The sequence below is a fragment of the Mesocricetus auratus genome, unplaced genomic scaffold, assembly GCF_017639785.1.
Source record: "Mesocricetus auratus isolate SY011 unplaced genomic scaffold, BCM_Maur_2.0 Super-Scaffold_100014, whole genome shotgun sequence".
Taxonomy (NCBI): Eukaryota; Metazoa; Chordata; class Mammalia; order Rodentia; family Cricetidae; genus Mesocricetus; species Mesocricetus auratus.
The window spans coordinates 20,607,643-20,820,333 of NW_024429197.1; the positions used below are offsets into that span (position 1 = coordinate 20,607,643).

The following is a 212,691-nucleotide window of genomic DNA, read 5'->3' on the forward strand; positions in this document are numbered from 1 at the left end:
AGGTTACCCTTTGCCATTGGGAAACGGCTTAGGGGACCTCTCACAAGTCCCAATGTCACATTTGGGTCAATCATTCCCTCCCAACATTGGGGAAACACCTCCATGGAGAAATTAAAAGATTCAATGCTTCAATGCCTGTTATTAAAGTCATACCCCTCTGAATTACATAACAGCTTCATTAAGTAAAACAAAATTTTCAGGAGAAACCATAAAACAAGTATTTTAGAATACTTCTATAAATGATCAAGACCAAAGCTAAAAATACAAATAAATGGTAATGTGATTGAAGGTTTACTAGACATAGGCATGGTTGCAACAATAATCTCACCAACATCTTGGAATACAGATTGGCCTCTTCAGGAGGTAAATATTCAGCTTCTAGGAATTGAAACTTTATCTCAGATAAAAACAAAGTACAAGGTGGATTGAATGAATAGGGCCAGAAGGACAGGTAGAGAAATTAAAAGCCATATGTGGCTAACATAAAAATAAATTTAAGGGTTCAAGATTTGTTACAGCAAAGGAAAACCCAAATTAACAGTCCTCCAATCTCAGAAGCAAACCATAAATTTATCTCTGATTTTGAGAAAAATATTAAAAGTTATTATCAAAAACAGTCATTGACCATCCAGGTTATACATAAACAGGGCACAACAGCTTCTGATCTTTCAAAGGTACCATTCAACCCTACCTTTAAAATAGTTAGCTAACAACCCTATCTAAGTGGAACAATGCCCTTTGACATAAGAAAAATTACAGGCATTAGAACAGCTGGTACAGGAGCAGCTAAATAATCAACATACTGAAGAATCAACCAGTCTTTGGAATTCTCCCATATTTATCATTAAAAATAAATCTATCCAGGTGGTATTGGCGCACACCTTTAATCCCAGCACTTGGGAGGCAGAAGAAGGCAGATCTCTGTGAGTTCAAGGCAAGCATGGTCTACAGAGTGAATTCCAGGACAGGTTCCAAAGCTACACAGAGAAACTCTGTCTAATAGCACACACACACACACACACACACACACACACCCCAAGAAAAGAAATCTGGAAATGTGGGGAACATTAATAGATATAAGAGCCATAAATAAAGTAATTCAGACAATGGGCTTTTTACAGACTGGAATTCCTTTTGGTCTATTGTAGTGATTGACATTAAAAGACTGCTTTCTTACTATACCTTTACAAGATCAGGATAGAAAAACATTTGCCTTCACAGTGCCTACTGATAATTCCCAGCCTGTTAAAAGAGATCAATGGAAGCCAGGCATTGGTGGTGCATGTCTTTAATCCCAGCACTGGGGAGGCAGAGGCAGGTGGATCTCTGTGAGTTTGAGGCCAGCCTGGTCTACAGAGCCAGTTCCAGGATGACCTCCAAAGCAAAAAGAGAAACCCTGTCTCAAAAAAAAACAACAACAACAGCAACAAGAGATCAATGGAAAGTCCTCCCACAAGTGAGGTTAAACAGCCTCACCTTGTGTCAATATTTTGTACAACAGCCATTGGAAATAATTCATAAAGTTTCCTCAATCTATAATTTATCATTGTATGGATGATATCTTACTAGCTGATTCAGACAAAGATACCTTAGGAAAAAAATGTTTGAAGAAGTAAAGAAAAATTTTCCTTGTTGGGAATTACGAATTGATCCTGAAAAATACAAAGAAGAGATTCTATTAATTACCTAGAATGTAAGATAGGTTTACAAAGAATAGGTTTACAAAGAATTAAGCCTCAGAAAGTGCAAATCAGGAGATATCAATTATGAACTCTTAATAATTTTCAAAAATTACTGGGAGGTATTAACTGGCTATGGCCCACAACTGGATTGACAACTCAAGAACTACGTAATTTATTTCAAACTTTACAAGGTGATAAGGACTTAAATGGCCCAAGAAAATTATCAGTTAGGAGAATTACCAGCTGAGAGAATTGACTTCGGTAGCAAAGAAACTACAGGATGCACATATGGATCACTTGGATCCAGAGCTTGATTGTATCCTAGTCATACTACCTTCTACACATTCTTCTACAGGAATTCTTATGCTGAGAGAAGATAATGCTTTAGGATGGATATTTTTGTCATACAGACATAGTAAAAATTAAAGACCTATGTAGATGAATTGATTTGGAAAGGAAAAATTGAGACTGCATCAATTAACACGAATATATTCAACAGAAATTGTGACACAGCAATTTTATTAATACTGAAATTATCTTATTATGGCAGAAAATTAACATTGTCAAAGAGCTTGCAGTATTTTTTGGGAGAGATTAGCAACAAATATCCCAAAAGCAAGAGACTTCAGTTTATAGAAATAACTAATTGTATCCTTCCTCACATGGTATGAAGAACACCAATTTTTGGAGCCCCTGTACTCTATACTAATGAAATTAATCAGGAAAGGCATTTTATAAGTCAGGAAATTTAAGTAAAGTAGCTCAAAGTCCTTACGATTCTGTTCAAAAGTCAGAATTATATGCTATTTTAATGGTATAATTAGATTTTCCAGAACCTCTTAATATAGTTACTGACTCTCAATATGCAGAAAAAGTTGACTTACATATTGAAACTACTGAACCCTTTTGAGATTATTCAGAATTAACTTTGCTATTTATTCAGTTATAATAAATAATCAGAAATAGAAATAATCCTTTGTATATAACACATCAGATCCCATACAGGTCTACCAGGCCCTCTAGTGCAAGGTGATGATGAAATTGATCAACTATTAGTGGGAAATGTGCTAGAAGCCTCAGGGTTTCATAAGAAATAGCAAGGGATTAAAAAGATTTTTCTATCACTTGGCAACAAGCCAAGAATATTATAAGGCATCAGTCTATTACTTTTTTTTTTTTTTGGTTTTTTTTCGAGACAGGGTTTCTCTGTGGCTTTGGAGGCTGTCCCGGAACTCACTTGGTAGTCCAGGCTGGTCTCGAACTCACAGAGATCCGCCTGCCTCTGCCTCCCGAGTGCAGTCTATTACTTTTTATATAACCAAACTCCAACACCTGCAGGAAGTAACCCAAAGGGTACTCAAGAAACAAAATCTGGTAACTAGGTGTGCTTCATTTTGCAGACTTTGGAAAATTAAAGTATGTGAACTATACCATAAATACATATTCAGGATTTCAATGAGCAACTGCTTTGAGTTCTGAAAAGACTGATTTTTTTTTTTTGGTTTCTTGAGACAGGGTTTCTCTGTATTGTTTTGGAGGCTGTCATGGAACTCACTCAGTAGACCAGGCTGGCCTCGAACTCACAGAGATCCGCCTGCCTCTGCCTCCCGAGTACTGGGATTAAAGGCATGTGCCACCACCACCTGGCTAAAAAGGCTGATTCTTTAATCACACATTTATTAGAAGTTATGGGAACTATGGGAATAGCTGTACAAATTAAAACTGACAATGTTCCAGCATATGAAACAGTTTTTTGCATATTACAACATAAAATATATAACAGGTATACCATACAATCCTACAGGACAAGCAGTTATAAAAAGATCTAACCATACTTTAAAAGAAATGCTTAATAAACAGAAATAGCTAATAAAGTCCCCCAGAGATAGATACACACTACTTTATTAACCTTAAAAATTTTAAATGCTAATGGTAAAGGAAAGATGACTGCAGAAAGACTTTAGATAATAGGGAAAAAAACTGCTGAAGTAAATCAGTCTATATATAGAGAGAGAGGCAGGCGGATCTCTGTGAGTTCGAGGACAGCCTGGTCTACAGAGTGAGTTCCAGGACAGCCTCCAAAACAATACAGAGAAACCCTGTCTCGAAAAACCAAAAAAAAAATGATAAAGATTAGATTTGAACAGGAGAGACCTCTTGAGTAGGAGAGGCAACAGTTCATCAAACAATGTGTCCATTCAACCTGCCAAGAAAGGAAACTCCCAAAGTTAAGGTTGGGGCAGGGTTTTGTTTCTGCTTTTCCAGAAGAGTAACAGTACCTAAGGAATCTGAAGACCCCTAGACAAATGAGACATCTAAAGAAAAAGGACAAATCATTCAAAAAAAATGTCCCAAGAAAAAGAATAAATTTACCTAATGGTATGTCACACTTTCAATAGGATAAAATCTCATATATCTTCCCAAATGTTGGTTTCTGATGTTCTCTATAGACATACAAGGCAAATGTGCTGTTGGAGGACCAATTGGTGAGTATCTTAGCTCAAATGTGAGCTCTTTAGACATGCTTTCCTGGAGACCATAGTCTATATGGCATCAGTCTTTCTTAAGAGCAATGCCTACTCTTCCTCCCCTCCCCCCCCGCCCATTTTTTTAATAGAGGGTCTCTCATATATCAGTCTGAACTTAAGCTCTCATTATAGTTGAGGATGATCTTGAACTTCTGATTTACTATCTCTACCTCCCAAGTGCTGGGATTACAGGAGTGTTCAGGTAGTATATGCGGCATACTAGGCAAGTACTCTATCAAATGACCTACACTCCCAACCCTTTGTCCATTTCTAAAAATTTGATTGTCAGACTGCTCTCTCTAAAGTGACACTGACTAGACTCTTTTACAGCAATGGAAATGATTTGGCATCTCTCTACCAACAGAGTAGCCATTAGTTTCACGTGACTCTTAAACATTTGATATGTGGTCAGTGAACTGAATAGATAAGAGCTGGCCCTGGTGACATAACACCTGTAATCCCGAGTACTAGGAAGGAAGCAGGAGAACCACAGGAAGGAAGGAAGGAAGGAAGGAAGGAAGGAAGGAAGGAAGGAAGGAAGGAAATAAGTCTATTTAGGTGTTTTTGATGTTTTTGTTTGTTTTTGAGAAGGGTCTCTCTGCACATCCCTGACTGTCTTAGAACTCAGTACATAGACACAGCTGGCCTCTAACTCACAGAAATCTACCTGCCTCTGCCTTCCAAGTGCTGGGATTAAAGACACCATGACTGGATTTTTATGTTTGTCTGTCTGTGTGTTAGTTTGTTGATGTTTGGGTGTTTTGTTTGTATGAATTGGTTTGAGACAGGATCTCTTACAGCCAAGGCTAGCCTCAAAGTCCTGATTTTTCTGTCTCCATTTCCCACTTGCTACAGTTACAGTCACATGCTACCATACCCAGCTTAATTTTATTTAATTTTAATTTATTTACATTCAAAGAGCCACATTGAACCTCCTTAGCTGGCAACTTATCAGCGGTAGAGTCACTGATAAGTTGGCCTGCTCCAGTGAATAACCCCCCCCAAAGAGAAGAAACTCTAATAAAACACAGGGGGCTGCACCCAAAAAGAAGGCATGAAGGGTGAGAGGGTAACTTGTAGAGAAGGCTCCACAGGAGGAAGAAGAGAGAAAGAATGATAGGGTGGTAGGAAGGACTAGAATTCATTATACAAATATTTCAACTTGTCAAACATTAAAAGTTTTAAAATATGGCTGTGTGGGGCTGACACTGTTGTATTGGGTAGCACAGTTTTAATATGTAATTCTGAGAAAGCAAGTACTGTGTTTTTATTAGAATTTAGAACAATTAAGGATCCAAGTAATTTCTGAAGGATGAGTTATTTCTGAAGAATGAGACCAGCATTAAGCTATCCACTAACTTGATTTTCATCTTCACTTAGTGACACTGAGTTGAAAGTTAAGGAGAAATCTGTTTAGTTGTTACTTTTGATTCTGAGAGGGTCTTATTATGTAGCCCTTGCTGACCTTGAACTCACAGTTATCTTCCAGCTTCAATCTCCTGAATGCTGAGTTTACTGACATGAGCCACAACTTGAGACCTCTTTTCTTGAAAACATTTTATTCAAAAGTCTGAAGCTAACGCATGGTAGTACACATCTATAATTTCCCCAGCTTGGGACCCTGAGGCAGAAGAATCACAAGTTAAGGCCAGCCTGACTAACTTACTGAGACCTTGTCTCAAAATTTAAAATATTCCAAAGGGAGCTATGAGGCTAGGTGTAGTGATACATGTCTTTCTTTAGTTCTATCACTTAGAAGGTAGATGCAGATGGATCTCTGTGAGTTTAAAGCCAGCCTAGACAACATAGTGAGTTCCAGGCTAGCCAGGGCTACAAAGAAAGACCTTGTCTCAGCCAAGGTGGCACAAGCCTTTAATCCCAGCAGATGATTCTCTGAGTTCAAGGCCAGTCTGATCTAAAGGAAAGAAACAAAAAAGAAGGAAGGAAGGAAGGAAGGAAGGAAGGAAGGAAGGAAGGAAGGAAGGAAGGAAGGAAGGAAGGAAAGAAGGAAAGAAGGAAAGGAGAGAGGGAGAGAGGAGGGGGGAGGGAGGGAAAGAAGGAGGAAGGGAGGGAGAGAAAGAGAACAATGAAAAAAAAAGACCTTGCCTCAAAGCGGTGGAGGGCTATGGGTGTAGCACAGTGGCAGTGTTTGATTAGCATATGCAAGGCCTAGAGTTCATTCTCTAGTAAAAAGACAAAAGTGCCCTAGCATCACAGAAAAAGAAAGTCTTTAAATTTCCTTCTGGCAAACAAAGCAACTACCTTTTATACACTGCATTCCAGATTTTATCCACATAGAAGTGTCTTTTTGCTATTTTGCAAATACAAGGACACAATCAAAACTTTCAAGATCAACCCTCAAGGTTCAGGTCTCAGCCTAGATGGAGCCTGACTCTTAGAGTCATTTGTGTGTGGTTTCTCAGGTGAAGAAATGTCACTACCCATAGCCATCTGTAGAGTCCAGACATGGAGAGACTAGTCTCAATCCTGTCTACAGTTATCTGCAGAGTTCAGACACAGAAAGACTGGGCTCAGTCCTGTCTACAGTCATCTGCAGAGCTCAGACACAGAAAGACTGGGCTCAGTCCTGTCTACAGTCATCTGCAGACTTCAGACACAGAAAGACTAGTCTCAATCCTGTCTACAGACATCTGCAGAGTTCAGACACAGAAAGACTGGCCTCAGTCCTGGCTCTAAGCACCTGATAATCATTGTGGGAGGATTGACTGTCGAATGCAAAGGTCCTACTGCTTTATCCATTCACCCAACAGCCATTGACCTCTTCTGTTGCATCTCACAAATGTTCTCCTTGTCTTCAGGGGTTCTACTGTGGTCCTTATTATGTCTAGTTAGCAGGTATAGCATAATTTATTAAACCTTTCCGAGATTGCATAAGTGAGCACTAAAGTCTGTTGTACTTGGCTGTCCTCTGAACTGCTCTGCTGCCATCTTCAGGAGTTTGGAAGGATCTGCTCCCCATAGATCATCACAGCTGCTCCCAATCAGTTTTATGCGATTCTGTTTGCACTACTCACATGGTCTTGGGGTATCAGGGAGGGGCTGTAGTATTTAGGCAGGGAAGGACTAGGGAAGGGGGCTCCATCTACACAGCCCTTGAGGGAGTCATCATCTATTCTAGCTGCAGACAATTCAGTGTGACTGCTTTAATGTCACTTAGGCTCTGCAAGTAAGCCTTTTATTCCTTTTTTTTTTTACTTTTTGGGGGGGGTTTTGTTGTTGTTGCTGCTGCTACTGCTGCTGCTGTTGTGGTTTTGGTTTGGTTTGGTTTTTCGAGACAGGGTTTCTCTGTATTTCTTTGGAGCCTGTCCTGGAACTCACACTGCTACACTATCTATACTGGGCCACCCTGTTATTGCTCTGTGTTGTGGAGATCCTGCAGTTTGGGGTCTGCAGCCCCTTAACATGCTTCCACATATCATAGATGGGGTGGATGTTTGGGGTGCGCCAACTCATAACACTGGTTCTGGGACTGGGTAGTTGCAGGGTTGGTCAGCAACTAACCATCTTTGACACCAGGGTGCGCTCTCCAGAATTGCCCTGGCTAGGTCACCCCTTGCAGTGATGAGCAAGAGGGAGGGTCCGTTCTCCTGCTTTCATGCCCTTAGGGTCAGCTCTCCCACACCTGGACCATCAGGGTCAGCTCTACTGTGTTGCCCTGCAGAGGTGCAATGGCCACTCTCCCTACTGCTTCAGCTGGCAGGGACAGCTCTCCAGCTTCTTATGACCTAACAGCCACAGGTGTCGAAGGGTAACCCACACCACCACATGGCAGATGAGGGACAAGGCCAGAACTCCCATGCGCACATTCTTGGGGTGGCTCACCAGTACTCCTGCCTATAGGGTCAGCTCTACTGTGCTGCCCAGGTGAGGTGCAGGACCCCCTTTCCTGAGTGTTGCAGCTGGTAAAGGGGAGGGTCAGCTCCCTCATCAGTCAAAAGCGGGAGGGGGAGGGGAGAGCATCTTTCCCTCTCTCTTACCACCGCTCTGCAGACTAGGGAGGAAGTACCTACCAGCTATGCCCCCTCATGCCCTCAAGGCTGGCTCACCTGCATCCCTCTCTACAGAGAGAGAGAGAGAGAGAGAGAGAGAGAGAGAGAGAGAGAGGACAGAAGCTCTCAGTCTGGCCTTCAATTCTCTGTATAGTTGCCAAGGATAATCCTGAATTTCAGATCTTTATGCCTCCACTTTCAGAGAACTAGGATTACAGATGTGTGCTACCAGGTCCAGATAAGCAAGCCCTTGGGATCCATCTATCTCTACCCTACCCCCACCCCATTCTGGGTTTACCAGACCTTTCTAACATCCTAAATTTGTCCTTAGCCGACTATACGTAGGTCAGGATAGAAGGGCTATGCTGGGAACGGCAGCTCTGTTACTGGGAAGACTCGGAACTAATGAAGAGAAAGGTGAGACAGGGCTATGAAGACCCCTTTCCAGAGCACGCAGTCGGCCTCATTAGGACCAAGTCAACACTGCAACGTCAAGGAATCATTTATTCAACACGAGTTTCAACTATTGTAGCTAAGCACACACAGGTTTGAAACAGAAATCAACAGTAAAGGGTGCATGATCCACTGAACTTCCTTGTTAGCCTTAAGGGGTAAAGGCAGCCAAAAGCATACTTGTCAACAGGACAGGAGGGTTTTTATTGCAGAGGGTAGTAGTAGTGCCCTTATAACTGAAAACAAGTGACGAATGTTTGAATTCTTTTTTTTTATTTATTTATTATGTATACAATCTTCTGCCTGCATGACAGCAGAAGGCACCAGATCTCATTCAAGATGGTTTTGAGCCACCATGTGGTTGCCAGGAATTGAACTCAGGACCTCTGGAGGAACAGTCAGTGCTCTTAACCGCTGAGCCACCTCTCCAGCTCCAAATGTTTGAATTCTTGAAACTGTCTGAGAAGGATTAGAAAGTGTGGCCTTGTTGGAGAAAGTGTATCATTAGGGGTGGGGTTTGAGATTTCAAAATCCCACACGAATGACTGTCTGTCTGTCTGTCTGTCTGTCTCTCTCCTCCTCCTCCTCTATCTGCCTACTGCTTGCAGATCAGTGTTGTGGAATATTATCTTAAGGTGTGTTACGTTTGTTTATGCTGTGGAACATTTTTTTTAATGACGCAAAGATATGCTGCATTATTTATGTTGCACTTAACTCTGTGAAGCTGTGTCACTTTGCCTGCCTAAAACACCTGATTGGTCTAATAAAGAGGTGCATGGCCAATAGCGAGGCAGGAGAAAGGATAGGTGGGGCTGGCAGGCAGAAAGAATAAGCAAGCTCTCAATTAAATGTTTTCTTCTTTGTTTGTGACAGTGTCTCTTCACAGCAGTATGACACTAGAACATGAAATTGGGAGGGAAATTGAAAATATGTTAGGGAACACAAGAAGCTGGAGGAAGGCCGGGCGGTAGCAGCGCACACCTTTAATCCCAGCACTCGGGAGACAGAGGCAGGTGGATCTCTGTGAGTTTGAGGCCAGCCTGGTCTACAGAGTGAGTTCCAGTATAGGCTCCAAAACAATACAGAGAAACCCTGTCACAAAAAACCAAAAAAAGAAAAAAGAAAAAGAAGCGGGAGGAAGGGAATAAGGGTTGGATATGGCTAAGATATATTACATATATCTATGAAATATTCCCCCAAAATTAAATAATTAAAAATGATATCTATATTGAAAAGTGGGATCTTACTATATGAAATGAGAAAGTGAATATGGAGCATATTAATTTCTGTTTTATAAGCAATTACCAAAACTAAAAGGGACAGACAGGGGAGAGATCCAATAAGATTATTTCACTACAAGAGCAATTACCAAAACTTACAATATGAGGGCTGGAAAAATGACTCTGTAGTTAAGAATACTTGCTGCTCTTCCAGGGGCCTTGAATTCAGTTCCCAGCACCCACATGGCTACTGAGAACCATTAACTCCACTAATTTCTTGCACAACCCAGAATCATAGGAGGGCTGGCACCATGCACAATGGACTGGGTCCTTCTACATCAATCATTAATCAAGAAAATGTCTCACAGGCTTTGCCTATAGACCAATCTGATGGAGGCATTTTCTCAATTGTGTTCTTCCCAGATGACTTTAGCTTGAGTAAAGTTGGCAAAACAAACTCTAACCAGGACATGAGGTTACAGGTGTGCATGGCCACACCTGGTTTGTCCTGACACACCTCTATTAAAAGAATCTCTCTCTCTCTCTCTCTCTCTCTCTCTCTCTCTCTCTCTCTCTCTCTCTCTCTCTCTCTCTCTCTCTCTCTCTCTCTCTCTCTCTCTCTCTCCCCTCCCTCCCAGACAGAGTTTCTCTGCCTCCTGAGTGCTAGGATTAAAGGCACCACCGCGCACCATGACCCCCTCATTCTTTCTTTATTCCTTTCTTTCTTCCTGTATTTGTGTGTTTGTTGCTTTGTTTATCTACAAATTACCATATTTATTTTTCAGCTCAAAAAACATCCTTACTTTGCTGATGGAGCAAACACATTTTAACTCTGCTTGCTGTACAAAAAAACAGAAGAGAGAGTATCTGCCTTGCAATCTTCATCATAGTTCACTTGTATGCAGGCAAGATGCTATGTTTGGAAAAATGGCTAACTGAATAACTGGTGTTAAATACTGAAAAGAATCAACAGCTTGCTATCATCTATTTTACTTAACAGTCTAGGAAGTTCAAAGTCATCAGGGCCTGTGCCATGTCAGGTCAGTGAAGCAGTTGGGGTGGCTGACCTTGTAAGTAAAAATACACACATACTTTCTCTACTCCATGCCAAGGGATCTCTCTCAAACTGACCTCATTCTTACCACACTGGCCTATCCCCATAGCACAGCTCTTACTGCTCTCTATGTTAGTGTATGTCCTCTCTCTCTCACTCACTCACTCACTCACTCACTCACTCACTCACTCACTCACTCTGTCTGTCTGTCTATCTTCCTTTCTCATTTTTTGAGACAGGGCTTCTTTGTGTATCCCTAGCTGTCCTGGAACTCACTTTGTAGGCCAGGCTGGCCTAGAACTCACAGAGATCTGCCTGCCTCTGCCTCTGCCTCTGCCTCCCAAGTGCTGGGGTTAAAGGTATGCATCACCACTGCCCAACAGTATGTTCTCTTTTTACATTCATGACTATCAAAAGATATTTTTGTTTTGTCTTGTTTTTGATTCAGGGTCTTACTATGTGTAAGCCAGAGCACAGTGAAATCACTGAACTGGACCACTCCATGGATAGAAAGAAAAGTTTATTGGGGATCAAACTGCCAAGGCTCTCTCTCTCTCTGGGGCACGGTGGGGGGTGCAAAATGATGGGAAAGCAAACAGATTTTATTTGGCAATCAACAGGGTGGGGTCTTTGAGCAGACATAGGCTGTTTGGAACCCTAGTTAAGGTAGCTGATGAGATTAAGGGAGTTTCCTGGTAAATAGAAACCACCTTTAGGCCTCCGTAAATAGCAATCCTTCTATTTACCTGACCAAGTCCTGTTTAGGATGTTGTCACCAGCACTGCCCTTTTGTTTTGTTTGGAGGGGAACACTTTGGACTTAACACTGTGTAGCTCTGTGTGTCCTGGCACTCACAATGTAGAACAGGCTGGCTCTAACTACCACCTATCTCTGCCTCAGAGTACTGGGATTAAAGAGTGCACCACCAAACCCAACCAGAAGATATTAGTTTGACTTGTATGGCATCAGGACCTTCAAGGCCACCATAGGTTTTCTCCTCTTGATCTATTATATTCTTATAAAATTCTACTTTGACCCTGTAGTATTCTAGCACTTTCTTGGTGAGGTAAAGATGGGCTGTCATCCATGTCCCTCTGGGGGAAATGCTGTTTATTATTGTGCGTGCATGCGGGCGTGAGTGTACCATGTTATCATTATGGTATGTAAGTGCAGGTTAGACAAGACAGCTTTGCAAGTGCATAAAAGCATTGTGCAGTACATCAAAGTGTGTACACAACATCTCATAAAACCAGCTGGCTTGTAAACCATTAATGGAGCTAGACATGGTACCACAAGCCTATAATCCTAACACTTGGGAGAAAGGGGCAGGAGGATCCAGAGCTCAAGTCCATCCTTAGCTATATAGCCAGTTACAGGCTAGCCTGGGCTACACAAGATTCTCTCCCAAAAATAGCTAAATAAACAAGCAAAGCATTTAACACTTTGCGGGGGAGCAGGGGGGGGGGGTCGCGGGGCTTTGCTTTGTTCTATTGAGACAGGGTCTCACTGTGTAACCCTGGCTGACCTGACATTCCCTATGTAGACCAGTCTGCTTTCAAACTCACAGAACTTCCCTGCCTCTTTCTCCTGAATGCTAGGATTAAAGGCATTTACCACCATGCCTGATCAAATGCTTCCATTTTTGATACTTTAAAAAAATGTGCCTTTTGAGCCGGGCGTTGGTGGCGCACGCCTTTAATCCCAGCACTCGGGAGGCAGAGGCAGGCAGATCTCTGTGAGTTTGAGACCAGCCTGGTCTACAGAGTGAGTTCCAGGACAGCCTCCAAAACAATACAGAGATACCCTGTCTCGAAAAAACCAAAATAAATAAAATAAAAATTAAAATATGCCTTTCTTGGTCAATCTATAGAACCTATCTTTATGGAAGGTTGTACTTATATATGTACTTTACACAGAGTTTCAATGTAGTCATTTCTGATCTGTATGTAGCTTACTTTGTTCCTCAAAGAGATTTAGGTACATTTGCTGTGTGCTCAGAATTGAGTTACTAATCCCAAGAATAGTTTCTACCATATTGTCCATGCTTAAATGTGCCTAAAACAAAACTGCCTGGGGTCAGACTCCTGAAGTTTGAACAAACATTTAGCTACTGATTCGTGCTGTGTTAACTGCTTTCTTGCCTCTCTGGGCTCATTCTCTCTGCTGCCTATGAAGGTCGAAGATTCCCCAAAGTTAGGGACATAACTCAATGGTAGGACACTTGCCTGTTATATATATAGTCCTGGACTTGATGCTCAGCACCACTGGAAAAACAAAACAAACCAAAGCTCTCTATTTCTCAAGGCAGTCAGGATGGTTCTTATATAATAGCAGCAAGAGTATAATCCTCTGGGGCATGGTAGCACATGACACTAATTCCAGCACTTGAGGAGCAGAGGCAAGAGGATCTCTGAATTCAAGACAAACCCAGTCTACATAGCACGTTCCAAGCCAACCAAAGTTACAAGTAAGACCCTATCAAAGAAGGAGTAGAAGTAGAAATAAAAGAATATAACTCTGCAATTATAAGAGAGTAATACTCAAAAAAAGAAAGGAAGGAGGGAGGGGGAGGGAGGAAGGAAATAAGGAAAAAGGAAGGAAGGAAGGAAGGAAGGAAGGAAGGAAGGAAGGAAGGAAGAAAGAAAGAAAGAACATTCTTAGCCAGCATGGTGGTGCAAGCTTTTAATCCCAGCACTCAGTAGAGGCAGGTGGATCTCTGAGTTCGAGGCCAACCTGGTCTACAGAGTAAGTTCCAGGACAGCTAGGGCTACACAAAGAAACTCTATCCTGAAAAACAACAACAACAACAGCAACGAGAAAGAGTAATACTCATGCTAGGTATGATGTCACAGTCCTATGATCCCAGAACTCATGGTAGAGGAAGGGGAATCAAGGGCTCAAGGCTATCCTCAATTATATATAGAGTTTGAGGCAAACCTGGGCTACCTGCAACCATACCCCAAAGAAAGAACAGAGGAAGGAAGGGGCCAGTGATGTAGCTCAGTTTGTAGAGTGCTTGCCTAGCATGCGCAAAATCCTGAGTTCGATCCTCAGCACAGTTTTTGAAAATCCGACCACTCAGAAGGTAGAGACAGGAGCCTCAGAAGTGCAAGATCGTCCTTGACTACACAGAGTTTGAGACCAATCCAAGCAACCCAAGCCACATGAGATGTCGTTAAAAGGAAGGAAGATTAAAAAGAGCTAAATTGTAATCTATGATTATTTTCATGTTTATACATCTTAAAGTTTATTTAACGTATTATTGTATGTGGCAGAGGGTTGGGACTCACTTATGCTATGAGGCACATATAAAAATAGAAGGACAACTTAGTGGTTTTCTGTACCTATGTGTGTGTCCATGTCTGCGTGTGGGTGTATGTGCATGCCTGTGTGTGTCCAGAAGCCAGTGCAGGGCATCCTCTACTACTTTCTGTCTAACCCTTTGAGGTAGAGTCTTTCCCTGAACTTGTGGTTTGTGTTTTCTTGGCTAGGCTAGAAGCCAGCAAGCCTCAGTCATCCTCCTGGCTCCCAGCTTTTCAGAGTTGGATTTGTAAGTGCGCATGGAGTGTCTGCTTTCTTATGTGGATGCTGTGATATCAACTCCAGTCCTCCTGGTTATATGAGTGCTCTTAACCACTGAGCCAACTCTCCCTGTTCTCCTGTTTTAAATTTGTATCTAAAATTTTTACATTATACCTATCCAGGTTCCTAACTGTGTCCCAAAGTCAGCAGGAAGTAGCATGGGAAAGAATACATTGCCCCTTTTCCCTGGTTAAGATGCTAAGTCAAAAGAAAACTCCCTTACATAGAAGGCAATATGATAACAGATGCAAGTGTTACTCCCTCAAAAAAAAATCTGTCAGCTAATGACAGGGCCTGTTAACACCCCCTTGAGCCCCTAACAGGCAGGACTCAGGATTGAGTCCTGTCATGGGTACTTCGAGAAGTGGGGAATGAAGTGACCAGCCCCCCATTTTTAGCAGCCATGACAGGCTAACATGTGCTTGCATGACCTTGCTGCTCCTGACCTGGTCACTAGAAGGTCAGATGCCCTCCTTGTGACAAGGAACCAATCAGAAGTTAGCTGTGCTTTATGGCTCTGGATGTGCTTTATGGACAGTGCATAACAGTGGATGCAGAGCATAGCAACCACTCTGGGAGGACCTATGGGCCATAACAACCAGTTGACCAATCAACACAGGGCAGGTCACCCAAGCCTGGAAGTGCACCACTCCTGAGAATTTTTCATACCCCTAGATACTCCCCTTATGTTGCCCTTTAAGATCTCTGCCTTAGCCGGGCGTTGGTGGTGCACGCCCTTAATTCAAGCACTTGGGAGGCAGACGCAGGTGAATCTCTGTGAGTTTGAGACCAGCCTGGTCTACAAGAGCTAGTTCCAGGACAGCCTCCAAAGCCACAGAGAAACTCTGCCTCAGAAAAAAACAAATCTCTGCCTCGAGGGTTCTCTGATCTTTCTCCAGCCATCCGCCATGGTGGATAGATGAAAGGCCAGAGCCAATGGGTTAGCTTGTTAAACAACTACAATAAAAGACTCTTTGCTTTTGCATCGAAAACAAATAAATAAATAAATTATACCCATCCATCCATTGGTCTATTGGTGTGTGTGTGTGTGTGTGTGTGTGTATCTATGTGCACATGTGTGCCACAGCATTAGTGTGAAAGCCAGAACAACTTGTAGGAGTCTATTCTCTCCTACCACCATGTGAGTCCCAGGGATTGAACTCCACACATCAGTCTTTGTGGCAACCACCTTTATATGCTTGAACATCTCCTTGGCCCATCTGCTTGATTTAAAAATAGAGTCTAATTTTCTGTGCAGTTCTGTTACAAGTTTTCCAGGTTTAAACACACACACACACACACACACTCAGTTATGGGAAACTTTATAACTTAGTTGTATTTCATGTACTTTTTTTAAGTTCCTCAGTAAGTAGCCAACAAACCTTAAAAACTAAAATTATTAATTAAGTATGGCAATGCACGTCTCTAATCCCAGCACTCAGAAGGCAGAGGCAGGCAAATTTCTTTGAGTTTAAGGCCAGCCTGGTCTACTGGGCAAGTTTCAGGACAGCTACGGCTATACATAGAAAGCCTGTCTCCTGAAAAAAAAAAAGCTTAAATTCTTAAGCCAGTCCACTTGCAAAAAAAATTAAATTAGTTAAATTAATGGGGCAAACAGAGTCTGCAGAACTTTCAAAGCATGGGAAAGTTGCAGGAAACACGGTTTGCTGCAGGAGTGGCCTGCTGCGTTCTTTAAAATGGATTTCATCAAGAGAGTTTAAAAAACACTCTAAAACTACCAAGTGATATTTTTCTGTTTTGATAGAATAAAATATGTGAGTGAAAATGAATGTTAGGTTTAAAACAGCAATAGGAACTCTGGGGATGAGAAACCAAAGGGATTGCTGGCAATGAAACAGCGAAGCCCACTGATAAGAGGAGGTCCAGAGCTTGGGAAAAAGTAAAGCTGGTCTTAGCAGGTTCTGACTGGCACCTGCAACCTTGCCTGTTCTAGGAAGTGAACCCCCCTCTCATAGGCAAGGAGCTAGATCTGAGGTAACCGAGGCTGCATCTTGGTAGCTGTATCTACTGTTGGTCAGACTGCTCCTTTGTGGTTGAACATCCTTGAAGCTTCAGTGAGGCTGTTCCCACCAGAACAGAAACCAACACACAAAGGCGTCCTTCCACATGTGTGCAATCACGAGGAGTCTTCTCCCTCAAAGGGCCTGGCACATTGTAGTATCTTTGCACCCCTCCTCTTGTGTGGAGATCATAGGAGGAAGTACCTAAGCGATCTGGTCCACTATATTTTGGACAAGAGAGGGGGTCACATTACTCTATGAATATGTCACTTACTTCATAAATATTCACACCAACTTCCTTGGCATCCACAATACAGGGCCCTCTGCCACTGTCGGGCAGTCCCTTCCAGTCTGGTTTCGGAGTTCCTGCTCACCTTAGCTTTACAGCCGCAACTTTGCTCCATAAACTTCTGTTCAGTCTCTGACTGAATCCATTCCCCCACAAAAGATAAGAACTTTGGGGTGGCAAGAAGGCTAGGCAAGCCTAACAACCTAGCTCTGCCATGGACACAGTAGCATGTGTCTCTAATTTCAGCACGCTGTGGTGAGATGGGAGATGGGGACAAGAAAAAGCACCTGGAGTCTCAACTAGATTAGACTATGCCACCATGGCAGAAGCAAGAGAAATCATGCCTCAAAGACAAGGTAGAAGCCGGGCGTTGGTGGCACACGCCTTTAATCCCAGCACTCGGGAGGCAGAGGCAGGCAGATCTCTGTGAGTTTGAGGCCAGGCTGGACCAACAGCCTCCAAAACAATACAGAGAAACCCTGTCTCGTAAAAACCAAAAAAAAAAAAAAAAAAAAAAAAAAAGACAAGGTAGAAGGAAAGAGCTGATTCTCAAAGGTTGTTCTCTGCCCCCACCACTGACACACACACACACACACACACACACACACACACACACACACACACACACGATGATGATGATGATGATGATATGGTAAGAATTTTAAAGTTGGTTTTGATTGTTTTAGATAGAGTTTCTCTATGTAGATCAGAATGACCTCAAACTCACAAAGATCCTCCCTCTTGCCCCTTCTCATTCAGTGCAGGGATTAAAAGCATATACCATCATATCCAGCTTTTAAAAAGTTTTTGGTTATTTATTTATTTATTTAAGAAAGAAGCCAAGAACCTAGAGAACCATGCAAAATCTGCCACATTTCTTTCATGTTAACTTAACACTTGGATGAACTAGTTAGTGAACTCGTTGTTGATAACTAGGTCATCAGGCAAATCAAGATGGCAAATAGCCATATTAAAAAAACTGTTATTGTCTAACCCATTCATTTATTTTTTAAGATATATTTATTTTGTATACAATTTTTGCCTGCATGTATGCCTGCATGTCAGAAGAGGGCACCAGATCTCATTACAGATGGTTGTGAGCCACCATGTGGTTTCTGGGAACTGAACTCAGGACCTCTGGAAGAACAGAGCTCTTAACTGCTGAGTCATCTCTCCATCCCCATATTATTTATTTTTGATACACATATAACCTCAATATGAGATGGTCTATGTAACAGAAGCATCTCAAACAAGACCAAGACAGACTCTCCTGAGGCTTATGTTTCTCCCAGAACTCCTGGTACACAGAAATGCCCACACAGTAGTGCACGTGAATTGTGGGAGTGAACTTTTTTATTTCCTTTGTTCTTCAGTTTGTGTGGTCCACTAGTAACACCTGCAGGAACAAAGAGAGTCTCTTCAGCTTCTCAGATAAGTTTAGAGCTCTGTTCTTCAGACTCTTTGGAATTCTGAAGGCAGCTGTCACGCCTGATCTCACTGGCCTCTCCTACCTCTAGTCCCAAGACATACATGTTCTCATATTCCTTCTCCCTCCTCCATTTTCCTTGCTTCCCTCCTCCCCTCCCTCCCCACATACTCTCTCTTTTGTTTTGTTTTATTAATATTTTTGACAGAGTCTCATGTAAACACAGCTGGCCTCAGACTTACAGCAATCCTCCTGTCTCCACCTCCTCAGTGCTGGGATCACAGGTGAGGCATACCTGTAATTCCAGATTCAAAAAGACTATTCTGTTGTGGAATATTATTTTTAAGATTTGTTTATTATGTATAGTATTCTGTCTACATGTGTGCCTGCAGACCAGAAGAAGGTGCCAGATCATATTATAGATGGTTATGAGCCACCATGGTGATTTTTGGGAATTGAACTCAGGACCTCTGGTAGAGCAGCCAGTGCTCTTAACCTTGGAGCCATCTCTCCAGCTCCTGTGAAATATTATTTTAAAATGTGTTGCATTCACTTATACTGTGGAACATTTGTTTTATGATGCAAATGTATTGTGTTTGTTTAATTCTATACTACTGTGTTACTCTGCCTGTCTAAAACACCTGGTTGATCTATATAAAGAGACAAATAGCCAATAGCAAGGCAGGAATAGGCCGGGCAGCCTGGTCTACAAGAGCTAGTTCCAGTACAGCCTCCAAAGCCACAGAGAAACCCTGTCTCAAAAAAAATCTCAACAAAATACAGACAAATCAAATCCAAGAACACGTCAGAAAAATCACCCATCATGTTCAAGTAGGCTTCATCCTCAGGGATGCAAAGATGATTCAACATACAAAAATCCATCAATGTAATTCACCATATGAACAACCTGAAAAAGAAAAACCACATGATTACCTCACTAGATGCTGAGAAAGTCTTTGACAAAATCCAACACCACTTCATGATAAAGGTTTTGGAGAGATCAGGAGTAACAGGAGCATACCTAAACATAGTAACAGCAAACCAATAGCCAACATCAAACTAAGTGGAGAGAAACTTAACTCAATTTCTCTAAAATCAGAAACAAGACAAGACTGTCCACTCTTTCCATATCTCTTCAATATTGTACTTGAAGTTCTAGCTAGAGCAATAATACAACAAAAGGAGATCAAGGGGAAACAAATTGGGAAGGAAGAAGTCAAACTTTCACTATTTGCAGATGATATGATAGTCTATGTAAGTGACCCAAAAAATTCTACCAGGCAACTCCTACAGCTGATAAACACCTTCAGCAAGGTGGCAGGATACAAAATTAGCTCAAAAAACCAGTAGCTCTACTATATATAGACAATAAAGGGGCCGAGAAAGAAATCAGAGAAACATCACCCTTTACAATAGCCACAAACAATATAAAATATCTTGGGGAAACTATAACCAAACAGGTGAAAGACATGCAGGACAAGAACTTTGAGTCTTTAAAGAAAGAAACTAAAGATGATACCAGAAAATGGAAAGATCTCCCATGCTCTTGGATAGGTAGGATCAACCTAGTAAAAATGGCAGTCTTACCAAAAGCAATCTACAGATTCACAATTTACACAATGGAATATTTCTCCGCGGGGCGGGGGGGGGATCTTGAAATTCACAGGCAAATGGATGGAACTGGAAGAAAACATCCTGAGTGAGGTAACCCCATCACAGAAAGACAAGCAGGGTATGTACTCACTCATATATGGATATTAGACATAGAGCAAAGGACTACCAGCCTACAATCCACACCACCAGAGAAACTACGAAACAAGGAGGATTCCAAGAGAAGAACACACGGTCCCCCAAAGAAGGGGAGGGGAACAAGAACCCCTGAGCAAATTGGGAGCATGGTGGGAGAGAGGAGGAAGGTGGGAAGGGGAGGGAAGGAGAAGGGGAGGGTTGAGGAGAACCGGAGGGATCAGGAGGATTGAGACAGGGAAGGCATAGAGGAGGGCAAGAAAGGAGATGCCTTGATAGAGGGAGATGGTACAGGTTTGCAGAGAGGTCTGGCACTGGAGAAATGTTCAGGGATCCACAGGGATGACTCCAACTAAGAATCCAGGCAGTGGTAGAGAGGCTGCCTTTGATGCCCTTCTCCTATAATGAGATTGATGACTACCTTAGTTGATCGAAGCAGAAACAGGCACCCACAGCTAAACACTGAGCCATACTCCTGGAATCCAGTTGTGCAGAGAAAGGAGTAATGAGCAAAGGAGCCAAGACCATGCTGGAGAAACCAGCAGAAACAGTTGACATGACCTAGTGAGAGCACGGATACCCTAGTCCTAAAGGTAGGAAACAAGCATTGGACCGAACCAAGCCCTCTGAATGTGGGTGCCTGCGGGGAGGCCTAGGCAGTCTATGGGACTCTAACAGTGGAACCAGTGTTTATCCCTAGTACACAAATGGACTTTGGGAGCCCATTTCCTATGGAGGGATACTATTACAGCCCAGATACACGAAAGAGGGCCTGGACCCTCCCTCAAATGATGTGACAGACTTTGGTGGCCCCCATGGAGGGCCTCACTATCCTTGGGTAGTGGGTGGGAAGTGGGTTAGGGGGGTTCGGTGGGGAACATGGGAGGATGGGAGGGGGAGGGAATGAGAGGATTGATATGTAAAATAAGATTGTTTCTAAAATAAAATTATAAAGTGGAAAAAATAATTGTTCTTGTTGTATATAGCTTTACTATGTAAAAATCTTTCCTTTTATTTAGACAAAAAGGGGGAAATGGTGTAGAGTATTACTTTAGGCAAAGATGTGGGGGGTTTTGTTTTTTGTCTTTTTTAGTTTTTCAAGACAAGGTTTCTCTGTATTGTTTTGGAAGCTGTTCTGGAACTGGCTCTGTAGACCAGGCTGGCCTCCAACTCACAGAAATCCACTTGCCTCTGCCTCCCGAGTGTTGCATTTTTTTTTATGCTGGGGAATATTACATTAGCTATTCAAAAGTGTGTTACATTTGTTTATGCTGCGTTTGCTTAATTATGAAAAGATGTGTTTCTGTTTCACCCTTCCTGCCTAAGGCACCTGATTTGTTTAATAAAAAGCTGAACGGCCAGTTCAGTTAGGCAGTAGAGGGATAGGTGGGGCTGGTAGGCAGAGAGAATAAATAGGAGGAGAAGAGAAAGAAAAGAATGAAGGAGAAAGAGAGGGACATGCCCTGGGCAAGAAGCCAGGCAGCCACCAGCCAGCCACAGAATAGAACAAACAGAAAGAAAGAAAAGTAAAAAGCCCCAAGACAAAACATAGATGAAGAGAGAAACAGGTTACATTGTAATAGTTAGCAAGAATCAAGCCTAAGCTAAGACCAAGCATTCATGAGTGATAATAAGTCTCTATGTCATGATTTGGGAGCTGGACTACATAGTGAGACCCTGTTAGGAGGAAGAAAAGGAGGAACTCAGTACAAAAATGACATGAATTTACGATAACTGATAAACATTGGACATATTGCTTTGTGTTTTAGGGGCTGGGAGAGAGGGCCTAATTACCTTAGTAAGGCTTTTGGTTCGAGCTCCAGCACTAAGGGGTTAAAAAGTTTTCAGATTGTTAGTGGGGCTGCCTCTAGTTTCTCTGAAAGAGAAGAGGGGTGAAGATGTCCCTCTACCTGGACTGGAATGCTCTCCATGATTGGAACTGAAAACATCCCGGTAGCTCCCAGGCAGTGATCGCTAAAGGCTCCTTAGGGTGCACCCTCGTGAAGAAACCTCCTGCTTACAGACCTGGTGCCTGTGGCACTTAGAAATGAGACACCCTCAGGTCACTTGTGTTTGGCAAACTCCCTTCTGGCACCCGGTGAGAGAAATTGCTCAGGACTTCAAAATAGATCTGTGCTCCCAGAGTGCAGCTGTTAGCACTTCGCTGGAGGCAAGTGAGGCCCATCTGGTTGGCCTTTTTGAAGATACCAGTCTGTGTGCCATCCATGCTGAACATGTAACAATTGTGCCAAAAGATAGCCATCCAGCTAGCAGGCCACCATGGAGGACATGCTTAAGAATCCTTAATTCATTCTCAAAAAACCTTTCTTTTTCTTCCTGTTACTATCATTTGTGAATGTTAGATTCTTCCTACCTCCCCATGGGACCTAACAATGGTACATAAGTATATAATTGGGAGTAGAAAAACACAAGACAGAAATCAGGTATTAGCAGCTTTTCCCATTTTTGTATGTGTGTGAAATGTTTAGTATTAATGCGGGGATATAAAGTATTAACATAAGTGTAAAAGTTTACCCGAGCCAGTTTCAGGCCTTCACCTAGAAAACAATCAACAAACTCATTCAATTTGGTTTTTTTGTTTTGTTTTATTATTTTGAAACAAGGTCTCTCTGTAGCCCTGGTAGTCCTGGAACTCTATATGTAGATCAGGCTGGCCTTGGACTCATAGAAATCCACCTGCCTCTGCCTCCCAAGTGCCAGAAATAAAGTCATACACCATTAAGTCTGATTCTTGTTCAATCTCTTTTTTTCTTTCCCTCCCTCCCTTTTCTCCTCCTCTTCTTCCTCAGCAGTATTGGACAGCACACATAGAGCCTCACCCTTGTTTAGATAAGCTCTGGCACCAACCTACAGACTCAACTCTAAATTGTTAAACTTTTCTTCAAAACAACCAAAAACGACCAGTGAGATTTGAAAAAGATGGCTTAGCAAGTAAGAGGGCTTGCTGCTCTTGCAGAAGATCTGGGTTCATTTCAAAGCATCTGTCTTAGTTAGAGTTTCTATTGCTATGAAGAGAATACCTGGACCACAGTAACTTTTTTTTTTAATATTTTACTTATTTATTGTGTATGCAGTCTTCTGCCTGCATGCCAGCGGAGGGCGCCAGATCTCATTCAAGGTGGTTTTAAGCCACCATGTGATTGCCGGGAATTGGACTCAGGACCTCTAGAACAGTCAGTGCTCTTAACCGCTGAGCCATCTCTCCAGCCCCCGACCACAGTAACTGTTATAAAAGGAAAGCATTTAATTGGGGCTGGCTTACAATTCAGAGATTTAGACCATCATCACATGATGGAAAGCATGTTGGCACACAGGCAGATATGGTACTGGAGAGGTACCGAGAGTTCCACATCTGAATTGTCAGACAACAGGAAGAGAGTGCCACACTGGGCCAGGCTTAAGCACTTGAGACCTCAAAGCCAACCTAGACCCCCCATTCCCTGCCCACCAACCCCACCCTATGACACACTTCCTCCAACAAAGCCATACACACCCACTCCAACAAAGCCACCTATGGGCCTATTCAAACCACCACAGCACCCATGAGAGATGGCTCTGTAGCTCCAATTCCAGGTTATCTAATGGTCTCTTCTGTCTTCCACGTGTGTGGGCCCAGTCCCCACAAAATAAAACAAAACTAGTGAGCTGGTTTGATATAACAGAGATTCTTAGTCTAGATTTATTTTCAGTTTTTTAAGTCAAAGACTCATTATGTAGTTTTGCTTGTCCTGGAACTTGCTATGTAGACCTGGTTGGCCTTAAACTCATAGAGATTTGCCTTCCTCTGCCTCCTGAGGGCTAAGATTAAAGGTATGTACAACCATACCCAGTCTATGACAGCAGTTTTTGGTTTTTTTATTTTTAAATTTAAATTTAAATTAGAAACAAGGTTGCTTCACATGTCAATCCCAGTTCCCTCTCCTTTTCCCTCCCCTCCTCCCACATCCTCCCATCAACCCCAGCCAACACCCCCTCATTTCCCCAGGGAGGGTGAGGCCCTTCATGGGGGTGTCCATAGTCTGTCATTTCATCCAGGGCAGGGCCTAGACCCTCCCCCAAGAGTCCAGGGTGAGAGTGCATTTCTCATTGTTGGATGGGCACACAAAGTCCATTTGTATGCCAAAGATAAATACTGATCTACTACCCAAGGCCCCATAGATTGCCTAGGCCTCCTCACTGACACCCACATTCAGGAGGTCTTGATCAGTCCCATGCTGGATTCCCAGGCATCAGTCTGAGATTCAAGAGCTAACCCTTGTCAGGTCAGCTGTTTCTGGGGGTTAAACCAGCGCAGTCTTAACCCCTTTGCTCATCAGTTCTCCCTCTCTGTCACTGGGTTCCTTGAGTTCAGCTCAGTGTTTAGCTGTGGGAGTCTGCCTCTGCTTCCACCAGCCATTGGATGAAGGTTCTGTTCCCCAGACCCTCTGGCTGTGGGATTGTAGGCTGGCACTCCCCAGATCTATGTCTAAAATCCATATATGAGAGAGTACATGCCATGTTTGTCTTTCTGTGACTGGGTTACCTCACTCACCATGGTTTCTTCTAGTGCCATCCATTTGTCTGTGAATTTCAGGATTCCATTGTTTTATTCTGCTGATAGTACTCCATTGTGTAAATGTACCACATTTTCTCTATACACTCTTCAGTTGAGGGGCATCTAGGTTGCTACCAGGTTCTAGCTATTACACATAATGCTGCTATGAACATAGTGGAACAGATAGATGTCCTTGGTCTATGAATGTGCATCTTTTGAATATATGCCTAAGAGTGGAATTGTTGGGTCTTATGGTGGGCTTATTCACATTTTTCTGAGGAATCTCCATATTGATTTCTAAAGTGGCTGTACGAGTTGGCACTCCCACCAGCAGTGGAGGAGTGTTCCCCTTTCTCCACAACCTCTCCAGCATAAACTGTCATTGGTGTTTTTGGTTTTAGTCATTCTGACAGGAGTAAGATGGTATCTCAAAATTGTTTTGATATGCATTTCCCTGATGGCTAAGAATGTTGAGCACTTTCTCAAATGCCTCTCAGCCATTTTAGACTCCTCTATTGAGAATTCTCTATGTAGTTCTGTAGCCTACTTTTTAATTGGATCCTTTGGTGATTTGGAAACTAGCTTCTTGAGTTCTTTGTAAATTTTGGAGATCAGCCCTCTGTCAGATGTGGGGTTAGTGAATATCTTTTCCCATTCTGTGGGCTGCCTTTTTTGACTGTGTCTTTTGCCTTACAGAAGCTTCTCAGTTTCAGGAGGTCCCATTTATTAATTGTTGACCTCACTGTCTGTGCTACTGGTGTTATGTTCAGGAAGCCAGTCTCCTGTACCAATTCATTCAAGGGTACAAAATTCCCACTTTCTCTTCTAAGTGTTTCAGTGTGGCTGGATTTATATTGAGATCTTTGATCCATTTGGACTTAAGTTTTGTGCATGGCAATAGACATGGATCCGCAGTCTTTTACATGCCAGCATCCAGTTATGCCAGCACCATTTGTTGAAGATGCTTCATTTTTTCCATTGTATAGTTTTAGCTTCTTTGTCAAAGATCAGGTATTTAAAGGTGTGTGGGTTAATATCAGGGTCTTTAATTCCATTCTATTGGTCTACCTGTCTATTTTTGTGCCAATACCAAGCTGGTTTCAGGACTATAGCTCTATAGTAGAGCTTGAAGTCAGGGATGGTGATGCCTCCAGATGTTGCTTTGTTGTTTTGGCTATCCTGGGTCTTTTGTTTTTAGATACAAAATTGATTATTGTTCTTTCAAGGTTTGTGAAGAATTGTGCTGGTATTTTAATGGGGATTGCATTGAATCTGTAGATTGCTTTTGGTAGGGCTGCCATTTTTACTACATTGATCCTACTTATCCAAGAGCATGGGAGATCTTTCCATTTTCTGATGTCTTCTTTAATTCCTTTCTTTAAAGACTCAAAGTTCTTGCAATACAGGTCTTTCACTTGTTTAGTTAGCGGTACCCCAAGGTATTTTATGTTGTTTGTGGCAATTGTAAGTTGATGTTTCTCTGATTTCTTTCTCAGTCCTTGTACATATTAGGGCTACTGATTTTCTTGAGTTGATCTTGTATCCTGCCACTTTGCTGAAAGTATTTATCAGCTGTAGGAGTTCCTTGGTAGAGTTTTTTGGATCACTTATGTAAACTATCATATCATCTGCAAATAGTGAAAGTTTGACCTCTTCCTTTCCAATTTGTATCCCCTTGATCTCCTTTTGTTGTCTTATTGCTCTAGCTAGAACTTCAAGTACAATACTGAAAAGGTATGGAGAAAGTGGACAGCCTTGTCTTGTTATGACAGCAGTTTTAATATAATGTCTTCATACTCCACACAGTATCACTTGTGAAGTGGAAGTATTTGTTTGCAAAATGGTCCTCTGTCATTCACATGTGTAAAAATGTACCCCACCAATAGTCTACCCCTAAGAGAAGTTTAACTCAAGTGGGGTGTGGTGGCACTGAAGGGGCAGAGGCAGGTGGATCTCTGTGAACTCCAGGCTATCCTGGCCTACAGAGAAAATTCCAGGATAGCTAGGCTACACAGAGAGACCTTGTCTCAAGAAAAGAAAAAAAAGTGAAGCCTGACTGTTTTCTTTAAAACCAAGTCTTCATCTGGCAAGATGGAGTGAGTTTATAATCTCAGTATGTGGAGGCTGAAGAAGGATTAGGAGTTTAATGATAGCCTCATCTACAAAGCGAGTTTGTAGCCAGCCTGATTTACATAAGTACTTGTCTCAAAAAGAAAACCAGACAAGTCTGAGGATGTGGCACAGTTGCTAGAGCGGCTGCCTAGCAGACACATGGCCCTGGGTTCAGTCTTCAGCATCTCATAAAGTGACTATGGTGGTACACACCTGCAACCCTACCACTGGGGAGGTAGCCATAGAAGGATAAGAAGCTCCAAGGTCATCCTGGCTATATAGTAAGCTAGACAGCAGCCTGGACCATATGAGACTCTGTTTCCAAAATTCAAAGCAAAACAAAAAACAATAACAGAAACACCCTTCTCTCAGCCAGAAAAGCTGAGTCTTTTTTGTTTGTTTGTTTGTTTTGTTTTGTTTTTCGAGACAGGGTTTCTCTGCATTGTTTTGGAGCCTGTCCTGAAACTCGCTTGGTAGATTAGGCTGGCCTGGAACTCACAGAGATCTGCCTGCCTCTGCCTCCCACGTGCTGGGATTAAAGGCGTGCACCACCAACGCCCAGCTAGGCTGAGTCTTGATACACAGTCAAGGCATACCTCCAAGTCTTTTCAAAAAACTTTTATTTTATTTATTGTTTGTTTGTAATGGTGCTTGTGTGGAGGTCAGAGAACAACTTTTGAAAGCTGGATCTCTCCTTTCTGTAACAGTCCCCAGATCTTAGTAGGCCCTCAGACCTTAACACAACTGACTCGATGATGATAGTACTATTCAGGACATATAACTCAGCACATAGATAGAACCACCAACCAAAATGAAAACATAGACCTAACCCATCAAAGTTCACAGTTGTCCTGGGAAAGTCTCTAAATATACTAACCTTGCTTTTTGTCTTCTGTAGTTTCGTTTCTGACTAACTGTTCTTGTTAACTGAAGTATGTCAACCCAAGACATGGTTTTTGTGCTTCAAAGCTCACCCTCAGAAAAGCTTGGTGTGACACTGGGGTCCCAAACACCCAGTGTAGTTGCTGGATGGCAAATACTTTTTATTGGCTTAAACCCATGTCCTCTACCTGCCACTAAACCCCTTCTTCTGAACAAGTCACTGACCAAACTCTGTCTAAGGACTGGAACCCTAAAAAAATTTATAGGGACTGAATAGATGGCTCAGTAGTTAAGAGCACTGGGTGCTATTCCAGAAGATCCAGGTTTAATTCCCAACACCCACAACAGCTCACACCTGTGTGTAACTCTGGTTCCAGGGCTTCTGACACCCTCACACAGACATACATGCAGGCACGACACCAATGAACATAAAATAAAATAAATTATATATATTTTTAAATGTGCAGGGTTGTAGAGATGGTTCAGTGGTTAGGAACACTTATTGCTCCTACAAAGGACTCAGGGTGTAGGTTCAGTCCTTAGCACCAACAGGTAGTTTACAGCCATTCATAACTCTAGATCAAGGGGATCCAATGCCTTCTTGTAACCTCTGTGGACACTGGGCACTCAAGTGCAAGCAATACACTTATATATACATAAAGCGAAATAAATAAATAAACCTACAACATATTAACATACAAAAGGATTTATTTATTTGTATTGCATGTGTATAATTGTTATCTGCATGTATGTATGTGATGTATGTACACTTCATGTATGGCCACAGATGTGAGAGAAGGCATCAGAACCCTTGGAACTGAAGTTACAGACAGATGTCAGCTGCCATATGGGTGCAGGGAGTCAAGTAGGTTTTATTACATAGCCCTTGATGGCCTGGAACTCACTTTGATTTTTTTGTTTTTGCTTTTCGAGACAGGGTCTCTCTGTATTGTTTTGGAGGCTGTCCTGGAACTCGCTCTGTAGACCAGGCTGACCTCGAACTCAAAGATCCACCTGCCTCCTGAGTGCTGGAATTAAAGGGGTGCACCACCAATGCCAGGCCTGGAACTCACTTTGTAAACCAGACTGGACTCAGATTTGTGGTTTAGAGCTTTTTTTTTTTTTTTTTTTTTGGTTTTGGTTTTGGTTTTGGTAGAGTTTCTCTGAGTAGCTTTGGAGCCTGTCTGGAACTCGATCTGTAGACTAGGCTGGTCTCAAACTCACAGAGATCCACCTGCCTCTGCCTCCCGAGTGCTAGGTTTAAAGGCATGTACCACCACAGTCCAGCCAAGTTTTAGAGCATTTATTGCCTCCTTTGACATCAGACATAGAGATGTTTGGAGTTTGGAGTTTGCCCTGCTGGTTTTTGGTCTTGCTGTGGTCCAGTATTTCCTCCTACCATCCCTTTCTTCCCTTTGGAATGGTAATGTATATTCTGTGCCATTGTGTGATCAGTTTTGATTTGACTTTTACAGAGTGTTACAGTTAAGAGACTACCATGAGTCTCAGAATAGACTTTGGATTTTTAAACATTCTTGAGACTCTGATAGACCATGGGAACTTTTGAAGTTGGACTGAATGCATTTATGCATTATGATGTGACCACAAGACTATGGGGGCCAGGAAGTGGAATATAGTGATTCAAATAAGAATGGCCTCCATAGGCTCATATGTTTGAATGTTTAGTCACCAGGAAATGGGTCAGTTTGAGAGGATCATGAGTTGTAGCCTTGTTGAACGAGGTATGTCACTGGCTTTTTAAAATCTCTCTTTGCCTTTGGATTAGGATATAGCTCTCAACTGCTTCTCCAGCACTCTGCCTGCAATGCCTGCCGCCATGCTCTCGGCTATGATGATAATGGACTGAGCTCTGAAACTGTAAGCATGCCTCCAGTAAAATGCTTTCCTTTGTAAGAGTTGCCATGGTCATGATTTCTCTTCACAGCAATAAACACTGACTAAGATGAGGTTTAGATGGGAGGGTTGCTGCTTGCTCAAGGCCTGTCTCAGCTACATGGTGAGACTGTTCTCAAAAAGGGGAAAGGAGAACAAAGATATCTTTTTAAACTGTAAATTTGATGTGACTTCTAATATCTTGTTTTCACTTCTGCATTTCAAAATGTTAATATGTTTTCATTTAGATAGGAGCACATCAAACATTAGGACAAAACTTCCCACGGTTGGATATATTTTTTTTTGAGACAGGATCATGTTATGAAGTTTAGACTGGTCTGAAACTCGCTATGTGATCCAGACTGGCCTTGAATACTTGTTGACTCTCTTACAGTGGCATCCTAAGTGCTGGGATTGTAGATGTGAGCCATCCAAACTGGCTAGATCATACTGTTGTTTTGTCTTTGGAGTTTACCTGACATTTATGAGTTTCATTTTATTTTATTTTTATTTAACACTCAAATACCATGACTGAGTTGTGTATGCCAAGCTAGTATCTGCCTGTGCTACTAATTAGGAGTAAATACCAAGAGCAGTTCTAGATGTCAGGGGCTTCTCTATCTTTCTGTGTAACATTAAGGATATACATGGTGGCCCCGCATTGGTGGTGCACACCTTTAATCCCAGCACTCCAGAGGCAGAGGCAGGCGGATCTTTGTGAGTTCGAAGTCAGCCTGGTCTACAGAGTGAGTTCCAGGACAACCTCCAAAGCAATATGGAGAAAACTTGTCTCGAAAAAACAAAAAATAAATAAATAAATAATAAGAAAAAGGATGGTGGAGCTGGAGGGATGACTCAGAGGTTAAGAGCATTTATAGCTCATATAGAGGGGCTGGGTTCTATCCCCAGGACCCACATAGTGGTTCACAGTCATTAATAATTCCAGTTCTAGGGTGTCTGATGCCTTCTGACCTCCACAGGCACTAAACACTAAAGTGGTGCACATTCATATATAAGGTAAAATAGATAAATCTAATAACAATTTTATAAAAAAGAATTGGACCACACAGTGGGTCCGTTAACATTCTATCATGCAGCAAAGGGGCTCATGAGGCTCCGCTGGTCTCTGTGAATATATAAGCAGTTAATGGTTGCTGGGGAAGGAAAGTACATTTTTTTCAGTGATGTAGCCACTTGTAAGCTGCCCATGCTCATGTGACCCATCCATTACATATGTTCTATAAGTAACCCTAACTAACTGGGGTATTCTCCCTCTCTCTCTCTCTTTCTCTCTCTCTCTGTATGTGTTTGTCTCTATCTGTGTGTGTCTCTGTCTCTCTCTGTGTGTGTGTGTATGAATGTTCAGTGCATTAAAAATAGAAAAAAGTCAGTGAGATGAATCAGCTGATAAGAGTATTTGCCAGCCGGGCGTTGGTGGCGCACGCCTTTAATCCCAGCACTCGAGAGGCAGAGGCAGGCGGATCTCTGTGAGTTCGAGGCCGGCCTGGTCTACAAAGTGAGTTCCAGGACAGCCTCCAAAGCCACAGAGAAACCCTGTCTCGAAAAACCAAAAAAAAAAAAAGAGTATTTGCCACCAAGCCTGATGACCCAAAGATTCCCAGAACCCACATAGTGGAAAAGGAAAAGCAACTTCCTCAAGTTGTCTTCTGACCCTCCACATATCTTCCACAGCATGTATGTATGTGTGCAAGTACACTCCTGCATGCACACACACACACACACACACACACACACACAATAAGTGGAAGAAAAAGGACTAGGTATGGTGGGAAATGCTTGTAATCTTAATACTCTAAATAGAGGTGCAGCAAGGAGGACCTGGAACTCAAGATGATCTTTTGCCAAATTGCACATTCAAGACTGTATGAGGTTATATGACATCTTGTTTCAAAAAGAAAAAAAGAGCCGGGCGTTGGTGGCACACGCCTTTAATCCCAGCACTCGGGAGGCAGAGGCAGGCGGATCTCTGTGAGTTCGAGGCCAGCCTGGTCTACAAAGTGAGTTCCTGGACAGCCTCCAAAGCTACAGAGAAACCCTGTCTCGAAAAAACAAAAAAAAAAAAAAAAAAAAAAAACCTGTGCTAGTCTGGGTGTTGGTGGCGCACGCCTTTAATCCCAGCACTTGGGAGGCAAGGGCAGGCAGATCTCTGTGAGTTCAAGGCCAGCCTGGTCTACAGAGCAAGTTCCAGGACAACCTCCAAAGCAATAGAGAAACCCTGTCTCGAAAAACCAAAAAGAAAAAAGAAAAAAAGAAAAAGAAAAGAGAAAGAAAATGTGTTGGGAATGGTAGTTTACTTGCATATCATGAATGAAGCCCTAGATTTAATCCCCAGCACTGTATAAACTGGGGATATGGGCACAGGCCTGTAACCGCAGCCCTTGGAAGGTAGAGGCAGGGAGATGGGAGTTCAAAGTCATTCTAAGCTACATAGGGAATTTGAGGCCAATCAGGACTGCATGAAACCCTGTCTCTAATAACCAGATAGCAGGAAGGAGGGAGGGGAAAGGAAAGAAAGGGAATTAATACATTGTGGCAGTTCATACCTATATCCTAGCCTTCAGAAGTGGAATATTTGAGGTTAGTAGGATACATACTGAGTTACTTCTTTCCTATTTTTTTATGAGATAGGGGCTCCTGTAGCCCACGCTGGCCTGGAATTAATATAGCTGAGGAATGACCTTTGAACTCCTGGTCTTCCTGCATCAACTTCCCAAGTGTTGTGATTACAGATATGAATCAAATGGCTACTTTAAATTTTTAATTAATATTTTAGTTAGCATATAAAATAATGGGTTTCCTTATGACACTTTCATGCATGAATAGTACCCTTTCCCATTTTAGAAATCGGAGACAAGGCTGGGGATGTGACTCAGTTGGCAGAGTGCTTACCTAGCACACTCAGAGCCTTCAGTTAAATCCCAGCATCACAGATACTGGGTGTGGTGGCACCGGAGGTGGAAGGAGGAGGAGCAGGAGCTCAAAGGCCACTCCTGGACTACATAGCAAATTGAAGTCAGCCAAGCTACACGAGACTCCTGTCTCAAAATAAACAAGGGCTGGATCTGGTAGCAGAGGGTCCGTAATCCCAACAGTCTGAAGCAGTTTTACTAAAAGTTCAAGGCTTAAGTGGGCTAATGATGAGTTCAAGGACAATAGCCCCTGGTTTGGTTTTGTTTTTTTTTTTTTGGTTTTAGTTTTTTGATTTTTGGGTTTTTTGAGACAGAATTTCTCTGTGTAGCTTTGGTTGTCTTAGTACTTGCTCTATAGACTAGGCTGGCCTCAAATTCAGAGATCCACCTGCCTCAGCCCCCCAAATGCTGGGATTAAAGGCATGTGCTGCCACTGCAAGACTTGACACTGTTTCAATATAAAAGAAATGTTTTTAAAGGGCTGGGAATGAAGGTGTAGTTCACTGGTAGAAAGAGTGTCTAGCAAATGCAAGACCCTAAATTCAGTCCTCAATGGGTGGAGGAAGGAAGGAAGACAGTGAATGGATCACATTTGAAATACAAATAGGCAGGAGTCAGAAGTAGGAGGGCTGCCCCAAATTCAAGGCCAGACTGGTTTATGTAGCAAGTTCCAGGACAGCCAGGCTGCTTATCAAGACTCTGTCTCAAAAGTCAAATGATGGCTGGGAGTTGGTTGGGCACGCTTTTAGTTCCAGCACTTGGGAGGCACAGGCAGGAGGATCTCTGTGAGTTCGAGACCAGCCTGGTCTACAAGAGCTAGTTCTAGGACAGCCTCTAAAACAATACAAGGAAACCCTGTCTCAAAAAAAAAAAGTCAAATGATGATCACAATGGTGACAGTGGAAGGGAGAAGAGTCAGGTGAAATGGCTTCATTTCAAATATGATATCTGAGCACATGATTCAAAGGTCACTTTATACTGTGGAGTGATACTTGGCTATAAAAGATGTGACCATAGTATTTGTTAAGTTTTGTTTTAAAACAGTCCCACCCACCATGAATGAAAAGATACGATACGTGAATCAAGTGAAAGATGAGCTCTCCCACTTGGATATGATGGCCTTTAGGGAGATGGAGAGGAGGCCCTTTGAGTTGGCTTCAATGGACAAAAATTGGGAAAATTTCACAAAATGTTGAACAAAGCACAAGGGCTGTCTAGGAAAAAGGGTAGAGTTCAAACATATTCTGGAACTAACTCATTTTTTATGACTTCATTATTGGAAAATAAATTTGTCACTGGACATAAAAAAGGAAAACAAAGGGCATTGCATCGTCAGCAATAACTGTTGTAGCTTCTTGAGCAAGTGTGGTTATCAGACATCATATTAGCATTTCATATGAATCTATTATCTGATATTATTTATTGACATTATTATTATTGTTATTATTATTTAGGGTTTTTTGTTTTGTTTTTTTGAGACAGGGTTCCTCTGTATTGTTTTGGAGACTGTCCTGGAACTCGCTCTGTAGACCAGGCTGGCCTTGAACTCACAGAGATCCACCTGCCTCTGCCTCCCCAGTGCTGGGATCATGCACCACCACCCGAAAATCTGATATTATCCTTACAATCCTGTGTTGAGAAGTACCCATACTTCACCTATAGCTAACACAAGCATAGTATGCATTTAGCAATGCTTGAAAGCACAACACATTCCAGGATGGAATCATAGCTTAGTAGCAGAACGTTTACTTTATATATGTGAAACTCTGGGTTTGATCCCCAGCACTATATAATTTGGACTTGGTGACTTATGCCTATAATCCTAGCATTTGGGAAGATGATGCAGGAGGATGAAGAGTTTAAGCCCACCCTTGGCTACATAATAAATTTGGGCCTATCCTGGGCTACAAGAAACTCTGACTCAAAAACAAAACAAAACAAACACTCAACCCTACCAAGCTCCAAATAATCCCCTTCATGTTTCAATCAGGTCCCCTCCCTTATTCCCTGAAATAAAGGGAACTCCCACAAACACTCTGCTGATTGGGAATCAACTTTGTTTGGTATCTAGCTTTCTCCTGGATCGATGAGCATTTTGTCTGCATGGGGACAAATTCAGGGATGATTTGGAGCCTTGTCTGTCTCTAGTGTATTTGAGTAGGTTACAAAGATTCTTAAGTATACCTGGGCCCAGAGTCTGTTGTCTCAGAAACAAATTCCTCTAGGGGGCAGTGTGGATAAACTCCTTGGCCAATCTAACCAGGTACTTCTTGGACATTAATTATCAAAACAGATGGGCACTTAGTCTCCAGAGATCAAACAAACAACAAAAAAACACCTTGACCAAATAGATATAAAGGCACATGCCTGTAGTCGTATCACAAGGCTTTGTTTATTGGTTTGTTTTGGTTTTGGTTTTTCTTTTCTTTTTTTTTTTTTTTTATTTTTGGAGACTGTCCTGGAACTAGCTCTGTAGACCAGGCTGGCCTGGAACTCACAGAAATCCACCTGCCTCTGCTGCCCAAGTGCTGGGATTAAAGGCGTGAGCCACCAACGCCCGGCCTGGTTTTGGGTTTTTTTGTTTGTTTGTTTGTTTTTTTGTTTTGGTTTTTTTTTTTTTTGGTTTTTTCGAGACAGGGTTTCTCTGTAGCTTTGGAGGCTGTCCTGGAACTCACTTTGTAGACCAGGCTGGCCTCGAACTCACAGAGATCCTCCTGCCACTGCCTCCCGAGTGCTGGGATTAAAGGTGTGTGCCACCAACGCCCGGCTCAGACTAGCACAAGTTTTTAACCATTCTGGGTTAACATCAAGGTCAGCATACTTGCATACTGGGGAAGCACAGACAGGAGTATCTGGAATTCAAGGCCACTTGGCTACACAAAGAGTTCCAGGCCAGCCAAGGCTACATAATGAGACTGCCTAAAAATAAATAAGAAAGCAGGGGTTGGGGAGGAGGTCAGGCAAGGAGGAGAAGAAAGGGCCACAGAGATGACCCAGAGGTTAAGAGCACTTCCTGTTCTTCCAGAGGACCTGAGCTCAGATCTAGTACTCAAGTCCAGTGACTCACAACTGCTTGTAACTCCAGCTCCAGGGGATCTGTCATCCTCTCCAGGCATCCATGACCACCCTCACATACATGGCATACACACATACATAAAAATAAAATAATAAATCTTTGGGGTTGGAGAGCTAGGTCAGTGGTTAAGAGCACTAGCCGTTCTTATAGAAGACTCTGATTCAGTTGCCAGCACCTATGTGGTGGCTAGTAATTGTCTGCAACTCCAATTTTAGGGACTCAACTTCTAGCACCATGAACACATGTGTTTCACAGACATATATGCAGACAAAACACTCATTCACATATAATATCAATAAATAAATGTTTAAAAAACGAAGAAGAGCTGGGCGTTGGTGGCGCACGCCTTTAATCCCAGCACTCGGGAGGCAGAGGCAGGCAGATCTCTGTGAGTTCCAGGCTGGGCTGGACCGATAGCCTCCAAAACACTACAGAGAAAACCTATCTCGAAAAACCAAAAAAAAAAAAAAAAAAAAAAAAGAAGAAGAAGAAGAAGAAGAGGAGAAAAAGAAGAAGTGGAGGAGAGGGGTGATTGTAACTCAAATTGGATGGGGAGGGATTGCAGAGATTTGGTTGTTCCCTCTACACTTACCCTATGTTCCCTAAGGAAACTTCTGTTACTAATTCTGTTCCCAAGATGACTTTACTATCAGGATGACAACAGCTTTCTTAGGATCAACTAGTAAACTGGACTCTTGTGACTTGATCAGCAGGTAGATGAAATTGTAGACTCTAGTTCTTGAACTTGCAAAATTCAAAACAGAAGCCTGCCCAATATGGATATTTCCCTCTGTCATTTTGTTCAGGCACTGGACAAAGTCATGAAAACATACAATTTCCATGGTGTTTGTTATGTGCGGCCAGCCCACAATAAGGGGGACCTAAAGTCACCCTCTGAAAGAAACCCTCTGAGAAGGTTATTGATAGTATTTACTGATTGCTTGCTGTGCACCTGATTCTGTTCTGGGCACTTCCAATATGGATTTTTCTCATTAGGTGTCACAGCATCCCTCTGCTCTTCGTGCAGTCTTGTCTACCTTAGGATGAAAAAGAAACCCAGCCTCAGTACTGCAGCTTAGAGATACAATGCTTTTTTTCCCCTCTGATGCAGAAAACTAACAATGAGTCCATACCCTTGTTCTTGCCAACACATGTTTCAAAACACAACTCCATACTGATGGGCATGACCACTTACAGTATGAATCCTAAGTATCCTCCATGAGCTCATGGCTTGATCTCCAGGTTCAAAAATTTTAGATGTATTTATTAGAAAGGTATTGGGAGGTGTTTAGGTAATTGAGAATGCATCCTAAAGGGGGATTTGGGGGCCTAGACCATCTTCTCCCTTTTTGGTTCTAGATTACAAAGTGAGAGGTTTTTTTTTTATCAAACTATAAGTTTCCTATCTCGATATGCTAGCAGTGAGACCAATTTATTATGGATTGATATTTCTCTCTCACTCTCTCTCTTTTTTTTTTTGGTTTTTTGAGACAGTGTTTCTCTGTATTGTTTGGAGGCTGTCCTGGAACTCGCTCTATAGACCTGGCTGGCCTCGTACTCATGGAGATCCGCCTGCCTCTGCCTCCCGAGTGCTGGGATTAAAGGCGTGAGCCACCAACGCCCGGCTGGATTGATATTTCTTAAATAGAAGTCAAATGAGCCTTTCTCTTCATAAGTTAACGTAAGCATTTGTAATAGTGTCATAAAATTGACTCAGACATGGGTAGGTTGAATGGTCAGTTTAGAACTGGTGTTGGTCCCATCTGCCAGGTCATTCAAAGGAAAGGTGAATCTAATGACCATTTTTCAAATTAATGTAGAACAATGGCACCATCTCACTGAAACCCCCTCCATATACACACACCTCTTTTAAAAAGACAGGGTCTCACTATGGAGTCTTGGCTGGCCTGGAACTTGACATATAGACCAGTCTGACCTCGAACTTACAGAGATCCACTTGCCTCTGCCCTCGCAGTGTTTTGATTAAAGGTGATCACATCTGGGCTATGCTCTTGTCTTCTAAGTGTTAATATAAGTGTACTGAGAAATACCCAGCTTCAGTAAAGGGGAACATGGGATATGTGTAAGATGTTTCTCCTCTCTTGTCTTTTGCCTCAAGGAAAGAATTCAATCAAGACACAATTTAAGAGAAGTTTATTTAGCAAAACAAAGCAAAATACACTCCAGGCAAATGTGGAACAGGCTGATCAGAAGGGAATGAGCAGCAGCCCCCTGGTTTCTACATTGTGGATTTTTCTTTCTGTTTTTTTGAGACAGGGTTTCTATGTATTGCTTTGGAGGCTCCCCTGGAACTCGCTTTGTAGACCAGGATGGCCTTGAACTCACAGAGATCCGCTTGCCTCTGCCTACTGAGTGCTGGGATTAAAGGCATGCACCACCAACGCCCGGTTACATTGTGGATTTTTAAGAAGTTCCTTATAGTCCCCTACTCTTGTGATATCATTGTTCAGTTCCTTTCTTTGAGTACCATCTTCATGTCACCCTTCACTACACTTGGAGTATGCTCCAAAGGTCAAGGTGTCCTTGGGTTCCTTTTAAATTTTCCCATCAAGATGTTCTTCGGTGGTCATGTATGGCCATTAGGAAAGTGTCATGATGCCTTTATTTCTGATAGGATGGGAAGAACCTATTTGCAGCATCAAACATGTCAAGCTACAAAGTGTTATTTCAGCCCACAGAAAACCCAACTACCAAGAATTACAGTAGTTTCCTAGGTTGTCGAAGGTCTAAGTCTCTGCCTACCGAATCAATTGGTCTCTAACTGCAAAAGAGTTGGACACCTTCCACGCTTCTGCTCATATTCTAAAAGAACTATGATGTTCGAAGAATTCCTTCCCTAGGACATTAGACAACATCTACCCCCTCATAAGATCCTAATGGCAAGCCAAAGTACAATTCTACCAAAGTTCACTCTCGAAAACCAATGATTTTATGGGGCTTACTTACAAAGCATGAGTGAGAGGCTACTTGTAAGAGCATGGATGACCCTGGATAGTCTTGTCTTTTCTTTTTGTTTTTGTTGTTGTTTTCGAGACAGGGTTTCTCTGTGGCTTTGGAGGCTGTCCTGGAACTAGCTCTTGTAGATCAGGCTGGTCTCATACTCACAGAGATCCGACTGCCTCTGCCTCCCAAGTGCTGGAACTAAAGGCATGTGCCACCACCACCCAGCTGGATATAGTCTTTTCACCCAGCATAGATGATAGCTTTCACATAGCTGCATAGAGCTTCTCTTCTGTGAACCTCCCCCCCAGCCTATACCCTCTAACACCCCTGGGATCAAATGCAACTAGGGCAAAATTGCATACAAATGGCTGGAAGGAGCAGCTAGACTCACAGGTGTAGGTTTAATGACCCCCCTTACTTTCCCTTTCTATGAAAAGGTGTCAGGAGTCAACAAGATGTATTCTTATGGACTCTTGAAAGCAGGCCCAGCTTATCTGATGTAGATGGTGGCTGTTTTGCTCGGAGGACTGCCTTTCATAGCAGAGGCTATTGTTGGGAGCAGAGGATGCTCTGAGTGAGTGCAAGTCCAGCAGATGTACCCTTAGATATGGACAAAATTGTTAGCCATATTGGTCAGGTTTCAAGGGAAATGTCTAAGTTTTTGTTGGGAGTCTAGGTGTTTAAGAACAATTGATCAGCCTATGTAAAGACTAGCAACTGCAATTTCCTCCTCTCGGATGTTTACACCCTGAGACTAGGGTCTACAGAGAGACTTCCCACAGAGATTAGCTTAATCCTCCCCGAGTTGTGTCTAATAAACTTGTTCCGATTCCAGGTTGCTGTGATGGTGGTAATTTAGAGACCACCACCTACCTGATCCTAGATTCAGTATAGAAGTCTGTGTAGTTGTCATTTTCTTCATTTCCTGGCTGACCCTAGCCAGGGTTCCAGGACCTGAGTCTCTGGCATGTGGCAGGGTATAACTACATAAAGTGTTTATGAATTAACTGTATTGTAACTTCTCAGGAACAAAAGGGATACAAAACTCAGGATTTGTTTTATAGAGCAGAACTAGAAACAATTTACATGGTCAATGAGTGTTTGTAGCCCTGCAGTCTTCCGGTACCTATTAGTATGTATTGTCTCCTATCTCACTCTCAAAACAATTTGAACAAGGTTTTGTTTTTTTCTCAGAAGCTCAGTTTGGACTTTATGACTGTCCTACTTTTATTGCTGTGATCAAAACCATAAGCCAAAGCAAGTTGGAGAAGAAAAGGTTTATCTGATTTACAGGTTGCAGTCACAGCTGATCATTGAGGAATGTTACGGCAGTAACTCAAACAGGAGCAGAGGGCAGAACTATGGAGGAAAGTTTCTGATTTGCTTCCATGTTCCATATTCAACTACCTTGCTTATACTTCCTTATATCATCTGCCCATGAGTGGCATCACCCACAATAGGCTAAGCCATCCCACATCAGTCAACACACTTAAAATGTCACACAGACATGCCTATAGGTCAGTGTGATGGAGGCATTTCCTCTTATGAGGTTCCCTCCTCCCAGGTGATTCTGTTTTGTATTACGTTCACAAAAGATTAATTGGCAAAATGACTTATATTTCATGGAGGGGGGCCACAACCCTTAAATCTCCCATACCAAATTATACATTTACCTTCATCTGGACCCATTGTTTATAAATTCCCTCCAGTTGAAACAAGTGTATCTCTCAATGGGCAGTGGTGGTGCATGCCTTTGATCCCAGCACTTGGGAGGCAGAGGCAGGAAGATCTGAGTTCAGAAACAGATCTGGTTTACAGTGCAGAGCTAGATCAAGGACAGCCAGAGCTGTTGCACAAAAAAACCCTGTCTCGAAAAACCAAAATGAAAAAAAAAGTGTATATCTCATTTGTGTACTAGACTAAATCTCTTGTGTTCTGGGTGCTGTCTTCTCAAGGACTTTTCTCCTGCAAGCCCCTCTGCATCATTTCCATGCTTACACACACACACACACACACACACACACACACACACACACACACACACACACACACACTTTCTCATTTTTACCCCTCCATTCCACACACTAGGCTCCAGCAACACCAGCTTTGTCATTCTCCCGTATTCTCTCTTCCTTGCATTTCCTTCTTGTGCCCCTCCCCCCAAGACCTGGAACCCATGGTCCCCATGTCTCAGTCTCTCAAGTGCTGAGATTACAGGAGCCTTGCCATTCTTAAACAAGAAAAACAAACCTCATGACTTTTGTACTTAGTATTTCCTTGCCCGGAGAACTCTTTTTTGTGTTCGTTTTCCTTTAAGTTTCTTTTTAAAAAATTCAAATTAGGGGCTAATGATATGGCTCAGCAAGTAAAGACACCTGCCACCAAGGCCGATGACCTGAGTGGGCTCCTCAGAATCCAGGTGGTGAAAGAAGAGCTCTTCTGAAGAGTTGTCTTCTAATCACTCCACTGAGCGCAGTGTGGCACTCAGGCACTCACACGCCACAGTTCCCCTTAAATAAAGAAATAAATGTTTTCTTTTTGTTCTTTTTGGTTTTTGTTTGTTTTTTGAGACAGGGTTTCTCTGTATTGCTTTGGAGGTTGTCCTGGAACTCGCTCTGTAGACCAAGCTGGCCTCAAACTCACAGAGATCCGCCTGCCTCTGCCTCCCGAATGCTGGGATTAAAGGCGTGTGCCACCAACGCCCGGCAAATGTATTTTTTTAAACTTACTTTTGTTTGTTTGTTTGGGATTAAAGGTATTCACCACCAAGTCCGGCTTAAGTTTTTTGAGACAGGGTTTCTCTGTGTTCCTGGCACTCGTTCTGTAGACCAGGCTGGCTTCAAACTCAAAGATTACCTGCCTCTGCCTTCTGTAAAGGTGTGCCCACTACCGCCCGGCCTGGCTTGGGTTTGTTTGTTTGTTTTCCTTTTGATGAAGACCTTGCTGTGAAGCAAATGTCTAGGGGCTTTAGAACTGCTTTTCAGTTACACGTCTTTTTCTTTTTTGGGGGGGAGGCAGAGTTTTTTTGCTATGAAGCCAGGGTGTCCTGAATTCAGCGTCTTCTAGCCTCATTCTCATGGATACTAATATTGGGATGTGATACTGTGTTCTGCGTATTTTTTTTTCCGAGACAGGGTTTCTGTGTGTAGCCCTGGCTGTCCTAGAAGTAGCTCTGTGGACCAGGCTGGTCTCAAACTCATGGATATCTGCCTGCCTTTGCCTCCCGTGCTGGGATTAAAGGCCTGGACCACCACTGCCTGGCCGTTTTTTAAGTCTTTATCCATAAACTTTGTCTATTGATAGAAACATATTTTTTTCCAGGGCGTTGGTGGTGCACACCCTTTAATCTTAGCATTCGGGAGGCAGAGGCAGGTGATCTTTGAGTTTGAGACCAGCCCGGTCCATAAAGTGAGTTCCTGGACAGCCAGGGAGAAACCCTGTCTCAAACCACACCTGCCCCCCCCCAATTATTTTCTTCCTTTTAGTAGAATCGTCTCAGCGCCATAAATTATTGGATGATCCTTTCTCCATCGACTAATAATAACATTCCCATTATAAAGTAAGTTCCCTTTTTTTTTTTTTTTTTTTTTTTTTTGGTTTTTTCAAGACAGGGTTTCTCTGTATTGTTTTGGAGGCTGTCCTGGAACTCGCTTGGTAGACCAGGCTGGCCTCGAACTCACAGAGATCCGCCTGCCTCTGCCTCCCGAGTGCTGGGATTAAAGGCGTGCGCCACCAACGCCCCGCTTGGATAATCCTTTCTCCAACGACTAATAATAACATTCCCATTATAAAGTAAGTTCCCTTGAGCTTGTTTTCAGTTCCGGCCTAATAATCTTCATTTTCCTCCAACCGGGGATGTTTTTTCTCTAAGCTTCATTCTGGGATACCTTTCCCTCGCTCTCCAGTTCGCAGCTCGAATATCATTATTTCGATTGTCTCTAAGTCGTTGGTGCTCCTCCCCTGTAGAACCTAAGGCCCGCTAGAACCTCGTCGTTGCTAGGGCGGCTGCGGTGGAGACTTCTGAGAGGACCAACATTCGGCGTCCTAGTGACGGAATAAAGTTGGCGCCAGCGTCGCCAGGGAGTGCGTCACTATTCACGGCGTTCGGGGGCGGGGCCAGGCGGAGTCACGTGGTTTGGTTGCCTACGCGCTGCTGGGCCGTGGGAAGATGGCGGACGGAAAGGGAGACGCCACCGCCGCCGCCGGGGCTGGGGCCGTGGCTGAGGCTCCGGCGGTCCCGGGAGCCGGAGCTGGAACCGAGACTGAGTCCATGGCTCGGGGTCATCGCCCTGCATCTCCCGCGCCGGGAGCTCCGGGCCTGCGACCGTGTCTCTGGCAGCTGGAGACCGAGCTAAGGGAGCAGGAGGTGTCCGAGGTCTCATCTTTGAACTACTGCCGGAGCTTCTGCCAGGTAGGGGCCGACTAGCTGGCCGAGGATGGAGGGCCGGGGAGGCCTGGGGAAGAGGGTCCGGGTGCGCCTGAGCAACCGGGGGCTAGAGGAGAAAACGCCACCCCCGTGTCTCGCCGCGCCCCCGGGCCGGGCAGGCCCAGCTCTGCCACAACCCTGACTTCAGTCACTGCCGGGGCGGGTTGCGCTGGGCGGTACTGAGAGCCCAGAGAGCTCCCTTGGAAGGGCTGTGCCCGGTCGCTGCTTGCCTGGGTCCTGCCCGGGTGCTTGGAGCGCCACTGCCCCCCTGAGGGATCGATTGCCAGTTCCTGCAGGGAGATGATTTTTTTTTTTGAGTAGTGTGCTGATCTCCAAACTGGAAAGCCCTGGTTTTTCTGAATAATCAGGAGAGGTGGGCTGGTGCCAGAGACTTATCTTTAGAGTCAGCATCTTTTGACTTCCCAAAGATACAATTGGTTTTGGATGGCTTCTACAGCTTCCCGATTAGGGATTACTGAGTCGTTTGGTTGGTTGTGGGTTTTTTTTTGGGGGGGGGAGGGCTGTTTTGCCATTTTGGGCAGGTATGAAGAGATGTTTGTGCCATTCTTTGACCTGTTTTGTGTTCATTTGCGGTTTGTACTACTGGGAGCTGGTGAACCCTGTAGTGGAGATTAGACTGGGTGGAAGAGGTCGGGCGAGAGATGTTATAGAGTGGCCTGTACATTTGGAATTCGTGTGATTGATCGTGTCTGTGCGGGTCCCAATCTATGGGGGCTACATGCTTACGGATGTGTTTTTAAGTTTGGTCTCCATGATCGTTGCAGTGTTTTCCATGTTTTCAAGCGCCTGACAAGTGAAAATGCTTGCCGTTCTTAGTTCTGCTCCTGGTACTCACCCTATCAGTTTTCAGTCATCCCTTTGCTCCTCATTTTGCATACCTTAGAGAATACAAAATAATGGAAGTGTGTTTGTACTTGGACTCTTAATGAGCAGTTGAGTGCTGAAAAATTGTGGAGTTAACAAAGTTGACTTTGGGGTAGGGAACAATTTGTTGTTAGTCCTGGACAGATTTAAAGTTATCTGTTGAGTGCTGTTTGTGTCCACTCTGACCCAGAACCTCACCTATTTGGGTTTTTGTCTCTGCTAATCTTTTCTGTGTATTAGATCTTTCCAGTGGTTGTGTGTATAATCAGCATTTCCATTGTTGGGTATTTTACTAGTAATACTTCTTTTTAGGACAGTCATTTATTCCACAAACTTTGAGGACCTTTAGAATGGTGCCAGACATTTAACCAAGTGTTTGAGGAACCATGAATAAGTCTTACCCTTGATGAGATGTCAGTATTTGCAAAGTGTGGAGCTGAATACCTGTACTCCCAGCACCAAGACAGGAAGTAGGCAAGTGGAAGGACATCCTAGGCTTCAGAATAGGCTTCCAGGCTAGGCGACAGTGTAATACCTCCTCTCTCAAAAACACACTTCACATCACTCCTCAAAAAGAAATGACAGTAGTGATTAGGAAAAGTGTCATACAGAGAGTATCCTGGTGAGAATGAGGGGGGGAGGGGGACACATGAATGTAATAGGAGAAGCCACTTTGACTAGGATAGACCCTCTGACTTAAAGGATATAAGTGAATCATAGGAAGACCTGGAGCAAGGATGACAGCTCTCCAGTGCCAGTGGTAGAGCTGAGAAGGAACAGAGAAAGCTTATGGGAGGAGAGGGAATTAACTGCAGAGAGTGGGAGTAGGAAAACAACTGGGTTTTGAATAGAGCTTTTGGGCTTGAGTTACATCTACCAGCATGTAGGTAGTCAGATTGGATCTACTCAGAATATACCTTACCTAAGTACTCTGGAAAAGTGTGACCATGAATAAGGTTGGTTGAATAGCTTTCTTGGTTCCACTCCCCCCCTTTCTTACCTCTGTAGACCAGGCAGGTCTTGAACTCCACCTGCCTCTGCCTCTAGAGCACTGAGATTAAAGACACCACTACTGCCCGGCTTTGGTTCTACATTTGAAAGGCAGAAAAGGAAACACTTTATTGTGTGAGTGCTAAAGGTGAGAAGCTGGGAGCACATAATAAAGACTGGTGATTAGTACATCATCATAAAGGGCTGACCTGTGCTCCTTCAGGGATTACTATTACAAATTGTTTTCATCAGGTTATTTAGAACTGTCATCCTAGCTTTTACTCCCAGGACTCCATAGCCAGAGGAAGGGGCAAGCAGGCCTCTGGATTTAAGGCTGGCTTGGTCTACACAGGGAGTTCCATGCCATCCAGGTCTATACAGTGAGACCCTGCCTCAAAAAGGAAGAAATGTTCAGCCAAGTGATGGAAGCACACACATTTAATCCCAGCACTAGGGCGGTAGACAGTCACATCATTCTAGGTCCACTTTTCAGGTGGGTTTTTGTTTTTTTTCCTGAGACAGTGTGTGTAGCCCTGAGTGTCCTGGTACTATGTAGACCAGACTGGCCTGGAACTCAGAGATCCACCTGCCTCTGCCTTCCGGGACAGGCAGAGAAAACCTGGGGCGGAATTTTTTTGGGGGGGGGGGTTTCGAGACAGGGTTTCTCTGTGGCTTTGGAGGCTGTTCTGGAACTCACTTGGTAGTCCAGGCTAGTCTCGAACTCACAGAGATCCGCCTGCCTCTGCCTCCCGAGTGCTGGGATTAAAGGCGTGTGCCACCAATGCCTGGGGGTAGGGGTATATTTTAAAGACTTAAACTGTCAAAAGGTGTAACATGGTGTTAACATAAAAAAAATGTCTATCTCAAGAAGCACCGTGTGTAGCACACGCCTTTAATCCCAGCACTTGGGAGTCTGAGGCAGGTGGAGGAAGAGCAGCTAGTGCTCTCCACAGTGCACTGAGCCGTCTCTCCAGCCCTGGACTCTGGGGTCAGGGAGGCTCATCAGAGACCCTGGCACAGCAAGGAAGATACCCCAGCCTTCAACCTCCATTTGGAGAAAGACAACATTCCCAAAAGTTGTCCTTTGATCTCCATGGTACCACACATCTGTACATAAATGTTTTTTAAGAAGTAACTTTTTTAAAAAAAGATTAATGCCATACTTTTTGTTACTGTTGAAAAGTTGGGTTTTTTTTTAAGTTTTTTTTTTTTTTTGGAAACCAAAATTCTCACAGTTTGGGTTAGCAAGGTGATTCAGTGGATAAAAGCGCTTGCAGCCAAGCCTGATGACCTGAGATTTGACCCTGGCGACCCACATGGTAGTAGGAGAGGTCCTAATTTCTCAGATTTTCCTCTGACCTCCCGCATGTACTCTCTAGCATATTCCTCAATGAAGGAAGGAAGAAATTAGTAAAAATTTTAAGACATTTTGAAAGTCTCAGAACTGGTGACTCTATTTGTAACACAAGCTTTTTAATTAAGCTGCTTTTAGCATACATCAAATTAGTAGGCAGGTGATTATACTGTTAGAATACCAAAGTCATTTTATGAGTAAACATGTTTCACACTTTTAGATTCTAACTTTGTAGTAACATTGCAGATATTTTTGTTTACTTGTTATTTTGAGACAGGGTCTGACTGTTCAGCCTTGGCTACTAGACCAGGCTGCAACTCAAAGAGATAAGCCTGCCTCTGCCTCACAAGTGCTAGAAATAAAGGCTGTATCACCACACCCAGCTCAACTTCATAGAGTTTTAATGGTTAAAATAAGTACTGTATCTTTCTGGATTAGTTACCAAGTAGAAGGGTTCTGAGTCAAATAGGCCGTACAATAGTTAGCTCTCAGTGGGCAGAGTATGTATTCCAAAACTGTCAGTGTCTGAAACTACAGGTACTATGAAGCTCTTGGCTAACATACTGTTGTTCCCCCTCCTGCCCATGGGGCAGGTGAGATGGTTCAGTGAGTAAAATCCATTGTTGCGAAGCCTGATAAACCTGAGTTCAGTCCCTAGGACCCCCAGTAAGAGAGAACTCTCCAAAGCAGTTCTCTGACTTCCAAGAAATTCACCTTTGCATGTGCTCCCACTGACATAAATAAATAGGCTTACTTTATAAATCAGAGATAGTAACACCTTATCATAGAACAATTAGATAGTAACACCTTATCATAGAACAATTACAGCAGTATGCTGTAGTGAAGGTAGTATGAATGGTATTTCTTTCTCAAGGTATCTTAGCATGTGTCCTTTCTGTGATGTGAGATGACACAGTTCCTAAGAGAGGGAATGAGATTAAAGATGTTTTTTTGTTTGTTTTTGGTTTTGTTTTTCTTCAAGACAGGTTTTCTCTGTAACAGCCCTGGCTGTCCTGGAACTCCCTTTGTAAATTAGGCTGGCCTCAAACTCATGGAGATCTGCCCACTTCTGTCTCCCAAGTGAAAGATGGACTTCTTATGACTAACTCATTAACTTTAAGTTACTATATAAGGATCACTTGAACACTAGCTCTGTAATAACTGAGCTGGCTACTCAGTAATTAACATTGTGTCATGAATATCTTGGACAAAGGGATGTTTATGTCCCCATGTCCCTAGTGGGATAGAGATGGGTGGCCCAAAATTTCATCACACTACTTAAATCAGTGTGCCATGCCATTTAATAGTTAACACATTATCATTTGAGGATTTTTCCATTTGATATTTTTAACTAGCCCAAAAAGTGGAGGGGGCTGCCATTCTGTCTTCATTTAAATTAGCTCTATGGACTTGAGTATTGTATTTTCTTTACTCAGGAATATTTATAATTTGAACAGTAATAGTATATTATATTTTGAGTAAATAAGTTGTGACTACTAAGACAGTCTTTTAAAATATATGCCTTGGGAGGCAGAGGCAGGCGGATCTCTTGAGTTTGAGGCCAGGCTGGACTGACAGCCTCCAAAACAATACAGAGAAACCCTGTCTCGTAAAACCAAAAAAAATATATATATATATATTATATATGTATATATATACATATATATATATATATATGCCTTGGGTTGTGTGAGTTACCCAGATTTCTGACCTTTGGAAACATCTTTACAACTTCAGCCCCAACTTAGGTTTAAGCTCACATCTAAGCAGTCACATTATACTAGGTCCACTTTTCAGGTGGGTTTTTGTTGTTGTTTTTCCTGAGACAGAGTGTGTAGCCCTGAGTGTCCTGGTACTCTGTAGACCAGACTGGCCTGGAACTTAGAGATCCACCTGCCTCTGCCTCCCGAGTGCTGGGATTATAAAGGTGTGTGCCACCACTGCCCGGCTCAGGTGGGCTTCTGAAATAGTCTGTTGGTTTTGGTGGTTTACACCTTAATCCCAGCACTTGAGAGATAGAATCCAGAGTTTGAAGTCAGTCTGGACTGTATTAGATCTCAAAAAACAAAACAGACAAACACTGAGAATAGTCTGGGAATGTAAATCAGTTGGTACAGTGCTTGCCTGCTATGCAAGAAGCCCTGGGTAGGGTATGCACACCTGCACTAATTAAATTAATACTCAGGAAGTAGAGTCCGGAGGCTAGGAATTTTAGGGTTGGACTCACGATGTGGTCTTTGGTAGACTGCTTCTAGCATGTCTGAAGCTTTGAGTTCAGTACCTAGAACTCACTAAACTAGGTGTGGTGTACTTAGGATGAGAAGTTCAGGGTCAATCTCAGCTATAAAGCCAGTCTGAAGCCAGCCTTGGCTGCAGGAGAACTTGTCTCAGAAAACAAAACAAAGCAAACCTACGTCCCATGTTAGGCATTAGAATATTGGGATTATAGGAATGTGTTGTGAATCACCCTGCCTGACTGGCATTTTGTCTGTGTTCCTATATACACATGTATATATCAAGTATACCAAACTGGCCTTTAACTTGTGATCCTTCTGTCCCTGCTTTACAACGGCTAGCTAGGGTTCAGTGTGGGCTAATACGGGAAGTTATTTTTGCCTGGTAGCCTCAATGCTTGACAAGTGTTACCTTCCTTTCCTGTTTGTTTGACACTTAGTTTCAACTGTTATTTTTCTTGCCATCAATATTTTAGTTGGCTTCCTCCTATTTGTAGCTTATTTTCACATATTTCTTGCTTTCTGAATGGCCTCATCTATAGCTTGCATTTTTTAAAATACCTGTAAAGTGTCTTACTCTGTTACCCCCCCCCCCACGCACACATATGCACCTTTCAAGACAGGATCTAACTATCCTTAGCTGGCCAGGAGGAGCACTATGTAGACCAGGCTAGCCACACTTGTCTTTGCTTCCAAAGTTCTGTGGTTACTGTCACGAGCCACTGCTTTGTATTTAATAGTACAATGCTGACATATAAATGATATTTTTAAAAGGCGTGTCCTACTATGTGTGTATTTTGTGTTCTTGAATGCATGTGAGTGCCCAAGGAGGCTAGAAGAGGGTGTCAGATTTGCCTCGGAAGCTAGAAAAGCTGGTGTTACAAGTATGACAGATAGCTGCTGGGTATACTGGTATTCTGAAAGAGCATTACGATGTCTTAACTGCTGAGTTGTCTTCTGTCCCCACTGCCCACCTCAAATAATTAGTTGAAGGAGCTATAGTGTAAGAACTACATGTTACTTGCAAGAGACAAAAACTTTAAAGGAACACCTGTCTGGGGTAAAGAACCAGGTAGGAGACTGACCACTTACTAGAGAACATTGTCAGCTCTAGCTTGTATTTATATAATGCATTCATTCCACTGTGCACATTATGGGTTTAGGGAAAATAAACAGATAATATGAGAAGCATTTTGGTAGAGCCATTTCACAAGCCCTCATCTTGTAGTTTGTCTTTGAGACAGGGTCTCATTGTAAGCTACATTGGCATGGAGATCTTAAAGTAGCTGGTGCTGGCCTTGAAATTTCTGCTCCTCCTGTTTCTGCCTCCTGAGTGCTGGGCCTATACCCATTGTATTTGGTAGCGCCATAATTCACCATATGTGTTGCATTTTGGTTGTTATCACAGATGTTCCAGAGAACCTCTTTAAATGTTGTTTCATTGCTTATATGTGCAGCATAAATTCCTAGATTAAAAAGAATGTTGATGGGGGCTGGAGAGAGATGCCTCAGTAATTAAGATCACTGCCTGCTGCTCTTCAGAGGATCTGAGTTTAATTTCCAGCACCTAAATGGCTGCTCACACTACCTCACGCGGATCCAACACCGGCTTCTGCTCTTTATGGGCACTGTACATACATTGTGCACAGATATATTTGCATGCCAAACACCTATGTACAAAAACACAAGTTTTTAAAGTATTGTTGGGTACTAGTCTACTAATATAAATTGAATGTATATGTCCATCATTTTTTGAGTCCCTAGTCCCTATAGATCCTTGCTAATTTGTTATTATTAAACTTTATTCATACTTTTAATGTTAAAAGCATGTTCTCATTCTCATCTTCTAAATTTGCATTGAAGTAATGACTGTTTTCCATGTAAATTATTTTAAATTTTCTTTTAAATTTTTATTTGTTCATTGAGAATTTTGGTGCAATATGTTTTGGTTATATTTGTTACCCCAAATTCTTCCAAATCTATCCCCACCTTCCCACCCACCCAGCTTTGTCCCTCTACATCCCCCATACAATCCAATTTGTGCTGCCCAGATACTCTTAGGAATGGGACCATTCCCTGGGACATAATCAGTCTACCAAGGGTTACACCCTACTTCAGGGGTTAATCTTACAGAAAGCTCTCTTTGAATAGCTATCAGTTGCTGATAAACCTTCATTTAGGGGTAGTATTTGGTGCCTACTAACCTCTATGCTGGGATTTTGTCTGATATAAGCTTCTCTGGGTCTTGTTTATGCTTTCTTGTGTTAAATTTTTATTAATTACTTCAAGAAGCTTCTATGACCAGGTGGTGGTGATGTACATCTTTAATCCTAGCACTTGAGAGACACAGGCATGTGTATCTCTTGAATTCTAGGACAGCCAAGGCTACACAGAGAAACTCTGTCTCAAAAAACTTTAAAGAAAGAAAGAAAGAAAGAAAGAAAGAAAGAAAGAAAGAAAGAAAGAAAGAAAGAAACTTCTCCAGTGAGGATTGGGAGATGAGTATATTGATGAGTTATTAGTCAGTTTACTGCTATGTCCATTTGTCAGTATAATAGGGCCATGGGTTCTTGACCCCAGTAACAGTTCCAAGTTTTGGTTTCACCTTGTGAATTGATCCTTAAATCCAATTTAAGTGTTTGGTTACACCTATAAAATTTGTGTCACTATTATACCAGTAAGTGTGTTGTAAGCAGGCCAGTCAGTACTGTAGCTCTTGAGGCATGGCTGGGTAAGATTAATGGTTATTTAATTTCTCCCTTGGTAGTGTGCATCTAGCACATTCCAGCACTATGAAAGCAGGACTATCAAGATGAAGTATTCAATTGAGTACCAGCTTGATTTCTCAGAGTAGGGTCTTTTTTATTATTCATTTTATATACCAACCACAGTTGCCTTTCCCACCTCTCACTCTGTCGTCTTTCCCCCCTTCCCCTACGGTAGGGTCTTGCTGTCAAATTCTGGAGCATAACCAAGAGCAAAGGCAATAACCTGTAATATTTTGAAGTTCTATAGGACCCCACTAATCAACAACCCCAAAAGAAGTAACCAACTATCCCTGGTATTTTGCTTTTTTTTGTAGCCTGTGGTATCGAGTAGGGTTATTGTTGCCCTGTTTTAGGGTAGCCGCATTTAAATATGTGTATGTACATATTTCAGTAAGTTTCTACAGTAGGTTTCCATATGATTTTTTTCAAAAGGTCTTTAGTTAATGGATCTCCACATTCCCTCCTTGACCCTGACCTCCTACTTCACTCAACCTTTCTTTTCCCATTATTTCCTTTAGCTCCTTTATGACAGTAGTTTTCTGACCTGAGTATTCCAAATGAAACACATCCAAAGATTCAAAGCTAGCACTCCCATATGAAAGAAAACATGCAATATTGTCTTTCTGAGTCTCATTTACCTCAGGATGATTGTTTTCTCAACAGCTGGATAATATTCATTGTGAAAATTTATCACATTTCATTATCTGCCCATCATCAGGTGATGCTGGCTAAGCTGTTTTCATTTTCTGGCTGTTATGAGTGGAGCAGTAGTGAACATGGGTGAAGAAGTGTCTGTAGTAAGGCAGTGTTTTGGGTGTATACCCAAGATCAGTATAGCAAGGTCTCAATATGTGGCCCTGGCTGGCTTGGAATTCTCTTCATAGACCAGCTAGCCTCAAACACAAGAGATCTGCCTGCCTGGCTGCCTCTGCCACTCTGCCTCTGCCTCTGCCTCTGCCTCTGCCTCTGCCTCTGCCTCTGCCTCCCAAGAGCTAGAATTAAAGGTGTGGGCCACCATGCCTGACTTGAAGTTTCTTTGTGTATGTTTCATCTTGTACATCTCATTCTTTTGAACATTGATAATGAAAATAGGTAAATAGAAAACACAGGTAAGTATAAGACCATGAAGATTGCCAAAGCTTCTTAGGTGCTTTGTTTTTATTAGGATCTGAATGCCTGCCACCTTCCAGAGGCCTTCCTTGGTTTGGGGGTAGGTGGGGCACAGATCATGCCCATGCATTTAGAGGCTGAAAGCCGTAATATACCTTACTTAGACTTTTGTTTTTATTTTATGTATCTTGTTAAAATGTCATTTAAATCATTAAAACTAGATTTTATCTAATTATTAAATTTATCCTGCAATCTTGTGATTTTCTTGAGAAAATGGTCTTATTTTATAGCTTAGATTTCTAATTTCTTAATATTGAGATTATATGTGAGTATCATTACACCAGGCTCTCGTCTTAAAATCCTATATTTTCTTATATTTACAAAAACCAGACATAGCAGTGTATGGTGGCTTACTACTTTACTGTAAAGTGGAAGCAGGAGAATCAGGAGTTTAAGGCCAGCATTAGCTAGATAGGGAAAGAGTCTAGCCCAGGTCACATGTGACCCTGTCTCTGAAACAAAACAAAGCAAGCAAATAACAACAAAGGCAAAGAGTATATCCCAAAGAGTTAAGGCACAGAATCTGCTAAAGCGATTAGGAAGTGATGATACAATGTGGTGATGGATTGTGTCAGTGAGAGATTTGTCTTTTGTTTTTCTTAGAAATGCTTGGTCTCTTAGTTACTGTTCTCCTATTGCTGTGAGGAGACACCATGACCAAGAAATCTTGTAGAACAAAGTATTTATTTGGGGACTTGCTTACAATTTTGGAAGGTGAGTCCATGATCACCATGGTAGAGTGGTGGCAGGCAAGCCTGTCACTGGAGCAGTAGCCAAGAGCTTACTTCTGAACCACAAGCAGCAGGCAGAAAGTGAGGTGGAGAGTCTACTGGTGTGCACTTGGAAACCTCAAAGCCAACAAGGCCAACCTCCTAATCCTTCTCAAATAGTTCCTCCTATGGGGGCCACTCTCATTTAAACCAAATAGTCTCTGCCTTTTGGGTGCTGGGATTAAAGGTGAGTGTCATCTCACCCTGGTTTGAAGAGATTTCTCTTTTACACATCAGTACTACTAGACTTTGGGAACACTAAACCATAACTTTCTTACATTTTTATGTGTGTCAGATTTGTAAACAGGGACATAGGGTGCCACTGAAGGGATGTATACATGAATTTGAATTTCAGTCAGCTCTAGGTGTCGTCTGTTTTATTCTTATCAAAGTAATTGAATATATCTTTTGTGTGTGAGTGTGGTACTAGGGATTGAACCTGGGCCTTCCTACATGCTAAGCAAACAGTTTGCTACTAACTGAACTATTTATCTATCCCCTTACACCTTTTATTTTGAAACTAGATCTCACTACGTTGTCCAGACTGGTCTTGAATTTACTCAATTAACTGTTCTATCCTTAAAACTTTGCATTCTTCCAACCTAGGATTACAGGCTCATGTCACTGGGCTCAGATGTAAAATTTTTTTTTTAAGTTTTTCAAGACAAGGTTTCTCTGTGGCTTTGGAGGCTGTCCTGGAACACACTCTGTAGACCAGGCTGGCCTCGAACTCACAGAGATCCTCCTGCCTCTGCCTCCCGAGTGCTGGGATTAAAGGTGTGCACTACCAATGCCTGGCTCAGATATAAATCTTATACTGTATTAATAAATTGTATAATTATACTGCCAAACCAGAAATGTATAAAAGGAATGATGACCCCTCTTACTCTAGTCCAGGTTTACCTGGAACTCACTTTGTAGCCCAGGCTGGCCTCAAACTGAGTTCGCTTGCCTGACTCTAGATTGCTAGCGTAGTAGTCAACTGCCATCCCTGGTTTGTGTGGTGCTGGGATCAAACCCAGAGCCTTTTGCAGGCTAAACAAGCCCTCTGCCAATCCCCAGCCCCCAGGGATGAGTTTTACTTTTCTTTTTTTTAAAGACTGTATTTAAGATTATATTTGTGCCCCTGATGAACTATCATTCAACCCTCTAGAGTAAATTCCTATCCCAATGGAAGCCTCACTACTAATTTAAGATTGCTTGTTTACATGAGCTGTTTTAATTTTACTCTTTTAATTTGGCTTTTGTTCTTTGTAGTCAAGTCTTGATTTCTAATTTAAAGGACTTGTAAGTGCAAATGTTAATTTAGAGCATATTTCCCCATAACAATCTAGCAGTAAGTGTAGAGAAGATATCATGCATGCTTGAATTGGCCTGGTGTTTCATTGTTATGAACTATAGAGCATGTGTATTATGTACCTTTGATAGGAGTTTGCACTTAAAATCTTCTATTCTAACCAGGCATTGGTAGTGCATGCCTTTAATCCCAGCACTCAGGAGGCAAAGGCAGTTAGAAGGCAGCCAAATGCATTTTTTTCCCACTGAACCTTTCCTCCGACCCTATTTTATTTTATTTTATTTTTGTTTTTCAAGGTAGGGTTTCTCTGGCTGGCCTTGAGCCCACAGAGATCCACTTGCCCCTGACTCCCTGGGATTAAAGACATGTGCCTTCACATCAGGCTACCATAGATTATTTTATGTGAAGCTTTTTTTTAAAGCCTTGGTTATCTGCTTATTTTATATTTAAATTATGTGTATCTTTTTCCTTTTTTTTTTTTTTGAGACAGGGTCTGTCTTAGTTCAGACTGACTCCTTATCCTCCTGACTTCCCAAGTGCTGGGGTTGCAGGCTTGCATTACAGTATACATATAAAATTATTGGAATTTATAACCTCGAAAATTTATGTCCCTGGGAAAAATAAAGCCATGTTTCTACAATTGTAGAATTTTGTGTTTGAAATAAGAACTTTGGAAGTCATTTAGCATATCTACCTATTTAAAAATTTTTCATTTTATTTTTATTGAGAGAGGTTGGGGGGAGAGAGAGGAGAGATAGAAGGAGAATATAAGCAACAGTGCCCATGTGGAAGTAAGAACACAACTATCATAAGTTTGTTTAGGTCCACACTGTAGGTCAGGGATCAGCCTTAGTGACAAGCACTTTTACCCACTGAGCCATCTTGCTGGCCCTAACACCTGTGTTGTGTTTTGTTTGCTTTGCTTTGCATTGCTTTGAAGCTAGGATGGTTTTGTGTGGTTTGGGCTGACCTTGAAGTGACTATAGACTTTTATTTTAGGGTGTCAGCATATATCCTGACTGGGTGGAACTAGAGAATAGCCTGCTTCTGTTCTTAGTACTGGGATTAAATGCATGTACCACTCCACCATGCCTACTACATTTCTTGTAGTAGATGGTATTTTCCAACTGACCAAACATACATGCCTGAAAAACTGCCTTATTATACTTTCAAAATAATTTAGCACATCCTTTTAACAAAAATGCAGTACACGGGCCTTTGTTAAGTCTAATTCTACTAAACAAATGTTCATGTTACATTTGCAGTACAGCAATAGTGTTTGATGGCCAAGTGTTTTTATTTATCTACTTTCCAACCAGCTTGTCCTTAGGGAACATGAGCATAAGTAAAGTAACTCCCATTGGGGCTGTGGATATAGCTCAACCATAAAACACTTGCCAGAGCTTGCTAGACTTCCAGAATTCTGTCACACAAACCAGGCATTCTAGCTTTGTGCTTTTTACAATGACTTTTTAATATTACTCTTCTTTCTTGGCTTGGAATTGCTATGTAGACCAGTCTTGACTATGAATTTGCAGTAATCCTGCCCATGCCTTCAAATTCCTGGGATTACCAGAATGGACTATGTATATATTTTTTGCCTATATATGTTTATGTAGTGCCCAAAGAGGCTAGATGAGGGTGTCAGATCCCCTGGAAGTGGAGTTTGTAAACTACCATGTAGGTGCTAGAAATTGAATCTGGGTCCTGGAAGAGCATCTGTTTAGCCTCTTGCAGTGTAATTATTTTGAAATACATGTTGTATAAATATTCATGTTGTATAGATAGTTGGTTTCTTGGTATGGATATGCTATAATTTTAATATCCAGCTGTTGATAAATATTGGGTGTTTTCTAGTTTGTGGATGCTATTGTTTGTGTGGACAGAGGCTTTTTTCCTTTTTTCAGGTGTAACAGCTGGATCCCTTGGCAGGTTGTACCATTTTACACTCCCATCAACAAAGTATGAAGTCTGTTTTTTACTTCCTGATAGACACTTGGCACCTACATTTTAAACTGTCACTACTCTAAAATTAGTGGTAGCTTGATGAAGCTCCAATTTGCATTTCCCTTATGAGTTATGTTTAGTATTTTTTTCTTGTGCTTATTTTTACAGTCTATATCTGGTCCAGTGTCTGTTCTGGTCTTTGGCATTTTAAAAGATTGGTTTTTTTTTCATACTATTGAGATTTGAGAAAAGTGTCTATGTTTCTAGATAAAAGCTCTTTGTTAGATTAAGATTTTCTTCTCCTTTTGCTTCTTTTACAGTTATTTCAAAGAACATAGGTTCTTAGTTTTAAGTTCAATTTTCCACTTTTCCTTTGGGTTGTATTTTTCATCTTCTGTCTAAAGAAAGCCCCCCCCCAGAATATTAAGATAACCTTCTGTGATTCCTCTCTAGAGGTTTTATAGTTTTTAGGATTTAAAAGTCAGACATGGTTCTTTTGAATTAATTCTTATATTTAGTGTAAGACATGGGTGGATATTACTTTTGTAAAAATATGAATTTCTAATTAAACACTTTGTTGAAACATATCCTTTCTCTATTGAGCTAATTTTGTGCCTTGTGAGAGTCAGTAGGCATATGTATAGGACTCATTTCTGGATTCTGTATCATTCTGTTTGTCTGCTTTACTGTCAATAACACACATTCTGCTCTTTTCAAACAATATATTATGAAAGTGATATTGCACATAAAAAGACAGGAAGAGTGGTACTTGCTAAGGCTTGGAGAGTGTAGAGAATGTGGAGGTTGATTTGGTTTGCTTTGGTTTTTCAAGACAAGGGTTCTCTGTGTAAACCAGGCTGGCCTAGAAGTCACAGAGATAGGTCTGCCTCTGCCTCTTTTTTGGTTTTTACGAGACAGGGTTTCTCTGTATTGTTTTGGAGGCTGTCGGTCCAGCCTGGCCTCGAACTCACAGAGATCCGCCTGCCCCTGCCTCCCTAGTGCTGGGATTAAAGGCGTGCGCCGCCACCACCGCCCGGCTGCCTCTGCCTCTTACATGTAGGAATTAAAGGCATGCATCACTATGCCCAGTTTGGAATTCTTTTCTATTTCTAAAAATAAATTTTCAATATTCCAAGTTCTGTGGATAAGTGCTAGTGACAATAGCAAAACAGTATGGATATACTGTAGGTGTAATTTTGTGCAGATGATAGTTATGATATATATCCCACCTCAACTCTTAATTGCTCAGTGGAATACTGTCAACATGAATGAGGCCCAGGGTTCCATCTGTAGCACTGCCAGACTAAACACAAAAGAATCCTGGAGGGGTTGTCTTAAAAATGGGGCTTGGGATGGCTCCATGTTTAAGATGGGTCAGAGATCAGCTTTCAAACAACTAAAAAACATGTCTTTCCCCCCTTACATGTTTAGAATTATAATGCCTATATGGGAAATCTGGAATTTAAAAATAACCCACTTTGGAGGTTAGGATTATAACTCAATTGGTGAGTATTTGCTGAGTGTGCAGGAATTCTTGGGTTCTACTCCCTGAACTACACCTTGCCTCAAAAAATAAGAAGAACCAGCAGAAATATAATAAAAGCATTGTAAGCCAAATAAGTAAGATACTGTGTTTTTCCATTAAGCCGAACTTTTGTCTATGCAAAAAACACACCTCTTACCTCAAAGGGATAGTTTGTTCTAGAGCCAAATATGAGTGACAGTGGTCTGGGAACATGGATTTATGTTAGCCAATGCTGTGTTCCATTGTAGAGGTGGTTACACATTAGACTTGGTGGTTATAGATCAAAGAAAGGCATTTAACAGATATGTTGCTGAGGACCACAGATTCCAACAATGTAGAGTAGGGAGACTGGATTGTTATGGTGTAAATGCTGTCTGACATTCTTAGCTCTTGGAGTGGTAGGTGCTAGTGGTTTACCAAGAGTACATTTTAAAGGCTTTGATAGTCACAGGGATGGATGTTAGATCAGACAGACGTGGTAGGCAGTCTTACATGGTAGTCCTTCAGCATGTCACTATCTTATACTAATAATAGGAATGTAAATTTTAGTGAATTTTCTGGAGCATAATCCAATATTGTGTAAAGCCTTAGAAGTTATGGAACCAGAAATTCTATTTATAGTCCATTCTAAGAAAATAGTCATGGGACCACCAAGTTCCAGTAGATAATTTCAGTCCTGTGGTCACTAAACAAAACAAAGAGATAAGGATGTGAAAAAGGTCACAGCAATAGTGGGAGATACGAGAGCGTAGATGGAATGCCTTAAATATAATTTATTAAATTGTCAAAGAACAACTTAAAGCAATAAAATAAGATAGTCATGAAGTAAAACCTTAGACATAGGGGAACTTATCTTAATGTTATATACAATGTTGCAGTTAAAACACCAGGGCAGGATATGATAGTAGACACCTGTAAGCCCAGCATTTAAACTGAAGGAGGGGGGATTGTGAGTTCGAGTCCAACCTGGGGTGCATACTGAGCTTCAGGGCCAGCCTTGGTTACATGGTGAGACCCTGTCTCAAAAAAATCAAAAGTTAGAAACAATGATGTCCATAAATGAAACTAGTTTCTGTACAAGGTTGTACAACATTAAGAACAGTGAAAATCTACAGTGTGGCTAGAGATATAATTAGCATGCCAAATTGAGCATTGTGGTCACTCAGCAGAAATAAAAATGAAGTCAATGGAAGCCCTACAATAAATGTAGAGATAAGAGTATCAGCATAAAATGCTTCGATGTATACATTGAAGAAATTCCAAAACTTGACTGTTAACGGTGATCTGTTTCTGGGTGGTATTTCAGCATTATGGAAAAATTTGTGTTTTTAAAGACATACTACTGTTATGGCAAAAGAAAGGCATTTTAAAAGTGAAAACTAGATGAAGCTAGAAAGCATATTTTTGACTCATGACAGGATCACTATCTAAAATAGTCTGGGGAGATGAGGATGGTGGATGGAATCCAGTGGAATGTTTATCAGAGTGTGGATGAAGAAAGAAGTATAGACAACCGGGCGTTGGTGGTGCACACTTATCCCAGCACTCGGGAGGCAGAGGCAGGCAGAACAGATCTCTGTGAGTTCAAGGCCAGCCTGGTCTACAGAGCGAGTTCCAGGACAGCCTCCAAAACGATACAGAGAAACCCTGTCTCGGAAAAAAAAAAAGTATAGACAGGTAGATAACAAGTAAGCCAGATTTCTGAACTCAAAAAGCAGCTATAACTAACGTCCTGAGTAGGAGTTGGATCATGATAGCAGAACAGAGAGAAGACTGAACTTTATTTACTTAGTTACTTCCTGAGTTGGAGCAGCCATATCTTCTCTTCCCGGTCAGGTTCAGAGACTGTTCAGACCTCATTGCTAATTGATATTTAAGTCTCAGTCCTATCGTTTTTTGAAGTCCTCTCATACCCTTACCTTTCACTGGAAAACTTTGCCCTCTGCTTCAGGGATGAGATTGAATTGCTGACTCCCCCTAGAACTTACCCTTTTCAGCATCATTCAGATTTAGAATTTCATTTTTTCTTTCAAGAAAAGTTTTCTCTGTGTAGCTGAGGTTGACCTTGGATTCAAAGATTTGTCTGCCTCTGCCTCCAGAGTGCTGGCATTAAATGTATACATTACCACCGCCCAGGTAGATTTAGAATTTCATGTGTTAAGAAATTTAAATCAAAACAAGATATTTTGTGCAAATATCAGTAGCTATCTTTTCAGTTTTGTGATGAACCACCAGCATGTGGGGATGAGTAGTTGGGTGGGCCGATGGGTAGGGTCTCTTACAGCTGGCTAAGAATGAACTTGGACTCCTAATTTTCCTGTCACCACCTCTCAAGTGTTGGGACATTGGGCCAGTAAACCTTGTCCATCTCATATAGTGCTGCTAGGATATCAAAATACAGAGCTGTGTGCTTGCTAGGCACACATTCTACCTAAACTGAGCTACTTCACCGACAACCACAGCATTGCAGAGTATTGGATGTCACTGAGCACTATTGCTGGAATTATGGCACACTCTCAGGAAGAGAGCCATATGATGGCCATGCCACAGTGGCTGCAAATACTAAATAAAAGTAGTGCATCAGGAGGAAAGTCAGAATTTGGAAATAAGCATTTATTATAAAAATAGTGGAGATGTATTCTCAGAAGACATAAAGAATAGTGATAAAGGACGTGCTTTGGAGCCAGCTGACTATTCAGATTATCTGTTCAACATTTACACACTGGATGATTTAAGGCATAAATCTACATTCTTTTTTGGTTTTTCGAGACAGGGTTTCTCTGTATTGTTTTGGAGGCTGTCCTGGAACTCACTTTGTAGACCAGGCTGGCCTCGAACTCACAGAGATCCGCCTGCCTCTGCCTCCCGAGTGCTGGGATTAAAGGCATTCGCCACCAATGCCCAGCTTAATCTGCATTCTTAATCTTAAAAAATGAGCTGAAGGTCAGGGATGTAGCTCAGTGGTAGAAGTGACAAGTAAGTCTCCCCCCTACAATGTGCTTGCCTACTGTGCATGAAGCCCTGAATTTGGCCCCCACCCAGTAGCACATAAAATAAGCCTATAATCCCATAATCTCAGCATTTAGCAATTTGAACCAAGTGGATCAGAAATTCAACGTCATCCTTGCCTAAATGGGAAGTTTGAGGCTGGCTAGAGACCCTATCAGTACTTTTTTTTTTTTTTAAAGATGTAGCTAATGTGGAAAGTGTGAGTTGGATGCAAGTAGCAGCACAAGGTGCAAGAGTTAGGGTTTTAATTAGACACTTCCTCATTGTAAGCAGGCAGCTGCTAGCCAGGGCCTACCATGCTGTTGTGCTCAGCAGCACAACACCCCCCCACCACCCCCCCTTCTCTGTTTCTCTCTCTGTGTGTCTCTGTCTCCCTCCCACCTAAGGCCAAGAGACATTCTGAGAAATGTGTGGTTAGGCAATTTTATCATTGTATGTACACCATAGAATATTAGTTGCCATAAAGAACCCAGTGTGCATCAAAGCTATATGGTGTATCTAGTTTATTGCTTCTAGGCTCAGAACTTGTACGTTGTTACTATACTAGATACTGTTGACAAGTTGGGACATATCGTTATGGCATCTGTATATCTATACATCCAAACATGGAAAGTTATAGTAAAACTAGCAAACCACAGAAAATTTTCTGCTCCATTTTTTAACTATAAGCCAGTTTTATTCAAATCAGTATTGCCCAACAAAAATACTTTGTTAATCATTTATGGTCTGAATTCTGGAGTATATGAATAAATTATGCTATACATCAAAAGCCACAAATGCTTTTTATTGTTTGTAATAAATAAGGCAGTGGACTAATACCCTTGAGTAGCTTTTTCAAGATAAACTATAGGGGGGCCTGGAGAGAATCTCATTGGTTAAGAATGCTTGCTGTTCTTGGTTAGTTTCCCAGGACCTACAACCACTTGTAACTCCAGTTTCGGGGGATCTGAAGCTGTTTTCTGACTGCCAAGGTTGCTGAGCATGTGCATATCTTCCCCCCCACACACACACAATTTTTGAGGCAGGGTTTCTTTAGTGGCATAGTTATCCTAGAATGAGCTATATAATATAGATCAGGCTGGCCTTGATCAGAGATCCACCTTCCTCTCGTGTGCTTCATTCTGGGATTTTGGGATTCTCCACATAATGTGTATTCTCTACCCTGATGATGCCATCCAGTGACCTAAGTGCCCAGACAGACTGTAGAGATTTGGTCCAGTCTTAGGCTTGTCTCCCTTTCCTACTGTGTGGCATTGGCATACTTCTGGACAAAATTCTTTTCTGTTTTAAAATTGATATTTATGTTATGGGTTTTTGGTTTGCATACAAGTCTGGCTGGTACATTAAAAGGTCAGAAGAGGATATGAGATCCCTTGGGACTGGAGTCATGTCGGTACTGAGAATTGAACCTGGGTCCTCCAGAAAAGCATTCAGTGCTCCCCCCCCCCCCCCAAGGCAGGGTTTCTCTGTGTTGTTTTGGAGGCTGTCCTGGAACTCACTTGGTAGACCTGGCTGGTCTCGAACTCACAGAGATCCGCCTGCCTCTGCCTCCCGAGTGCTGGGATCAAAGGCATGCCCACCAATGCCCAGCCTCTCCTATAATCTTAAAAGATGGTCATCACAGATCCCTTGTTGACTCAAACTTTGTCATATGACTCCTGACTGTAAAAGGGTGAAAGTCCTTAGAAAAGTGCCTGTTCTATACTAAATGCCTAATATTTAGTTAAGACTTTTGTGGGGGAAATGAGTATTGAAATTAGAATGTATGCCTTGCATAAAATGTGACCATCTGGAAATTATTCCCTCTTGATAGTTTTAACAGAATAAAATATAAAGATGAGCCACAGAGAAACCCTGTCTCGAAAAGCCCCCCCACCCAAAAGATGGTAGAAACCTAGTCCACAATCCTATAACCATTGCATGCTAGCATTTTCAGTCCTGTGTTTGTGGTCATCTCACCCTATGCATTGATTCTTTTATGTACAAAAATGTTGCATTTATAGTACACTTGGAGAGGACCTGAGTTGGTTCTGGCTGGCTCACAAGGGGTGCAGGTCCAGAGGTTGCCTCCTCTGCCACCTGCACTCAAGTGTATACCCAAGTGCACACACTTAAAAATAAAATAAAATGCCAGGCATAAGTGTACAGGCCTTTAACCCCAATGCTCACAGGTAGAGGCAAGTGGATTCTTGTGAATATAAGACCAACCAAAGCTGTGTATTGAAACCTTGTGTCAAAATAAAGTAAAACAAAATCTTTAAAAATAAATAAAGAGCCAGACGGTGCTTTAATCCCAGCACTGGGGAGGGAGAGGCAGGCAGATCTCTGGGTTCCAGACCAGCCTGTTCTACAAGAGCTAGTTCCAGGACAGCCTCCAAAGCCACAGAGAAACCCTGTCTAAAAATTAAAATAAAGAAATAGACACGGAAGGAAGTCTACACAACAAAAACAAATCCCAAGTCTTGGACATTTGAAGGTGAGAAACTTGGACTGTGGTGGTAGCTTGGTAGGTGGAGTGCCAGTCTGATTTGCTTGATTTCCAGCCCAGCAGCAGTTGAGCATGGTGGACACACCTGCAATTCCAGGCCTCAAGGTGGATAAGGTCAGTTTAGGCCACATGAGACCCTGTCTTTGTGGGGGAGATGATTTGATTAGTTGATACATTACTTTTCTGAAAATACTGAAGACCATTTAGTTGTAGCTCGGTGGCCATTCATTTTTACTACATGCACTGATGGTTTATTGTATATCTTTTGAGGGCTTCTTTTTTTTAATCAAAAGTGATTAAAAAGATCAGAAGAGATCTTTTCTTGATTTTATTGTTGTTTTGAGGTAGGCTGACATGTAACCCAGTCTGTCCTCAGACTGTGAAGTTAAAGATCACCTTTAACCTCTTGACCCTCATGCAAAAACTCTTGGTATTACAGCCCTGACATTACAGGTGTGTGTGCATCCCACCCAGCTCAGAAAGGGATCTTAACATGAACACTATAAGGTGTAGAAAGTTTGGAATCCTGTATTGTTAGTGTATTTCTTTGTAGTTTTAAAAACAATTGTGTGTACCAGTGTGTGCACCTGCCTGCCTGCCATATAGGTCTTTAGACAGAAAATTCTAAGATAATAAGTTAACAGATTATTCTGAGGGTAAAAACTTCAGGTAATATAAATTTCACTCATAATCAAGCTGCCTTCTGAAAATAAGATTTAGCTATAGGAATAGCCCTAACTAAAAGCCTAATTTTATTAGGAGCTCTGCAGACCAGTTAGACTGTGTGAGGCTATGAACATAAAGTCACATCAGGGTTTTTTTTGGTTTTACTTTTTTGAGATAGGGTTTCTCTGTTAACAGTTCTGGCTTTGTAGACCAGCTGGCCTAGAACTCACAAAGATACCCCTGCCTCTGCCTCCCTGAGTGCTGGTATTAAAGGCATACACCACCACCACCCAGCTTGTTTTTGGTTTTGAAGCAGGTTCTATCTATGTAGTTCTGACTATACTGGAACTCAATATGTAGGTCAAACTCTCAAACTGAGCAAGATCTTCCTGCCCCTGCCCCAAAGCTGGAATTAAAGGTGTGCACCGAGATGCCCAGTTTCAGGTTTTTTTGGTGTCTTTCTTTCAAGGAATTAAAATAAAGTGTAGATTGCAAGAGTAAGCAAGAACACTTCATTCAAAAGCAAGATAGCATAGCTCAGGATTTGGGTAAGTGACAATGGGCCATGGGAGTTAGAGACACTCTAGTGACCTGGGTTATTTCCTGGGGATTTGCTTATAGGGTGGGAGGGGAAGGAGGGACTGATTATTATGGGTCATAATTTGGGTTGCCCCTTCTGATGATGTTTATGATTTTAATTAAGATTTCAGTCAGATCACCTCCTCCCTCTATGGTGGGTATATCTGAATAATAATGTCTACAAAGGGGGATGAGAGTGCCCATGTAGCACCCCTCCTTTTCCCTCCAATTTAATGTTATGTTAACCAAACTTTATTCTACCCAGCTCAGGATTATAACTTTACTCCTTAGATTTTGACCATTCTGTATTCTGATAACTCCACAGGGATGATTTATTTGGTGACTATAGAATCCGCTTTAAAAAAAAAAAAAGAGGGACCTAAAAGTTTTTGACGGTGTGTAAGTACATGTTAAGAAAGAAGGGACAAATGGTGATTTTGAGTGCACATTCAATTTGTTTTGTTTTTATTTTATTTGTAAAATGATTAATTTTTATTTTTAGACCTTGACGGTGTGTAAGTACATGTTAAGAAAGAAGGGACAAATGGTGGTTTTGAGTGCACATTCAATTTGTTTTGTTTCTATTTTATTTGTAAAATGATTAATTTTTATTTTTAGACCTTATTGCAATATGCAAGCAACAAGAATGCATCAGAACACATTGTTTATCTTCTGGAGGTATACCGCCTTGCTATCCAAAGCTTTGCCAGCGCACGTCCATTTTTAACTACTGAATGTGAAGATGTCCTCCTAGTGCTTGGCAGATTAGTCCTGTAAGTTTAAGCACTTAAATTAGTTGTGAATTGAGTACTGTTGTTTGTGATGTTTGCCTCACTTCTCTTTACAGTAGCCCTATTTATTCTGCAAAAGTACCAGTTCCGTTTGCTCTGCGCTTCACCCCTAAATTCACAGGAGATAAGGTCCAAGTGAAGCTCCAGCTAAACAGAATCTATAGTTGTCTTTAGGGTCTCTTTTCTTTCTCAGGCTTGTACTATAAATCCGATCCATTTCCCCCTCTTTCTCTTAGCCGTAGATTATGTGTTAAACAGTTTACTGTGACTGTGACCAAATGCCAGACAAAACCAACTTAAGAGAGGATTGTTTTGACTCAATTTCGGGGGTTTTAGTCTTTCATGAAGAGGCCTGAACAAGCAAAGCTGTTCTCATCCTGAAGAAAGAAGCAGAGAAAGTGTCCACATGCTGAACTGACTCCATTGTTGTCCTTTAATCCACCTGGTGGACCTCAGTTTGTAGACAGTATTGGTTACCTCCTGTCAGTCTCCCCTTAGCTAATCTGTGGAAATGTTCTCACAGATACACTCACAGGTGTGCTCTGCCCATCTTCGAGGAATCTCAGTCTAATCAAGTTGGCAATCAGAATTAATTATCACAGGATCTGGAAAATGGTTATCTAAAATCCATAGTCATTTAGCTGTTGCCTAATAACAGACAAAATTGCACCATTAACATCAGCAGCTGTTCAGGTGTAGGCTGGTGTTGTCTCATTTAAATTTTGCATTATTGAATGAGATGTGTGCTAGTCAGAGTAATCTGTTATTTCTGTCTAGCCCTACCAGTTTGTATTCTGTTGACTTCAGCTGAGTCTCTGGTATCATACTTTTGTGGAAGATTAACATTCCCCTTTTAATCCCATTGTTCTCACTACCAGGTTCCACTTCCTGCCACTTGATACCAATTTCTACAGGCAAAGTGATTATTCTGTAAGATTTAGGAGAGTTGTGCTAGATTGATATTTTCAGTTGCTCTTTATTGACGCTTTTCTGAGTCTTTTTAAAGTCCCTGTTCCTCCTCTTCCTCCTCTGTGTCTGGGTAGTGGTTAGAGTAGAAAGAAGAAACTCTTCTTACTTCCGTTTTAGAAGTGAAGAAATCACTTGCTGATCATTCTGCTTCTGCAAGTGATGGAAACTGATGTGGGTGACAGGCTACTTTTCTTTATCACTGTCAACTAAATTCACAATATCCCCAGATCCCAATTTTTTTGATCTGTTGGTATGGGCAACCTTCCCATGCAAAATAACACTGTTTGGGATATGACTTTTTTGGAAGGCTCATGTTTCTAAGATTTATTAAAACAATAATGTAAACAAACTATTATAGTTTTTCTCGTTTTTTTTCATACTTGAAAAGCCAGTAGAACAATTTCAAGGAGAAGTTTATAGAGTTAAGTATTTAAAGTAGTTTGAACAATTATAAAAGTCTTACATATTGCTTTCATGCTGTACTAAATTATTACTGTAACTTCCTTATATGCTTATGTACTTGTTTGTGTTATAGGAGTTGTTTTGAATTACTGCTTTCAGTGCCTGAAAGTGAACTGCCTTGTGAAGTCTGGGTACCATTCCTTCAGTCTCTGCAGGTGAGTTGCCCAAGATATACATTTACTTATTCTCAGCAAAGTAAACTTTGAAACATAGAACAAAAACAATCTAATTACATATTCATATATTTATGATTATTAAATAAAATATTCAGATTGTTCATAACACACTCGTGTGCTGTCAATTAATATATATCTCTAAATCATCACACTAATAGTCATAGCTTCTGTTCATGCGTTAGAAAATGTTACGTGTCCTGACCAGCAACAGGTGTCATGATCATTAGGGTAGCAACGCAGAAGGTATTTTAACAATACCATTTAGAAACTAGGGAGATGCTTTAACCAAGAATGTTCCTGCCTTACAAGCATGAGGATGTGAGTTTGGATCTCCAGAACCCATTAAAAAGCCAAGTGTGGTACCACAGGCTGATGTCGAGATGGTTAAACAGAAAAAGGACAGTCCCTAGAGCTGGTGTCTACCTAGCCTACTTGACAAAATGCCAGACCTCTTGAACAAAGGAAGTTGTTAAAATGCCCGAGGAACAACATCAAGGTGTTGACAGTCACACCTGTATGCATAAGCATATGCATGCATGCATGCATGCATATATATATGTATGTATATATATGGACATTAAATAATATCAGTCATTTAATTACATATCACTAATCTAGGATCACTGCTTTGCATTTTACTTTAATATTTTATGTCCCTTAATCAAGTAAACCTTATAATGTAAAGATTATTTGAGTCCCTATTTACAAGGAGGCCCACACAGGAAACTTAGCTTGGTGAGGAACCTTCAGATTTAGAATCCTTTATTAAATGATTCATCTAGGACACACATTTTAAAGTAGCTTGAACCTGCTTCATATGGGCACAGATAAAGACTGGCATATTACAAACATATTTTAGAGCATAAGAATTTATTCCCTCTGGGGTACACACTACAAAATGAATTATAATATTTTTCTCCTTGGGGAGAAGAGAGTTCTTTGTCATATTCTTGGCCTATTTTAAATCCTGTAATGTGGTCCTGACTTGTCAAATATATAAACAGCCTTTAAAGTCATTCTCATGTATGACATGTTGGTTGGTTTCTGCTTTTGTTCGGGGTGTTTGTGAGATGATCACACAATGGCCCTGCTTTAGCTGTAATCCAAGAAGAGACTGTCTTTGAACTCAGTCTCTAGCCTAAACAGGACTCAACCTTGTGACAATCCTGCACTGGCTTCCTGAGTATTGGAATTACAGGCATGCAGAATTGTGCCTAGCTGAGCACATGAATTTTTGTCTTGATACTTTGAGGCCTTAGTAGTAGTTTGGTCCTGACATATTGCATTCTAGATGGAAGGGCAAACAAACTTGATTCTTTTAATGCTGTTAGTGTTTTATTGTATCCTCCCTAGACAGAACGCTTTCATAAGCTTCTTAGACTGTTTGCCCCTTTCACCACTGTGAAGTTTTAGTAGTTGTCAGTTGCACAGGATAGATTTTTGAATCTATGTTCTGTAAAATTAATGAAATAATATTGCAGATAAATAAAAGGCTTGGTCTGAAAGATTACGAAAAAATTATAATGCTGCTTTTTTTTTGCATTTTATGTGACCAGTGGACAAGGTAGTACTTGCCATTCTGAATACTTTTGGCAAAAATAAATCTTTTGAACTTAAAAAAAATAATTTATTTTTAAAAATTATTTATTTTTTTATGCACTGGTGTTTTTCCTGCATATATGTCTGTGTGAGGATCTCCTGGAACTGGAATTACAGACAGTTGTGAGCTGCCATGTGGTTGCTGGGAATTAAACCCACTCCTCTTGGAAGATCAGCCAATGCTCTTAGCTGCTGAGCCATCTCTCCACAACCCCAGCTTTGAGCTTTTGATCTTCCTTTCTCACTTCCTAATTGCTCTAATTTGCAACCCCCTATGTCATACATCAATTATTGCCATTGCAGTAATTATTTTTGTTTGCAAGAGTATGCTACCTGTATGAATACTAAACAGGCCTTTAAATAAAAGCTGCATCAATGCCCTTAAAAAAAATAAGTCTGGCCGGGCGGTGGTGGCGGTGGCGCACGCCTTTAATCCCAGCACTTGGGAGGCAGAGGCAGGCGGATCTCTGTGAGTTTGAGGCCAAGCTGGACCAATATAGAGAAACCCTGACTCGTAAAACAAAACAAAACAAAAAGTCTGCTACAGCAAGTAATTCTGGTCATCTTAATTACTGAAATTTCAGATACTAAATTCAGGCATAAATTGACTGATAATTTACATGAGGGAAGTTCATGAAAACATTTTAAATATATTTTAACATGGTTAAATATATCCCAGTACAAAAGCACAAACTTCTTTTTATTATTATTTTTTTTAATTTATTTTTAAGTTTAAATTTAGATTAGAAACAAGGTTGCTTCACAAGTCAGTTCCAGGTCCCTTTCCCTTTCCTTCCCCTCCTCCCGTGCTCTCCCCCCAAGCCCCCCCCATTATCCCATCATTTCCCCAGGGAGGGTGAGGCCCTCCATGGGGGTGTCTATAGTCTGTCATTTCATCCAGGGCAGGGCCTAGACCCTCCCCCAAGAGTTCCAAAGTCCATGTGTATACGCGGGATGAATACTGATCTACTGCCCAAGGCTCAATAGATTACCTAGGCCTCCTCACTGGCACCCCCATTCAGGGGGTCTTGATCAGTCCCATGCTGGATTCCCGGGCATCAGCCTGGGATTAAAGAGTTAACCCTTGTCAGGTCAGCTGTTTCTGGGGTTAAACCAGCCCAGTCTTAATCCCTTTGGTCATCAGTCCTCCCTCTCTGTTACTGGCTTTCTTGAGTTTAGCTCAGTGAAAAGTCCAAACTTCTATAATCCCCTCCTGGAGTCCTTTACAGTTTGATACTTACCTAGATTGAGAAGGCAACACGTTGTTAATTAGCTTCTCTTTTAAATATGTTGCTTTTGTTTTAGGAGTCACATGATGCATTGTTGGAATTTGGGAATAATAATCTACAAATACTGGTTCAGGTTACAAAAGAAGGAGTGTGGAAAAACCCTGTTCTTCTTAAAATTCTCTCTCAACAACCAGTAGAAACAGAGGAAGGTAAGTCTTAAACCTTCATTGACCATATGTAGTTAAAAGAGAATTGAAATTGGTTATTGATTTAAATTTTGTACCCGAGGTTTTATTGTTCTTGGTTGGTTGGTTTTGGGGAGTTTTTGTTTGTTTTTGTTTTTTTGAGTAGTAAAAAATAGTTACTAAGTGTGTAGTGGTGCACACTTCAATCCCAGCACTCTGGTGATGGAGACACAGGATCAGTTCAATGTGGCGACCAGACCCTGTTAAGTGAGAACCTGCGTCAAACAAAATAATGATTGTGTTGGATACTTTACTTTTTCCCTTAGAATTCTATGCCTTTGCACTAGTTTTCTTATTTCAGAAATTATAGCGTAGTAAATACATAAACTAGCAATATGATTTAATCATTACCAAGTGTCATGTACCTCCTAATTTTATTTAGCATATTTTTTATGAAACTCTCAGTGTGATAGGTCTGTTTATATCAGCATCACCACAGAGTAATGTATTTCATCACAGTATTCCCATGCTACATTGCCACTAAATGGCAAGAGATTGTTCTCTCTCTCTCTCTCTCTCTCTCTCTCTCTCTCTCTCTCTCTCTCTCTCTCTCTCTCTCTCTCTCTCTCTCTCTCGCTCTCTCGCTCTCTCTTTCGCTCTCTCTCTCGCTCTCTCTTTCGCTCTTTCTTGCGTTCTTTCTTTTTCTTTTTGGTTGTTCCAAACAGGGTTTCTCTGTGATTTTGGAGCCTGTCTTAGAACTAGCTCTTGTAGACCAGGCTGGTCTAGAACTCACAGAGATCCACCTGCCTCTGCTTCCTGAGTACTGGGACTAAAGGTGTGCACCACCACCGCCCAGTAAATTTTTTTTTCTTAAGACTTATTTTTATTTTATGTTTATGAGCATTTTGCCTTCCTGCATGTGTGAATACCACATTCATGCCTGTTGCCCATGGAGGCCTCAAGGAGTGTGGGGTTCCACCTGGAACTGGAGCTACTACTGATGGTTGTAAGCCACCTCTCCCTCAGGAAGAACAGTCATTCCTCCAGCCTAGCCATAGGAATTTTAGACTCTACTATAGTATCTCTCTTTTTGTTCCCCCTTGAATTTTGTTTTGTTTTCGTTTTTTGAAACAGGATTTCTTTGTGTAGCCCTGGCTGTCCTGGAACCAGAGATCTGCCTTTCTCTACCTTGAGTGCTGGGATTAAGGGTGTGTGGCATCACTGCCTGCCTGAATTTTTTTTTAATGAACATGATGTTTTGCCTGCATGTATAAATGGCCCACACGTGTGCCTGGTACCTGCCTAAATCAGAGAGCTTTGGATCCCTCTGGAACTAGAGTTACGAGTGGTTGTGAACCATCATGTGGGTTCTGGGAATCTAACCCAAGTACTCTGCAAGAGCAAGCAGTGCTTTTTACACACTTGAGTCATATCTTCTGCTCTCTTAGACACTTACAAAACTCATAGGATCTCATTTGTAGTCCTGTCTGTCTTAGAACTCCTAGTATAAATCAATCTGGCCTTGTACTCACAGAATTCTAGAATTAAGTAAGCTGTGTTTTGAATTCAAAATGTCTCTAAGTACTTTTGCTTGCTGCCCAGGTATAATGACCATATTTCAAATCCTGGAACCCATATAAAGGTGAAAAGAAAAAACCAACTTCACGAAATTATCCTCTTACTTTCACATAGACTCCTGCACATCCACATCATACACGCATAGCACTCACATGCTAGTAAATCAGAAAGATGTGTGTAGTAAGTGCTGGTCACTCTTCTGACTGTGTATAGAATAGTTTATAACTGAAGTCTGCAAGTGCTGGTTGACTCCTCTGTCAGTCTCCCAAGTGTTCCAATTAAAAGCCTGTAGGACATTGTCTGCCTAAGAAGAGGTCCTTTAAAAAATTTTTTTAAAGATTTGGGGTGGGTGGATGGTGGGGGGGGTTTAAGGACAGTGTTCAAGGAAACCAGAGTCATTGGGTTCACCTGGAGGGAGAGTTACAGCTATGGACCATCTGAAATGAATTCTGGGAATTGGCCCTTGATCCTCTGGAAGAGTAATATGTGCTCTTAACCACTGAGCCACCGCCCAAGCCTTAAGAATTCCTTTTACATTAAATTTTAAATGCAGGTGGTAAATTTAGATAGGTAAAGTATCATTCTGTCAGTAACTTTACTATGCTTTCAGCACCTGTGGCTAGGGAGCAAACCCAGTGCCTTGCCCATAATTGACAAGTGCTCTACCACTAAGTTACACTCCCAGCCATACCTTTTGTTTTTCTAAATTTTTTTACTTATTAACTTATTTGTGTGTATCTGTGCCACTGTATGTGTATCGTTGAGAGGACAACTTTTTTTTTTTTTTTTCCCGAGACAGGGTTTCTCTGTGGCTTTGGAGGCTGTCCTGGAACTCACTTTGTAGACCAGGCTGGCCTCGAACTCACAGAGATCCACCTGCCTCTGCCTCCCCAGTGCTGGGATTAAAGGCGTGCGCCACCAACGCCCGGCCTAGGACAACTTATATTAAGTATTACACAATCCTCATTTTATTTTGTCATTGGGCTAGGCATGAACCAAGTATCTTGGACACAGGATAAATGCTTTGCTGTTGAGTTGCCTTCAGTCCCTGGATTTCCCCACAAATACAAGTATTGACAAATAATTGTACTAAGAAGTATAGATACTTTTTAAGAAAGGGAAAGAAGCTAGGCATGGTGGGGCACACTAATCCCAGCATTAAAAGGCTGAGGCAGGTGGACTAACCTTTGCCTTGAGACAGGCAGGTTCTTGTATTGAGCTGGAAGGACAGCAGGGCTGACTGGCTGGCCAGCAGAGCTCCAGAGATCTGCCCATTTCCAAACCTCAGTGGTAAGGTGACTAGCGCATACCCACCTTTTTATGTGAATTCTGATATCAAACTCAAGTCCTCATTCTTTCAGGGCAAGTGACTTTTATCCAGTGAGCATCTCTTCAGCTCTTGAAATTACAGTTTTGTTTTAATTTTTTTCCTGTGTATTTTGCCTGAATGTCTGTATGAGGGCATGAGATCCCCTGGAATTATAGACATTTGACTTTTCATATGGATGCTGGGAATTGAACCTGGGACCTTTGGAAGTACATCTAGTGCACTTAACTGTGGAGCCATCTCTCCAGCCCCCTGAAATGCTTTTTAAGTGCAAGACTGAGCTGTGTTAGAACTGATAAAGAGGGAGGATTTGCAGATACAGCACAGTGATAGAATTGCTTACCTAGCAAACTTGAAGCCCTGGATTCATCCCCCTTCCCCCAAGAAAAAGTTATAGTAATTGTTTAATCATTGTAATGTGTTGAGTAGATTGCTTTTTTTTCGCCTAGAGAAATAGCAGTATACTTAGAGGGCTTGCTCTATGTTGAGTATTGTATTAGTGTGTTCATATTTCATCTATAAGCGGATGAGAGCTCACACATGGCCAAGATGTAGGTTCAAGCATCTGTGACTTTAAAAGCATCTGACTGAGGGTTGATAATGCTTACATTGCTATTTCTGTGGTGCTTAGTTCTAGAAAGAATACAGAAGTTAACTGAGCTTTGTATTTGGTCACAGATTGATATCAGAGATAATAGCCAGAGTAGTGAGCATTTGTTCCATGCTTGCTTTTATGCTGTTTTATTTGTACCACTCCCATCTCATGTATGATTCTGTCATTCCCTCAAGGTGGATAAATTTTTACTAACATTTTATAGATGAAAAGTTCAGGCTTCAGAGTGAGTCCATGTTAGATTTAGGCTGAGTCCCCAGATGTCAATTTTGGAATCTACAGTCTGACCCCCTTAGTCTACATTTACAGGGAAATTTTATTGTGGTAAGTGGTGAAAAGTACTGTGCAAACTTAGCAGTGCTGTGGGCTTAAAGGTAGCATTCTGTTTTCAGGTGTATTGTTTTCTGTGGGATTCATGAGCTGCTCAAAGCCTTGGAATGCAGATGGAACAGGGTCTGATGTTAAGCAAATCAGGATTAGAGGGCAATCATGAGAAGAGTGTTAAAAAACCACAAGGTCAAAGTATCTCTGGTTCCCTAAGAGAAGGAGTAGCAGGGGAGACTGTTTCATAGTTGTGTTTTTTGAATAATTGCCATAACATTACTGAAAACCATAAAGAGCTATTGATAGGGGAGCTATGATTATGAATTACTTTGTGGATTTAATGAGTATGACTTACATAGGAAAAGGCTATAGTAAATGTGATGATTTTCCTCCCATGACTTTTGACTTTGACTCTGTTTTGTAGAATTTAAAACATATACTAAAATCAAAGTTCTGTGTGCTAAATCTAAAGTCTCCAGATTTAGAACTCTGAAGTAGTTTAATGTAGGTATAACTTTTGGAGAATAGTCTGGCAGTATGGGCCAGAACAGTTGAACAAAACCTTTAGCCTAAGTAATTCCACTTATGTGAACTTTGCTTTTTGTTTGTTTTGATATGCTCATGGGTGAAATGACCCATGCACATCCTTGTTAATTGCATTATTACTGGTGATTGGTAAAGATTAGAAACCACTTGTAAATGGATCAATAGGGAGTCTTTGAGGTGAATTATAGTACATCCATGAGTGAGGATCATTTGGTTGATAACAATAATAAGGCAACTCTAAGGGATTGGTGGTAGAATGAGCTAGATCATGTACTTAGTTGGTCAAGAAAGAGATCATTTCTGGAAGGGTACAGAAAAAGTTGAAAGTCTCTGTGACAGAAACTAGAGCACAATGTCAAAATAAAAGTTTTTTGTTTGTTAAAAATTAATCTTGCTCTCTAAAGAGATGCAGAGCACTTGTTGCTCTCAAAGAGGACTTAGGTTTGCTTCCCAGCACATAGAATAACTCTCCGTAACCTCCAGATACTCACATGGTACACATTTAAATACATAAATCTGGCCGGGCATTGGTGGAGCACGCCTTTAATCCCAGCACTCGGGAGGCAGAGGCAGTCGGATCTCTGTGAGTTCGAGGCCAGCTTGGTCTACAAAGCAAGTTCCGGGACAGCCTCCAAAATGATACAGAGAAGCCCTGTCTCAAAAAACAAAAACAAACAAACAACAAAAAAAAACAACAACAAAACATACATCTGAAGAAATGTAAAACACTCTCGCACACCTTTAATCCCAGCAACCATGAGACAGAGGCAGGTGCATCTCTATGAGTACAAGGCCAGCTAGCTCTACATACATAGCAAGCTCTTGAGTCACCCAGAGCTGACCTGTAGCACATGCAGGTTGTCTGGAAGTGTTAGTTGATTCAGCTACCATGCTAGGATTACAGGTATGTACCATTGTGCCTGGCCTTGACAATTTTAGTGGTGTGTATATACACATTCTGCAATCATTTATAGATAGTGAGTTACCTTATGTTTTTAAAAGGTAACTTAAAAACCAGGGGGACTACATGGGGGAGATTTAAATTAAAAAATTAAAGGTATTCACTTTTAGTCTCAACAAAGTAGATCTCTGAGTTCAAGGCCAAGATTGGTCTACATAGAGCGTTCCAGGCTAGCCAGAGATATACAGTGAGATCTAAAATTTTCTCCAGACCTATTGAATCAAAATCTACTTTTAAATAAGCTCCCTGGGTGTCTTTAGAAAGCATTTTCACATCTGAGAAACTGTCTTAGATTAACCACCTAAAGCAGTCTTAGCTTGCTTGAATGCTGCAGTTCAACTTCTGTTCCTCAGGGTACTGTCACAGACTTGTTGAGGTCTTGGCTAAGCACTGTAAGTTAGTTCTCTGAGCAGCATTTTCCAAAGTGTGTACTAAACCAGCAATATGTATTTTACAAGGGTTTATATTCATAAAAGGGTTCTCTGGTCAAATCACCTTGGGAAACACTGAAGTAAATACAGTGAACAGTGTTATTCATTGCAGGACTGTTCAGAGATTTGACCAAGGAATCCTTTTTTTTTCTAGGACTATCTCTCAGGTCTCTTGTCGGTGGAACACACTTTGAGAAATGCCTGGTTTAGAGGAAACAGCACCACTGGCTTTGGAATCCTTGGCAAGTTACCTAACTTCTCTGAATGTTAATTTTTCTAACCTTAATCTGTGGGTATTACTTGCCTTGGTGGTGGTGTGAAGAATAATTGAGAGGTATATAAGAACATTTAGCTTAAAACTTGGCACCTCACACTCATCCCTTTGGTGATTATTAGTATTATGTAGGTTACCTGTTGCATTTTCTTGAATTTATTTCACTGTTCTTTATTGGACTTATCAGAAAGTGAGGGGGGAGATGATTAAATAAGTTTACAATATTGACAGTTTCATTACAAAGTTTTTTTAGAATAAAACTAATATGGAAATTATTCGCTTTATTTTCTTGCCTCTGTTAGAGGAGTCTAGAGACTAGAATGAATACTCGTTTATAGCAACTCTCAGGGTTTAGTCACAAGGCAACTGGAGGTGGAGGCAGGCAGGAGAATCAGGAATCAAAGGCCATCCTTAGCTGAATAGTGAGCTTGAGGGCAGTCTGAGCTCCATCAGACTGTCTCAGAAGAAAAAGGCAAAAGCACCAAAAGAAAGACAAAAGTGTCATCACCACTTGGGCATGTGGGATATGATAACACTATGTCATTTTTTCCTTTTTTCTAGTTAACAAATTGATTGCACAAGAAGGACCTTCCTTTCTACAAATGAGAATCAAACATTTGTTGAAATCTAACTGCATCCCCCAAGCCACTGCTTTATCAAAATTGTGTGCAGAATCTAAAGAACTTTCACAGGTGTCATGTTTTCAGCAAGCCTATGTCACATGCTTATGTTCCATGCTTCCCAGTGAAGAGGCTATTCAGGAGGTGAGTACATTAGGTAATCAGTCTTGTGATGTGTTGGTACAGACATTGCATCATCTGTTTCCTCTCATCAGAATGAAAGCCAGGGTCATCTTTGAGGCCATGTAAAAAATCATGCTTTAGCTGTATGTTTAACTGTTCATATTAAATGTGAAGTTAGTTATGGGTATAGGTGGTTTCTAAGTAGGTGATAAAGAATGTACAAAGTTAATTTTTCATAATAATAAATCCAGAAGCCTTCATTCTATTTGATGGCCAATGTCTTTTTCTGATTCTCTCACAACTTAACACTCACTGCTCTTTAACTACCTTTGTCTCTGCAGTTTAAGAGCCAGTCAAGTATCCGCTTGCCATAGAGCTTTGTACTTGCAAGTCATCCTGCATGGTTTACCTTAGTTTCTCACATTACCCTATCAAGGAGACCTTCATCATGGTCCCATGTAAAGTAATGCCCTAGAGACTGTTAGATGCCTGCCTGGTGTGCAGAGACACTTGCCTTTCCACTCCTAAAAGTTGTCTTCTAACCTCCACCTGTGTTCCGGGCTGCACGCATGTGTACGTGCGCGCGCGCGCACGCGCACACGCACACGCACACGCACACACACACACACACCAAAATTTTAAATAAAGCAGTGTCCGTATATTCCCTCTTCTAATCTATTTTCAGTAAATATCTGCTATAATGCAGTGCTGTAAAACCAGTTTCTCTTTGTTTGAATCCTGGACCAATGTCTGGATCAGTAGTTATTTGAAATGGCTAAGCCATCCTGTGGCTCGGGTCTTATCCCCTGTTGTGAGAGGCTTGTCAGCTACATTGTTGAAATTTAAGGTACTTCCTATTCCTACTTGATTGACTACTGTAGCCTGTCCTTCCATCCTACTGACTTCCTGGGGTTTTTTTGTTTGTTTGTTTTTCTTTTTTGATTTTAGGAGACAGGGTTTCTCTGTATTGTTTTGGAGGCTGTCAGTCCAGCCTGGCCTCGAACTCACAGAGATCCGCCTGCCTCTGCCTCCCGAGTGCTGGGGTTAAAGGCGTTCGCCACCACCGCCCGGCTTATTTTTCTTTTTTTAAGAAGCATTTACATGCTCTTTATCCTCGGTTTTTTCTTAGCAGTATCCCAATGGCACAGTGTAACCTGTAATATTAAATTTCACAGTCACTTGTATTTGGGAAGATTGTCTGGTGAGTAGTATGTGAATAGTATGTAGTATGTGAATAGTGATAGTGTTGATCATCCTCATTTTGAAATATGGTCCTAGACAGTGTCCCAGATATCATGCAAAGATGAAACAGGTATTTGGTGCTGTGGACAACTGAATGTAACTTTCCAAAGTAGAGATCGATACAATGACATGATTGTTTTAATTTATTGGGCATTGTGATCATGAAGAAATCAAAGGCCTAACTACTTCACACCATCTGCCTTTTCATATTTTCCACTGCAACTTTAAAAATAATTACAGGAAGCATTTACTGAGCCTTTGTTCATCCTAAGTGCTATGTTGTATGCCACCCCCATCTTTAAAATGTTTCTGAAACGTGTGTGGGGGGGAGGCGGGGGTGGAAGAAGAGAATGGAGAATGTGTGTACATTTAAGCATGGTCAGGCAGTCCAGCCTAATTGGAGCATTACCGACCATGAGAGACCCAGACTCAAAAGAAGTGGGTGGTGCTCATGAGGACGACACCCAAAGTTGTTCTCTGGCCTGGACATGCACACATACCATAGACACTATAAATACAGATTCTATAATAAGGCTTCTTTGAATCTAATGTGCAATACCGTTGAGAAGAGAAGATACTGTGCCTTCCTGTAATTGGGCAGAAGATTGTAAGTTCAAGGTCAGCCTGGACTATATAACAAGAAACTGTCTTGAGATAGAGGAAAGGGGACCATTGTGTATACATACAGATAATTGTCTACATTTTTAAAAACTCACTTGCTCACTTACAGGTACTGACCCGATATCATTGGCAATATTTTGTGTTCAGGAAACATAAATTAAGAAACAGCCATTAATCTTAGTATTTGAGACTTGCCAGAAGAATTCAGAAGCAGCAGCATTCCTCCTCATCCTATAACAACTTTTCTTTAACCTTGAACATAATTGTTTTGGTTTTTCGAGACAGGATTTTTATGTAGTTTTGGAGTCTAGGCTGGCCTCAAACTAACAGAGATCTGCCTGCCCCTGCCTCCCAAGTGCTGGGATTAAAGGCATGCCCCACCACTGCCTGGCCCCTTGATCATAGTTTAAACCTACTTTGATTCTAGCATTGTTGGCCGGGAAGCAGAGGCAGGCAAATCTCTGTGAGCCCGAGGCTAGCCTGGTCTACAGAGGGAGTGCCAGGACAGCTACACCGAGAAATCCTGTCTGTAGGGGGAAGGGGAAAGGAGGAAGATTCTAACATTCTATTGGGCATTGGCAAATATAGAAGTTTATATAGCATGTTTGCCAGAAATGGTTATAAAGAAAAATGCTAAGTAATATTATGCTACTGCTGTGTTCATTACAAAAGTAGATTTGGAAACTATCCGTGTGAATGCCATTTTAAAAACCCTTATAAGAAAACTGATGCCGGGTGTTGGTGGCACACACCCTTAATCCCAGCACTCAGGAGGAAGAAGCAGGCGATCTCTGTGAGTTCAAGGCCAGCCTGGTCTCCAAGAGCTAGTAGGACAGCCTCCAAAGCCACAGAGAAACCCTGTCTCGAAAAAACAAACAAACAAACAAACAAAACAAAACGTCAGAATAATTGTATGTGGTAGTGCACACTTTAATTCTAGCACTATGAAGCTTGAGACCAGTGTGGTCTTCATAAAGAGACACCCTCCTTAGGTTAGGGGTAAGACTGGGGGAGATAGTTCATTTGGTAAAGTGCTGAGAATATGAGTTCAACCCCCAGAACATAGGTTTTTGTTTTGTTTTTAAATGCTGGATTTTCTTGTGGTTTCTATTGCTGTGAAGAAACACAATGACCACAGAGCTCTTAATAAGGAAAATTTTTAATTGGACTGACTTACAATTTCAGAGCTTTAGTCCATTATTATGGTGGCAGGAAGGCAGACATGGTACTGGAGAAGGAACCAAGAAGTCTACATCTGTATCCACAGGCAACAAGATGGGAATGAGATATCTGAAGCCTTCTCCATCAAGGCCACATCTACCCCAAAAAGGCTATACCTTCTAATAGTTCCAGCCCCTAAGGATCCTTGGGAGCCATTTTTCACTCAAACCACCACATGGATATTGGCGCACATTTATAATCCTTGCACTGGGAAAGTGGAGACAGGTGGATTCCTGGGGTTTGCTGGCCAGCCAGGCAGGTCTGCTAGGCAAGTTCCAGGCCAGGATAGAACAAGTCTCAGAAAAAAAGGTAGTGCTTGAGGAATGACACTGAGGGAGTGTTCTCTGGCATTCCAAATGCCTGAATATACCCAAAAGACGTACATAAAGCTTCGAGACTTGAGGGTGGTGGCCCTGTACTGCTGCCCACTAAGATGCCAGAGATATGGAGGAACCAGGAAGTTCCGAGAAGACAGTCAGGTCTGTGGTAGTTGTTTTAATGGTGTTTGTTGCAGTTGAACTTTGAACTGTGCACATGTTCAAGATTATATCCTTAGCTGTCAGCTTTGTGTTATCTATGATCTTTCCTGGTTTACTAATAACAAAATAAGGAGCTAGGTTATAACTCTAAGAAGAGCCTTTGCCTAGCACTGCTGTGCTAAGTCAATCAAATAACCAAGTAAGTGAATGGTGTTTTTCCTGGAGTTACTTATTTGGTTCCTTTTGCTAGTTGCTGAGAATGCAGGTAACTACTGTGGGAAATGGGTTTGCTGCTGCTCTACAATGTATCTGGATTGGCAGACTGCTTAATGAAGGGATGTGTCTGAAAAAATGTGTCATTAGGCAGTTTCCTCTTTGTGCCAGCATTGTAGTGTAGTTACATAATCTGGATAACATTAACCTACTACCCACATAGGCTATTTAACAGATGCTGTTATATGCAATTTGTGTTTGTTTACCTCAGATAGCATTGGAACATTCTGTGTAATCTAGGCTGGCTTCAAACTCTCCTGCTTCTCAGCTTCCCAAGTAGTGGGGCTACTATAGGCGTGTGCCAACACTCCCACCTCTGTCTGGCCCACTCTTAGTTCTTTCTTGCCTCTGGCTGCTTTTGTGCTACAATGGTGGGACATTTACAGCAGAAAGGATTTGGTAAAGGCCCACTCCTCTGCCAAAAATGTTTACCGACTCTTAAAATAATATATTTCAATTTGTTGCCACCATCAGATGACAGTCTCCATGACTACAATTAGTCCTCTATACTCTACCAGTGATGAAATTGAAGCCAATATGGTAATGTCCCCAAAGCCCTACAAGTATTATGCTAATGATAGTCTGAAGTCAGCTAAAAGGCAGTTCAGCTGGCTCCTTGGCACTGTGTGATTCATGTTCATTAGGAAGAAAGTGATAAGCGGTGTCTCCCTGCCCCTCCTCAGTGTTGAGAATTGAACCCACGTGTTTCCTACATACTAGAAAAATAAGCAGATAATTAGTTTTAAGTATTTCTTGTAATGTGGATTAATTTGTTAAATTTATTAGGACAAAGGCACTTAGCACACACTTATTTGAAGAAGCACAGATTTCTATCTAGTGATGAATTCTTTTGCAGTCAACAATAAAATTGTAAAGACACATTAGTTTGGAAACTAGTGATGACTTACTATGTGTTCATTAATTAGTGCTTTTAACCAGCATATGTTCTAATATAGCATAGTTTTTACTCTATTTCAGTTTTCAGGGGAAGAGTTAAATTAACCTGAGCAGCAACTGGGAATATAAGTTCTTTGTATGTTTGCACCTGTGGGTATACTAGTAATGGTTGTGTGTAATGAAAAACCTCTGCTGGGGACCATTTTGGCAAACACATACAATTAAGACTAATTGACTAGGTCATGTGAAAGCCAGAGTTCATTGCCTTTGCATAGGTAGACAAATTAGGAGCTGGGAGATCTAACAAACAGAATACCTTGCAATCTGGAATTCAAGGTTGATACCATTTGTATAGAGTTGTTGTTGGTACTAAATTTTTTTTAGATTTTTCTTAAATGTATATGAGTGCTGTACCTACATTGCCTGTTGCGTGCGCCACGTGAATGCTAGTGTCTGTGGAGGTTAGAAGAGCGTGTCACATACTCTGCAACTGGAGTTACTGATGATTGTGAGCCACCATGTGGGATGCTTGGGCTTGTGCTCTCAGCTGCTGGTATCTCTCTCCAGTCCTTAAAGTTTATTAGATAGTTTATTAGATTACATGTACTTATTTCTCTCTCTCTCTCTCCCTCCCCCCCACGTGTGTGTGTGTGTGTGTGTGTGTGTGTGTGTGTGTGTGTCTGTGTGTACACACATGCTCGCGCTCTCATATGCCTGGCATGTTGTTTCAAGGTACACAATGTGGAGATCAAAAGGCAATTTAGGTAGCTCATTTTTCTCATTCCACCATTTGTGTATATATGAATGGATTTTTAATGAAAGTAACAAAGGTTAAGTCTGTTTCCATACTGTTTTCATCATTAAAAGGTAAATCTTTGCAAGGACAATGTCTTAAACTTGAAATGCTTATATTTTAAAGAAATAAGAAACCCTAACTGGGCGTGGTAGCTCACGCCTTTAATCCCAGCACTCAGGAGGCAGAGGCAGGCAGATCTCTGTGAGTTCAAGCCCAGCCTGGTCTACGAGAGCTAGTTCCAGGACAGCCTCCAAAGCCACAGAGAACACAGAGAAACCCTGTCTCAAAAAACAAACAAATAAGTAAATAAGAAACCCTGTCAACAGAGGTCCTGGGCAAAGTAGTAGTCCAGTTCAGTGTCAGTGTATGGATGAACTGCATATTTCCTGACTGTTGGTAGGTAGGCTCAGTAGCAGATACTTATTTCTTCTTTTGATGGAGACAAGAAAATACAAACAGGATCTAATTTACTAACCAGTCTTAACTAACACTATTGGGAATTGACAGAGTCACTAAGTTTAAATGATAAACAGCAAGTACTTTAAACGGGACCCAGTGGGAATTCAGTTTGGGAGTAGACAAGTAAACAGGAACATAGAAATTCTGGGTGCACCTTTATTAAATATGAATTAGTAAAGTAAAACAGAACAAGGGATTGTTTGAAAATGTTTAAAATGTGCGTGTGTGTCTATAAAACTTTTAATTTTTTTGAGACAGGGTCTTAGCTATGTAACCGCGGCTGGCTTTAAAGGCTGTGTAGATCAGACTGGCCTTGAAATCACAGAGAGCCACCTGATCAAATTAAAGGCATGAACTGCCATCACTCCTGGCTTTAAAATTATAATCTTAACACATATGATCATATGGAGAAATGAGAAGTATGCTCAAGAAATACACTAAGAGAGAAAGACTGAAGAATTGAAGACTTAACTATTTAAATATTTTATTAGTTGAGCTCTTCTATATAGGTTTTTACCCAGGACATGTCCTCATGGCTGCTAGGGTATTGAGCTACCACAGGACTGTACATGCAGTCCTAAATAGTTCTAAAGCGGCATTTTCCTAGGTCTTGATATGAATGAACTTCACTTCTAGGCTCACTTGTATGAGTTAAGTGTTGATATTTTGTATTGAAAAACTTGTTGGATTAGAGGGTTCACTGCTGAGTCAAACATAATTTTTATGAATCCATCCTGGTGGTTTGCAGATAATTCCAGCATTTGGGAAGCTAAAGGGCTAGGACTGCTGTGAATTTAAGTTAGCCTACATAGTGACTTTCAGGCCAGCCTGGGCTACAGAGCAGACCCTGTATCAAAAATAAATAAGCTTTAAAAAGAGGGTTGTAGAAACAACTGAAGCAATAAAATGCTTGTCATATAATAATGAAGACCATGATACCTAGAGCCCATTAAAAAATAAGCAAGCATAGTGGCACACTCTTAGAATCCCAGCTTGCTGGCCATGTGAGATTTAGGGGTAAGAGTCTGAGCTGGAAGAGTTCTTGGAGCAAAGCTGGGTGTGGTAATACATACCTTAATTAAACCCAGTACTTTGTGAGGTAGGTGGTTCTCTATGAATTCAAGGCCAGCTTGGTCTGGTCTACATAGTTACAAGCCAGCCAAAGCTACATAATAAGACCCCAGCTAAAAACACAAACTTGAAAGTTGGGGAGAAGGGAGGAAGACATTGAAGGTAGGAATGAATAAGATTAGCTTTTTCAGAGGGCCAGCAAGATAACTTAGCCAGTTGAGATATGTGTACAGGCCGACAACCTGAGTTTGATCCTAGATCCTATAAGGTGGTGAAAGGAACCTGTTCCCAAGAGCTGTCCCCAAACTAGATTGATGATTTGTGCTTGTGGAAGTTCGCAAGTGCACACACAATAAATAGGTAAAATTTAAAAGGGGGAAATATTATCTGGTTTCAGAACTCTAGGAAGTAAAGGTTGCAATATTTGGGGAGATTTGCTCACATACAGAAAGGGAAGGGGAGTGAACAGGTCACCCCTTGAGTGTCGTACCTATAGTGTAGCCTAAATAAAGTTAGGATAAAGTGTTCTTGAAGAGAGGGGACAGGATACAGTGTTGCCTCCTCCTTTCTCCTCTTATCAATTTGACAAATGAAGCATTTGTGCTATACTACTCAGACATTAGTCAGTAAAATAGTTACCATGCCTCTAATTCTTATCTTGCCAGTTATCAAAAAAAATTAGCAAAGATAGAGAATATTCCAAAAAAAGTTTCCCTTATACCTAACACATTGTACAGAAAAAGTCACCATTTTCTTTTTAACTTAGTTATCTCATTTTTGATAGATTGCAAAGGTGGACTGCAAGGAAGTACTAGACATCATATGTAATCTGGAATCTGAGGGTCAGGATAACACAGCATTTGTTCTTTGTACGACTTACCTTACCCAGCAGCTCCAAACGGCCAGTGTATATTGTTCTTGGTAAGTACACTTAGTTTGTATATACTTTGTCAGTACATAGCATAACATTTAGGGTTTGTGTCACATTTAAGTCTTAGCATGTAAATAAAACCTGGATTACTAATGAAGTCATTTAAATACAAGTGCTATTATTTGGTTTAATTGTAGCCAAGGAAAGGTAAGATGTTCCTCTTGCTTGTCATGTAGATGGTTGCCTCGTGACTCCCATAGATGTCTTCTTCCTTGAATTATGTCAATATGGAACAGATAGGTGTTAGATTGTTTTCCCTTAACATTATTCATATCTACTGGTGGTAATTCATTCTTACTTGGAAACCCATTAATGAAAAGATCAGAATACCTAGGAGTCTAAAATTGACATTAGAAAAGGAAATCCTTTGTGTGCCAATCTGATTTGCAACCTTGGTACCATATTGCTGATATTGTGTTACTTTTATTTAATTTGTTTATATCTTGTTTGCCTCTGAATGCTTAGTTATTAAAAAATAGAAGCAAATATACCTATAAACCCTTACTTCTAATTGTATTAGATCATTTAGATGAGAGAGATAAACTTGATAGGCAGGAAGCTGCTAAATTGTGTGAATCTTCTCTGATTAGTGATAAGAATATGGTGTAACCCTACAGCTTTTCTGTGGAGAATGCTAGTTTATAAAATAAGGTAATGCAGTCACACAGTGAAAATTCTAGGTAAATTTTAGCTTCAAGTACATAAATAAGGGAATAGAAATGTTCATGCTTTTGAGCTTTAATTATCCACATAATTTTTTTAGTTCTCCACATACACACCAGATGATTAATTGATTGATAGACAGAAAGGAAGAAGAAATGCTGCACCAGAGCAGCTAAGAATTTGCCCGGAAGGAAGTAGTGTGAATGAATTGAATGGGTACAACATTGATTAGGGAAGTTCTGAGGATTTTTGAGCCTAAAGATGGTTTAACTTGTTTTGTTTCTTAAGAAAACCAAGGAAGAGGCTTTGAGTGCTTGGGCCTTGATTGATCTCCCTCTGGAGCAGCTTTATCTGTTTGTATAGTTTTCTTGGTGGGAGGGAGGACATTGTGACCAGTGTATGCTTGGGTACAGCCACTGACCATGTCATGACTGTAAATATTAGAAAATAATCTCGGGTGTGGGTTTTCATTTTCTACTTTATTCTTTTGTTTGCCATTTATATAGAAGTATTTGCATACTATAAATTACCTCACCCCATCATTATAATACAAGACACTAGAATGAGTGATTAAGAATTGTTAGGATTGCTTTGTCTCCAGATTAAGGTTATAAAGCACTGGCCCAACAGTTTTACTTCCTGATCTAGTGCTCTTCTTCTGGGGAAAGTTTTTTTGTTGTTGTTGTTTTGAAAGAGGGTCTCAAAGGGGAAGCTGGCCTTGAACTGTTGGTTCTTCTGCTTTCACTTCTAAGTGTTAAATCTAGGGTTTCACACATGGGAGGCAGGTACACCACTAGCTGAGCTGTATCCCCAGCCATTGAACACAGTCTAGATGCAAATTGTAGTCTTCTGTGATTAAGTCCGTAATAATAGTAGGTCTTAATAATTATTGTAGGCCACTTGCCAGGGAAAAAATAATAGACTATATAAATAAAACAAATTGCTAAATAGCAGTGAGATGTTTTACCATTAAATCAAGTAAAATTGATTTATTTTCCCACCAGGAATCTGGAGCAAATAAATACATTAATTAGGCTTAAGAGCAAACCTGTATTTCTTGGTATCATTAAATTTATTTCATTTTCTCAATGGCTGTTGGTGGTGGTGCACATCTTTAATCCCTATACAGCACTCGGGGAACAGAGGCATGTGGATCTCTGTGAGTTCGAGGCCAGCCTGGACTACGCAGAGGAACCCTGTCTCAACACACACACAATTTTTATTTCATTTTCTATAGTATAAGACATCTTCTAGTTGCATCTGGACTTTGTTTTGCTTTATTTGAGACCATCTCTTCATACCCCTGGCTGTTCTTGTACTCACTGTATACACCAGGTTGGTTTCAGATTCAGATCCTCCTGCCTCTGTCTCCCAAGCTTCCACGTGCTGGAATTAAAGGCATTTGCCATGTTTGCTATGTCTAGACTTTGACTTCAGAAGTAAATAAAATCATATATAGAATATTATGGATTCTGTGGGAGAGGGGAGAGAGAGAGGAGAAGGATGTTTTTGTATGTGTAGCCACTGGCTATGTATCAGGCCTGTGGAGATTAGAAGACAATCTTAGGAGTAGGTTTTCACCTTCCACTTTGTCTGAGATGGAGTCTCTTTGTTGTTTGCTGCTGTGTGTGGAAACTGATAGGAATTCTTCTGTTTTCCTGGCATCTTGGAACAGAAGCACTGGGACTACAGACTCATACTCTTATTAGGCCTGTCTTACATGGGTTTGCAGAATTCCAATTCACATTTGTTCGTGGGATCTGCTTGGGTCCCGCTGCCACTTTAGACCCCAAATAACACCAAGACAATTATAAAGCTATTGGCTGTTTGCTATGGCTTCTAATTGGCTAGCTCTGATTTAATTATTAACCCATAATTACTAATATATATTTTTATAAGGACTTATCTTTCCAAGGACTCAGCCTCATGAGCCCTCTTCTGTGATCACATGGTGAGGACTCACCCTTGACTACATTTCCCAGAATACACCTAGACTCCTAGTCCCACCTATCTTGCTTCCCCGCTGGCCAACAGTGTTTTATTTATACCAATCAGACATATACACAGAAGGACTTCCCCATCATACATTTATTCTTTTTCTTTTCTTTTTTTCCTTTTTGGTTTTTCTGAGACAGGGTTTCTCTGTATTGTTTTGGAGGCTGTCCTGGAACTAGCTCTGTAGACCAGGCTGGCCTCAAACTAGGATTACAGATTTGGGGCATTATACCCACACCCAGATTCAGACATTGTTTTCCTTTTGTGTATGTGTTCGTGTTTGTGTATGCATGTGCTAGGGGGCTTCCTCAGTAAAACCTCTTTCTGATTGGGCTGGCCAGAAAGTCTCAGGGCCCCTGCTATCTCCAGCTTCCGGATACTGGGGTGATACATGTTCACCACCACACCCAGCCTTTTCATGGTGCTAGGGATCCAGATTGAGGTCTTCACTCTTGTACAGCAAACGGTTCACATGCTGAGCCATCCCCAGCCTCCTCCCACAACTTGTTGACTAAACTTTTATTTTACAGTGCCCCTCCCCCACCCCGTCCACCCCTTCTTCACTCAGCTACTAGGATTAATGTTGTTCCCTGGAAGCAGGAAGGGATTAGTGAGGATTTCCTTCTTGCCTATGTAAAAAAAGAAAGAAAATCTTAGTTATTTAACACTTCATTAAGAAGCTTCTTTTAAGCAGTTCAAAGAGAAATAAAACAAAACCCTTTCCTCCTTTTTGGGGTGTGGCTAGATACTGGAGTAAGAAATATGCACATAGAACAGTAAATCTAAGTGAGAAAACCTTCCCTCAGAGCTTCTGTTCAAGGGAGATTTTTTGTGTGTTTAAGATGGAGGCACCTATGGTTTTTGTTTAGAAAAGAATTATTTTAAAGCTAGAGTCATGGCTCACATCTGTCATACTGGAATTTAGGGGTCTGGGGGTATGCCATGAGCCTGCTTACCCATTTCAAAAGACAAAGTCTAAGTGGTGTTTTTGATAAGAGAGATGCCAAGATTAAAAAATACAGAATTGAAATAACTGAAATAAAAAGCCACATAGCAGCTGGGCCTTGGTGGCACACACCTTTTAATCCTAGCATTCAGAAGGCAGAGATGGATCTCTGAGTTCAAGGCCAGCCAGGGCTACATAGAGAAACCTTGTCTCAAAGTCACATAACTTTTCAGCACATATTCTAAATGTATTTCTAAAAAATGTCATTCTTGAATTTGTTATCAAAATAGTATTTGAAATGTGAACTACAAAGCTGTATCACCCAGAATAATTTTTATATTCTGGGGAAATTTTCTTCAGAGACATTTAAAAATCATCATCATTAAGAACAAAAACAAAATGCAGCATTCACCATGCCTTCATTATTAGAAGCTGCATCACTTAGTTTACCCATTAACCCCAGCTGTACAATGGGGGGGGTTGAGAACAGGAGCATTTACACTGTGGGTGCTAGTAGAGATGCCCGGGAACAGAAAGGGGCCATTTTGAACACTGTACAATGACGTGTGGTTACTCTCCTGCTTTAGAGATGAAGGCAAACAGTTGAACTTGACATTTACCACGTTTTCTGTGAATACTTGGTAGGCTAGCCTTTGCCTGCTCCAGCATTTCTGAAATTAAACTTTGTATGGTGAACATTTTACTTCTGGTGGAGTATATACATGGCTGTTGTACCCCTGCTGGACTGTGGCATACTTAGGTCATATATGTTGCTTATTACACAGTTGTATCCCAGCACATGGAGAAAGACCATGATATTTTTATTGTTAGCTTAATTTAGCAGGAAAATAAAAAACAAATTGTGTTTCCTACTGTACATAAACTTAAAATTTCCCCCTTTGGGGCGGGGGGCTTCCTTAGCTTTGGAGGCTGTCCCGGAACTAGCTCTTGGAGATGGCTGGTCTCGAACTCACAGAGATCTGCCTGCCTCTACCCTCTTAGTGCTGGGGTGCCACCACCAGCCAGCTAAAGTTTATTTTTATTTTATGTGCATTGGAGTTTTGTCTGCATGTATGTCTGTGGGAGTGTTGGATCTCCTGGAACTGGAATTACACACAGCTTTGAGTACCATGTGGGTGCTGGGAATTGAACCAGCTCCTCTAAAAGAGCAGCCAGTGCTCTTAACCACTGAACCATCCCTCCAACCTATAAATTTCCCAATTTTTAAAATAAAATTTTGTATGATTTATTAGATAATATGGATATTACTCATCACTTCACCACACAGGACTTACACTGCAGCCTAGGCTAACTTTAAATTCACTTTGTTACCCAGGCTATCCTCGAGAATTCAAATGACCCTTCTTCAGCCTGAGTGCTCAGATTACAGTTGTCTGATATTTCATCGTTTTCAGAACTAGGAATAGAACTGAGGGTCCTCACATACAGTAGGCAAGTGTGTTGTCAACTAAGCTGTATCACCAGCTGGATTCACTTTAAGTGTATGTGTCTTTACCTTTATGTGTATGGGTGTTTTACCTGCAAGTAAGTATGTACACTAGTGAATTGAATGCCCTTAGAGGCCTAAAGAAGGTGTCAGATCCTCTAAAATGAGTTACAGGCAGTTGTCAGCCACTATATGAGTTCTAGGAATTACATCCAACTGCTCTGCAGGAATGGCCAGTGCTCTAAACACTGAGCCATTTCTCCTGCTCCCTATCTGTGGCTTGTTTTGGGGTGTGGGCATGTATGCATGTGTGCATGCAGAGACCAGTAGAGAGCATAAGGTCCCCTGAAGTTAAAGTTACAAGCAAAAGAAGGTTGTTCTTAATTAATTGAACCATCTCTCCTGCACTAAATTTCAGCTTTTTTTTAGGTTTTTGTGTTTTGTCTTTGTTTTTGAGACTGGCTCTTGCTGTGAACCCCAGCTGACCTCAGAGCCACGGTGTAGCCCAGGCTCTTGTACTGATAACAACAGTACTCCTAACAGCAACAGCTTCTGGAGTGGCAAGACTACACACATGCTACCATTGCCTGGCTTGAGATAGTAAATTTTAGATAGTTTACATTATATATCCTTTAATCTGCATAATATGTAACTTGCTTTTGTTTAGTAGATTTCACACAGAGAGACTTTGAGGTGGAATTAAGGGTTTTGCCCATACCAAGCAAGTGTTATACCACTGAACTATCTTCCCAGCCTTCACTCCCTTTTGAAAATCAATTAATTGTTTATTGAGACAGTATTTGTCTGCATACTCCTAGCTGTCCTGGAATTCATTGGGTAGACCATGCTGACTTCGAACTCACAGAGATCCATCTGCCTCTGCCTCCTGAGTACTAGGCTTGAAGACATACACCACCCTTCTGCCTTCAGACATTCCTTTTCACTTAAGATTTATTTTTATTTCATATGCATGAGTGTATCACCAGCATGCAAGTATGTGGACCACATGCATGCCTTGTGCCCTCAGATGCCAGGAGAGAGTGCAGGATTCCCTGGAGTTAGAGTTATGTATGGTTTTAAGTCTCCAAATGCATTCCTTGCTGCTCTTGCATATTCAGCACGAGGGAAGTAGATGCAGTTTGACCTCTGTATTCAAGACCAGCCCTGGTCTACATAATGAAATGTGTTCTCACACTAAATCCTTCTAGCTTTTTATTGCCTCCATAATGAATATTTGTAGAATTCCTGTGTTTTAACTATTTCCCAGAGTGCCATTTTATTTAAGCATTCAATAACATAGGCCTAGCAGCACCATCATGTTTGGAGCCAGAAATCAAGTGTCTGTTACGATGTTGACAGACTGCACAGATTTCCTTAGTACTTGCCCAGTTAATTAGAACCAGGCTTAATTCACTCAGTATATCTAACGACTAATATAAAATGTAAACCTTTAGAATAAGAAGGAATCTAAGTAAAGGGGGGAAGTTTGTGTCATAAAGAAAATAGTTATTTTTTTGTCTTTGGACAGGCAAGAAACTTTCAGGACAGATTTTTCACGGTGTTTCCTGTTTAGGGGGAAGTAGTGGAGGATGTAGACAGCTTTTCATTTAATTTCTATTGTCTGTATTGTCAGCTTCATTTCATTGACTCAAAAAAAGGTGGTCAAGAGTGGGGCAGCAAACACCAGTTTATATTTAATACAACTGTTTTCTTTCACAGGGAACTGACTCTCTTTTGGAGTAAACTGCAAAGAAGAATAGACCCATCTTTGGAGACATTTTTGGAGCGCTGTCGGCAGTTTGGTGTTATAGCTAAAACACAGCAGCATTTGTTTTGCCTGATTAGAGTCATACAGACTGAAGTGAGTAGTTTCTGCTTTCCCTGCTATTTGTGACAGTTTCTTGGGGAAATCTTGTTGGATAAAGAGAATCTAAAGTTAGAGAGTTGAACCTGCCTCACTCATTTGCACACTGACCTCAAGGAGCCACAGGTTTGGTGTGATATATATATATATAAATTTTTTTTGGTTGTTTTTGACAGGCTGATGAATTTGCAGTGCAGCTGTAGCACCAGAACTCTCTTGGATGTGGGTGTGGGCTATCCTTTCCTAATCTTCATATGGTGTTCACCTAAATGACAGAAGAGATGTGGAGGGGGAAGCAAGTGTAGGCTCTCTTTATTGAGATTCTTAAGTCCATTGACAGGAGCTACACGGAAATGTTACCTAGGTAGACAGGCCACGTTGCTTTATAGACTCTATAGAAAGCACACAGCATATCTTCTATACCAATTCCAAGTCTTAGGCTATATGACCTAACCCTGACATGATATTTCCATTTTATAGAGCAGAAAAGAAGAGGTAGGCACAAGGCTGACTACATCATGACACACCTTCCTAACCAAGGCATCAGCACATGCATGTGGCCATATCCAGCTGCAAGAGAGGCTAGGATATATTTCATTGTTATGGGTGACTTTGTAACTACTTACAAATCAAGTGGCACATACCTGTCTATAATTCCAGTACTTTCAAGGCCAAATACAACCCCAAGGTCAAGTCCAAAGTGAGCTACTATAGCAAAATCTGCTCAGCTAACCAAGGCCTGGGATTTGGATAGTGCTTGTATTAATGACATGGCTCACAGTTGTCCTCTGTCTTCCACATGATTACCATGGCAAGAATGTTCACTTCCCCGGTCCAAAACAAAACAAAAAAATGAGAACAGATTGTAAAGGTATGAAACTCTTCAGACCCTAGACTCTGGAGATAGAACACTTGAAGTTGATAAAAACCCTTCTCTGCTCACTAGCCAGTGACATAGAACAACTTAATCTTCCTTCTTTTTATTCTGAAATGAGAACTATATAAACAGGAGTAAATAACTAGGCTATGTTATGACTCTGCAAATTCATACAATTATATCCATAGTGGGTTTTTATGTATATGACTGTTTTGCCTTCATGTCTGTCTGTGTACTACCTTCTTGCCTGGTGCCCCTGGAACAGGAGTTGTCAAATCCCCTAGAACTGGAGTTACAGATGGTTATGAGATACCGCATGGGTGCTGGGAACCAAATTCAGGTCCTCTGGAAGAACAGCCAGTGCTGTGAAGCTCTGAGTCATTTCTGCAGCCCATGTTCCCAGTATTAGAATGATGCCCAACGTAGAATAGTTACCCAGCAAATTGTTTCCCAAACTCTTGAATGTTCATCATACATTGTGGCAGTCAATTTATGTTCTCTTGTTTCATTCATATAATAGCCATGAGGAAAATGGAATACTGCCCAGTACTGTTGTCATTTTACCAATCAAGAAACTGAGGCCTGGAGGAGTTGAGTACTTGTATCAAAGTCTTTGTTGTCAGCCCCTGCATATTTAACCCCTCTGCCAAAGGACCCTCCTTGCTCATGCTGTGTCACATTCCAGCCTGTCTTGATAAAGACAAGTAATCTTTGGTTTTTGTGACCATATCTTTTTTGTGAGTTTTAACTACCTTCTGAGGGGTTATTTCTCTCTTACTCTAGGAACACTGAGATTTGATTGTACCTTTGACTGGAATGTACAAAACAATTCTTGAAGGAGACATTGGATAAGGATTTAGTGTTGGGACCCTGAAAAACCAAGTTCCTTCAATTGAGCTTTAAATCGCTTGTATACCATGTTTCCTCCAGGTCTATTTACTTACACCCTTTTCAGTCTTCTCAGTGCTAGGATTACAGGTGTCTATTAAATACCTGGGTTTAAAGTACCCCCTTCCCCTGAATACCACCATTCTTTTTTTTTTTTAATCTTTCATTGAACTCATTTACTCCATAATCCTGTGGACTCGTGCATTTATTGTCTATGCATTTGCTCATTGAAGGGCAAGAACTCCTTCAGTACACAGTACAGTCAGCAGTGCCTGGTGCCACACCACATACCAAGACCCTGGCCCCAAACAACTGAACAATATACCATACTGTGTAACTAACTATAAATATGCTTTGTTGCATAATTACAGCATCTAATTTAATCCCTTTCATGTTGAGACACAATGACCTAAATGTGACTTGTAGCGGGGCATGGTATAGTACATGCCTGGGACACAGCATTTGGGAAAGGGTACTTCAAGGCCTATGTGAGATCAGTCTATTTGCATGAAGGGGAGAAAATAGATGTAAGATGAAGTTTAAGAACCCAAAACGAATAGGGCAGTAGTGGTGCATACCTTTACTGAATACTAGTACTCAGGAGGCAGAATTCAGGTAGATCTCTGAGTTTAAGCACGGCCTGGTCTACAGAAAGAGTTCCAGAACAGCGTTGTATATACAGAGAAACTGTCTCAAAAAATTAAAGGGGGGGGAGGGGAAGCTTAAAATCTTCTGTTGGTGGTACTATTTTAGTTGCTTAAATGGTTTTATAAAAAGGTTTTTTTGTGTGGGTTTTTTTGTTTTTGTTTGTTTTGTTTTGCTTGGTGGCATTTTAACATGTCCCAAAAAAGTTCCCTTTTCCTGAATTATATATATATGTATGCATATATTCCATTTTCCATGTGTATCTTAGAATGAAGAAATTCTGGCCTCTGCATTTCTGTTTGCACTAAACAAAAAAACATACTGAAGAATGTAATATGGTTGTAATAATATACTATTGTCTATATAGATTGCCGCCCCCCTCCCCTTGGTGAGCAATGCCTTTATCTACTGGGCTATCTATCTCACCTTAGTCCTAATGGATCACTATTAATCCTCCTGTCTCAACTTCCCAAATGCTGAAGGTTTTGAGAAGTTAAGTCTTAGTGACAAAAGTTAATACAATTCTTTGTGTATGACAAGATTAATGTTTACTTCCTCTTTTGCTTGTAGGCACAAGACGCTGGTATTGGGGTGTCAATTTTACTATGTGTCAGAGCCCTTCAACTCAGATCAAGTGAAGATGAGGAAATGAAAGCTTCAGTCTGTAAAACAATTTCCTGTCTTTTACCAGAAGATTTGGAAGTTAGGCGAGCCTGTCAGCTTACTGAATTCTTAATTGAACCCAGTTTGGATGGATTCAATATGCTGGAAGAACTGTATTTGCAGCCAGATCAAAAATTTGATGAAGAAAATGCACCAGTTCCAAATTCCCTCCGATGTGAGCTCTTACTAGCTTTAAAAGCCCACTGGCCCTTTGATCCTGAGTTTTGGGACTGGAAAACTTTGAAACGACATTGCCATCAACTCTTGGGACAAGAAGCCTCAGATTCTGATGATGACTTAAGTGGCTATGAAATGTCTATTAATGATACAGATGTCCTAGAGTCATTTCTCAGTGACTATGATGAAAGTAAAGAAGAAAAACAATATAGAAGAAATCTGGCAGATCAGAATAAGGAAAAAAGAGATAAAAAGCCCATTGGTTCCTCTGAGCGGTATCAGAGGTGGCTGCAGTACAAGTTCTTCTGTTTGCTGTGTAAGCGGGAATGCATAGAGGCCAGGATTCTTCATCATTCCAAGATGCACATGGAAGATGGAATATACACCTGTCCAGTTTGTATTAAAAAATTTAAGAGAAAAGAACTATTTGTTCCTCATGTAATGGAACATGTTAAAATGCCACCAAGCAGAAGAGATCGTTCTAGAAAGAAATTACTGTTGAAAGGCTCTCAAAGGGGTATTTATCCCAAGAGTCCCACTGGAAGTCTGGAACAGAATCAGTCATTGAGCGAACAAGCCAAAGGAGAATCTCATGAATATGTCACATTTAGTAAGTTAGAAGACTGCCGCCTGCAAGACAGAGACTTGTATCCATGTCCTGGTACAGACTGTTCCCGTGTGTTCAAACAGTTCAAATACTTAAGTGTGCATCTTAAAGCTGAACACCAAAACAATGATGAAAATGCCAAGCACTACTTGGATATGAAAAATAGAAGAGAAAAGTGTACTTATTGCCGGAGGCATTTCATGTCTGCTTTTCACCTGCGAGAGCATGAGCAGGTGCATTGTGGTCCTCAACCTTATATGTGTGTTTCTATAGATTGCTATGCAAGGTTTGGATCAGTGAATGAACTCCTTAATCACAAACAAAAGCATGATGACCTTCGTTATAAATGTGAATTAAATGGCTGTAATATTGTTTTCAGTGACTTGGGCCAACTTTACCACCATGAAGCACAACACTTTAGAGATGCATCCTACACATGCAATGTCCTTGGCTGTAAAAAGTTTTATTATTCCAAAATTGAATACCAGAACCACCTCTCAATGCATAATGTTGAGAGTTCAGATGGAGAATTAAAGAAGTCAGTGAAACTCGAGGATCCTGCAGCAGGTGGGAAGCAAGATTGTGTGGACCAGCCTCATCTACTTGACCAAACTGACAAGTCCCATTCTCCTAAAGATCTTCTGTTCTGTGCAGGATCAGCTAGTGCTCACATAGACACCACAGAAAACCTGAAGGACAACAGTGACAGCAATTCTAGTGATCAGTTAAGTCATAGCTCTTCCACTTCAATAAATGAGGAATTAATTGACACACTAGATCACTCTGAAACCATGCAGGACCTATTACTATCTCATGAGAAAGTCTTCGTATCCTCCAGTTTAAAAGAAAAGTGCTCCAATGTGGCCATTTGTTTTGATGGAACTAAATTCACCTGTGGTTTTGACGGCTGTGGATCCACCTACAAAAACGCAAGAGGGATGCAGAAACATCTGCGGAAGGTGCATCCATACCATTGCAAGTCGAGAAAGGTAAAGACAAAAGATCTCTTTACCTGCTTGGGTGACAAACATGATCAAGCTGACAAGTTTGATGTGGAACCTAAACCCAGTTCTGATACAAACAGCGACTCACCAGATGAAGGTCTAGATCACAGTATCCATGCTAAATGCAAGAGAGACCATGGAAGTTATTCCCCTGAACCTTCCATTTGTGCTTCTAAAAGGCCATGTACAGAGGATACGATGTTGGAACTTCTGTTACGTTTGAAACATTTAAGCTTGAAGAACTCTTTCTCAGGGTCACTGCAGGGGTGCCCATCTAGTGGTGCTAAGTCTCTTCAGTCAGTCCCATCTTCCATGTCAGACCTTAACCTTCAGAATCAGGAGGAAAATATGCCAAGTCAGTACCTTGCACAGTTGGCAGCTAAGCCTTTCTTCTGTGAGCTTCAAGGATGCAAATACGAATTTGTGACCAGAGAAGCTTTACTAATGCATTATCTTAAAAAGCATAATTATTCTAAAGAGAAGGTCCTGCAGTTAACCATGTTTCAACACCGGTATTCCCCATTCCGGTGTCACATCTGCCAAAGGTCATTTACAAGAAAAACACACCTTAGGATTCATTATAAAAACAAACATCAAATTGGCAGTGACAGGGCAACTCACAGACTGTTAGACAGTGAGAAATGTGATCATGAAGGGCCATGCTCGGTAGACAGATTGCAAGGTGACTGCTCGGCAGAACTTGGTCCCAACAGTAACTCAGAGACAACGCAGTGTCATTCTAAAAAAGATGAATGCAGCTCAGAAACAGACTTGGAGTCCTCTTGTGAGGAAACGGAAAGTAAGGTATCTGACATTTCATCACCAATAGGCAGCCACAGAGAAGAGGGAGAGGGGAGAGAGGGGAGAGGAAGCAGGCGGACTGTTGCTAAAGGAAATCTGTGCTATATTTTGAATAAGTACCACAAACCATTCCATTGTATCCACAAAACTTGCAACTCTTCATTTACCAATCTAAAAGGCCTGATTCGCCACTACAGAACTGTGCATCAGTACAACAAAGAGCAGTTATGCTTAGAGAAGGACAAAGCAAGAACCAAAAGGGAACTTGTAAAATGTAAAAAGTTATTTGCTTGCAAATACAAGGATTGTAACAAGCGCTTCCTGTGCTCCAAGGCTCTCGCTAAGCACTGCAGTGACTCTCATAACCTAGACCACATTGAAGAGTCTAAAGTGCTTTCTGAGACTGAGTCTGCGGCAAGGTTTTCTTGTAACCAACCTCAGTGCCCTGCTGTTTTTTATTCATTCAGTAAGTTGAAACACCATCTATTAGAACAGCATAATATTGAAGGAGAAATCCATTCGGATTATGAAATCCATTGTACTCTCAATGGTTGTGGCCAGATTTTCAGCCATCGAAGTAATTACTTCCAGCATGTCTACTACCGACATAAGGACAGTTATGACAACCTGTTCAGCAGCCAAAAAGTAGCAAATGAGCGACTCTTAAGGGGTGAAAAGGTATGTCAGACAGCTGATGCACAGGAGCAGACACAGACAGAGGGTCAGACGCAGGGACAGGAGCAGCAGGCTGCCAAAAGGCCATTTAATACTAAAACTAAAAAATGTGGCTTAATCAAAGATAAGAAAGCTCCAATTAGCTTTAAAACAAGAGCGGAAGCTATCCATATGTGCGTTGAGCATTCTGAGCACACGCAATACCCATGCATGGTTCAGGGATGCATGTCTGTGGTGAAGCTGGAGAGCAGCATCGTGAGGCATTACAAACGTACCCATCAGATGAATAGTGCCTATTTAGAGCAGCAGCTGGAGAACCTTGTGGTTTGTGTTAAATATGGTACCAAAATTAAGGAGGAGCCTCCTTCTGAAGTTGAGCCCTGTGTAAAGAAAGAGGAAAATACCAGCGGTGAGTCGGTACACACAGAGCATTCCCCAGGGGACAGCAGTGTGCCCCTCCAGAACACTAATTCCACTTGCCCAGCTGAACAGGATGGTGATCAGAAAGGGTGTGTGGAAAGAAACCCAGTTCTTGATGCAGACAATCTGCTCTACAGGGGAACTTTGAAATGCAACCATACTTCAGATACCACTTCTTTGGAACAGTGTGATATAGTTCAGTCTCCTCCCTGTAAAATAGAAAGCCCCATACCTAATCCCAGTGGAACAGAAAGTGGTACTTACTTCACAGACTTCCAGCTGCCTTTATCAATGATCAAAGAGGAACCTGGGCAGCATAGTTCAGGGCAAGAAAACACTGTCAAAAACGCAACCCAGGTCCCAAAAGAGAATATGAGGAAGCATTCTCAGCCCAGGTCATTTGATCTGAAGACTTACAAACCTATGGGATTTGAATCTTCCTTTCTGAAATTTATTCAGGAAAGTGAAGAGAAAGATGATGATTTTGATGACTGGGATGCTTCAGAGCACTTAACGCTGAATAACTCCTCTCAGCCCGCTAATGACTTGACAGGGAATGTTGTGGCAAATACCACAGTGAATGACAGCGACCCTCAAGTTGACATACCTCATTCTTCCAGTGACCCTCCAGTTGCAGACAACCTGACTGCAGTCCCACCATTAGTAGTCGCTGAAGCAGCGGCAGTCCCTTCCTTGGAAAACCTGAGGGTCGTACTGGACAAAGCATTAACAGACTGTGGAGAGCTTGCCTTAAAGCAGCTTCATTATCTCCGGCCCGTTGTTGTCCTTGAAAGATCTAAGTTCTCCACACCAATTTTAGACTTGTTTCCAACTAAGAAGACAGATGAGCTTTGTGTAGGAAGTTCCTAAATCACTGTTTTGTTTTTGAAGCAACTTGCTCCAGCACTGCAATGTGGGGACACTTGCCAACGTGAACAAAGGCTGAGCACCAGCCACACTTGCTTAGGGTAGAATAGGCTGTGTATTTACATGAATGTACAATATCTATGTCAGCAGTATTGGCAGCGTCCAGTAGCTCTCCAGTTGGTTTTTTGATTGGGATTTTTGTTTTGTTTGTTTATTAAAAAAAAATGGAACTGTACTCTTGTTTGGTGCTAATTAATACATCAAAATATACTGGGGCTTCCTTTTTCCAATTAAGTGTGCATGATTGTATATGGAATATATATTAAGGTCCCAGGGTGGGAGGGTTAGGGAAACGGTAGGAAGTTCTTACTTGACTTGAATGTGCACCCAAGGGTGCTTTGTGTAATATATTGTACACTACAGCATCTTATATTTTTTGAGTTGAGTTTCAATAAATTACAATTTTTCACCCACTTCTTGTTTACTCATAATGAGTTCTCATGCCACGTGCAAACTGCAGTTGCACTTGTATTTTCTGGAGTGTGTCTCATATTTTACTCCAGTGATTTTCTGCTAACTAAACCATTCAGATCATTATCCTTTTTTGGATGACCCTTAAAATTTTTGTAGAAAGAAAATTCTGAGATTTGGGTTATTTCCCTTAATGTTTAAGATAGCTCCCAGACAAAAGAGTACGGAAGTTGGCTGTGTAGAAAGGAGTAGGTATGGCAGACTCAACATGTACATAACTGCAAGCCTGGGAAGGTTAGTGAGCAAAGCAGCTTACTCAGGTATATGTATTATGGAGCGGGATCTGAGTATCTGAGATAAATAATGGGGGCATAGCCATTTAGGGTACTTGCTGGTCCTGCAGAGGACCTGGGCTCAATTTCCAGGTTCTAGCACTCTTTTGTGACTTATGTTGTCACCAGACATACATGTGATGTGCATACATATACACTGGCAGAAACATGTAAAAATAAGTCTTTAAATGGTTGAGGCAAACTTGGTGATGGTCTGTGTTGACAATTGTACTCTAGAGAATAGATGAAGTCAAGATACAGGGAGATGCCTCAGTGGGTAAAGGGACTTGTCAGGCCTGACAAACTGAATTTGATCCCTATGACATACCTGGTAGGACAAAACCAACTCCTTCAAGTTGTCATCACAATGCATTCACCATGGCATGTACACATAGATTTTTTTTCCTTATTAAGGTATGAAATGAAACAGGATTGTTGGGACTCAGCAAGAAAAGCATTCGAGAAAAACAAGAAAACTAAGGTGGAAGTAGAAAATGGAGTGGGTATTTGGGAAGAAACCAGGTTCAAGATAAGTCTGATTTTGTATGTGTTTGCAGTAACTGGGTCATCTAGGTCTGGCAATGAGGTGATACGGGGTTTGGTTTGGTTTGTGGAGTGTTTTGCTTTAGTATCTGTTCTGCAACTTAAAACTAGATCTTCGTCTTGACCTCCTGAGTGCTAGAATTCCATTCACCACACCAGCTTTTGGGTTTTTGAAACAGTATCTCCCAGCATGGCCTCCAAGTCAGTTCACTGTCTAGAATAGTAGCCTTGAGCTGTGATCCCCCTCCTCCACCTCCTGAGTGCTGATTACAGGTTCTACATCGAGTTTATACAGTCCTGTTCCTTGCATCCTTGGCAATCACTACCAACAGAACTACATTCCCACCTGTTAGGGTTTTTAGTTTTGAGTCAGGGTCTGTGTAAGCCCAAGCTGGCCTCAAATCCTCCTGCCTCAGCCTTCTTAAGACTAATAACAACTACTTCCCATTATGTTTAGCTCAGTGTTAAATTCTTAAAAATATAGTGGTGTCACATAGGTCTATCCTCTTATTTGGGGTTACTTCTCAACATCTTCCCATTCTGAAACTTTTGGACAACTCATTCTGCTGCTACTCGCTGTGACCATCTAAGCACTCTCCACAAGCCCAAGTCCTTTGTTGACACAGATTTCAATGGATGACCTTCTCAAATGGAACTGCTGACACAGGTTTTTAGACTGGATCTGTGTAGCCCACGGTAGCTTCAACCTTGAATCCTGCCTCAGCCTTCCCAAAGCTGTAATTATAAGCATACCCCATTATATCCTGCTTTGTATTATGTTCTCTGCAAATACAGTAGTCACTTACTGGTCCTTAGGTTGAAAGAAAAAGTGGAACAAGTTATAGACTGAGAATCCTGCTGCTGGTATCTTGGGGTCTTCAACTGTGCGTTTCAGCTTCCTTGGGTGATCAGTTTGGGAGGCCTGTGACCTGAGTAATCTCAGCTTTTGTTTGTGTGTATTGTACAAAGTACTTTAATGTCTTGTTATAAAACAAGACCTTGCTATGAAACCCAGTGGCCTAGGATTTGATTGGCATCCAACCTTAGCCTCCCAAACACCAGGGTTACAGTCATGTGCTGCCATGCCCAGCTCATGTTTAGGTTTTTTGTCTTTGTTTTTGTTTTATCTTGTTTTGAAATGGTTTCATTTCCCCAGACTGGCCTCCAACTCGGTAACTCCCTAAGAATGACTGAATTCTTGTCCTCTTCCACATCCAAAGTGTACTAGGATTACATATGCCTAGTGTACAAGTGCTTTTTTTTTCTTCCTTTTTGACAAGGTCCCACTGTAACATTAAAGGCATGTGCTACCACACTCAGCCAAGCTAAAGCCTTTTAGAACATCGATTGTATATATGCAAATAATATTTGGCAATCTTAATCTGGCATATTTCACTTTGCATGATAACTCAATCTGCCTTTTCTAAAAGTGGGTGACTTGAACCTACACAATTGTGTATATATGCCACTGTTCATAACCTGTTGTCCATAGGTGGATCTTTAGTTGATTCCATAGTTTGGCGTAGTGAATAGTGTTGCAGTAAACAAGGGTGAGCAGAGATCCCTCGTATGTCTTGTTTTTGATCCACAAACATGAGTGCTAACCTGAAGCCTTTGGTAATTCTGTTTGTGTGTGTGTGTGTGTGTGTGTGTAATTTTTAATTTATTCTTTAAGAATTTAGTGCAGGTATACTATATTTTGTAACCACCTCCTACTTCCCCCAAGCCCCCCAACATATTTTCCAGTTAGTGCTACGCTTATGCAGGTGAATATGGGGCCATCCTCTGGAGCATAGGCACCCTATCCCCATATCCCCAAAGGATAAAGAACCTCCCCCTGCAGCCACCAAATCTGGAATTACATAGTATTCCGCCATGTCTGACTGAGTTTGGTTTTTTTGTTTGTTTTTGGTTTTTCAAGGCAGGGTTTCTCTGTGGTTTTGAATGCTGTCCTGGAACTAACTTTTGTAGACCAGGCTGGTCTCGAACTCACAGTGAGATCCACCTGCCTCTGCCTCCCAAGTACTGGGTTTGAAGGCGTGCACCACCACCACCCGGCTAGTTGTTTCTTTTCAGACTAGTTCTATCTGGTCTGAAATTCCTAGACCAGGCTGGCCTGAAACTCAGATCCTGTGGCTCTCCCTGCTGATTGCTGGGATTAAAGATAAGAGCTATCAAAAGTATGTGCCACTCTTTGCAGCTACTATTAGTTTTGTTTGTTTGATTTTGAGAACTCAGACACTGATTTCCATAGTGGCTGAACTAACTTACATTCCCACCAGCAGTATATGAGGGTTCATCTTCACCAGTTTTTATTTTTGATAATTGCCTTTCTGACTGAAGTGAGATCAAATCTCTAGGGTTTTTTGGTTTTGGTTTTTTTTGGGGGGGGGTTGGTTTTTCAAGACAGGGTTTCTCTGTATTGTTTTGGAGGCTGTGCTGGAACTCACTCTGTAGACCAGGCTGGCCTCTAACTCACAGAGATCCTCCTGCCTCTGCCTCCCGAGTGCTAGGTTTAAAGCATCAGGAATGAGCTTGATAAAAAACGAAGAATTTAGAGACGACTGTCAACCTGCTAGACCAAAATTGACATGTTAGTGAGATCAGTCCGTTTCTGACCTAACTAGACAGCAGAGTGCATTGAACGGTAGGAAGGATGGGTGGAAATTACAGGTGATATGAGGTGCATGACATACCACTTCTCCGTCAGTCAGAGGAGAACAGGTTTGTGAAAGTGAATAGTGGGAAGAAGCTGAGTGTGGGAGTGGCCAGGTCCTACAGCTCCAGTGTTTGCTGCTGTGAGAAAGCTGTTGTGTGTTGTTTCTGAGTAACAACACATGAAACAGCCAGGCTCGCACAACAGTTGCTCCTCTTCGGTTCTCACCTCTGCATGGATTACGGTGCTTCCTGGCATGCTACTGCTCTATACCCTGTATGTACAGTTGTTGTAGAAAGTCTAGCTTGCCTCATTTAACCCTCAGGAATGATAGATCGCATTTGGAGGTCTGAAACCCATTCAAATTAGCTAAGCAGGGTAAGTAGAGTTTAAAATTTGTAAATAGTGCTGAGGGTGTATAGCTCAGTGGTAGAATCCTTCCAATCCTCAGCACTGAAAAACAGTCATATATATCTCAGACTTAGTCTGAGCCAGTCATGGTGGCACTCTGCATCAATTCCAGTGCTTGGGAGGCAGGAGCCAGCTGGCTTCATTGCCAGTTCTAGCCGGAGCTGTGTAATGACCAAGACAGATTTAGTCTAAAAACAAAAATTATCGTAGCTCTGAGAAAGTTACCTATAATTTAGAACCCAAGTTTTTACTGTGGGTATATGCTCTGTCAACCTCTGGGTAGGATGGTGTTGGATGAGATGTTTTTAGTTTCTGGCATCCTGCTAGGGGAGCCTGGTAGGGATACTGACATGAGACAGAACCACACAGATGGAAGGGGAGGTTGCACAAAAATAATATATGGGAACCAAAAAGAGTTACAATGTGAAAACAATATTGAGACACACCTGAGTTAGGTGTGATACAGCAGCTTTATCTGTGATGTGGACAAGAATTTGGAAAAATACATGGGGAGAAAGGAAAGTTGGGTAAGTAATAGGGGCAAGTACTATGGCTCTGGCTGTGCTCCATGTCTGGGTGAGGGTTTTCTTTGAAGGAACGACTGAAGGCTGGAAAAGCATTGTTAACATCAGTCCTATAGTGGGATGGTGGGACATGAGGGATAACTGAGCAGTCTGTTTGGTGGCTGGGAGACTGGCACTGCGGAGCTAGGCTGAAATGCCTCATAGCAATAACCACATCTCACTATTGAAAGGACCAGTGCCCTAGGATCCAAAGACTCAAAGTACCGAATGCTTCTGGATTTATAAGACCATGTATTCCCATAAATGTCATTATTAATAATTCCTCTCACCTACATGTGTGGGATGAGTTCCTTGCTTTTTATTTAACCAGTTTTCTTTAAGAATTTCTGGCATTGACAACTGTTATGCAAAGCATCCCAGCACATATCCAGGACACAGCCTGTGGCAAACAGCGTTCCTGTGGGTAGCTAACAGATGAGAGCTCTCACCAATTTTGAGACACCTGAGCATGCTGGTAAACTCTGCTTCCAATTCTTGTCAAAGCATCCCACAAGCCCCACCCAGGTTCTCAGCTTCAGTTCACATTCCCACACTTTCAGACCAGTCATACAACAGTATACAGCATCCACAGGTTTTGAATAGGGAGGGGGCATGTACAATTTCACTTAACCATCTGATGTGGCTGTCCTTTGATTTTAAGTTCCTATCATTGCTCTCTGCACTCTCACCAAAGCTATAGGATCAAGTGACACCAAGTTTCTCCTTTTCTCACTCATAAGCCTTTTGTGCCTTGGCACCTCTCAGTCCCACATAGGGTTTCAATAAACTGTCCTCCGGTTCTGTATGACAGCCTTGCAGTCATAGTGTAGACACAACTCCATGAAATACGGAATAGTGAGTGAAGATGAAGCACCCATAGTGATGAGTTCTGGCTGAGAAAACAGGATTGTTCCCATGGCGCAGTATTACAGCCCTGCTGTCTGTGAAGAATGGCATTTGAAATGAGATGAACTGCAGAGATTAAACGATGGCTTCAGATTTACTTTTATGCATGAACTAAAACAAGTGTTAAGAACAAAGCTACAAGAACCAAACACACAGCAGCTCACTTTCAGCCACACAGTATTTTAACCCTTTATGTAACAACACAAGAGTCCTGGAGCTCTTCTTCTTTTTTAAAGAAAACTTGTCAAAAGCACTGCTGAGTATACTCTACACTAAGCAAACAATTTTAAAAGAAATTACATGTTTTTACAAGGAGCTTTCTGCAAATTTAGAAAATTTTGTGTTTCCACCATTCTATATGAACCAATCAACTAACTATAAGTTGTTGTCTACATTCCCCATCCAGAGGATGTAGACTCTACACTTGAGCCAAAGCCTCCTCCGAGTCAAATTCACTGCCTACCCTGTATTTGACGCCAGCCCCCAACCAAGACAGACACCAGAATTAGCACCACCATAGGGACTATTTCCAGAACCAAAGGTTTGGTGCCCTCTGCATGCTTCCCTGGTTTTAGCTAATACCTGATGGGCCTGACTGCTTCTCAACTGGTCAACATAGCCATCCTACGCCCAACATAATCCATAGCTGCTGTATTGATGTTGACAGCTCCAAAGTTCATCACTCCACCCCCTATCACCACCCCAGTTATTTCCCGAGCCGACTCCACCCCCTCAACTTCTAGCAAACCCACCCTGATTCCAAAAGCTACCTGGGTTACCAGCAGATCCTCTACTCCCTTCTGTTTACTGCCATTGTGTTTAGGTTCAGGTCGCATATTTGCTCACTGATTGCTTTTATCGACTCTTCCCCTCAGGGACTGCATGACCTTACCACCAGTGAGAGAGGCCCTGGATGATTTGGGAATGAAGGCATGTACCACTTTTCTCTGCTGGCAGTACTGAGCTCTTCCACAGTGGTGTCCTCTATATAACACCCAACAAATACATGTGTGTCTTACAAAGGCTCATCTGGAAGTTCACAGTCGTACCATTGCACATCCATCACATTACTCTAACATTACTTCCACTTGGGCTTCATAGCCCATAAGATGAATAATGTCTGTAAACAGTTTTCCGTCCTGACCACCTGATCCCTGTCCCAGTAGCTGTTTCCAAATTACCCCACATAGACTTAATATTATTTGTAAATGTTCAATCGATAGCTCAGGCTTATTACTCTTACATTTAAATTAACCCATTTTTATTTATGTATTGCTACATGGCTCCTGGCTTTACCTGTCCTCTAGCATGTCTTGCTTCCGGGGTGGTGGCTGACATCTCTCGGCCCCCTTCCTTCTTCCCATCATTCTCAGGTTTTCCAGCCTAACTTCCTGCCAAGCTACCAGCCTGTCAGCTTTTTATTAAACCAATCATAGTGACATATATTCTCACAGTGTACAGAAGGGTTATTCCACATCACATGCCAAAACCCTTTGATTGATTGGTTTTGAGATCTTTCTTGAACTGCATCATAACTCCAAAAATGCCAAAAACAATCTTTATGACCCTGTTCAGTTGTTATCGATGGCATCTCAACACCCTTAAAGCAGATGTTTCTGGGCTACTCTGTCCACTTTAACTTAGAGGAAACAGGTGTTTCCCATTTTCCTTGGTGTCTTTGAGGTAGATAATAACATAGTCCAGAGTTTTAGTCAGCATCAGGGGCATGCAGAACTGCCAGATGGACACCCTCATACACTGAGGCACTAGATTCCTGTAGTGCAGGCCACATTTCCTTGGAAACTGGCTGTAACTATAGAAATACTGTCCTGTCATAGATGTGGTGGCATATGCCTTTAATCCCATCACTCAGGAGGCAGAGGTCCAAGGATCTCTAAGGACAGTCTGGTTTGCATAGCAAGTTCCAGGTCAGCAAGAGCTACATAGTGAGACCTTGTTTAAAAACCAATCAAAAACCCAAACCTGTTCCATCATCTTAGGGTGTTTAATGGGCTCATCATTCCCATCTTTCTGCTACCTGAATATATCCAGACATCTTTGCTTTGTTCTTCACTAGTCTTTTGCTAGGGAGCATAATGAAAAACTGAGGTGCAAGGGATCTTGGAATCCTTTGGGATAGCCTTGATATAAAGCCAGTGCTCTCCCATCTAACCCTCCCAAGTGCTGAGATTACAGGTGTAAACTGGCATGGTTCTTTTACAAAAAATATTGATGATGTTGATGATGATGATGAACCTGGGGATACACATGAGCTACAGATCATTTGTGGAGGCCAGAAGACAACTCTGTGGGTCAGATTCTCTCCTGCCATTTTTTCTTTTCCTTTTTTCAAGAAAGGGTTTCTCTGTGTAGCACTGACTGTCCTAGAAGTCGCTCTGTAGACCAGGCTGTCCTCAAACTCAGAAATTCATTTGCCTCTGCCTCCTGAGTGTTGGGATTAAAGGCCTGAGCCACCATGCCTGGCTTCTCCTTCTACCCTTATGTGGTTCTGGAAATCGAACTCAGGTCACCAAACCTGCACAGCAAATGTCCTTCCTTACCTTCTGCGCTGTCTCTCCAGCCCCTGAGCTGCCATCCTTCCCTGCTTTCAGGCCTGGGCTTGTCCTATTGTAGTCGCATCTTAGGTCTTGTCTGGGTTACTCCTTGTTGGAGTGGACTCTGGCTGTGCTCAGTGAAAGGGGTAAACTAAACTCAAAGGCTTCACTTGTAATCATTTAGAAATAAAGGGACCAGACCCTCACTCAGCCCCTGCTTTAGCAGCCATGACAGGCTACAGAAAAGACACACAGGCCTGTGACACAAGGAAACTCCAGATCCTCTGGCCTTCCAGAGTCTAGGACCAAAACTGAACATAAAGAAACTCCTGGGAACTGTTTTGTCACAAAAGAAACTCCAGGGGGGGCCAAAACCTCCCCTGTAGTCTCCAGGATATAGTTCTGAAAACTATTGATACCTATATACAACAAGTCACCTGCAAGTAACAAGACAAAGCCATAGAAACCACAGAATGTTCCCTCTCAGCACTGACCAATGAAAATAATTGGTACACAGGTATTTATTTCATGCCAAAATATGACTTTGAGAAATTCTCCTAATTGTTCCCAAATGTCAACCAATCAGAAACCAACCCATACCTACTGATGTAATTCTGTAACTTTTGTCTTTAAAACCTAGTAGTAGACAGGGAACTTCACTCCCTCTGGAGGCTGCTGTGTCAGCTTGCTAGACGGGGTCCCTGTCATGGTTGATGAACAATCAATACAATTAAAACCTTGCTTTTACAGTGTAACATGTAGTCTTCCCACCAGCTGCTTGGGCACTGCCGAGCTGTCTGAACGCCCATATAACACACTGGACGCTATATTAATTATAAACTGTTGGCTGTTTGCTTTGTTTCTTACTGGCTGGCTCTGACTTAAGTATTTAACCCATAATTGCAAATCTGAATATTTCCATGTGGTCTTCGCTTATCAGAGGAAGGGTCCATATGTTGCTTCTCCTGGGTCCTAAATTGTGACTGTCTGTGCCTCTCTTTCCCAGAATCCTCCTCGATTCCTAGTCCCACCTATCTTGCTTCCCTATTGGCCAACAGTGCTTTATTCATCAACCAATAAGATAAGCACATACACAGAAGGACTTCCCCCATCATTATAGTTTAGTGGGTCTGTCATCCTGGTGGTCCCTGGGGACTTTGCAACTTGGGCACAACAGTCAGTCACTTGTAGACTGTGAGTGAGCACATCATTCTCTTCTAATTCCTGTGAGAAAACTGTTCTCACATGTGTTTAAGCCAATAGAAAGTCTTTACTACACTGGGTGTTTAGGATCCCAGTGTAGCCCCATGCCTTTCTCAGGATGAGCTTTTATTTTTAAGATTTACTTACTTTTATGTGCATTGGTGTTTTGCTTGCATGAATGTCTATGTGAGGGTATCAAGTCCCCTAGAACTGCAGTGACAGACAGTTGTGAGCTGCAATGTGGGTGCTGAGAATTGAACCCAGGTCCTCTGAAAGAATAGCCAGTGCTCTTAACCCCGAGTCATTTCTCCAGCCTCCTCAGGGTGAGCTTTTAACCACAAAAGCCATGTTCTAGGTTGACATACTTAAGTTAGCAAGAACAGAAATACAGGAGCTAAAAAAAAAAACAAAACAAAAACCAAGGTTAGCATATTTAGAAACTTTTCCAAAACTAGGGACTTTGTTTTCATTTTGGGAGATGGTGCTGTCTACCTCCTGAATTTTATGGCCTGAATGGTATTTCCATCATTGAGTCAGTTGTGCTAAGGTCTGAGGACCTGTTAACAAATCCTTCAGTCATTTTACTTTGAAATAGATTCCATCTGCAGCCGAATCATAAACCCGATTTTCTCATGTGGCCCTGGCAACTCAAGAAATTACCATCCCCTGTCACCCTGCTGCAGAGACAAGGATTTCCTTTATTCCCCAGTCACCAGGCCTCTTCCTTCCTACTCTCTGTCTCTGTTAACTAGAATAGATAAATCAGAGTCTACTGTGTCTGTGTCTCTACTTGTGTGTCAGACAATATTTCTTAGCAATAATGTTCGCCATAATCCTTTTTTAATATGTTAACTTTATTTGAGTTAAATAGTAAATATTTAGCCGGGCGTTGATAGCCCACACCTTTAATCCCAGCACTCGGGAGGCAGAGGCAGGCAGATCTCTGTGAGTTTGAGACCAGCCTAGTCTACAGGGCAAGTTCCAGGACAGCATCCAAAGACACAGAGAAACACTGTCTCGTAAAACCACACACACACACACAAAAGAAAATAGTAAATATTTAAATTTTTTATTTTCATTGTATATATACAGGTGTTTTGTCTTCCAGTGTGTCTGTGCACTGTATGTGTGCAGTGCCCATGGGGGCCAGAACCGGGAATCAGATCCTTTGGAATGGGAGTTGCAGATGGTTGCAAGCCAGCATGTACACACTTGGAATGGAAACCAGGTCCTCTGGAGGAGGCATCTTATGCTCTGAGCCATCTCTTCAGTCCCCAATGGACCTCCCTTTTTAGTTGTTTTTTTGTTTTGTTTTGTTTTGTTTGTTGTTTTTTTTGTTTTTGTTTTTGTTTTTTACGAGACAGGGTTTCTCTGTATTGTTTTGGAGGCTGTTGGTCCAGCCCAGCCTCGAACTCACAGAGATCTGCCTGCTTCTGCCTCCCAAGTGCTGGGATTATTTTGTTGGTTTTTTAAAGACAGAGTTTCTCTGTATAGCCCTGGCTGTCCTAGAAATTTGCTCTATGGAACAGGCTACTCTCAAACTCAGAGATCCGCCTGCCTTTACCTCCAAGGCACTGGGATTAAAGGTGTGCGCCGTCGTCGCCGCCGCCGCCGCTGCGCCACCACCACCACCACCTGGATAAACTGACCTCTCCTGTTGCACACTGTTGGATTCTTGCATTCTTGCTTGTCTTGTTTTTCAAAATATGGAACACTTCACAGATTTGCATGTTGTCGTCCTTGAACTGGGCAATGTACAGTCTTCATTGCTTTAGTGTGTGTGCTGCTGAAGTAACTATGTACTGTCTTCATCGCTTTAGTGTGTGTGCTGCTGAAGTAACTATGTACTGTCTGCATCGCTTTAGTGTGTGTGCTGCACTCTTTCTGCCTTTCTCATCTGACCTCACTGTTTATTGTATTTGTATGTGAACCACCTTAGTTCATGAAGCCTTTTTGGGGAACTTACTGATTAGATAGGTACTAGATTGGAAATAACCGATCTAATAGTGTTGTGTGGGTCACAGTACAGCATGCTACTCTCACAAAAAACTATAGAAAACTTTTCTTTGTTCATTTCTGAAAACGTGCAAGTAAATGAGGCACAAATATGTGATGAGACTTTGAAAAAAATGATAGGAAGTGAAGCCCATTATTATGAATAATTAATATATGCTGATAAAAACTTTTTAAAGGTAACCCAAAAAAGAAAGGAATTCTCCAAAATGACTTAGAAATAACGATTTTCTATACTTATCAAGAAAGCCTGAAGAGGGTTCCTGAAGGCGTCAGACAGGGAAGCGAACCCGGAGAAAAGACAAGAATGAAAAGCCTCTGCAGATTGACTTCGTCTCCATACTAAAATGTGGGTGAGGTCTGCCTCCACAGATAGCAAAAAGGTCACCAGGTCCTTAACAAAATCTACTCCCAGTCTTCTGGGCAGGAAAATAGGTATTTATCTTCTCCATTGAGAAGAGATCCCTATGTGTTTAGCATTCCTGGTTTTTCTTAATGTTTCTCTATGATTAATGTTTCTCGATTAATTTCTGCTAATATTTTTGCTGTGAGCAAAATGGGTGTAACATGGCCTATTCCACATACTGCTTTATAAACAATGCTTAGCATGGCAAAACAGTGTTATACTGCCTGCTGTCACAGGTGTGTCTTTTATCAGCCCTGACAAAAGGCATTTGGATTCTGCATTGACAAGAACATGCAAGACAGTGTTAGCTAACATTATCATTGTGTTGTTTTCCCAAAGTCTCAGCTTGATGAAGTAAAGTTCTGATGTCTCCCCAGGTTATCAGCTTACTCTCTCTCTTGGGATGTCACCTCTTGATGGATTTGTCATCTGCCTTGAGATGTTTCATTGGTCTGGTGCTCTGTTGGAAGCAACAAATCAGGAGCCATCTGGAACTTTATTTTCTGAAAAGACACAAGCATAATCTCACCTTGGCTCTTTCTTTTTGTTTAGCATATACTTTAGGTTGTGACTTCTGTAGGAAAAATATTTTGGGGTAGCATACAAGGCATTATCCTTTAAATGAAAGAAAAATCATTTAAATTTAACAAAGCTAAATAAAATAGTATGTGAAGATTTATGTGGGTGTAAATACCCCCTTTATTTATTTATTTTTTAGTTTGCCAGTTAAGTATCTGGTGGTGTCATTGCACAATAGCTTGACCCTGTGGATAGTAAGTTTTAGTAACATGATTAATATTAAAAATTCTCAAATCATTTGTTAGCATAAGTAGGAACTTAGTTTAGGGTTTCTGTTGCTATGAAGAAACATCATGACCACAGCAACTCTTATAAAGGAAAACATTTAACCGAGGTGACTCACTTACTGTTTGGAGGTTCAGTCCAATATGATCGTGGGGGGACATGAAGGTAGGCAGGCAGGCATGGTGCTGGAGAAGTATCTGAGAGTTCTACACCTTGCAGGCAACAGAAAGTGGTCTGAGCCACGTGGTGGTATCTTGAGCATATATAACACTCAAAGCCCATCTCCACAGTGACACACTTCCTCCAACAAGACCACACTCCTGATAGTGCCAATCCCTATGAGTTATGGGGGCCAATTACATTCAAGCAACCACAGGACCATTACCATTTTTCAGTTGTAATGGGTCCTAGAAAGGAAATGTATAAATAGATATTTGACAAAGTGACGTTTCTGATATGATACAATGGTATTTCACTGGCATTTCCAGCACCCCATGCCATACCTGGGACTGTGTTGTGTATTGTGTACCTGACTAGTTAGGGAAAGATATGGTACATGTCTGTACTGCACTTTAAGCATGGTTCTTATATACCTGACAGCAGAGAATGTCCAAGACACAAAACAGCCATATTTCCAGATCTCAAGCTGATGCCCATTCACTACCAATTATGCACTAGAAGTTTAGAATACTGTATAAAATGTGTCTTTATGCTGTATAAAACAATGTCTTTAACTAAGGATACACTCTTGTGAGCCTCCTTTACCTTTCTTGCCAGAGTCTGATCTTTTATCAGACCAACGGAAAGCATAAAACTAAGAAACAAAATTCATTCAACTAACATCGACCATTAACTTTTAAAGATTTGAAGTTAAGGCTTTTAATTTAAGATTTGGTATCTTTAAATTTTGGGACAATTTTAGTTATGAGCTGAGGAAGACCTTTTCAGTAGTAACAGGATATTTAGAAGTAACTAAGAAATAATCATAGAAAGTTCTGAAATACAAAACAATTTTATTTTTCCATGCAAGCATAGAAGTACCTATTTAAATGACACTGTAAATGAAAAAATATGAACAATATCAAAGTGTCACAGTTCCACGGAGGAAGAACTACTTTTTTGTGTGTTTGTTTTTGTTTTTCCGGACACGGCTTCTCTGCATAGACTTGGCTGTCCTGGACCTCACTCTGTAGACCAGGCTGGTCTCGAACTCACATAGATTCCCCTGCCTCTGCCTTCGAGTGCTGGGATTAAAAGTGGGAGCCACCACTGCTCATCAAGGAAGAACTTCTTAGAAGGCTTTAGTTTTTACTACATTTTGCAGGTAGTTTGTTGTCACAGATTCTCAAGCTGTACCACAAATAATTTTAGGTGAAAACTTCAAAATAAATCGAATTCTTATTTATTGTATTTTTTACTAATTCCTTTTGGCCTCTAAGGAAATTTTAAAAATATACAATTATGTTTGCATTTTTTGCCATCATATTATCCAGAAGAAATACCTTTAAAAAACTTTCTTGATTCCAATTTACTTCTGTTTTTCTTTTTAAATCTATCCAAAGCCTGTTTAAGTTGTTATTGTTTAAACTTTTTATTATATTATACAAAGTATACATTCAAGAACGAAGTTTTAGTAATAAAAGATAAAATTTCTTATTTTGCTAATGTTGCTAATGCATTATTGGATGTATGCATAATTTGGCCAGGCAACCATCTAGTAAATATACCTGATTTTAGGTGGGTGGTGGTGTTACACATCTTTAATTCCAGCATGTGGGAGACAGAGGCAGGCAGATCTCTGTGAATTTGAGTCCAACCTGGTCTACTGAGGGAGTTCCAGGATAGACTCCAAAGCTACACAGAGAAACCCTGTTTCGAAAAACCAAACCAAACCAAACAAAAACCCTGATTTTAAACAAATGTTATTTTTAGTTTCTTGTTTTAGGCTTTTCCACCTTGAAAAAGTAAAGATAGGAGGCCAAATCTTTTCTTGGGGGGTGTGAGGGTTGAGACAGGGTTTCTCTGTGTTGCTGTCCTGGAACTCTTTTTGTAGACCAGGCTGGCCTTGAGCTCACTGAGAGCTACCAGCCTCTGCCTTCCAAGTGCTGTGATTAAAGGCATGCCCCACTATGTCCAGTTCAAATCTTATCTTTTAAAATTAATCATATTTGTACTTAGTATGACTGACTACAAAATTAGTTCTGAGTACATCAAAGAATTAAAGCATTTATAAGGTAATTGAATATTAACTTGCATATTTTAATTATCTTTAACAATTTACAAGTTAGTAGCTTTTATAAGATTAGGATTTTATAGTTTTAGACATAACCCCCCTCTGGTTTTTCCAGACAAGGTTTCTCTATGTAGCTTTGGAGCCTGTCCTGAAACTCGCTCTGTAGACCAGGCTGGCCTTGAACTCACCGAGATCCACCTGACTCTGCCTCCCAAGTGCACCACCACCTCCCGGCTTAGATATACATCTCTAAGTTAATTTTGGTTAACCTGAGTTAACATTAGGAACTTACCATTATACAAAAATCTATTCTAATCCAAACTATCTTGGAGACTTGACGTTGCCTCCTAAAAAGAAGACATAATAATAATCAGAGAGTTGATTAGGACTAAGAGGTTTTACAGGTGCTGCCTTTTACCAATAACAGCCATAGGTATTCCTGGCTTTCCTCCTAGGCAGGGTTTCCTGGTGGTGTTTTCTAGAGACAGAGCTGTCAGCTGTTCACTATGACTGTTCAGTAAGGTTGGATTTATCTATTTATTTATTGTTACTTTCTAAAAAAGTATTTATTTTTATTTTATGTGCATTGGTGTTTTGCCATGAGTGTTGGATCCCCTGGAACTAGAGTTACAGATAGTTGTGAAGTGCCATGTGGGAATTAAACCCAGCTCCTCCCTGGAAGAGCAGTCAGTGCTCTTAACCACTGAGCCATCTCTCCAGCCCCTATTGTTATTAATTTTAAAGCAAGGAACCTAGGATGAAGGAATACACTAAGCCCCTTTTCCATTTTTATTTCCTTTTCATGTCTATCTCCAAACTACTAATGCCCCATCCATTCCAAGTTTCTGTTAACTAGACTCCATTCTCAAGTTCCTCATTCCAAAGGTTTCCTTCCACTATATCCTTCCTACATTTATAATCCTTTTGCAACATTCTTTTTTTTTTTCTCGTTGGGTCATTTTCCATTGTTGGTGCATCTCTACCCTTCATGTGCTAATTTATACGCAAGGTCAGTTGATTTCAAGCCTCAGTCTTCCTTAAGGATACCCATTTTGGATGACGATGTACAAACTGAGGTTTCAAAGCTATCCATTATGACTATAAGACTCTGATTCATCCAGTAAACTGTCATCTAAAATTAAATGAACAGCAGAGTCAGCTAAAATAGTCCATGGCTGAGAAACGTCTAATAAAAGCTGATTGACTACAGAGAGTTTAGACTTTTGAGCTGTATAACCCAGACTGGGTACAATCTTTTAGGTGGAGCATGTGGAATTTGTGTATAAACATGCTCTTAGTCCTTTCCAAGAGCAATCTATGCAAGCATTAAAAGAAATCTCTAAAGGAGTTTAAGATGAAATTTTAGGCAATATCCCTGGGGTATATTTGTAAAATCTTAAAATGGGGATTTTTTTTCATAGATCAGAGTAACATGTTAATGTGACCTGCCGATTATTAACACTATGGAGCAAATAATTGACCTGCATTTTATTTAGTGAAAAAATAATTTTTGCAGTAAGGGATTCTTTTTTTCTTTTCTTTATTTTATCTATCTATCTATCTATCTATCTATCTATCTATCTATCTCTATCTATCTGTGTTTTTCCGAGACAGGGTTTCTCTGTGTAACAGCTCCCTTGTGTGGAAGTGCTAAAAATGTGTCAGAAAATGTTCTTTATGAATACTATCTAAGAAGTAATCATATGGCTATTTAAATTGAAATAAAACTGAAATATAAAATGAATCCTTTTGAAGCACTATCTATATTTTGTTGTTTTGAGGCAGGGTCTCATGTAGCCCTGCCTGGCCTTGTAATCTCTATGAACCCTAGAATGACTTTGAATTTTGGTTCTTCCTACCCCCACCTCCTTTAGTGCCGGGAATATAGGCACGTGCCATTGTGTTGGCTAGTTTAGTTTTGGATTTTGTTTTTGTTTTTCAATTTGAAACAAGCAAGGGTAGAGGGTAACCGCAATTGAGAAGATGCTTCCATCAGGTTGACTTGTAGGAAAGTCTGAGGATATATTGCTTGGTGATGGATGTGGGAGGGTCCAGCTCATAGTGGGAAGCGCTGCCCCTCAGCAAGTGGCCCAGAATTGCAAAGAAAGCCGTTTGAGGGATGGAGAGATAGATAGCTCGACCATTAAGAACACTGGTGGCTCACATGTCTGTAACTCCAGTCCCAGGGGATCCAGTGCCCTCTTTTGGCATATGCAGGCAGATGGTGCATATACATACATGCAAGCAAAATACCCATACACATAAAAAAGAAACTAACAGGCTAAGAAACTAACAGGCTGAACAAGCCATGGGGAGCAGGCTAGTAAACAGTGTTCCTTCATGGCCACTGCTTCGGTTCCTTAAATCCCTGCCCTGGCTTCCCTCGATACCACAATCTATTTTTTTTTATTTTATTTATTTATTATGTATACAATCTTCAGCATGCCAGTAGAGGGCACCAGATCTCATTCAAGGTGGTTGTGAGCCACCATGTGGTTGCTGGGAATTGAACTCAGGACCTCTGGAAGAACAGTCAGTGCTCTTAACCACTGAGCCATCTCTCCAGACCAATACCACAATCTATTAGGTGAAATAACCCCTTCCACCTCAAGTTGCTTTTGGTCATGTTTATCACAGTGATAGAAATCAAACAAGGACAGCTACGGTGGCCTGTTTCTGTAGTGCTTGGGGTCAAACCTGGGGCTTTGTGTGTAGCAGGCAAGAACATTACCAGCTGAGCTACACTCCTTGCCCCAACTGTCCCCATTTTGAGTGATACTGGCTGCTATATGAGACAAGGCAGACACAGAGCCTTTCAATCATCATAGAAGGTGCTATTAGGAGACCACCATGCCAGAACCAAGACTGACTAAAGAGCGGAGAAAAACGGTAGGAACGAACTGAATACAGGCCAGGGCCTGCTTTCTTTTGAGTGAGAAGGGCCATTGGAAGAAGCTGAGCCTGGGGTGGGAAGGGGAAGTGACATCACAAAGCACAGCTCACAATGGCTCCAGAACACCTGCACCCGCTGAGCACTTTCCCAATTCATGTCTAGATTCCTGAAGCCTCTACACATGTAGTTCCTGGGGCTGCTGTTTTAAAAATGCCAACATCTCCAACGGCAACTTCTTCCTGGGACAACCTCTTAAATGCTCTTGCTCGCAGCTCGATATGGAATTGGTTACAAGCAACTTTTGTGGGAGAGACTAGTGTGCCTCAGCCAACTAATTTGGGGATACTAGATAATCTCGCACCAGCTGTGCAAGTCATCCTAGGGATTTCCTTTTTGGTTTTGTTGGCAATTGGATTATTTTCCTTATGGAAACGAAGCGTTCGATCAATCCAGGTTGTATTCGTATAGAAAAATTTAAGTCTTTTGTGTGTGTGGGGGTGCTTGTTGGTTTTTGTTGTTCCAAGATGGGGAGGTAGTTTAAGCTGGTCTTAAACTCACTGTAGAGTGAGTCTGGCTTCAAATTTGTGGTCCTTCTAGTTCACAAAGTCCTCACCCCAAGTTCTCACCCCAAGGGCTGACACACACCACCATTTCTGACTAAAAAGTCAATTTTGGTTACTGCTCTTTCACGTTGCTACTACTGAGTTCTGCAAGTCCATGTAAAGGGTCAGGAAAGGGAGAGGTTAGGCATTGTCTCTGCTTCTTGAGTTGGTGGAAACTACCCTATCCTTGAAAAGCTCCACCGATTGTGAGCATAAAAATACTTTCTCACAAAGGTGTTTGGCTTTTCTCTATTATAAAATAGACTTGGACAAGTTCATCATTTGAGAAAGTCATCTGAGCCCAAACTTAATTGATCACTTGTCTTTGAGAGCCTACCATGTTTGTGTGGGACAACCAGGCCTGTGTGTGTGTGTGTGTGTGTGTGTGTGTGTGTGTGTGTGTGTCTGTGTTTTATTCGCACTGCCATTGATTTCTTTCCTGCCATTTCTCTTTAACTAATAGGGAATTGTGTGAGTTAAATCGTCCCATTGCTTTCATCATTGTCTTTTAACAAGCCAAGCCCCAGAAACATACAGGCGCTCTATAGTTGAATAGAAATTTAACAGGCTGGGATTATTAAGGAACACTGGGAATTTGTTTGATTTTTGTCTAACCTTCAATAATAGCTCACCAGGCAAGTGGTAGCACATGCTTTTAATCCTGAGCAGGTGAATCTCTGAGTCAGTCTCATCTACAGAGTGAGTTCTAGGACAGCCAGGCTACACAGAGAAACTCTGTCTCAAAATAATAATAATAATAATAAATCATAGCAAGGCGAGTCCCATTCCAGAAATGGAACAAATACAGGTTGCCTCATTAATATAATATTCTCTTACCATTTACCATATTACCTCAACACTTAGCAATTTAAAACATACACATTTGGGGCTGGAGAGGTGGCTCAGAGGTTAAGAGCACTGCCTGCTCTTCCAGAGGTCCTGAGTTCAAGTCCCAGCAACCACATGGTGGCTCACAACCATTTGTAATGAGATCTGGTGCCCTCTTCTGATATTTAGGGATACATGGAGGCAGAATGCTGTACACATAATTAATAAATAAATCTTTAAAAAACATGCACATTTGATAGTTATCTGATATCAGAGTGTGAACACATACTTTCTAGTTTAGTGCAATCAGAGAGATGAGCTTTCATTCTCTTGGGCACCAGCCAAAAACATAAAACAGATGGGCTAGAGAGATGGCTCAGAAGAGCACTGGCTGCTCTTCCAGAGGTCCTGAGTTCAATTCCCAGCAACCACATGGCAGCTTGCAACCATCTATAATGAAATCAGGTGCCCTCTTTTGGCATGTAAGCATGCAAGCAGACAGAACACTATATACATAATAAATCTTTAACAAAAAAAAACCCAAATTATATGTGGTGATGCATGGCTGTAATTCCATCATTTGCAAAGTGGGGATAGGGTGATTGGAAATGTAATAGCAAGTGGGAGGGTCAGTCAGGATACACGAGACCCTAAATCTAAAAGAATAAATGGGGAAAGGTGCAGACAAAAAGGAGCAATACAACAGAGTAAGTAACCACGTAGCTTGGTATACATTTCTGTGAACTGTCTGCTCTGTGAACTGAGATCACTCATTGGACCTCTACTCCAGGTCTCTTATCTGTAAAATAGGCTTAGAGGAAGTGCCTTAAAGGGCTGTGGTGAGGTTGAAAGGAGATAGACTGTGTATCAAGCTTAGCCCACGTGTGTTCAATAAACAATGTTAATACTATAAGGAGAAAAGGTATGGTTTTCTTTTTATTCTATCAGGAATCCATTCTAACATTAGAGGAATTTTTCCATGACCAGTGTCTTAGTTTGGGGGACTCTTGGCTGTGATGAAATACCATGAAGAAAAGCAACCGGGGAGGAAAGGGTTTGTTTGGCTTACACTTCCCATAGCACTGTTCATTATGGAAGGAAGTCAGGACAGGAATTCATACAGGACAGGAACTTGGCACCAGGAGCTGATGCAGAGGCCATGGATGGGTGCTGCTTACTGGCTTGCTTTTCCTGGCTTGCTCAGCCTACTTTCTTTTTGTTTTTTGTTTTTGTTTTTGTTTTTTATTTAAGTTAGAAACAAGGTTGTTTCACATGTCAATCCCACTTCCTCTCCCTCCCCTCCTCTCCTACCCTCCCTACCTCAGCCTGCTTTCTTATAGAATTTAGGACCAAGCCGGGTGGTAGTGGCGCATGCCTTTAATCCCAGCACTCGGGAGGCAGAGGCAGGTGTATCTCTGTGAGTTCGAGTCCAGCCTGGTCTACAAGAGCTAATTCCAGGACAGCCTCCAAAGCCACAAAGAAACCTTGTCTCGAAAAACAAACAAAAAACCCAGGACCACCAGCCCAGGGATGGCACCAACTGCAATGGGCTGGGCCCTCCCCTTTAGAACACCAATTAAGAAAATGACCTACAGGCTTGGCTACTGCCCCATTTTTATGGAGGCATTTTCTCCATCGATGTTCCCTCTTCTCAGATGACGTTAGCTTGTATGAAGTTAACATAAAACTAGCCAGCACTACCAGGAAATCTACTTTCAAGACCTCTATTCTTGGGAGAATTCCTGGATCTCAGTCCTGGCTTTATCAGTTCCAATCTGTGACGTTGAACATTGACAGGGTTCACCTTGGAAAGTATCTGTCCAGGTGTGTCTGGTCCTGGGTTTTCCTACATGAAGAGCTGGTGAGCTAACTTCTAAAACAGAGCTGCCACATCATAACAGACTTGAGCAAATGGCATTTCATATTATGCTTTTTATTTATGAAGTAGAAATCAAATCCCTACCACTCCGGTTTGTAAGTGACGGTGATCAAAAGATTAAAAGTAGAGGGGCTGGAGAGATGGCTCAGCAAGGTTAAGAGCACTGGCTGCTCTCCCAGAGGACCCAGGTTTGATTCCTAGCACCCACACAGCAGCTCACAACCATCTGTAACTCCAGTTCCAGGAACCTCACACCCTCTTTTGGCTTCCATGGGCACCAGCCAGGCATGTAAGTGGTATATCTACAAACACACAGGCAAAGCACTCATACACATAAAGTATGACTTTAAAATGTCTTTTAAAAGGTTAAAAGTAGGTGTGAAATGCTTTGTTAAAGGGAAAGCTTGGCTTAGGAACGAGGAATTATTGTTCCCAGATTTTCGTTCTGTTTTGAGTGTGTAGCTGTCTGTGACTTTTCACCTGTATGACCAAGTAACACTTATCTTGTTTCATTTTAGAAAATAGTGGTGTTTGTGATCACTCTCTACCAACTTTACAAGAAAGGCTCGGATTTTTTTCAGGCTTTGCTAGCCAACCCAGAAGGAAGCAGTCGCCAGATTCAAGACAATAGTAATATCTTCCTGTCATTGGGTCTGCAAGAGAAAATTTTGAAAAAGCTTCAGATGGTGGAAAACAAAGTGAGAGACCTGGAGGGCATGATTGTTGCCCAGAAACCTGCTGTGAAGCGGGATTGCTCCTCTGAACCCTACTGCAGCTGCTCTGACTGCCAGAGTCCCCTGCCCACGTCAGGGTTCACGTCCACATCTGAAATGTGATGGTTTCCAGTCTTTTCCAGAAAAGCACTGCTTCCCTTGTGTGTGCAGTGGTGTATCAATAAAATAGAGAACTATATTGAAATTACCCTGCAAAGATCTGGTTCCCTCTTCAGCAGGGTCCAGTGTCTGCTTCGAGTTCAGTGGGTAGCGTGGGGTAGTGAGAGTTAACGTCTCGGACCGTGGGGACTGTGGCTTGCTAGTAAAATCATTTGCCTGGCATAGACAGGTATGGTGCTGACTCAGCAGGTTGGGGACTCTTTAGTAATGCAAGACAGACAGACTAGAGGGGAAGCAGATCTAGAAGGAAAGGAGGTATTCAGGACTGTGACTCTGAAGTCCATGCTGAAGACATTGGAGAAGATATAAGCCAATCACAGTTTGAGGGTCATGTTGTGTAAATAGGCTGTTTCATGCTAGTCCTTGTCATAAGAAAAGTATGCAGTCTGGGGACCCCTGAATTATTCAAAGGTGAGCAAAGATGAGAGTATGCATAAAGGAGAACATTTTGGGCTTTGTTGTTTTTTTTTATGCTTGTGCACAAGGAGGCCAGAAGTTATGGGATACCCTAGGACTAGAGTTACAGGTAGTTGAGAGTCCATATGTGGACACCAGAAATCAAACTTGGATGGTCTGCAAGAGCAACAAGTACTCTTAACTTCTGAGTCACCCTCTATCCCCAAATGTGTTCTTAATTTTATACACTATGATTTGTCCCAACCCATCCATCTCATTAGCAGATTGATGATAGAATTTTACCATTTATGTTTATATATTACAACTTATAACTTTTATTTTGATCAGCTATTTATAAAAATTATAATGACAATCAGAAGAATTCTAATTCTTGCTTTATTTCAGGACAGGGTTTCTCTGTGTAACAGCCTTGGCTGTCCTAGAACTCACTCTGTAGATCAGGCTGACCTTGAATTCAGAGATCAGTCTGCCTTTACTTCCACATCCACACACATACAGGCAGCAATAATTGGACTCAGAGGGTTTCAAAAGGAAGAGGAATCAGACCTAGTGACATGGGCCTTTAATTCTAGCACTCTGGAGACAGAGGCCCATGTATCTCTTTGAGTTTAAGGCCAGCTAGGGCTACCTGTGTCTCTCTATGTAGCTCTGGCTGTCCTGGAACTCATTATGTAGACCAGGCTGACCTCGAACTCACAAAAATCTGCCTGCTTCTGCCTCCCAAGTGCTGGAATTAAAGGCATGTGACACCACTATACCTGGTTATGGAATGTTAGTTTAAAATGTGTTATAGCCTGGAGTTGATGGCAGATCTCTGTGAGTTTAAGGTCAGACTGGTTTACAGAGTAAGTCTGAGGACAGTCAGGGCTGTTACACAGAGAAATCCTGTCCCAAACTCCTGTCCACCCCCCACCCTACCCCTACTCCTTACCCTACCCCACCCCCACCTCCCTACCTCCCTACATTGTAACAAAAAAATTTAGAGATGGGAGCTGAGAACAGACATCGAGATGGGAACAAATTTTTTCCTATTTTCTAATGGACTAGGGTGGCTATTATTTGTTATGGCATAGATAGGGAATATTTACCATAGGTTCATGTGTCTCATCCTCATATACTGTTTTGGGAGATTGTGGGATCTTTACAATGTGAGCCTTTGCTGGAGGAAACAGGTTGCTAGGGCCTTATTTTATATCAGCTCCTATTCTGGCCTGAGTCCTTTATTTGCTTGTCCACTGACATGTGAGCAAGCAGCCTCATGCTCCTGCCACCACAGAAGCAGCTACTTCAGATGCCATGCCTTCACCATCACAATGGACTGCCCCTCCTCACAGACATGAGCCAGAATAGATCCCCAGTTGCTGCTTTCTGGTTTTTTGTCCAAGTAACTAATACAGAAAATCAGTACCGGGAAGTGTAATCTTTCTCGTGACAAACATGGCTTTTGGGTCATAAGCCTTTCTAACTGGTTCATGGGAGGAATGTGGATGAGTTTGAAACTGTTCGCTAGAGAAGCTCTGGAGTGCTACAGCAGGACTTACTGGTTATTCTGGCGGAAGTTTGGAAGACCAGACCAACAGTGCAAATACAATCAGTGGAGGCCCAAGCTCCTGAGGTTTCAGAGGGAAACAAGAACTCTATTGGGAATTAGACAACCATACTTGTGTTTCATTATAATGGAGGGACTCTATATTACATGCTGCTAATGGCTCATTATAAGTTAGCTGTCAATCTAGGGAGTTCAAGAGCAACACAAGATTCAGTGGCATTGGTGCATATGAACTTTACCCTGCTATACAGAGAGTAGAGATGATAAGGGGGAAGGTTCCAACCTGATGAAACTCAGAGACAAAGCAGACCACCTAACCAGAGGGGCACAACTGACTGAAATGACCGCCTGTTTTCCTCCCATATATAATCTGCTGGCGGGAAATGAGGTGTTAGGGGAAAAAAAAGATGTTGGAGTTTTAGGATGCTGAGTCACTCAGACTGCTGACTTTATCATAAAATAGATTTGGTTCCTGGTTTTTGCTTGTGTCAGGTAGCAGGCACTTACAAATGGGGCTTTCCCGTCAATTCATGTTCCTGCATGTGTATTTCATACTGCTAAACCAACAGGGTCAGTTTACTTTCAGTTCCTGTATTGTTAGAAGTGCTAAGAATTATTTCATTATTTTATGTGCACTGGTGTTTTGTCAGTATGTAGATCTGTGAGGGTGTCAGATTCTCTGGAGCTGGAGTTATAGACTGTTGTGAGCTGCCATGTGGGTGCTAGGAATTGATCTTGGATCCTCTGGAAGAGCAGTGTTCCTAACAGCTATCTCTCCAGTCCCAAGAACTACTTTAATAAGTAGATAATAGGGTACTGGAGCAACAGCTCAGTGATTAAGAGCACTATTTGCTCTTCCAGATCACCAGGGTTCATTCAATTCCTAGCATCCATATGGCAGCTCACAACAATCTTGTAGTTCCAGTCCAGTCCCAGAGGCTACAGTGCCTTCTTTGGCCTCCAAGGGCACTGCATACATGTGGTGCCCAGACATAATGAAGGTAAAACATGTATACACACAAAATAATTTTTAGTTTACAATTTAAAAGAATGGTAGTAGTTTTGGTAATGTCAATCGTTTTTTCTCTTAAGTTAAATTCCAAAACTCAAAGTTCTGCTGACAGTTCAATCAGGCACATCACTAATTTTGCTAAGAGAAAAAATTCCCCAAAGAACATTTGGGTTGCAAAATAATTTGTGACCCTATTATAATGAAGTAATTCTCACACCGTGAAGTGACTTATGCTGATTACTCTCAGGTGGATGAATTTAGGCACAGTTGAGAAATTTGAAACCTCGTTAATCTCAGCACATTTTTAGCATTACAATTTCACCATAATTAAATATTATTTTAGTTGGAGCTACAGATTTAGCTGGATTCACTATAAATAATGATTATGCAAATTAGCAACATCAGTTTTTAGAAACTATTAACCAAGTTGTATTTTGGTCAAAAAAATTCTGACTTGACTTTTCATGTGAATTCAGTGTATTAACATGGGTCACAATGACCCCATTTCATTGATGAATTCGAAGGCAAAAATGGTACTGAGCTGTGATGTGTGTGTGTATGTGTTTGTGTTTAAAACAAGGTCTTGCTGGAATTTCTGGCAATGGCCCCCAGACTCATCTTGCCAGTTTGAGGTTAGAAATGCTATTCATAGTTGCCCGGTCTCAGGACACAGACACACAATATGCCTCCTCTGACAGAACTTTGGGGGGATAAGATAAAATGTGTAAATAAAAAAATCCTCATCAGTAGGGTAATTTTCAGTACTTCCCAAGACAAGCCATATGACCCCAGCTGTAATGCCTTGTTTGGGTAGTTATCGCACGGATGCACCTCTAACCTTTCTAACAGCACTGAACAGAGAAAGGGAAGTTTTAGAGCCTCTCCCATCCTTCCTAGGTGGGAGTGGGGCCCACCCTTTGAGTTCCCGCTAAACCTGGTTACCAGGCGGCCAGCCGAATACCAGTAAGCACAGCACTCCACAGCCTTCTCTGGGGGAACCCGCCAAAGCAAGAGAATCCGCGACCACGCGAACCCTCCCAGGAAGAAGTCCGGAACCTTTGGGTTGAAGTCCCGGGCGCAGAGTCGGGAGGGATATTTCAGGTGCACCTCCGCTCCGTCTTCGGGCCGGAAGTGAGGAAGGTGGGGCATGTCTTAATTCTAGCAGAAATAAGTAGGTTCTGAGGGAGTAAGGAAGGGGAAGAATGTCTTTGTGACACTGCCAGCAGCGTTGAGAGGATGGGAGTCTGAAGATGCTCTCGAAGGGACCCATATCACTGCGACACCGCTGGCACTCTGAGGGACGCGTGTCGGTGTGGGACCGGAGCACGCTGAAGGAGCGGGTGGAATTGGGTGACCATGGGGATGTGGGCATCGGTGGACGCTATGTGGGACTTCCCTGCGGAGAAGCGAATCTTCGGAGCGGTGTTGCTCTTTTCCTGGACCGTTTATCTTTGGGAGACCTTCCTAGCACAGCGGCAGGTGAGCATAGACGGCCCGCCCTGACCGCAGCCCCGGGACAGCCTTAGGTTAGCCTGTGCCTCGACTAAGTGTGTATTCCTTAACTTCCAGCTAGCTTCCTAATTTTTCCCAGTGCTGACTGTAGCTTTGAGGGGTTCTCGGGACGGCAGCAAGTTGTCTGCATCGTCGTAATGGGACCCAAGCATGTTAGCGTCTAATGAAAGGAAAGAGCTGCCCTCTGGCAAACTTGAACCTATCCATGTCTGCACTACAGCACCTTGGGATCCTGGGCCCAAACTTGACCCCTTTATCATTGGTATAACCTTTCTAAATGGAGATGCTAAAATTTTAGGAAACAGCTTCCCGTGACATTGATATTGCCATGCTGAACCACAGGATTAGGAAACATTTTTTTCTGGAAACGTTTTGTAAGTCCTAAAGGCCCTCGCAGTTTTTCAAAATCCTCATTAGTGCATATGTGGTTTGGAGCCACAAATATCTGTGTGTATTTCTGTGTGTGTGTCCTTTTTTTTTTCATTAAAATATCCCCCTTGTTTTTGTTTAAAATTTTAAGTAGTGCAGTGAAAGAACTGACAGTTCCTGGATATAGCCATCGCTAACAGTTTGATTAGAAATTTGAATGTTGAAGTGAGGTACTTTGTAACTGATGGTTTTTCAGTAGCTTGCTGCTGGTTGGCTGGACTTAACCTCCTCCTGTGCTGTCCTTGAGACCCTTCTCCTTTAACTGCTGGACCTGTTTCTTGAGCATTGCAGCCTTTTTCTTCTGCAGTTTTCTTTTAATTTACTTCGTATATGAGTTTATTTGCCAGGCAAGAGCTCTTCCACTGAGCTACATCCCCAGCCCTTCATGACTCTCTTAACTGCAAGTTTATTTAAAAAACAAAACAAAAACAAAAAAAACCTGTCAGCACCAGGTTTATGCCTCAGTCTCCTCCTTTAGTATGTTCCAAGCACTGAAATTACTATAGCTTGGTACTTAAAGCTTCATCGGCTTAGAATTACATAAGTACCCTTGTCTGCAGCAAGCACACAGCATGTGGTGTCAAAACAGCAGGCTGAGATATTGAGCAATTACCTGATACAGTTTACTAATAAGCCTGGTTACATTTTTGTAGGGTTGTTCCTTAATGCCTTCAGATGGTTTTGTTTGTTTGGTGTTTTTATGTTGTTGCTGCTGCTGCTGCTATTGACATACGGTTGAAAAATTGTTTGTTTAAAAAACATGGTTTATTATATACCTTTTGGTATCTGCTCCCTGTGTTATATCCAATGAGCTGAAAATTACCTTTTGGAATTTGACATAATGAGAAAAAATGTTGTAAGGATTTGATATGTTTCTGTCACTCCTATTCCTTAATTTGACGTCTAGGACCAAATTTAATGATGGTCCATTATTTTATTAAGGATGTCTGTTAATGTGTGTAGTGGTGTAGTGAGCGTTCTTGCTTCTCTTTTTTCATGCATTATTTTCTATGTTGTAATACATATGTCATACTCAGAATGAGTGGTCCCCTTATGATGTTACTACTTTGGTCCATACAGGCAAATAAAGTGTGATGACAACCCAGATGGCCATTCCACATAGTCACCTGGCCTTGGAATCTTTTTGTCTGCTCTTACTCTCCTGTGTCACCTGTTTCAGTGGTCAGGGTCCCTGACTGAATGCAGTTTGCACCTTTATATAACAGATTCTACAAGCTTACTTGGCAGACTAATGCTGCAGACAAATATTCACTAAAGTGTTTTCCTTGAAATATTTCAGAGAAGGATATACAAAACAACAACTCGGGTACCAGTAGAATTAGAACAGATCATGGATTCAGACACATTTGAGAAATCTCGGCTGTATCAACTGGATAAAAGTACATTCAGCTTCTGGTCAGGACTCTATTCAGTGGTGGAGAGCACGGTGAGTAATTTATTTCTTGGAGACGCAATTCTCAGGTTGTTTAATACTTTGTAATACTTGCTCTTGGTTTTGCATTTTGTGATACAAAGGTAACAATGCCTTCAAATCCTAAAATGCCTTCTTACATCTTTTATATTTAGGGCTGGAGAGATGGCTTAGCAGTTAAGAGCACACTGCCTGCTCTTCCAAAGGTCCTGAGTTCAATTCCCAGCAACCACATGGTGGCTCACAACCATCTGTAATGAGATCTGGTCCCTCTTTTGGACTGCAGGCATACATGCAGGCAGAACACTGTATATATAATAAACAAATCTTTAAAAAATGGAAAAAATTTATATTTATTTACTTTGATATTGCCTTAGTGTATTATTATTGTGAAGAGACACCATGACCACAGCAACTCTTATTCATTTTTTGAGATAGATGGGATTTCTCTGTGTTGCCCTGGCTGTCCTGGAACTGGCTCTGTAGACCAGGCTGACCTGGAGCTCACAGATATCCACCTGCTTCTGCCTGCCAAATGCTGGCGTTAAAGGCCTACACCACCACACCACAACCACAGTAACTCATAAGAGTAACTCATAAGAGGAAGCTTTTAAGTGGGGCTTGCTTATGATTTCAGAGGTTAGTTCATTGTCATCATGGCTGGAAGCACGGTGGCATGTAGCATGGTGCTGGAGAAGGAGCTGAGAGTTCTACATCCAGATCTACAGGAAGCAGGAAGAGAGAGTAACACCGGGTCTGGCTTAGGCTTTTGAAACCTCAAAGCCTACCCTCAATAACAAACTTTTTCCAACAACGCCACACCCCCTAATTCTTCTCAAGTAACCCCACTCCTTATGACTAAGCATTCAAGTAAATGGATCTATTAGGACCATTCTTATTCAAACCACCACAAACATGAGAATTTTTGCCTTGATGTGTGTATGTGCACCGTATGTATGCCTGATGTTCACTGAGGTGAGAAGAAGGCATTAGATCCTGGATCTGGAGTTACAAATGGTTGTGAACCCCTATGTGGGTGCTGGGATTGAGCCCAGGTCCTCTGCAAGAGCAGCAAGTACTCAGCTGCTGAGCTATCTCTCATCCTATAGAATGCTTTCTTGACCTTGTTTAGTTTTTACAGTGTTGGGAGTCAAACCGAGGGCCTCAAGCATGCGTGCTACTCTACCTCTGAGCCATATTCCCTACCATAGTCCATAGTCTTAGTGATAGTAATGGGTGTGGAGTAAGGGAGGCAGAAACATAATGTTTAGTCAGTTGAAAATAGAATGTGATAACTCACCTGAAGGCCAGACGTGAAAAGAGCCTTATATTGTATGCTGTCCTTTAACAGTCCACACAGGTCTACTGCTGCCATTGCCACGGCCTCTTCCTCTTCTTTTCTAGTTTGTTTACTTGTTTGTTTGAGACAGGGTTTCTCTGTGTAACAGGCTGTCCTGGAGCTCATTCTTAGACCAGGCTGGCCTCAAACTTTGAGATCTGCCTGCCTCTGCCTCCTGAGTGCTGGGATTAAAGACGGGCGCCACCATTACCTGGCTCTTCCTCCTCTTTCTCTTCGTCCTTTTCCTGCTTTTGCTGGAGATTGAACTAAAAACCTTTTATAAGCTAAGCTTCTTTGAAGTTCTTGGGCTTTATTCCCACAGGACCATGATAAAATGACAGGAAAAGCATTTTCAGTTTTTCTGTGATTGTCACTAGTAAGTAGTTGCCAGAGAGATGGGCAGTCGTGGGTGGTAATGATGATCATGGGAATGGCTGTGTGTTGTATGTGGTGACAGGGTAGAATAATAGGTAATAGGGTAGGGGTATGAATTTTATAGTGTTTTGAGGCTCACCTCTTAGCAGTACTGATGGGTTAACGATGGGAACAGTTCTAGTTATGATTTCCATTTCATCAAGTTTCTATGTTTGTTATTTGATGTTTATGACAGCAAAGTAGAGAGGTAGGCATTTTCCCTCTTTCTGGGAGGAAGTGAAGGCTCAGAGAAATTAAACAGCCATTTAATGGCCAAGTGGGAGAACTGGGTTTGCCAGTCTGTTCTTCTGAGTCTTTAAAATCACACTGAAGAAAGTGTTCTTCAGACTGTGGGCCACAGTGTGAACATAGTGGAATTCAGTTCTGGAAAATTAGTGCTGCATTTGCCACTGGACAGAAAGCATTCCTATTTTGTATTGACTAAAATTGAAAGATTTGTATGTTGTGATCACAAAGAGAACATTAAGTTTACCCCCCCACACACACACATACACTTTTTGCCTTTGTTCTTTGTACCTGAGAAAAAACTAAGCAGGCCTTGTGTAACCAATTGTGGAGGGCTACTTTCCGCATACATGCTAGGGGGGAAATGCCCAGACTCTCTGAGATGGACTTTAGCTGCTATCTCACAGAGATCCTTATAGAGCCCTTGCAAGAAATGGAATGGCTAACACAGGCACTGTGCTCTGTAATTCTAGCTACCTAAGAGTTAAGTTTAAGAGATGGAGACTGCCCTGGGCAATATAGCAAGGCTGTAACAAACACCACCAAGAACTGTTATGACTGTGAATGAGAAGAGTGGAGTAGAAAAGCTCAAGTTGTGTGTATGAAGTCTACAGTGCATGAGCATGTGTAGAGATGAGGTCTACAGAGCATGAGCATGTGTAGAGAGAGGCCCAGAGGGTGACACTGAGTGTCTTCCTCAGTTTCTTCTCCATCTAATTGCTTGAGACAGGTTCCTCACTGAACCTACAGATAGCCAAGGAGCTCCAAGGCTCCTCCTGCTCACTTCACCAGCAGTGCAATTGTAGGCTTGAGTCCCTGTGTCTGGATTTTTATGTGGGTGCTGAGATTCTAAAATCAGGTTCTCGTGTTTGTATAGCAAACAGACACTTTGCTCACTAAGCCATCTTCTCAGTGCTTTGGGTTTCCTCCATCCCCTCCTAGTCTCTGGTGACTAATTTCATTTTCACCTATAAGATTGGCCTAAAACTCACAGAGATCCTCCTGCTTCTGCCTCCTGAGGGCTGGGATTACAGGTGTGCTCTACCGCCTGGCCAGAAAACCACTTTGGAAATCAATTCTCTTTCGTTTTCTACACTGATTCCAGTGAAGGTCATCAGGGTTATGTGGCAAGTACCTTTACCCACTCAGCCAGCCATCTTGTTGGCCCTAGATTAAATTTTTTTTTTTAACTTCCAAAAGTGAGTAAGACTCCTGGGCTTGTCTTTTAAACATTTTTGAAATGTAATTCACATACCATACAGTTTACCCTTATTCAGTGTATAGGCAAAAAATATCTTGGTAGTCTAAACTTTGTGTCTCAGTAGTTTGTGTTCTTCTAAATGCATATTTTATTCTAAATGAGTTAACTCCCCCTTTTCCCCATAACTTACTTATTTTCCCTTATAACATACATAAGATAGTTGTGAGGACTGTTTAAATGTGACCATAATCTGCTTGTTTTCCAGCTTATTCTTCTCTTTGGAGGACTCCCTTACCTCTGGAGGCTTTCTGAACGGGTCTGTGGTTCTGCTGGCTTTGGGCCAGAATATGAGGTATGTGATCCTTTGCCCAGATTGGTCAGCCTTTATTTTGAGTGGTGAGCTTTACACTGAAGTTGTCTTTTTTGGCTCCCACCATCAGTAGATTTGCCTCTCAGTTCTTGTCTGAGCATGTATTAGCATGATGCCAATGTTTCATGACAAAACATTACGACCAAAGCAGCTTGTAAAAGAAAGCATTTAATTTGGGACTCACCATTTCAGAGGGTGAATCCAAGCCATCGTGGAACGTGTCAGTAGGCAGGCATGATGATGAGTCGGTAACTGAGAGCACGCATCTGATGCACAAACAGGAGGCAGTGACACACCTCCTCCAACAAGGCCACACCTCCTAATCTTTACCAAACAGTTCTACCAACTGGGGACCAACATTCAAATCTATGAACCTATGGGGGCATAACATTCAGCTATCACAGCTACTTACTATAACTCCAGAATTCTAGTGGCTTTTCAGTTTATTTCCCAATCACATAATAGCTAGTATGAGTATTTTTAGTTAGCAGGTGACTTTGTTCCATTTGGTGAGGCAGGGAGTCAGTTTGTTTTTATTTTGTGTTTGTCATTCAGTGCCCAGTGACAGTGGGAAGAACATCCCCTCTTTTTAACTGTAATGCTAAGGTTATGATATGGTACATTCACATTACATGATGAAGTAGTCATTTGATCTTATCCAGATGGAAGGGAGCTGGGAAATGTAGTTTTGATTAGGCTGCTGCTTCTTAGGAACAACCTTGTGCAATGGCAGGGGTACATACCATTCAGTCTGTGGAACTTATACTTGGCAAATACATAGTAAGCAGACACTTCAAATGAAGACAGAAAGTTTATCTCCTTAAGTGAATTCTCCATCTGTAATGGATGCTGCAGCCCTGATTCCTGGCTTTCTCTGGAATCTGCCAAGTCAGTTACTTCCTTCCTGACTATTGAACATCATGGACCTGCTGTGTGGATATGTATTCTTGGCTTTAACTTTGTATAGACTGAGTTTCTCTGTATCTCAGCAGCTCCTTCCCAAATAACCCACTCAGAGACTTACTCAGCCAATAGCCCTGGCTTATTACTAACTAGCTCTTACAACTTAAATTAACCCATTTCTATTAATCTATATGCTGCCACGTGACTTGTGGCTGTTATCTCTCCCCTTGCATGTCTTGCTTGTTTTTTGTCTCTTGGCTCCTCCTCTGACTCTGACCTTCTTCCCAGCATTGTCTCTGCCCTGAAAATTCTGCCTAGCCATCAGCCAACCAGCTTTTTTTTTTTCCCCTCGAGACAGGGTTTCTCTGTATGCTTTGGAGCCTGTCCTGGAACTAGCTCTTGTAGACCAGGCTGGTCTTGAACTCACAGAGATCCACTTGCCTCTGTCTCCTGAGTGCTAGGATTAAAGGTGTGTGCCACCAACGCCTGGCTGCCAGTCAGCTCTTTATTAACAATGAGAGCAATACATATTTACAGTGTTCAAAGATTGTTCCACAGCAGCTCTTCTCATCCTGTGCCCTTTTCAATATACCATTTTATAAATCACCAGGCGCGTGTGTGCGCGCACCTGTGTGTGTGTGTGTGTGTGTGTGTGTGTGTGTGTGTGTGTGTGTGTGTTAGAAGACAGCTTGTAGCAGTCAGTTCTCCCTTCTATCATATGGACTCTAGGGCTTGAACTTAGCCTATCAGGCTTTGAGGCAAGCATCTTTACCTACTGAGTCATCTTGCAGGCTCAGAATAGCCTGTAAGTAGGAATACTTTGATGAATGAGTAAGCACAACTTCTATATGTGTCAGTAAGAAATACTCATCTCTCACTATGTAAGGCAGTGCAGCCCATATGCATATGTATGTGGGGACATCTACTGGGGCATGGACTACTAATGGCTGCTCTCCCCTCCAGTCATGACAAAGAAAAGTGACTTTCTCTCAGCAGACATCAACTGCTATTAGCTCCTTAGCTAGAGGTGAATCTTTATCTTTTTTTAAAAATGTTTATTTATTATGCATACAGGTTTTTTTTTTAATCTGTGTACATGCATGTACCCCAGGAGAAGGCATCAGACCTCATTATAGATGGTTGTGAGCCACCATGTGGTTGCTGGGAATTGAACTCAGGACCTCTGGAAGAACATGCAGTGCTCTTAACCTCTGAGCCATCTCTCCAGCCCCGAGTCTTTATCTTAATGGGATGAATTTTGTATTTACTGACTTAGGTTCTTTTCGTATTGGTTTATATAGCTAGACCTTTGTTCTTTTCTAGCTGCATGATAGTCCTCACTTTGTGTAGTTCTGATATATACAAATGTAAGTTACCATAGTTTAATTGTGATACCAATCTGTCAACACTGTGGCTCAAATTTCAGTTACCATGGTGTATTATGTGAATAGTTACATAAGCTGCAGACTTCCCTGTCAGCTGTTCAGTATACAGATTATGATGTAAGAGGTAATCAGGATTAGTCAGATCAATATTTTCATCACTCTAAATGATCAGTTGCACCACAACTGTCACTCAGTTATTCTGAGTGTGATGCCTCATTCTCTTTCAGCTAAAAATGCAAACACATTTATAAAATGGATAGTTGATGTGGGTGCGTGCCTGTGATCTCAGTTACGTGGAGGCTGAAGCTGGAGAATCACTTGAGTCCAGGCATTCAAGACACAACTGGACAGCATATAGGGTGTGTGTGTGTGTGTGTGTGTGTGTGTGTGTGTGTGTGTGTGTGTGGTGTGTGTTGTGTGTGAGAGAGAGACAGATAGAGATTGAAAGATGGAGTTGGCTGACAAAGGTGAAAGTGCAACAAAGAAATGAAAAATTATAACCCTGAAAGTGAGGTTCAGGTCTGACTTAGTGAACTGTGTTTTAGAGAGTGTGCTGCTGACTGTGGGAGTACTAGTGCTGTCACTGTCAGACTGGGTAGACGAACATCAAGAGACCTGTATGGCAGCAGCTTGGTTGACACAAATGTAGGCCATGGTTGTGATAAATGGGTGGAGATATCCCGTAACTAGTGATGCTATAAAGCCCCTCACATAAGAAGGACCTTTAGGGATATTTCACATTGAAGTTCAAAGGATAAAACATTAAGAAGTTGATCTTACCTTAGCTGTATGACATCTATCTGTGCTATAAGATGCACAAGGAGACACTGAGCATTGTTTAAATTTCCTTCAAATCATTGAAAAAGAAACTAAAAGAGAAGCTGGTCCTTGATGTTTCCCAGTATATTTTTAATGTGCATTGGGCCTTGCTTGCAAGAATGTCTGTGAGAGCATCAGATTCCCTGGAGCTGGCGTTATAGGCAGCTGTGAGCTGCCACATGGGTGCTGGGAATTGATCTTGTAACCTCTGCAAGAGCGGCCAGTGTTCTTAACCGGTAAGTAATCTCTCTAGCCCCTCTCCAGTATGTTAAAATAAGGAGATATTAAAACAAAACAAATTAGTTTTGTTATTTTCTTCTACTTCCCTACATATTAAGAGCTGACAGTAATAGAGTTTTCAGTTGTTGACCAATGTATTTCAAGATCACAGACAACCGTATATTTTTTTAGTTTGTTCATTAAAATTACTTTACAATGCCAGATGTTCTTCCAGAGGACCCATGTTTGATTTTTAGCACCCACATGGCAGCTCACAATGGTTACTCCAGTTCCAGAGGATTCCATGCCCTTCCTTTTCAGGCACCAGAAGTGCACATAGTACAAAAACATATATTTGGCAAAACTCCCATATACATAAAAGAATTTTTAAAATTATTTCATATATCTTGTTCAGTGGAAAAGTTGAGTTATAAAGCAATAGTAACTAAGTCATGAGTGTCATCCTTAGTCATAACTAAAGATGAATATTATTGTCCTGGAGATGAGTCTTTTTTTTTTCTTTCTTTTTTTTTGTTTTTTGTTTTTTGTTTTTTCAGGACAGGGTTTTTCTGTGGATGTACTGGAACTTGTTTTCAGTCTCTAGACCAGGCTGACCTCAAACTCAAGAGATCCATCTGCCCTGTCTCCTGAGTTATGGGATTAAAGGGTGCACCACTACTGCCCAGGTTTTTGTTTGTAATGATTATTTTTATTAATTAATTTTCCTCTCCTTTATTTTTTAACTTTTCATAGATTCTTTGTGCATTTTACATCATGCATCCTGATTCCACTCATTTCCCCGCCCCATCACTCTGCTCTCTGCTCTTGTGACCTCCCCCCAATTTAAAAAAAAAAACCAAAAAACAAAATTAAAAAGTCTAGCCTACAAACAAACAAACAAACAAAAAAAACCACAGCATCTTGGCGTGGAAGCTGTAGTGTGTGGCCCAGTGAGTCACACATATACCTGAGTCCATCCATCTTTACTTGTAAGTGTTCTTTACCATGGATTGTTGGTCTGGCTTGAAGCCTCTGGCTTCTGCTACTCTGTTGATACTGGGCCCTCACTGGGACTCCTTAAGTCCTGAATTAGGGGATCTATCCTACAGCTTTGGATCTGCAGTCTGGCAGTTCACAGATGAAGTGATGTTGAGATGGGCTGACTCATAGTCCTGGTTCTGGGCCTTTTAAATGTCATTTCTTTCTTCCCCTCAGTAGATTCAAATTTGTACCAGCTCTTTAAATGTTTCTTCATTTCCCCTAGGCGTGGTAGCTCACACCTTTATTCCCAATCCTGGGGAGACAGAAGCAGTTGGATCTTTGTGAGTTTGAAGCTATCCTGGTCTTCATCGTCAGATAGTGAGTCCCAGGTCAGCCAGAGCTACATAGTGAAACCCTGCCTCAAAACAAACATACAACCATACCAAGAATAATTTTTCCTTGAATCCAACTAGCATGTGTTGCTTTCTGTCTTTTCTGAATACTACCAATGATTTTGTCCCTATGATTTAGGGCAGCTTTCAAGTCATGCCTCTTCTTCCAAGTAAACATTTTCCCACAGCAGGATGCTGTTACAGGCTTGTTCTCCACAGGATCAAGTGCATTGCTTGGGATACAATAAGCTCTCAGTACATACTTGCTGGTTTATTTTTTATTTTAATTTTTTTTCTTGTGCTTAGATCATTCAATCTTTGGTGTTCCTTCTGTTGGCCACATTCTACAGTGCACTGACTGGCTTGCCATGGAGTATGTATAATACTTTTGTGATAGAAGAAAAACACGGCTTCAATCACCAGGTATAATAGAAATTATCAGGGTGTTTTGTTGTTGTTTTGTTTTAAGATTTATTTGTTTGTTTATTATGTATACAGTGTTCTGCCTGCAGGCTAGAAGAGGGCATCAGATCTCATTATAGGTGGCTTTGAGCCACCATGTGGTTGCTGGGAATTGAATCCAGGTCCTCTGGAAGAGCAGCCAGTGCTCTTAACCTCTGGGCCATCTCTCCATCCCAGTTATCAAGGTTTTTAATATGAAGATTGTCTGTGCTTTAGTCCTAGGCTGGCAGTAATTGAAGTATAATTGGCTATTTAGAGCATGAATCAACTGAGAAAAAAGAAACCACAGATATGGTAAAGACTTTAGTTTAAGGTCTTGATAGCTTTTCAGCTAATATTAATTATATTATTTTAAACTATGAAATGCAAGACTTTTGCTTATTGTCCTAGGCTGCCCATTGTCCTCTAACGCAGCCTCACTGCATGCTGATCTTAAATTTGCTTTACTGAGGTGCTTTGTGTTTACTTATAGCTGTTTAAAAAGCAAACCAGTTGCTCGGTTAATAGTGGTAATGTTTTCTTTTTTTTCAGACTTTGGAGTTTTTTATGAAAGACACAATCAAAAAATTTGTTGTGACTCAATGTATTTTATTACCTGTGTCTTCCCTTCTACTTTACATTATTAAAATTGGAGGTGACTACTTTTTTATTTATGCCTGGCTGTTCACATTAGTTGTTTCTCTGGTAAGTAAACTCTATATTGTATTCATTTATTGGAGACTTTCTATATGTGTTGTCTTAGAGTTTCTATTGATGTGAAGAGACACCCTGACCACAGCAGTTCTTACCAAGGAAAACATTTAGTTGGGTAGCTTACAGTTTCAGAGGTTCAGGCCATTATGATCATGGTGTGACATACGGCAGCATGCAGCCAGACATGGTGCTAGAGAAGGAGCTGAGAGTTCTACATTTTGATTGATAGGCAACAGGAAGTCATCTGAGACACTAGGAGTGACTTGAACATATATGAGATCCCAAAACTCACCCCCAAAGTGGCACATTTCCTCCAAACCAGACCAATACCTACTCCAACAAAGCCACACTTCCTAATGGTGCCACTCCCTAGGGGCCATTTACATTCAGACTACCACAGAGTACTATATTTACATTGTTGTCTTCCTCCTCCTCCTCCTCCTCCTCCTCCTCCTCCTCCCCCTCCTCCTCCTCCTCCTCCCCCCCTCCTCCTCCTCCAGTTCTTTCCATGTCCCTCCTACTGCTTCTCAAATTCATGGGCTCTTATCCCTTAATTATTTCATTTTCTTTACAAAAATTCCTTAAGACTGCCAGGATTGCATTTTCATTGCCATGTAAGTAGTTCGGAAGAAAAGGTTACAGTGTAATCAACTGCCCATATACATTTTCTTCTTGCTTTCGGATATAAGAACAAGAGAACTGATCTGCCATATACTCTCTTCTCCTGGTGCTGACCCTTACATTTGCCAGAAGCTTTTAATGATCTGACTGCTAGGACTGGGACTGAACATTTGTAAGTTTGACCAGAATGGATGGCTTTTGACTTACAGTCCTTCTTCCACCCCCAGTGCCTAACAAGCCTTAATGTTTTGAAAAGAAAATAGATTTATGGCAGACAAGAGATCAGAGCTGAGGATGTAGCTCAGTTGGTAGGGTACTTGTCTAGCATACACAAGGCCCTGGGGTCAGTCTCCAGTACTTCATAAAGCAGGTCTGGTAGTGCTCATGGGAGGTGAAGACGGGAGGATCAGAAGTTCAAGACCACCCTCAACTGTATATATTGTCCAGCCTGGAGTAGCGACTCTGTCTCCAAACAAAGCTTATGCTTTACTTTCCTGACTTTCTTCTGTCCTGCCTCCCTGCTTTCCCTTCTGGTGTATCCCTTTCCTCCTCTCTTTGATTTATTTAGTTAATTGCTTTGTTGTTGTTTTAAAGAAGCATCTTGCTATTTAGTTCAGTTCCTGTACGGTCTAGATGGGCACCAAATCCCTGCCAGTCCTCCTCCCTCAGCCTGCTGAGCGCTCATAGGCATGCGCCACTGTGCCGCTCATAGGCATGCGCCACTGTGCCGCTCATAGGCATGCGCCACTGTGCCGCGTCTCTTCTTTGCCCCTTCTCCCTTCTCTCCCCCTTCTCCCTTCAGCCACGCTCCATCCTTTGATTCCTTCTTTTCGTTCCCCCTTCCCTTCCCAGCTACCACCTCCTATCCTGGCCTCCCTCCTTCCTCTCACCCACTTTTCCTCTCGTACACCCCCTTTCTCTTCTGTTTCTCGTATTCTAAACTGCTTCATTGCACAGACACTGACTCATACAATCAAATGGTCTAGGCTCACAGACCTAGAAAATTGCATCTGTCAGTTCTTCATCTCCATTGGTGCTGAGGGTTATTTCCATCTGCTCATGGATTTACAAAGACCAATAGTAGTGTGGCAAACTGAAGTAAGAGCAGAGAGTTGAGGAAATCCTCCAGAAGTGCCATTTCAAGCAGAGTAAACAGAGTGTGTATTATAACTGCCTTACAGTGCCAGGAATCCCCAAGAAAGGGCTATTGATTGGCCCCAGAGCTCTTACTCAGGGTTACTAGCTTTGTTTTCTAAAATTAAGTTGACTTGCTTACTGTGCTATCACACTGCTACTTTGATGTAATTTACTAAATAGACACTGCCCCAGGGGTTGGTTGGATGAACATAATTGTATCACATAATTGGATTTTTTAATAATGAGAAGTTTTCTGTTACTTACTTTTCAGGTTCTGGTCACAATTTATGCTGATTACATTGCCCCTTTGTTTGACAAATTCACACCTCTCCCCGAGGGAAAGCTTAAACAAGAAATTGAAGTGATGGCAAAGAGTATTGACTTTCCTCTGACTAAGGTGTATGTTGTTGAAGGTAAGGCTACCTGGATGTAAAAAGGGTTTATTAGGTTGTTCATTTTGAGCACTTTATTCTTAAATCAGCCTTTATTGTTTGTTTTAAATTTGTCACCTAAAAATAGGATACGATTTTACATTTGGCTTTTTAAGATCTGTAGGAACTGAACCAGAGAGACACTCAGCAGTTAAGACCCTGGATGCTCTTCCAGAGGAGTCAGGTTTGGTTTCCAGTGCTTATACAGTGGCTTACAATTGCCTGTGACACATTTTAAAAAATGAAATAAAAATAAAGAAAAAAAGGTTTATAGGAACTTATGACATTTTCCAGGATAGACACTGGTAGCCTGATGCCAAATCCTGCTCCTGCCTACAACTCCATTTGGTAAGCTATACAGCACTGTTCTTTTTTGTTTTGTTTTGTTTTGGTTTTGGTTTTTTCGAGACAGGGTTTCCCTGTATCGTTTTGGAGCCTGTCCTGGAACTCGCTCGGTAGACCCAGGCTTGGTCTCAAACTCACAGAGATCCACCTGCCTCTGTGTCCCAAGTGCTGGGATTAAAGGCGTGCGCCACCACCGCCCGGCTACAACACTGTTCTTAATCTTTGCTGCATAGTAGTAGACCAATCATTTACCTCATTGTCTGCCTGGCTCGTTGGGTAACTGAGTTGGACTTTTGAACAATCAGCTATATAGCACTAGTTTAGGGACTCTAAACAAAACCAGTGTTCTTGATTTTTGTTTCCCCTAGCAGAACACCAGTGCTCCAGAGAGCTCTGCCCTGTGGTGCCATCAGGCACTTCACCTTAGTTAGACAGCTCCTCTGATTGCCTTGGAGAGTTAAGCCGCCTGTTAGCTTTCATAAGACTGCTGAAATTTTGCCGGGTGGTGGTGGTGGCAGCTATGGCAGTAAATGCCTTTAATCCCAGCACATGGGAGGCAGTAGCAGGTGAATCTCTGGTGCCTACTGTAAACTAAAACATCACCAGTGACAAGCAGTGAAAGTGGAGGGAACAAAGGTGGTTGTAACCAGAAGCAGCCAGGAGCAAGCGCACAGAGCCTGACAGGCCTCTGCCAGCAGGGGGAAGAGTTTGGTGTTTGTTGACGATTGAGACAGCCCAAGTAGCCCCAGCTAACCTCAGAATTACTGTACAATTGAGACTGACCGTGAGCTCCTGATCCTACTGCGTCTGCTTCTCTAGTGCTGGGATTACAGGTATGAGCTACCACACACAGCCAGGAGAAGATCTCGGCCTTCTGTGTGGTGAATGCCATATAGGGCGAGGCAGAGAGAGCAGGTAGGAGGTTGGTAGTCCAGGTTAGAAAGGATGGGTGTTTTTGTTGTTTGTTTCTTTTGTTTTATTTTATTTTAGACTCAAGCAATAGTTGATGAAGAGAAACTGTTGCATGTGTTCCAATTGGTCTTAATAAAAACCTGGAGCCAGATATGGGGTAAATGCTGAAAGCTGAGAGAGACAAAGGAGCAAGCCACAGCCACCTCTTACCTCGCCAACTCCTCAGCTGAAAAGGGACATAGCTCCTATCTCTGCCCTGCCTTATCACTTCCTGTCCTTACAGACCTCCAGACCTCTATGGTTGACTAGTGGCTAACTCCACTCTCTCATCTCCAGGCAAGCTTTATTTGTTGGAGCACAAACAAAATATCACCACAAGAAACAGGGAATGTTGATGCCATTTGCTAATAGATTACATATAGGGAAATAAGGAAGTAATATTAAGGATAACAAATATTCTGGAGTTGATACGGACAGTCGTATAAATGGGAATAGAATTGGAAGAAGAACAGGTTTTTAAGGAATTAGAGTTCTCATGTCTGTGTTAGTATTGAAATACCTTTACAAATCATCTTACTCATAGCTCTGTAACCAATTGACTAAGCAGAAGAATTTCTTATTGAGAGCTACAAAATCTTCAAAAAGCTATTTACCAACCTTGCAAAATGGACTCTTAAATGTGTGACTATGAATTAGGACTTACGGGTAGAGCCAGTATGGGGAGATTACTGTTGTTGCCACTGCAGAATCCTGTATTCGAGGCTTATATAACTTAACCTCATTGATAAAAGGCTTGCTTTGCAAGCATGAGGACTTGAGTTTGATCTCCAGATCAAATATAAAAATGCATTGTATAGCTGGACAGTGATGGTGCACACCTTTAATCCTAGCACTTGGGAGGCAGAGACAGGTGGATTTCTTTGAGTTCAAGGCCAACGTGGTCTACAGAGAGAGTTCCAGGACAGCCAGGGCTACACAAAGAAACCCTGCCTTGAAAACCAAAAAAATGTATTGTGTAGTGGGACTCGGTATTCCCAGCACTGGGGAAGTGGAAACCAGAGGATCCCTGGGGCTCACTATCCCTGGGGCTCTTGTCTCAAAGGAAGTGGATGGCATTTGTTAGGATAACACCTGAGATTGTTCTGTGGCCTCCACATGCACACATATACATGTGAACACATATGTGCACTTACACACACACAAACACACATATACTTTTTTCTTTTCTTTTCTTTTCTTTTTTTTTTTTTTTGAGTAGAAGGGATTGAAAGGTGGCTTAGTGGTTAAGAGCATTTGTTGCTCTCCCAGAGGATTAGAATTCAATTCCCAGCACCTACATGGTGACTCACAACTATCTATAACTCCAGTTCCAAGGAATCTGACACCCTCTTCTGGACTCTTAGGCCCCAGGCACACATGGTGCACACCCATACATATAAAATAAAAATAAATAAATGTAAAAATTAAGTTTGTTTTGTTTTAAAGTAGAGCCCTAACAACTTTGTCACTGGCAGCTGCAGAATGAAGTCGACTGCTTTGCTTTTTTGTGTGATTCTCTTGGCTATTCAGAATTCCCAGGGCTGCATCTTACCCACTAAGCTGGTGCATGGGGCTAGTTGCAGGAATTGCTGAGGAAACAAACGCCTAGCTTTTAGGTTTCCCAAATGAGAAGCAGTCTCACATAAGACCTTCACTGTGCAGTCCCCTCTGAAAGGGGATTCCAGTAACAAGTGGGAAAAGGCACAGATTAAAAATACAGACATCTAGGGCCTGGAGAGGTGGCTCAGCAGTTAAGAGCACTTGCTACTCTTCCAGAGGTCCAGAGTTTGAATCCCAAACTCACAACCATTTGTAACTCTAGACCCAGGGGATCTTTGCCCTCTTCTGGCTTCTGTAGGCACTCACATGTGTGCACATGCACATACTTATTTTTTTAAATCTTAAAGAACAACAAATAAGAGAGATGGCCCAGTGAATGAAGGACTTGCTACCAAGTCAGAGGACTGAACTGATTCCCTAGAACTTGCATGGTAGGAAGAAAGAACGAAGTCCTGCAAATTGTCCTCTGACCTCCACACATGAGCCATGGCGTGTGCATAAATACACACAAAAAATAAATAAACTAACAGGGAGCTGGAGAGTTGGCTCAGCATTGAAAAGTGTTTGCTTTGAAATCATGAGGAGTTTGGATCCAAGCACCCCCTCTAGTAAGTCGGAAGTTCTACAAACCCACAACTATCTATAACTCCAGTTGCAAGGGATCTGACACCTTCATCATACACACATATATTAATTAATTTTAAAATTCCTTAAAGAATACAAGTAGGTTGAGATCTGTTGTGGAGCTTCTCCTGTAGCTGCACATTGTTGGAAACCACTCGTATGGTAATTGTTTTTGTATTGTACACAGGACTAGTTCCCAGGTCTGGGGACTGCAGGACAGCTAACCAAACTGTGAAAGCCCTGATCATCCTGGGTAACAACTTATAAATGAGTGTGAGCTGGACTTGTTAATGTTTGTGTCCAGAGGGACTGACTGCCTGAGAAGCAGGCAGACCCATCCAGCCTACAAGTGATCCAAAAGGGAATTCTTAAAGTGAAATTCCAAAGATCTTAGATGGGAATTTTGGAGTTTTGTCCATATGTCCATGATTCGGGTAGAGGGAGAAGAGGTCCAAGTAGGCTGAAATGATTCCTCTTGAAGAGGAATCTTTAAGTTTAGGAGAAACTAAGGTGACCTTGTTGGGCAAAAGAAATCACAATTTGTGAGTTTCTTTTTTTAAAAAATTTTATGGGTGCTGTTGGCTTTTTAAAATTTATGTATTTTTATTTTATGTGTATGAATGTTTTATTGAAATGGATGTCTGTGTACCACATGTATGCCTGGTGCCCATGGAAGTCAGAAGAGCGCATTGGATTCCTGAATCCATTGGAACTGGAGTTAGAGCTGGTTGTGAGTCACCCTTGGGGGTGCTGGGAATTGAACCTGGGTCCTCTGCAACAGCTTGTGCTCCTAAACACTGAGCCATCTCTCCAGTCCCATGGGTTTCCTTAATAAAAATGTGTTATTATACTTAAACTCTAAGTTGAAAAAGTCAGCATATATTTTTGGCTTAGAATTTAGTGTTTCCATAGAGAGAATAAAGATTAAATTTAGCAATTAAGGAAGTAGAATTAACAAATATGTAGATTTCCAGTATAGACATGTCATACAGGTGGCTGCATATGTAAGCCTGGGGCTTCAGGGAGAAGCTTGTCCTCAGAACATAGGTTTAGAAGTCTCTGGCACATGACTGGTGTTTAAGGCCAAAGATGAGGGCATCACCTGGCTCAGAGTTGGCAGAGAGGAATGAACAGCAAAAGGACTAAGTGTACCAGGAGGGTGTGTTCGTCTGTGTCAGGTGCTGTTCAAACTCCTGTCGAGAGCAAAGTGTTTTTATTCTCAGAGTTCTCAATGCATTACCTCACTATTTTACTGGTATTATTAACCCAGTTAGTAAACAAGTATTATCAAATACAAACTGCTTACCAGACATAGTAGTTTAAAAGGTTTACAGTGTAGTACAGAAACTCCTAAACTTTAATTATATGTGGATTCCCTGGAACACTTGTTAAAGACAGGTTCCTGGCTCCCACTCTAGAGACTCTGGCTTGGTAGGTGTTCCCAGTGTCTATGATTTTGATGTGGCTATTCCTTGGACCATACTCGTAGAAGCCTGGACCAATGGGAACTATTGAGACAACAGTTTTATTTGTCTGCATATGACCTGACCACCCCCACCAATAGTCTCAGATGGCATCTAGAAGATTTGTGTTACAGGTTTGAGATGAGGGCTGGGGATATGACTTAGTAGAATGTTTGCCTAGCAAGGATGAGGCCCGAGGCTCTTCCTCATTTTAGAAAAAAAGGTATGAGGGGATAGAGAGAGGACTAGACAGTTAAATGTGCCGGTTGTTCTTGAAGTGGAATTGAGTTTGGTTCCCAGAACCCATGATGGGTGATCTAGAACTGTAACTTCAACTCCAAGGTATCCAAAGCCACCTTCTGGCTTTGTGGGCACCCATACACGTGTGTACACACACACACACACACACACACACACACACACACACACACACACACACACACTTCAAAAGAAAACAGTATGAGAATGATAGCAAAGTTTGCCACAGTACTGACAAAATAGGACCTTATGTTTGTTTCTTAACTTCCAGGTAAATACACCCAAAAATGATATTATAATATAATAAATAATAATAACTACTATTTTACTGTATTTTAAACTTACTGCCAAGTGTGTCATTTTAGAAATATGAGTAGATGCATGGCTAGGAGGATGACTCAGTTGGTAGAATGCTTGCCTAGCATGAACAAGGTCCAGGATTGTATTCCTAGCACCACATAAACCTTCTGTTGTGTCCATACCTATAAACCCAGCACTTGGAAGGTAGAAGCAGGAGGATCAAAAGTTCTACATCATAGCACTGGTGAACAGTCTGGGATACATAAGCCCCCAGGGAAAAATTAAACTTATGTGTATATGTGTATGTCTGATTTTAGGAGTTGGAGTTAGCATGTAGCTCTGATTCACCTGATGTGGTGATAGAAACTAAATTTAGGTCATCTGCAAGAGCAGTAAGTGCTCTGAAATGACGTGTCACCTCCCCAGCCCCCTCCACCCCATGGCTTCCCTTGACCTCTGTTAGCCCCTATACACGGGTATCATACACTTACATAAATAAACACATATGCATAAATAAAAATAAATATTTTGTTAAAATAGAAAGGAAAGGTGGCTCAGCGGTTAAGAACACTAACTGCTCTTGTAGAGGCCCTGGGATCAATTCCCGACACCCATATGGCAGCTCACAACTGTCTGTAACTTCAGTTGCAGGGAATTTGATACCCTCACACAGACATACATGCAGGCAAAACATCAATGCATACAAAATGAAAATAAGTAAATAATGAAAAAAATAGAAGTGATAGATGTATAATTCACATTTTCTTTGGGAAACTTGAAGTTTTTAAGAGAAATAAATATTTTGTCATTTCTTTATTTAAACACACACATATAAAAAGAGTAGTATTAGTGTGGGTCAAGGTATGTTGTTATAATATCTTATGAGGTACATATTAGCCTTGCTTCATAAACATGAAACTAGAGCTTTAAAATGGTTTCTAGATTTTCACAACTGATACATGCCAAAGCCAGGATTTGGGCTCAGAGTATACTCTTAGCCACTTTATTCAACTCATTGTACAATGAAGAACATTTGGAAATTGAAGAAATACATAAAGAAGAAAGTGGTATCAACCACAGTTCGGTACACTCAGCCTCTGTTGAAAGTTTCCTTCCAGTCTCACAGAGCCCTTCCTGATAATAGACATCTGCTTTTTAAAAAGCCCTGGAACAGAGACAAATGATGTCCATACTTGTGGATCCCCGTGGACTACACTTCCTTACTGTGGTGTTTCTTCTCATAGCCTCGGGTTTATGCCTTTCTATCTATATGCACTTTTTTTGATAATATGGTAATCGTGTATATATATATGTATATATATATATGACATTTTGCATTCTTCACAATACTTTGGTGAGCTTTTCTCTTGTTAAATTCCATGTAGGCATATACATTTTTTTTCTTGCCGCTTTAAGTTCCATTTCATAGCTTTATCAGAATTTAATCATTTCAATTGGGTATTTAGGCTTAGTGTACTATTACTACAAACCAGGGAGAGTAAATGGAGCAGGATGACAGTCACTCCACTGCTGCTAATGATTTCTATTAATACAGTTTTTTTCCAGGTGTTAAACAGCTTGGAAATGTTAATGTCCTTTCCATTAGTTCTGAAGGAGCCCAGATGTTTTAATTCTGTTCCGTGCTTTGGACTGTCTTTTCCTTAGGATCTAAGCGCTCTTCCCACAGCAATGCTTACTTTTATGGCTTCTTCAAGAACAAGAGAATAGTTTTGTTTGACACTCTACTAGAAGAATACTCTGTACTAAACAAAGACAACCAGGAGGAGCCTGGCCTGGAACCCCGCAATGATGGCGAAGGGGACAGTGAAGAAATAAGAACTAAAGTGAAAGTGAGTTCTGTTTTCCCTCAGAGACTCTGACTTAGTTTTTATACATAACTTATTTGACAGAGCATAAAATACCAGTTTCTGTGCTACAAGTGAAGTCCACAGAGACCACCAGATAGAAATACTGTGGACCCTTTAAAGTTCTGCTGTTTGGGAGAAATGATTACCTTTATCACATGCTAAAGTACCTTGCAAGCTTTCACATATAAAAATGTGAAATTGTACATATTAAAATTGAAAGATCTTATTTTTTAAAAATCATGTAATAGCTTTATGCACGCACGCGCGCGCGCACGTTTGTGTGTGTGTGTGTGTGTGTGTGTGTGTGTGTGTGTGTGTGTGTGTGTGTGTGTGTGTGTATGTGTACATGCTGTGGCAAAATCAGAACCAGTTGTAGGAGTTGATTGTCTCCGGCCAATCTAAGTCCTGGGGATTAAGCTCATCTAGGCAGCATAGGTGGCAATTGTTGTTGGTGTATCTACCAAAGAAGACTACTTGGACACATAAATTTAAGCCAATAAATGTCTTTGTTAGCTGGCTGGTGACTTATCTGGGTGTAATCAGTGTGGCTCCATTGTAGTCCCAAGCCTTTCTTAGGGTGAACTTTTTTAAAAGATTTATTTATGTAGTGTTCTGTCTGCTTGTATGCCTGCAGTCCAGAGGAGGGCACCAGATCTCATTATAGATGGTTGTGAGCCACCATATGGTTGGTTGCTGGGAATTGAACTCAGGACCTCTAGAAGAGTAGGCTCTTTAATCCCTGAGTCATCTCTCCAGCCCCATTAGGATGAACTTTTAAGCCCAAAACCCATACCCAGAGTTGGCCTGATTCAGTTAACAAGAACAGTTAGAACAGAACTACAGAAGCTGAAAAACAAGGTTAGTATATTTAGAGACTTTCCTGGATTTCCTAAGGATTTTGATGAATTAGGTCTTTGTTTTCATTTTGGCTGGTGGTACTGCCTGTATGCTGAGTTTTATGACTTGAAAGGTACTTTCATCATGGAGTCAGTTGTGCTAAGGTCTGAGAGCCTATTACAGCAATCACCTTTATCTGATGAGACATCTCATTGGCCCTTATTCTGATCAAACAATTTCTGCAGACAAAAAGAGAAGGTAGATATTTACTTTTTGGTGTAATTGAGACATAGCAGTTAATAGGCCTTACTTGGGCAGTGGACAGAGTCAAGACCTAGTCCTGTCATTTAGTCATTGAGATTCCTTGGGTGCATTATATAACTGAATTAATTTGTTTTTAGCACATATTTATGAAATATATGCTCTGTACTGAACTGCTTTGCTTGGCATTAAGTACAAAAGTACTCTGGGGTGATTGTTCACACCTTTAATCACAGCACCCAGGAGGCAGAGGTAAGTGGTTTGAAGCTTAGATTGGTCTTCAGAGCAAGTGACAGGGCTGTCAAAAGAGCTGGGTGGTGGCGGCACATGTCTTTAATTCCAGTACTTGGGAGGCAGAGGCAGGCGGGTCTCTGTGAGTTCAAGGCCAGCCAGGGCTACACAGAGAAACCTTGTCTCAATAAAACAAAAAAAGCAAAACAAAAAATCCAAAAGTAGGGACTGGAAATATGGCTCAATGGTAAAGTGCTGTCTCAAATGCATAAAACCTAAGTTCAATGCAAAGCACCAAATAAACCAGTCATTTTTATTATAAGTTCAAGGTCAGCCTGGCATGTATGAGGTGCTGTCTCAAAATTGAAAAAATAAAAGTTTTTTTGTTTTGTTTTGAAGAGAAACCTAATCTTTATAAGCTTACAGTGTGAAAGGGGGATAGTCAGACAAACATCCTTTGCTCTGATACTGGGAACCGAGAGATACAAGATATAGAAGAGTAGAAGAGAAGGCATTTCTTTTCCTTTTTATTTATTTTTATTTTGTGTATGTGCATACTTGTGTGAGTGTCACATATCATGTGTCTAGTGACCAGAGAACAATTTGTAGAATCAATTCTCTACTTCCACCTTTTCATGAGTTTCAGGGATCAAACTCAGCTCTCCAGACTTGTTGGCAAAAATCTTTACCCATCAAGTCATCTCACCAGCTCAAGAAAACTTTCCCTATTTTGTTGTTTTTGCTTGTTTGTTTTTGAGACAGGGTCTTCATATATAGCCCTGGCTGTCCTGGAACTCATTATGTAGAGCAGTTTGACCTCAAACTCAGAGATCCACCTGTCTTTGCCTCCCAAGTGCTGGAATTAAAGGAGTCTTGAGACATCCCCCCACCCCACCCCACCCCAAAAAAAAGGTGTGTGCTGTACTCTCAACCCCAAGAAAACTTTTCTGAAAGTCTAAAAGCATTACTGGGTGAGGTCAGCTAATGCTGACTAGTAAAATTTAAAGCACTAAGAATAAGGGAGAATAGCAAGAAATAGTAAGAATCTTCAGCAACAGTCTGTGGTATTTGTATGTGGGATGGCATGTGCCCTTGGTTTGGTGTCGTGTTAGATGATTTTAGATCCTTATTCAATTACCAGCTGCACAACTCTGAGCAAATAAATTAAGGTTTCTGAACATCTGATTCCTTGAGGCAGAAGAGAGGCTGATAGGATCTTTCAACCTTGGCACTACTGGACTGGATAGTCTCTTGTCATGTTTGGAGCATCATTGTCCTGTCCCCTCTAGAGACCAGTACACACATATTACAACCAAAACATCCCCAGATACTATTAGATATTCTTGAGTGGGAGTGGAGTAGAGTCAGAATGGAGTAGAGTCTCTCATGATTGGGAAATGTTGGAGTAAAGTGCTCACCTTTTAGAGTTGTGAGATGAAATGAAAAAACACCCATGAAATCTCTTGTGCTTTCCTTTTAAGTTATGGAAAATAATGGTTGTTGTTTGAGCATTTGTTTTGAGTTTTAAAGGAATGCTCTAATAGGTACCTGTTCCTGTTTTGAATATGTAATGAGACAATTTCTGTGAGGTTAAACAGTATGGTGGAAGGACTGATGCCTTTGGATTTCTAGAGGATTTATTTTCAATTACATGTTTGAGTGTGTGGGTGGGTAAGTGCATGTGAGTGCAGGTGTCAGTGGAGGCCAGAAAAGGTGTGTCTGGATTTCCGAAGGGGAGTTAGAGGCCATTGTGAACCAAACCCAGATTCTCTGGAAGAGCAGGAAGTACTCTTAACTCCTAAGCCTTCTGTGGTTTTTGTTTATTAGATTTATTTGTATGTGTGTGTGTGTTTGTACTTATGCTTGTGCCTGCAAGTATGAATGTGCCCCATGTGCATGCATGGTGCCTGTGGATTACAGAAGAGGGTATCAGATATCCTGGAACTGGGGTTTGGATGATTTTGAGGCACCAGGTTGGTATTGGGAATTAAACCTGAGCCCTCTGCAAGGGCAACAAATGTTCTTAACTGTTGAGCTATGTCTCCACACTTTATCCCCCCTTTTAAGATAGAGTCTTATGCAGCTGGGAAGATGTCCCAGTGGGTAAGAGCATTTGTTCTACAAACTTGAGGACCTGAATTTGAATCCCTAGCACCTATGTAAACAGCCAGGCATGTAGGTATAGAGATATAGAGACAGGAAGACCCTAAGCACTCACTGGCAGCCAAAACTGCACTTCCAGTTCAGTGAGAGACCCTGTCTCAAGGCAAAGGTACACACACACACACACACACACACACACACACCCCACAGAAGACCATGGCTTGCTGTGTGTTGCCCATACTAGCCTGGAACTTACTATGTATACAGCTTAAGCTGGCTTCAAATTTGGGACCTTCCTGCTTCAGGCTTTTGAGTGTTGAGAATATAGGTATGAGCTACCACACCTGGCTTTTAATATTTACTTTAAGTGGAATTACCTTGCCAACTAGGATATTAAATAAAAACCACTTTGGTTTAACCACCCGAGACAAAGGAGATCAAAGCTGAGACAAGGACTTTAGATCATTTCATAGAAAGGAAAGCGAAGGGGAGAAAGGATGACTCAGTAAGAGTTAGTCCTGCAGGTTCAGCAGGGAGCCTGCCTAAGGGTGTCCAGTGCAGGGCATTATGACACTGTAGTTAATTTACATACTAGCAAGTGATTTTAGGGGATGTAACAATGTAAGTAGAATGCAGTTTTATTTGACTATAAACACAGTTGGTAGCTGGAGTAGCTCAGAAATAGAATACTTTGCCTAGCATGTCATGGGCCTGCATTCAGTCCTCAGCAGTACAAAATACAAATGTTCAAGTACCCCTTTGAAGTATGATGAGTTGGGCTTGCTGCCTTTTGCTGGCTTCTTAAAGAACCTGCTTTTATTTCATCAACTACAGTGTTTATATATATAAATTAGATGCCATGGTACCTTAGACCTCATCCCACCCTAATAAATCTGTGAGTAGAGGTGACAAGGAGTCTATAGTTTTGAGACATGCTAAGGTATATGAGATATATTTTGAATAGCTGAAGTAGTGTGGCTTTTTAAAATTTGAGATTCGGATAGCTGGGCGATGGTGGTGCACGTCTGTAATCCCAGTACTCAGGAGGCAGAGGCAGGCAGATCTCTGTAAATTTGAGGCCAGCCTGGTTGCAAGTTTCAGGACAGCCAGGGCTGTTACACAGAGAAACCCTGTCTCAAAAAAAAAAAAAAAAAAAAAAAAAAGCAAACAAAAAGCCTTTGAGGTTTGGGGTTTTGTTATTTTGTTGAGGTTGATGTATCCCAAGCTGGCCTCAACTCTTGATCCTCAGCCTCAGTCTCCGAGTCTCTCTTGACTGTACCCATCTTAAAACTGACATATTACTGCAGATTCTAATAGACAGGGAGGTTTCTGAGAAGAAGATATGTGAATGAGGCAGAATTTTGGGGGGATGGGCTTATCAGATTGAACCGGTTTTTTTGTTTTGAGACAGGATCTCTTGTAGCTAGGCTGACTTTGAACTTTCTATGTAGCTGGGGATGACCTTGAACCTGGTCCTTTCTTCCACCTCTCAAGTGCTGGGATTATATTGTCCCCCAACTCCCCCAAGACATTTTGATTTCTCGACTTCCTTTTCTTTCTCTCTGAAGTAAAGATATTCCACTTGTTGCCAGTGCAGTGTTGTTAAGGATCAAATGAGATTAGGTATGAGTTTTATGAAAAGGAGCGTGCTACATATATGGTGTGGTATTTGTCTGTGTTCTTTTATGTGACGTTAGTGTGGAAGGAAAGAAAATCCAGTTCTTTCTAACATTTCACTGCAAGTCATTGATCCCCCTTTTGGTGGCAAGTTATCCTTGTTTCGTCTTTCATTCCACGCTGATGTGGCTTTGAGTGTGATTCCCATGCTGTGTGACATACTGTCCCCCAGCCCCATGCTAGGAAGTGAATCAAGGTGAACTGACATGATCAAGACACATTCTCAGCCTACCCCTTGTTACTCTATCATGTCTTTGCCTTTTGCCTTTTTTTTTTTTCTCGAGACAGGGTCTCTACATAGTCCTGGCTGTCCTGGAACTCACTGTGTAGACCATGCTGGCCTTGGAATTCAGAGATCCCCCTGCCTTTGCTTCCCTAGTGCTGGGATTTAAGGGGTGTGCCACTACTGCCCAACTCTGTTTCCTTATTTGTATAAAGCATGCTTATTTGTATATTTGTATTCTCAATCTGATAAATCCCATTGTACAAATTCTTATGACACTAATGCTGGTCTTTATTTCTCACTTGTTGTGACTTGTTTTCTAAGTACTTGGAGATTCTTACCATAAGTTGTCACTGATTTAAAAAAACAAAACTATAATGTATATAAGTGTTTTACCTGCATGCCTATATATGTACCACATGCATGCCCTGGTGCCTGAGGGTGCCAGAAGACGGCATCAGTTTCTCTGCAACTAGAATTACAGACAGTTGTGAGCTACTATGGGGGTGCTAGAAATTGGACCCCACTACCCTAGAAGAGCAGCCATCTCTCCAGCACATTGTACTGACCTTAATCTTGAAGAACCTTGAGGTTTTTATAGAGTACAGGCCTGGTGAAGATTTGCATTGGTCTGTCCTGGTAGACACACACACACACACACACACACAGCTGCTCCTTTTTGTTTCAGGGATCATGTTACTTGGATGTTAGGTTTCTTTTTTTTTTTTTAACCCAAGTTAGGTTGTTGTATGTGCGTGGTGTGTAGGGTGTGTGTATTCGTGTGCCTTGTCATACATGTGGCGGTGAAAGAGGAGTTGATTCTTTCCCACCATGTGAGTCCTGAGGACCAGGTTCAGGTCATCAGTTTGGTAGCAGGCACCTTTGTTGAGCCAACTTTTCGTTATTGGTTTTGGTTTATGTTTGTTGGCACAAGCACCTTTGTCCACTGAGACATTTCTCTGGTCTCCTGGGTTTTATTCTAACCTGCTTACTCTTTCTCTCCAGCCCCAGAGTTTGCTGTTGTCCTCCATGTCCTTTGAAAGTTCAGCAGAGCACTCAGCTGCCCCTCTGTATGCTCCCCTGCTGCCTTGTGACTCAGCGCCGTCTGCTTAATTTGCTGCTGTTTGTCCTTCCGCTTTCCTCCCCAACATGCCCATCCGCTTTCTTGACCCCACATTGCTGTTTTCACCCTTCCTATTTCTCCTATGCTCCTTGCATTATAATTTGAATCCATTTATTTTATTTTGGTAGTGCTGGGGATTAGAACCAGGGCCCATGCATATTAAGCAGCAGGCTTTGAATGTCCCTAGCCCCTGAAGATCTATTTTAAACAGCTGTTACTGGTATATTTTCGAGTCTTTCTTGAGATGTGCATATTTGTAGACACTCAAAAAATAGGAAGAATGTCAAGTGGTCCAGTCATTATAGTCTGTCATATATAGTTGCTGCGCCTGACACTGTTGTCTTCCTGCCAGTGTTCCTGGTGACTGTGCATAACTGTCTGTTACATACAGTTGCTGTGCCTGACACTGTGCTGTCTTCCCGTCAGTGTTCCTGATGACTGTGTGCATGACTGTTACTTGATCATGCTTATCACAAGGAGTTTCCATGTCAGAACAAACTTGAGGATGAAATTTCTAGTGGGTTTAGGATGTGGCTGTCAAAGGGTTTCATTATGACTTGTTTAACTCTTTACCATATTGATAAAGACTTATGTTTTTTTCCAGTTTTTTTTTCCTAATCTAAGTTAGTCTAGGGTATTGAACTTAGTGAAGTTGGAGCCTGTCTTGTTTATAGTTCTGTCTTTGGGGGGGGGGGGGGTGTAGTGAATTCTGTGTTAAGCAAAAAGTTCTATACTGAAGTCTGTTGTTTTTGTTAGAGTCCTTGAAAGGATGTTACTGGATCAAGGCTAAAGATATAAACAAATTAAAGGTTATTAATAGGTTATTCTCTCTTTTTTCTTTGATTCAGAATAAGAAACAAGGATGTAAAAATGAGGAGGTGCTGGCTGTACTTGGCCATGAACTGGGACACTGGAAGTTGGGACACACAATAAAAAATATCATTATTAGTCAGGTAAGTTTGGAATGACAATTGCATTTTGTTTTGTTTTCTTTGAGTTAGGGTTTCCTGAAGTCCAGACTTGCCTGGAACTCATTATGTAGCCAAAGATGACCTTGAACTCCTGATCCTCCTGCCTTCACCTCCCGTATTCTAGGATTACAGCTGTGCATCAGCATTCTGGCTCGGTTATAAAGGAATAGTTAGAATGGCAGGAAAAATGAGCGTAGTGACCCCCACCTGTAATTAGGTGCTTAGGACACCCAGACAGAAAGATCTCAGTTTGTGAGGCTGCCAAGAGGATTAGCAGTTAAAGGTACTTGCTGCCAAGCCAAGTTTAACCCCAGGACTCACATGGTGAAAGGAGAGAACCAGCTCCCTCAAGTTGTCCTCTGGCCTCCACACTTGCAGTGTAGCATGTGTTATTGTACACACGCATGTAATAAACAAATTGATGAAATTTTTAGAAGCTAACAGCTATTCTGAGCTATATAGCCGCTTTCAGGCCAAACTGAGCTACATAGTGAGGCTTGGTCTTAAAAAGAAAAGCTAAGTAAGTAAATAAAAGTATAACAGGCCTGTGACATATATTAATGGGGAAAACATTCATTAGGCCAGGAGTGATGGCACAGGCTTGTAATCCTACCATTCAGGAACCTGAGGCAGGAGGACCTCAATTTTGAGGTCAAGTTGCCTGACTTCTCTTTGTGGTTCTGAGTTTACATGGAACCTGAGGCAATACCTTAATTTCTCTCTGCCTCCATTTCTTCATTGAAGAGTATAGCATAGGACTAGTTAGGAATTAAATGGATAGTACTGGTAGAGTTTGGAGTGTACTTGGAGCATAGAGGGAGCATGTTGAGTACATGTTAGTATTTATTGCTGTCACCATCATTTCTATCACTTCCAGAGTTGCTCAGATACATGAGCTGTGAAAACCAAGAAGGAGCAAAATTAAATAAGATGTACATTAAAATGCTTTTTCAAGGCTGGTGAGATGGTTCAGTGTGTAAAGGTACTTGCCAGCAAGTGGCAATGTTAGGTTGATTCCTGGAACCCACCTGGTGGAAGGAGAGAATAACCCTGCAGGTTGTCCTGACTTCCACATGCTTGCCATGACATACATGCTGCACAAAAACTCATACACATTATACAAAAATAAATTATAAATACAAAAAGATGCTATCTTTCTACTTGTAAAAGGTTTTAAAAGAATCACTGGATCTATTTTTATGATTCTTTATCATATAGAGGCATGTGTGTCTGCATATGAGTATGTGTACTTGAGTGCAGAGCCCACAGAGGCCAGAGGCATAGGATCACCTAGAGCCGAGTTAAAATGACCATAAGTCATGTGATGTTGGTGCTAGAACTGAACTCAGGTCCTTTGCAAGAGCAGCAAGTGCTCTTAACTGGTGAGCCGTCTCTCTATCCCCCTTTATTTTTTATGAGGGCATCTTGGCACCCTACTTTCATCTGGTGCCAGAATAGCATGTTATTTGTATATGTTATAAGTGAAATTATGAGATTAAAGGTATATGTGTTTGCCAGGCAGTAGTAGCACATGCCTTTGGGAGGCAGAGGTAGGTGGATTTCTTTTTTCTTTTCTTTTTTTTTAAAGATTTATTTATTTATTTTATGTATATGAGTACTCTATCTGCATATACAACTTTATGTGAGAAAGGGGCACCAGATCTCATTATAGATGGTTGTGAGCCACCATGTGGTTGCTGGGAATTGAACTCAGAACCTCTAGGAAGAGCAACCAGTGATCTTAACCTCTGAGCCATCTCTCCAGATAGGCAGATTTCTGATCTGAGTTCTAGGTCAGCCTGGTCTACAAACTGAGTTTCAGGACAGCCAGAGCTGTTACACAGAGAAATCCTGTCTTGAAAAACAAAAACAAACAAACAAACAAATTATTTTAACTTTAGTCTCAGTTTATAGGAGACTGAGGCAGGATTATTAGTGTGAGGCCAACATGGACTATATATATAGCCAAACCCTGTGTCTTAGTCAGACCCCGTGTCTTAGGGTTTCTATTGCTATGATAAAATGCCATGACCAAAAGCAACTTGGGAAGGAACGGATTAATTTCATCTTAAAATTCTCAGGTCACACTCTATCACTGAAGGACGTCAGGGCAGGAAACTGAAGCAGAAGTCACCTGGGAACTCCACTTACTGGCCTGCTTTCTTATACCACCCAGGACTACCTACCCTGGGATGGGGTAGCACCACCCACAATTCAGTCCCTCCTATATCAATCAACAATCAAGAAAATGCCCTACAGATTTGCTCCCAGGCCATCTAGTAGGGACAATTTTTCATGTGAGGTTCTTCTTCTCAGATATGCCAATTTTGTATCAGGTTGGCAAAGACCAACTGGCACACCCTGCCTCTGATGAAGCAATGCCAAACCAAAGCTAACCCAAAGCCTTTCCTCTCATTTCAGAGTAGTTATATAGTCACTGAAAACTGTAGAAAGCAATTCCAGTACACTCCTCCTCAGGGTGTTGCTTGCTCCTCTAAACCAGTAGTTCTTAACCTGTGGATCACAACCCCTGTGGGAAGACTTGTGAGCCCAGTTTTCCTGTGCCATAGGTCTTAGTTGAAACTTAGCTCCTTAACTTGAAGCTGTGCTGTACAAACACACACAACACATAAGGCTTAAATAAATCCAAATCTAAGTGTTTGATCTATAAGGAAAATCACTGCCCCTTCTATAAAAGGATCAGCCCTACCACAAGGCAGTGGCCTGGTCCCTGAGGACACACTGGGTACCTAGTAGGAGCCAGGTGCCTCTTCTGACAGAGGGTCTATGTTATTTACTCATACACTGTCTGTCACCTTGGCCACTAGTCATAAACACCTTTATCAAGTCCTAGAGTAGCTGTGGAAGCAGGCTAGCCTCACTCTAGTGTGTTCTGAGGCCTCTGATCATCCAAGCAAACCAATAATTGTCCACTGTCAGCAAATTAGTATATATTTTCATCTCCATAGCCAGTTAGACATACTATTTAACATTCTCTTCATCAAGAGTATTTGTCACCAAGCTGTGGTGGCGCACGCCTTAACACTTGAACTGGGGAGGCAGAGGCGGGTGACTCTCTGAATGTAAGGCCAGTCTGGTTTGCAGAGGAAGTTCCAGGATAGCCAGAGCTACCCAGAGAAACCTTGTCTCAAAAACAAACAAACAAACAAGCAAAAAAACCCAAAAAGTTTATCTGTGCCAGTGCCTTCCAGGACCATCCCTACATGACACCAAATGCTGCGGCACTATGCTTTGAGCTGGTGCCAGCGTAGCTTGTGTCTCAGGTAGGGTTTCTAATACCATAACACCATGACCAAAATCAACTTGTGGAAGAAAGGGTTTATTTCATCTTACAACCCTCAGGTCACACTCTGTCTCTGAGGGTGTCATGGAAGGAACCTGGAAACAGGAACTGAAATAGAGGCCATAGAACAGCGGTTCTCAACCTGTGGGGCATACCCCCTTTGGGGGTTGCATATCAGATAGCCTGCATATCAGATATTTATATTACAACTCATATCAGTAGCAAAATTACAGTTATGATGTAGCAGTGAAATAATTTTATAGTTGGGGAACCACCATAATATGAGGAACTGTATTAAAGGATCGCAGCATTAGAAATGTTGAGAACCACTGCCGTAGAGGAACACTGCTTACTGGCTTGCTCAGCCTGCTTAGATTCTTACAACCCAGGACCACCTGCCCAGGTGAGATGGGCACTCTCCCATCAATCACTGATTGAGACTGGCCTGCTTAGCATCATAGTAACCTGCAGTGTTATATCCTCTTTCCTAGATAAATTCTTTCCTGTGTTTCTTCTTGTTTGCTGTGTTAATTGGTCAAAAGGTGCTTTTTGCTGCCTTTGGTTTTTATGACAGCCAACCTACTCTGATTGGACTCTTGATCATCTTTCAGTTTGTCTTCTCACCTTACAATGAGGTAATGTGTGCTTTCTGAAATTACCAAATCTATGTTTTTGCCTGTTTCAAATGTGAATTCTTTAGAGTAATGTGAAAAGAAATCAACAAAACCATAGAACCTTCTAGTTCCTCACTGTATAGTATAAAAAGTATACTGACTGGACAGTATTAAAGCAGCAGAGAAATCTGAGTCTGAATAGTTAAGTGCCCAGAATACTGTTAGTGGTAAAAGTAGAGAACTGGAACTTAGCAATAAAACCTTGATGTGTGTACCCCAGAGCTCCAGTAGCTGAGGTCACCTGCTAGACTGCCATGTCCTAGCCATGTGTTCACCAATGTAGGTGTGACAATCTGTGTGTGAGAGGACCACACACGTAATAACTGAGAAGGTGACAGCTAGACTAGAGGGAGCTGTGTAACAGTGCTCCTCTGATTGTTCTCAGTAACTTTAGGGTTCCCGTCAGGACCCCTAACAAAAAGAGGGTATTTGACAAGTAAGGTTAGAGACCACTCATGAGCAGATTCTGCACAGACTGTATTTCAGAAAATAATCTCATGGCAAAATCTCAAGGTGTTTGGTGAGGCTTCCAGATGGTGCCAAGAAATAATATCAGTGATCTTGAGGAACCTCCATTCATCCTTGAGACAGGTTCAAGAGTAAAGGTTATCAGACTGACTAGGTGAATACTATTTCTTCATTAGGAAAGCATGTGGGGTGGAGGCGAGATGGGGATGGGGTGTGCCATGAAAGGAGAATGGAGAGAAGTAGCTGTAAAGTGTCCACACAGGCTATGTAAATCTTTCAAGAACATGTATTTATTATTTCCAAGTTATAGACATTAAGCTATCGTTTTTGTTTTTAAGATTTATTTGTATTATTTTTAACTTTGTATGATGTTTGTGGCACATGCATGTGAATGCAGATGCCAGAGTTGGTGGCTGCTTCTGGAGTGTGAGCCACCTGACATTGTGGCTGGGAATCCAGCCTGAGTCCCCTGGGAGATCAGGACATGCTGTTAAATGCTGGGCCATCTCTCTCGTCCCTAGGCATTAAACCTTTTGACTTTTGATGAATGTGTTTATAAAAATGCTTTATGAGGTTTTCTGCTTAAGCATGCTACACAATGGTTTTGTCATAGCTTAGATGGGTACATAATAAACATCCCAGAGCACCCTGCTTTTTAAAGTTTTGCTTACTTAACTTGTGTTTTTTTTTTCTTCCCCCATTGGGCTGATAATATTACTGTGGTTTCCCTGTTTAGTTTTCTCTAACCTGCTGCTTTTGCCTAGGAAGTCAGGTAACTCAGCTCAGCAGGGAGGAGGGCTCTCCAGCTGAGGCAGGGGGTTGGCAGCTAAGGGGGTCCCGGCAGTTGTCATACAGGGACTGAACCCCACAAAGAGATAAATAAGAGTGAAAACCTGGTGCAGATTGACTTCATCAACCTGGATCAGACTTTAGGGAGTCTAATAATAGGCTGTTTATTCCCAGTGTATTTAAGCCCAGTATAATTTGAAACAAAAAGTCTTCTGGTGCAATACAATCCCTAGTGCACAAAGAAGCGTAAGGTAATTACATAGAGATTCAACTCAGGGTACATGTCATTCCCTCCAAGAAGATGGGATCTAGAGATAGGATACCTGTACTAGCTTAAGGGCCTAAGGGTCTGTCCTGGTCTCAGTCATACAAATAGCAGAGTCCATTTGGGCTGATAGCCATCTCTGGTCCTAGTTGTGGGAGCTGCGGGGAGGTTCTGCCTATCAGGGTCATTTAGATCACCAGCCACCTCAGATCTTGGTTGTAAGAGCTTAATATGGCCTGGCCCAGCAGATAACACAGACCACCAGGTGGTTTATCATCATGTCATCCTCAGCTTTCTGATGGAAGGACAGGTTTTTCATCTTTCCCATTGGAAAGACAATCCTATGTACGTAACATTCCTGGCTTCTCTGGAGATCTTTGGGCACAGGGACCTTTGTGCTATGTTCCCAACAGGCAGCAATGATGCTGATGTTGGACTACTCAGGGGATTTTTGTTTTGTTTTGTTTTGTCTCCTTGCTTAATAGTTGAATTCACTTCAAAAATCGCCCAAATAAATACTAGGTATTGGAGTGGTTTGCAATGTGATTAGTCCTCAGAGGTACTAACATCAGGTTAAAAGCATTGAGTTGCCCAGGAGATGCATTCCAGAGGCCCTGGGTGTTTAGCCTGGACTTTATAGATGCAGTATCAGCATTTAAGGGGCTTAAAATAGGAGAGATACTTCCCTAGGATTGCCCTTTCAAAAAAAAGAAAAGAAAGAAAAATAGGAGGGCTAGCTCAGTGGTTACAAGTTCATGTAGCTCTTCCAGAACACCCAGAGTTCAGTTCCTAGAGCTCACATGAGGAACTGCCCGTAACTCCAGCTCGCAGACACGGTGCATCCAGCGCCTCAGGCACCTGTACTCATACACCCCATGCCCCCCCCCACATACAGCATAGGATTAAAAGTGAAATAAATCTTTTTAATCCCAGCACGCAGGAGGCAGAGGCAGAGGCAGGTGGATCTCTATGAATTCAGGGTCAGCCTGGTCTACAGATTGAGTTCCAAGATAGCCAGAGCTACACAGAGAAATCCTGCCAAAAAAAAAAAAAAAAAAGAATTAGAAACCTACAACAAAACAGGTGGTTATTCTGGGCCTCACAAGTGCTAGGCGGGCGAGTGCTGAGATAAGGTTCCGAGAGCCAGCGAATGAAGGTTGGAGAAGGGGTTGCCTCTCCCCTTTCCTTCTTTCCCTCCTCGAGACAGCCACAGACTCCTGCCTGAGTCTCCTGAGTAGCTAGAGTGACAGCGACATAGCACCACGTCTGACTCAGATAGCCAAACCAAAATGTACATTCAAGATTTGAAAGACATTTCATGCAGAATTGGATGGTAACAGAGACTCGTGCACTTTATTAGGAAACTCATATTTGCTAGTGGCAGAGAAAGCGGGGGGGGGGGGAGAGAATGTATGAATGTATGTGTGTTGTATATATAAGTACGCTTGCCCATGTGGAGACCAGAGTTTAACTTCCTCTGTTGCTCTCTCCAAGGCCAGACTTTGACACCAGGAATCTTCCTGAACCTGGTTGCCTAGAAAGCCCCTGAGTTCCCCACTCCCTAGCACTGGGGCTGCTGATGTACACTTGGCTTGTCCATGAGTGCTGGCCATGAATTCAAACTTGGGTCCTCAGGCTTGCAAAGCAAGTACTTTACCACAGAGCTATCTCCCAGCCCCCAAAAGATAGAAATATATGTCATGCCATTCAATCTACTATGCTTGTGTATGCAAAGACTTCAGCTTTTCAGGTTAGGGTTTCTCTGTGTAGCCCTGGCTGTCCTGGACTCACTCTGTTGACCAGGCTGGCCCTCAACTCAGATATCCACCTGCCTCTGCCTCCTGAGTGCTGTTATGAAGACTTTTTAATCTCTCAGGGTTTATATTTTTCCATGAAAAATTTCCCTCTCATATGGTCTTTAGAAATTGTGAACTTACCCTGGAGATATTGCCATAGCCACTTAGAAAGCATTCAGTTTTGAGTGTGAAGCCAGCTACAGAAAGAGACCATGTCAAGCCGGGCATTGGTGGCGCATGCCTTTAATCCCAGCACTGTTTCATGCAGATCTCTGAGTTCGAAGCCAGCCTGGTCTACAGAGCAAGTTCCAGGACAGCCTCCAAAACAATACAGAGAAACCCTGTTTGGAAAAACCAAAAAAAGAAAAAAATAGAGAGAAAGAGACCATGTCAATGACAAAACAAGATTTAAAACAGTCATATATTTTAGAATAATCTTAGTGAAGACTTATTAAAGATAAATAAATGATCAAGAATATTAAAAATGACCCTGTGGGGTTGGAGGGATGGCTTAGTGGTTAAGAGCACTGGCTGCCCTTGCAGAGGACCTGGGTTCAATTCCCAGCACCCACATGATGACTCATAACCACTCCAGTTCAAAGGGGTCTTGAAGTCCTCTTCTGACCTCTTTGGACACCAGGTAAAACACAAGCACAAAGTAAGTAAACATTTGAAAAAGAAACCTCCAAATGTGGTGGTAGATTCCTGTGGTGCTAGTATTTGGGATGTGGGGACAGAAGATGAGTTTGAGGTCAGCCTGACTTATGTGAGACCCTGTCTCAAATAAATAAACAAACAAATAAAAAGAGGCAGAAGTGAACAGAGAACTGACTCTGGAATGCTGGGCTGAATTCACCTCCTGATCTGTACAATAGCAGGGAGAAGTTCCTAAAGAATGTGAAGCCTTTGGCACCTGACACTTTCCCAGAAGCTCCTTTTTAATAAGGATATATACCCATTTCTGGTCTGTTTGTTTGAGGTGGGGGAAACTCAGTTTGACTTGCCGCTCCTCACCCCCCCACCCCCCCCCACCCCGCCAATTCCCAAGGTTTGGCTCACCTTTCTCATGTCTTGACCAGCCTTCTTCCACAGCCTGGTTCATGAAGACTTAGGTGACAATGTAGGTGCAGGTGGCTTAAACCCTTTTCTTTTCTTGCACAGGTTTTGTCTTTTTGCCTGACAGTCCTGAGCCGCAGATTTGAGTTTCAGGCCGATGCTTTTGCCAAGAAACTTGGGATGTCTAAAGACTTATACTCTGCTTTGATCAAGCTAAACAAGGATAACCTGGGATTCCCAGTTTCTGACTGGTTGTTTTCAACGTGGCACTATTCACACCCTCCGCTACTAGAGAGGCTTCAGGCCTTGAAAGACACAAAACAAGACTGAGCCACTCGGTGACTGGACACACTTCTGGTTATTTCTGTCCTGGCAGCATGTTCCAGCTCTTGATGTTTTTAATTTTTTTAAGAAAAATGATTAAGTACATAAAAGTCCAGATTTAAATACATTTACTATCTCATTTCAAAAACAATTGTAATAATCCATTTCTTAAAATACTAGATAGAAATTTGAGGCTTAATATTTTTAAAGCATAGTCTTATGTAACATCTGGTTTACCATCAATTTGTAAAATTACTTAAGGCAATGCACAGCTCGTTTTATTTCCTCACTGTGGAATCTGCATATAGGGTATTCGGGCTGTGTGTTTAAAGGAGGAAACACCACCTCCAGGTAGTTTCTGCGAGACAAAAACAGAAAGAGTGGCCCCAATCATTGTGCTTGTACGTACATCGAGTTCGTTTTTACCTTCATGCTATTATGATTTAACTTGGCCAATCAGTGTTTTCAATAAGAAAGAAAAGTACAAATTAGTGAGGCTAATGCTACTGAAATGGATGTTGTTAGCTTACACTGTACTGTTGAAGTCACAAAGCTTTCTGTTCCTTTCTTGCCACACAGCAATCAGGAATCCTCTCCCTTCTTCTTCCCGCCTCCCTCCTTCCCTCTCTTCCTTCTTTTTTTGAGATAATGTCTCACTCTAGCCCTTGTTGGCCCCAAGTTTATTCTTTAGCCTAGGATGGCCTAGAATCCTTACCAGGCCTCCGTCCTCTGTCTTCTGAATGCTGGGATTGCAGCTGTGAGCCACCACACCCAGCTCAGGAATTAACAGTGTTTGAAATTAGAAATCTTTTAAGAAAGTCTTAATCTTAAACCAGGTTTGGTAGCGCTTACTTTTAATCCCAGTACTTGAGACAAAGGCAGGTGGATCTGTGAGCTGAGGCCCACCAGGGTTGCATAGTGAGACCCTGTCTGAACGAAAGGAAAAGAAAGTCAGTTTCAGGTCTTGCCTTCCCTCCCACCTGGCCTTATTAGAGGTAAACTAGCCTTTTCTCCTTCATTTTTCCCCCAGCAATTGATGGTACATCTGTTCCCTTAGCAGAAGCTGCCATGTTGTACACATTCCTGATGCTGCATGTGGCAGAGTATGAGAAAAAGAGAGATGACATCTGAAAAGATGCAGAGGTGGAACATTCATGATTATCTTATTACAGGGCAAAGAACACTTTATCTGTCTTCAAGGACAGAGTCTCTGCTTTCATTTTTGTAATGTTTTTATTCATAAGTCATAATTAGACCAGATTATATTTTTTAAATTATAAGTCTTGGCAGGCAGGTAGATATTTCCTTTCAGAAACAGCCTCATGAAAGATTTCCAGTGGTAAAAGGTGTGTGCTTGATAGCTTCAAATGCCTGTCCATGTCTTGGACACTCACTCCACGGTGTGATGACTACACTATGTGTGAGTGGCGCCTTCACACAGACCATAATAGCCTCAGAGCTCTAGTTCATCACTGCATTCTGTATTTCCTACAGCTAAGCAGAGCAGCCCATGGTTTCTCTCCAGCATCCTTCCCTATGACTTCATGCTTAGATAATGCCTTTCCTTCCTTCTGTGCCTTTAAATACACATTTCAGTTCTGCAAAAGTGAGACATTAAAAATTGCCAATGCAGATTTATGTCCTGATGCTGGGTTTTGTGTTGTGATTTGTGTGTCATGTCACCTACATGTATTGATCACCTACAGGAACAGTGCTATCCGTGGATCTTGTGAACATCCCAGAGTCTGTGTGACACCAGTGCTCATGGCTGCCTCCCGTTCCTTTCCAGTACATAGATGACCAGTTCTTGCTGACATTCCTTCAGAAACAGCCTTGGAATTACCCCATCTCCGTTGTTGTAAGCTCAGATTGTCTTGGCCTTGGTTTTTATTATTCCAGCCTTTTGGATCCTCTGTATCACCCAGATTAATTAGGAAATACCCATGTGTATTCTAAAGCTCAAGAAACCAGGATTGCCTATACCAGTGAACAGATAACTGCCCTGTCTGGGTCAGAGCCCACCTTTAATCCTCAATTATGGCTAACAGTGAGTAAGATACACTAGTCCCTTCTTCCTGTAGTTTTTCTTTCTGACCATTACAGAAATACAAATAACATTTGTCACATTGTTAAAGAGAAACTTTCTTGGATAAGGTCTCCTGTATCCCAGGTTGGTCTCAAACTTACCTTGTAGTTGAGGATGGCCTTGAACTTGATCTTCTTGACTCTACCTCCTGAGTGCTGGAATTACAGGTGCCATTACATGGTGTCCAGCATGTGCCACCATGTTTATGTGATGCAGGAGATTAAACCCAGAGTCAAAACATATCAGTTGTCATAACTTTTATTAGTTACTGTTACTCTCTCACTATGACTAATTTAGAAGCTAAACTTTATTATAGGTATGTATGTTGTAATTTTTTTAAAAGTGGCATGAAAGAAAAAGATGGCATGTGACGAGTTCAAGCAGAGGGGTTTTTAATAGGGTAAAGGGATCGTAAAAAGGAGAAAAGGGAGCAGGGAGACCATCCTTTGGGGACAGGAGCAAAAGGGGAGAAAAGAGGGGAGGGGGCAGAGAGACAGAGGGAGAGAGAAAGAGAGAAGAGGATGGGAGGTGAACAGGGCCCTTTTAAGAGAGGACATAGTGAATGTGCACAGGTGCTGCTCTTAGTGGCTGCAGTTGAGGGTGTATCCTGTCAGAACTCCAAGGGCAGGCCAGTAAAAATGCCTAAATACTAACAATGTGTGCATAGAAAAAACTATAATGGGGCCCAGTGACAGGGCACTGTAGGTATCTGGAGGCCTCATACAAAGGGGGAACTATAGGTATAAAGGCCTTGAAACAGGTGAGCAACGCCAGAAGGTCAGAGGGTGGGAAGGGTGCTAGAGAGGTTGGGAGATGGAAAGGGGAGGTCAGATTTTACTGTGCCTTGTGGCTGCTGTGAGAATTCAGACTTTGGGGGCTGGGGATGTGGCTCAATTAGAGTACTAGGATGCACAAGGCCCTGGGTTTGACCCCAGTGCTTTGAGATGGAGGGGTTTTAAGCTTCTTTCGGTTTTTGGTTTTTGAGGCAGGGTTTCTCTGGCTGGCCTCAAACTCACAGAGACCTGCCTGCCTCTGCCCCTGAGTGCTGGGATCAAAGGTGTGCTGTGCCATGCTTGGTTTTAAATGTTTACTTGGTTGTATGGGAAGCCTTAGGCATGAAAGCTTAGGACGTGATGTGGCTTAGTTTTACAGGATTGCCCTGGTTTCTGTATTAGAAGTGGGTTGGCAGTAGGACCTTCTCACCCTTGTGGCAAGTAACCTTGGTGCTCTGTAGAGTGGTAGTTGGGGAGGCACTGCAAGGTATGACCTGGAGGAAGCACATTGAATACTGGGGGCAGCTGAAGTTCCATCTAGCTGTAGTGTCCTTTCTGTTACCTGTCATTTCCCGTGTGTGTGTGTGTGTGTGTGTGTGTGTGTGTGTGTGTGTGTGTGTGTGTGTGTGTGTGGTGTGTGTGTGTGTGTGTGTGTGTGTGTGTGTATCAAACATCACATCCAGAGCCTCACTCATGCTAGGCAAGTTCTCTATTGAAGTACCCCCACATCACTTTGACCACCCAGAATTCAGTCATGGAGGATCCTTCACTGGGTGCAAAGAACCACTGGGAATTCTGAGCCATCAGAACACAGCCTCACACAGGTTGAATCCAAGTCACTTCATTCCTAGTTCGATGATTAGAGTTGTTTCTTTGTGTCCTGGACATATTTTCCATTTATTTAATGAATTGTCACAAGCTGTTGTGGACCATGAGGCAACTATAGTAGATGATAGCGGATATAGTTATAAGGTCAGCCCACCTGGTGATCAGCTAGTGTGATGGAGGAAATTCAAAGGCAAGGCTTATGAAAATATTACCTATAAATACTGACCGCTTCTGTCTGTAAATTCACAAGTGCAAAGACAGCTATGGTATCTCCCCAATACCTGCACTGTAATGTGTAATCACATGTGATGTATATATGCAATCTCAAGATTACATCTCAGCCGGGCGGTGGTGGCGCACGCCTTTAATCCCAGCACTTGGGAGGCAGAGGCAGGCGGATCTCTGTGAGTTCGAGGCCAGACTGGACCGACAGCCTCCAAAACAATACAGAGAAACCCTGTCTCGTAAAACCAAAAAAAAAAAAAAAAATTACATCTAAGTCTTATGGGCACATATACCTATATCTGTGAATGATCAGAAAGATGACCATTAATCTGTATATATAGGAAATATACTAGGATATGCATCATAACCAGATTTATTATTCCACAAGGACTGTAAGACACTCAGGCCGTGTTTTTTTTTATCACTAGCTCAGACTGGCATAAAGAAAACAATTTCTTCTCAGTTCTAAGACAAGCCACATGCAATTAATTGATTCATAACCTAAAGAGCAAATTCAAACTAGACTGAATGAACGGATCGTAAGTTTAAAGCTTTGCAGATATGCACAAGGACAGAATTGTAGGTGTCTAAACCAAGGTTATTAGCACAAAGCTATGCCAGCTTCTTTAGTGAGGCCAGGCTGATAACAGAGACCAGCAGCCACTCCCTACTAAATTCCTTAGCAATTAACACTCTGCATAAATTTCTGACCTCAGTTTATGGTACAAAATTCAAGGCTTGGCTAACTAACTGTTTATGTTTAAGTCCTAAAATTTATATGGAGGACAAGTCCAGAGAGAAACAGCTTTACATGGGAAAGGATGGCCAGGACTGCCAAAATGGCCCAGCTTCACAGCCTTGAATAAAAAGTTTCCGTCCTGTAAATTCTCTCTGTGTGCTCTGGGGCTACATACAGGAGAGAAAAATGTATCTTTAGACTTGGGACGCTTTTGATGCCAGCCTTGTGCAAAGTGCTGAAGTGCTCAGCCCTGTGCACCCCATTGCTTTACAACAGGTTGCCGTGGTTACTCACAGTCTGCTCACAAAGGGCCCCAGCCAGGAAGCTGCACTCTCCTGTTAAGGGCTGCAGGAGACACACGTACACATACACGCACACCCCACACACACACACACACACACACACACACACGACTGTCAGTCTATATAAGGCTTAATACACTTAAGAAATGTAGAATAGTATACAACTTCTTTATTTCTTCCTTAGATCTCTCAGTAGTTTATCCTTTCTCTGCTATAACCCCTTGTAAGCAGCTTTCTTAAGAGAGAATGCCACAGCCGATACTCACTTTTACAGCTGCTTACTAACCAGAAACTGACAAGTTTATTTCACAGGTGTCCCTTATCATTTTACTCAAGGAATGCATCATTTTTTTTATTATTATTGCCAAAAGTTTGCTGTTGAATGTGTATATAAGCCAGGTGAACAGAGGAGTTGGGGGAATTGAAACTAAAGATATAAAACTAGGGAACCAGAGAACTGGAACTAAAGATTTAGAACTAGAAAGTTGGAGCTAAAGATTTTAAACTATGAGAGCTGGAAATAAAAAGATGACCCTCAGACCGTTTATATCTTTTTCCTTTAGACAGATGGGAAATTTCCCCTAAGTCCTCACTGCTTTGATGGAGTTCTTTATTGCTACCCTGGAGGTAGTCCTGGGAGCTAGACTTCCCCGGCTCCCGCAATGAATATTGATCACCTGCTATGTGCCAGGCACTGTGTGCTGGAAACAGAATGGTGAACAAGAGAGGCCAAATTCCTTCCTTTGTGGAGTGTCTATTCTGGGGTCTTAGGTCAAACTGTAGCACAAAGGAGAAGCAGTCACAGAAGGGTGTTTGAAATGCCGGGAAGGAATGCGATCACTTTTGAGCCAAGGGTGAAGCGGGGTGCTGGAGTAAGGATGGCTGGTGGAACGGCATTCCGAGCAGCAGGACAGCATGTGTGGCATAGCATGCTTAAACAGCCCAGGGAGTATCATGGCCAGAATAGGGTGGACTGGGGCCAGAGCATAGGGATGCATTCAGAGGGGCATGTGGGAGACTCACAGGTCACACATGACCAGAGTGAAACCCACACACTAGGAAGTTGCAGAAGGCACAGGCCACTGGTCCTTAGGAATTAGCCCCCTTTGGCCCTTTCAAATGCTTCATTCACAGAAATGAGTGCGGTTTGTGAACCACCGGCTTCTCTGTTGTCATTGAAACCATCCAGTGTGTCCTGACTCATTAAGTTACAGAGAGGACCAGGAAAGGGTTCCCAAGCCAGCACATAAAGAGACATCAAGGAGTCAGGCTCTCTAAACCCAAGGTTCCAGGCACCAGACCCATTATGGGATCCAGTGCCTGAGAGAGTCACTACCACCACCATGTCCCTGTGGATATCTGAGCACGTGCTCAGGGCCAGGGCAGCTCTGTTCTCCCCCTTGACTAGGCCCTGGATCCTCTATTCCAAGGGCTCCCTGGCTGCCACATACCAGGGACTCTCTGTGGAGGTTGGGATGCTGTAACAGGATTGACTGAAGCACTCAAGATAAAGTCACCTTGGTGGCCCTCATGCTTCCTGGTTGACTCCAGCTTGTGGTTAAGGGACTAGGTCCCTAATGGTAAATGAGTGAAGAGGGAGGAGGGCTTCAACAGGTGCTTGGCCTTGGACTACAGTGCTGTGTGCCTCCATGAGGGGCAGAGTGCTTCCTCTGGGGACAACACATACCCAGACTGATACTGAAACAAAACATTTGCCATCTATACTAGTTTTATGCCAACTTGACACAAGCTAGAGTCATCAGGAAGGAGCCTCGGTTGAGAAAATGTCTCCATAGTAGGCAAGCCTATAGGGAATTTTCTTAATTAGCGATTGATGCGGGCCAGCCCATTATGGATGGGATAATCCCTCGGCTGGTGGTCTCCAGTTCTATAAGAAAACAGACTGAGCAAGCCATTCAGCAGCAGGGGTGGGGGAGGAAAGGTGGAGATATGATGACTAGCTCCCCTCAGTGGCCTCTGCATCAGCTCCTGCCTCCAGGGCCCTGCTCTGTTGATTCCTGTCCTGACTTCCTTTGATGATGAACTCTGATGTGGAAACAAAAGCCAGACAAATCCTTCCCTTCCCCAAGTTGCTTTGGTCATGGTATCTCATCACAGCAACACTAACCGTGATTAAGATGCCATCTAATTTCAAAGGTTCCTGCCTGAGAGCAATGGCCAGGGTAGACAAACCAGATCTGAGCAAGTGTCCCTTAGCGGTTTATCAAGACCCCCCCCAATCCCTCATAGGAGCTCCTGGAAGGCAACAGGCGGGTCTTCCAATCTCCCACTCCAAGCACACGGGCCGCTGAGACAGACCAGGGGGTGTGTGACGGGATGTAGCTCAGTTAGTTGGGTGCTTGCCTAATATGCAATGAATGAAGCACTGGGTTTGACCCCATTACTACAAAGCGGTGTGGTGGTGCACACCTGTGATCCCAGCAGAAGGCAGACACTCCTCAGCTATATAGCAAGTTCAAGGCCAGCCTGAATACACGAGACCTGGTCTAAAGGAAGGGAAAGGATAAAGGAAGGGGGAGAGAAGGAGAGGGAGGGAGAGAGATATGTCCCTGGCAACCTAGTGAGTGTGGCTTACTCTTATCATGCAGCGTGGCTAAGCCCTTGTCACCACTATACAAAGACACTTAAGAGGTTTGCCCAAAGTCACTAGGTGGATCAACATCTGCCTCGACCCTCAGGTTCTCACCACAGAAGTGTCTCAAATAGGCCTGCCATCCCTATGCTCAGGACTTACAAAGTACCCTCCCATTCGTGAGCCCTTAGCCCCTTTGCCCAAGCAGTGGAGATCCAGCAACAACTTCCCATCCTCAGGCACAAGGAGTCAGTTTGTAACCAAGTTGGGAACATTTATTTACACAAAGGCCAGAGTGAGTATGAGCAAAGGGGGCTGGGAAGTAGCGGTGCAGAAACAAGGGAGTGGGTGTTTAAATACTCGGATGGGAGGCAGAAAGGCAATAGTGGGGCTGGCCTAAGGATTGCCAACTCAGGGTCCTCACCCTCAGCAGACACCCAGTAGAAATAAGTCCAGACAGTAAGAATGGGATGAGGACCATCAGAGGCCTCAGTCTGCATGCCCGGAGGGTGGGATGGACAGTGCAGAGGGTATGGATGAGGAACAGTTGGTACTCCGGGAAGAAAAACCACTCTGTTCCCTCGAGAGTGGAGGCTCTCCAATGGCTTTGCTGGCCTCCCCTTTACTCCAGTGCTCCCTCTCCAGCCCCTCCCTCACTGAACATGTCTTCAGAACCCCTGGGTTTCAGACAAGGGCCTGAGAAATCTAGCCTCCTGGGCTGGAGCTGGGATGCATGTCTGCCTAGATGGGACCCAGGATGCTAATAGGCTCTGACTATGCTGCTTGCTCACGGCCCCTTAATGGACCCAGGCTCTGTGAGGCGAGCAGAGGCATAGGCTGAAGCCCCCAGGCAGGCGGCAGGCTCACAAAAGCCAGGCAGCCCCACTGGGCCTGGCCGGCCAGGTCGGCCAGCCTCTCCTGGAGCCCCTGGGGATCCTCGGTCTCCATCCTTGCCATTGATTGCCTGGCCAGGCCGGCCGGGAAGACCTGCGAGAAGGAAAGGTGAGACACTGGGAAATGGTTCAGGCAAGGAAAGTTTGGCCACAAATATCAATCACTGAAGGAAGGCACAGATATTGCCCAACCCAGAATCCCAGTTGCCAGCTCCTAGCCAGACCCTCCCAGATACTCCTAGGTGCTCCAGCTTGGCTGAGTGCCAGGCTTCCATGTAGAAAATCCAGAAACATTCATTCCCAAGCTCAGAGACAGAAGGGTGGCTACACAGGACCACGGTGTTACCTGGGATTCCTGGGGGCCCCGGCATACCGGGGTGCCCGCGTCCAATTTCTCCTTGATCGCCTTTCTCTCCACGCTTTCCTGCAGACACAAAGGAATGTCTTGTCCCAAACTGAGAAAAATTTCTTCCACTATCTAATCTGTTTCATACACATCCATTGTGCCAGTATACGACTGAAGCAAGTTGGAAATGACCACAGAGGGCTGGTTAGATAAAGGGAGATGCAGGCAAAATCTGAGATTACGGTGTGTTATAGGAAAGTGTCCAATAACAACTGGCATTGACTAGCCAGGCAGTGGTGGCACACGCCTTTAGTCCCAACACTTGGGAAGCAGAGACAGATAGATCTCTGAGTTAGAGGCCAGCCTGGTCTACTGAGTGAGTTCCAGAGCAGCCTCCAAAGCTACAGAGAAACCTTGTCTGGGAAAACAAAACAAACAAGCAAACAAAAGAACTGGCATTTACTGTGTACCAAGCTGCCCTTGAGCCAATCCCCAGGCCCAGCTCCAGCTCCAAGCACTCACCCTTGGGCCCAGTGTTGCCAATTTGACCCACTGCTCCCACGATGCCAGGAATGCCTCGGGGGCCAGGATGCCCATGGGGTCCCTGTTTGCCTGGATATCCAGGAGGCCCAGGAGGCCCTGGAAGACCGACCATTCCGGCTGCACCCAGGGCTTCCCGCTTGGCACTCACAGCTACCTCTGCCAGTTGCTCTGAAGGAAAGAGAAGGAAGAAAGGCCTGAGATGAGCCTGGAGAAGACAGGGTATCCTGATGCAACGGCCCCTAAGCTTGCAGACAGGAAAGGCCAGTGTTGAGCTTCCCCTTCCCTAGGCCCTGTTTCACGGAAGTCTATCCTAAATTCCACGTTTCCGGGAGGCAGAACCAAAATGCACACCAGGGGCTCGAGACCCTCACTTGTAGAGGCTGGTGAAGGGTGACCAGGCAGTGGAGTGGGCTATGGGGAGGGGATGTAGCCCGTCCCTTACCTTGAATCATCTTCAACACCACGTCCACGATGTGCTGGTCACTGGCAGCTCGGCCCTGAGAACAAAGAATACAATTCATGAAGAAGCCCTGGCTGTCAGATCCAACCACTCCTGCAACCCGCCGCCACATCCGCCTGCATCCCAGCATTTTTGAGCATGTGCCGCACCCATTCTCTTGATCTGGGGCCAGTCTCTGAGCAGTCAGAGGGCCTCTGGGAACTCCCAGCTTTGGGCAATATGCTGCACCCCCCCCCAGAAGATGCCCTTCCTAGAGATTACCCTAGTCCTGGGGTCCACTCACCACTACTCCTTGTCTCCCAGGTTGTCCTGGCACGCCTCGATCTCCCACCAGTCCTCGGGGTCCGGGAAGCCCGGGGTAGCCCTGCACACCTGGAGCTCCCGCATCCCCGCTGGGGCCAGGGTATCCTGGCTCTCCACGGACTCCTTGCTGCCATGGGACCGTGTGGAGTAAGAAGGCATCCGGAGGGAGGGGAGAGTAGGGAAAAGGGAAAGGAAGGGGCCAGAGGGAGGATGGCATCCGTGTAGGAGAAAGGGGAGGGGCTTACCTGTCCCTTGGGCCCTGGCTCTCCCGACTGGCCCTGCAGAGGGAGCACCGTCAAAAAGTAGTAGGGACCAGGACCAGCTCCCCAACTCCCATCTCACTTCCGTGCCCCGCTCACCTTCTCTCCTTTCTCACCCGGGAGGCCGGCCACCCCCGGGTCACCCTGCAGAGAGAGAACCTCGTGTCAAGTGCCATAACACCGAGGGGTGCAGGGTCTGCAGATGTGTTCAGACACGACACCCCAGGTACCCAACACCTGCAGCTGGACCGGGATATTGGTACTCACCACTCCGCCTCGGGGCCCGGTCTTCCCGGGGGAGCCCTAGAAAAAGAGAGTGGGCATAGTGAAATGTCCTCTCCAGGGAAGGGAGGCCCCCTAGCAACCTGCTCCTCCTCGTCTAACCCAACCCCACCGCCCACCGCAGCCCAGATTTGGACCGCTGTCCCTGATGTTCTCCAGCTTCCGACGGTACCTTATCTCCTTTGATGCCTGGCAAACCTTGGGGTCCTGGAATTCCTGGGGGCCCCTGCTCTCCCTTGGGGCCCTGAGGAGGTGGGAAAACAAGACAATGAAGTAAACTGAAGAACCAGTTGTGAGCCCAATCCCCGGCCCCGCCCCTGCCGCCAGCTGGCCTAGCTCACCTGTCGTCCTTGAGGGCCTGGCTGCCCTACTGGTCCCCTCTCACCCTGGTCGCCCTGAAATGGAAATAGGAGGTCACACCTGGGCTCTCAGCAGGGCCAGCCTTTCAGATCAGGCAGGCCAGACTCTAGCAGGACAAGTGCCATCCATTCTGGTTGTCACCAGCAGGGGTCCCTCTTATTACTCTTTTTCACAGACGCTCATTTGAGCCCTTGACAGAGGACCCAGAGCCAGCTGCTGCAAGGATCCTTGGGGAAGGACCACTTACTTACCTTCTGTCCCATGATGCCCTGTGGACCAATTTCTCCTCGAGGCCCTGGCTCTCCCTGGGAGGAGAAAGGAGAGTGAGCAGCCGGCCTGGTGGGACCCTCCCTTCACCCTGGCTCAGCTGTCCCCATCCTCGGATCAGCTAATAGGCTTCAATTAAGGAAGCTGGTCCAGAGAGAAAAGGCTTGCTTGTGTCAGTGGGACAGGACACCAGACTCAAAACACTCCCCAGGTTTGGGCTCCACCCCAGCCTCAACCTGGCCCTACACTAAGGTCAGGCCTGACCTTAGACCTAGAAAGACCAAAACCTCCTGGGAGGGTAGAGAGGGATACTCACTTCTTTCCCAGGAGGACCAGAGATTCCAGGGAAGCCTTGCTGGCCTGGCTCACCCTGCAGGAAAACACAGTTCTCAGCTGGAAGCTGCCAGTCAGCCCTTAGTCTCAGGTAGGCCCAGGAACCCTGACCAAGTCTACAGCCAAATATGCAGGGATGGGTGCAGGCCATTCTTGATCAAATCCTCCCGGCTCCGTTGCTTTTCCCGAGTTTGTTTCTCCTCTGGATTCTAGGCCACATCCTGCTTCTAAGCCAGGATGCGGCAGGGGCAAGGTGCTGGCAGAAGGTGGTGAGGCAGGGGCTTGTTTTTAGGCTGTGTCAGCCCTGGGTGAAAACTGGGCCTCACAATGCTTGAACCATGCCCCACTTCTCACTCCCTCACCCCCTTGTTCAGATAGAACCAAGTCTCCTGGCCTAGGGGTCTCCTCACCTTGTCTCCAGGGCCTCCTTTTGTTCCAGGCTGACCAGGCACACCCTAAAGAAAAAAGCTGGTATTGGTTTCTGCCCTGGCAGGGGGAGATGGGTACACTTGCCTCCATGCCCTCTCCAGATTTTTCCTCCTTGTGGGAACTAAACAACCAAAGATCCAGCCATGGTATCATGAGCTTAGCTGCTTTCCACCCTTGCTATGAGCCCTGGGAGGAGAAGAGTGGGTTTTGGACAATGGCCTGTCTATCAGCCTCCGTGTCTAGGGGGAAAGCATACTGGGAACACAAGCTTTGGCAGTCTGGGCCCTCATGAGGATGGAGGATGGGCACTCACAGGCTAAACTCCAGAAGTGTGTAGTAGAGAAGGGTCTGTGAAATGAGAAGGTGAATCAAGAAGGCCAGAGACCAGCAAAGGCTTAATAATATATTAATAGGAAAGCCACTGCAGCTGGGCAGTGGTCCCACACTTTAATCCCAGCACTCCAGAGACAGAGGCAGGCGGATCTCTGTGAGTTCAAGGCCAGCCTGGTCTACAGAGTGAGTTCTAGAGCAGTCAATGATGCACAGAAAAACCCTGTTTTGAAAAACAAAACAAAACATTGTCCAAATGATGATGCAGCCTACACAAGGCCAGGCCACACAGACGGTAATGAGGTGACATGGTGACAGGGTCAGAGCTCAGGTGTAGTTTGACCTCCTCAGCCTCTCATGTCCTCACACAGAGGCTGGTGCTCTGAGGCCCAGGAGGATCAACTTGCCTGTGGGAAGCCCTCCTGGCTTTAGTTGATACTCACGGCTAAGCCTTGGTGGCCTGGCTTTCCTGGCCGCCCCACTTGTCCTGCACTGCCCTGGAGAAACAAACAAGCAGAAACACAAATTAGAGCCTCAACCTGAGGGGGTCCCACCTATGTGGAGGCAGGAAAGATCCAGAAGCAAGGAGACCTGACTGAAACGCATGGAGAGCTGCTGGTGCTGAAGCCTCTAGGACTGGTGTCAGGGCTCACTGGCCTGAGGAAGAACAGGCCTGACCCAGCCCAGCCCAGCCAAAGCTCTCACCTTCATGCCAGGTATGCCCGGGGTCCCATCCTTGCCATCAATGCCTGGAGGACCCTGTACAGAAAGAAAGTTCAAGGAGACTCTTAATGGGAAGACCAATGGGACCAAGCCACCTGCCCCGTGACATAAAGCTCTGGGACAGCTATACAAGCAGAGAGGCTCTGATCACTTCGGGGAACAGCAGCCCATCCTTTGTGTGAGTGACTGTGCAGTTGCTCGCGATTCCTCACTGTTTTCAGGTAAAGAAACCAACTTTCAGAAAAGAAAGCCTATTTGTCAGGCTACAGAGCCAGCACCCTGTCACAGAGTTCAATCCGGACCCCCAGCTTCCTCTCCATCTAGAATGCAGACAAACTGACCAGGGCCAGGGCCTGGACCCTGATCACTTACCGTTGTTCCCTTTGGGCCTGTTAGCCCCTGGGGTCCTCGGACACCTTGGCTCCCCTGCAAAGTAGATAGAGATCGGTCACCTTTAGAACGCTGAGCCTAACTGACTGTGGAAAGAACAGCACATCAGAGACGATGGCGTCTGGGTCCCAGAGTCCTTGTGGCATGGACCAGACTGCAGAGGTTGAACGGAGACCCTCAGAAGCCCACTTCTACCCTGACACTAAGGGAGGGGGGCAGATCGGCACCAAGTGCCTGGGCAGGGAGGGCAGTGCAGTGGTTTCTGGGAGGCCTGCATTCACAGACATTAGGTAAAGAATCAGACGGTCATTAGGTAAAGAAACGGTTGCCAAGAGAGACGGATGGGCTTCATATTGGGGAGTATCTTGATTTGAATAAGAGCTATGATGATAGTATGGGGAAAACTAGAAAAAGGTAGATTAGCTTCTTGGTGATGTTAAGGAACAACTACACCTTTCATTAATCTTCTTTTTAATTTTTTTTTTTTTTTTTTGGTTTTTCGAGACAGGGTTTCTCTGTGGCTTTGGAGGCTGTCCTGGAACTAGCTCTTGTAGACCAGGCTGGTCTCGAACTCACAGAGATCCACCTGCCTCTGCCTCCCAAGTGCTGGGATTAAAGGCTTGCGCCACCAACGCCCGGCCTTCTTTTTAATTTTTAAATTACATTCATTCATTCATTCGTGTGAGCAGGGTTGGGACACATGCCACAGCACACGTGTGGAGGTCAGAGGACAGATTCCAGGAGTTGGTCCTCTTCTTCCACAACGTGGATTCTGGGGATGGAACCCAGATTGTTAGTCCTAGTGGCAAGCACCGTCTCTGGGCCTTGTCTCCAGTCCTCTTTCTCCAGTTCCAATAATAATATGATTCTGTGAGGAAGTCTTTCATCTTTAGAGATGCGTGCACAAGTGTATGAAGTCTTTCATCTTTAGAGATGCGTGCACAAGTGTATGAAGTCTTTCATCTTTAGAGATGCGTGCACAAGTGTATGAAGTCTTTCATCTTTAGAGATGCGTGCACAAGTGTATGAAGTCTTTCATCTTCAGAGATGTGTGCACAAGTGTATGAAGGCAAATGAGATAAGCCAAGGATTTCTTGAAAACGTCAGAGCAATGCAGTTACCAGTGAAGGACCCGGGGGCAGGAAAGGAGGTGGGGGCAGTAAGGAGGTGGGGGGGCAGTAAGGAGGTGAGGGGCAGTAAGGAGGTGGGGGGCAGTAAGGAGGTGGGGGGCAGTAAGGAGGGGGGAACAGGGAAGGAGGTGGGGGGCAGTAAGGAGGTGGGGGCAGTAAGGAGGTGGGGCAGTGAGGAGGTGGGGGGCAGTGAGGAGGTGGGGGGCAGTAAGGAGGTGGGGGGCAGTAAGGAGGTGGGGGCAGTAAGGAGGTGGGGGGCAGTAAGGAGGTGGGGGGCAGTAAGGAGGTGGGGGCAGTAAGGAGGTGGGGGGCAGTGAGGAGGTGGGGGCAGGGAAGGAGGTGCGGGGCAGTAAGGAGGTGGGGGGCAGTGAGGAGGTGGGGGCAGGGAAGGAGGTGGGGGGCAGTAAGGAGGTGGGGGGCAGTAAGGAGGTGGGGGAAGGGAAGGAGGTGGGGGGCAGTAAGGAGGTGGGGGCAGTAAGGAGGTGGGGGCAGGGAAGGAGGTGGGGGCAGTAAGGAGGTGGGGGCAGTAAGGAGGTGGGGGCAGGGAAGGAGGTGGGGGGCAGTAAGGAGGTGGGGGGCAGTAAGGAGGTGGGGGGCAGGGAAGGAGGTGGGGGCAGATAAGGAGGTGGAGGGCAGTACAGGAGGTGAGAGGCAAAGAGGTGGTGTGGTAAGCGAAGGTAGGAGGCAGAAGGATATAGAAGCAGGAAGATGAGGGCAATGAGGATGTAGAGCATGATATGAAGGCATGATGAAAGGTAATGATATAAAGGGCATGATGTAAAGAGTAAGGAGGTGAGCAGGAAGGAGGTGGGATAGTGAAGGTGAAGTAAAGGAAGGAGGTGGAAGCAGTAATGATGTAAAGGATGTAAAGGTATGGTATGATGAGGTGACAGGAAGTGAGGTAGAGCATGAGGATGGTGGTATAGAGGATGTAAAGGCAGATGATAAAGATAAGATGCAGTAGAATGTATACATGATGTAAAGTGCATGATGTAGAAGATAATGATATAAAGAAGATGCAAAGGTATGATAAGAAGTATAATGATGTAAAGGCGGAACGATGGCAAATATGAGCGATAAATGCAGCATGATGATGTAAAGTATGTAATGAGGTAAAGAAGCGATGATAAAGGCATGATGTAAAAGGCATGATATGAATAGCATGATGTAAATAGCGATGATAAAGCACGATGATGAGGTAGAAGTACGATACGAAGCATGATGATAAAAGGTAATGATGTTAAGATGATGCAGCGATGATGAAGATGATATGGGGGCAATGATAAAGGTACGATGTAAAAGGCAATATGATATAAAGTATGAATGATAAAGTAGGTATCGATGTGTGGACATATGATATGTAAAAGCACGATAGTGAGGTAAAGATATGAATGATGATAAGATGCAATGATGAGGAAAAGGCGATGATAAAGCAGGAAGGATGTAAAGAGTAATGATGGCGAAAGCACGATGATGGTAAAGGTATGATATGTAAAGTACAATGATACAAAGGTAAATGATGCGTACAGTATGAAGATGATGCAAGTATGATGAGGAATAGCAATGATGTAGTAAGCGAGGATGGAAAGGATGATGATGAGGCAGAAAAGGAGGTGGGGCAGTAAGGAGGTGGGGGCAGTAAAGAGGTGGGGGGCAGTGAGGAGGTGAGGGGCAGTGAGGAGGTGGGGGGCAGTAAGGAGGTGGGGGCAGTAAGGAGGTGGGGGGCAGGGAAGGAGGTGGGGGGCAGTGAGGAGGTGGGGGCAGTAAGGAGGTGGGGGGCAGTAAGGAGGTGGGGGCAGTAAGGAGGTGGGGGCAGTGAGGAGGTGGGGGGCAGTAAGGAGGTGGGGGCAGTAAGGAGGTGGGGGCAGGGAAGGAGGTGAGGGGCAGTAAGGAGGTGGGGGCAGTAAGGAGGTGGGGGGCAGGGAAGGAGGTGGGGGGCAGTGAGGAGGTGGGGGCAGTGAGGAGGTGGGGGGCAGGGAAGGAGGTGGGGGCAGTAAGGAGGTGGGGGCAGGGAAGGAGGTGAGGGGCAGTAAGGAGGTGGGGGGCAGTAAAGAGGTGGGGGGCAGTGAGGAGGTGAGGGGCAGTAAGGAGGTGGGGGGCAGTAAGGAGGTGGGGGGCAGTAAGGAGGTGGGGGCATTAAGGAGGTGGGGGCAGGGAAGGAGGTGAGGGGCAGTAAGGAGGTGGGGGCAGTAAGGAGGTGGGGGCAGTAAGGAGGTGGGGGGCAGTGAGGAGGTGGGGGGCAGGGAAGGAGGTGGGGGGCAGTGAGGAGGTGGGGGGCAGTAAGGAGGTGGGGGGCAGTAAGGAGGTGGGGGCATTAAGGAGGTGGGGGCAGTAAGGAGGTGGGGGGCAGTGAGGAGGTGGGGGCAGTAAGGAGGTGGGGGCAGTAAGGAGGTGGGGGGCAGTAAGGAGGTGGGGGCAGTAAGGAGGTGGGGGCAGTAAGGAGGTGGGGGCAGTAAGAAGGTGGGGGCAGTAAGGAGGTGTGTGTGTTGGGGGGACAGTGCAGTCGATGTAGGCAGGAGGGGCAGGAGGTGTAGAAACAGCAGTTGTGGCAAAAGTCTAACCCCAAACCCGTGAGATGGCCATATGGGATTCCATTTGGCAGTCTCTTTATTTTCTATGTATTTTAAAACTTGCGTTAAAAACACAATTAACTGAAATTCTGCTCAAGAAAATCAGGAGTCTTTATTTTTGTTCTCTTAATGTAACACAAATTTCCTCTCTACCTTAGAAGTTACCCAGAGAGTAAAGGGGCCTTTGTTTACTATATTAGGAAATAATATCTTACGATACATGGTGACTTATGTACTCTGTCACCACTACAAACAGTGACACAAAAATTACCTTTACCAAAAAAAAAATACTCCTCTTACATAAGTCATTGTGCCCAAATTTAAGAGCTGGTGAGATGACTCAGTGGGTAAAAGTATTTGCCACAGGAGTTTGATGACCTGAGTTTGGACTCCAGAACTTACAGATGGGAGGAGAGAACTGACTCTGAGTAAGTTGTCTCCTGCCCCCCCCCATATGCATGCTGAAGCATGTCTGTGTGCATGCATACTACACACACAATAATAATAATAATAATAATAATAATAATAATAATAATAAAATTTAAAATATTGGACCAGGTAGGTGGCACACACCTTTAATATCAACACTCAAGAGGCAGAGACAGGTGACTGTCCATGAGTTTGAGACCCAGCCTAGTTCCAGACAGTCTCCAAAACAATACAGAGAAACCCTGCCTTGAAAAACAAAACAAAAACAAAAAAAAAACCTAAAAAGTTAAAAATTCTTTGGCAATTTCATACATGTATAGAATGTATTTGGGGTGCTCACAGCTCTCATACCCTCTCTCACTACTCCCTACTCCTGCTGAATGGTGAATTCCCCACTTACTCTCATGCCTTTTTGTTTGTTTGGTGGCATTATTATTGTGTGTGTGAGTGTGCAAGCATGTGCACACCCACAAGCATCAGGGAACACGCACATGCTGGACTTGGGTGAAGATCAGAAGACAACTCTGTGTACTTGGTTCTGTCCTTCCTTCCACCATAGGTGGGTTCCAGGGACTGAACTCAGGCCACCACCCTCCCGTTTTTGTGATCGATTGAGTTTGATGAGGGTTGTTTTGTATGTGCATAGGTGGGATTATTTACTAGAATATGGGCAACTTACTAGTGGCTGCAACCTGAAGAAAATGACTCCCTTCCCCCAGGCAACCATGCAGGCTTCCCAAGCCCCACACTCTGCTCAGTTTTCTGTGATTTTAAAACTGCTAAGAAAGCAAGGAGTGGTGGCACATGCCTTTAATGCCAGCACTAGAGAGGCAGAGACAAAGAGATTTTCTGTGAGTTCTAGGGCAGTCAAAACTATGCAGAGAGACCATGTCTCAAAACAAACAAAAATACCTGCTCAGAAAAGGGGCCTATAATCAAAAAGCAAAAGAGAATGAGAGAGAGAGAGAGCAGAGAGAGAGAGAGAGAGAGAGAGAGAGAGAGAGAGAGAGAGAGAGAGAGAGAGAGAGAGAGAGAGTTAAGGGACTGTGATAGATGCCTTGGGATTCAGACCAAATCCCATTAGTTCCATGGTTAATTTACTGGAATTTCATTGTCTGGGTCCAGTGGTTACAAGACTGGATCCCAAGGCTTCTAGTAAAGTCCGAACATAGCAATCTAACTGGGTTCTCAGCACAGATCATCAGACCCCCACCCCCAGACTGCTAGGCACATACATAAAAGTGTATGTGTGCACACTCACACACACCAGCCTTGATGGAGACAATCCTTTCCCAGTATTCCCCAGGGGCTCTGACCAGACAAGGGGTACCTGAGAACTTACCACATCCCCCTTCTCACCAACTCGGCCTGGTGGCCCCCTTGGGCCTTCTTCACCCTGACATGAAGGAGACAAGAGTCCAAGTCACATGACCCCATGAAGACCAGCACCCACTTTGAAGCCATGGACTTCCTCAGTGTGGTCTGGGGACAGGAGTAAGCTTACCGGTGGCCCAGCAGCTCCGATTGAGCCCACCATGCCTTTATAGCCACGAGGACCCTGGGGAAAGGAACAGATTATGGGTCAGTCCTAGTCGGACTCTGAAGGCCAGAGCTCTGGTCACAGCAACTCTTGCAGGACACCCCTAGACTCACCATCTCCCCCTTAGGTCCTGCCATGCCTGGGTAGCCCCTGACGCCCTGGGGACCCTGTTGAAAACAAATGCCAGTGAATCCATGTCCCTTTTTGACCTGTATCCCTTTTCACAATACCCCCCCTTTGAAGTAGGCAGAGGGTCCATATCTCCTGTGTAGTACAAAGTTGCCCAGATGTAGAGAGGACCTCCCAGGGCTGTTAAAGGAATAGTGGCAGGCCTGGACCTTGGCCAGGCCTTCTGGTGGGCAGCCTAGGCCCTGTTCACTCTGTCCCTGAGTCAGTCTCAGTCCTTCGCCCCACCCAGGCACTCCCAGCCAGACAAAGATTTCTTCTATAGAGGCCAAAGCAGGTGAATGGTCCCATTAAAGGGCTCCTGGTATGATAGAAAGCTCAACAGTGAGGTGTTTCTTACCGGTGGTCCAGGGATGCCTTGCTCTCCAGAGGCACCCACATCTCCCTTGGGGCCCTAAGAGCAAGGAAGACCTGTCAGACTGGCAGGCAAATACAAGACAAGCGGACACCAGCAACCTTTCCCAACACAGCCAGACAGACAGACAAGGCAATTAGAAACCAAGATGTCCCATATCACATGAAAAAGGGACTCAACAAGAGACTCATTGGGTCAGGCAGTGGTGGTGCACGCCTTCAATCTCAGCCCTCCAGAGGCAGAGGCAGGCAAATCTCCGTGAGTCTGAGGACAGCCTGGTCTACAGAGTGAGTTCCAGGACAGCCAGGGGTGTTACACAGAGAAATTGTGTCCTGAAAAACGAGAGAGAGAGAGAGAGAGAGAGAGAGAGAGAGAGAGAGAGAGAGAGAGAGAGAGAGAGAGAGAGAGAGAGAGAGAAAGAAAGGGATGGAGGGAGGGAGGGAGGGACCTCTTGAGTCTCAGCTCAAGAATCTGTCTCTTGGACCCATAGGAACAGGGGTAGGGATGAAGAATGAGGCAGATGTCTGTAGGGTTGTCTCCCCATAATCCTTACCCTCATCCCTGGCCCTTAGCTCTCATACTCACTGGCTTCCCTTGGCGACCAGGATCACCCAGAATCCCCCGCTTGCCTGGATGCCCCTGAAGGGAAGGAGGGAACTCAGCCCCGGGCCCCCTCCAAGCACCCGTTCCACCCTCCCAGGACAAGCCACCCCCTCACCTTCACTCCTTGCAGCCCCTGGGGTCCTTTCACACCAGCAGGACAGTTGGTTGGACACTGGAAAGAAAACCCTATAAGGCCAGAGGTCTCTTGCCTAGCCAGGGCCGGCTAAGCAATGCTTCTCAGAACCCTCCCCATTTCCCACTGAAAATCCTGGCCGGGGAAAGGGGGTGAGGAGAAAACCCTGTCAGTCTCTCCAGCCCCCATTCTCACCAGGAAATCTGCACTCCCTTCCAGGCCCTGGATGGTTCCTGGTCGGCCCTGAGAGGAGATACATAAGGATAGGACATGACCTACCCCCTCCCTACTGCAAGCCACTTCCCCAGGAACACATGACCATTCAGGAGAATTGAGGACACTTACCGGTTTCCCAGGGGGTCCTGGGGGTCCTGATGGTCCCTCTGGTCCTGGATCCCCCTGGAAGCAAGAAGAGCCCACCCACATCACAAAACCATCCTGCAGGACCCCAGTTTATCCCTGCTTTTCCTCTTCCTACCACTGTTCCATCCACCCCGCCCTCTGGGCACCTCCAGAGAGCTGCCACAGTAAGGAGATCCAGGAGCCTGGCAGGGGCACCAGCCCTGAGCCTCCCAGGAAGACTAGCTACAGTCCCAGGTACTGTCCTAGGCCTGGAGGTGATCCTTGTGGGCCAGAAGCTCCCAGGAAACCTGCCCCCAGACTGTCAGCCTCGGCATGCAGGACATAAACTTAGAGGGTCACTAGGCTCACCTTGGGGCCTGGGGTTCCAATCTCACCGGGGAGGCCCACGGGTCCAGGTGGTCCCTGTGGGGCAAAGAAGCAGTTGTCGGGGATGCCTCACAGGGTCAGACACCTTAGGTAGGAAGGCAGGGACAGGCACCAAAAGTCTCTTCTCTACTGTGACTATCCAAACAATTCCAGAGACTGAATTGTGGGGCTATGAGGCCCAGACTACTCCAGACTCATCAAGCTGCCCATTCCTGGCACCAACACAGCATGTGGGTCGTTCCTCAAGATGGGAGAAGCCCTCCTCTTCTTCCCCAGCTCCCTGCCCTACCCCCTAGAACTTACGGGAGGACCAGCAAAACCGGGACCCTGCAACAGAAGTAAAGGAAATTGGATTCATGGCTCCTCTCTGCAGGTCCTCCCAGCCTCCAGAGGGTCCCTCCACACCCTTGTAGGTGCTACTCACCGGCAGGCCAGGGGGTCCTGGGAGCCCAGGCTGACCCTGCAGGAGCAATGGGGGGCAAATGAGAGGCGGGAGCCTCTTGGGTCCATACCTTCTTCTACTGCAGCCCCTCCAACTCCAACCTCAATGAGCACCCACTTACCTTGACTCCAGGGGTTCCCATGGGGCCGGGCTCTCCCTTGGCTCCCATTAAACCCTGAGGAAGAAAGAGATGGTAGGATCATTGAGGTGGACCTGCCCTTACCTCACAGGCAAGGGCAAGTCTAGGGGACTCTTTAGGCTTCCCATACTGGCTGAAGGCCTGGGGATCTTAACTTCCCCTTTCCCCTTTCTCTGTTGGGATTCTGTTTTGATTGGTTTGTTTTTTAAAGGAATCCTTGCCTGGTGGTGGTGGCTCACACCTTTAATCCCAGCACTCAGGAGGCAGAGGCAAGCAGATCTCTGTGAGTTCGAATTCTGGGACAGACTCCAAATCTACAGAGAAACCCTGTCTCAAAACAAACAAAAAAAGGAATCCTGGGAGGTAGACAAAACAATTATTCTCCCTTAAAATTTTTATTTAGGTTTTTTAGAGACAGGGTTTGTCTCTCTGTGTATTCCTAGATGTCCTAGAACTTGCTATGTAGACCAGACTGGCCTTGAACTGCCAGATCCACCTGCCTCTATCTCCAGAGTGCTGGGATTAAAGACGTGCACAACCATGTCTGGCAATTATCCTTTTGGTGTGTTGCTGAGATAGTAGCTTCCAACTCACTATGTTCCCAAGGATGACCTTGAACTTCTGACTCTCTTTTCCCCACCTCCTGAGTGCTGGACGTACAAATGTGTACTGCCATGCCCAGTTGTGATGCTAGCACTCCTCTGAGCTACATTCTCAACCCAATTGCCCTCCTTTGAGAGACCAGAAGCTAAGATTCAAAGACCTGGGCCTATGGGCTCAGCCTCCCTCCTCACAGTTCGAGTCTAGGGTACCCAGACATGGATCTGGACTAGTGATGCGCTCAATGGCTGCTCTTGCTAGCTTCTCATTGCAAATGAGTTAACACACTCACCTCCCTGGGCAGACATAAGCACTGACATGCTAGAGTGAGGCAGTATGCTTTGTAGTCTCACAGGGCATGGATGAGGAGTTTAAGAGGCCCTGCTGTCTGCAGCCCTGGTCATACCCTTTGAATCAACAGAGCAGGCACAAGTCTAAGAGGCTTCTCCCACCCCGCCCCACCCCATCTTTCAGAGTCCATTCACATACTACCACTAAATAACTGTCCCCACCTCCCTGAGACTGCCAGGCCTCAGGAATTTGTGACTTTGAGGTCCCTGGGAACTCTGTAATGATATTCCTTCTCTGAGCTTTGCTGAAACTGCAGAAGGGATAAGCAAGGCAGTGGAGATGGGAGTGAGGATGTGGGGACAGCAGACAGGGCAGACAAAGGCAGAGTAATCTCTAGAGGCCGGAAACTGAGACTAAGTCCTCACACCTGCAGACACATGGAACAGTCCTGCAGCTCACAGAAAGCAAAGCCCCTCTCTGGCTTCCTGTTGCCAGAGATCCAAGGCTTCCAGTCAGGGTGGATATGAGATAGGAGTGAGGTCACAGTTGTATGAAATGAGGCCTGAGTGGCCACAGAGCCACCATCTTGCTGCCTTCTAACAAGACATGCGAAGAAGCTGGACATCAGACATCCCCCGGTCTCAGGTACTCACATCCACGCCCGGCTTCCCATCTGGCCCGTCTGGCCCGGGTTTGCCAGGCTCTCCTTTGGATCCCTTGGAATTAGAAGCAGAACATATTAGCCAGAGGACAGCAAGTACTAGAAGAGTCAAAAGCTGAAGGAAAAAAAAAAGCTCTCACCAGAGGACCAACTTTTCCTGGAGGTCCCTTGTCGCCCTGCAAGATATAAGCTAATGAGACAGCATCTGTGGCTCGTGCCTCCCCGGTGGAGGTAGACATTTCTGGCTGATGGTCTCAGTCTTCTCTTCTCTCTTTTGTGCTGAGATTTGCACTTTGAGGCAGGGTTTCTCTGTGGCTTTGGAGCCTGTCCTGAAACTAACTCTTATAGACCAGGCTGGTCTCGAACTCACAGAGATCCGCCTGCCTCTGCCTCTGCCTCCAGAGCGATGGGACTAAAGGTGTACACCACCACTGCCCAGTCAATTTGCACTTTTTTTTTAATTTAGAAAAACAGCTCCCTTTGCTCAAAACAAACAAAATTCAGCAGAGTACAAGCCTCAGTTCCAGCACTGGGGGGAGGGGGGGAAGGCAGAGACAAGTGTAAGTCTGTCAGTTCAAGGCCAGCCTAGTCTAAGAGTGAATTTCAGGACAGGCAGGGTTACATAAAGAGACTTTGTCTAAATTAAATGAGGACAAAACAAAATATAAGTGCATCACACCAAGCCAGCCAGCTGAGAGGAGCATTTTGGTCAAGTAGATTTTAGACATGCTGATGTTGGTAAGGTACCAGCTATGAAGTCCCCGAGCTTCAGGTTAATTGGGAGAACTGATGCCTTAAGCAAGTGACAAAATAAATTTAAAAAGGGGGGGGCTTTTAGAGACGTCTGAAGGGGAGGGAAATGAAGTGGGTAGTCGTCTGGGTAGTCAGGAAAGTCAGAGACTGTGGCAGAGGCAAGAATCAAGGGAGCCAACAAGGGGGTAGATTCAAAATGATCTCAAGAAAAGAAGCATCTCTTTCCCATGTGACAAAGGACCCTTGGTGGGAGACTGGCATGGCTGTGGAGTCAGATTTAGCCCCAGAGAGGCCCCCGGGAATTTTGGAGCTGCAGCAGCAAGAGCCTGGCTGGGGCCCAGCGCCCTGCGTTTGGGGGTGGGGGCACCAGACTGAATAGAAGTCTGTCCAAACGGTAAACATCCAGCCGACCTCCTGGGGGAGCCTCCAGAATGAGGCAGTTAACCCTCAGCACACTGAGAGCAGAGGACAAGCCCAACTGATTTTAAGCAGAGGAGTTAAAAGCAAAAGGGAGAGATGGGGTGTGACCCCAGCTGGCCAGCAGCCTACAGGAGCCTCCCCAGTTAACCTTAAAGAAGTGTGTTGGGGGACAGTATGAGGGACTAAGGGGAGGAAGGGCGGGAGGGGGATAAGGACAGCGCTGTGAGCTGAGGCCGGCAACAGAACAGCAGGCCCTTGTTGCAGGGTGGCTGTGACAGACTGAGCATTTCAGGGCTGGTTTGGGGTTTTCACTGAACAAACGGGCTCCTTGTGGTCTCTGCAGACGCCGCCTACTGGCAACAGGGGGTGCTAAACTTCAGGCGTCCCCCACCCCGTGCTCACAAAGTTCTCCTTTGTGGACACAGCCTTCCTTCCGCTCAAGTCTGAAGTTAGATACTCACGTCGATGCCATCAGAACCAGGCACTCCTGGTGGCCCTGGTGGCCCTGGAGGACCCGGCTCTCCCGGTGGACCTCTCTGAAAACACACACAAGGGTGCAGCTTTTAGACAGTGAGCTGAACTGGGCTCCTGGGACTAGGAGAGCAATTCCCCAAGGAAACTCCGTGGGGAGTTTGTTGAGCAGCTACTGTGTACCGTGTATTGTGTGTCATCGAATTCATTTCAGGAACTACTCAGAACTGAACGGGGTTCTATTAGGGGTGATGGGAGGAGGGTGAAGAACCACACACAGAAAGATTAAAGGTCCGTGGTCACAGAGTGAGTGATAAAATCACAATTGCACCCGGGGTCGGCCAACTTCTTCCCCTGGACCACACTGTTCTTGCACTGTCATGGTGGGAAATAGATGAAGACACCATTCGTCCAGATCACAGATTATGTGAGGCGGGGCCTGGTCTTCAATGAATGACACTTCGAACTATTGTTGTTTTCTAACCAACCACAGATACAGCATTGAACGGCGCCTCTCCCTCCTCCCCTGGTGGGGGTTAAGTGCCCACAGAGAAGGGAGGTGTGGAGAAGGGGATCTGGGACTCTTCTTGCTTGATCCTCCCTGAGGTGGTCCTCACAGCGGGCCAGCCCCGAGTCAGGAAGATGTCCCGCTGGCGCCAGGTGCCCTCCCCAGGTCAAGAAGTGCCAGGCTGGCACCCCACATGCGAGCTGCAACCCACGCCCAGCCCCACTTGGCGCGTGTGGGGGGTGCCAAGCCCAAGGTCCCCGTTAGGTCCCACTTAGAGCATGACTTTCCCAACCCCCAGCCGTCCCTCGACCTGAGACGGGAGCTCACAAGCCGGTCAGAGGAGACGCAGTGGGGCGAAGTCTGGCTGGAGCCCGGGCCCCTTAGGAGAGTCCGGGGGCGGAGGCTCGGCTGTCCACTGAATAGCCACCATTGTCTCCGCCACCACCTGGGCTCTCCCTGCTGCCAGGACCCTGCGCCAGCTCCTGCTCGACGCTGCCTGTCTCAGGCAAGGCGGAGCATCCCGGAACAGGGTCCCTTTGGCTCCAGGGCTAGTCAATCTCCCCTCACTGCCCGCTGTGTGTCTGGTATGCACCCTCCCAGTAGCTCTGTCCTCAGCTGCCCCTCGAGCTAGGGACAGAGTAGAGCAGGTCCCAGAACTCCCGAATCCTAAACCTAGGTTCTACACCCCGGACTCCGGTGCCAGAGAGGCGGCGGGACTTACGATCTGAGCCAGGGCAAGTCCCAGCACCTGGAGGAGAACGACCAAGCTGCGGGGCGCGGGAGCGAGGATCATGGCGAGTGGCGGGTTCTGGAGCAAGGATGCGGGGTTCACGGACGCACCGGCAGCAGGGACTGCTCTCTGAGCCACGGGTCGGACCTCCCTGAATACGCGGCGGGGCGGGGCAGTGACCCGCAGGCCTGTCACCTGAGAGCGCTGCGGGAAGGAGGTGTCCAGCTCCGCCCGGCCAGGGGCGGTTCTTCTGCGCCCACCCTGGGACCTCATTCTGAGCTTGACTGGAAGCCCCAGCTAGGAAGTCCTAGAAGTTTGCCGGGATGCTGGTTCAATAACAATGACCCGTTCTCTCTGTGAAAAGGCAGAAGACCATCGAAGTCCCTTTCCACCCTGCCCTCCTGGATCAACACCTTCCTTCTGATCGGCAGCTCGGTCCGTTAACCTGGCTGAGTCAGGCCTGTCTGGGTCCTCTATCCTCCAGAGACCCGGCTCACCGTTCTGCAGACCTGGCCAGGACCCCACCCAACTTGGTCCTTTCTAACTGGCTGGATTCTGTCCACAAACAAACGGGTCCCTGCCGTATTAAAACCTTTCCTGAACCAGCCTCCTCCAGAATTCTCCATCTCCTTCTCTAGCCTCCCTCCCACTACCAATTCCAGAGGAGTTGTCTGTGCCCTCTAAACTTCCCTTTTCCTCTTGCTCCCTGCTTCTACCAACATAGGAGGTTGATCTTCTGGAGGCCACCAGCGAAACCCAAGCATCTTCCATCCTTGAGGCAAGAGGCTGTTGGCATCTGGACCTGACCTCGGCCGTGCTGCCCTTCAAGTCTTCCTCTCCCAAATATCCACATGCATCTCACTTGACCTTCTACAATTATATCTTTTTTAAAAAAAGATTTATTTATTATGTATACAGTGTTCTGCCTGCATCTATGCCTGTAGGCCATAAGAGGGCACCAGATCTCATTACAAACGGTTGCAAGCCACCATATGGTTGCTGGGAATTGAACTCGGGATCTTTGGAAGAGTAGCTAGTGCTCTTAACCTCTGAGCCATCTCTCAAGCCCTGCAATTATGTCTTTTTATTTATGTGTATGAGTGCTTTGCCTTCGTGTATGGCCGTGAAGTTCATGCATGCTATGGGGGACCAGGCACCCTGGAATTGGAAGAGTGTAAGCTCTGGTGTGGGTGCTGGGAACAGAGCCTGGGTCCTTTGCAAGACCAGCAAGCGCTCTTATGCACAGAGCCATCCCTCCAGGTCCCTACCATTACATCTTAAGGAGTACATGTTCTGTGAAAAGTGTCCCTTAAACTAGCAAACATCACAAAGTGTAGTTACACGAACTAAACTGTACCCTGACTATCTAATCCCATGGAACGACATGGATATGTGAGGTCCATCATTAGCCAAGTGTTAAGTGATGCAGGACTCTACTGCCTCCCTGCAGAACCTCATACACTGTGTCTCCTGTATTAGGACTTCTCACTCAACCCTTTCCAATCTATCTTCTTGTGTTCATGGAAACAACACTTCGTTCAGCAGCTCCCCAAACACACCTGTCTAGTTACCTCTGCCCAGAGTCCCTTCCCTTTCCTTCCACTTACTTAAGTGACACTGGCTAAGGGCTGTGGATTTCATGTTATCACTACCTACAGGTATGACCACAGGCACCTCTAACTATGTATACACAGTCTCCGCTTCTTCCTCTGTAACTGGGGACAATATGGTTCCTTTCTTAAAGAGTTTACATAAAGATTGAAGGAGATGATAAGTGGCAGATACTTAATGTTGCACCAGCACACAGCGGAGCTTAATACACTTTGATCCCCACTATCATTTACTCGTTTTATCCAACTGGCATCCACTGTGGGAAGCCGAACACAAGTGAACCAAGTGAACTGGCCAAGGAAGGGAGCTGGAGAGATGGCGCCACAGAAGTGCACTTGCTGGGTTTGGACCACGGCGCCCACATCAGGAGGCTCACAACTACCTATACTATGCTCCCGTTCCATAGAATCCAATGCTCCCTTCTGGCTCCCACTGGCACCAGCACACACATAGTGGACATATAAATACATTCACGCGGACAAAAAGAAATAAATGTAAAAATAACCCTCCACATTCCATTTTGTAAAAAGTGTGCCACGAAGCTGGAGAGATGGCTCAGTGGTAAAGAGCACCAGCTGCCCTTGCAGAGAACCTGGGTTCAATTCTCAGCACCCACTGTCGGCTTATAACCACTTTAAACTCCAGTTTCAGGGGTTCTGATATTCTCTTCTGGATTCTAACGGCACCAGACATGAAACTGATGCACAGACATACATGCAGGCAAAATAACATACACATAAGATAGAAAATAATTTCAGGATATGTTTCAGGAATTCTTTCAGCCAATAAAATAGTCTTTAAGGTACCAGCCCCTTTGGGGGTGGGGCTGGGAGGCTACCTGTGGGCTGGGAGAAGCGCTGGGTCTCTTGGGTTGTGGTCTGAAGGCAGATGGCAGCATCCAGCGGCTAAGAACGGAAGACCTGGGCGGTTCCCTTCGTTCTGGGTTCTTGTGGACCCCTCAGAGCCCCTCCCCAAAGGGACATACAGCCTCAAAAAAAAAAATCTGGGCCAGCAAGATGACTCAGCAGTAGCCAGGCGTTGGTGGCGCACGCCTTTAATCCCAGCACTTTGGAGGCAGAAGCAGGCAGATCTCTGTGAGTTCGAGGCCAGCCTGGTCTACAGAGTGAGTTCCAGGACAGCCTCCAAAACAATACAGAGAAACCCTGTCTTGAAACCCCCCTCAAAAAAAAAATGACTCAGCAGGTGAATTCACCAGCCAGTTCTGTCTCCAGGATCCATTCACTGATACACAAAAATTACATAACACTAGCCAGACAGTGGTGGTGAACACCTTTAATGCCAGCACTCAGGAGGCAGAGACAGGCAGGTCTCTGTAAGTTCGAGGCCAGGCTGGTCTATAGAGTGAGTTCCATGACAGGCCCCAAAGCTACACAGACAAACACTGTCTCAGAAAAAATAAAAAAATAAATTACATAGAAGTTCACAAATGTGCATGTCATCCTTCCGCAGGCACCACACTAACCTCTGTGGCACTCCAATTTTAGATGTGGTGTTGAAATGTGTTGCTATTTTGTAAAAGTTTAAAAATTAGAAAAAAAGAAAAGGAAGACCGCATGATGGAGCAGGGACAGCGTGATGGAGCACAAGCCGTGGACAGCACGAGCCACAGAGAGCCCATTAATCATAACTTATTATAGCGGCGGGAGAGCGAAGCGGGGAGACAGACGTGAGAAATGAGGAGAGAGAGTGAAGGAACCTGAGAGAGTGAGAGAGGGGAGAAGAGTGATAAGACAGCATACGCTGATGGGGTTGTCTCTTAAAGGGTCCTTTACACCTGCTTGCAGGCTGCACTCGTGGAACTCTGGGCTGACCAGAGCGCTGCCTGAGTGCATTCTGCCAGGTAACAGGGCAGGCCAGTGTAATGCCTGAACCTTTCAAAGTGAGCAGCCATCATTTTGCAATTTTGCTTCGTGGATGTATACTTTGAATAAGAATGGCCCCAGAGGCTCATAGGTTTGAATGTTTGGTCATCAGGGAGTGGCACTACTTGGAAGGGATTAGGAGGCGTGGCCTTGTTAGAGGAACTGTGAGGGGGGGCAGATTTGGAACCAATCGAGGCCCAGTGGCTTTATCACTTACTGATGCCTACAGATCCAGCTGTAGAACTCACAGCTTCTCCAGTCCCAAGTGTGCCTCTGTGCTGCCATACTATGACAATGGACTGAACCTCTGAACTGCAAGTCAGCCACAGTTAAATGCTTTCCATATATATAATTTTTAAATTTAAATTAGAAACAAGGTTGCTTCACAAAATGCTTTCCTTTATAAGAGTTACCATGTTCATGGTGTCTCTTCATAGCAATGGAAACCATTGCTTTGTCTCTGGTAACACTCCCTGACTTGAAGTCTATTTTTATATTAGTATAGTCATTTTTCCTTTCCTTTCCTGAGGCCCACACTGGCCTCAGACTTGGTAGCAGAGGATTCTCTACCTTGAATTTCTGATTCTCCTGCCTCTACTCCCAGAGTGCTGGATTTACAGGTTTATGTAGATGGAGTTTCTAATAATTAACAGAGATCTGGCCAATAAGAAGCCTGAGCCATTGGTCAAACAGTTTATAATTAATATAAGTCTCTGTGTGTTTATTTGGGGCTAACCGGCTGTGGGACCAGGTAGAACAGAAACTTTGTCCACAGGTTTGTGACACCACACGTGGCATTCATCATACTGTTCTTTTTTAAAGCATATCTTATTTCTGAATTCATTTTACACCTGTCATTATGCTGTTCATATTTTACTTTAAAGAGTTCATCCATTTTTTCCTGAGAAATATAAACAAAATGCTTTATTTCCATAAGAACCATAATATTTTTATTCTCAGAATTGGAGTCCAATAATACACCAAGTGAAGTCTTTAAAAAATGATTTTTTTATATTCATATGGGAGAGACACACCTATTGAGGCCAGAAGAGAGCTTTTGATTCTCCTGGAGCTGAAGCTGCCTACCATATGTGCTGGGAACCAAATCCCAGTCCTCAATGTCAGAACCATCCCTCCAGCCCCAGAGTTCTCGCTTTCATTCATATTTCACTTCAGTCGTCCTTCATTTTGTATTGCCTACAGCCCTGTGGTTTCCAAACTGGATTCTGGAATTTTTTTGACTGTCTACTATGCCCCAGGATGGCCTTGGACTTGCAACACACCCAAAGATGATCTAGAACTTTTTTTAAATATTTATTTATTTATTTATCATGTATACAATTCTATACTGCATGTTATGCTTGCATGCCAGAAGAGGGAATCAATCTGATGACAGATGGTTGTGAGCCACCATGTGGTTGCAGGGAAGTGAACTCAGGACTTTGGAAAAGCAGGCAGCGCTCATAATGGCTGAGGCATCTCTCCAGCCCTGTCCTAAAACTTCTGATCCTCCTGCCTTCACACCTTAGTGTTGAGACTACAGGTGTGCACCACCATGCCCAGTATGTGCAGTATTGGGGACTGAACCCAGGGCTTTGTGCATGCTAATCCAGTGCTCTGCCATCTGAGCTGTATCCCCAGCTTTGAGCTCTGTCCCCCATTGGGGAATGAAGTCTGGGCACTCCTTTGTCACCATTTTAGTCACATCATCTACTAAGAGCCCATTGATTTTTAAAGAGTTTTTTTTTGTTGTTGTTGTTGTTGTTTTTCGTTTTGTTTTGTTTTTCCAGACAGGGTTTCTCTGTATTGTTTTGGAGGCTGTCCTGGAACTTGCTCTGTAGACCAGGCTGGCCTCGAACTCACAGAGATCTCCCTGCCTCTGCCTCCCAAGTGCTGGGATTAAAGGCGTGTGCCACCAATGTCTGGTGATTTTTAAAGAATTTTAAAAGCAAACAATAATATCTTCAGCACTTGGGAGGCAGAGGCAGGCGGATCTCTGTGAGTTCGAGGCCAGCCTGGTCTACAGAGCGAGTTCCAGGACAGCCTCCAAAACAATACAGAGAAACCCTGTCTCGAAAAACCAAAAAAAAAGAAAAAAAAGAATAATAGCTGAGTGGTGGTGATGAACGCCTTTAATCCTAGCACTCCTGAGGCAGAGGCAGGCGGATCTCTGCGAGTTCGAGGCCAGCCTGGTCTACAGAACGAGTGCCAGGACAGACTCCAAAGCTACACAGAGAACCCCTGTCTCGAAAAAAAAAAGGATAATATCTTTCTTTCTTATCTCTCAACATATTTGCTATCTCTGGTCCTGGTCTTTCTGAAGATCCGAAGGCTTGGTATAACGCCCGCCCATGCTTGACCTCATGCTTCACCATTTTCAGCACTGGTTCCTCTAGTGACAAGTGCAGCTTTAGTTTACCTGAGATTTCTTAGTTTTTGAAGCATAGTTCCACTAGACATCGAATGCTAGGTCAGCAAGATGTATTTAGTCAGTTAGTTGGTGTTTTAGCTTACCTCCTGTTGCTGTGACAAAACACTGCAGCTTGGGAAGGGAAGGGTTTATCTCAGCTTCCAGGTTCCTGTCCATCAAGCCAGGGCAGGGGCTGGAGGCAGGAACTGAAGCAGAGGCCGCAGAAGAACACAACTTACTAACTTGCTTTTCCATACAGCCCAGGACCACCTGCCCAAGGATAGCACTTCCCATACTGGGCTTCCACACCAATCATTAATCAAGACAATGCCCCACAGGCTTGCCTACAGGTCAGACCAATGGTGGCGCTTTCTCAGCTGAGATTCCCCTCGCAACCTGTGACAAGCTGACAAACACTAGCCAGTGCAGTTAGTTAATTAATAAGACTAGAAGAGGGCACTGGCATCCGGGCGGTGGTGGTGCATGCCTTTAATCCCAGCACTCGGGAGGCAGAGGCAGGCGGATCTCTGTGAGTTCGAGGCCGGGCTGGACCGACAGCCTCAAAAACAATACAGAGAAGCCCTGTCTCGTAAAAACAAAACAGAAGAAGAAGAAGAAGGAGAAGGAGGAGGAGGAGGAGGAGGAGGAGGAGGAGGAGGAGGAGGAGCAGGAGGAGGAGGAGGAGGAGGAGGAGGAGAAGAAGAAGAAGAAGAAGAAGAAGAAGAAGAAGAAGAAGAAGAAGAAGAAGAAGAAGAAGAAGAAGAAGAAGAAGAAGAAGAAGAAGAAGAAGGCACTGGCTACCCTGGAGCTGGGATTACAGGTGCTTTGTTTTGAGACAGGGTCTCAAATAGCCCAGGATGACCTCAAACTCACTATTTGCCTAGTGTGGCTCCCATAGGCTCTTGTGTTTGAAAACTTGGTCCCCAGTAGTAGAACTGTTCGAGAAGAACTTGACCTTGTTGGAGGAGATGTGTCACTGGGGGCAGGCTTTGAGGGTTCCAGAGACTTACCCTATTCCCAGTGTGCTCTGTTTCCTGCTGCCGCTAGGGAGGTAACCTCTCATCTGTTCCTGCAGCCATGCCTTCAGCTGCCACCATGGACTCTCACCCTCTGAAACCGCAAGTCCAATTAAATGCTTTCTTTTGTAAGTTGTTCTGGTTCATGGTGTTTTGTTACAGCAATAGAAGAGTAACTGAAACACATATGATGGTCCTCAATTCCCAATCCTTCTACCTGCGTCTCCTAAGTGCTGGCATCAGAGCTACGCACCACCACTCCCTGATGGACCCCTTGTTGTGACGGTTGGTTTTAATGCCAACTTGTCACAAATTACAACACCCGAATAGGAAGCCTCGTGCGAAGACTTGTCCCAGTTGCCTTGGCAGCTGGGTGAAGGCCCACCCCACTTGGGGGCAGCACCTTTCAGTAGCTACCCAGATAAAAGGGGTATGTCAGAAACCCATTTCTCGCCTCTCTTCTTGCTTGGCCCGCTCTTGTGGCCACATCAGTTTGTCCCTTGTTGCTTTAATTCCTTCACTGACAGCAGAACTAGCACCTCCAAACTTTTATGGTGGAATAGGGAATAGCAGCTCTCCAGGAATCTTCGGGCTCCTGGTGTCAAATTGGAACTACTGAGGCACTCCGCCTTGTGGACTGAGTAGCTACTTGTTGTCACCCACCAGTGATAGAAAGATGTTCTAGGCTACTCTGACTGTTGAGGCTTCCAGACTCAAGGAACACATGACTGCTGGGTTCTCAGATGCAATTTGACTGTTGTTATTGTTTTAAAGCTCACTTAAAGCTGGGCGTTGGTGGCGCACGCCTGTAATCCCAGCACTGGGGAGGCAGAGGCAGGCAGATCTCTGTGAGTTCGAGGCCAGCCTGGTCTACAGAGTGAGTTCCAGGACAGCCTCCAAAAACAATACAGAGAAACCCTGTCTCGAAAAACCAAAAGAAAAAAAGCTCACTTAAACTCTGACTTACACACTCACACACACCACACACCTGTGTATGCTCATCTCTTTGGTTCTATTACTCTAAAGAACCCTTACTGAAACATTTTTTTCACTTTTCCATTTTATTTGTTTTGTGTGTGGGTGGGGAAGGGAGCTGTACTCCACCGCAGGTGTATGGAAGCCAGAGGCCTTGTGGGAGTTGAAAGTCACCTTCCATCACATGTGTTGCTGGGACTGAACTCAGGTTGGCAGGCTGGTGGCAGATGGCTTGACCTGCTGCGCCATGTCATTGGCCATAGCTCTCTTACTTTAAATGATGAATAACTTTCTAGTTGATGGCTACATTGATGGCTACCTTCTTGAGCCTTAGTTCACTTCATTTGCTTAATTAACTAATTAGTTAGTTAATTAATTAATTGTGTGTGTGCAAACTTGTGTGTGTGTGTGTGCCTGGGTATATGTATTCAAACCACATGCATGTAGGAGCCTGCAGAGGCCAGAAAAGGGCATGGGATCCCCTGAAACTAGAGTTACACATGGTTGTTAGCCATGAATCTGAACCCTGATCTTTTGCAAGAACAAGGCATATTCTTAGCTGCTGAGCCATCTTTTTTTTTTCTGAGACAGGGTTTCTCTGTATTGTTTTGGAGGATGTCCTGGAACTCTCTCTGTAGACCAGGCTGGCCTGGAACTCACAGAGATTCACCTGCCTCTGCCTCCCGAGTGCTGGGATTAAAGGCATGTGCCACCAACGCCCAACACCGAACCATCTCTTTAGCGCTACTTCATTAGGTATGGTTGCTATACATTTTGATCAGAGTCTATCATTGTTATCTGTGGGTGGTTAGCAATATGCTGCTCACCCCACCAAGACCAGAATGGAACACCGCCCCATTTAGGAATATACCAGCCTTTATAGAGTATCTTCTTACACTAGCTGTGCATTACATGAAGCAAAGCAGATGTGCTCATTGAGATCATGCTATGGCTACAGATCCAGCAAGACAGACGTGAGCTGAAATTGGAAACATGGAAGAGGCTGTGAGGACCTAGATATCAGCACCCTAGAGACAGATTGCTGGAGACGGTCTTTGTAACCTCCATCTCAGCAGTCCTTAATTCACCTAAAAAGCCTCCTCATTCCCATGCTTCCTTTTGGAAACACATGCTTTTTATTCCAGTGGACCTGTAGTTTATTACAGTGTTGTGGATTCCTGCCAACTTCCCGATGACTTCCTGGTGAAAGCGAACACATTTCATCTGGAATTCCAGTTTTTTCTTTTGAAATCTTTTCTACTCTGTTTGTTTCCTTTATGTGTGCCTGTGTGTGTATATGTGCATGCATGCCTTTCTTTCCTTTCCTTCCTTCCTTCTTTCTTTCTTCTATTCATTTCTTCCTTCATTCCTTCTCTCTTGTTTTGGATGTAGGTCTCATGTAGCCCAGGCTGCCTTCAGACTCACTATGTAGCTGAGGATGACCTTCAACTCCTTCCTCTCTGATCTCCACTTCCCAAGTGCTGGGATTACACAGCTCACACAGTGCTGGGTATCAGAACCCAGGCTTCAGTCATGCCGGGTAAGCAGTCAGTGCTAGAACTACACCCCTCTTTAGGAAGTCTTGGTTTTGTATTCTGAAGAACTGACCTTTACATCATTTGTCCCCACTCTGTGGTCACCTGGGGAAACTGTCAACAGAGTCCCTGCCTTAATCATGGCGATTGTTCTCTTTAGAGGCAGCGCTCCCTAAATATCCAGCCTGACTTTTCTTACTCCTGTCAGGCAGGTCCCCTGGTTACGTCTGCTTTTTTTTTTAGATTTTTTTGTTTTATTTTATATGTATGAGTGCTGTGCTCACAGGTGTGTACATGCAACACACGAGTGTCTTGGTGCACACAGAGGTCAGAAGAGGGTGTCAGATTCCCTGGAACTGGAGTTATGGGTGGTTGTGAGCCATTATGTATGTGTTGAAACTGAACCAGTGGGCCCTGCAAGTGCTCTAACCACTGAGCAATCTCTCCAGTCTTTATATATGTCTTTCATACCAAAGAAAACAGGTTTAGTGGAAGGGACTTTGCCAGGACCACACACTTGAATGATTACCATTGTTTCCTGCTCAACCTGGGGCCCAGTGACCTGTGTTTGTTCCCTTTCCTACTGAGGCCACTGCATAGGGATATCCTTTTTGGGCTATGTACAGAAATAGATGACAGAGGTCGAGAGGGCTGAGGGACCACAAGATTGTTTATTGAGCTGGTCCTAGATTTTCCGAGAAGACTCCTTGGAATCTTTTGTTTGATGCGAGGCCCGGGAAACTCTAGGCCCGGATCTCCTGAACTCTAACTGGCTAGTCTCCTAGACCTTTCTTCTACCTCTAGCAGGAAGATGGCCCTGACACTTTCAAGAGAGCAAATCCGGCTGACTGGCGCTCTGGCGCCGCCCCGTGGACACCATTTGCAGCACATCATGCTAGTGAGTAAGTTGTATAGAAAAACCCGTTTCTCAGGAGCTCTCTATTTATTTATTATTATATAAGTAAAAACAGTAAGTTTAAATATTTAAAAACAAATTTGGGGTGGGGTGAGGGTCAGTATCACTTCTGGGAGCCAAGAAATGAATGTGTGGGAGAAGTACACCAGATATTGACTGTACACACCCCATTGTGCTTTCAAGCACTGAGCACAGAGTCCTCTGTGCAGCACCAGGTCAACTTCCAGCCTGCATTGGTAGCTCAGAGATCCACAGGGCATGGAGTCCCCATCATACCTGCTCCACAGGCACCTCCAGATCAGAGACATCCGAGAAGCATGCTGCACTGGGAGCCCAGGAGAGGGGTTCAAAGGAATGAGGGGTCTTTAGAAGGACAATCTGTGAGGTCAGCATCAGAGGCACAAAGGAGCCAAGAAAGCCACAGCTGTACCCAGGCTCAGGACACAGACAGGCCAGGCTCAGGGGAGCGGGTCGTCTGAAGTTCAGGGCTGAGCCGAGCAGGAGGGACTGTTGAACTAGAGACTCGTGGAACAAGCAGAGAAGTGGACGCATAAAGCCATCATTGAGGGTACAAGGGCCAGGGTCTGAAGGGCTCCCAACACTGAGTTGGTTTTCCATCCCTACGGCCATGTGTTCTGTGGTTCCAATCTGGAAACGGTCCACTAATTTCCAGAAGCTTGAGTCTGCCCCACTGTATAATGCCTGAGAATATTTCTGCCACGTCCTGGGGAGACACGTCAAACTTGAGGAGAAGCGGGACAGGCGTTCCTGGCAGCTCTCACCCACCTGCCACAATCTGACAGTGACAGAGGCTCCAGGACTGTCACGAGCTGGATTGGGGAGTAAATCCTAGGCCTACAACCTTCCACAGTCTCTGGTTCTCATCCCTGTAGTAACCAGGTATTTCCCCGGGAAGACTGAGTGGGGGTATCAGGGGAGTGAGGAGCTTCTCCGGAGCTCTAGAGGAAGGAGCCAAACTGTGAGAACACTCCTGGGAAGGACTGGTGGGATGGCTTGGCAGATAAACCACCTGTTGTCAAGGTGGAGGACCAGCATTTCAGCTCTGGGACCCACAAGGTGGAAAGAGAGAACCATGTCCCATGAATTGTTCGCTGGTCTCGCTAGTGTGTGAGTTCTTTGAAAAAGAACTAGGTTTCGGGAAAGATCATGGCTTTCAAGAACCAGAACTGGAGCTGAGAGATGACTGAGGCTAAGAAATCTTGCTGGGTTTTGTAGGTTTTTGTTTATTTGTTTGTTTGTTTGTTTTTAAGACAGGATTTCTCTGTGTAGCCCTGGAACTCTCTCCATAGATCAGGCTGACTTCAAACTCAGATTTGTCTGCCTCTGCCTCCTGAGTACTAGGAGTAAGGGCTGAGAGCTTGCTGCTTTTACAGAAAACCCAAGTTTGGTTCCCAGAACCCATGCTGGGCAGCTGACAACTTCCTATAACTCCATCTCCAGGGGATCTGAAGCCCACTCCTGGACTCCATGGGCACACATATGCAAACACACCCCACCCTATATACACATAATCTTTAAATACATGCATAATTAAAGATAATTTTAAAAACAATTTGGAATTTGGCTTCAAATAGAATTAGATTCTCATTCTACTACATATTGGCTGAGTGGCCTCGGGCAAGTCATTTGTATGGCCATCACTTTCCTCATTTGTACAGTGGGGAGCGTGTGCATACCAGCCCCTCTTTACATCCAGGGCATGTCTAGTGCGGTGCCAGGAAAGCTTTAAAGGTTTACTTTAAGCAGAAGGCACTTTGTAAGCAGAGGCAGGGAGCAGGGTTCGAGAGCGTGCAGAAGACAGCAGCAGCAGCAGCAGCTCCTCCCTCTTCCCTGCTGCATAGGAAAGGGCTGCAGCCACAGGCAGTTTTGAGCTGCCTACCTGGGTGCTGAGTCCTGAATGCTGGCCCTTAGCAAGAGCAGCAAGTGCTCTCAAGTACTGAGCCACTTCTCCAGCTGTTTGTATTTAATTTCTTGCTTTGTAGCCTAGGCTGGCCTAGAATTTACAATCCTCCAACTTCAGCATCCTGAGCGCTGAGATTTAAGGCAAGCCTGCCACACCTACCTCAAAGGAAAAAATATGTTTTATATATCATACATACATACACACATACATGCATGCATACGCACATATACACACACATACATATATACACATGCATTACAAGAGAAGAGCAAGATCCCTCCTGGGAGCAGCTGCCCATTCTCAGCTGAGCCCAGTCCCCAGCAGATTTGCTCCCCTGGACTATGGCTGTCTCTTGTGCTCAGAAAACATCCTAAACACCAATCACCAGCTCACTCCTTTCAAGGTCTCATTATGTAGTCCAGACTGGCTTAGAACTCACTATGGAGACCAGGCTAGCCTCCATCGGCCTCCATCTTCCTAGTGCTGAACTTAAAGGTACACACCAGTACATCTGGTTTCTCCATTCATCGCTGAACAGCTACACCTGGCTCTGGGTCTATCTGCCTGCCCACAGGCTGCACCTGCTTCTTCCCTGGTCCTGAGCCAGCTCTGACCATCTGCAGGGTGGTGTCCTCCCTCTGTTCTTTTGGTTTCCTTCTAATTGTTCCCTTTAGGAGTTTCTACTCTGCACACCCTGACTGGCTCTTCCTCAAAGGTCTGTCCTGCCTTTCCCTTTTTATTTGTCATGCTCTTCCAGAACCATGTATGTATTGGTTGTTTTATTAAATTACTATTATTATTATTTGTGTGTGTGTGTGTGTGTGTGTGTGTGTGTAAGATGTGACTGGGCCCTGGCATCATCTCCCCCTCTCTTCTTCTGTCCTCTTTCTTTCAAGCCTAGAGTTCTCCTCCTATTTATTCTTTCTCCCTGCCAGCCCCGCCTATCCTTTCTCTGCCTAGCTATTGGCTGTTCAGCTCTTTATTAGACCAATCAGGTGCATTAGGCAGGCAAGAAGAAACAGATGCAACACATCTTTACATAATTAAACACATCCTTACATTGTTAAACAAACGCATCATAAACAAATGTAACACGTCTTTGCCTGGTTAAAATAATATTCCATAAGTGGTTCCACTTTTTACCCTATTGGTTAAGGTAAAAATGGTTACCAGTTTCAACTCTTCCATCCCCCCTTTCCCACATCCAGTGTCTCTACCTCTCTCACACACATTTATTTTTCTGATCCATTCAGTTCTCTCCATCCCCACTACATTACCTTATTTTGCCTATATTATTGCCTGATTCCCCCTGACCCCTGAAATAGGATCTTGGATTGCTTTCTATGTATGCCCTTTGGTCCTCTGGTCCTCCTGTTTCCTCCTATGTGCTGGAATCAGCACACCTGGTTTTAAGCGGTGCCAGGGAAGGCACCCAGGGCTTTATTATACATGCGAGGCAAGCTCTGCACTGACTGAGCCACACGCCAGGTGCGTGTGCCTCTTAGTCAGACTCTTGGATGTCCATTGTATCTCTGTTTGCAGCTTCTGATTCTTTCTCGGGACTCTAGGGATAAGTCCATTTCCCATCCTTTCCAGTTTCTAGAAGCTTCCTGCATTCGTTCAAGGTTCCCATCTTCAAAGTCTGCAAAGTTACATCTCTCTGACATTCTTCTACAGTAAAATCTTTTAAAAATTTGTTTTGGCTGGGCAGTGGTGGCACACATCTTTAATCCCAGCATTTTGGAGGCAGAGGTGGCATATCTCTGAGTTCAAGGCTAGCCTGGTCTACAGAGTGAGTTTCAGGACAGCCAGGGCTACACAGAGAAACCCTGTCTCAAAAATTGTTTTTAATTATGAGAGAGAGAGAGCACATGTGTGCGCACACCATAGCTCCTGTGTTGAGGTTAGAGGAGAGCTTTCAGGGATTACTAATCTCCTTCCACCATGTGGATTCAGGGGATAAAATTCAGGCCATCAGGCTTGGCTATAAGCACTTACCTACTAAAGCATCTCACTGGTCCAGCTGTAGTTAAAAACCCTTTCTGTCTCTCTCTTCCACTTAGAAGGATCTGGGTAGGAACAGAGGGTCCATCAGTTACTCCATCATTTCCCATCCTGGACTTAAATTTATCTCATCTTATAGAGTTGCTATGTTTTTAACTTAGCATGACCGATTCACAAGTTCTGAGGGACTAAGGACATAAGCATGCTTGGAGGGCCATTGCTTTGCCTACTGTCAGCCTCTCTCTGGTCCCTAAGTATTCATGGTGCCTACCCATCAGCTCACTAAAACCCAAGGTCTATCCTAAGTCTCTTCAGAACAAGAACATCAGATCTCATCACTGAATTGACCCATGTTAGGTGTTGGGTGAGACACATCTACTGTACTTTACTCTCTGTGGATGCATGGAGCTAGAAACTGCTCCCAAAATACAGCTGTGGGATGGTCATAAGAGAACAGGTATAGATTGTCCCATGCAGAGGGGAAAGTGAAAGAAACAGTGCAAATAGTTTCCAAATGAGGTTTAAGACCTAGCAGTGGTCAGTCTCCTGTGGTTCACAGACCTCCACCCTCACCCCCACCCCAGACAGCATGAAAGTAGCACACATGTGTAGTCTCCTGCTGGGATTTGCAGGAGTGAATTCCCTTCCATTTGGCACTCTCCCCTTTATTCCACACTCCAGTGTTTTTTCTGGCATTAAACCCTCAATAACCTTGTGGGTCTCTTATGTCTGTCATGGGCGTTCACTCCATTAGATTCCTTTATGGGTCTCCCCTAGGTAATGTCCCTGTTTCCTTCCTTTTCCTCCCTCTCCCCTCGCCTCCCCTCATCTCCTCCTCCTTCCTTTTGGATTTTGAGAGTCTCTATGTATAGCCCAAGGTGACATAGTCCTGGGAATCCTTAAACTTGTGATCCTCCTGCCTCAGCCTAGCATGTGCCATTGTTGTCAATCTAGATAGCCCACCTGTTTTTAAGAGAAAGTATAGATTCGTTAAAAATGAGAGTAAAAGCATTGGGTGCTGACAGCAGGCTCAAGCCAGCACATGGGTCAAGAGTTGACAACCGTTTTTATTTTTGGCTTCCAATGAGGTAACAGAGGGGATATGTGTGCCACACACTTAATCTCAAAAGCATTTCTCTCAGGAATGCTTTGACCTTTTGATCGTATTAGCAGCAGATCCCTGACCTATAGCTTCAGCTTTTTCTCTGAAACACACTTTCCTAATGATGAAGGCTTTCATTTTAAAATCAGTTGCAGTCTGAACAAGCTGATAATTCCCCAACCATCATGTTTTTTGCGTTGTAGGCTTGCTACATTGCCCAGGCTGATTTCCAACTCGTGGGCTCAAGCAATCCTCCTGCCTCAGCCTTCTACATATCTGGGATGACAAGCTCACACTACCTTGTTCAGCTCTGATAAAGCAGAATCACTAATATGTATCATAAAGCAGATACAAGATACTTTACAGCTGGTTGGTGGTGGCACACACTTTTAATCCCAGCACTTGGGAGGCAGAGGCACATGGATTTCTGTGAGTTCAAGAGACAGCCAAGGCTACCCAAGGAAACCCTGTCTCGAAATGCTCCCCCCCAAATATACTTAACATTCATAGAGGTGTGCTACACCAGCATCCTACATCTAAAATACTTAATAAAGTGTATGTACTTAAGGTAGTTTTATAATGTGTCCGTGCGTGCGTGCGTGCGTGTGTGTGTGTGTGTGTGTGTGTGTGTGTGTGTGTGTGTGTATGTGTGTGTGCCCATGCCACACCGTATATGTGTGGAGGTCAGAGGACAGTTTGAGGAAGTCGGTTCTTTCTATCATGTGAGTTTCAGGGACTGAACTTAGCTTGTCAGGCTTGTGTCCAGCATCTTCACCTGATGAGCTGTCTTTCCAGCCTAGGATACACTTCTTATTGCGTTATTTGACCCGGATGTGGTGGTATACACCTGTAATCCCAGCACTCAGAAAGTGGTAGAGGCAGGAGGATCTGAAGTTCAAGGTCATCCTCTGCTAGATGGGTAATTTGAGACTAGTCTGGGTAAGAGACTTTGTCTAAAATAAACAAACAAACAAATAAATAAGAGGAAGCCACATGCTTCCTAGTGAAGGCCTTTAGTAGGAGTAGCAGGGTCACCAAACAACAGATGAATCAACACTGGAGTCACAGAATCAAATCTGACTATTGTACCTTTTTTGAGATCAGCAAAGGCTGCAGAGGTCAAAGTGTTATTTTGAGGTCTCTACTCCATGATGGCAGGGCATGAGCCCATGCCAGGCAGGAGAGGCCCAGGAAGCTGTATTCTCTTGATCTTTGAGAACAAAAGAAAGGGGTTGGTGCTGATGGGTGACACATCTGTTTCCTGTGAGAAACAAAACCCACAGCAGGACTGTGCAGCCGGTATGCATAGTGATTTGCAAATCTGGGCCACTTCCTGTTCAGAAACCAGTTGTGAAATGTGTTTGGGCAAGTTGAGCCCCAACCAGCGAGTCAAGGGAGGTTCCCATCTTAATTTCAGGCTCAAGGACATTCTTTGCAAGCCTATTGGGGCCACTCAGCTGAATATTTCAGGAACACAGCATCTAAAGAAAGAGTTGAGCTCAAGAATTAATGGAAAAAAAAAGAATTAATGGGAATCTAGTGAACAGATTTAGTCAAGTGAAGAACCTTCCATTATTATTATTATTATTATTATTATTACTATTATTATTGTATATGTATATACAATGTTTGTGTGGAGGGGCATGTGGGTGCCACAATGTGCATATGGAAGTCAGAGGACAACTTTCAGGAGTCAATTCTCTCCTTCCATCATGTGGGTCCCGGGGAATTGAATTTTGGTCACTAGCTTTGGTGGCAATATTCTACCTGCTGAGCCATTTGGCTGTTGAGCTCTTTTTCGTCGTCGTCCTCCTCCTTCTCTTCTTCTGTCTATATCTATCATCCATCCATTCATCCTTCATTCATCTATCTTCCAGGCTTCTTCTTCATGCTATCTATCTATCATCTATCTTTTTCTCTCTCCCTCTTTGAGACAGGGTTTCATGTAGCCCAAGGTCTGCTTGGTAGATCTGGAGAGAGGACTCCCATTACTGACAAGTTTCCAGGTGATGCTGATGCTGCTCTTCTGGGGACCATTTGAGGATCACTGAACATGTGCAAGGCAAAGCAGGATGGTAGCACCATGATGCTCCTTGTCAGAGAGCTGAGTCAGTTAAAGAACTGCTCTGGTCTGAATTTCTCACTCGGTAAGAATGAACCACTATTTGTTCAAGCCCAGTTGGATTTCTTTTAATTTCCATTTAAAAGGTTTTTGAACTTGGAGCTGGGAATGGAGCTTAATTGGTAGAGGGTTTGCTTAGAGTACAGAAAACAATGGGTTCAGAGGCCAGCACTGCACCATAAGCCAGCTTGGTGGCTCAAATCTGTTAATCCCAGCATTTGAAGGTGGAGACAGAAGGATCAGGATGCTCAAAGTCGTATTCACAAACATTAATTCAAGGCCACCACATGGAGATACATAGATTAGTAGTTATGGGTTAGAAATTAAGTCAGAGCTAGCCAATAAGAAGCCTTAGACATTGGCCAACAGTTTCATAATTAATAGAGTGTCTCGTGTGTTATTTGGGGACGGAAGCTACGATGGGACCCAGCTGGCTGTCGGGAAAGAGTACAAAGTAAGAAACTGAATAGGATGGGTGAGATGGCCCAGCAGGTAAAAGCACTCACTTCCAACCTGAATACTGAGTTCAGTCCTCGAGATCCACACATTGGGGAAGGAAAGAGTGCACTCTCTCAAGTTGTCCTTCGACTTTGTAAAAAAAATTGTTTTAAAAACAATTCAAGGGGACTGGAATGATGGCTGAGCAGTTAAGAGCACTGGCTGCCCTCCCAGAAGACTATGGTTCAATTCCCAGTACTCACATGGTAACTCACAACCATCTGTAACTGGAGTTGCAAGAGATCCAATGTCTTTTTCTGACCTCTGAGGGTATCAGGACACATATGATGAATATATATACATGCAAGCAAAACACTCCCACACATAAAATATTTAAGAAAAAATTTAAACCCCAAGACTCTATGTACAGGGTTTATAATGCCCTGCCTCTCCCCTGCCCACTAGATGCCTACTCCTTTGAAGTAACTGTTTTCGACTCTTATGGAGGAATTTGAATAAACAGTTTGTTAAATTATCCTTATTTACCCTCTATCTTTGTTTATCCCTTCCTGCTAAGTAAGATGAAGATGTAATTTTTTTATTCTATCCATAGACTCTTTTTCCAATGATTTCCTGATATAGTTGAGTGACAATAATGTCTATTAATATCATGTTGACCATTGGATTCACTGAGTAGATTTTTCCATGATGCTTAAGCCTTTATTTTCTCTGGAGCCAAATGATTACTCTGTGCTGAGGTGTTTAATTTCTAAGAATCTGTGATTAATTCATCTCTTTTGAAATAATTGATTTATTTTTATTTTATGTGCATTGGCTTTTTTGCCTGCATGCATGTCTGTGTGAGGGTGTCAGATCTTGGAGTTACAGACAGTTGTTAGCTGCTATGTGGATGCTGTGAATTGAACCCAGGTCCTCTGGAAGAGCAGTCAGTGCTCTTATCTGCTGAGCCATCTCTCCAGCCCGCCCTGATTAATTCATCTCCTAATCTTTGAGTGAGGAAAACATTTCTTTTTTTCTTTTCTCCTTCCCCCATTTCACCCAGGGTCTTGCTATGTAGCCCAGGCTGGTATCAAATCCACTATGCTTACTGTGCAGCACGAGCCTTGGTCTATTCCTGCCTCTGCCCTTGGAGGGCTGGAATTAGAGGTCTACACTACCAACACTGAGCTGGGTGAGAGTTCCTTTTTTGTTTGCTTGCTTGCTTTATTTATTTATTTATTTATTTTTGAGGCAGGGTTTCTTTGTGTAGCCCCAGCTGTTGAACTAGCTCTGTAGACCAGGCTGGCCTTGAACTCAGAGATCCCCCTGCCTCTGCCTTCTGAGTGCTGGGATTAAAGGACGTGCACTACAACCACCACCTCTTAATAAATTCCAACACGTTAGCTAGTCTGTCAGCTTCAGAGTTGCCAAAGCTTCTTTTCTTTTTTTGTTTTTTTAAGATTTATTTATTACATATACAGTGTTCTGCCTACAAGCCGGAAGAGGGCACCAGATTGAATTGTAGATGGTTGTGAGCCACCATGTGGTTGCTGGGAATTGAACTCAGGACTCCTGGAAGAGCAGTCAGTGCTCTTAACCTCCAAGCCATCTCTCCAGCCCCCCAAAGCTTCTTTTCTACTGGTCCGTTCTGCCGCAGGTCCCTCACCCTGGGCTCGACCTTCATATCGCTGAGAAGAGCCTGTGTCTCTGTCTTCCACAGTTGGTGTCTCTCTCTGTATTGTTTGTTCTGAATTTTTGCACCAGGAAGTGGCTTGGTAAGGATCCCATCAGAAGCTCATGGCCAGTGTGAAAGTGGCAGTTGAGGAGAGTTCTCAAAATCTTGAGGGCAGCCTCAGCAGAATGCTGTTACCCTCAAAGTCTGGGGCAACAGGGGAGGGTTCTGGGAGATCATGGTAAGAGCTGTGGTTGTGGGAAAAGCAGTCCTCACAAGAATGCTGGCTGTCAGTGCAGGAAGGAAGTGCTCCTGGCAGCGGGAAGAAAGCAGAGGAATAAGGAACTCAGCATCATTCTGGTTTGCTGCCGGCTCCTCCTGTCAGCTAATGGCCAGGAACCTGCCTGCAAGGGACCTGGCTGATGCTCTCTGCTGGCCGAGGGAGTGATGAGGGCAGAGACAGTGTATGTGTATGGGTGGGGTGGGGGGGGCTTAGAACACAGCCACAGGGGGAGGTACCGCTTTGAGAGCAAGTGTAGCTAAAAAAAAAAAAAAAAAACACCCTCTTTCACACTGCTTCTAGATTGGCAGGGTAGCTAGCTTGGAATTCTGGGTTGGCAACTCTTTCTCTCAGAATTTTGGAGGCACTGTTCCATGTCTCCTGGCTTCCACAGCCGTTGTTGAGAACTCTGTGTCATTCTCCTTCCTGGACCTTCTATGTGTGACTTGTTTTTCCTTTCTGGAAACCTTTCTGGAAACTTCTGGTCTTACCTCTCCCCCAGTGTTTTGCTTTTTACAGTGGATAAGCTGTGGTGTGGAGTGATTTCTTTTCATTGCATTTCGGTGTCTCTCCCAGGAGGCCTTGGCCAGGTGTGGTTACCCAGTCCCTTGTGAGGCCCTGACAATGCAGGAGCTATTGATACAATGCAAAGGGTGATGAGAGAGCTCTGATGCTGTCTGTACTGTCAAGGAGCTGGAGATGATGCAAGCAAGATCACCATAGCACCATCATAGCAGTGAGCGGCTGAGCCGTGGTCACACACAGCTGGTCCAGCCTCCTCTTCCAAGAATCGTATCACTGAACAGTTGTGGAAGGTTTCAGTGAAATTAGGGCAGAGAAAGGGGCTTGATAGACTGGTGGGGGGTTGGGGGGAGGCACAAATTACCGCAAGGAGAATGGTAGATTGGCCTAGCCAAAGTTCATTCCCATCAGGTTCCCTGATCCCGGCATTGGGCCTGGGCCTCCATTTTGGAGGGAGCCAGCCAATGTGCTCACAAGAAAGTCTTCATGAGACTGTCCACAAGCAGGGAGGGATGTTTGGAGTCCAGAGTACAATGTGTAAACAGATAAGGGAACACCATTCTCTGTCTGGAAGGGACCAATGACCATTGGAATTCCAAGCAGTATGAACAACAGGACAGTGCCACTAAGAAGAGCGCTGGCCCTGTCCTATCTGGCACCTTCATCAGTGGCAAGCAGAGGCACTTCTCAGAGTCAGGCTGCAGAAGTGAACAGATGGGAATTCTAGCAGGAAAGAAGGGCCAGAAAGCAAGGTTCACAGTTGGTTTCCACACAGCCACATTTTCAAGGCCGACAGCACAGTCTTCTGCTAAGTCATGGCAAGTTCTCTACATCTAAAGAAAAGTGAGGGTTGGCTGCAATTAGCTGAATGGGCCACGAGCTCATTGGAGATCCAGAATTTACTTACTGTGACAACTAACACAGAGATGACAGGAAAGTAGAAAATTAGTCCAGCTCGCTTAATGACAAAGCCATTTAATTAGTATTACCCTAAAGTGGTAGCCTGACTAACCAGCCGGTTGGAAACTGTTTTAGTCCAATATCCGACTCAAGAGGTTTGCTCTCTTAGCTAGAAGGTGCAGGAATGGAAAGCTCCCTGTGGCAATAGTCCAAAAACGTTCACCCACAGTGCCTCTGGAGTCCTGTTCTGGGCATTTTACTGCAGTGCTTACTCTACCATAGCCACTTAAGAGAAGGCTGACTTCTGAGCCAGGCATGGTGGTGCAAGGTACTGTGCTACAAAAATAAACACAAAGGGAATGAATGAATAAATAAACCCATTAATGATTCTCTCTCTCTCTCTCAGCATCTCCTGTAGCCCACGGGACCCTAATATACACCATGTAGCTGAGGCTAGCCTTAAACTCCTGATCTGCTTGCCTCCATCTACCAAGTGCTGGGTTCACAGGCACCATATGTGACTTTGACGAATCCTTTTATGTAGGATTAAATTACAATTTGGTGAGAAAACAACTCATAACTTAACACAGAGAAGGCTTTTCTGTTACTCATCACCTCCTATCTTTTGTGAACTAGCAAAAAGCTCTTGCTTATCTGAAATAAATTCAAGCGTTCATTATGCAACCCAGCCTGGAACCTTGAAGGCTGCCCTTACAGACATAGGAAGCTGGCTCTGTTTTCTACAGTTGGTGCTTCACCCTGTCTTGACTGTATTGTCCTTTGTGCATAGTGTGTCTCAGCCAAAGCATGTTTCTGCTTGGCCCATTGACTATGTCTGACCATAAACAGATCAGAAAATAAACACTATCATAGACTGATAAGGCCAAAAGCCAGATCTATTTATCAACAGGTATTAATTGCCTATCATTCATTATGTGCTAAGAGCTGTTTTAGGTATGTTACAGGTATTAGGTATATTAGGCCAGTAGAGCTTTTCATCCGTCCTGCAAAGCAGGTTCTTAGCATCACTATCATTTCTGCTTCATAGATGAAATACTTCAGCACAGAAAAGTTAAGCAACCCGACAAAGCCACACAAATAGTATTGAAACTGTGGATCTCAGCTCAGGTGGTTTGACCTCATGGTATGTGTGTGTCATACCCAGTGAGCATGGTTCAGTGTGATTGTCATATAAGAGGTGAAAGGTGGCTGTAACTCACCTGTAACTCTGGTTCCAGAAAATTGGACACCCTCTTCTGGTCTCCAAAGGCACCTGCACTTATGTGTACACGCCCACATATAGATACACATACAGGTCGTTGAATATTTAAATCTCTAGCCAGAATGTTGCAACGCTTCAAATCCCAGCACTCAGGAGGCAGGGGCAGGCAGATCTCTGTGAGTTCAAGGCCAGCCTCGTCTACATAGTGAGTTCAGATCTGCCAGGGCTACATAGTGAGACCCTGTCTTAATAAAATAAAATATTTAAAAATGGCTAAGATAATATCTAGTCTGATGGATCTGTCTCAGGAAATTACATTAAGAACTAGTGCATGTATGAAAGTAAATTCTCTGAGGTTTAGCTAGAATGGAAAGGTTTTGGATAGAGTAATAAACTATTCCGATTAATAAAGTAACAGAAACATTCTCCTTTGAAAATATAAACATTTGAGAGGAGTCTGGTCTTTGGAGAAAGTAAAGATGGACAAGAGGGCTGTCTTAGTGGTAACTGAGCACTTGGACTTGCTGGCTTTCCTGATCTATTACTCCAGTGTTCACAGGAATCAGAAAATATTGTTCTCCTCTCCTATAGCACCTCCCATATCCTATCTCTTCCCTTCCTTTCCTTCCTTCCTCCCTTCCTTCCTTCCTTCCTTCCTTCCTCCCTCCCTCCCTTCCTTCCTTCCTTTTGGATTTTCAAGACAGGGTTTCTCTGTGGCTTTGGAGGCTGTCCTGGAACTAGCCCTTGTAGACCAATCTGGTCTCGAATTCACAGAGACCGGCCTGCCTCTGCCTCCTAACTTCTGGGATTAAAGGCTTGCGCCACCACCGCCTGGCTTCCTATCTGTTTCTTGTATGAACTTGTTGAGTATAAGAATGATTTTTTTCCTTTCCTTCAAAGAATAAGAGGAGGGAATGAGAACCCAAGCGAGCTGCCATACATATCTGTAGTATATTGGAAAATAATATTTAATAACCAACTTAAGTAGTTGTTTATTCCATGCTACTCTATAATTGGGTCTCTGCCCAACAACCTTTAGTGAAAGTCTTTCCGCAAAACTGCTTCTTTGCTTTGTGAGGATTTAAATAAGAAGGTGGCTGGAGGATGGCT

General features: G+C 43.3%; 4 protein-coding genes across 6 annotated transcripts; 3 read left to right on the top strand and 1 right to left on the bottom strand.

Moving 5' to 3' along the window:
- The first annotated feature begins 42,566 nt into the window (after window positions 1–42,566).
- Rlf (RLF zinc finger) lies at window positions 42,567–99,741 on the top strand. Of its 2 annotated transcripts, XM_005083822.4 has the most exons (8): window positions 42,567–42,834; window positions 65,150–65,304; window positions 66,827–66,908; window positions 69,834–69,966; window positions 76,558–76,760; window positions 84,583–84,719; window positions 91,500–91,641; window positions 94,625–99,741. In XM_005083822.4, exons 1-8 carry the CDS (start codon window positions 42,592–42,594, stop codon window positions 99,269–99,271), a joined length of 5,742 nt encoding a protein of 1,913 aa, XP_005083879.1. In that variant the 5' UTR covers window positions 42,567–42,591; the 3' UTR covers window positions 99,272–99,741. The 2 variants fall into 2 exon arrangements, with proteins under 2 accessions (XP_005083879.1, XP_021090772.1); XM_021235113.2 differs by lacking the exons at window positions 42,567–42,834; window positions 65,150–65,304; window positions 66,827–66,908 and adding an exon at window positions 75,877–75,964 and having other exon boundaries at window positions 69,841–69,966.
- A 17,630-nt stretch (window positions 99,742–117,371) lies between these two features.
- Tmco2 (transmembrane and coiled-coil domains 2) lies at window positions 117,372–121,487 on the top strand. Its single transcript, XM_005083826.4, has 2 exons — window positions 117,372–117,710; window positions 121,085–121,487. Exons 1-2 carry the CDS (start codon window positions 117,468–117,470, stop codon window positions 121,400–121,402), a joined length of 561 nt encoding a protein of 186 aa, XP_005083883.1. The 5' UTR covers window positions 117,372–117,467; the 3' UTR covers window positions 121,403–121,487.
- Window positions 121,488–125,545: 4,058 nt separating this feature from the next.
- Zmpste24 (zinc metallopeptidase STE24) lies at window positions 125,546–164,540 on the top strand. 2 transcript variants are annotated; one of them, XM_005083827.4, is made up of 10 exons: window positions 125,547–125,916; window positions 127,679–127,825; window positions 131,276–131,362; window positions 136,386–136,502; window positions 137,073–137,225; window positions 139,264–139,405; window positions 146,590–146,774; window positions 154,096–154,200; window positions 158,014–158,157; window positions 162,676–164,540. In XM_005083827.4, the coding sequence occupies exons 1-10, from the start codon at window positions 125,794–125,796 to the stop codon at window positions 162,898–162,900; spliced, it is 1,428 nt and encodes a 475-aa protein (XP_005083884.1). In that variant the 5' UTR covers window positions 125,547–125,793; the 3' UTR covers window positions 162,901–164,540. The 2 variants fall into 2 exon arrangements, with proteins under 2 accessions (XP_040612665.1, XP_005083884.1); XM_040756731.1 differs by lacking the exon at window positions 158,014–158,157 and having other exon boundaries at window positions 125,546–125,916.
- Window positions 164,541–170,693: 6,153 nt separating this feature from the next.
- Window positions 170,694–189,531, bottom strand: Col9a2 (collagen type IX alpha 2 chain). The gene is made up of 32 exons (XM_005083828.4): window positions 189,041–189,531; window positions 187,802–187,876; window positions 186,308–186,343; window positions 186,160–186,222; window positions 184,598–184,651; window positions 184,459–184,494; window positions 184,338–184,361; window positions 184,017–184,070; window positions 183,651–183,704; window positions 183,501–183,548; window positions 183,288–183,344; window positions 183,155–183,208; window positions 182,555–182,608; window positions 182,142–182,195; window positions 181,993–182,046; window positions 181,831–181,884; window positions 176,342–176,395; window positions 175,952–176,005; window positions 175,690–175,743; window positions 174,898–174,942; window positions 174,471–174,524; window positions 174,139–174,192; window positions 173,869–173,922; window positions 173,700–173,771; window positions 173,513–173,548; window positions 173,345–173,389; window positions 173,231–173,263; window positions 172,966–173,112; window positions 172,665–172,719; window positions 172,202–172,390; window positions 171,680–171,757; window positions 170,694–171,427 (listed from the first exon to the last, which is right to left on the bottom strand). Exons 1-32 carry the CDS (start codon window positions 189,320–189,322, stop codon window positions 171,228–171,230), a joined length of 2,277 nt encoding a protein of 758 aa, XP_005083885.2. The 5' UTR covers window positions 189,323–189,531; the 3' UTR covers window positions 170,694–171,227.
- Window positions 189,532–212,691: the final 23,160 nt, after the last annotated feature.

Coding starts and splice junctions, on each gene's coding strand:
- Rlf (XM_005083822.4), top strand. CDS start 42,592: ATGGCGGACGGAAAGGGAGACGCCACCGCCGCCGCCGGGGCTGGGGCC. Junction 76,761..84,582: donor GTGAAGAGGCTATTCAGGAG/GTGAGTACATTA, acceptor CATTTTTGATAG/ATTGCAAAGGTGGACTGCAA. Junction 84,720..91,499: donor GCCAGTGTATATTGTTCTTG/GTAAGTACACTT, acceptor TTTCTTTCACAG/GGAACTGACTCTCTTTTGGA.
- Tmco2 (XM_005083826.4), top strand. CDS start 117,468: ATGCCAACATCTCCAACGGCAACTTCTTCCTGGGACAACCTCTTAAAT. Junction 117,711..121,084: donor GAAGCGTTCGATCAATCCAG/GTTGTATTCGTA, acceptor GTTTCATTTTAG/AAAATAGTGGTGTTTGTGAT.
- Zmpste24 (XM_005083827.4), top strand. CDS start 125,794: ATGGGGATGTGGGCATCGGTGGACGCTATGTGGGACTTCCCTGCGGAG. Junction 125,917..127,678: donor CCTTCCTAGCACAGCGGCAG/GTGAGCATAGAC, acceptor GAAATATTTCAG/AGAAGGATATACAAAACAAC. Junction 139,406..146,589: donor TAAGGTGTATGTTGTTGAAG/GTAAGGCTACCT, acceptor TCTTTTCCTTAG/GATCTAAGCGCTCTTCCCAC.
- Col9a2 (XM_005083828.4), bottom strand. CDS start 189,322: ATGAGGTCCCAGGGTGGGCGCAGAAGAACCGCCCCTGGCCGGGCGGAG. Junction 187,877..189,040: donor GACTTGCCCTGGCTCAGATC/GTAAGTCCCGCC, acceptor GTGTGTTTTCAG/AGAGGTCCACCGGGAGAGCC. Junction 182,047..182,141: donor CAGGACCTAAGGGGGAGATG/GTGAGTCTAGGG, acceptor TCCTTTCCCCAG/GGTCCTCGTGGCTATAAAGG.